Here is a 288,358-nt window from a genome sequence, read left to right as displayed (position 1 = left end):
CTTTGTAGCGCAGTTTACCCTTTTGTCTGTTCTCAAAAAAGCCTGAGATTCCTCTACTGAACTACTTTTACATACCTCATGTAAACACAAAAGCTGCTCACTCCCATGAGTTCAGGGGCCTCATCCAAAAACACAGCTCTAGATATATACAAGATGCAGACATGCTGAGCCCTCAAATTGAGACTCATTTCACTTTTAACTTCATGTCATTATTTTTTCCTAAGGCACAACATACACGTAGAAAGGATCACCCTGTACACCCTCCTCCAGGTCATTGCATAAGCAATGGGATCCTGTGGCTCAACATTTTATACCTCTGCAGCACCTACACTAACATGAACACTGGAAAAGCTGTCACTTCTCACTGAGTTCATCACTTAGAGATTTAAAAAAAAAAAAAAAAAAGAAAAAGAAAACAGGAAAAGTGCTTCCCACTGCAACAGGAGTGCTTAATAGGGTAAAGATAGCAGGGCAGCAGTACAGTCTCTTTTTTCTTGTGGGCAAGACATATATGTAAGTGATCATATTCAGCAGTGTCGGTGCATCTGTTCATGCCGTTGTGTTACAGGCTGATAAGAAAGCAATGCAGCAATCCATAAGAAAGTGCTGTCGCTGAGCTCTCGTCTGAGCCATATGCCATGATGGTATCTTCTCTGATTTACAGTCCAGTGAATTCAGTTCTTATTACATGCAGTCTGGAAGCTCCACGTTTTCCCTCCTCTGTAAGAGTCCAGTGGAACAAGAGCTTTTTATCTTACCATGTCTCCCCCAGCCCTCCCAGAAAAGAAATATTTAACATAACAGAATGATAGAGTATCTGTTAAATGCAAGGCTACCAAGTAGGAATTATTTGTTTTCATGCTTATTATTCCATTATTGGCAATTAAATACATTTGCCATCTGTTACCTCAGTGACCTACAGAGCATGTCAGTAATGCTCTGCCCACATTGACATCATCTATGATCACCCTGGAAGTCTTTTTCAGAAACAGCAGCAGCAAGACAAGGAAACAAGAACGACCTGATAGAATTAGTGGAATTGCCAGAATGTGCACTGGGGACACAGTCATTAAAATGCTGCAGAATTAATTTCAGTCTGGAAATTATCTGTGACCTATATGTCTTTTATAGATTATCAATTCTAATGACTTCTTGCCTAATGGCACATTAAAAGCAGTTTTCCATCATTTTTAATTAATTGTTGAAAGCAAACAAACATCTAAACATCTGATAGCATAGCCTCAATTCTGTAAACCGAGGTATGTGTTTCATTTTACTCACATGAATAGCTCTTTTAACTTCATACATACAAAAAGCCCAGGAAACCATATTCATATGCACTTGCAAAATCAGAGCCAAGGATCATCACCAACCTTATCCGCTCACACAGAAAAATATGTCCTTTATTTTTGTTCCAGAGTGCTTGTGGTGGAGACTGGTTAATCTTTTTGTTGTGAGGTCAGGGTCAAGGAGTGGGAGTTAGGAAGGAATGTGTGGAAAGAAAGAGAAAAAGAATAAAGTAAACATTTCACAACAATTTCAAATGAAAGTTACCACAAGACATGCTAGCACTGCCAGATGGATTGGGTAAATATGAATTTCAACAGATTCTCCTCAGAGATGTGGTCCTAGCTTGAAAAGCGACTCCATAAAAGTTGATTGTTTATGGTTTGGGTTTATTGCATCTCAGCAGCTTCAGCCCAGATATGTTTCATTTAATAGAAAGACCATAAAGCAAAGAAAATCCCTTTCTTAACTAAAAATTATTTCCCAGGAGGCATTAGAATTACAGAAGACACAAATTTGTTATATCCTGCCTTAGAACTGTTCCTGAAGTGTTATTATATTTTTCTTTCACATGCTAATTTGAAATCCAGTGTTACTCTACGAGGTTGAGCAGCTGCTGTGCACAATTACAGGAATGACTACATATCAGCAAGGTGCAGTGATTTTTATGCATATTATATTCAAGCAGGTATAAGTACTGGCCCAAGATGTGTGAAACTTCAAGCAAGTAAAGACTGCATCACAGTTAAGCAGAAATAAGTCATATAGGGATTTAGAAACTTCATGCCTGGTCAGGGCTTCCTGGGACTGCAGCCCAGCAGATGAAAGCATATACACTAAAGCATATTCACTATACCTGAACCAGAATCAACCACAGTAAGTTTCTGAGAGCAGATATTTATAGTTGCTTCTGAAGAGCTGATGTATCCTTCTGAGCTGCAAGTCTTTATTCTGGGTTCTTACCACTAATTAAATATGTCAAAAGTAGGTCCTTTCAGAAGAAAAAAATATAAACACATGCTTATAAAAGAAGCCACAGACCTATTGCTTCAGACCTGATTAATGAAGGGGAACATTTCAGTGGCCTGGGAAGGTATTTCATTAGAGTACCCAATCCAAGCTGAATGTTGAGCTGCATACTGTTGTTGGCCTCTGCTCAGCTGAAACTGCTTTTGTTACCAATTATTATGGTAAAGCAACATTGGCAACACCAAAGTCCTCAGATATCTCTGAATACAGTCTTCTGCCCATTCAGCTCAGGCTGCAAGTGCAGCACGAGAGTTTCACAGGTCCATCTGCCCCTTCCAGGAGAAGCTTGTTAGTCAAGCATCAGGGCCAAGTCTTTTTTATCTACCATCTGCCCTGGACAAGAGGCTCCCACACAGTGTTTTCCACCTCTGCTCCATGTTTCCATTCTGATTCTGTTGTCCACAGACAAAAGAGAAAAGCAGACCTTTGTTGTGAAAAGCTCAAGGCAGCCAGGCATGGCAATGCACAGAGGAAAACAGAGCAAAACCCACAAGAAGCTCCCTGCAATTTTAGCACAGGCAGAATTACGGCCCCCAGACCTTCACCTAAGCAGTGTGCTTCCAGCTCATACTCAAACTGCAGGAGAAAACCATTACTAATGTTGAAAAGTCAGTATGTGCAAGGTAGAGAACATCAGTATTAGAGTTGCATTTGCAATGTAGGTGGGACATGAATGTTTTTTCCTAGCCAAGACAAGTCTGATGTTTTACAATTGTTTCTCAGCTTGATTTCAGGTAAAAAGCTGACATTCTGAAAATTGTGTTGCCTTAGTAATTGTTTTCTTTTAATATTTTCAGAACATTTTGTTCTGATTTTGCTTTTCATTTTATGAATTCTTTCATATAAACTAAATCTTTAGGGTGAGAAATTGTTTTGCACTAAAATAAAAAAACCCAAAACCCAAGTTGTGTCTCTAATTGAAAAGGAAAAAAATGGACAGTTTTGGACAACATTAAACTTTTTACCCAGAACTATCTGATTGAATGGAGCTGTTAAACAGGTCCTTTCCCTACAATTTTTTTTTCTCAATCATCATTTCTAATTCTCCTTTTGGAGGACATACCCTCATGCCTTATTTACTGCCCACTGTTCAAACTGCACTCAGACAATATAATTGTTACTCTCCCACTGAGATTTGCCATGGCATTCCTCATTCACACTGTCCTTTCCCAGGCTCTCCAGGAGCATCCCAGACCCTTCTGCCTGACCTTGCCCAGCTGTGACCCCTCTTCTCCACCACACCCAACATATTCTTGCCCCAGTTACACTTTTTCCTTTAGCACAGTTTTATAGCCACTGCTTCACTTCTCTCTGCTCATCACAAGGGTATTTTTATTTCCCAGCCCAGGCTTACCATCACTTGCTCAGTTTGCTGTCCCCAGCCACTTGTGTCTCTTCCTGCCTGAGGTTCCCTGCCAGCAGCTCACAGGCAGCCATGGGCAAAACCTTCTCCGTGCTCCACTGACTCCCTTCAAAAATAAATACATACACAAGCCAGCTTGAGACAGACTCCTGACACCCATAATTTCAGCCCATTAAGTTAAAGTCTGTCCAAGCAATAAGAAACTAAAAAGTCTTCTAATGCAAAGCAGTAAGCAACCTTAATAAATAATATATTTTTTTGCTGTTGAAGATACGCTTTCTACAAAACAAACCTGGCTACCCTTCTTAGAGTGCATTTTCCCATCTTCTACCTCTCTCCCCACACCTGCTTATTGTACCTTTTCCCACTCCTTTAGTCTCTCCTGTTCCTTCCTACATTCTAGGCAAATGCCAGGTCTCATCAAAACAGGTCAAGGCCTAACTGACTGTCCTTTTCTATGGAGGAGGAACTCAACTCATTGTGCCATTGCAAGGGCAAGCTCTGGTGTCCAAGAAGCCATGGTAAGTGATGCCAGCACTTCTATTTATTAGTAGTTCATGGTTTTTAGGAATATAAACTGACTTATATTTTACCCCAGTAAGACAAAGATTTCCTTCTCATTTAAGGTGAGTCTATACGGAAATAAGCTTCATAGGCAGAGGTTATTGGTGGTATCAAATCCAGAGATGCATTATGTAAAGCAAAAAACCCTGGGTAGGACAAAACTCCATATTTCAAAACCTGCTTAGAGGTTCAGCAGCTGGAAATCATGCTGCTGTTGTGGGAAGGGGAATTACTACAAGGAGGGGACACACGCCAAGGCAGGACCAGAGATGCCTCTTGCACTGCTGTCCACCAACATCAGCATATTCTGAACTCATTGTCTTTGCTTAAGGGAAGACATCAACCTCTTCTGGTGCATGGCACAGGTGAGAGAGCATTACTGTCCTCCCACACAGATATAAAGAAGGGGGAACACAAAGAAATTTGTACATTCGCTACCAAGTAATGTCCTCTCACAGGGGTTCATTGTTTTTTGGTATAACAGTTAATGGCAGAAACATCCCAGAAGTAACACATAATAACCAAGGTGAGTAAGAGCTGCAGCTCACATTGGAGGTACTCACATTCCCATGGCTGATGCCGTTCAAGCTACAGCAATGCCTCAAGGAGCTCCAAGGGTCCTCTTCTGATAGGGACCAAAAAAGCCCAAAGCCAGAGGACATCCCTGGCAGTCCACAGAGACAGAGGCTGGGACTGAGAAACAGAAACCTGGGCAAGCGGATCAATGCTTGGCACGGCAGGACACCAGCAGACTTGCAGCCTATCCATATTATAAATTGCTCAAGGAGCAGCTTACAGGCACCTGCCAAAACATGATGGCAGCACACAAGGATTAGTAGGAAGCTCTGCAATCTGGCAGGGACTAAACTGCTGTCAGCTGCCCACGTCTGGGAATACAGCAGCACATGTACCACAGCACAACTGGTAACCTGGTGCTAGCTAGGAGACAAGACTGCTCCAGCAGCTTCAAAACTTGATGTTATGTTCATTAAAAGGTGATCTTGGGGGTGATAGATAAGAAAAATAACTACTTTGAGCTGTTAGTTATTATCTGATTTAATTAAAGGACTGCATAGTTGTGTGCTGATAAATACTCAGACAATGCTAAACATTCACAGAAGTTTCTCATTCCCACACCTTTTTTTTCTACCTTAGGAGGGTATTAGAAGCACACTTGAACCAAACAGTTCATCATCTCTAAAATGAAAAAGATCTGCCTTGCTTCAGCAATTGCAAAATAAGTGTGCCAAGGAATTCTGAGACCCTCATATATCTACCAAAGACCTGAAACTCAGAAAGAGTCTGTTCACCTGAAATTAGACTTAAAAACAATTTCCAGTTGTGCAGTAAGGGCCATCTAGTAGTGGCGGATTTTATTGTTGTGAGTTTAAGGGCTCAGATATGGTACATTAAGATCAAAATGTAGCTAAGAACGCATGAGTAGTGTGTTACAAGAAAAAAAAAAAAAAACACGTGAGTGTAGAGACTCAGCAGGGTGCAAGCTTCAAAGCAGGATCAACACTCCACATTGAGCCCAGTATGCACCAGAAACAGGGAAAAATAAGAAATGAGTGCAAGCAGTATTTACAAAACGAGGTAACATTTGAGAAAACACCATTTCCAATACTTTATTTTCACTACTAAGTCTGAGGACTTGCAGGTCAATGTCACCCTTTATGGATGAGCCGTCCCCAGGAGAGGAAGACTCAGATCCTGCATTCAGAAAAGACGCTGTTGCTAGCACTGACTCCTGCATATCTTCCATCACCCTGCTCCCCGTCCTGCCAAGCACAGCACTAAGGTCAGTCACAGATGCTAGGAGGCTTGAGCAGGACCAGAGGATGTCAAACCATCCCCTGGCACCCCACAACAACCGACTGAATGAGGCAACTGATGAGGAAATCATGGAAAATCAAAGGCTGAATAAAATCTATCAAACATAGAAGTAGTCTGGATCCATTCCACTGGCTGGCAGCAAGGTCTCACCTGTATTTTCTCCCTTGTCACAAACACAATTGTTACATTTAAGAAATTGCCCTATGCTATCCTTCTATCCTCTGTTTTCCCACCATACACTTTTCCTAATCATGCTATTTGTACAAATTGCAAGGAGCTCTGACTGATTTAGAAGAAAAACAAAGCATATCAAAATAGTTAAACTTTCTTTGCTTCGTTTAGTGTTTTTTAACTACTTCACTGCATAATATTAAAAAGTCTGGGATTGAGCCCTTTAGCTCAAAACAACAGAAAACAAACAAGCAATGAGCTTTGTCGGGATAAGATGCACACTAAAGACCATTTCATTTCCATCAAGCATGCAAGTTTCAAACAACATGCTATTTGTATGCACTTGGTGTGTTTCCTTCTGGCTCAGTTGCTTTCAGATCACATTGGCGATTTATGAGATGCTACTCTTACAGGTCATGCTAATGTGAAAGCACTTGGAAAAGTCTCAGCTGCAGAGCTACACCAACAATTTCTTTTCTTAAAAACAAACAAACAAACAAACTTGTGGCAGAAACTGCATGTGAACAGATTGTCTGAAAGCTGGGGAGACTTTTTACAAGATGAGCCAAGCAAACAGCTCACATTCACCAGAAGACACAGTTCCACATTCTTCTCAGAAAAAAATGAAATAGATTTGGGGTTTTTTTTCCCCCCAATTTAATGAGCTGAATGAGCTCACTGAGGGGTCAACATCTAAGCCAATTCGAGGGGGACTGGAGCATGGAGGACCACAGAGCCAGCAGGCAACTGCCCCAGAAGTAAAACCCTTTCCTGATAGCAATGACCTGATAGATTGACTCTGTCAGTGCCATGAAGCTTCACCCCAATTTGTATTTAACCCCAGGTTAGCAGAGATAAAGATGGCCAGTGAATGGATGAAAGATAAGGGGCTTTCTTCCTAATAGCATTATCTGGCTGATCCAGGGGGATGCTTACTCACACAGCACAAGAAGTTCCCAGAAGAAGGATCAGCACAAAACTAGGATTTTTCTGGGCAGTATTTAATGCAGGTAACTTCAGAACAACTGCTGCCACAAAGTAAAGGCATACAGCAATAGATAAGATGTTTGCTGCCTCTCAGTAAAATACAGTTTTTAAGAATTAATGATGAGGGCACAAAACTAAATGCACAGTAAGTTTTGAAGCTGTCTTGATGTGCATGATTATCATCAGACTGTGAATCCTTATGGCTCTTTTTAACAAACAGTTTAATTCAGTGCCATTTTCCTGTTTTCTTGTATAAAAGGCCTGGAATATAAACAACAGGAATCACAGTAGCATGAACTAGCATTGGATGTGCACAACAAGACCTATCTGGGGAAAAATTACATTATGAATTCTCAAATTAACATAACAGAAACAGGGTCACTTTGTAACTGCAATTCAATTTATCTTTGTAGTTGCATAAGCTCAACTGTTGCAGAAATTAGGACTCACTGATTAGTCCATGACAAGCCATTAAACTTCTCAGATCCAAAACTTGAAAATTATCCTTTTATAGGCATATGAGACTTGACCTTAGCTCTTCATGATCCAAGTGTGCTTTGCAGCTGAACATCGTAAGTCACATAAAGAGCCTTTTTGGAACATTATTTTCCTTCTCATAAATGGCAAGAACATCACTCATTAGCAGGAGTCTACAGCACGTACATGTTCACATGAACATGCAAACTTTGAAAACTAAGGCAGAAAAAAGCCCTAATTTTTGTGAAAACTCTTCAGATTCATTCTTGTCATCCTGTAGGTAGTAAACAAGCCTCAGCATAGATCATGTTTTACAAAGAAGACAATGTGGTTCCTAGAATCCCCCTACGTAAAAAAGAGATCCCCTCCTCCAGCTATCCTAAGAAGGATGGCAGAGGAAAAAAATATAACCTGAGGTTTCTTGTGGAGATTTGTTCATTTGGATAAATCTAGTGGAGAAAAGATCCATTTCTATGCTCCTACTCCCACAGTTTCTGTCTCCTGAGCAAGTAACAACTCTACAGCCAGGATTTCTGGCTGTTTATATCCACCCCATGATACCTTTAGAGGCCAGATAGTTTTCAGTGTGCCTGCTGTAACAATCAAACTGAAGTCCATAATTAAATAAATACATACACAATCAGGCAGGACTAGAGAAAGACTCATCAGCACATGTCTCTGGCTCACAAGAGATGGCCTAACACTCTTCTTCAGATTCATTTCAGACTCCTGCATCTAGTTCCTGCCATCCTTTTCAATTCTGTGCTTGGGTCAGAAATTACAGTCAGTTTCCTTTGTAGCCAAATGTATTTCAAGGAGGAAAGTAGCAGGGCAAGAAGCAAACTAGAGCATCCTGAAGCACTCTACCCAGAATTATCCAATTTAAATTTTAAAAAAACTAAAACAAACGTGAGCTGTTTTGATTCAGGAGGATCATCAATAATATTTGAACTCTTTGGTTGTCCTGTGGGCTAGGACCTGCAACCAGATTTCAGTCTCCTTTCAACCATCTCCCCTTATGAAAACAAATGTAATATAGCACAAAACTGTCCAAAAGGGAGTAAACTGGGAGCAAAAGGCAGAGAGACTCCCAGGAGACTCCCAGAGTCAGTGTAGTGGGTGACTCCATTCTGAGGGGTGTCGAAGGCCCAATATGCAGACCAGACCTGCTTCACAGGGAAGTCTGCTGCCTCCCTGGGGCCCGGGTCAGGGATCTCACAGTAAAACTCCCCACTCTAGTGAGACCAAAGGACTACTACCCTCTCCTGGTTTTTCAGGTAGGTAGCAATGACATTACCAGCAGAAGTCCTAAATCAATGAAAAGAGATTTCAGGGCCTTGGGGAAACTGGTTAAGGGATGGGGAGCACAAATTGTGTTCTCCTCCATCGCTTCAGTTGTGGGGATGGATGAATAAGAATACAGGAGAAATCAACAGATGAACCTGTGGCTTCAAGACTGGTGTTACCATCAGGGCTTCGGATTTTTCAGTCATGGGTTAGTATACAGGACGCCAGACCTTTTGGCATCAGATAGGATGCACCTGTCCCAGAGGGGGAAAAGGATCTTGGGGCAGGAGTGAGCTGGGCTCATTGACAGAGCTTTAAACTAGATTTGAAGGGGGAAGGGGGCAAAACATCAGCCCATCTGAAGTGCATGTATACCAATAGACACAGCATGGGTAACAAACAGGAGGAGCTTGAAGCCATGATGAAACAGGAAAATTATGATGTTGTGGCTGTTACAGAAACATGGTGGGATGTCTCCCATGACTGGAGTGCGCCAGTTGATGGCTACAAGCTCTTTAGGAGGGACAGACAAGGAAGGAGAGGTGGTGGGGTGGCGCTGTATGTTAGGGACTGTTATGATTGCTTTGAGTACAAGTGTAGTGAAGACAGGGTGGAGTGTCTTTGCGCTTGAATCAGGGGGAAGGCCAACAGGGCAGATGTTGTAGTAGGAGTCTACTATAGGCCACCCACCCAGGACAGACAGGTGGATGAAATATTCTATAGGCACTTAGAAGAAATCTCACAATCGCTTGCCCTTGTTCTTGTGGGGGACTTCAACTTCCCGGACATCTGCTGGAAATACAACACAGCAGAGTGGGATCAGTCCTGGAGATCCCTGGAATGTGTGGGAGACAACTTCCTGACACAGCTGGTGAGAGAACCAACCAGAGAAGGTGCCCTGCTGGATCTCTTCTTTGTGAACAGAAAAGGACTGGTGGATGATGTGGCAGTTGGAGGACAACTAGGGCACAGCGATCATGAAATAAGAGAGTTCTCTATTCTTAGAGAGGCCAGGAAAGGGCAGCAGAACTGACATCCTGGACTTCCAAAGGGCTGACTTTGTCTTCTTTAGGCACCTGCTTGACAGGATCCCTTGGGAGACGATCCTGAAGGGGATAGGGGTCCAGGAAGGCTGGGCACTCTTTAAGAAGGAAGTCTTAATGGCTCAGGAGCAGACGGTCCCCAGGTGTTGTAAGAGAAGCCGGCGACAGAGAAGACCACCCTGGCTGAACAGGAGCTTTGGCTGCAGCTCAGGGAGAAAAGGAGAGTTTACAGCCTTTGGAAGAAGGGGCTAGTCACTCACAATGATTACAAACATGCTGTGAGGCTGTGCAGGGTGGAAATCAGGAGGGCTAAAGCCCAGCTGGAAATTAATCTGGCTTCAGCAATCAAGGACAAAAAGAAATGTTTCTATAAGTATGTCAATAACAAAAGAAAGACCAGGGAAAGCCTCCATCCTCTGCTAGACACAGGACGAAACATGGTAGCAAGTGATGAGGAAAAGGCTGAGGTGCCTAATGCCTTCTTTTGCCTCAGTCTTTAATAACAAGACTAGTTGTACTGAGGGAAGCCAGCCTCCTCAGCCAGAAGACAGAGACTGGGAGAACGACCCCCCCACAATTCAGGAGGAGATAGTCAATGACCTACTGCATCACATAGACACACATCAGTCTATGGGACCTGATGGGATACACCCGAGGGTGCTGAAGGAGCTGGCTGGGGTGCTCGCCAAGCCGCTTTCCATCATTTACCAGCAGTCCTGGCTGACCGGGGAGGTCCTGACAGATTGGAAACTGGCCAATGTGACACCCATCTATAAGAAGGGTCGGAAGGATGATCCAGCAAATTACAGGCCTGTCAGCTTGACTTCAGTGCCAGGAAAGCTGATGGAGCAGCTCATCCTGAGTACCATCATACAAGACATGCAGGACAATCAGATGATCAGGCCCACTCAGCATGGGTTTGTGAAAGGCAGGTCCTGCTTGACAAACCTGATCTCCTACCACAGGGTGACCTGCTTATTGGGTGAGGGAAAGGCTGTGGACATTGTCTACCTAGACTTTAGTAAGGCCTTTGACACCGTTTCCCACAGCATTCTCCTGGTGAAACTGGCTGCTCGAGGCTTGGATGGGCACACACTTCGCTGGGTAAAAAACTGGCTGGATGGCCGGGCCCAAAGAGTTGTGGTGAATGGAGTTAAATCCAGTTGGCAGCCGGTCACGAGTGGTGTCCCCCAGGGCTCGGTTTTGGGGCCACTCCTGTTCAACATCTTTATTGATGATCTAGACGAGGGGATCGAGTGCACCCTCAGTAAGTTTGCAGATGACACCAAGTTGGGTGGGAGTGTTGATCTGCTCAAGGGTAGGGAGGCTCTGCAGAGAGACCTGGACAGGCTGGAGCGATGGGCTGAGGCCAACTGTAGGAGTTTCAATAAGGCCAAATGCTGGGTGCTGCACTTGGGCCACAACAACCCCCAGCAGCGCTACAGGCTTGGGGAGGAGTGGCTGGAGAGCTGCCAGTCAGAGAGGGACCTGGGGGTGTTGATTGACAGCCAGCTGAATAGGAGCCAGCAGTGTGCCCAGTTGGCCAAGAAGGCCAATGGCATCCTGGCTTGTATCAGAAATAGTGTGGCCAGCAGGGACAGGGAAGGGATCTTACCCCTGTACTCGGCACTGGTGAGGCCGCACCTCGATGACTGTGTTCAGTTTTGGTCTCCTCACTGCAAAAAGACATTGAATGACTCGAGCGTGTCCAGAGAAGGGCAACAAAGCTGGTGAAGGGTCTGGAGCACAGGTCGTACGAGGAGTGGCTGAGGGAACTGGGGTTGTTTAGTCTGGAGAAGAGGAGGCTGAGGGGAGACCTCATCGTCCTCTACATCTACCTGAAAGGAGGGTGCAGAGAGCTGGGGATGAGTCTCTTTAACTACATAATAAGTGATAGGACAAGAGGTAATGGCCTCAAGTTGTGCCAGGGAAGGTTTAGACTGGATATTAGGAAGATTTTCTTTCCAGAATGGGTTGTTAGGTGTTGGAATGGGCTGCCCAGGGCAGTGGTGGAGTCCCCATCCCTGGAGGTGTTTTAAGAGTCGGGTTGACATAGCACTTAGGGATATGGTGCAGTTAAGAGCAGGCAATGTTAGGTTAACGGTTGGACTAGGCAATCTTCAAGGTCTTAGACGATTCTGTGATTCTGTGAGTTACTACAACTGAATTTGAGAATTCAGTTTTTAGAAACACCAACATATCGTTCTACCCTTTTACTCTTTACTCCCTAAAGTAGCTACAAATAATTTTTATCCATAGACCTCACAGGTCTCTCTCTTTATTTGCCTTCACACTGTACCACAATTTTGCTATATATTGGTGCTGGCTTTCATACCAAGCATACTATTTTAAGAAGTTCAGAACCTGAAACAGTGGCAGGGTGCCCAGACCATAAAAATCAGTGCCTTCTTCTAAAGCCCAGTAATGCTAATCACAATCATGATAGAGTCCAAAAATATCATAAAATCAACTCAGCACAGAAAACTGAAGTTGTTGTTATGAATCCAAACCTCACCAAATCTACTCATAAAAACAATTTCACATTTGGACTAGGTCCACATGAGTACTCCACCTTCCCCAGCAGCCAGAAGTATGGGTGCAAGAAGAATGGCACCATAGTGACAATTCCTTGGGACGTTATCTCAGCTTCCAAAAATTTGTACCTACAGGCTTTCCTGAATCAAAATATGTGTATTCAATCTATTGCCACTAGTTTGCCCAAGGCTTTCTTAAGCCATTTTGGTCAGCTGTTACTTGCTTTGCTTCAATCCAGCATCATGTTGCTTTCCTATTGCTATGACAGAATACAGAGGGCAATGCTGGATTTCCATGGCTTCACCCACACTGAGCAGAATAAAAAGCAACATGGGGAAGCACTGTGGAGACACAGTCAGCCTGCACAGATGTGAACCAAGACAGTATAGTCATATTTGCTACCTTGTTTCATATTCTTTGAACTTTTAGGACTTACTTTGGCATCTTGCTACTTCACTTTCATGTGGGTAAAAAACCTGACAGGAGAAGAGAGGGACAACGTCTTTCATTTTTCTGTGAGACTTGGCTGGGTTTTGTGGTTTCAGATGAAACCTGAACAAAAGGAAGAGAACCCCAAATCATGCACTCCATGCACTTCAAACATCACTGCTAATTTTTATCCTAACCACTCTCAAAACAAGACTACTCAGACCCAGTAGAAGAGGATGAGAACTCCTCCACTTCAGGCTGTGCTTGGAAGAAAGGGGTGGAGAAGGGGAGCAATACCCACTCCCACAGTTCTGACCCTGGATCCCTGTGTTGCTACAAACTTCTGTTGTCACCAATTTAATATCATTGCAGTTCAGATGAGCACGTGTTGGTAAACAAAGCAGCAATGGAAGGGCAGCATCCTGTTTACATTTCACTGCAGGATGATTCATTTAAGGTTCTTCAGCAGGGCAGAGGCTGTAATCATGCAAAAGGTCAGCAGTTTCTGCTAAGGCTTTTGCATTTAGCCAGATAGTGTTTAGGTTAAAAAAATCCAGTGTTGATATAATCCTGCTGAACAGTCTTCATCTTTCCTGGAAATCAAGAGTTTGACGTAGATGGAACTTCTTTAATTTAAGGTATGGAAAAAACTCCCCATGTTTCAAAAGAAAGTTGATTGTCTTCAAGTACAACAGATGTAATCCATCTGCAGCCTGTACCTTCTGGTGGACACTGGCAACACACTGTGTCTCACATATTCCCCAAAACTGGCATTGCCAGACTTGCAAGGTGATGGAAGAAGAAGTTACCCTAAGCATTAATAGCTCTGTTAAATGAGGCTGGGGGAAGCTCTGTCATAATTTGGATAAATAATTACAGATGAACAAATAATCTAAAGCACTTGCCCATCTATTATACAGCAGATGGCCTGCAGGATCAGCCATTTAAGTTCAGAGTTAAGATATCGAACACGACATCCAGCACATTAGGAGCTAATCAGTTTATGATGAGCTATGATTTCTTCATGCTTAGCATTTTCCTGAGATCTCATCTTCCACTCCAATCACTGAGCTTCGCCTTTCACATGCATTGTGCACAGCTTCATGTGGTGTGGCTTCACTGTGAAGGTAACGCTGCATACAGGGGCAGTGCTTGTCCCCAGTATCTGCAGGAACACCCTTCATGAAATCTGCACACAAGCTCCCAAATAAGGTATTGATTTAGAAATTGACACCAACGCTTAAATATAGCACACCATCCCAAGTTGTATCCTCTTCAAACACTAAACTTAGCTCACCCATATGAGAATGCACATGACGAAAAACCTTTCCCAGCTGTTTGAAGAGTCTGACCTTACAACACTACATGATTTATATTACAATCAAATAAACACAGCCTCTGGGAAGGTTAGAGATACTTACTGCTTTCCAAACACTCCTTTACGCACTTTCAAGCCAAAATGTCCTTAAAACAATAACTACTTTAACAAGCGCTTGAGGAACTAGGATATAATTATTACAGCACCAGCTCCTGATTAAGGACTTGTTTGAAAAAGGGCTTATTAATTTGCATGCATATCTGATTGACTGTGATGGAAGGGAGGTGGCAGAGAGTTATGCAGGGCACTGGTTCCCCTACACAGTCATTAAAGCATCAAATACATGTCTATTAGGAGTATTGCCACCTGATTGTTTTCCATCTCTTCTACACTTTAACCCCTAAAAACTCTGATCTCTTCTTTTCTTGCTGGTCTAATTAATACTAACAGTTCTGTGCAAGTCCATTGAGATTGTAAAGACATTCACAAAAAATAAAGTCATTCAGGAAAGTCTGACCTATTTCCAAAAGGAAAGTCTGACTCGTTTCCAGAGTGCATGACAGGAGAGAGGGAGGCCAGCATGGCTGGGGAAATAACTTGCTGCTTGTTTTCTGCTCCATTCCACTGCTATATAAAATAGAGCCTTATTATGGCAATATGAAAAGTAACACTGCACAACTGTTAACATTATATTAAGGGCTGCTCAGAAAAGTGTGAAAATAGCTCAATTTTATGAGTACATTTTAATAAGCAGAAGGATTTAATCAAAATTTTACCTGCACTGTGAAAAGGGAGGTTTATGACCTTTATAAGCCAGGGATATGCAACTGAATTATCACAGAACAGTTGGCCAGAGTTACACTGCAAACCAGAAGGAAGGCAGCAGAAACTGCCATACTACGTAAACAAGACAAAGGCTGTTGGAACAGGAACAACATGAATAATAAATGCACAGGACTATACAGGCCAATTCACCTGGCAACATCCCCCAACATCAGCTAATGGTACCACAAACCTGTGGCAAGGATGGAGCCCCGCCTGCAGAGAGGCCTGGGTGCCAGCAGAACAGTCTCCATGACCAGTTCCACCACTGACTCCAGTGCACACAAGTGGTCACTTCGGCTCCAGTTTCCCATGCCTGTGTATAGCTGGTGGGAAGTAGCAACAATCTCACTTTGAAGACAGTACATGCCCTGGAGCTGACTCTGTTTGGATGGACCATTCAATGAAAAATGGGAAAAAAATGTGCAGGGTTGTCAGGAAGGACCATTTTCTTCATGCCCTTGCACAGCAAAAATGCAGAGCTAACATGTTTGTCCTCCCAGTTACTTTTATACTTGCATTTGTATAATAGTCAATATTTCAGGTCAGACACTGGTGCTGCTTTCAAGAAAGTGGCACATCTTGCACACAAAATACTTCATGTTCCTAATTCCAGGGACTTATGCCCTGAATAAATGGTTGCAAATTTGGGGGGGAGCAATAGCTCTTCCCTCTTTGAAGTGTTTGACATTACCAGGTCTTTAGGCACTACCACTAACACAGAAGCTTTTCACCTGCTGCTGATTCCAAACATTCATAAGCTTTTTCCCAAACTCCAGAAGGTTTTTGTTTTGTTTTGCTTTCCTAAATATCCACTTGTTTGTTTGTCTTGGCAAAAACATTCTTGTGTTCACAGTTAAACTTTCAAGATCCTGATGGAATCCAAGACACATCTACCTTTTTCTTGATAATCTCAAAGTGATCACATTGGCAGCTGGTACCACTCTCCGGGATATGCGTTATGGAGTTCTTGCCAAAGACCATTTCTCCCCCTCTTCCCCTCTCTAAGGATTAATTCTTGCACTCCTTTCAACAGATTACTATCCGATATCTAGACCCTGAGGAGCAGTTTCATCTGTGAAAGGACCACCTCCAAGGCGGACAAATGCCAGGTATTCAGGCTTTTAAAAACTTTTCCTACAAACCTTGCAGAAAGACAAAGAAAAACCTGTTCCTCTGCCTTCCTATTCATTTTGTTTCCAGTTTGCTTCCCTTGCCTTTTTCCTGTGTGTTTTTATGCTGGTGATAAACATAGAGGACTGACAGCAGTGAACACAGGCAGCTCTCTGCTGTCAGTAGTTATTTAGCACCTAGCAAGCGCCAAAGGCTCAGCAGGGTGGCCACATTCATACAACCTGGTATTAGGGACAAACCGTTTCCCAGCACCACTGCAGTTCTAGCAGAGCAGCAGCCAGAACCAACACCCCACAACGTCCAGGGTGGCTTTGCAGGCTTCTGCATGCAGTAATAATTGGGGCATACACATGCTTTCACACTGTCCCTACTGCAGCATGAAGAGGGAAAATCTCCAAGCAGCAGGATGGTCTGGCAGCTCTGACCATCACCTCCCTTCAGCAGGGACACAGTTCTGTAGAGCGGAGCTCAGTGCCAGGGCACATCGTATTTTGGCACCCTGTAGCACAAGTCACGCTGGCTATACAATAGCATGGCATGGTGCTGCAGAGCCCGTGGGGCCATGCACAGCCCTATTGCAGCCTCTTAAATTGTCTGCACCAGCACCGCAGTGGCACACAGACCTGAGCAGCTGGCACCACCACAGAGAGGAGCCCAGGTGGCACAGCCCTGGAGATGGCCCCGCAGCAAATGGTGGGAGCTGCAGGCAGTGCAGAGTCACATTACCTCAGCATGCAAAAGTAATCTTGATTAATTTGAACCCGCTTCCCATCCTTGGAGATATTCAAAAGCCCTCTGGACGTGGTGCTGAGCAGCCAGCTGTAGGCAGCACTGCTTTAGCAGGAAGGTTGGGCAAGATAACCTCCAGAAGTCCCTGCCAGCCTCCGTCATCCTGTGATTCTGTGAAATCTTAAAATCTGTGAGTTCCTACTGAAGGCAGTTGTATAACTCTGGTTCAGTTATATACAAAATTCATAAAAATTACAGTGTGACCAACTCCATTCAGTGCTCTTGTTGGGGATTGTAGAACCAGCATACAATAAGAGACATTAAAACTCATAAAACGCAAATCAGCATACTTAGATGAACACTGCCAGCTGGTGTTAGGTCCAAGAAAATCTTTACTTTCTATATAAATATGGTTTTAGTAAGATACCTGTAGGAACAAAAATATTTTCTTGAGTATAAAAAAAAATGGTTTAATCAAGCTGTCTCTGCATGGCTGCAAATCAAATATTATTCTGGTGCATGGGAGCATGGGAACTTTGCAGTTTATATAACATGCCTGTCGGAATACTAGAGAGATCCGGAAAGAAAAGTGAAAACTGTCCAAATCAATATGAACAAGAAAATGCTCAAAATCAGTAAGATGTGAAGTGAGTTACTTTCATTGCTCAGTAAACCGAGAAGAACATGAAGCTGTAACATCTGCAGGTAATGAGTTACTGCAATACTGATTAAAAAAAACCATTACTTTTCCCCTACCTTTTTATTTTATTGATGTGCCCAGCACTGATGGTTAGGAAAGAATATAATAAATAATGTCAACCCAAAGCTAAATATTACAAAAGTGTATTTGCATTCCATTTAGGAAAGATCTGATACACGAAAGCCAAGAGCTGCTGATTGCTACTTTTGTTACCCAAATGTAAACCTATGCACTATAAAACCAACAAACAAACATGATGAGTTCATTGGAGTTTTTGCTTTAACCCCAGAATATATTATTTTGTATGTACGAACACTGTGTGAGAAGATCTCTCTGTTTCTCAATGACACACTGTGGTTTTTAGACATATGGTAAATAACCTTTGCAAAGACTGCCTCTGATTTCCCTGCATCATGAGCCAATTCACTGCTCAACCATTAATATAAATCACATACTTCAGGAAAAAAAGAATTGGCTATCTTGAAAAGTCCTGCAAAGTGGAACCATTTGTCCTGCACTCGGTGGGTGCACTTGGCAGCGGTGACCCCAGAAGTGACTGCCAGCGACAGCCTCGTGACCTGCAGTGCTCCTCACAGCTGAGGAGAGTGAGGCAGAGGCACAGAACAGCCTCCTCATTTTGCAGAGAACCGCTTGACATGTTCAATAATTACCATGGGATTTAGTATATCCTGAAAAATGATAGTGGCCTGCACAGGAAGTATCCACTGAGGAGATGTTTTTAGAAAGACCTGTATTACACAGGCACAGGTGCCACCTGCGGGTTATTAAACAGGCAGCGCAGCAAGGAGACAGCATGATTACTCCTAATCTGCTCTTCCAGGTCCTCACTTGGACTCACTCAGTCCATACCTACCACACATGAAAATAACCTGTAAACACTCAAGCCTCAGCAGAGAGTTTATATTTTGCTTCACCAAGGCAGGGTGAAGTAACGTAGTATAAGTAACATAGACACTAACTTGTTATGACCCTTGGGAGGTAGCCCCAGCCTGGAGGGAGGATAAGCACATATTCTGCTTACACAGGGCAGCACATGCTGCAGTTGGGTGTTCCTATGAACCTTCTCATGTTTCTTCAAACCAGGTGCCTTCACAAAAGCTGCGTCTCTGCTCACTGCAGCAACCTAGGTGTCTTTGGGTACCCAGGCCTCAGTGCCTACTAACAACAGTCCTTTAACAAGGAAGGCAGAAACAATGAAACATCCCATGGAAAATGAAATGGTTCCAAAATAAACTGACTAAAACAGGATCTGTTCACACACACATATGCATTGGCTTTAAAGAGTTTTCTGTGGGGTAAGAATTAAAAATCAGAAAACCTGCAAGGTGTATTTTTGATTCTTTAATAGGTTTCTATCTCCAACAGAAAGTTACAAAACATTTAACAAGGAAAAACATAAAGTCTTCAGCTGAAGAAAAGTACATTTTCTATTTATAACTCTCCTCTCCAGAATGTCATGCATCCTGCATCACATCATACAGTGATATTTATGAGATGGTTCCTCAGTTCTCCTATATGTCACCATGCTGTATTGTCCAGTTCCTCTAGAAAAGAGAGAGTGGTGAGTACACCCAGTGTCTTCACTGAAACACCTACTGCCCTGGCAGCCTGATCCCTCACATTTCAGTCCGCTTTTACCTGTAGAGTGAAATAGGCTACAAAATATTCTTTCACAGAAAAATAAATTATTTGGGCCTATCTTACAGGCAGTGAAAGTAATTTCATGGGACTGGACCTCTTAGACTTCCTCCTGCTGTGCAGCTCTGACTTAAGCCCTGCACACAGTGATGATACCTGCTTACAACAGCACGATGCACTGTGCACGCTCCAACTTGTGCAACTTTGCTGTAATCATCAAAGTATGAAAGATGTAATCTGCTCTGCCTCTGGCACAATCAGGAGAAATCCTTAGATTTAAAACACTGCATGATATTGCTGCTGAGCAGGAGAATGGAAATGCCCAAGCTCTCCTTATGGGGCAAAAAAGCAATTGAAGAAGTGGTGAAAGATGAGGCCAGAGGGTTTCTTTTAAATTGCTGTTTGCAGATGTGGTGCTTGTTTTGGCTTTTTTTTTAAATTTTTTTATTTTTTTTAAAGGAGTGAAAATCTAAGCCCTGATTTAAATGGTGAACAAAGTGAAAGTCTGCATGAGAGGTATAGCAAAAACTCTTGAGTATCACCTTAACTCAAGTTGAGGCATGGGCAGATGGGGGAATGATTCCTCCACTACAGATGTAACAAGAACAAGACCTGTGGATTTATTTCTCCCCTCTTCGATGGACACCTCCTGCTGTTTTCCAAGGAGCTGGAGACAGCAGCAGGCAGCTTTATTACACCTGGACCAATCCCAGGATAAAAGCCAGCCTCTCCTCCTTCAGTCACAGGCTCCATGAATCCCCAAAGTCTTACCATAAAAGAGTTTTGTACTGTGTAAGTGCATGACCTCCATTACACATGTAGCCTTTGATTTTTATTTATAAAAATCTTAAAGCTGCTTTCTAGCCTCACACATCTCTGTTCTCTACATCAGGAGGATGTGCCCAAAACCACAAACAAACACGAGCGAGGAACTAGAGGGCATTTAACCCAGGACACAAACACCTGCAGCATTTTGTTAAAGGATTTTACCAGACTGTGGGTATCTATAGGCTTGCTTTATTAACAACTCAGAGTTGGGCCATCACCTCAGTGAGTGGCAACAGCTAACAAAAAGCGCCCTCTATATATATGATATAACATACAATACAAAGAGTCTTTGGTGATTTTCCAGGAACTTTCAGCTCTCAATTCATCATCAATTTCAAAAGTCCATTGTTTTCCACAGTTTTGGCTAGTTCTTACAGATCCATTCTAATTCATCTTCGGACACTGCTGTTCACTGATGCAGTCTTCGGTCGTCATGGTTACTTATCTTCAGTATTGTTCCGAGAGCACCTGTGCATACTGCACTGAACTGTTAGTATTGTTCCTAGAGCACCTGTGCTCTATAAAACAATACCTATTTATTAATTATTCCTGCTATTAATAATATCCTAAGAGAAAAGAGTTTTCTAAAGCTTGTTCCTTTTACAATCTCTTAGCCAATTAGTGTAACAACAGAAAAAACTAGTGAGAATTGTTGTTTTCCTCCCTGAGCAAGAGAAGCAGAGTATCACACCTCATATCCCAGAGACAGGTTGGCACATTAATACATCTTATTCCCTAACTCCCTTAGGTCTGGATAGTTAAAATAATATTGCTTTTATGTAAAACTCTAAAACCCAGTCAAGAAGTCTTGTTTTCAACCATAGTGAGTATCTGTTATTCCCCCTGATGAACAAGAATGAGGATGGTCCACCTTTGAAAAATGAAACAATTACTTTTCAAAATAAAGATGCTTCATGCTAGCCACCCAGATTTGAAGATTTTGTCCAAAAGCCACAAAAACTTGTTATAAGTGCTCATGGCTCATTTCCAACAGGCATACATCAGCATCAGAACTGCAGTGCAGGAGAGACATAAAAACTTCTTGTAAAAATCCAGTGGAAAAGAAAACTCCTTTAAGCAAGCTGCAAGTTGCAGACTGTAAAAAGCCATCTCATCCCAACTGTGGCAAGAAGCAGTCTAACTGCAAATACATAAATGAGAACATATCTCAACTATATATCTTCTGTCCCCTAGTGTCAGCTTTTTGTGATGAACAGAATCAGAATAAGCCTTTTCCTGTTGTACATTTTTACTGCTTTTTTTAAAGCAATTAAACACCTGTCTTATTGTGAACACTGGTAGAGACACCTCTGAAAAAAGGCCAGGTTTTCATGGAAAACATCAGCCTTCCCTAAACCCAGCTGCAAAGTCTCAGAGAGTGTCACTGCAGCACATGAATGCAACCAGTAATTTTCAAATAGATTTACTTCAGAGGAGAATCATGACAGAACAGAGAACGCAACTGATTTTGCTCCCAGAAGTTTAAATAAATATTCAGGTATGTACAGAGATTATGTCACTAAAAATATAAGAGAACTGTCTTTCCCTCCTTGATTTACAATATACCTATACATGCAGACTGTTCTGCTTAGGAACATCTCTAGCCAAACTCCAACCTGCAACATGCAGCTGTTTCAGTCATTTCACGAGTATAGTCCTAAATTATACCAAAGTAGAGCAGTTCTATGAACAGTACAATTGTCTCTGCATTTAGAGGCTGGTATAGTAAAGCATCAAAAAAACCTAGAATACCTAGTTACACTACTTTAGAAAAACAAAAACAGATTAACTAATAACAGTTGCACAAAATCTGCAAGTAGAACAGCAGTAGAGGTCAGAGCCAGCCGAAGATCTCCAGCACCCTCTTCTGGTTCCCAGAGCCCGCAGGCACGACCACAGCTAGAAACCTCGCTTCTGCTCAAACAATACTGGTAGACACAGTTAATACACACCTAGATGCGAGATAACAGGACACCAGTGCCCTCAGCAGTACTACAGTGAACAATATAGGACATCCTATTGTTTTGAAAATTTCAGGAGGAAATTTCAACTGTTGTGATACTGTTCCTATGAGTCTCAGCATCTATTATGTGTGTTACTGTACTTGTTAGAATCCATAGATCCAGGGCCAGAACCTTAATGTACTGGACAATGTACAGACACTGGAAAAGCTGCTTACAAGTGACTAATGGGAGAGCAGAGACATTTCACATGGTAATATGGTCCAAGAGTCAGGCAGAGATCAGAGTAGCCTGAGTTGTCAAGGTTCCTAATTTTGCTTCATTTAACTTTGGAAAGTTTGAGGTGGTAGGGTCAAACACCATCTCTGGGAAGTAAGACAACAATGAAATTTCACTGACCTCCAGAAACAGCATAGAAGACAATATAAGAATGCTCTTTTCAAACCTGACTGCATGGATGACACAATCCAGCATTGCTGGCCAAAGGCAGATGCCATCCTCTTGAAGTCAAGTGAAAAGTGACACACTGAGTGGGAGCACCTACATTGCAGGGGACTCAAAAGCATGTTTAATGTAACCAGGGGCAGGAGAGACATGGAAGGAGCCAGAGAGGATCAAAGATGGGAGAAGAACCTGTGCAGCATCACCCTGAGACAGGTGGCACAGCATGTGCTGACTCCAGAAACAGCGCTGCTGACTCAAGAGCTGGGCAGATGAGAAGAGCCCTAGTGAAGAATCTTCAGATACACTGACAGAATAGGTCATTGTCACATCCCACTCAGATGAGGGAGACAAGTGACTCAGATTCACAAATCCCCAATGGAGCAGACAACAAGTCTCCAAGTCCAAACATTTATTAACTACCCGCAATGTACTAATTGAACACACGATATAGCAAGTTGTGGCAAGCAATACAATACGCCTTGCATTTCTTAATGCAAAAGGGAAAAGAGGGAGATATAGGGAAATACAGATCACTGGTCTGGGTTTCTGCGTTGATCCCACCAGTGAGGGTTCCAGGAGGCATCTGTCTTCTTTGCTTGCATCTGTCTTCTTCGCTTCACTGCACTCTCCAGGCCCCTCCCTCCCCCTTTCTTTCTTCCCTCTCCCCACCTTTGATTTATACCCACTTTCCTTGGGTCCCTCCCCTAGGTTGACCCACATACCTACGTATCCCATGTACGGGGAGGGGTGAGGTGTTTCATGGGATGATGTAATTAGCACGATCATGTTAGCCTTCGTTAGCATATTGAGGGGTGTTAACTTTAATACGCATTTCGTGGATAATGAAGCAAAGGTCATTCACCGGACAGATGGCCCTTGAAATTTGTCCAGGTGCACCAGAGCAGAGCCATCCTGTCCCCACAGGGCTCCCCACTCCAGCTGCATCCTGTGTTATTCGGGCAGCCTTATCAGCTTCGACCTCCATACTATCCACCCTGTGACTCATAGTTTTGTCTTGAGAGTGTTTGAGGTATTCGTTCGATCAGCCTCAACTTTTGCTTTCTCAGGCTGTTTTTCTTAGTTTCTCACAGGCCTGGTTTCTCGTCTCTCACAGTCATACCTTAGACATGTTATACAGTTAAGATCTGCAACAGCTAGAGAAGCTTATGAGAACCCACAGATTGTGAAAGATGGAGAGAGACACAAGAAAACAAATCAATAATTAGGAATGGAAGTGTAGGGTGAAATGGTCAGAAGATTATTTAAAAGTAAAAAAATAGAAGCCAGACCATTGATTGGGAAGTTTGTTGTCTTGGCTAATCAATACTGCTTCTGCACCATGTGAAGCTGTTTGATTTTCTTCCTGTTACACTGGTATTTTAGGTCATTGGTGTCAATAGCTCTGAGGTCTGAGCCACACAACATTGAGTAGTGTCTTCCTCTTGGGGATCAGATACTTCAAAAAGAATCATCAGCAGCTCACCTTCTGTTCTCTCCGGCCACACCACACTATTTTCTCCCTGGAGTCACTAGAGCTCCTCCAAAACCAAGACTTTCATCATTGCACCCAGCCTAAGGCACAGAAAGCACCCTTGAGGGCTGACCATGCAGAAGCTCTGGCCAAGCAACTGGAGGGGAAGATCACCTGGCCTGGCCAAGGACTGACATTCCCTTAGGACCTTGCCAAAGTAAGGCAAAGATAAAATGACGTGTCTGTCCCTGCATGGTCAAGCTTTCTTGTATGATGGGGAGGATAATACCATCCAGGTGCCAGCCACAGAAGAGCTTTGCAGGAGAAAAATTCCTAGGAATGAGAACTTCATTGAGAGCAGAGAGAACAGCCGGACGCCCAGGCAGCAAGGCCCAGGGTCTCTTCTGTGAGCTCTGACCCAGTCTGCGACTCCCCACACCATTAACAACCAGGAAAACCAGCCATAAGCGTAACCATTAACTCCATATACATTGATTCATGACAATGATAGCAGCCAGAATATTGCTGCTTCTGGGCACCCCTAATGTGAGCAAACATTATGAAATACCATTCCTCAGTCCATGTATACTCCCCCCACAGCGCTCCCTGTGTGTCCAGTGGAACAAGGTCTCACCCCACTCACCATCCACCTCTCCACTCCAGATCCTAGCCCTCACCTCCAAATAAAGCCAACAACACTCTTTCTCTCCTGTAGCCCACAGCTCTGCCAAGATTGCCACTGTTTCAAAGGTAGTCAAAAAGGTTTGTTCTTTGATGAGGCTTTCTACATGTTAGTTAATGAAGCCTGTCCATCCTGGTTTGGCAAATCCTAATACAGTGGGGATGGGTTCTTTTCTTAAACAATTAACAGTGAAACAGTGGCAGAACTGGGCTCCTCTGCTCAGTTCCCATGCACCCCCCCATCCACACACCTCCTTCAGACACTTACTGCTCAGTGAGAACTATTTCACACACATTTCCTCCTCTTGCTTCCATCTTTACTCTTTGACAGGGCTTAAACACCATTAAAGCACTCAGACACAAACTTACCAGCTTGCAAGTCTTCACTGCCCTCATCAGATACTGACTGTGCTATGAAGCCCTCCAGCTCAGCCTGGAGTTGTAAGTCACTGCTTTCCATCAGTCCTCTTCTTCCATGTAGTTCCTCCTCCCCAGGCACGTTGCTGGGCCCCCCAAACCCTGTTGAGCCCCACGTGGCATCCATTGCAGCACCAACACCTTCTCCCTGGATACCCTCACAACTCTCAACAGAGGCCAGTTTACTCCCTCAGCCCCACCAGGGAGCTCAGGACCACGTGGGAGGCAACAAGCAGTTCCTGATCCACAGCTGCAGCACTGCTGAAGCCCCTGTATTCAGCAGAGGCAAGCTGCCTATCCTTCATTTTACTCATCTGTTTCTGCTAAACACTGAGTTCTTCCACCACCCAGCCCCACAAGCTATGCCTTTGCATAGTTCTCTTCACCCTTTTTTGCTACTTCTTTAGAAATTGTTTTCCACTCTTTGTTAGAGCAGTTCCTGCTCCAGCCTTATCTCTCCACCGTTGATCCTTGAAGCCAGCTCTAGATGTAATTGCTACCTGCCACTGCATCCAGGGGAAGAAGCCAGTGAGTCAGTCCTAGTGGGTGAAGGTGTCTTGGCCTACATCCTGCTCCCTCAGCCCAGAAGTGGAGCAGCTTCTCAGCCTCTCCTTTTGCTACTGACTTGCTGTTTCTGTACCACAAAATCTGTCAAAAATTCAAAGGTGAAGCCATCTACCTTTCAGAAGTCTTAATAGCAGCCAGACAAAAAAAAAAAAAAAAAAAGGCTGAAGAAAAATACAAATTTAACCTACACTGTAGCTGCCCAGTGTTGACCAATGCATGACTTAAGCCAGGCTGCACATAACTCTTTTGATTTCATTTCAGTCAAGTACCAGTGTCATCTCCTCTGCCCTGAGCCCAAAGAGGCGAGGACAGGGGCTGCCATTTTCTGTCTGGCAGTGCCATAGCGCCGGGAGGAGTCCCTTGGAGCCTGCTGGAGTCTGCCGAGGACCATTGAGGAGTGCCAGAGACCCCTGAGGAGCACTGAGGACAGCCAGAGCATGCTGAGGACCACCAAGGATAGCCAGAGCCTACTGAGGACCACCGAGGACCGCTGAGGATCACCGAGGAACTCTGAGGACCATCGAGGACCACCGGAGAACACCAAGGACTGCTGAAGATCATTGAGGACCACCAGAGAACCCCAAGGACCACTGAGGATCATCGAGGACTGCCAGAGAACCCCAAGGATCACTGAGGATCATCAAGGACCACCGGAGAACCCTAAGGACCACCGAGTACCACTGGAGGCTATTGGACACCCCTGGAGGCCATCGAGGTAAGTGGGGCCCGGAGGTGGCATTTTTTCAGTCTGAGGATGAGGAAGCCCGTGGGCGGTGGCTGTCCTCACCCAGCTCTCGCTTCAGCTCCCCAATGGGCGTGTGAAGGGGAAACCAGTCCCACCCTGGCAGTGCGCAGAGAAGAGCAGCAGAGCACCAAAGAAGGCAGATGCCTGTGCTGGTTCTGGCTGGGACAGAGTTAGTTTTCTTCCTAGGAGCTGGTCCAGTGCTGTACTTTGGATTTAGTACAAGAGCGATGCTGATAACATGCTGATGCTATAGTTGGTGCTAAGTAGTGCTCGTCCTAAGTCAAGGATTTTTCATTTTCCCAGGCTCTGCACACGAGCGGGTGCACAGGAAGTCGGGAGGGCGCAGGGCTGCCGGGAGAGCTGACCCCAGCTGAGCACGGGGGACACTCCGTACCATACGAGGTCATGCTCGACACAGGAATCTGGGGGAGGGAGAAGGAATGGGGAGGACGGTCAAAGTGGTGACAGCACCATGGATGACCAGCTTTCTATGCCGAGGCAGCCTGGGGCTCACCCAGCTCTCTCCCTGTCCCTTCCCGGTACACAGGACACCAGAAGGAGCCAAGAAATCCCAGGTGACCCTCGTCCTGTCACTCAAGCTCCTGGAGAAGGAGCGGAGCCGCTGCCATGTCGTGAGTGTCCTTCTGGTCCGGGTGCTGTCCCCAGCACTGCTCCTCCCACCAAGCAGCACAGGCATCACTGCTCCCCTTCTACCACTGCTTCTCTCTTGCCAGGGGAGGCTGTTCAGCACCAGGAGCCTGGAGAGGCTGGTGGAGGGCCAGGCAGAGGGGAGAACGGCTGCCTTTCCCCTCTGGCTGTGCTGGGGTGCAGGGATGGGCGAGCAGTGGGATGGTGGGTTGGTGGCCCTTTCTCTGCTCTCTAAGTGCAGCCTGGCTCTTGCAGGCTGATCTCAAGCAAGGGCCTCCGACTGTCCTGTCTAGCAGTGAAGGGGGACTTTGCCACTTACCAGGTGAGTTTGGGAAAGAAAGGCCCCTCCTGCAAGCGGCTGGGCTGTGCTCACGTGTCCCTTGAGTGTCCCCATACAGGTTGGGCAGCCCGAGGGAGGACGTCAGCCAGAGGAGGAAGGACAGCGCTGGGCAGCAGCCGATGGATGTGGTTCTGTGGGGACATGCAGCCTCTGGTGCTGCCCACAGCTTGGAGGAGGAAAGGGCCAGGAATGGGCCAGGCTGTCCCGGGGACAGTTCTAGCTGCCGGTCCCTGCCCATCCTGCCACACCGCTTAGCACCGTGCTGCAGGCAGGGCAGGGCAGGGCAGGCTCTGGGAGCGCTGGCTTGGCAGTTTCCGCTGACGGGCTCTTGTTCTCTTTTCCTTTGCAGGACGAGGGAGCAGCAGCAGCATCAGGAGGAGGAGGGGGCTGCCCTGGCCCTTTGCTCTGCGGCAGACCCCGGCTGCTGCCCCAGCCCACCCAGGTCAACCAGCCTGGCCAGGGGGGTCCCAGCCCTCCCTCCACAGGCACCGGAGGGGCAGCGGAAAGATGCAGGAAGGTGCAGCAGGTCAGGCCCGTAGCCAGCGCCAGCAACAGCTCTCTGCTCTGGGCCGTCAGCAATTCCTCATAAACAGTGTTCCCCAAAGAGAGGGCAACAAAACCCTGCCTCTTCCTCCTGTCATGGATTCACCAGAGCTTTCTGACTCTGTCATTGCAGGTGCTGATTCCTTCTCCCTGCCTGAACCACTGTGACTCCGGGGCCTCCGCAGTTGCTGTCTACAATAAAAAGATCTTTTCCCTCTTGTGTCCAAGTCTGCCACTAGATATTCTGGTGTGGGGGCTGTTGTTTTGAGGTGAATCCTCGGGGAGAGGTTTGGGATCGTCCCTTGTCCCAGCACCCTTCCCAGTGGGCATCAGGGCTGAGTCGAGGTGCTGTAGGAGGGAAACCCAAGCCCAGAGTCACGTGGGAGGGTGGAGGTTGGACGGAGCCCGTCGAGGTCATCTGGTCCAAGCTGGGCTCAAGCAGGCTCAGCTCGAGCAGGCTGCCCAGCACCACGTCCTGGGGAGTTTGGGGTTTCTCCCAGGAGCCGCGCCATCAGCTCAGGGCGAGGGCAAGACATAGGCAGGGCACGGTGGCCAGGAAGGGCTGAAGGTCCTTATGGGGCCACCGTCCCCGGCAGCTCGCTGTCCCCCGGGGCCCTCATCCCTGCACACAGTTTGTCAGGCAGTTTCCTCAGAGCCCCCGAAATCATGGCAAAGGTACAAACCAGACGTCCCCTCTGGGCGGTAGAAACGCTCCCCTCAAATGCTGCACCCGCTCCTGGGTTGGAGTCCTGCAGCAGCACCAGGTGCAGCTTTGCCAGGGGGTTTCCCCCAACAGAATTTTCCTCTGCACAGGGAAATACTAAACGCTCCCAAAGTAAGGAGCCGGCCGGGGGTTTCTGGTGTGTGAAGGGGGCAGCTGTAGCGCTGGGTCTCCCCGCCAGCCCCAGGGGCTACAAATGCCTTTTAGATGTCCCGCAGGCACGGTACTGAGCAAGACCTCAGCTTGCCTTTAATTTTTTAAATCAATAAATAAGTAAATAAACAAATAAAAAATGCTGTAAATAGCCAAAACAAAGCTTCAGCTGGAGAAGACGGCCGTGCCAGGGCAGGCCGGGGCAGCCTGGTTTGCTGACAAGGCAGCTGGAGGCTCACAGCCCCCCCAGCCCCACTCCCTGATCCCCTGAAGGCTCACAGCCCCCCCCCAAATATTCCTGTAGGAACTACACCACTCCCCCCCACCCCATTGACACTGACTCCCCTGACACCTTCACTGCAAGGTCCTTTATTCCTGTAGGACCCCCCCCCAACCCACCCCAACACAAAACCCCCCAAAATACACCAGAATTAAATGGGGGGTGGGGCTTCCACAAGCCATGCACAGACGCTGCCCGAAGTGTGTCAGGGTGGCTGTGGGAGAAGAAGCGGGGGGAAAGGGGGGGGTTGTGACACCAAAGTGTACTACAGCACCCCCCAAACCATGCCCCCACAGTCCTTAGCACTCTCAAATCACCCCAAACGCACACCATATCGCCACAAAATCCCCATATCCCCCCAAATAACCCCAAAACTTCCCTATATCCCCCCATATCCCCGATATTACCCCAAAAGCACCCATATCCCACCAAATCACCCCCAAACCCCCCATATCACCTAAATCACCCCCAAAACCTCCCCATATCTCCCTAAATCCCCCCATATCCTTCTGAAATGCCCCTTATATCCCCTATATCCACTAAAACCCCCAATATCCCTCTGAATCACCCCCCCATATCCCCCCAAAACCCCCATATCACACCTAATCACCCCAAAACCCCCCATATTCCCCCAAATTACCTCAAAACTTCCCCATATATCCCCATATCCCCCATAATCCCCCAAAACAACCCATATCCTGCCAAATCACGCCAAAACACCCCCAGTTTCAGCAGCTCTAAACTCATGTATGCTGAGTTCCTGCAACAGGAAATTTTAGCTTTATTCTGTCTGAGGTTTTGGAGGGCTGGCAGGTCCATAGCCTGTGTGTGTCTAGTGGAAATATAAAAGGAATGTTTGCATCTCCGCACTTTTGTAAGCAAGCCTTCTTCCTGAGTAAATAAGGCCCATGCCATTTTCTTTCACTTCTGGGATCTTTTTTCAGATTAGCTTCTGGCAGGCAAGAAGAGCGCTTTGGATGTTGGGAAGCTCTTCTGAGAAAATGGCAGCTGTGCCCCTCTGCGGGTGTTACCCATTTTGGGAGGCTTTGCCACTGCTGCAGGTGGTGTGCTGACCTGAAGGGACCTTGGGGCTGACTTACTGCAGTGGTTCTTCTGTTGTGCCCCTTTCCAGGAGCTCAGGGGAATCTCTCTTTTGGTTGCTGGGGAGGGGGAAGGCGACGAGACTGGCTGCCCTCAGACCATGCACCAGTGCCGTCGTCTGTACCTGCGTGGGCTTTCCCTGTTGGGAGTGATTGTTAGGGAGAACGGTTACTAAGATCGAAGGGTGTGGGCACCAGAAAAGTGTGTACTGCCTGGCCGTGAGTAACTTTAAGCTGCAAACTGGAAGAAAACTCTTTAATGCTTAGAAGATTTGGGTTCTGCAACAGCCTTCCAAGGAAAATAAAGAAAGGAGGAAGCAACCAGCCAACCCCTGACTATGGAGTTCAGTAACCTTTTGATGGGCCTGGAGATCCCCTCCAATCTCTCCTTCCTCCAAATTAACTGCCTCTGCAAGCATTGTCTTTCAAGACATGTGTTCCCTCTTCAGTTTTTAATTGCTCTGATGTCTTGTTGTTTGAAACACTGAACCGTTGCTGATCAAGGATTTTGATGGCAAAAAGCGCTATGCTGACAGGATCGTTTCACTTGTGAATTGTGCTTAGGTACCAACTCAGATAATGTGGTTTCATAGAGAAAGAATTATACTTTTTAACCACTTAACAAGCATGGGAAGGACTTTGCCATGTTTGAACTCCTCTACCCTTACCGCTGGCGTTGATGCAGATCCCTTGTGTGCAGAGTTCTGCTGTGGAGAGCGTGGGGCGAGGATCCCCATTACATGGTACCGGTCTGAGGGGTTCACCTGGGATGTTAAAACAATTGTGCTTAGCATCATCTTAGGTTAGAAGAAAGTTTAAAGGCTTCTGAATTCAATGTTTACACACCCTAGGGTCCTATATTAAGACTGCTCTCTTCGAGTTGTTTCAGCAATACAGGATTTGGCCATTGCCTATACAAGAAAAGCCAGTAACTGTCCATCTAAAACTCTGCCATGTAATTCAGGGTAGGATTGAATGTTGTTGATGTAAATCTTATATAAAGAACTACCTCTAGAAGTGTTACTACTTCTTTCTGCAAATTAAAATAAACAATAGCTCTTACCATTTTGAAAAAAAAGAACAACTTGTTCACAAGAGCAGAAGCCAAAGCATTTGGACAGAGTGGACATGTGCTTGCTAACAGCATTGCCCAGGAAACCCCACCAAGAAATCCCAGCAGGTTGCAGTAAATGCCATGTCCTAGAGCGGACACACTGGAGTTAGCCTGCAGTCTTTCAATACCCAAGGATATTCCTTCAAATTTGCAGCACCAACTTCACAATCTATAGAATACTCAGTACACTTCAGCCTCAAAGTCAGTTGTTATTGCAGCACAATGAGACAAAACTGTTGGTCCTTAACAGCGATGAGAAAAAGGATCATTACCACACCACTTCCCAAAATACTGCTACTCTGAAATTTGCCTACACTGCTACAGCTACTGCTTCACTCCAACTTCCCTTAAGACAAAAATTCTGCCATTCTTCTAGCACTTGCTCTAGCCACATGTGCAAACAGTACTTTCTTATTCCTTATGTATCAAGCTTTTATACTTAACTTGGCTTTTTTATCATCTGTAGTCAGGTTCCTGATAAGCAATAAAGCACCTTGTCTTGTAGGCACTCTCCTCTTCTCCCCACTCTACCCCCATTAAAAAACACACCCACTCTACCCCATGGACAGACCTTGAATCTAAGCTAAAGAACAGGTTTTCATTTGAAAACTGTCATTTAAATGGCTATCCATGGCTGAAGTACTTCTAACAGTCTTATTTTTTAAGCATGAGGTGCCTCTGAAAAGCTTAAAGATTACACACAATCACCTTACTCACCTGTTGCCCACAGTTTAATCGCATGGAGCATGAGCCGGAAGTTCTCCTCACTTGGCACTAGATGTAGCATTTCATCGGTAACTCTAAGAAAAAAGTTGAAGGACAGAAGTTCCTAGTAACAGGTACAGGTCTGTTTTATGCTACGCTGGAGCAATAGCTTACAGTTTATTGTTCAAATCTATGAAAACAAGTTTGGATTACTCACTTTGTAGTACGTTAAAAATTACAGATTACACACAACATTCAGTATCCCTTCAGGTAACTGTTGCCCTCAACAGCTTTGTCATAGTTTATAGACTATTGCCAACCATTTTTAATAAGACCTTTCTAGAGTATTCCAAAAGCCAGGTTTCTTTCGACAGCCAGGAACAATTAATCCAGTCACTGTTAAACAGTGAGCAAGTTAGGCTTTGGGTATTTCAAATATCTTTTTTTTTATGAACTACCACACATTCTCCTCTATCAAGTGCTCTGCCTATTCACCTGAAGCAGTCTCTGTGGCAAACTGGAACAATGCACACACCCTGACCAAAGAAACATGAAATACAGGTCTGTCTAAACACACAGCTCCTTGAAACATCTAAATGTAAACCCACTCGCCACCTCCTCAGATCTCAAGTACACAAGAGATCAGCTTATCCACCTTGTACAGAAACTGGAGTTGTGTCATGTGCATTCTAGACCAACTTCAGTAACACTTTCTTCTTAAAGATGTGTAAATACGCTCACCATTTAAGCTCAGTATACATCTCCTATCCAGGCTTCCCAGATGCCAGTCGTCTCCAAGACCAAGGTTGTCAGAAACAGTTTGCACAGACGGTCTTGCAAACACCAGGTCAATCTTAAGAGGAAAAAAAGTGCCAACCGTGAGTTAGAATGCTGCACTGTTTGTGAACAGCACACCAGTGGGGGACAGTTAGTCAAATCTAAAAGAGTGGTTAACATTTGTATTTAGAACTATGTGACTATAGATACATCTCCCAAGAGATCTATTTGCCAAAAAACTCAAGAAAATTGCTAGAAGTTGAATATTTTATTTACAAAACCCTTCATTTACAAAACCCCCTTTCTTTTTAAGCCAGGGAAAGGAAGGGGTTTTTAAGTTGAAAAAGATTACTCTAAACTTAGAATTTCCATTAAAAGGGAACTTAAAATTAATCATAGAATTATGATGTAAGTTCAACCACCTCAGCTGTACTTCAACAAAGGAGAGAGCATTTTCTCTATGCAGTAAGCCCTTTTGATCCTGAAGCATCTGGTTCATAGCACAGTCTGAGGCAAGAAAGTTATTCTGTGAATGTCTGCACCAGACAAAGGCCACAACAAGGTCATGGAACAAGTGACTTCATGAGAGTGGTACCAAGCAGTGACTTGCTTAGGTACTACAGCACGCAGGTCTCCATTCACTGTGTAAGAGGCAGTCAAGACACAAGGATTCCTGCAGCTGACAAACCCAGGCAGGAGTCACATGAGTACTTTTTCTTGTCATTTTCCAGATTGTCTTATGACCATTTTTGATTTGCAACAAAGCATTTAGTCTGCTGACATGATTCACACAGTGAACTACCCCATACCCATCCCTCTGTAAAAAGCCAGCTTGTCAGAGCTGGGAGGAGTCAGCAAGGACCCTGTCTCTGCTCCCACTCTGCACGGTCCCTGGGAGATAAGCGCCGTTCCAGCAGGCTCCCCCGCTCTAAGCACAGGGCAGAAAGGGGTGTCCCTGATGTCCCCCTGCCTCTGGGGGCTTATTTTCCTATCAGCTCCCATTTTACTGTAGTGTATTCTCCTGGGATCGGCTGTGGTTATGCCATTTAATTAGAGTTTCCTAAATACACTCTAAGGTACCAATAACCTTGTAAAACAGCATGGTCACAGCTCCCTGGAGAAGTTCTCCTGTTCCAAAGGAAGAAAAAAAGCAAAACGCTTACCTCAAAGCCATCAAACTCAAACTTGACAACTGGTACATACGCATCTTCAACTGCCTGTAAAGGAGCGGATGGCTGTGTAAGAAAATATTTTTTGCTACTTTCATGTTCTTCCTAAACTGTGATAAACTACAGAATTTACACTGCTAAACTACTTAGTATAATGACCGAGTTGCTTCTGAACCAAAAGAATTGTTAGTAAGTTACAAGCAGTATGGCACTAGTACGGTCTAGTACTGGCTTTAAGAAGTTCCTTAGCCAGGAGATTCAGAGGCTGATCCTGTGTTGTAATGAACCAGCAGTGCACAACGAGCCATCAGTGTCAGTGCTGGTAAGGCACTTACCTTGGCAGTGAGGAAGAAAAGTAAGAGATTTCTGTAGCTATCTTACTACTGGTTAACATCCAGAGAAATCTAAAAAGTTCTGTCCACATCTGACAGTGCGCACTACCCTTCCTTATTTTGAATTTCTACCGTGCCTGAGGGGCTGTCAGATACCTTATGGGACAGTTTTCAGTGCTGCAGACCCCTTGTCAGAGCTGTGCCGCAGCCCACTGAGAGTCTGTTCTCAGGGGACAGTCATCCCAGCAAAGGCTCATTCGCTGTGCGCATGAAGTCTGTCCAAATGTCTGCACGAGGAAGACCAGGCTAAGAGAAACACTTCTCAGGAGCTCAGTGTCACAGGCGAGGTGTGCAATACATCACCTGGGGGTGATTTTACAAAGCAGTCTGCACAGCGCAGCCCCTACTCACCTGATGTCAAGCTGACAGCATGCGTCCCTTCCGCAACGTCTCAGGCTGAGTGGCCAGAGAGGAACAGGACCAGGGGAGAATGAACTAGAGGTTCTAAAGTGCATCCAGAGGGACACCACGGCAAAGGCGCTGACAGAAGCCTTTCCACATCACCTTCAACTGCCTTAGCTTTCAGGCTGCCCCTTCCTCTTCTGCCCCTTACTAGACCTAAGATTAAAGCAAGGCTCCTAGGGACAAACTTGCTTTCTGATACAGCTGACTCATTCTCAAACCACGGGCAGGGGAGAAGTGTACCACAACGATTCTTATGTGATGTACAGTCACTGGAAAGGAACCAAAAGCTTGACTTCTCATGCTGCAGGAAGCAGTATTTTAGAAGGTGCTCAGAAACAACTGCTTTTTAAATTTTGTCTTGTAAGACATCCACTACCAATAACATGAACATTCTTATTGTAGAAGTTGCACAATTATCAAGGAGAGCACTCACTCTTAGATTTTTTATTTCCTCCTGATGTTTTAGTTTTTCAAAGAATGACTGAAAAGAATCTGATCTTTCTACATGTCTAGGAGCAACAGAAACAGCATCTGTGTCAGCACCTGCAAAGAGACTCCATTTCTTCTGTTATTGTTGGAAGTCACTTTCAAATATTAGAACTATCACCAGACAATGAAAGTTCTACCTTTAGTGTGTACTCTGAGACAGTAAGATCCAAATGTAAATATTTTGCCACTAACATTCACTACTGCTGAAGGGGGAAGATTCTGTGGGTAGAAGAGAAAGAGCCTACTTTAGAATATAAGATACACATTGATCTATGTGCAAGTTCAGGCAGCATACCAGTTTTTGAGAAAGACTACAACAGCCTCCATAAATAATGCCTTCTCACTCCCGTAATGAGTTGTTAGACTTCAAGATCTTGATCTGAAGTATCTTTTAGACCTTATTTCAATGGCAGTTGCTACACCTCTACTCAATACTTAAGGAGAAAAGTTAGAAGTTGAACTTTAACATAAATCCTAGTAGTATGGCCTTTGAAAGAAATAAAAAGGCTTCAGCCGTTTTGATTAGAACATATAAAAAATCGTTACCTTGCTCTCAGCAAGTTCTGAAATCCATTCGTTGACCAAGTTATTCAGTTTACCAAGAACAACCAGCCTGTAAAGAAAAGTCATGTTAAGTTTGCCCTAAAAACCCAAGAGGTCAACAAATTTGACAGTCTTGCTATACCTGTGATTCAGTTCTTCCTCATCTTCCAATACCCCAGATGGCTTCATTGCTTCAACCAGCTTCTGAGTATGGATGCAGTCTATATGCTTAGGAGGAGCCAAGCTAATCGGAGAGGTAATTCCATAGTGCCTTTGAGGCTGGTTCTGCAGCTTAGAATTGCTGTGGGAGAAAATAAAATACTGAAGACTTCATAGAAGAAGAAAAGACAAACTTGTTGGAAAACTTCCTTCAGTTTACAGGTTTCCAAATCAAAATCTGTTCTTTTACCCAACATGAATATAAATGAGAAAAAAATTGTCCTGCTTATGATTTTACATAACTTGACCTAACTTAGAAGTCACAACTACTTTTTTAAAAAACATTTGTGGATATAAGAAAAGATCCAAGTTGATACCACCTTAATACAACTTATTTGCATTGCTCTGGACAGTTAGAACTGATCACCAGGAAATGAGAAGGCTTGAAATCCACCAAGGGTGACACTACATACAGCAGAACTTTTGGACACATTTCAGGTTCATATCAGTTTTGATTTAAGGATATTCCCATCAGCTTCCTGCTACGTTAAACAAGACCATTTAACACTGGCTTCTTTTAGTTAAATATGTTTGCTGTGCTTCTGATTCTGGAAGGGCATTGTAGTTGATTGTAGAGGAAGGACATATAACCAAGTGGTCTGTTAAACAGAGTTGATGCAGTGAATTCAGTATTGCCTTATTTTTGTTTATGGAAGAGTATGAGTGAAAATACCAACCAATCTGCAGCTAATTTTGCTACGAGAGCCTCATGCACTTAACACAGTGTTCAGTTTGTATAGTTCAGAGGCTTAGCTGTACATACATCTGTTTTATCTAAATCCAAGAGACGTCTCTCAGCATATAAAGCGGCACAAGTTAAGCTCCATATGCAGAGGGTGCTCAAACCTGGCTTAGCTAGCTCACTGCCCAGTTAGGCTGAGCAGGACACCAGGCACCTGGGTTTGGAGCCCCTGGAACTCCAGTTACAGCAAGGCATAATTTGTGCCTCCAACCCTCTGCTTGCCCTGTGTGTTTAGACTTATTTGCAATCAGAAGCAGCACAGGACTGACATGGCAGGACAACATTGAATTAAAGGCAGCATTCGCATTTTCATACACCACAGAACCCTTGTTTTAGAAAGGGAAAAATGGAGAAGAAAACCCTACTTTACATTACCAGCTGAAACCAGGAGAAAGAAAGGAGTGGGACAGGAGGGAAGGACCGTACTTAACATATCAAGAGTCTCTACAGAAACACTAGTAGCAAAAGGGGGAGACGCACTGAAAGGTCTATACAACTCATCACACTTGTCAGACTCCACATGCAGACCCTAATGCTAAAGGGATTAATGAAGCCATTATTCAAACTGGTTATTTTTCTACTTCACATACAGACAACTTCAAATATTAGATGGGTTAGTCACAGAATCATAGAACGTTTTGGGTTGGAAGGGACCTTAAAGATCATTCAGTCCCACCCCCCTGCCATGGGCAGGGACACCTTCCACTAGCCCAGGTTACCCAAAGCCCCGTCCAGCCTGGCCTTGAACCCTTCCAGGGAGGGGGCGGCCACAGCTTTGCCCCACCAAAGGTGCCCTGTCCCTCCTCCAGCTGGGGGACGTTCCCAGTCACATGCTGCCCTCCTGCCGTCCTCCTCTCCAAGAGGGGAGAGAGGACAAGAGCCCATCACCCTTCTGTCAGGTCATTCTCACCCGAGGGGTGCTGAGGAGCCGGACAAGTGTCACTTGGCTTAAGCTGGTACCGGGAGCCCTTCGCACATGCAGTTAATGGTGGCAGATGGTTTCAAGCACTCACCACAGCTTACTGCCATGTCATTTTGGGCCAACAGAGTCTATCACAAGCCGGGTCCAAAAGCGACCAAAATACCCTGAGACTACTCTGCACCATGGTGTTTAGATGACAGTGCCCCACTCCCATTCGAGCCTGCAAAAAGTGTGCAGTAAAACCATAATGCTTTTGTAAATGAATCTTTGGAAAAAAGCTTGCTTCCCAACTGCCCTGATGTCTTGCCATATCAGAGCCCTTCTCTGAGATTAGCACATGCATCATTTCGGTACTTTCCTGGGTTGTCTGTCTGTAGTGCCTTTGTTGAAGGAAAATAGATTTTATCTTGCAAGATACTTTGAATAAACACAAACTGAACTTTTGTCCTGAAGTTTCAACAAACTAAGAAAGCAAAGGTTTGGTGTTCAGACACAAAGGTACTTTCAGAGAAGTAAAAATTCACAGGTCTTCAAGCACAGAAGCTTTTCCTCAAGTGCAATTCTAAGGTTAAATGGAAATGAAGACTAATCAAGCTTATCTTGATTGCTTCAATCACCTAAAGTACTGGAGAGAAAAGGCAGTGGGTGCCTAAGAAACAAGGGATGTTGGTGATAGTTGAAGTGAGATGGTCGGGTCATGAGTTCTTACAGGGTCTAGAGCTCAAATAAATAAAAAATTTCCTTTTTCCTGAAGAAGGGACAGTTCTGAAGGGCTATGAGAGCAATAGTTCAATAGTGTGTCTGCTATTTAGCTTGAGTTTGTCAATTCTAGCTTCCAGTACCATCCTTCTAAAGATACCTTAGAGTGTTTCTTGAAGGACAGAACTGAGGAGACTGATTGGGTTGGCTACTCTGAGAGTAATATTTTTTCATAGAAAACAAGGTTCTTTTGTTGTTTGCCAGCTATTTATGTAAAATTCTTTCTAATGTGTAAATGTTGTTAATGTTTCTAATGTGTAACTGTGTAAACACACCAACGGTCACTCGCCGAGGAGAGCAGCTCCAGTGCAGATAAGCCCGTACTGGGGGTTTTTCGCGGCAAAAGGGACTGGAAAGTAGCTTTTTTTGGCGGGGATTTTTGAATCTTTTTGGAGACAGAAAGGCAGCTAGCCGGCTCGAAGGAGACTGGCAAGCTGGTGGGCGGGCAGCTGAGGAGGCGTGGGCTGTGGGCTGAGCCCAGGACCGGTGGCGCCTGTTTCAAGCGAGGTGTAAACACACCAACGGTCACTCGCCGAGGAGAGCAACTCACACCCGCACCTCGGTAACGAGCTGGGAGGGCTTCCTAGTTAGCGTGGGCGGAACCAGCACCACCCCCCGTTAATTCAGAGATAAGAACCCTGTGGGAGGGCAGCGACCTGGTCGCTGCCCACCGAACTCAGGGTGATCAGACAGTACCTGTAAACCACTGGTCAATAGCACTTGTCAACCACCGGTAGCCTGAGCCATGGTCTCCACTTGCCTCAAAAGCACCACCAGCAAGAACGTGGCGACCCAGACTGAGCAACCACGCAAACATGCAGCAGTCCAGGTCCCAGGCTGCAGGGAGTGCCTGAGCCTGTCAGTGCTGTTGGAGGGCCACAGTGACAGCGCCTGTGTGCGCTGCGACCAGCTGGATGACCTGCTCAGCCTGGTGGCAGAACTCAAAGAAGAGGTCGAGAGATTAAGAAGTATTAGGGAATGTGAAAGGGAGATTGATTGGTGGAGTTCCACCTTGGCACCCATGAATCAACAGGAGCAAACAGAGGCTCCAGGCAAGGCAGGTGATCACTCACCCTCATGCTACCATGCAGAAGGAGGGGACCTAAGAGATGAGGGAGACTGGAAACAGGTCCCTGCTCAGGGAGGCAAGAAAATTCTCTCCCAACCTCCCTCACCCTCCATGGTAACTCTTCACAATAGATTCGGGGTCCTGGAACTTTTGAATGAAGACATGGAGGAAGAGAATGAGACAAACAATGAGGAAGATCAAGGACCACCAAGGCCAGGTAACTCTAGAAAACGTATTAAAACCAGCTCTGAAAGGAACCCCAGAAGAGTCATTGTAGTGGGGGACTCCATTCTGAAGGGTGTCGAAGGCCCCATATGCAGACCAGACCCGCATCATAGGGAAGTCTGCTGCCTCCCTGGGGCCCGCATCAAGGACCTCACAAGAAGACTCCCCTCTCTAGTTAAACCCAAGGACTATTACCCTCTTCTGGTCTTTCAGGTAGGTAGCGATGACATTAGCAGGAGAAGTATTAAATTAATGAAGAGAGATTTCAGGACCTTGGGGAAACTGATCAAGGGGTCGGGGGCACAGGTTGTGTTCTCCTCCATCCCTCCAGTTGGGGGGATGGATGAGGATGAACACCGAAGAACACAACAGATGAATTCGTGGCTTCAAGACTGGTGTCACCATCAGGGTTTTGGTTTTTTCGATCATGGGTTGGTATACAGGGCACCAGACCTCTGGGCCTTAGATGGGATACACTTGTCCCAGAAGGGGAAAAGGATCTTGGGGCAGGAGTTAGTTGGGCTCATTGACAGAGCTTTAAACTAGATTTGAAGGGGGAAGGGGGCAAAACATCAGCCCATCTGAAGTGCATGTATGCCAATGGACACAGCATGGGTAACAAACAGGAGGAGCTTGAAGCCGTGATGAAACAGGAAAATTATGATGTTGTGGCTATCACAGAAACATGGTGGGATGCCTCCCATGACTGGAGCGTGCCAGTTGATGGCTACAAGCTCTTTAGAAGGGATAGACAAGGAAGGAGAGGCGGTGGGGTAGCACTGTATGTTAGGGACTGTTATGATTGCCTTGAATACAAGTGCAGTGGAGACAGGGTGGAATGTCTTTGTGTTAGAATCAGGGGGAAGGCCAACAGGGCAGATGTTGTAGTAGGAGTCTACTATAGGCCACCCACCCAGGACAGAGAGGTGGATGAAATATTCTATAGGCACTTGGGTGTAATCTCACGGTCGCTTGCCCTTGTTCTTGTGGGGGACTTCAACTTCCCAGACATCTGGAAATACAACACAGCAGAGCGGGACCAGTCCCGAAGATTCCTGGAATGTGTAGGGGACAACTTCCTAACACAGCTGGTAAGAGAACCAACCAGAGAAGGTGCCCTGCTAGATCTCCTCCTTGTGAACACAGATGGACTGGTGGATGATGTGGCAGTTGGAGGACAACTAGGGCACAGCAATCATGAAATAATAGAGTTCTCTATTCTTAGAGAGGCCAGGAAAGGGCTAAGCAGGACTGACATCCTGGACTTACAAAGAGCTGACTTTGTCTTGTTTAGGCACCAGCTTGACAGGATCCCTTGGGAGATGGTCCTGAAGGGTATAGGGGTCCAGGAAGGCTGGGCGCTCCTTAAGAAAGAAGTGTTAATGGCTCAGGAGCAGGCAGTCCCCAGGTGCTCTAAGAGGAGCAGGCGGCAGAGAAGACCACCCTGGCTGAACAGGGAGCTTTGGCTGCAACTCAAGGAGAAAAGGAAAGTTTACAGCCTTTAGAAGAAGGGACTAGCCACTCACAGTGATTACAAACATGCTGTGAGGCTATCCAGGGCGGAAATCAGGAGGTCCAAAGCCCAGCTGGAAATTAATCTGGCTTCAACAATCAAAGATAACAAGAAATGTTTCTATGTCAATAGCAAAAGAAAGACCAGGGAGAGTCTCCACCCCCTGCTAGATGCTGAAGGAAACTTGGTAACAAGTGATGAGGGGAAGGCTGAGGTACTTAATGCCTTCTTTGCCTCAGTCTTTAATAACAAGACTAGTTGTATTGAGGAAATCCAGCCTCCTCAGCCAGATGATAGAGACTGGGAGAACGACCCCCCCGCAATCCAGGAGAGAGTCAGTGACCTGCTACACCACATAGACACACACAAGTCTATGGGACCAGATGGAATACACCCAAGGGTGCTGAAGGAGCTGGCTGGGGTGCTCGCCAAGCCGCTTTCCATCATTTACCAGCAGTCCTGGCTGACTGGGGAAGTCCCAACAGATTGGAAACTGGCCAATGTGACGCCCATCTATAAGAAGGGTCGGAAGGATGATCCAGCAAATTACAGGCCTGTCAGCTTGACTTCGATACCCAGGAAGCTGATGGAGCAGCTCATCCAGAGTACCATCTTACAACACATGCGGGACAACCAGGGCATCAGGCCCAGTCAGCATGGGTTTATGAAAGGCAGGTCCTGCTTGACAAACCTGATCTCCTTCTACGACAAAGTGACCTACTTATTGGATGAGGGAAAGGCTGTGGATGTAGTTTACCTTGACTTTAGCAAGGCCTTTGACACCGTTTCCCACAACATTCTTCTGGCAAAACTGGCTGCTCGAGGCTTAGATGATCGCACACTTTGCTGGGTAAAAAACTGGCTGGATGGCCGGGCCCAGAGAGTTGTGGTGAATGGAGTTAAATCTGGTTGGAGGCCGGTCACGAGTGGTGTCCCCCAGGGCTCAGTTTTGGGGCCACTCCTGTTCAACGTCTTTATTGATGACCTAGACGAGGGGATCGAATGCACCCTCAGTAAGTTTGCAGACGACACCAAGCTGGGTGGGAGTGTTGATCTGCTCGAGGGTAGGGAGGCTCTGCAGAGACATCTGGCCAGGCTGGAGTGATGGGCCAAGGCCAACTGTATGAAGTTCAATAAGGCCAAAGGCCGGGTGCTGCACTTGGGCCACAACAACCCCCAGCAGCGCTACAGGCTTGGGGAGGAGTGGCTGGAGAGCTGCCAGTCAGAGAGGGACCTGGGGGTGTTGATTGACAGCCGGCTGAACAGGAGCCAGCAGTGTGCCCAGGTGGCCAAGAAGGCCAATGGCATCCTGGCCTCTATCAGAAATAGCGTGGCCAGCAGGGACAGGGAAGTGATCTTGCCCCTGTACTCGGCACTGGTGAGGCCGCACCTCAAATACTGTGTTCAGTTTTGGGCCCCTCACTACAAAAAGGACATTGAATTACTCGAGCGTGTCCAAAGAAGGGCAACGAAGCTGGTGAAGGGTCTGGAGCACATGTCATACGAGGAGCAGCTGAGGGAACTGGGGTTGTTTAGTCTGGAGAAGAGGAGGCTGAGGGGAGACCTCATCGCCCTCTACAACTGCCTGAAAAGAGGTTGCAGAGAGCTGGGGATGAGTCTCTTTAACCAAATAACAAGTGATAGGACAAGAGGGAATGGCCTCAAGTTGCGCCAGGGAAGGTTTAGACTAGATGTCAGGAAGTATTTCTTTACAGAACGGGTTATTAGGCAGTGGAATGGGCTGCCCAGGGAGGTGGTGGAGTCCCCGTCCCTGGAGGTGTTTAAGAGTCGGGTCGATATAGCGCTGAGATATATGGTGTAGATGGGAACTGGCAGTGCTAGGTTAATGGTTGGACTAGATGATCTTCAAGGTCCTTTCCAACCTAGTTGATTCTGTGATTCTGTGATTCTGTTGCATTCTACCTACATTGTTTCCACCATGTTATGTGTAGCAGTTATAAAAACATATTATGTTTCAGAATGTGTAGAATTTGGGATGAGTTTGTTTCAAGGTAATGTTTTCCTCTGCTGTGTGTATTCTATTAACTTTAAAACAGTTTTGTGTAGTGCCTGGGTAATAGAAATGCCTGATAACCACATAAATGTTGTTGGTTGGGGCTCTTGGTGTGTGTCTGTGTTATCCAGATAGCATATTGAAAAAGTGAAATCTGTGTTCTTAGAGTCATAGAAGGTGGGAGGGTGTTTTGAGTTTGTGTGCTTAGTTTTACAAATTGCTGGTATGATCTAAATGAATAAATATTCTCTGTAATATAAATGAGGTGATATCTGAGTACTTTTAGTCTGTTAGAGGGTATCGCTGATTTTACGGAGATGTGCTTTATAAATATAAATACATAAGCTGTACGTTTTCTTATGTTATAGTCTGTGCATCTTGTATTTTCATCTTGTCTGTAGAGTTAATGGTAGGGTGATGTGGTTTAGAAAACACTTCTGGGAGAGCATGTGTTTGATAAACTTCTAAAATTCAACAGTCTAAATGCTTATTCTTGGCTAAAAGAAGTTGTCTGTGTACTCACTATGGATTTTGCTGTCATCGTTTCTTACCCCTTTTCCACTCCAGTATATTCAGCTGCTGCCCCTGTATTCCACAGGGGGTATTTGTTTGTAAATGCCTGTCCCTTTTCAGTAGTAGGGGGCAATCTTGTCCTTTTTTTTCCAACTTACAAACTCTTCTTGTCTATTCAAAGTGGGCTAATGAGCTTTTTTTGCTCAGTGCACAATTCCTGTAAGTTGTTTAGGCTAATCTCTTAAATTTAAGTCTTTGCTGTGTCAATTTTTGGCTCGATAAGTCAGTTCAAGTGTCTGATCATGTAGCTCTGTGGTCAGAAATATTGACCCAAGGGAAGAAGAAAGAACATGTTGTGAGGAGAGAGGAGGATGAGGTGGTTTTTTCAATATCCCCAAGCTAAATCCCGTACCTTATACAGATCAGATTCTTCTCGCTTACTTAAACTATACTTACATAGAATAGTTCTGTGGTGACTAGACTGGTCTAACTCAGGCTGATGTGATTTTTCTCCTCTCCCTCAAAGAGTCTGTGCTGAATTGGTGTTGAGCTAGATCCGTTTCCTGACTGTTGGAGTATGTGCAGGCTCCTGAACACTGCTGCTGGTGCAAGGGAGAAGCAGAAATGTAAGCCAAAATGTCTTGCTAACATTTTTTTTGGTCTTGCTTTTTTGTCTTGCTAAACACTTTTTTTTACTGAGAATAAATTAGGTCGGTGTCAATGGAGCTCCTGGAATGTGCAGACACAGCTGAAGGTTGGTGCTTTAGTGAAGAAGAAAGGGGTTTGAAGATAAGACAGAAATAAATAAGACTGTTGGGGCCTATTCTTGAAGATGACAGGAACAAGGATGGGACAAATTAAAACAAATGAGCTCCAGACACAACACAGCTGCACAACACCTCCCAAACAGACCTCTGTGAGCATGCGTGAGCATGGAGGTCAACCAGCAGACATGGTGAAGAAAATTACCAACGACCCCCAGGGACCCCTCGAGACCACCACCCAGCAAGAAAGCGCATGCGTAATTAGGATGCAAATATTGCAATTAGTTCCAGGATATCTAATGCATATGTATCCCATTTCTCGGAAAAGTTATGAATATGTGTAATCTCACTGTATATGAGCTGCCGCTTATAGATCTGGGTGTCGCTCACCTTTGCAAAGACATTCACGTGTGTGCCCAGCGCTGCAATAAAGAATGACGCTTTCTGACACTCCAAAACGAGTCTTAGAGAGTTCCTCTGCCAGTTTTTACGGTGACATTAGCGTGCCATGAACTGTCCCACTGCTGTGAATACTCCCATCCTTTCTCGGGGCATCATTACTCCCAGAAAGTGCAGTGAGTGAGTGGCTCTGTCAGCCGTTCCTCCCGGCCAGCCCTCGGCATGGCCATTGGTGTTTTTGGTGACTGCTGTTGGTCACTGTAAGAACACTCAGCACGCTGCCACAGGAGACATTTGTAGGTCTCAAGAAAAGGAGCACCGTTGCCTACACCACAAAACATAAGTCACAGAGCTACTCCCACCCCTAAAAATCCCCTGACTGGAGTTGTGGAAATAAGAGGCGGGGGGGGGGGGGGGGGGGGGGAAGAAGAAAAGAAAAAGAAGAAAAAGCCATTATTTGCTCTTTGATCCTGTATGCCATTTTTTCATGCCAATCACATAAGTAAAAACAAAGGGGGGGGAAAAACCTGAAATTTCTTTTGAGGTACTTAATAAAACAAAACATTTAATAAAACAAATATTACACAAGTTACCATGTTGGGAGTGGTAGCTATTCAACGCATAAAGGGCAGGCCCAATGCAGTAAGCTCCAGACAAATATTTAGCAGAAGACAATGCCTGTCCCTAATATACAAAGTTATCTCAGGATGAAGTTTTGCTGTTTCCAACACTGAACACAGAAATATGGTGAGATCAGTCTTCTAGGGTCTTGCACACACTGTCTTATACATAACACTTGCCTCTTTTTAGACCGGTTATCAACTTGCTACCTAAATTTTTCATGAAGCCAAAGAGTCAAAAACAAACTTCCCACTAGTCCAAAAGAAGTCATTGTGTTAAATTCCCTCTGGCACAAAATACCACACCCCCCCCCCTCCCCGTGTCACTGCACTGGCTGTTATCTTGGGTCATTCTGGTGTTGTTAACATCAGGTAAATGTCTCAGCATTGCCCATCAAGAAATACCTGAATGATTTTGGGTCATTCGTGTCACACACTATATAGGAAAGCTTTGTATTTCAGAACAGGGAGAAGGTTTGGGAAATGTCAATGTCTATATGAGACTGGAGTATGTCTCAAAACCTTCAATCTAATCAGGCCCTCTAACAAAGGCTTTTGCTGTCGAATAAGAAAAAAAGAAGAGTGCTGTTTAAAATGTTGGATAATCTGACAAGGCCATAAGGCTTAATGGAATCAATGATTACACACAGATAGATGATTAACTCTTGAGGTTTAATGTTAAAAAGAAGAGTACTGGATTGCTACTTAATGGAATTATGCTGCCCCTATGGAAAAGAACTATACCCAGACTATACACAGAATTACAGAACAGGTGGTAGATCTGGGAGGGACTGCTGAGAATGCACAAAAGTGTTCCAAACTTGTATGTGCCAGAAAAAAGTCTTCCAGACCGTGTTAACTTTTCATGTCTGAGAATTGCAAATGGGAAAAAATAACAAAATCATCCTCAAAGCCCCTTATTTCGGGAAACAATCCTAGCAGTAATATTGGTCTGCCTGCTGCAGCCTCACAACTGTTAAAAACACCCATGTGTGACTGAGGAGCGTCGTTGAACTTGCACGTGGCAGTAAGTCTTCATTTACAATTTGACATGAAAGCTGTAAACTGCTGTGTCAAGCCTATACGTACAGTAGCTCCGCTGCTTCCCCAAAGAGCTCCAAAAAGCCAACCAGCTCCACAGCAGTAGATCCTGAAAGGACAGTCTCTTGCTGTTTGAGCACATCCCATTCTCCCCAGCAATTTCTTGCTTAGAAAGAACAAATGCCAAGGCCACTGCTATAGGATAGCACACTTGGTTTTACTGTGGTGTCACATTAAAGAGTTGCCTCTTTTTCTGGAAAGAATCCTATCTGATTCCATTCTCAGCAGCAGCTGTGACCCCTCATTCACCATCCTGAATGTAATTACAAGTAAACTACCTCATAGCCTTTTCTTCTGTTGTTTGTCTGATGGGTCTTAGGCTTGCCAAACACCTTTACTGCAGCAGCTCTAAGGAAACCCACTTTGGACAATACATCAAACACTCCAGAACTGTTTGTGGGATACAGTCGTGGGCAATGTTAAAGCATCCCTTTGCATGTGCCACACCCAGAGTCACCATCCTTGAAAAGATGATCCAGCCTCCACAGCAGGTAAGGTACACACAGTCACCATTCCTTTCTTTTGTTTTTCTTTTTTTGCCTACAAGAACTGACCACTTCCTTTGTCTTCTGTTGTTTTCCCCAAACAAATTAGTCCACTGGAATGTTACCTGGTGGCTCATCTACAGACTTTGTGAAGTCTGTCTGATGGTTATTCTGTAACCAAGGTGGAAAACTGGCACTTTGAAGAAGTTCTTTTTTCTTTGAAGAAGAACTTTGTTCCATTCCTGACTTTGCCACAGACCCACCATAAACTCTCTAAATCGAGAATGTGGAATGAATAGGAACTGTTGCTGTATATTGTTTCATTTGTTTCATTTAGATATTGCCTATTGACAACCGTCAAGTCTGCTTCTCTTTACAGAAATAAAACCTGAAACTGAGTTATGTTCGTGTTATTGAGTGGCTTCTTCAGCTGACATAACAGAATTGTGTGATTGTGACCAGAAGTATTAGACTAAACAGAGGAACTAACTCAGAACTATTGAAACGTGTGTCACGTACTGTTTGTCCTGTTCCCCCCCGCCCCGAGCTTGTTACACGTCTGAAATGTCTTATGTAACTGCCCAGAGATAGATGAGCATGAATATTGAATCTTTTGTGCTCTGCTATCTGAGGAAGATATTAATTAAAAGGTTTTGTATTGAGTTCTATTTTCTCTTCCTTCTCTCGTTGCCAGTCCAAGTCTGCTGAGCAGTTTACAATCTCTGTAAGGCAAGCTTTAATTTGCACTGTAGTTTATTATCTGTAAGTATTCATTTAAACTGTCAGACAGTTAGGATGGGCAATAAATTTGCTTTGTCTCCTTTGTGTCAGGCTTATTCTACGTTGGGCAGGTGCTTGATGTCTCATTTGATTCTCGGCTGGGTTGGACCTGGGGGTAGTGGAGATGTTTTTGTAGGTGACACCTCTCCAGGAAGCACTTGGGGTACAGCTGCATGTGTGCCCCTTCCTTTTCTCACCTGTCTCTGTTGAGGCAGGGGCCTGCTTTCCTGTGACCCTGGGGCAGGAATTACACGTATATCGCTTTTTGGATCCAGATGCCTGAACACATGATGCTCATTGTTGCTGTTCATGGTGCAGGAGGCAGCAGTAGAGATGGCCCTTCTCTTCCAATAGGCGAAAGGCGGTTACACTGCTTGCCTTTTAGCCATCTGTTCACTCCTCATGTTCTGTTTCAGTCTTCCCTGTCCTCTTTGCACTATTCCCTTTATTTTAGGACCCAGGGTGTAACTCCTCTCTTCTGGAGCACAATTTTCCTATATGGAAACATTGGTGGACTGTTCGTGTTCTCATTTTATACACAGACTTCTGGTTTCTCAGCTTCTCGAAGCCAATCAAAGTTTTGACATGTGATGGTGTAGATGATGGGTTAATTTTTGACTCAGCTGATTTAATATTTTGAGTTTGCTACCTTCTCTCCTGCCTCTGTCACAAATCAGGGGAGAAAGCTGATGCTGGAATACAAAAGGGGGTCTCTTCGCTCCGTGGGATTTTTACTGGAAGGGGTGGGGAATGGATAAGAGGAGATAAAGAGGTATATTTTAAGGCTGTTGCTGCAGACTGAGTTGGGCTCTTCAGAAGGAACAAGCTGCGGGAGACAAATAGAGCTGCTATGTGGATGATGCCGAGAGAAAAGATGCTGGAATCCCACCATTGGCTGTGAAAACAGAGGGTGGGTTACTTAGGTCACTTTAAGAGAGGATTTGAATCAAGAAGGAAACTCGTATGTTCTTAAGGAAAAAAAAAAACCAAACAAAAAAACCCAACAAAAACAACACACAAAAAAACCCAAGTGATGGAAGAATGGAAGAAAGGGGTGTGTTTGTTCAGAACATCTCCTTTTGGCAAGGGTGAACTTGTGCTGCAAAAATCAGTCCTGAGCATGGATACTCAAGAACATGATGCTGACTCAGTTCACTGACAGCTTCTGATTATGACTACCTGGAACTGCAGCTGAAAGGAGAACACAGAGATGAAGGATAGCCAGTCTTCTGAACTGCCTGCAAGATACATTTCCAGGACTTAATCGAAAAATAGCCAATCTGGAAGAGATTTTTTTCTTTCAGACTCCTCTGGAGTTCATTCCTGAAACCTGTCAGTCACCAAGAGAGAAAGAAAGTGGGAGGGAGAGAGTGGCTAAGACAAGCCTGAGGAAGGAGAAATTATGACTAAGAAGAAAAAAAGGAGGATAATATTTTCAAGATGGAAAAGTTAACAGCTTTCAGTAAGAGATTTTTTTTTTCCTTTTAAAAGATTTTATATGATTTCCAAGTACCAAAAAAAAAGTCAGTATAAGTCAGTGTGTGCGTAGTGATGATCACAACATGCTCTTAAAAATTCTGAACTGTTTATGGTTTCCACTTGTTCCAGTACTGGATCTGGATCCCTGCAGGTCCTGGCCCCTGTCTCTAATCAGTGACTCGCTTTCCAAACAGCAGACAGATCTGTGTGACTTCACAAGACTGACAGTATACGCATTTCATACCAGCTTAACAGGCAGAAGTGTTTTGCTTGGTTTTGCCTTGTAAGTGCCCCACCTACCACAGTTTGCAGGCACATTGGCTACCAGCTTCCACTGAGCTCAGCTATCAATTGCTCCCAGCATCAGCTGCAGAGATTGATCCTTCTCTCACCAAGTCATTCATAAGGAATGTTCTCATAGACAGCAGCATTTTGGAAAGTACCTTTCCAAGGCTTCCCGCAACCTGAGCTAAACATGCTCCAGTTCTTATAGCCATGCTGGCTTGGGAAGGAGATTAAAGTGGTCTTTCATGTGCCCATCAGTCTCTTTTGTCTGGAGATGTGTGTTTTTAAGCAGGATAAATAGAAACTTATTAAAGCTTGAGCGTGGGTCTGTATACGAATGGCTGGATGGTTCACTGGGAAACTTCATCTGGAAAAATTCCCAGTGAGAAAATTGCCGATGTTTGTTAAAGGACAATCTGGAATAATAACATGTGGACATGTGAATATATAAATATATTAATATATGAATATATATCTAAATAAATCTGTGACATTACGCAAAATACAAGCCCCACAAGAGAACTAAGAAAAAAGTATTATCAAAAGATGAGATGGGGTTTTTTCTGGGTTTTAATACACCGTAGTAACGTACTTTATCTTTTCCATGATGACAGCAGGTTGGAGAGACAATCAAGACAGTAGCCCAAACAAGAAAACAAATGCGTAATTTGTACTGGTTCACACGAGCCAGTACAACCTCCTGATGATGGGTGACAGGGACGAAAAACACAGTGCCAAACAGCGGTGCCTTACAAAGTAGCACCCACTGTCTTCTTCATCCTCAGTGGTAACACAACAGTTATTGAGGACATCTGTAAGGACAATAAAATGCCAGTGTTGTAGCCCGGAAACAGAAAAAGGCTCTCCCAAAGGCAGCTCTCCTGTGTCTCCAGCACCAGCTCTTCCCAAAAACAAGCCGCATGTGTCACACTGACCCCAGCACAGGCTCGCCGTGGGGAATCAATGCAGCAGCTCCCACTGCCAACCCACAGCAGGCGCTGGTCATCGGGCTCAGCTGGGAGAGAGCAGCATCAGCGCCAGCAAGCTGTGGGGTGTGGGTGTTCCAAGGAGAAGCAGCAAGGCCAGGAGAAGGCTTCTTCAGTGGGCTGTGGGCTGGCCCAGAGCTGCACCGAGAGAGAACAAGCCGGAGTGGCCAGGCTGGGCAAATGGGGGAGGCAGAGGATAACAGGAGCCCCAGAGACTGAGAACACAAACACGGAACACAAGCAGAATTGACAACAGTAAAAACAACAGCTTTGACTCCCTGTGCAAAGTGGGGCAGCGTCTGCCCTTGCACCCCAACCTGCCCAGCGGCACGTGGGAGTCAGAAACGTCCTGGAAGGCAAGAGAAGAGCAAATCTGCACGTGACCCAGCGCGCTCTGCCTTTGCCAGAGCTGGCCAAGGGTGCTGCGGCCTGCGAGGATGCAAGCCCCACGTCGGCACGGCTCAGGTGAGGGTGCTGACCTGCAGCGGGGCACAGCAGTGATGAAGGTTGACGCTGCTGCCAGCCATGAAGCAGATGTCCTCATCTGAGATGGCCAGAACCTGTCCCACCTCAGCACTCTCAGCAGCACCAAATGGCTTAATCCTGCTGATTTACTGCTGTGGGTGGAGGGGGTTGTCTGGGGACTGGCTCATATTTACAGCTTGCACACCAGGGAAGGGCCCTGCCAGGCCACCAGCCTGCACCTCAACAGGAGTAACAGCCCAGTCTTCCCTCTCGCCTGGGGCTTCTCTCTCTCCAGCTGCAAAACGGGCAGAAGGTGCTTCCTTGCACATGGGTCAGGAGCAGCCAGGCCACAGAGGGGAGGCTGAGGAGGGCAGAGGCAGCTGAAGACAAGGACCGAGTGTGAGGCCGATGCATCGCCTGCTCTCAGCTGGGCCAGCCCCACCACAGCCGGAGCCAAACAGGGCCAGTCCCTTCAGCCTGTCCATCCCTGCTTCTGGAGGGCCCGGATTATGCCCATCACACACTCCGACTGGTGTATAGGGACCGTGGCTTTCTCCAGCTCGGGTACCTGCAGGCAGAGACCCCCTGTTCAGTGACACCCCAGGATCCCACACAGCTCCTGGGGGACCAATGCCCTCCAGTCCCCGCTGTGCTCTCCATCCTGGCACAGAGGAAAAGCAGTTGGCCATGAGTGAAGCAAGTGAGGAGTCAGGACAGGGCTCCCTGTCCCCCCACTCTCCTCATCTTAGCCCCAGGCGGCACCTTCCATCCCTCCAAATTGGCAGCAGATATGGCAGGGACAGAGTAGTTGCGGCTTCATCACTGGCATCAGCCAGCCTGTGTCTCAGCTTCCTCCTGCGTGACCTCCTACAAGGGCAGTTGGTGCCTACATCTGGGGAGCTTTATAGCAGGCCAACTAATGTTGAAAAGTTGCAGGGGAGTCACAAGGCTGGTTTTGCTCAGAGCAGCCATCAACGGGGTGAAGGTACAGGGCCCAGTGTCATCTGGGCTGTGGTTAAGCAGAGGCTGAGGGCAGCGATGGAGTGAGGGGTCGGAGTGTCCAGGACCCCATTGCCTGTGGAGCGGCTCACAGCCGGCCCCAGGTTACGGGGTGTTGTTAGGGGTGATGTCATAACGGGGCAGATACAAACCACCCGAAGGGTTTCAGAGCTTCAGTGATGCAGCTGTGCCACCACCAGTCACTGCCGGCATGCTGCGCTCTGTCCCAGGGCTGCCGCTGTCCTCTGAGCCTGCCCAGGTCCCCCCCATCACCTACCAGCTGCCCCAGGCCAGCATCTGGCAGTGGGGGCCAGGGCCCATGGGGGCCCTGGGGCAGTGGGTGCAGCTCCCCCCTGGGGTTCAGCTCCCCCCCGGGGTGCCACTTACCTCCATGGTGCAGATCCCCCCTGGGGTGCAGTTCCACTCCATGGCTGCTCCCTGTCCCCCTGCCCATGGCTGGGGACAGCAGGTGGTGGTGGGGACACTGGTGCCCCCCCACCCAATGGGGCTGGGGCTGTGGGCCATGGTCCCCAGGGAGCCCCTGTACCCCACAGCTCAGCACTGGGTTCAGGGCCCCCCTCTGCTCCACACACTGCCTGGCAGCATCCAGAAGCCATTGGAGGCCTCTGACAATGCCATGGTGGTCACTGAGGACAGCGTCCCCAGTGCCAGCTCTCAGCTGCTCAACCTGGCTACAGGACAAGGAAAAACCAGGACAAAGCCCAAAGGTGAGATTTGGGGGTGGCAGAGCCTGCGGGCAGGTGTCCTGCGTGCAGGAAAGCTTGCATGGCCCCAGGGCTGGGCTGAGTTTGATGGCTTTTTCAGCAGGGGTGACCATCCCCAAGACCCCAGCGATGCCCCTGGACCTGCCTGAGCTGGGGCCAGACGACTTCGCCGAGGCCTTTCCTGAGCTGGCAGGGCACAACCTGCAGTTTGAGGACGACCTGTCTTTCTCTGTGGACATCACCAACACACTCACCTGGCTCGACGCCGTGGATGGCAAGGACGCTGTCCCTGAAGTCCCCAACAGCCCCTGCTCGACCGCCCACTTCCAGAAGCTTTGCGAGTACGTGGCAGAGGGCAGCTGCCCCAAGCAGCGACCATCAGTGACGGGGCTGGGGCACAGCAACCCCTTCTCAGGGATGGCGACGTCCCCCTTGCCAGACCCCGAGGGGCATCAGGGCAGGGTGGCAGCGGTCCTTGCCACAGGGAGTGCCCTGGAGCCTGCTGTGGAGAGTCCCCTGGAGAATCCCCTGAAGGGTCCTCCAGAGACCCCTCTGCCCAGCCCCCCGGCTGCCACCCAGCATCACCCGCCCCGCACGGCCCAGCTGATGGAGGAGGTGCTCCGGAGGCAGCCCCGGGTGGCTCTAACCCGCCTGCCCCTGGAGAATCCCCTGAAGGGTCCTCGGGAGACCCCTCTGCCCAGCCCCCCAGCTTCCCCCCAGTGTCACCCACCCTGCATGGCCCAACTGACGGAGGAGGTGCTGCAGAGGCACCCCTGGGTGGTTCTGACCCGCCTGCCGCTGCCCTTGGGTGTCAACTGCCAGGTGGTGCCCGGATCAGACCAGGCGGGCAGCAAGCGGGCCAAGCACCCTGCGCTGCCCAGCAGCCCCAAGGTGCAGGAGACCTCCCCCCCACCCAAGAAGAGGAAGAACATGGTTGTGCGACGGGTGGGAAAACAGTCAAAAGAACTGTGGGAGGGGAAGCCAGACAGGGACAGCATGGTGGCAAGCAACAGCAGGCAGCAAGCGGGCAGCAGCAAGCAGAGAGCACCCAAGGGCAACAACATGCCTGTCAAGCAAGCCTGAAACCTGATGGACGCTGGGGGACAAAGGGCCCCACACACCCCCAGTCGCTTTTGACAGCCTGATGGAGAAAGTGTGGAGAACGGATCCCTGCAACACACGACCTGCACCTGCCCGCTCCCACCCCAGCCCTTTCCCATATCTCTGTTTCTTAATTTATTAAAGGTTTGATGTTCGTTTCACAGCGCCTCTGCCTGGGGTCATTCCTGCAGCGGGAGGCGGGGGGTTAATACAGCCCCTGACCCATGTGTAGATCTGACCCTCCACCTCTTCACCCACTGTATGAGGAACCCCCCATGATTCTGGATGGAGATGTTTAAGCAGAACATTAATTCCCAGACTTGTTCTAAACAAACTAGAGAGAGCTCTCAAAAATCTATCTTCTCCCATGGAAGCAGGAAAATCCTTCTTTAGCCTTGAGAGCAGGACAAAACCATCTGGGACTCGATACACTCATGCTGCAACAAGCAAGTGTCTGTGCAGTGATTCATACCCCCTGTTGCGCCAGGGTTACAAATCTCGACAAATGTCCCGTGCCATTTGCAAACATTTAAAAACATTACATCAAATCACAATAGCTCCTGGTGGATTTTCACTTTCTGACCTGTTTTGGTGGATACCATCCTTAAATTTTGCCGTGGTTTGAGCCCAGAGGGAAACTGAGCACCACACATCTGTTCACTCACCCCCTCCCCCCCAGTGCTGGGAAGGAGAAATGAAGCAAAAAGCTCAGGAATCGAGATAATGACAGAGAGGGGTGGTTCACCCATTACAGTCACGGGCAAAAGACAGACTCGTTAGGGGAAGAAAACAAGAATATCACTTGAATTCAAACACTGTCAACAACACTTAACAGACACAGTGGGACAGTGAAAAGCATTACGTTATCACACCTTAAAAAACCCTCGCCCCACCCCTCCCTTCTTTCTGGGGTCAGTTTCATGGATAACGTCCTTGGCTCCATGGGGCTGCCCTTCTCCTCACCCTGTCCTTCTAGCATTACTGCCCCACTGAATGCACTGAAACAATACCTGAGAACAGGTTACCTCAGGGCAGGGTTTCTCTCCTCCACTGATGCTTCTACTCCCTGTCGCTGTAAGTGGCAGCCTGCAAGTCTACAGAGCGGGGAGGAGGAAGGCAGCCTGCTGCAGCAGACACAATGTCGTTGCATTCCTGGAACAAGATACAGCAGACAGAGTCAGCAGTGCCTTTTAATGTGTGCAGTGCACACGAGGTGCCACCAGGAAGGACCTGCAATTTCACACCTGAAGCATAACAGTGATTCCTGGTGAGTCACATGAACTTCTTTCATTGGAACCATTAGTGCCTGCACACTCTAAAATTATTAGCTCACACTCATTGCTTAATAGTTCCTCAAAGTCTACTAACAATCTCCTGTTTTAAGCAGTTATGGATGTATCAAAGGAAGGTTATCAAGCAGACCAACAAAAACATAATACCAAAGCAAAACGGACAATGCTATGGAAGATTTCTTCCTAGGTTCTTCCATTACGGTGCTTCTGATGGTCTCAGTCAATGGCACAAACATTGGCAGAAGTTACTGAAGGGGAATAAAACTTGCTTAGAGATGTAGAGCTCCAAAAAAATAATTTCTATAATGCTATCCAAGTAGTACTTCCTCTGTCTCTGCCTCCAGTATCACTGACACAAGAACACCCTGTCATTCTCTTTCACACACATACTTGAGACACTTGTTGCAGAGACAAACCCCCACAGATGAGTAAAGCCTCAGCTCCTCGTGGAGGCAGATCAGTTGCAGCAGTCCTGCCATCCAGACCACTCTCAGCACAGGCCTCTGAAGAGCTCTTCAGACACCCCAGCAGAATTCCTACTTCCTGATTGATAAAATTGCTGATGTCTGAATTGTTTTCCCTTGGCTCTTACAGCCAAAACAATCATACACAATTAATATATCTGTAGGCTTAATGGCAAGTCTTCGGTCAGAACGCGGCAAATTGACGCTCCCCCCACTAGCACACGTGCCAAAATATCCATATGTGTGCTCACAAACATGAAAGAATACATTTTCAAAAATCTCTACACAGCTCAAGTGATGCGTATGAGGTTCGTGTGCTACTAAATTCACTTGTTTGGTACACAAACGCTACCGGGCTTGCTGGGGAGACTCAGTGTTCTCAGAGCAGACTATCTCGCTTCACCTTCACTGGAACCTTAATAAGTGCCTATTTTTTAGGGTCTGAAGTGAAAGCTGGCCCTCAGTCCATGACCCTGGCCATAGATACCCATCTAACACTCTGGAGACATCAGGCTCAAAACACTGACCCCACTGAACTGATGAGGGAAATTCCTGCTGGTTTCAGCGCAGCCTGAACCTCACCCCAAGACAAGTCCTGCAGCTCAGGGCTGGCACATGGGCTCTGACAGAGGAGCAGCTCTGAGCCTCCAGCTCTTCCCTTTTGCTGGAGATCAACACCAGGACCAAAGGGGCAACAAGAGCAACTGTGCAGTGTTTCTTCAGCTCCCCCAGGTTCACAGCGCTGACGTGCTGGAGTGTGCCAGCCAGCTTCACACTGCGGGAGCTGAGGAGCCAGCAGCTGCTGGCTGCTGTTGCTGTGATGACAACCGCCAGAGATGGGAGATGAGCTACAGGCAGTAACACCTTCCACCATGGCTGCTGAATCCAACAGACTCCTCAGAGCAACAGAACGGGTACCTGCAAGGTGGAAGAGAAGGCGGCAGCCACTGAGACACTAAAACACAAAGACAAATGCTTGAAGGCTGTATATGCTTGGATCTGCCAAAACCAAAAGGGCCAGGATCAGAGAGAAGAAAGAAGCTGTAAGATCAATCTATTTTTCTTCAGGAAGCCCCAGTTTGCACAAAAACACCACCTTCCCGGTTGTGCTCAGCCCTACCAAAATAAAAGCACGCTTATGCACTTCAGTGAAGCTCCAGTGCCCTTCTGTGCCTTCTGAAAAAAAAAAAAAAAAAAATTGCTAAATCATGGTTGACACACTTTGGGTTTTTTTGAATGTTAAAGTGTACAAATAACTGGACACAGACAACATAAAAATACCACAGAATCTGACACAGCTGGCAGATGTCCTGACCCTGCTTGAGGCCAAGACGCCAGACGAGGTGACAGCCCATGGCCCCGTCCAAGCCCATGGAGCTGCGTGTGGCAGCCCTGAGCCTCTCCACAGGGCCCTGCAGAAGACACTGCAGAAGGACAGAGCTCACCCCGCTGACCTGGGACAAGAAAGCAGACACGCACCCAGGAGACCTCCAGGTACAAGGACAAAATTCTAAGGCCACAGAACAAAGCTCAAAACCAGAAGCTTAATGAACTTTTTTTCTCCCTCTCCTTTTAGAATCCCCCCCCATCCCCAATTTTGATATTCCAGGAATTTGAAATATATGTTAAAATATCTTCTTACAGCTATTATCTCCATACTAGAGGTTTGACAGTGAACTCTGTACAGTGCCTTAAAACTCCAAAATAACTTGTCATCAGCTCCATCCACATTTTTCCTCTTACGAACCTTCCCACCCTGCTCCTACTTCCTTATTTTCTTTCTTTTCTTTTTTTTCCTACACTGTGGAATTATAGCAAAAAGCAAGATGATCAAAGATGATTAGATGAACGCCACAAGCTGAAGTATGAGAGATTTGTTATCAGCAGGGTTAAATACATCAGGGAGGAATGAGATGTATTCACAGCTGAAAGGTTTGTTCATTTGAGTTCACTTCTACTGCAAATTTTCTGCTAGATCCACTTTTGAGAAAGTTGGAATGTAATAAAGAGTTATTCTCTGTAGGGTTATTGATGAGAAAAAAAAAAAAAAAGGAGTTATAAGTAGTATTGATTTGGAGTGAAATGGCAGAATGTGACAATCAATAGAGCTTAGTCAGATATAAAATAGCAGTCACAGCAGTCGTGACAGGATTGTTACAGGAGCCAAATCCTGGTATCAGCTAAGGAAGGGAAGAAGCTCTAAATGGGATCCCAAATGGAAGCTGTGGATTGCTTTATAGAAAAAATAACTAAACTATTCATTTTCCTTTCTTAATATGTGAGATGGTTGTTATTTCAGCATATTGTCACTGCTGTTTTTCTAAAGCTTTTGAAACAAATTCTTTCCACCTCCCTAGTATTTTCATTAAATGTCATCAATGCTCTTTTCAAATCTCTGTGAGAAGTATGATTCTCCTTATTTAGCAGGCAACGAGAAGATGGAAAGAGATTGGGGATACATTTTCCTGAGCAGTCAGTAATGCTGGGTGCCTTCAGTCTGGATGTGCGAATCCATAAAACGAGAGTCCTACAGAAACAAAATTTTCAAAGGTCCTGGGAAACTCTAAACTTGGGTCGATGTCAATGGCTGCTTCAAAGTTCTCAAACTCTGGGTCACCAGCTGGCGGGCCAAAAGTGGAGCCTTCACAGCAAGCTGTGTACGCACAGAAAGCTCTCTCACAGCTACACCAGAGCCTAAACCAGGAGGGATCCTAACTGACAGTCCTCTGTTCTAATTACAGAGCTCATTAATTTTACCACTCGAATGACTCAGGGTGAAAAAAACCCAACAACCATACATTACACCCCGTGAATGTTCTGTACATTTACCGGTATTTATATAGTGCCTCACTTCTGAGCACAGCCACACCAGAAAATAACAGCAATAACAACTTCAGAACAGCAATAAGTATTTCTCACTGGTTATTTTACCCATGCATCATCGTTCAGCATATTGCCTTTTCCTAGACTCTGGACCCCCTAAAAACAATTATTGAAAGATCCTAAAATGCCTCACAAATGGAATTTGACACAGAAGTAGTTACACCCCCAAGGTGAATGGCAGTGGTGTTGATAACGATCAACATCCCACCAGAACTCCCTGCCGGCTGTGATGAACCTGCTGCACCCAAGGGAGACACAAACCCTGTTTTGAAGAACCTCTGGCACCGATCAGCTACAGCAATGCCGACAGTCAGCCTGGGGGATGTGCACAGCCTCGGGGAGCAGGGGCCTTGGGACAGTCTCGTTTGTAGGAGTGGAGCCGTGAGCAGGAGGTTGGGGAAGGACAGGGGCTCCCCCAGCTCCGACTGCGAGGAAGGCACAGGACAGGCAGAACGGCCCCGCCATGCCGAAAGGCAAGCTGGCCAGGAAACTGAGGGGAACGGGGGAAAAAGCCACTGATTAATAAAGAGGGATTGGTAGAGACTGCGACGGATTAAAAGCTTGTTTAGCTGGAATCCCATTTGCAGTCATGGGATTTCCGTTGGAAAATGGCATTATCGTCGCCAGATCAAAAATTCGGAGTGAATCACATCAGGAGGAGGATCGACAAGACAACCCTCTGAGGTTCTCTCCAGGTGTATTTCTGTAAGTCCACGCTCAGTGATAGAAACCCCCCCTGGGTCAGAGCTGCCTGGGCTGAGGCGTTCATGAGAGGAAACTCTGCCCTAAGCTCTGGCAGGAGAAGCAGCCCAGGCAGTTTTTCTCTTGGGCTCTGTCTGCCATTAGCGATGGGATTCAACCATAAAATGGCTTCTTCCCCCCCCACAAATATCTCACCCCGTGCTGGAGTAGGGATGGGAAGCTGCTCTCAGTGTCCCAGCCAAGGCCATCTGACAGCAGAGCAGTTTCCTTTAGGCCTTTCCCAGCAATCCCAGTCTCATTACGGAATCCATCTGAAGCAGTTTTGTAATTAAATGTACCTGCTGGAAATACCTCACGGGCTTGATAATTTAAAACGAGAGAGTCAAATGTAATTAAAACGGCCACATAAGGCTGGGTTGCTCCTCCACCGGGACAGTGCTGACGGACGTTGCCTTTTCAGCCCCAAATCGCTGCTTCCCGCGCCCCCCCCCCCCTCCTTTCTGCTTTTCCCGGGAATTCAGCACCAAGAGCCACCGGACAGCCCGGGGGGGGGGGGGGGGGGGGGGGGGAGGGGAAGACGCTTTTCGGTTTTTTTTTCCCTTTTCCCCCCCAAATCTCCCGCCGTTCCAGGGTCCCGCTGTACTCACCCAGAGCGGCTGCTCCCCCGCAGGGGCCGGGCGAGGTTCCCTCCTCCCGGGGGTCCCCACGGCGGGGGGCCGGAGGCGGCGGGGGCTGGGGGGGGGTGGGGGCAGGACGGAGCAGTGCTTCGCTCCCTCGGAGGGCGCCGGGCGCGGGGGGGGCAGTTTCCCCGCTCCACCCTCCCGGGGCCGGGGCTGTGGGGATGGCGGGGGAGGGAGGTCTCGGCCCGGGGCCGGGCGGAGGATGGGGCCGGGGCTGGGGCCCCGCTCTCCGCTGCCCGGGACGCAGCTTCTGCCCGGCAAAGGCGGCCGGTTCGCCGCCGCCGGCACCGACAGAGCCGCTCCGCTCCCCCCGCCGGCGCCCGGGGCTCAGCGTCGCGTCCCCCCCCCTCCCCTCCCCGCCCCGCCGGAGCGCCCGGCTCGGAATTCAGGTGCAAGGAACAGCATGGGTGGGTTACAGCTGCTCCTCCAGCATCAGAGAGAGAAAGATAAGACAGAGCTTCCCGGACAACGAACTGCTGTAGCTGCGCTGTGACCCCCCGGGGTGCTGGGGGGCAATTGCTGGTGACACGTTCACAGCCGGGACGCTGGAAATGCACAACCCCCGCGACGACGTTCCTGGGCACACTTCACTCAAACGCCTTCGACAGCCTCAGCTCTCTCTTTTCCAAAGAACATCCCACTTCACTGTATCTTTTCTCATTAAATAACTGGTGTTTGCTTGTGCCTGGCTTTTGCAGAAGTCTCAGAACCCACAAATGCTGTGCTTCAACGTTGGGGTGTGGTTTTGGCTTCCTCTTGCAACCTCCCCTCATTTCACCATTCTTTGCATCCAAGCCATGGCCTAAGGTGCAGAGGAGCACAGTGACATGTAACCCAGGGGTGCCGTTCATGCTTGCAAGACGATGTTGCGTTCTGCACCCTAGAACCCATGCCGGGCTGGCGTCTTTTACCACGCATGGACCATCAGCCACTGAAGGGCAAAGGGGCTCGATCCAGCCGAGCTGTGCCACCTGCACGGAGTCTTGTTTCTTAGGAACATGTTGCAGCCCATACAACAGAAACAGCCTCCAGAGCTGTGGGCAGTGTCCCCCGGAGAGGAAGAAAATGCAGCGAGAGAAAAGGTACAATATTCTGGTACTGCTTAGCAGTTTCATCTAGCTGTGTTTGGGCAGACGTCTCGTGATGGAGAATGTCTCCCCTTACCAGCAATGGGCAGCAGCTGCTGCACGGGGATGAGGTCTTCAGGTGATCAGCTGCACTGGGAATAATTTGTAGAGATGAGAGTTAATTAGTTCAGGGTAAAACAAGCAGGGTTTTAGCCAGAGTACTAAAAGCTAATTACTTCCAGGACACAGCTAAATGGCTTTAGAAAGCTAAGAAAAGACAGCCTCTGATAGCTTTTCCAACACATGAGCTCTCATCCCTGAAAAACAACTTCTTCTTGCCCTCCCCCCAAAAATTTAGTTCTGGATGAGGGCAGATTTAGGAGGGGTTCTGCATATTTTTTTTTTTAATAAACAATTTCTACAAGGACTTGTAAGATACCTACCCAGCTATTCATGAACAGGCTTTAATGTGGAGAAAAACTCATCACCATGAATCAGGACTGTTTGGAGAACCACTGTTGAAAGCAAACTAATTTTCCTTGCAAAGTTGAGTTGTCCCTTCTTCAAGTGGAGTTTGCTCTCAGGCAACTGGCCGCCTTGGGAACTGCATCAGGTCAGCCTCCTACCAGTTGGTCCTCTCTTCTCTGACAAGAAGGAACTGTCCTGTATAGAACTAAGAACTCGATGATTTCCTTCCCATGGATTGTACATCAAAATATCTAAGATGTCTGCTTGTGGCCTTAGCCCATAGCTGAAAAGTTAAGAAGTGCATTTCTGGACATTCAAACATATTCAATAGCTTGCATAACATTTCTATAAAAACCAAAGAAAGCTCAAGGCGGGCTAAGCTAAGAATGCGAGCAAGAGGCGGACCATCTGTGGGCTGGTGTGTGGCTGCCTCTGTGGCTGCCAACACTCAATTCCAGCCGGACCTGTCAGCTCCTTTCTTGTAAGCATGCTGTCCGTGCAAATTGACAGGAATCCTTGGGATTCGAGCCTCAAAACATATTCCCTTATGCAATGCTCATTGTTCACAACGGGATAGATATCGCAGGGGAAGATGTTTGACTAATTACACATCAAACTGCACCCAAGCCAAAAACCAGTCACAGAAGAGGCAGTATATAAATTCAGATAGGGTGAAACGGGATCATGTGAATGCATGAACTCAGCCACTTAGGTTCTGCTTAAATTCCCACTCTAAATATTCAGCAGAATTTGCAAGGCCATAAGCCGAAGGTCTGCGTGAATGTGAATTGCATCTGCAGCGTGTATGGAACTGTGTCTTGTATAATCCATGAGAACAGCCACACGGGGTCATACCAAAGGCTCGCTTAGCTCAGCATCCCGTCTCTGAGTCTGAACAGTGAAAGACGCGTAGGAAAAAAGCATAAGAAATGGGATAAGCACAGCATGTTCCTTCCCCTGCTGCACCCTCTAGCTACAGACTAGTTCGGGGATTCTGGAGGCTGTTCCTGCTTCCCAGAGCTTAATGGCCCATGAGAGACCTTTCTTCTCTGATTCTGTCTAATTGCTTCTTCAGCCCATTCATCCTTGTGATAGCCAAAACATCCTGTGGCAAGGAGGTGCACAGTTTAATTATGTATTGTGTGCAGATGTTCTTCCTTTCAATTATTGCGATTAATAATTTCATGTGTTGCTTGCTAATTCCTGTGTTATAAGAAAGAGCGAACAATCTTTCCTTACTCGTTTTCACAATTTTCACTTCCTCCCATAGATTGCTGTGTATTACTGGGAGAAAACTAAACCTTGAACTGACTCATCTCAAATATTCAGGTCATAAGAGATCATATCTATTTGTTAACTTCCAGCCATATCTTTATAGCGGGCCTGTTCTGAATTCCAGGTACAAGAAATGGTCTCTCTGTAGTGCTCAGGTTTGAATACAAATTACAGCATGAACCCACCTCCAGCATTATTATCCTTTGGGCTACTGGGATTTAGAAGCTGTTTGGATCTTGTCTGGCCACTGTGGCCATTCTCAAAGTCTGTTATTTCTATGCTTTGTACCACATCTGTAAGTACAAGGCTATGCTTTGGCTTGCCTTCAAAAGTACAGGATTTCAATGAAAGTCTCTCCATATTCAGACACCAAAGTTTCAGCAGACCCCCAGATGTGAAGACCAAAAAGAGTCCAAAAACTTTGGATCTAACAGAAAAACAACCCAGTTCCCACTTCCTCCTTGTCTTCACACGTAACATTGTGCAAAATGGTGCTGGGAAGGTCTCTCGCTGCAACAGCTCCACCCCCCTTATTCCCAGGCCCACCTGTATCTAGTCTCAGTTTATGCCATGAACCCATCTCCTAATAACATACCAGCGGCATCTCCCTGATTGCTTGCCAAGGTCAGCAGTCATTTTTTCTTTCACAAGGGAAAGTTGTATTTATACATCAATTCTCCACCTTCAGGCCAGAGACTGTCCCCCTTGGTTCTTGTTTTTGAAGCCCCTCATACAAAATGCACAATGGGTATGAAATGACAATCAGCGCACCTGTATTTTGATAGGGGAAGGTTTTGAGGTGATTTGGAGGGATTTGGGGAGATATGGAGGGTTTGGGGGATATGGGGATGTTTTGAGGGTGATTTAAGGGATATGGGGGGTTTGGAGTGATTTGGCAGGATATGGGTGGTTTTGGGGGGATATGGTGGATATGCGGTTGTTTTGGGGTGATTTGGGGGGTTATGGGTGGTTTTGGGGTGATATGGGGAATATGGGGGTATATGGGGAAGTTTTGGGGTGATTTAGGGGGATATGGTGGGTTTTGGGGTGATGTGGGAGGATATAGGGGTGCTTGGGAGGATATAGGGGGGTGATTTGGGGGGATGTGGGGGGGTTTGGGGGGATATGGGGGATTTTGGAAGGATGGGGGGATTTGGGGTGATATGTGGAGGTTTTGAGGTGATTTGGGGTGATTTGGGGAAATATGGATATTTGGGGGTATATGGGGGGTGATTTGGGGGCATATGGGCGATATGGGGAGGTTTTGGAGGTGATTTAGGGGATATGGGGTCATTTGGGGGATATAGAGGATGTTTAGAGGAGTATAATGGGTTTGGTGGGATATGAGGGGTTTGGGGGGATATGGGGAGATTTTGAGGGTGATTTAGGGGATATGGGGGGTTTTAAGGTGATTTGGTGGGATATGGGGGGATATGGAGGGGTGATTTGGGGTGATATGGGGGGGTTTGAGGGATATGGGGGCATATGGAGTGTTTTCGGTGTGATTTGGTGAGATATGGGGGGTTTGGTGGGGATATGGGGGTGATTTGGGGAGTTTAAGGAGTTGGGGGGGATATGGGGGATATAAGGGGGATTTTGGAAGGATATGGGGGTTTTAGGGCAGGGGAGGCTCTGGGAGCGCTGGCCTGGCGGCATCCACTGACGGGCTCTTCTCTCTTTTCCTTTGCAGAAGGAGAGATCAGCAGCATCAGCACCAGCAGGAGGAGGAGGGGGCTGCCCTGGCCCTTTGGTCTGCGGAGGAGCCCGGCCGCTGCCCCGGCGCCAGGGCAGGTGGGCTCCGGCTGCAGAAGGTCGCTCTTTGGGCAGCCCCTGGCAGCCCTCTGCGGGGAGGATGGCACACTGCCCCGGCCCATCCAGGTCAGCCAGCCTGTCCAGGGGGTCCCCAGCCCTCCCTCCACAGGCTCCGGAGGGGCAGCGGGTGTCCCCAAGAGCTCCGGGGATGGGGCACTGGGCTCTTCACCCCCAGCACGGAGCCAGCTCTGGGGCAGTGCTCTGGCCACTGCCGCTGGAAGGCGGCTCCTTGGCCACACAACTGTCCTCCTGCCTCTCCCACAGGAGTTGCTGGCTGTGCTGCAGCAGGAAAGGCTGTCGATGGAGAGGATATTCCGCAGAGCCGCCAGCGGGACAGCACTTTGTGAGCTGCGGGAGACCCTGGACCGCGACGCAGACGTCGACCTGGGAAGCCAGCCCGTGCTGCTGCTGGCCGCCATCCTGAAGGTGAGCGCTTCTGCCCTGCAGCTGGAGGAGCTCCTGGCTGGCCCCGAGTGTTCAAAGGCTCACCTGGAGCCGTGGGCCTTGCAGGACTTCCTCCGGAGCATCCCCTGCAAGCTCCTCGTGACCGACCTCTACGAGGACTGGATGGCGGCGATGCAGAAGGCCAGCAGGGAGGAGAAGATGTGGGAGCTGAGAGCGTAAGTGTGGGCAGCAGCCTGCCTGTTGAGCAGGAGCCCTGACCGCTGGCCCAGAGCACCTGGAAAGCTGCACTGGCTCCCACCGGCCTTGGGCCAGTCTGGGGGACGATTGTGGGCAACATCTGCTTTATTAGCGCCGTGTTCCTGTTCCCCCAGGGTGGCCGAGAAGTTGCCTGCAGCCAACCTCCTCCTTCTGAAGTGACTGCTGTCCCTCCTCCAGCACATCAGCCACCACGCAGCCACCAGCAGGATGGGCTGCAGCAACCTGGCCATCTGCGTTGGGCCAAACCTACTGAGCCCAGCCCATGCGGACCTGCTCCCGCTGGAGGCCATGCTGGAGGTCACCCACAAGGTACACATCCCACCCGCCGGGGCAGCCTTCCCGGCCCACCAGCTCTTGGCTGCGCAGAGGGCTCTGCAGGCCTCCTCCCACCAGCAAATGCTGTCGGGATGGCTGCCTGGAGGAGCAGCCCCACAGCCACAGGCTCTGGGCAGGAGCAGGGGGCAGGGATGGGAAAGGCTGCTTGGTCCCTTGTCAGGCAGCGGGATTGAGACCCACCGTTTGATGTGTGCAGGTGAATGTGCTGGTGGAGTTTCTGACGGAGAACTGCAGGGATCTCTTTGAGGAGGAAGCGGGCAGCCTTTCCAGCCCAGCAGACAAGGAGCTGCCAGCCCCCCTGGAGAGATTCAGAGGTGAGAGGGGGGGACTGAGGGTTGGCACCGGCTGGGCTTGGGACACCAGAAACCTCCATGTTGCTTCTGACAGGGCTGGGCATCAAGTGTTGTCCTCTCAGCCCCGCTTGTCCTGTGGCCTCCAAACATGAACGTTTTCCTCTGCAGGATGAGCTGAAGCCTGCAGACAGGGCATCGGAGGGCTGACCACAGAAGTGTAGGGCTTTGGTTGGAGGTTTTTCTTTAGCTCTGTTTGCTTCCAAGAAGTCACTTTGCTGCACATGCTTTTGCTCTCTAGATCTGAGTTTGAAAGAGAAAAGTGTCCCTGCAAGCAGAGAAGACACAGAGCACCAGGAAAAAGCCTTTCTGGATGCATCTCCCTCTCCACTGGATGTCCTCAGACAAGCTGGGGGAGACACGGAGCTGGAGTCTGAAACAGGAGAGGTACGTCAGCTCCCCAAACACGGTGACAGTGTGTCTGGTGTAGGAGGGGAGTTTCCGATGAGGCCAGTTTGCTGTGTGCCTCTGCCTGGCAGTAGAGCTGGTGTGGGTTTGGGTTATTCCTCCACCCCTTGGGATGATACATAGCAAGGGAAATCAGCAAGGTTGGGTCTCAAATGCACTCAGCATGTGTTTGATCAGCCAAAGGCCTACAAAAAGACAGAGGGGAGTAATTGTCAACCTCAGGGGGGTTTTGGTCAGGCTCTACTTCATCAGAGCTTCCTCAGGTCTATTTGGGGATCAGCAGGGGGACTGTGTGAACTGTGGCTGATGCAAACCAGCCCAAGGCATCTCCTCTGGAGATCTCAGGTACCAATTTAGCAAAGAGTCACTTACCACTCCAGATCACCCCTTGCCACATGCCAACTGTGACATTTCTGGTTTAGGCACCGCCAGCTTTGCCTCCAGCCACCCCCGAGAGCACAGCAGAGTCCCTGGGGCGCCCAGAACAACTGGCCAGGTTTCCAGAGGAAAGAAGGTAAAATGAGGTCGCTTTGGTTAAAATCAGAACTGACTCCAGTGGGTCGTGGCTTTCCCTATCTAATACCACTGTGGGATGGAAAGATTTGCAGGCTCTGCCCAGGACGAGGAGAAGAAGAGGAGCCAGAAGAGAAGAGAGACCTGGGGAGAAGAGAGCGAAAGCTGCGTGGAAAAGAAGAGGAGGAAGAGAGAAGGTGCTTCTGGCGACGGACCAGCGAAAAGACGCAGGAAGGCGCAGCAGGTCGGGCAGCCCAGGTGCGTGCCGGGCTCTCTGCCCATCTTTCACACCTCTCCACACTCCTCTGCGTCAGCCCAACGCGCTGGCGAGGGACAGCGAGGGACGGTGCTGCGCGGGGTCTGGAAATAACTCCCTGGCAGGGCCCAGGGGCTCCCGGCCGAGCCCTGCGGCGTGGCACAGGGGCACTGCGCGTCTCTGCGTGCGCTCGGGGCTCAATGGGCATTGCCTGGAGGGACGAGGCACCAAAGCCACCCCGTAGCCAGCGCCAGCAACAGCTCTCTGCTCTGGGCCATCAGCAATTCCTCACACACGGTGTTCCCCAGAGAGGGCAGCACAACCCTGCCTCTTCCTGCCGCCAGGGATTCACCAGAGCTTTCTGACTCTGTCCTTGCAGGTGCCGATTCATTGTCACCGCCTGATCCGCTGACTTTGGGGCCCCCAGCGTTGCTGTTTGCAATAAAAAGTTGTTTTCTCTCTTGTGACCAAGTCTGCCACAAGACATTCTGGAGTGGGGGCTGTTGTTCTGTGATGGATCCTGGGGGAGGAGTTTGGGATGGTCCCTTGTCCCAGCACCCTTCCCAGTGGGTGTCAGGGCTGAGTTGAGGTGCTGTAGGAGGGAAACCCAAGCCCAGAGTCACGTGGGAGGGTGGAGGTTGGGCGGAGCCCGTCGAGGTCGTCTGGTCCAAGCTGGGCTCAAGCAGGATTAGCTCGAGCAGGCTGCCCAGCACCACGTCCTGGGGAGTTTGGGGTTTCTCCCAGGAGCAGCACCGTGAGCTCAGGGTGAGGGCAAGACGTAGGCAGGGCACGGTGGCCAGGAAGGGCTGAAGGTTCTTACGGGGCCACCGTCACCTGCAGCTCGCTGCCCCTGGGGGAGAATCAGAAGGGGAAAAGGGAGAAAACTCGTGGGTTCAGGTAAAGACAATTTTATACCCCAACAAATAAAGAAGGAGGAATGAAAGCCTAAGAAATGCAAGTGATATGAAGGAAAGCAGTTGCTGATGACCAACTGACCAATGCCCAAGCAAGGCCATCCCCTGCCAACCTCCACCCCGCAGTTTTCTGGCTGAGCACAGCATCGTTGGTGTGGGATATTCCTTTGGTCGGTTGGGGTCAGATGTCCCCGCTGTGCACCCCCAGCCTGCTCACTGGCGGGGCCGCCCGAGAGGCAGAAACGCCCTTGGGCTGCACAAGCGCTGCTCAGCAAGGACTGGCACCTCCCTGGGGTGTCGAGGCTGTTCACAGCACAGATGGGAATCACAGCCCCTTACAAACTACTGGGAACAGATGTGGTATTTAAGCTCATCATAGGGTCACATTTTGGGACTGGTGTTGCTCTGTCTCAGAACTCTCCTGGCCTTCACTAGGCCGTGGCAGCACTTTACGCTGCTCTAGGTCCTGTCAGCCCTCCTGGAGCATGACATTCCTAATCACAATAAAAGAAAGGAAGAACATCTGCACGCAATACATAAACTGTTCACCAAATTGGCAAATGTTTTTTATTAATTTTTTTTGTAAATTATGGAGAATTCCTTTTGCAAAATTGTGAGTCCAAAAGCAACCAGGCTTCTTTACTTATCTCTAGGTGTGTATGTGCATCTGTACCTTTGGGGGTGTTGTGTCTGCAGACAACTGAAATCAGTACCAATGAAGAAAGCAATTCTAACCAATTCTTCTGACTTTACTTACATATCCTCTAAACAGGGTAAGTCAAGATACTTAATTCAAGTTCACACACTAAGTAACAAGTGCTTTGGTTAAACTGGATAAAATCCCTGTGTGAAAGCTACAATGAAAATTGAACGGGGTTTAATTCAATGAGTTTAAATCACTTCCAAAGTAAATCAAGCCAAATCAAATTAAGGTCATTAGAATTTTCTGTGAGACTGTCCAATGAGGGGTTCAACCCAGATTAACCACATCACTTTAATACCTAATTCAGAATGAATTTCCAAGTGTCCTTCCTTGTCCACACCAGCCCTTTGGCTCAGTCAGTGATGCTGACCTCTGAGGGCTGCCCAAGCCGGCAACTTGCCTGCGCGGGCAGAATCATCTCTGCCTGCCAGGTGCCTGTCACAGAGGGGGATGCACAGGAGGCAACGCTGTGCTGGCACTGTAATAAAGTCCACTTGGGATGATGAAGGATAATATGAGCACTAACATCCCAAATTCACCTAGAAATCCCTTTCCAAAACCAGGGTTTACCTGTGTAAAGACTTAAAAATTAAGCTAGAGAAGACAGAAATGCCTTTATAATAGCAGAATTCTTTGAAATTCAAGTGTTCTATTGGGAGAATCTTTCTGTAAATGAAAAAATAATTGAGAAGCCCTTCCCCTGCTCTAAGACATGAACATTTATTTAATTATTTGTTCATTTCATGCTGGTTTATCCCTGCCTAAACAATGTTAAAAAGAAGGGAAGTTGCTGCCCTGGGGAAAAGATCTTTTTGGTTTTTTACACACATTACTTTTCTTCCTTGCTAGACAGTGGGAATACGGCCACTGACAGATACGGCTCTGTCAGTCTCCTGATCAGGGGGTATCTGATTTCCCAACAGGCCGGGCAGTCAGGAGTCTCTGGGTGCTATGCAGGAGTATAACAATCCAACGCAGGTTGGAGTAGCAGAGGTGTGGGTGCATGTGCTACACGCACACGTGTGACAGCTGAAAAATAACTTCTCCCCAAAGGCTCCTCGCTGCTGCTGCATCTGCTGCTGCTGGTGGTGCTGGTGCCATGGGGGGAGCCGAGGACATGGAGCTCCCTGTGCAAGCCAGGGACACCCTTGTGCTGCCCCGCTGCTCTGTCTGGGGAGGTTTAGGGGCCCCAGGAGCTCTGTCCTGCCAGGGGGGTTGTGCTTTGCCCACTGCAGGGGCTGCAGAGCCAGGGGCAGTGACCGTGGCCCAAGGGGTGCATGTCCCCATGGGGCTCTGGCGCCTGTGACGTCACAGAGGAGAAGTCACCAAGGGATGTCACCAAGGTGCCAGCCGGCAGCACCCACTGCAGTACGGCTCGGGCCAGCGGTGAGTGAGGCTGGCAGGGGGAAGGCTGGGCTGGACGAGGGCCGGGGCAGAAGCTCTGGCCCCTCAGGGGGGTTTCTACAGCTGGGGCGAGAGCGCAGCCACTGCAGGGAGCGCATGGGGCAGGGCAGGTGCTGCCCTCGGGGCTGGGTGCAGGGGTGCCGGGGCTGCCAGCCACGGCCAGTGCCCGGGGGCTGTGGGGAGATGTCCCCATCCCTGCAGCGCTCACCACCCTCCCCCTTAGTGTCTCCAAATTCTCTCACCCCCTCTCCCACCCATCCCCGGGCCCCTGCATATTCTCCCCTGCTGCCCCAGCCACCATCTCTCTCCCATCCAGCCCCACTGAGCCCCTTCTCTCCCTCCTCCTCCAGACCATGGCTGTGGGCATCACCCACATCCTGACGGTGCTGACCATTGTGCAATACGCACTGAGAGTGGATGATCAGGTGGACACGGCCACACAAGACCTCCTACACCAGCATGAGGAGAAGCAGAGGCAGGAGATGACCTGGCTACTGGAGGAGATGGAGCAGAGGAGCCAGGAACCACACGGCCTTGCTCCGGAAGGCATGCTCCTCACTGCCTGTCAGAACTGGTGGTTTTGGGCCTTTGCTGAAACTCTGCTCATGCTCTTTGGGCTCTACTGGCTGCCCAGGCAGGGGAGCGCTGACTGTGACAGAGGCAGCCAGTGGGGAAGCTCCAGCAGTGCTGAAGAAGAAGGAGAGGAGTATGACTGGGAGGGTAAAGAAGACCCCAATGACACCTTGGGTCAAGCCAACCCTCGGGTGGGGACCCCCGCTGCATCTGCCAAGCCCTTCCCAAGAGCCCCTTTCTGACAGGGCTGCATCCAGCCTTGGGATGGGGCAGCGCCTACGAACGCCTGAGCGCCCCCAAGAACAACATCACCAACTGCGTGCTGCTCGTACCCCTGAGACCACCCCTCGGGCATGTCTTCCACCAGAGCTGGGCACCATGGGGGACCTGCTGGCAAGGCACTCCTGCATCCCCGGGGAGCACCTGCTGGAGAATGTGCTGTGCTTCCTCTTCTGCCCTGTGACGAGCCAAACACAAGCCAGGTCCCTGCTTCCCATGCTGCATCTGCATATAGACCCTGCCCCTAAATACCCAATAAATAGGCTTGTTTTAAGAAATCCTGTGCCCGTGAGTGTCTGGGCAGCACTATGTTGGGGAATGTTACCCCTTGGCTTCATCTCCGCTCTGTAACAGACAGGGGAAGTTTGTTCTTGAATTTATGTTTGCAGTGGTTACACTTAGATGTTTAGTGCCTCCTTCTCTTCTCTCTTCTTCTTCTGGTGGTCTCCACAACCCCTCCTCCCCGCCTCTTTTCCCATGGCCCTGACCACCTCTGGACTTGAATTAAGAATCAATGACCTTTGGGAGAAACGCAGAGTGATCTATGTACTATGTCAGACTGTCCCATCCCACTCAGATGGGGGAGACAAGTGACTCAGATTTGCAAATCACCAACAGATTGGACAACAGTGAGACAAGTCTCAAAGTCCAAACATTTATTAACTTCCCACAATGTGTTAATTGGATACATGATAATTGGCTTAGTATATAACAAGTTGTGGCAAGCAATACAGTATGCCTTGCATTGCTTAATGGTAGTGAAGGAAAAGGGGAAAAAGGAAAGGAGGGAGATGGAGGGAATAGAGGAATAGAGATCACCAGTCTGGGTTCCTGCATTGGTCCTGCCAGCAAGGGTTCCAGGAGGCAGCCGTCTTCTTCACTCTCCAGGCCCCCCGCCCTTTTGCTCCCCCTCAATTTAGACACACTTTCCTTGGGTCCTTGGATCCTGGTACAGATGAGACTGTGCCCAGCAGTAACTGCTACTCCAACGCCATGGCCAGTCTTCACCTCAACCCCCTTTCAGAGGCCAAGGCCAATACCAACACGCCAGAAGCTGGTGGAATTCTTTAATCTGCAGATTAAAGATCCTGCAGATGCTAAGGGGGAAAAAGGCTGAAAGTTCAAGCTGCAGTATACCACGACCATCTACTGAGGCACTGCCTGCTGATCCAAAGGCGGCCTCAGTGTCAAAGGCCTGTTCGGTCCTGACAACGCTCCTCTGAGTGCACACAAATGCTGAAGGTGACTTAGTTCTTGAAATAAAGTTGCCAGTTTTCACAGCTCACCACGCTGCAGTCCAATTCAGTCTCCTGTGCAAGGCAAGGATTCCATGCCCGTCACCTGCCAGATGAGGCTGCAGGCAGCCAAGTCAGGCACAAAGGGAAAGAGTCACTCAGAAGGGCTGAACCCGAGCCTGGTCAGAGGGGAGGGTGCAGTGCAAAAAGGGACGTCTGGTCATAGGGGGCTAGAGATCTCGGGCACAGAAGTTGGAAACACAAAGTGTCTTAGGCCAGCTACTGGTGGGATCCTTGTGTGTGTGCACAATGCACCAGTGAAGTAGAAACTGGACTCTGTCATGCCACAGGAGACACAGATCTGGAAAGACCCACGGTTTGCACTGGTGACGGGGTAAGGAGCTTGACATGCAGGCACGGATATTACACGGACTTAATTTCCATACTGTTATTTGAGGAATCTATGCACGTGCTGTGCTTGTGAATCTAGGGAGTGAAGGTGTGGTTAAGTTTTGTCAGTAAACATCCAGTTGGGACCATCTGGAAAGGCAGAAAAGGACCGGCATGTTTATGTAAGTGGTGGTTATGAATACATGGGCGCTGGTAAAGGCATCGCTCTGCCTGTGTCAATCTGTTTTGCCGTTGACATCAATAGTGTAAGTCTGTACATGTGTTTGTGTATCTGGCTCTTTGGAATGCAGTGTAAACCTTTTGAACACACACGTGGGAACAGCAGCAGCCACATCCATCAGGCTGTGATAGGAGAAACCTCCTGGGTGTGAGAGTCCACCAGATTCAGCTCTAGTGGACCTGAAAGGAGAAGTCCCCTGTGTTCAGAAGTCCATTGGATCTGGCTGGTTCGTAACAGACTTGCACTGTATCGTAACTGGACTGCCTTCTAAAAAAAGGGCAGGAAGGATGCAAGCTCAAAGCTTTATAAAAAAAATGTTTAGTGTTTGTTTTCTCCAGTAGGTACCATTAAAAGATCTTGGCAGGACCCTTCCCTGCAGGTTCAAGAGTAGCTTAGCTCTCCTGGCAAGCTTTGCCTTGAAGCAGCATGCAGTAACTACAGACATGGGGATGCTCTCACCCTTTCCTTGACCATGATGTGCAGTGGTGAGGACTGAGTCAAGGAAGATCATGCCCAGACAGGCTCCCACAAGAAGGGGAGACCCAGCTGCCCATCATCAGAGCTCTCAGGACATGAGAAAATTCACTTTTGTCTGTGAAGGCCAGCTCTAACAAGCCCCAGAAATCCAGAGCAAAGGGATAAACAGTCTCAGGGTCCAGGGTTTAGGCAGATGGGGGCTTCTCTTCAAGGCAGCTCTCCTCTTTATCTGACAAATTCTCACTCTCCTTCTGCAGGACAAATCTCTGGAAAGGAGCAGGACAAGGAACTGCTGAGACACATGAAAGCAATAGCTACACTCTGCTGTGGTTATTTCAAATTCGGTCTAGGGCAGTGTGGGCTCTTCAGAGGGTCACCACCTCAGCCCTTCCAACGTAGACACAAGCAGGACACAAACTCCATGGTGTCACCAGCATAAGGCAATTTCACCCTTTGCCACAGGCTCTGTTTTCTCTCAGGAAAAATAGAGCAGAGCTACCAATCACTTGGGAGGAGTGCAGTATGTAGAGCCCTTCTTACCTCCAGCTCTTGCATCACCTCCATGAGATCTCCTGAATTCTGTTTGTAAGCAACTGGTGATTTGATGGCATCATTGAAGAGCTGATGAGAAGGAGAATGCCTGTCACTCCAGGTAAGGGGCTCTGGGTTTCTGTAATATATGGAAACTGTTCCCACACACCAAGGAAAAAAAAAAAAAAAAAACCCAACACAAACCTCTGCAACTACCTATAGCTACCAGGACCTCACAAGTAGGCAAACAGATGTACTAGCCCATTTTCTGCTCTCTGTGCTTACAGCAGTGTCCACGTCCTTGGCTGCATAGGGGTCTCACAGAAGCTGAGCCAAATAGCTATGTTTTACCTTCACTCCATTGGTGCCATCTGCAGCAGACACAAAGTAAAAGGGCAAACTGAACGTGTGGACAAAATTGAAGCTTTTCTGGGTCACCTTCATATCTGCTGGGTGCAAAACAGGAAGTGGTCAGTAAGACATCAGTGTAGGCAGAATGCCAATATATGCAGGAGTGGTGGAACAGATGGAGACCAGAGCCCAATTCAGCTGTCAAAGCCTCCTCACTGTAGTACAAGGCTGGGAAAGTCTCCCCAAAAGCTATAGGATTTTAAAAGCAACAGCATCAACAAACCATTGACAAGAAGACACAAAAAGAAAAGAGTTCTTGTTGGTTTACCCATGGTGTGTGACTAAATTATAGATGGACTCCGACGTGCTGTAAATGAATAACGCTTTGCAGCTTATCGCTTCACTTGCTGTGCAGCAACCTCGAGTGTTTTCCAGGCACATGCTTATGATTTTTGCTGTGTGTCCACATGACCTGGACACCATTGCCAGTACTAGTCATGCCTTTCCCTCCAGTTTGATCTTTTTAACCAGAATTCCCCACCACCCTTATGCCATGTTCCCTATATTCCTGTTCATCAAGGGCACGCTCACAGTATACAAATGACTCAACTGTTATATATTTTTACTTAACAGGCAGTTAGGAGCAGCTACCCCAACCTCAGCAGGCCAGAGGCTTTATTTCAGTTTTGGAACAAAGTCTACTGCATATTTACAGGAGGACGTGCTGACACAGCAGTAACAGCTCAAAGTTTTGGTAGCCAGCCAGCCTGTATGCTGGCACAGGAGGATGACTCCAGATGATCCCCCTGTTCCCACAGAAGCCACAGCTGAAGCAGTTCACACTCCAGACACTGCCCAGACAGCTGCTCCTACCTCTTTGCAGGAAGCTGTTCTGCAGACTGGGCCTGTTCATTTTCTAGCCTGGGTGGAACACAGCAAATGAAGGCAAGGCAGAGGACTCTCCTGAGCAGTGTCCACTCACACACAGAACACTAAGAGCAGCATTCATCTACACAGAGCTTCTGTCAACAATACGGCTGTCAACACCAAGCCCGTTTGCCTCAGACTTCCTGCACAGTCCGTGCAATCCGTGCATTCAAGGCTGGCTTGACACATCCTACAGGAAAGGCTTTTATTAGGTAGGATCAATCATGCCCTAAACCACACCCCTCAACCAAATGAACTTCCATAGACTGCAGTGGGATCCTGGACACCTTCTTCAGGTAGACAGACTTAGTCATAGCTGTGATGATTTCTACCATGAATATCAGCAAGGAAGCCCACGTCTGACACTGTACTGATAGAGAATAACAGGAGACTGGTCCTGAGGGTATGTGTTCTCTCACTGATGCTGAGCAGAAAGCATTATGAACTCTCACAGGATGCAGGAGGCAGATCACAACCCAGAGGATAGCTAAACATACCCAACTCACTGGTTTTATCTGGCGAGAGAAGAATGAACAATATATGAAAGTTTTTACACCACTGGAAGAGACAAGAAACATCAGACAGTATAATCATAAAAAGTAACATACAGGCCAAGTGTCAACCAGGGCTGTTATCAGTCAAAATTCCACCAGACCACATCTGTGACACTACCCTTACCATCATACAAGTGGGAGTCTTATGGTAACAGGATGCATGCGTGCTCTGGAACCTCTCCTGCCCAGCCGCATCCCAACACAAAAAACAAGATTAGAATGACACAACTCTCCAAGTTCGGTTTTTCTCACAACTTAAACCCAGGATGCAAAGCCCAGTCCATCTACTCAGGGTCACAAATTTGGTTTCACTTCACTGATCTGAAACATTTCAGGGCTAAGAGATTATGCAAAAACAGGACCTTTTCTTAGTTAAGCTTAATTAAGCCATGTGCAGACACTGAACATCGCTATAAACATATTAGCAAAAGAGAAGTCATCAGTAGACATGACTTGTAAAGGATAGTAAGACAAAGCTAGTCAAAAGTGCAGAAAATGGTAACAATATACAGTACTTTGTCACTAGAGGTGGTAACACAAAACAAAAGCTAAATATTTTGAAACAGCTTGATTTCTGACACAGTGATAAATAGGCAGGTACTTGCCATAGGAGATGTCCCATCTCCTTTCACAGGCCGGAATGGCCTTGGGAGGGAAAGTGTTCCTCCAAAATGCCTGGACAGGGGAAGGGAACATGACTGCTGCTGTAGTGCTCATTCTCTTCAGGTCTGATCAAAGCACACTGGGATTTTGACCATTTAACGTAAAGACTATGGTATTCTTCTTGTTGTGGTCCTCCGAATCCTGGCATTGTGGCCAAGCCAAGTTATATTTTCACCTTTCCCCAGACTATGAATCCAATCCCAAAATATTAAATCAGTGCAACAAACTCTATGTATTACCTTATTTATTTAGACCCACAAGATGGTATGACTTAGAGACACAGAACAAACCACAGAACAAACAAACAAACAAACAAAAAAAGCCATTATGAGATTCTAATCCCCTTCAGCAAACAGCACATGGCTGGTTTTTGTCCTTTCATGATTTTAGTAGATCCTCTTTCTTCAGGTACAGATAGCAGACACTGTTTTACAGAGTGTCATAAACACCACACATTTTCAAGAACTGTTTCACCTGTAAATAAATTCTCTATTGTATACAGCATTAGTCATGCATTATCAACAACGGCTGCTGAAGAGCAATGTAGCACCTGGATGCTGGTACATTGACGTTAATGAGCATAAACTGCACTTTGCACTGAACTGTGTTGTTAGGAAGCATGGAAAACTAGAAGGCAGTTTTCACTGCTTTATATTTATCCATAATTAAAATACCTAAATATGGCCTGAAAGTGTCTTTATTTCCCCCCACAAATGTGACTTGCCTTCAAACAAAACTACTGTAATGAAATTTTCCTGTCTCTAAGTGTAGCACTGCTCTAAAGAAACAGTGATATAAAACCACATGGTTTGTTAATTTGTGACACAAAATAAAAGGCCAACTGAGTGGCAAGCCAGAACTGCCATCTAAAATTAGGGCATTGTTGGAAGTGTGGGAAAAGCAAAACAACGAAAAAACTGCAAAATGCACATTTCCTTAAAACATGGTGCCCAGAACAAACACAGGACAGGATGAAGATCCAGTCATTTGTGTTGCCGTGGCACCAAGGAGGAATGCGAAGTGAGGTGGAGGCTGTGCGGTCCCGTTCTTCCACTTCTCTCGAGGAATATTTGACCCAACCATAAGATTTATCTCCTGCTCTTCCCCTTCTCTCAAGGGCTGTTTTGAACAACTCTGCAGACATCATCTCTCATTCTTCCTCTTTTCCCACAAAAACCGCACACACCTTGCACCAAGACATGTGCCCTAGTCGTCCTCCAACCACCACATCATCCACCAGTCCTTCTCTGTTCACAAAGAGGAGGTCCAGCAGGGCACCTTCTCTGGTTGGTTCTCTCACCAGCTGTGTCAGGAAGTTGTCTCCCACACATTCCAGGGATCTCCAGGACTGGTCCTACTCTGCTGTGTTGTATTTCCAGCAGATGTCTGGGAAGTTAAAGTCTCCCACAAGAACAAGGGCAAGCGATTGTGAGATTTCTCCTAAATGCCTATAGAATATTTCATCCACCTGTCTGTCCTGGGTGGGTGGCCTATAGTAGACTCCCACTACAACATCTGCCCTGTTGGCCTTCCCCCTGATTCTAACACAAAGACATTCCACCCTGTCTCCACTGCACTTGTACTCAAAGCAACAAAAAGAAAAAAAATGACTGACATACCTATGAAGAGATAAGTCCAGCCCTCCCAGCCCCTCTCATCTCTGGGGACTGACTAGAACGCAAGGGGATTCATCTCTTACCAAATTAATTCGTCACCTTAAATGCCACAGGCATACAACAGTCCTAATGTGATTTGAAATTCAGATTTATATTAGACCTCATTAAACAGTGTAGAGAAATTCATACATCTTTTTCTTGTTTGTTTGGGGTTTTTTTCCCTAATTCCCTTTACAGAATGAGGTACATAAATAAAAATACAGTATTTCTAAATCTTAAAATACTTAAATATCACATTTTTACCAGTCCTATCATCTCTCAGCTATGAAAGTGGAAAAGGCAGGAGCCTTCACAGTTCATTAAAAAAACCCCAAACAACAAAACAATGATAAAGAAACCTGGCATATGTATTGGATGTTGCTTCCAATACAAAGTAAGCAGTACCAAGTGTTTGGAGAATTAAGAAGCAAGTTGCCCGTTGTCTTTTAAGTAAGATTAAGTAAGATTTATCATAAGATTGAAGTCAACTTACAATTTTACAAATTGCAGTTTAAAGAAAGATTTTCTTCTTTTGTGGAGGTTTTGTTTATTATTTCTACTCATTGTGTCTTACAATACCGGTCAGCTCCTTAGCTTAGGGCTTAAGCCAGGACCCTGGTACAACACAGCAATAAAACATGTATCTGTAAGTGCTTATGGCTTATCAGTAGTCCCTCATTAACCAAAATAATTTAATTTGTTCGTTAGTCCCTAAAAAGCCATGTGTATATTCTTTGCCAGCATAGGATTCACTGACTGTGCTTTATTTGTTTGCAAAAAATTTCTGCTCAATTTATTTATATGCTAACCATTACAATCTAAAAACCTTTTTTTTAAAAAAAGTGTATTTACTGAGATAAAAATGACTGGGGCTTTTTTTGGTTTTGTTTTTTTTTTTTTTTTTTTTTAAATACACCTTTGGGAAAGTAACGCGTAGAGAAAACAACTTTATATTCACTGGGAGATTTGGTGCTGTGAGGCTGATCAAAAAGCCATCTTGCCAAGCACAGTGTATTCTTCTACTCCCAGCTATCTCTATCACCAGTGCTCTGCACTGAGCAAACAGGACAATCTGAAAACTTGCAGACACTTTCATTAAATACATGTTGATGAAAAAGACTGTCCATGCTTTCATTTTTACAAAACACAGGAAAGACTCAATGCAACAAAGGAGCTTGAAGGCCTCAGTTGAGAGTATTGGCATTCAGATACTGAATACAGGGCAGCACCTGAGGGAGCATAAATATGCTTGGACAGGATTTTTGAGTATTAAGGGCTGAAGATTTTCAGTATTTATCTTCCTCTTTTCTTTTTGCCATGCTTAAAGGCAAACATTGCATACTGTCCTCAAGTGCAAGATCTAGAAGTTTATTAATGGAAGCTGCATACACGGCCTTCAGAATACCAAGGGGCTAAGCACTCCAGTTAATAATATCAGTACAAGAGTGGTAACCACAGCACTGGATCTGCGAAACAAGAGAGCAAGGTAGGATCAGCAGTTTAGCAAAACCAAATAGAAACTAGTCTAACAAAGACCAATCACTGGAACAAGGAGGAGAGAATAAAGACACACTTTAGTATCTGTTGATCCATTTCTATGAAATTTAACAGGGGGCAGTTGTCTTGAAGGTATTAAATTCCCCTGAGCGCTGAGAAAGTCTCAGAGTCTGATAGTAAACCAAGAGACTGGAATTAGCATCACCCCTGAGAAGAGAAATCTCAGGCTAATAACTCTTGGCCAGCTGGCCAGCTGCCTCTCAGCCCCCGAGTCAGCCAGGGCCAGGCAGATGTGCTGCTGGGGGTTACGGGGGCAGGAGGAACCTGCGGAAGGTATTGCAGGAAGGTTCAGAGGATGGAGGAAAACAGGAGCTGGCATGACTGTAGGGGAAAAAGGACAAGGGGAAGAGCGTAGGGAATACCAGCAGAGAGAAAGTGGTAATCCTTCTGGTGGGAGGGTTGCTGAGGGGACCAGGGATGTAGGACAGGAATCTGCAGGCAGTGAAGACTCATTACTTCCACTAATCACAGACCAATTTGTTTGCAGGAAAGTATTTTGGTTTATTTGTTGTTTGCCTTACAAGTGTGAACAGGTGCCTTAATATATTCTGTGTGTGGAGTAACAGAGGAGCAGCCACTACTGAGAGCACTCTGCTCCGGCTCAATTCATAAATGGAAAAGTGATTCTGCATTCAACAGGAAGGATAAAAACGGTACCATGCTGTTCAGTGGGAGACAGAATTTAAATGTCCTGTAACAGAATTTGGTACATCACCACATGTGAGGCTTGACTTTCCTAATTTACACCATTAAATTCTTATACAAAAATAAATGTTTTTATTTCAAGGCAGTAACTTCTGATTCACACCAGGGCAAATGGAAGAGCATAAGGCCCCTCTTATCTTAATAAGATTTGTCATCATATACTGTTAACTGCATTAATGTCAGATAGAATCATAAGTAAGTATTGCATTACAAGATATGTGGGCACTGAATTGAAATGGGAAATAAATTACTATTTGGTGTTAAGTCATTTACACCATCATTCTCAAAAAACAATTTATAGGTTGCAGTGTTCTCTAATTTCAGTTCCTTTTTAATTAGAAGAATAAATAAAAAGTACAACAAAAAAGAAATCAGAAGCACCTATTTTGGGGAAAAACGTTTTTAAAAGATGGCTTTAACATATTCTATTATGTTCAATTTTACATGACACAAGGTCACAACAAAGGTATCATTTCTTTTGGTAAAGTCACACCTGACACTACATGGGGAGTGTTTTTTCTCCTTCAGTTCCCAGATTCTTACATGGTACAATGGTGTTTGGCCACAGATAGTTTGTAGAAGACAGTGCCAACAAAGTACCAATCACAATGCAAAGGCCCCCTGCCTAAATGATCCTCATTAATATTTTTTAAAAAGTATTCATTTTTTAAACAAAGGTAGACAGTTTAGAGGTATTTAGACTACAGCTTTCAGCGCTAGTCTCATTTTCAAGCTGAAGTGCCCTCTGCTGGACATGATTCCAGATGCCTTTGCTCATACATTTTGTACATAACTTTTTTTAAACCTGAAACTTCATTAGAAGAGGGCATACAGACTCCTATAAAGACATATAATTTAATTGTTGAAAATTATTTTTCTTTTTGCACCAACAGGATCTGCAGGGAAAATTATAAAGGGGGTCTAAACTTTGTGCCAAGAATTGACACTTTGTTGGCTTTGCTCAGATGCTCTGATTCTGTGGACAGATGACAGGCAGGTGAACGAACAAGAAAACAGCAAAATAGGTGAATGTCCTGGTTCAGCCAGGATAGGGTTAAATTTCCCCAGCAGTGGGGGGAAGCTCTACCCGGTTATTCAATACCGTGCTGACGTCACGTCCGGGCACCCAAGTACAGGAGAATTGGTAGAACACGCGGGGTGTGCAGTCTCTCCTCTCACTGCTGTATCAGTACATTTCTTGCTCTGTTCATTGTTATCACTGCTATTGTTACTGTTCTTGCTGTTGTTCAGTTTGTTGCTGTTGCACTGTTGTATTAAACCTCTCCTTATCTCAGCCCCAGGGTTTGTATTTCACTCCCTGCCCCGTCTGGTTAGAGGATGGGGGAGGGGCAGCGGCAGCGTGGTCTCAGGTCCCAGCAGGGACTAAACCACCACAATTTTTGGCGCTCAATGTGGGGCCACGAGAGGGTTGAGATAAGAACAAAAGGAGAAGGTGTGTTAAAGCAATCTGTTAGGTGCAATTTTTCTGTGTTTACTTGTATTTGTTTGATAAGGAACATTTGCAATGCTGCGCAATTTGCTTGAGTGGTGGGACTGGATTAATCCTTATATCCACTGTGTGTTCCCAGTGCTGGTGTTTTTTGTCAGTGGAAAATGTGCCAAGGGTCTTGTTTTGATGTACTGGCTGCAGACAGCTTATAATGGGCTCGTATCACTGTTTGTGGGGGTGAACTAATACCTGTTTGCTGCCTGGGCTTTTGTTAGGGGTCTCACCCCCTCTATGGGTGAGCCAGGGGAAGAGATCCTCTCCATTTTTGAGAGTTTTAGCTATCCCTGGAGCATCCTGGCCACTGTGTTCACGGCACAATGCTTTCTGAATGTCTGCCAAATCTTGTTTTGGGCCATGCGGTACTTCTCCAATAATAGCACCACCCGGAAACCTGCCCCGAGGGCAGATAGTTATGAATGGCAAGGTGTGTGGGAAAAGATGGGCAAGTGCCTGAGTCAGTGGTCACCCCCAATGCTTTGGGATCTCACTCCCGAACAAATGCAGAGTCCTGATAAACTGGTGGAGTGTTTGGAAAAGGTGTGTTGCCAATCTGACAAACCCCGGGAGACACAACTCGTTGCGATGTGCTGGGGCTTGCCCATGCTTACCGTGTCATCTTTAACACTGTTCACTGCCCTCAAGGGGGAGAAAGGGCTGCAGGATCTGAAAGTGAACCTACTGGTACAGCAGCTGGGCCAGGGGGACAGGCAGTGCCAGTACCAGTCGCCCCGATATGGAAAACCAAATATACCAAAAAATCCCCTCGCAGTGTACAGGGTGATGATGAACAGGCCCATCACAAGAGCAGGAGGAAGAGCCAGAGGTAACCATCCGATCTCTATCCCTCAGTGAGTTGCGAGATATGCAGAAGGATTTCAGCCGCATTGCAGGCGAGCAAATTCTCACCTGGCTGCTCCGGTGCTGGGATAGTGGAGCTGCTGGTATTGAATTTGAGGGGAGAGAGGCCAAGCAGCTGGGACCTTTAGCCAAGCAGGCTGGTATTGACAAGGCGATAGGGAAACAGGCTCAAACCCTCAGCCTTTGGAGGCGACTCCTTCTCGGTGTGAGGGAGAGGTACCCCTACAAGGATGATGTTCTATGTCGGTTAAGCAAGTGAACCGACATGGAGAAAGGCATTCAAAACCTCAGGGAAATGGCTGTGTTTGACATGGTCTATGGTGATCTGAATGATGAGCAGTCACCCATGGATCCAGATCAGGCCCCTTGCACACAGTCGATGTGGCAGAAGTTCCTGCAAAGTGGACCAGAGGGACATCCCAAAGCATTAGCAGTAGCGTCCTGGTGGCGAGACACCCAGACTCAGACAGTGGACAAAGTGATTATCCAGCTCCAGCAATATGAGGGAAATCTCCCTTCCTCCCAACATGCCTGGGTTTCAGCTGTAGAGAAACTGTCTCAGAGGCTCCAGAAAGTAGAAGAGGACATGTCCTACATTCCACCTGCACGGGCCAATGTCTCAGCCATTAGGAGCAGGCATTTTCCCACCCAAGAGAAGGGCAGTGGAAGACACACACCACGGGGCACCCTGTGGTTCTTCCTCCGCAACCATGGGGAAAACATGAGAAGGTGGCATGGACAGGCCACTCCTGCCCTAGCTGCATGAGTACAGCAGCTGAAAGGGAAGACCACCATGAAAGGGGAGTCTTCTAAGAGAGATGCAGCTCCAGTGTCTAGTCAGAAATCCCCCAGACAGAATAGAATGGCTAACATTATGCTTGACCCTCTTGAGGGGACCAGTAAGTCATTCTTGCAGGGGTCACTCTTAGAACAAGTGAGTGATGGTGAGCAGGATTAGAGGGGCCCTGCCTCCAGCCAGGTGGAGGAAAGGGATAATCGGATTTACTGGAAGGTGTGGATCCAATGGCCTGGCACATCAGAACCACAAGAATATAAGGCCTTGGTAGATACTGGCGCATAGTGCACCCTGATGCCATCAAGCCACAGTGGGGTTGAGCCCATCTGCCTCTCCGGAGTGACAGGGGGATCCCAACAGCTGAACCTATTAGAAGCTGAAGTAAACTTAACTGGTAAGGACTGGCATAAGCACCCCATTGTGACTGGCCCAGATGCCCCGTGCATCCTAGGTATAGACTACCTCAGGAGAGGGTACTTTAAAGACCCAAAAGGGTACCGGTGGGCCTTTGGTATAGCTGCCTTGGAGGAGGTTGAACAATTGTCCACTTTACCCGACCTCTCAGAGGACCCCTCGGTGGTGGGGTTGCTTAAGGTTGAAGAGCAGCGAGTGCCAATTGCCACCAAGATGGTGCACCAGCAGCAGTACCGCACTGAGATTCCCTGGTCCCCATCCATCAGCTGATCCATTGACTAGAAAGCCAGAAGGTGATCAGCAAGACTCATTCACCTTTCAACAGCCCTATATGGCCAATGAGAAAACCTAATGGCGAATGGAGACTGACCATGGACTACCGTGGCCTGAATGAAGTTACGCCAGCGATGAGTACTGCAGTGCCGGACATGCTAGAGCTCCAGTATGAGCTGGAGTCGAAGGCAGCCAAGTGGTATGCCACAGCTGACATCGCTAACACGTTCTTCTCCATTCCAATAGCACCAGAGTGCAGGCCACAGTTTGCATTCACTTGGAGGAGTATCCAGTACACCTGGAATCGATTGCCCCAGGGGTGGAAACACAGCTCCACAATTTGCCATAGACTGGTCCATACTGCACTGAAGAAAGGTGGGGCTCCAGAACACCTGCAGTTCATTGATGATATCATTGTATGGGGGGACACAGCTGAGGAAGTCTTTGAGAAAGGAAAGAAGGTAATTGAAGTCCTCCTGAAGGCTGGTTTTGCCATCAAGCGACAGAAAGTTAAGGGGCCTGGAAGGGAGATTCAGTTCCTAGGAATAAAATGGCAAGATGGGTGTCGCCACATCCCAATGGAGGTGATAAACAAGATAACAGCCATGGCCCCACCAACCACTAAAAAGGATACTCAGTCTTTCCTGGGCACTGTGGGGTTCTGGAGGATGCACATCCCAAACTACAGCCTGATTGTGATCCCTCTCTACCACGTTACCTGCAAGAAGAACGATTTTAAATGGGGCCCTGAGCAACAACAAGCCTTTGAACAAATTAAGCAGGAGATTACCCAGGCAGTGGCCCTCAGGCCAGTCCGGACAGGGCAGGAGATTAAGAACGTGCTCTACACCGCAGACGGGGAGAATGGCCCTTCCTGGAGCCTTTGGCAGAGAGCAGATGGGGAATCCCAAGGCCGACCTCTAGGCTTTTGGAGCCGGGGATACAAAGGCTTTGAAGCTAACTATGCACTGACTGAGAAGGAGATACTGGCAGCGTACGAAGGAGTTCGAGCTGCCTCAGAAGTGGTCGGCACTGAGACACAGCTCCTCCTGGCACCCCGACTGCCGGTGCTGGGATGGATGTTCAAAGGAAAGGCTCCCTCCACACATCATGCAACAGATGCCACGTGGAGTAAATGGGTTGCGTTGATAATGCGACGGGCTTGAATAGGGAACCTCGACCCCCCAGGATTAGTGGAAGTGATCATAAACTGGCCAGAGAGCAAAGATTCTGGGATGTCACCAGAACAGGAGGTGAAACGTGCTGAGGAGGCCCCACCAAATAACGAGCTGCCAGAGGAGGAGAAGTGATATGCCCTGTTCACTGATGGGTCTTGTCGCATTGTGGGAAAACATCGACGATGGAAGGCTGCAGTGTGGCATCCCACACGAGAAACCACTGAAGCTGTTGAGGGAAAAGGTGAATCGAGCCAGTTCACAGAGGTGAAAGCCATCCAATTGGCTTTGGAGATTGCTGAGCGAGAAAAGTGGCCGAGGCTCTATCTCTACACTGACTCGTGGGTGATGGCAAGTGCCCTGTGGATGTGGTTGCAGCAATGGAAACAGAACAACCGACAACACAAGGGCAGACCCATCTGGGCCACTGAAGTATGGCAGGACATTACAGCCCGGGTGGAGAACCTTGTTGTGAAGGTGCGCCATGTGGACACCCATATACCCAAGAGTCGAGCCACTGATGAACATCAACACAACCAGCAGGCGGACCAGACTGCTAAGGTCGAAGTGGCTCAGGTGAACTTGGACTGGCAGCGTAAAGGTGAACTGTTCATAGCCCGGTGGGCCCATGAGACCTCGGGCCATCAAGGCAGAGATGCAACATACAGGTGGGCTCTAGATTGAGGGGTGGACCTCACCATTGACACCATCGCAGAGATCATCCATGGATGTGAGACGCATGCTGCAATCAAACAAGCCAAACGGCTGAAGCCCCAGCGGAATGGAGATCGATGGATGAAATATAAATATGGAGAGGCCTGGCAGATCAACTACATCACACTGCCACAGACCCGCCGAGGCAAGCGCCACGTGCTCACAATGGTGGAAGCAACCACTGGGTGGCTCGAAACTTATCCAGTGTCCCACGCCACCGCCCGAAATACCATCCTGGGCCTTGAAGAGCAAGTCCTGTGGCAACACGGCACCCCAGAGAGGATTGAGTCGGACAATGGGACTCAATTCCGAAATAACCTCATAGATGCCTGGGCAGAAGAACACGGCATCGAGTGGGTCTACCACATCCCCTACCACGCACCAGCCTCCGGGAAGATCGAGCGCTACAATGGACTGTTAAAAACTACATTGACAGCAATGGGGGGTGGAACCTTCAAACACTGGGACACACATCTGACAAAGGCCACTTGGTTAGTGAACACAAGAGGATCTGCCAATCGAGCTGGCCCGGCTCAGTCAAAACTTCCACGTGTTGTAGATGGGGATAAAGTCCCTGTGGTGCGCATGAGGGATCTGCTGGGAAAAATGGTCTGGGTTAGTCCTGCGCCGGGAAAGGCAAACCCATCCACGGGATTGTTTTTGCTCAAGGACCTGGGTGCACCTGGTGGGTGATGCAGAAGGATGGAGAGGTCCGATGCGTACCACAAGGGGACTTGATTTTGGGTGAAAACACACCATGAATTATACTGTGCTTTTGTTAATTTTTCTTTGTTATTGCTAATTGCTAAATGGCAGCTGGACGTGACGCAGATGGTATAGAATAGAGGGGTGGATTATGTCCTGGTTCAGCTAGGATAGGGTTAAGTTTCCCCAGCAGTAGGGAGGGAGCTCTAGCTGGGTTATTCAATACCATGCTGATGTCAGGTCCAGGCGTCGAAGCGTGGGAAGAGCTGGGAAGGCTTTTTGTCTGAGTCGTTCCCCTCACTGCTGTATCCGTGCGGTATATCTCTCGCTCTGTTCATTGTTATCACTGTTATTGTTATTGTTGTTGTTTGGTTTGTTGTTGTTACACTCTTTTATTAAATTTCTCCTTATCTCAACCCCAGGGTTTGTATTTCACTCCCTGTCCCGTCCAGTTGGAGGGTGGGGGAGGGGCAGTGACAGCGTGGTCTCGGATCCTGGCAGGACCTAAACACCACAGTGGACCAGTGCTAGGGAACACCAAGAGAGCGGTAGCTACAAACACACAATAGAAGATTAAACGTATAGGAACAGAGACGTAAGGAGAGATTCAGAATGGAGATTCAAGAAAAGAGAGCATATAAAATCCATCCATGAGTAAACCAGTAGGCAGCTACATCCTTCCTTTTCCTCATATTGCAAAATGTAGCTGCTAAAGGGTTTATGCTGCTTTTGGCTGTCGCAGCGTTCAGAATGAGATGGCTAACCACAAAAATACAAGGAAAAAAATATGTTAAAACAGGTTTTGGAAGAGAAAGTACATCCTGGATCAGTGGAGAAAGGGACAACGAATACAAGTGACCTCAAAATCAGGTCCAAGATGCAACTAGGAGAAAAGGAAGTTAGATATCATTTGAAGGGATTTTTTTTTTTTTTTAAATCAATAAATACTTTCCATTTGGTTAAATTAGATTTCAGCCCTGAACTTACCTAGGATGATGAAGTCAGATTTCTCCACATCATTTCTCCGGTCAGGAGGGGGTAGGTCATCCTTTATTTCTCCTTCTAAACCTTCTCTCAATCTGTATACTCAAGAGCTGCTTCCTTTGATTCTCTGAAGTTTTGCAGAAATCTAGTTCTTCAGAAGCTCAGTGGGGGTAACATGAGACTTGTCTATCTTTGAGGACGGAGGACAGTTTCAGTCAAAGACTGTTAGTTTTGTGAAGCAGCAGTAAACTCCTGAGAGATACCTGTCTGTACCTGGGAAAGAACAAATTACTCCCAAGCTGCTCCATCTTTTCCTGCTCTTTCCTTGCCATCTAGATGCTTCATGAGGAAAACAACACAGAGAAGACATGTTTTCTTTCCCTTATATATTACAAGCCAAAAATGTGCATTTTTTTAGGATAGGGTGTTTCTCTGGTAGAGATGAACAAGAGCACTGAGGCAGTAAGAAGGATCTGTAATGCTGAGAACCACAATTAAAACTTAAAACTGATCTCAGGCTGCCTCTATAAATCTTTCATTATTCTTACCATTAGCATTAGTTAGACTTCTATAATAAAACAAATATCATCCTTCAAGGGGCAGGTGGAGAAATCGTTTCATGAGTGCTAAATGAAAGAACTGATAAAGGGTGCTAAGTATTCAGATGCTCCAGATCCAGATTAAGTCTTTGTCTTCAAAGGATTTTCATCATTAACAAGTTACTTTTCATACAATTTTTGGACGCATGTTAAAAAACAATTTATTCTCTTCACATTTGACATAAAACTCAAGCACCACATAAAGCTAGTGTTCAGTGTTTTGCTAAATCTAAAGCAGTTTCAGGATTATTAGGATCAATCTTCTAGTGCATTACATGAACTTTAGTGTCATAAATAGAATGGGGGGGGGGGGGGGGGGAGGGCTGTGATAATCAGGATTAATAAATTTAGCCAAAATACAGCCACTGACATTTAACCACATGTCAATAGTTGCAAGCTTTCTGGAATAGAAACTTACCACACCCTCTCTGATTTACTGTGCGATAAATTAATTTTTTGAAAATGTAGTCCATTTCATATCCATAAAAACAAGGTCAGACTTAAATCCACATAGCTAAAATGACCTTGGAATAAGATGAACAGGTACCCTTCATTTTCTGCTCCATTTAGACACACACGTAACAAAAATACTCATTTTAGTTCTGCTTTTCTAGCAATAGATGGCACTAGAGAATACCACTTTCATAAGTATCTCTTGTGCCCCAAATCATTCTCTATTCTAGTGGCACATCTGCAAGAACACATGGATATGGTTATTTTCCTTTCTGCTTCCCCTAAACACATCAGAAAATACATCTTGCTGTTGTTTGGTTTTCTGTTCTAAACTGTAATAATGCTCAAACACATTTTGACAACAGAAACTCAAGAGAAATAGGTGGTTATTGTTTTGAAGAGTATGTTACTTTAGACAAGTAGCAAGCAGATAAACATGCTACATGCTCCACCAATCTGTACGATAATATTAAATAATATTCTTAAAAACCACAGTTTTAAACCAGGTATTCTGTCAGCACTTTCAACCACCCTTTTGTGACCTGTTAAAACACAGAATATTACTATTTTTTCTTCAATTTCCGTATTTTCCCAGATTTGTAGATAACATGCGTGGCTGGCAAATAGCACACCTTCTTAGTTTGCAAAATAAGCACTCTGCTACTCTCCCCCTTCAACTTGTTGACCATCTTTCTCTCTACTCTTTCTCCAAACTCACCAGTTTCATTCTCTGTGCAACTCCACGTGCTGCTACCTTTCCTTCTCCCACTACTGGCACAATGACTTTGCAGGCCTGATTTCAGAAAGATGCTTAACATCTGCAACACAGAGTCAGAATCCTGAGCTCAGTATTTTTGAGGCTGACCATGTACATAATATTGTTGAGATTTGCCACTTCTTCAGTGTGATTTTTGAAGTCCCAACTCCAGTAGAACATGCTTCTCACCTAAACTGTTTACATAAGGGATAGACTTGATTGGAAAGAAAAGTATACCAGATTAAGTCTCTTTGGATTTTGATTTCTTTTGTTTCAAAAATTATTTCAATTCTAAATGACCAGAATGGGTTCTTCAAACTACAGAATTATTTAGAGCTGAGCTTAGCCAAAAGCCAGCAAGCAGCTCATAACTACAGCAGATGTTTCCCCAGCTGGACTCACTCACTCTAATTCTCTTACCCCGTGACAAGAAACCAGACATCCAAGACTCAGGAACGATCATATTTGGGTTCTCAATGATAAGGAATTGCTACTAGAAAAGTTACCAGGTGTGAAACTGTCACACTTTTAAATGAGATGATAGCTTGAATAAAAAATGTTTCCCCAAAAAGGACGGCAGATTTTGTTTTAAAGACTTCATTAGAAAAAGTCTGACCCACAGAAATACTCAGTTGTTTCAGCTGAACAAAGGAAAACAAACAGTCAAGACATCTCACTGTCAGAGTAGCAGCAGCCAATGTGTGCAGAAAAAAACTCAACAACCCCCTATAGTATCTTGATGCACTGGGCAGAAATGGAGGATGAGGCAAAATGGCCAGAAATGGGGACTTTGCATTATAACATCATTTTGCAACTCATGTTGTTTTGCAGAAGGCTGGATAAATCGGATGTGGTGGTTTGACCTTGGCTAAATGCCAGGTACCCACCAAGTCACTCTATCACTTCCCCCCCTTCCCCTTTTTTCTCAACAGGGCAAAGAGGGGAAAGAAGATAACCAACCCTTGTGGGTAAAACAACAGCAGTTTTACTATAAGCAAAGCGAAGCAAAGGTCCGCGCACAGAAGCAAAAAAAAGAAAACAGATTTATTCTCTACTTCCCATGAACAGGCGATGTCGGGCCTTCTCAGGAAGCAGGTCTCCAATACGTGTAGTGGTTGCCTCGGAGGACCAAGGGTGACCCCACCCCCTTCCTCCTTTCTCCCAGCTTTATACTGAGCAGACGTCATATGGTCTGGAATATCCCTTTGGTCAGTTCGGGTCAGCTGTTCTGGTTGTGTCCCCTCCCAAGATCTTGCCCACCCCGTCCCACTGTGGGGGGGAAATGTCAGGAAGAGCCTTGTTGCTGTGTAAGCACTATTCAGCAGTAGCCACAACACCAGTGTGCTATCAACACCCTGCCAGCTCCCAGCATAAAACACAGCACCATGAGGGCTGCTACAGGGGAAAACCAATTCCGGCTCAGCCAGACCCAGTACAATATCATAGTTTTCACTGGAAAAGGAGACAAAGGATTTGTTTGAAGATAATCTGTGTGCAACGCAAAGCTGGAAATCTCCGTGTCTGCCTCCTGACCTCCCTCCTCCCGTTCTTTCTGTATTTCCGAGGCTGCAGCCCGCTCTAGTCACAGTTCCCTCCAGGGGGAGCCCGGCTGTTGGGGTTCTAACCACTGTCACACTGTTCCTGCAGTTCTTCTCCTGTGACACAGCTCCCCTGTCCCCTTCCCCCAGTACCACCTTCTCCCCGTCTGCCTCCCACGCCACACAAAAAGAAGACTTACTGGAAGGGTGGGTGGACACCCCACGTCCGCCGGGCTGTTCGGTACCGGCCGCACTGGTGGCAGCCCATAGTGGCGCTGCCCGGAGGGAGGGAAAAAAGGGTTTTCCCTTAAAGTCTCCACCTGGGCGCAGCAACAGGTGCGTCCCACAGGAGACACGGGTGTCGCGACTCCCGTGCGGTCCTGGCATTTGTGGGCAAACGGGGGCAGAGCCCTGGGCGAGGGCGGCAGTGGGGCCGGGCCAGGCAGGGCCGGAGGAGCAATGGCTCTGCCATCCGCCCGTCGGGGCTGCGAGGGCGGCCCTTCCCCTCTGCGGGAGGCGACTGCTCAGGTCTGGATCCATCATGGTGGTTCCCGCCACAACCAGCCCCTCTGAGCTCCTGCCCCCAGTAACCGGTGCCGCTGCTACGCTCCTGCGCTCTCCCGGTATCCACGGGGGGGCGGGGGGGGGGGGGGGGGGCGGCAAGAGGGAGAGCGATCCCGACTTCGCAGCCGCGTCTGGCCGCAGTGTCCGGAATTCCCGGCCGGCGAGAGAGGAGCCCTCAAGTGCCCAGGGCCGAGGGGCCGGCGTGGCCCTCGCGGCCCGTCGGTCACGCGTGTGCCTGAGGTCATGGGGCCTCCCGCTGCTCGGGAGCCGCACCCAGGCCGGTCCCCGGCATGGTGCCTGCCCACGGCAGCTGAGAGGCGCCGGGGCGTCCCAGTGCCCGGGGCCGCCTCCACGGTTGGGGCACGGAACGAAGGTGGGCGTGGGGCGAGGGCTGGCACGGGGCCGTGCCCCAGCCGGGAGCGGCCCAGCAGCTGTGGTGGGGTGCACTGGCTCTGGGGAGCGGGTGCTGCAGTGGCCTGGCCCTGGCCGCGGGAGGAGGGCTGTGCCCCGGCAGCAGCACCGCCTGCGAGTCACTGCTGAAAAGGGGGGGGGGGGGGGGGGGGGTGCGTGTCTGTGTGTGTGTGTGTGTCTCCCCCCGCCCCCCACCTTGTTTCTGTGTTTTTACCAGTGTCTGTGGCAATTACTGCTCTGCCATCGCAGCGTTCGGGCTTTTGTTTGGGAAAATGTGCGTTCTGTAAGACAGTCTCTTGTACCTTTGGTTTATTTACAGAACTCGTGGGGAAATGCACAGGTTCACGCATTCCTATTGTGATGAAGAGGGATAAATTGTTGGAATGCTTCTAGGATTTGATGGCTTTGTCAGTCTCCTTTGGTGGGAATGTTTAAGGCTGTCAGCTTTATGCTTTGGCTTAATTCCCACATTGCTTTTGAGAGGTTTGAGTGCACTGACTAGAACCTTTTTGTAGGGATCAGTTGTATTATTCTGATATTTTGATTTTACAGATAAAGTTACTGTTCAGTATGAAATGAAAACAAACATTTTGCCTTTAAAACTCCGGGCCTTATTTTCCTTGAAACTGGATTTTCAGATGTGGCGTTAGAAGGCATTGCAGAATTCTAATGGTTATTTCTGCATCTTGTTGCTGTTTAATGTTTGGTGGCCTGAGGAACAGTACTGTGTAAGATCTATAAGCAAAGTGGTTTTGTATTTTAGGAATACTTGCCAGCTGAATAGTTTATACCTTGGACTTAAACTCTAGAGGGTGATCTATGCAGGACAGCCATGTCATAGAGTAGCTGGTGCATGATTTCTACTTGTAGTCAGCTTCCTAATTTGTAGGCTTAATTTTGCATGGGTTGTGTGTTGAACTTTGCAGCAGTTTGTTTGCGTTACCATTTGCTTGAGGCCTGGGCAAAGATTTAAAGAGTTTGCAGACTTAAGGATAAGTATTTATTACTTTGTCATGCTGTGTTATTATTTGAAACCTCTTTTGAGTATTGGTGGTATTCAAGAAATTGCCAAGATTTAGAGGGTGACTCTATACCTTTATGTACTGAGCAGAAAAGGACAATGGATCTTTCTAGTTGCCAGGCAGCTTTCTTTGCTTTCTTTGGTCAATATATCAAGATTATGCTGCAGTGTGGCTAATTTATTTGTTAAATGCAACAACTGTCATCTTAATGGAGAGACTTAGGTCAGTTCTCTAATCAAAACTGGACTCGCTGTCCCCGCTTCTGTGTTCGTACTCACTTTCTCTAACGCTGCCTCAGTGAGATTCCACTTGAGGGCCAAAGAATCACAAAGCTGGACCAGATTTTGCTAAATGGAAATAACGTAACCGTGGTAAGTCATTGTTGTTAAAAGGCTGCAGGCATTTATTTTCTGTACCTGTAAGCTGATCAGTAACTGAGTTCAGCTAGTTCAAGCTGCGCTTTCCAGACCCTTCCATTACATGAGGTACTTTCAAGTAGCTTCCAGGGCGTATGTGTGTATGAATGATGCTGGAAGAGTGATGTGGTTGCCTTACTTGGTACGTGTTACAGTTTAAAGAAAAATAAAACGAGAAGTGTGTGGCCTTAATTTTATTTTGGTGAGTGTTTTTCGGTTTTCAGGTGTGCAAGGGAATCACTGCCTTTGTTACCCACTCTGTAGGCCAGCTCATACAGTGGCTTTTAACTCGTGAGTGCTTGCGTGCAGAAGTATAGAGGTGGAATGCATCTACATTTCATCCATTACTGTACGTATAAATGTGTTTGCAGCAGTTTGGATGCTTAGAAGCTCGTCGAGTCATTTGGCGCTTGTGGTACCGTGCAGTGCCCGGAGAGCTGTACCTTTACATGCTCAGGAGAGAAATCTGGAGGTCTGTTGGATTATACCAAATCAGAAGCGCCATGACTTTTAGTTTATTGTGTGCTGATGTCTGTAGATCAGTGCTGAAACAGTCATGAAATACTGTGATTAAGCATCCCTAAGCTGCCTTCTGCAACTTTCTGAATACCACAAAAGCAGACCCACGGTAGTTCTTTGCTTGTCTGCATTTGTGTCCGCGGTGACTCTGCTTTCACCACCAAGTGCTGCTGTGTACGCTCAATTAAACTGGGAGCTTCCCGTGCCTGCTTGCGTAGATCTGAGTCCTCGTTTTAGGGTAAATGTTCTTTTGACTGCATCTGTTCTCCCGTGATATGAAAACGTGACAGATATTGGGAGCAACTCTTTAGGAGAATTACTATAAAGGAAGGAATTGCTGGTTTTACTTTGTCATGATGGACAAAAAATAACTGATTGTAAGTCATGTCCGCTGCAGCTTATGCTTCCACAATACACTGCTCAGCTGATTTCTGTGTGTAAATGGCTTTGGAGGGGAATCCCAGGTGCCTGCTGTTGCTCTAGGGAGAAGCAGGCTGCAGCATGGGCTCAGAGGGCCAGGACATGCTTTGTCTTCATGTCACCAGAAGAAGAACGAGGAGTTGAAGAAGGGGCTCGGGAGCAAGAAACTGCAAGGAAGTTGCTTTACGAGATCCTTTTGCCTTGCTCTGTCTGACAGAAAAGCTGCCTCCTGCTCGCTGGGGCTTAGCCCGAAACACTGTGAGCCCTCCTTGCTCGAGCCTGTGAGAGAGGAGAGGGTCCTTCCTCTGCCAGGGAGTGTGCTACTGTGGGCTGGCTTGTTCTGAATAGATGATCAGCAGTTGTCGTGTTGAGATTGCATGGTGACAATCTATACAGTTGACCCCCTGAATGGTTTTTCATTTCTGTCCCCGTTTCCTTCTCCAGCTATTTTTAATACATCGTTTAAAACCACAAAGTTTTAAACCTTCCATTTGACTGGAACATCATCTGTTGGTTTTAGCTGCAAACATTTTATTTCCTAAAAATAAGTCGCCTTTTCATCAGAACACTTAAAAGATTTCTAGCCAGTGTAGTACTACTGTATTGGGGTTTGCCCTCACTGCCCAACCACCACGGCAGGTGCAGCAACAGGCTCCTGCTCCTCCTCAGGCTCCTGCTCTCCAGGAAGCTCCCCCGCCAGCTCTGCCCACCAGGCTCTCACCCCATCACCCCTCTTCGCTTCCCCCTGCAGAGAGGTTCCCTATCCAGCTTCTGACGGCATCAGAGGTGCCTGGCGGGAGCTTCACCATCCCAGCCATGTCACCGCTGATCCCTGCCTGAGTGCTGCCCTCTGTCATGGCGCTGCCGGTGTCCCATGAGCCTGCCCAGGTCCACACTGTCACCTGCCAGCTGGCCCAGGCCACCGCCTGGCAGGGGGTGCCCAGGGCCCTTGGGGCCACGGGCAGGTGTGTTGTGGGTGGGTGTTTTAGATCACTTGAAGAGACACTGTGGAAGGTATTAGCAAAAAGTGATTTTAATGTGATGTTATAAAAGTGTGCCTTCGCAAAGTTCAATGGCAACGTTCACTCTATTACTTACTACATGGAAGAAACATACAAAGGAAAATCAAGTTAGAATTTATTTAAAATTATTTACACAGAGACCAGAAACATAAAAAGGTAAGGGAGACCCTCCTGTTGAGTCACAAAGTTCAGAATGGACCCCCTTGCTTTCTAAACTCCTGACGGAGCTTAGATGCAGCTAGACTCAATCTTAATCCCAGACTTGGTCAATGGTTTATGCCTAATGGGAGAGGTACAAAGGGTAAGGAAGACCTGCCGTTGAGTCTCGAGGTTCCTTCTCAGAGAGACGTCTAGGCGAGGCTGGATCCAGGCTTAGTCGCAGACTTGGTCAACAGTTTATGTCTAATGGAATTAATATAAAGGGTAACTCTTATTAATATAAATGGTAACTCTTGTTGAGTTATTACACCAATTTGTGGGGGAATGAGTGATTATTGATCCTACACAATTTGAAGAAGCAGCAATTAAAGATTTATTAACACTGTTACGGTAAACCACGAGATTAGATTGAATGATTTTTAACAATACTTAATCATCAGCCAATTATCAGAGTGATTTTGTAAAATTTGTTATAATCAACACTACAAAGTTTCCTAAATCGAATGTGCAAACACAAACACACACACACAGAGATACAAAATTTAACCTATGATAGTAAATTATTGGTACCAAACGATCTTTGAAACTTTGGAGAAATCTGATTGTAGTGAATTACTCACTATTCTCCATCATCAGCATTTGTCACCAGATGATCTCCGAACCCTTTATCTTCACTGGCATCTATCAGCAGATGATCTTGGAAATCTTCCTTTGAAATCCTCAAGAAATCTATTACTTGAAATCCTCGTGATATCTACCCTGAGAGGCATCCCAACTCAGAGATACTGGGTCACAGCCTGCTGTGATCCCGGAGAGCTCAAAGGGTCTTACTCAGGATTGCTATTTATAGGATCACAAGATGACTGACTTTGGTCAGTATTTATTTTTCATTTTGGCCATATCGTTGTTTAAACCCAGCCGGCAGCCAAACACCACACAGCCGCTCACTCACCTTCTCTGCACAGGGGATGGTGGAGGCAACTGGAGGGGTAAAGGCAAGGAGACTTGTAGGTTGAGATAAAACCAATCTAATAATTTAAATGAGATTAAAATACTTATAATAATTATAGCAATAATAGAATATACAAACAAGTGATGCACAGTGTGACTGCTCACCACCCACCGACTGATGCTCAGCCCGTCCTGGTTAGCGATCTCAGAGGAGAGAAAATCCAGGAGCTGCAACCGTGGAAGAGAGGGAGAGAAAACTTCCTGGCCAAACCTCCTCTACACACCAAGCATGACGTCGTATGATACAGAATATTTCAGTGGCCAATTTGGGTCTATCACTCTTGCTGTGCTCCTTCCCAGCTTTTTGTGCACCTGCACACGGGCAGGACATGGGAAGTGGGAAAGTCCTTGATTCCTTAGCAGCAACTGAAAGCATCGCTTCATTATCAACTTTATTCTCATACCAAATCCCATACTGGATCTGAAACACAGCCCTGTTCTAGCTGCTGAGAAGAAAAATTAGCTCTATCCCAGCTGAAACTGGGACAGTATCCACCCCTTATTCCATAACATTTACATTATGCTCAGGTTCCATGTTTGCCATTACATTCTAATTAATCATATCTCTTTTCCTTTTTTTTAATGTACACACATAGATACCATTCCCTTAGGCTAGTGTCGGGGAAAGCAGCTGGTTTGCCGATAACCTGGTTGAAGAAGAGTTTGACCTTGACAAGATTCTGGTGTACCCTTGAGATCAGGAAGCTATGCTTAAAGCAGAAAACTTTCAAGGAGCTGCTGACTACATAGCAGGATGACGCATGCAGGGAGGAAACTGATCAAGGTTATCCAGTGAGAATGTTAAAAACAACTTTTTGAACAGTTACATTGTAACAATCTGGCACCTGAAATGTATAAAAATGCATGCTTTTAGTAATAAAAATAGTAGCCGCTTGTTATACCCATGTGAGTCTGCATGTGTTGCTTTGTCTGTCTATAAAGCAACACTGTTAGCCAGAGAAAAAGAACCCACCTTCCTGCACTGTTAGCCGGAGATAAATAGTCCAACATGCTGCGCTGTTAGCCAGGGAGAAAGAGCTCACCTTCCTGCGCTGGTAGCCAGGGATAAAGAGCCCAAATTTCTGCACTGGTAGGCAGGGATAAAGAGCCCACCTTCCTGCGATGGTAGCAAGGGATAAAGAGCCCACCTTCCTACGCTGTTAGCAAAGGATCAGTAGCCCACCTTGCTGGGATGGTAGCCAGGGATTAAGAGTCCAACTTGCTGCGCAGTTAGGAACGGATTAAGAGCTGAACTTGCTGTGTTGTTAGCCAGGGATAAAGAGCCCACCTTCCTGCGCTGGTAGCCAGGGATAAAGAGCCCACCTTCCTGCGCTGTTAGCCAGGGACAAATAGCCCACGTTCTTGTGCTGGTAGCCAGGGATAAAGAGCCCAACTGGCTGTGCTGTTAATCAGGGATAAAGAGCCCGGCTTCCTGCGATGTGAGCCAGGGATAAAGAGCCCAGCTTGCTGTGCTGTTAGCCAGGGATAAAGAGCCCACCTTCCTGCACTGTGAGCCAGGGATAAAGAGACCACCTTCCTGCACTGTTAGACATATAAATAGCTCATCTTGCTGTACAGTTTGACAGGGATAAAGAGCCCACCTTGCTGTGCTGTTAGCCAAGGATAAAGAGCCCACCTTCCTACGATGTTAGCCAGGGAGAAAGAGCCCAACTTGCTGTGCTGTTAGCCAGGGATAACAAGCTCACTTGCTGCGCTGCTAGCCAAGAGATAAATAGCTCATCCTGCTGCACTGTTTTTCAGGGATAAAGAGCTCAACTTGCTGCACTGTTAGCCAGAGATGAAGAGACCACCTTGCTGTGCTCTTAGCCAGGGATAAAGAGCCCACCTTGCTGTGCTGTTAGCTAGGGATAAAGAGCCCGCCTTCCTGCGATGTTAGCCAGGCATGAAGAGCCCAACGTGCTGCACTGGTAGCCAGGGATAAAGAGACCAACTTTCTGCACTGTTAGGCAGGGAGAAAGACCCCACCGTGCTGCGCTGTTAGCCAGGGATAAAGAGCCCATCTTTCTGCAATGTTAGCCAGGGATAAAGAGCCCACATTGCTCCACTGTTAGCCAGGGATTAAGAGACCACCTTCCTGTGCTACTAGCCAGAGATTACTAGCCCATCTTGCTGCACTGTTAGCCAGGGATAAAGAGAAAACCTTCCTGTGCTGTTACCAGGGATAAAGAGCCCACCATCCTGCACTGGTAGCCAGGGATAAAGAGACCAACTTTCTGCACGGTTAGCCAGGGAGAAAGAGCCCACCTTGCTGCGCTGCTAGTCAAGAGATAAATAGCTCATCTTGCTGCACTGTTAGCCAGAGATGAAGAGCCCAACTTGCTGTACTGTTAGCCAGGGATAAAGAGTCCAACTTGCTGCACTGTTAGCCAGTGATAAAGAGAAAACCTTCCTGTGCTGTTGCCAGGGATAAAGAGCCCACCATCCTGCACTGGTAGCCGGGGATAAAGAGACCACTTTTCTGCACTGTTAGCTACGGAAAAAGAGCCCAACTTCCTGTGCTGTTAGCCAGGGATAAAGAATCAACCTTGCTGTGCTGTTAGCCAGAGATTAAGAGCCAACCTGCTGCGCTGCTAGCCAAGAGATAAATAGCTCAACTTGCTGCACAGTTTGCCAGGTATAAAGAGCTCAACTTGCTGCACTGTTAGCCAGGGATAAAGATCCTACCTTGCTGTGCTGTTAGCCAGGGATAAAAAGCCCACCTTCCTGCACTGTTAGCCAGGGACCAAGAGCCCACCTTCCTGCGCTGGTAGCCAGGGATAAAGAGCCCACCTGGCTGTCCTGCTGGCCAGAGATAAAATGTTTTACTTGTAGTAGAAAACAATTTAAATTTGGAAAAGGATAATATGCAATGTGATCTCTTATAAATCTATAAGAAATAAAAGAAAGAAATAGAAAGGTGAGAAAGAGAGTCAAAGAAATCTGGATCAGCACCCCTGGATCCAGAGTTGTCTCAGGTCCGACCATCTTGGGTGGTGGGTGCACACACAGTAAAGTTTCAGTTTCATCTTATCAGCTGATTAACACACTTCTGCTTCTGGGGCAGAAATGCTCACCTCTCGTCAGGCCTTGTCGCCTCTTCAATGGTGAAGGCATGAAGTTGTTAGCAAGGCAAGCATGGTGTCTGGCTTACACAATAGAGCCACACAGTACCGGGCTTACACAGTGCAGCCAGTGATTAGCTGTCTTTGTGCTTGAGGGGAAACTTTTGGTTTCACTCAGTTTCCCCGCTCTGAGGCCCACATAAGTAGTTTGTCAATACAACTGCAAGGGAGTGGGGGGTGCAGCCTTCCATACACTCCCACTCCCTCGGGTGACATTCCTTAGACTAATCACAAAGGCCACAGCTTGTCCTGGAGGTTTTCTGTGTCGATGAATGTTTGAGGCATCAATTCCTTCAGTTCCTTACAGAGGTACCTGCACCTAATACACCAGGATGGAATCCATCCTGCCAGGGCAAAATAGCTCTAGGCCAGAGGCAGTAGGGCAATGCCCTGCTGTGAAGGAATCACCGAGCAGGTGAGACACCAGCAGCACCAAGAGATAATACCTGAATCAAGTCCACATATCAACCAGCCCAAAGAACCTGCGGGCTTCTGCCTGCACACACCCAAGCAGTCATGCCTCTGGAGAGGGATGAAAGACCTGAAGGCAAAACAGTACCTGTTATACTGGGGGGAGGAAGAAATTCACTACTAACATACTGGGTTTGAGTGGGGCAGTCAAGCTGCAGTGCTACAGTCATGCAGGCAGACCAGCAAGAGGAGGAGACCACAGACACTGTGGCCTTACTGGGAATAAAAGGAAACCTGAAGAGCAAAAGGAGGAACATAGAAAGACAAGGAGACAAGAAACAAGGAGATGGCTAAGGGAATTTAAAGGGGGCTGTAAAGAAGCAAGGGAGAAGCCCAATACACTACAAGGAAAGTCTGATGCAGAAGATGAGAGCGGTCAACTTGCCAAAATGATGGAAAGCCAGACAACCCCCAGGCTGGGCCTATCAATTATGGGCTTCAGAGGCATTTTCTGCCTTGAGATACATGACCAGCATTGACTCACAGTGTGGTTTCATTATTAAAAGCCACTCTCGGCTCTCTGGAGGCTCTTGCTGCCTGGTGCCTGTAGCCAGGCAGCTGCCAGTGCAGGCAAGGCAGATTTCTGGGCATTCCTCCCCACACCCAGCAGTCCAGGCAGGCACCTTGCTGCAAGTTTCTGCCCTCTGGGATACCACAAGCACAGACACAGCAAATAGGTGTTTTCTAGCACACTGATATCAACCCCTGAGCACCAAATCTCATCTCAGAAAGTCTAAAACAGGCAATTTTGACTGACAGGCAGCTTCGCTGATAAACAACAAACGCACGTGAGGCTTGGGAAAAATGGAGGTTCATTCTTCACCACACGCTCGAGCCTGATAACCCATGGCCAAGGCAGTCCTGAAGTCTCCAAATGCCCTTTGCTCCCAGCAGTGCCCTGGGACAGCGAATTCCAGGAGCCAATTTCACACTGCAGACAAACATTTTGGTCACCAAGTCCCTTGGGAGATGAGCTAAGACCTTCAGCAAAAGCCACCCAGAACATCGCTGAGGGTGGTGAGAAGCAGCCTGAAGACAGAAAAGCAATTTTACAACACACAGGGAAGAGCAGTAACTATACAGCAAAGCACTTCTGTATTTGAATGATTACAGAGCCTCTATCTGGAATATATACTTTGCTGTCAGCTGGATTTTTATGGATCAGACAACCTCAGGCTACCATGCAGTATAGGTCAGTGTGATTTGGAGGAATCTGTGAAAATGGTGAGAAAACTTTGAGACAGAGTACAATGTTGCTGGACATCACCAAAAGCCAACAAAATTAGAATATAACCACCTCTCTTGGGATTATCATCTCTATGTTTGTATACTTAAATATGCCAAGGATTTTCCTTAAAGCTGATCTTACTTTTACACCAGAGCTGTCCAATGGCTGAGGTCTTACTAGGTTCAAAACTAACCCATTTTGGAAAAAAACAACAGCTCACACATTGCCTCCCCTTTACAGGGCATAAAAATCACAAGGTGCAGCTGTACAAGTTTATTATTTTTTACTGGGAATAGCAGACATGTTGATGCAGATGTTCTTTTCCACTTGAGGAAGCATGAATAGAGCAAATTGACTGTTTGCCTGTTGGCTGGTACTTGGCAACATCAAATACTTTGAAGTGCTGTCTGGATAACAGAGCAGCTGAAGCCAAAAGACTTAATGGGAACAAAGCAGAGCCATAGGAAAAAAGAGAAGCTGAGGCACATTTTAATCAGGAAAGAGGATACTACAGCAAAGAGTGCCCAGAATCAGCGTGGACCCCATGAATGGTATCCCTTGGACAGGGGTACCCACGCTGCTCTTTCCAGTATTCCCAAGCTAAATGCCAGGCCAGGAATGGCACAGGACTCTCCAGGAATAACTGAGGGACCACCCTGCAACTGTCTTTGCCAAAGGGTCTTCCATTTCCAACCATGTCCCTGTCAAAACCTGTTATCTCAGAATATACTTTGACTTCTCTTGCTGTTCCCCCACCTGCAACATGCCCTGACAGCTTTTTTTGTCCACTTGTTTGTTTTCCAACAAGACTGGTAGATTTGGAGGGGGGATTAATTCACATGGTCTCATGTACACTTCCATCTGCCCATCCTGCCCTCCTCTCACGTACACATCTTACTCTTCATTACAGAACAGTATCTTTAATTACACCTTTCTTTTTCTGAACATTCTCTGCTTCCAGCACACTTACTCTTACATGTCAAGAGAAACCCTTGCGTGTACAATGTTCTCTCCCAGAGCACCTTCCCACTCAGCTCCTTTCCTCCCTCCTGTCTTTTCCCACCAGCTGCTCTTGGCACATGCCTCATTCAAGCAAACGTTTCCCCTGCCGAAATTCAAAAGGTCTCAATTTTCCTCCTTACAGTGCAACAACATTGCTGGCATTTTTCAACTTCTCCCTTCTCAACTTTCCTGGGAAATCTCAAAACGATCACAATTTTTTCAAGTAGAGGTGGAGACCTTCAAGAGAACATTACTCTGGATGTGCTGTGGTTCTCCGAAGGGAAAGCAGAGAGCCACGTTGCTTAGAAAAACCTGAGCAGAACTGCATTAAGCTTAGCAGGAGCCTAAAGTGGCACCTAAAGGCCTCCCACTGCTTCTGCTAAATCAGTCCATTTCCCCTGCTGCTTCAAAATACCCTTCCTGGAGTGCTAATGCCACTAACCATAACTTCCTCCAGCATGGAGGAGGCTCAAGCCCTGGGCTTTGACAGTGAGCTGCACAGAGGCAGCTAAACAGGCTGTGAGAGGCAGAGGTGTCCTGCCAGAAACCGAGATTAACCAGGGAGCCACCAGCACATGGTGCACACTCGAGGTAAAGCAGGAGAGCAGAAAGAACTGTACAACCCTCAGCATTCCCATCAATCCAGGGCTTTCAAGGGGAAGGACGCTGACTAGAAAAGCTCCTTTGCGTTAGATACCACCAATGCACGGCCAAAATCAGGGGGAGGATTCCCAGCATGGGAAGATTTCCACCGTCTTGCAAAATAAAGGTGGTGAGACATTTTATTCTGGATGTGCTGTGCTGCAGCAGGTAACTTGTTATGCTCTAAACCACAGGAATTACACTGCTCTCCTCTTCCAGCACAGTGTTAAACCTCCGCATCCCAGCACTTACCTTGTCAGTGTTCCTCAGAATCAGTGGCACTTCGTAGACCTTGAAGGGGATGTAGTTCTGAAATACCACCTCTGAAGGAAAAGGCTGAAACAAGCTCTGCTCCAGGTCAGCTGCTGAGAACTGGAGAGGCAAGACAGAGCGGTGAGAGGAGGGTCAGCTGCTGGCAGAAAGATTCATGAAAGAATCCTACACCGATCTCCAGTGGAGTACAGTCTCTTGGTGAGTACGTCCGCGTGGCTCACGCAAGGAAACAGCCCCCCACCTGTGTTCTGAGCTGATCAAAAGTTTCTGGACCACACTGAGCAGGCTCAAGCTAAGAAGCTCTTTTGGCGGGTGTTCCTCCAGGTTTCCTTCTCCAGAATGCAAGGCAGCGCTTACTGCCAGCAGAGCCCTGTGCTAACGTGGTCACACAGCTCCAGAGCACTTCCTGGAAGAGCCAGGAGCACTCACGGAGCAAGCGAAACCCAAGAATTTACACGAGACTCCATGGGAAACAATTTTGGGATGATCTTTACTCTGAGACAGAGAGACCGAGTCCCACACATCCCTAAATACCTTTTTTGATAGAAAGCCTAGAAACCACTTAGAAGACCACACTACCAGAGGAGGTAAGGCTAAAAAGAAAGTAACACAGTAGTTGGGAAAAAGACAAAGGAGGTGAATGCTGGATAGTGGTAAGGTTTAGCTCTTTTCTCAGCATTACTGGGCAACTTGAGTAAGACTGGACTTGGTATCTCCTTTTTCCACAGGCTTTAAATAGATGCTTTATTGTATTCCATTATTGCCATTTCATTTAATACCACTGCAGAAGCATGTCTGAAAATATACACAAACCGCAAATGTTCACAGAGCAGAGGCAATACTTGAGAAAATTCCTCCCTGCTTTGTCTCCCCTCTCCCAGCTGTACTGTTCCCACTCAAAAGACCCAGGCAGGCCTCCTGCTGCTCCACAGGAGCCATGCTCACAAGGCAGCTTGTGCCTGCAGCACGCTGCCAGTTATGTGTGTGCTCATCTGATGCGTTCCCAAGCTCCTGTGCTGCCTAGGGCAATCCTTAGCCAATTGGTTACAGGTCTCTTGCTGGCAGTTTTCACTCAACAGCCTACCTCAGTGATCCACCCGTTTGGACTGTGTGCTACAGTGAGCAGTCCTGTGAGAAAAGCAGCTTAAACATACATCTAAGTAACCACTGATCCAGAGAACGCACTTCCACTCCCCTCTGCCCAGGGCCATTCCCCCGTATATCTGGCAGCCTGCAAAATCTAACACCCTGTAAAGGTCCCACACATTGTTCCAACCCAAAACATTAATGCACTTGGTCTTGTTAAATCTTGAGTAATTTCTATAGGCCCTCAGCCTTCAAAGGCCAATGCTGCCACCGTTGAGGGAGTCCCATGACCCCAAGCATTTGACAGTGACTACACCAAAGCATGAGGTGGCTATTTCACCAGGAGGATGGAAAATGGCAAGCTCGGGCCCTTGTGGCCTGCCCCAACCTTCGCCCAGTACCAGCTAAACTCCAGAAAAACCCACCAACTTCAGCAGAGGTTATTTATATTGACTTAGCACAGATCAGGACTTCCAACCTCTCACCAGGGAAAAACGTTCTACCTTTCCCCAGCAGAAGGAACTCCACCACCACCAGCAGTTTGAAAAGACAACAGGCCCTAGTCACTGAGGTATTCAGATGAGCTGGAGGCACTCCTGTCACAAACTCACACCCTCTTCAAATGTCACATCAAGCAGCAAGGAAAAGGACAGGAAAAGGCTACCTTGTGATGGGAGGTTTCACCCATGTCTAGAAGCTGGGCAATCCGGGGCCGCCTCATCTCCCAGGTGCTGGCCAGCCTCTGCTTGGTGTAAGAGACATCTCCTTCAGGAAGGCAGAGGGAGTCAGCTGAAATGCAAAACACCAGCAAGAGCTACAGAAATGCCCTTCTGCAGAAAGACTTTTCTCGTTCAAGTGCCACTGATGAGTAATTTGTGATCACAGCCACTAGGATAGTCCTGGAAGTCCCGTAAATTACCTGCTGAAATATTTAACATCAGTAAATTAATGATATAGAGCGGAATACACACGCTCTAAGCAAGTGGCTCTGTCCCATTAGCTTCTCCTTCATGAGATGATGTGACATGTTAGGGGATTTCTGCTCTTCGGGTATTTGTACCCTCTTGAGTTTTGCTGGATTGAGCCAGAGACCTTTGAAGAGAGCGGGGAGGAGTTATCAGACATCCCCTAACTCCACCCTTGCACAGTGCTCACAACCAACACGCAGGTGGAGATGGCACTGCTGGGTGAGTCAGAGGAAAGCAGAAAAGCAGTGTTGTGCCAAGACTGAGGTGGAGAGGAATGGGTCCAAGTTTTCATTATTTCTTTTCCATTAGCACTTGTTTTCTCTCTGTTCTGGCCTCACAGACCCCTCCACAGAAGGATACAGAGATGTCTCCTTGACAGAGCCTCAGCACTGGGTCACCTCCAGTGAAGGGAGCTCCAGCCAGCAAAGGGGACAGTTGTGGATGGGAACGAGGAATCGCCCTGGATCCACTGCTGTTTGCAGGGCTGCATCTGTGCTCCACACAGGACACGAGATACCATGAAACAACTCTTTTGGAAGCTATTCTATCTGGGACAGCCATGTCCTGTCAAGACTCCAGGTGGTTTGAGCAGCCCACCACATGCCCAGCTGCCCAGCGGTGTGGCCAGGGCAGCAGTGGCAGGTATGCCCACATGACAGAAGATGTTACTGCCCACACAGCAAAGAGGACAGACGGAAGCACATGTTTGTGCTCCAGCTGTTCCTGTGCAATGCCCAGTACATTCCTTTATCTCGGCTCCACTGGCACGTTCAGGCAAGACCCTGGACTTTCCCTGAAGCAACACAGTCCACCCGCCATTGCACCATGACAGCCCCCTCCAACAGAAGCACGGCAGCAAAGAGTTGGGGAGGTGGTGCCTGGCTCCACAGCACCCTGACAACAGGAGGGGAAGGCAGAGGAGGGACAGGGGCAGCTTCCAGCCTTAACCCAGCTCCTACCCGGCCCCCAGCAGGTACTTACAGTCACACGCTGCTCTGCCTCTCTGACCAGCTTTGGATAACAACGTACTGCCACCTTACTCTGGAGTCCACCAGCCATTTTGGAGGATCCCATGGACCGATAAATCTTGCCAGTGGCCATGACTAGGCAAACCTGGAAGGAGTAACAATGAGACTTTGAAAATCCAGAATCCCATTCACAGCAGACCCAAAGGACACACCTGTGTCTCCAGGCTGTGGCATCCTTCCTAAGTGAAGAACATAAGGCCACCCCACACTGTTTTGTGATTAGACCATATTTAAGTGGCAGAGTTAAGATTCATAGAAGTAAAACTCCATAAAAATATTCCCTGAGCCAAAAAAGCCTTTTGCTGTGGGTGCAGTCCCACGAGCCACAATTATTTCTTTTCATGAACTTTATCTGTCAGCTGACAGTGAGATGCACCAAGGGTCCCTTCCAAGGGTCTGCTGGAGAGTCCCCAGCTCCACATACTATCATTTACTGCGGCGGCTCCTGCCTTAAGTCTTTACAGTACCATTTTCCCCTTCCCAGAATCCGATCTCTGCTATCCTGGCTTGGCAACTTTGCATCTCCCTTTTTATTTATTCTTTTTCTGGCATCTGGGCCACATTTCATAGAATTGTTTAACCTGGAAAAGACCTTTAAGATCATCAAGTGCAACTGTAGACCTAGCACTGCCAAGCCCACCACTCCTTTCCCTGGATGTACGCAGGAACTGCTGCTCAGAAAATCACCTACGGATTTCAAAAGCAGGGAAAGGACAGGGAGGGGGAGTTGGCTTTGCAGTCCCTCCCAGCTAGGCCACCTGCTGCATTTTTCATCCTCAGCCTCCACAGCATTTTCTAGACAGAGCAAGAAGAAGCTAAGCTCTCACATACACACCGTGCAAAACAGATTCCAGGCCAAAACAGCCCAAAGGCCCTGTGCAAACCAAGGTGGGCAAGGCCAGCGGCGGTGAGGCAGGCAGCCCCCCTCCCTCCACGTTTCACCCACAGCCCGGGTGCACTCACAGCCACAGCCCCGGTGAAGAAAGGGAGACAGGCCGGCACTTTCTCTCTCTGGGAGCAAAGCTTGCTCCCTGCCCAGCTCCGCTTGGGGGAAGAAGGGACTCCAGCTCCCAGGCCCTGACAAGGAAAGTGCTTCAGCCTCCAGGTGCCTCTCACCCAGCACAAGAGCCCCCCTGCCCTGTGCTCTGGGGGCAACCTCCCCCCTCAGACCCTCCCCAGAGCAGCGCCTGCTGTGCAGTGACACAGATCCTGCAGGAGCGTGAGCGCAGCCCGTGGCCAGCAGAGGTTGGGCAGGACTGAGGGCCCCCTGCCCCGGGCACCCCCCTGCCGCAGGCACCCCCCTCTCGCACAAGGGATGCCCCCAGCCCTGCGGTGTGGGGCAGGGGGTGTCACCGCCCCCCTGAGCTCCCCCACAGCCCCGGTCCCTGCTCAGCCTCGCTCCCAAGCCCCCCCCTCCCTCGGCTGAGCCGCCCAGCAGCACCGGCACCCAGAGCCACCCTTCGGCTTTTGGCCAGGGAGGGGATGCAGACACCACCCCCCAGCATCCCCCACCTCTCTCACTCCGTGGGGGCCATGGAGACACACTCACGGGAGGATCCCCAATGCCAGACAGGCTGTTGCTCCCGTTGCCAGGGCAACTGGGCATCCCGGCCGGCCCCAACACTGCCACGGCAACAGCAGGGACACGGGGTGGACGCGGCGGGGGGGAGGGGCCGTTCCGGAACACGGGGGCAGAGGGGACAGGGATGCTCAGTGCACAAAGCACCCAGTGAGCACAGCAAGCAGGCCCTGAAACCGCCTCCAGCACACCCGCCTGGCTCCAGCACAGCCGCAGCCCCGGGTGCGTTACCCCAGCACGGGGCAGCGGCTACGGACAGTCCCTTGCTGACCCTGCTCCGCTCTCTGACCCAGTCCTGGGCCTCACCATGCCTGGAGATGGAAAAGTCCTCACACAGACCCCCCTTCTCACAGAGCTCCCTGCCCAGGTACACGGGTGCAGCTGAGACAGGGAAGTCAAGGGAGGACCAAGTCTCTTCCGGGCTTCTTCCCAATGACCAGGCTTATCGGTTCCAAGAAGCTTGCAAGCCAGCCACAAAAGGAAGCATAAGTCACTACCCCCAGGGGAGACCCATGCTTTCAAAAAGAGAGCCCAGAAGCTGAAATTTCACCACCGTGGATGCTCACGACCAGAGGAGGTACAGGGTTTATATCGCTGCCCCCTCTCCATTCCTGGGGTCGGACATACCCACCTCTGCTCCCTCAGGGACCAACAAGCCTCTCTTCCCTTGCCAACACTCCCTCTGCCCCATGAGCTCCCCTCTGCTTTCCTGCACAATATCCAACTGTTACCAGTAAGCTCAGCTTGGAGCCATCATTCCCAGCTCACACTTGGGTCTCAGCTGGCTGCCTGTGTTTCTGACTCCAAGAGGACACATGTGGAGCAGCCCAGGGCATGGAGGGGGGATCACACTGGCACACAGCCCAGCACAGAAGCAAGCCAGCCCCCTCAGCACTTCAGACAAGCCACCCTCCTCCATCCTAGCAGGGTCTGACCAACGCAGGCTGCTGGCCCTGCTCTCTTCAGAGGCACAGGGAACTGTTGGTTCATGTAGGGAGCCGCTCTACAGGGCTGAAAATCCTTCCCCCATCCCCTGGGAAATGCTGCTGACACAGCTCTCATCCTCCTGCAGAAACACATGAGCGTACAGCCAAGGCCAGCAGCAGGCGTGTGGCATTATTAACCTCTCTCTTGCTGCAGTGCCAGAAGGACACAGGGCACTATCAGCCTGCATCCCTCCACAGCCCTGCTGCAGGCTCCGAGACAAAGCCCCAGCACAGGCACTGCCCAGCTTCTGGACACCAGAACCAGAGCCCCTGAGGGGTGACACAGGCACATCAGAAACATCTTTCCTGGCATCAGTGCTGTACTCACCAGATTGAACCCACAGAATAACTGGGCACAGCTGGTGTCTTGCAGAGGACACGGAGCTGCAGCAAAGGCAAAGACAAGGACTGCAGTGAGGCCCCAGGGAGAGGAGGGCAGTGCTGGCACAGACAGCTTACACCATCCATGGGAGCATTCCCTTCCCCCGTTTTAACCCATGAAGGAAGAACTCCAGCGCTCAACGAAGGGACTGACTGCGACACTCAAACTGTTTTAGATGCTATCAAACGGTTTCCTACCAAATAACTGCAGTGAGATCACTTACCCAGCTGCATCGTCATGAAGTCCCAAACATGAATTCCCAAATGGGCAGCCCATAATCCTCTCTAATCCAAGCAGGGTTTGTACTTGTTTTCTTCTGAGAAAGAAGGGAAATAAAGTTGGCTCCTTTTAGCCATGTTTCCCCTGCCTTCCCCTGAGCAATGCAATCCCACGTTGCAGGGGAGAACAATGATTTCTTTGGTAGCACACACCTCAACACACAGCCCTGAGTTTGCTTTCTCCCTTTTTATTCCCATGTTCGGAATCAATTTTTTTCCTCACTTTCTGTTTATTTTACATCTCACTTCCAAACCCTGAGCTGGTTCTCTACTCCTTTTCTAAATGAAGACAATATCTCAAATGTCTACATTTTGCACACCCTGACATTAGCGGTGCAACCACGAAATCCAAAAAGAGTAAACTCGTTTTTCCCCACTGCTTTTTGAAACAAATCAAAGTCCTTGGCCCCAACAAATGTAATGCCTCCTAGGTTTTCCTTTTCTGTAATACTACGAAACCATTTAATCCAGCCAGCTGTCTTTGTGTAAATGCAGAAGAAAATTTACAAGCCTCAATAAGTTAATCACAGCTCAAGGGGAATCTCTGACATGGAGGTCAGCAAGGCAGTAACTGTGAGGCTGTGACTGCCAGGAGACAATGCCACAGGAAGATGGGTCGATTCTGGATGGAGGTTCAGGCCTGACTCAGCAGGGTACTGCCCTTAGGCATCTCAGCCTAAACAAGAAAGTGGACAGTTGTCAAGGGCACTGATCACCTACACAGTTACAGGATGCTTCGACATTCTGGGGCTCACTCTACCTTAATCCCAACTCTCCTGACCTTGTGTTTCCTCTGGCAGCTAAAAGACACCTAAGTCCCTAAGTCCCCACCATATTGAGGGCAGAAACATGCTGCAGTACCAGTGCACTGTAGGAGCAGGGCTTAGTGGCCTTTCACAGTCACAGGGGCAGAGCAGGGGTCAGTCTCTCCTCCTCCACACCCAGCTCTTCTCCTCAGCTGGCAGGGTCCTGCCAGGGCATTCTCCATCCCACCCCGTGCCATGGGGCACCACAGCCTGGGGAGCATCAGGCCCTTCTCTCCTCCACCCAAGGAGGACACAGAGCCTCCTTCAGAGCCCAAGCACATGGCAGCTCTCTACTACTAGGCATCTCACACATTTAAAACCATGGCAATACCTGAGCACCCACAGCCCAGCAAGATCCTCCCATGGTCAGCTCCAAGGATCACACTAAATGCCACAAGTGGTCCTTCCCTCCAACTTCTTCAGGACAAGAAAAAAAAAAAAAAACCTCATGTGCTTTACCTGGTCCACAACAGCTTGGCTGGCATTTACAGCTTCTGGCATCACTTGGCAGCTCCATTTGCAGTGGGACGGGTCTCCTTGGCTCCTGGCTTCACAGCAAATTGGTCATCCAAAGCCCCAGCAGGTCCAGTACCTCTCCTGCAGGGCACTTTCAAACACCAACATCTGGGTCTGTGATTTGAAGCAAAGGAGAGGAAGATTAGAAAAAACAAGAGCTGTAAGTGGGACACAGGGAAGGGACAAAACCAGCCTGTGACATGCATTTCAGCCTCAGCCCACAGGAGCCCCAGGCACAGTCACGGCAGCTACAAAGCACCACAGCGTGTTCAGAAGCAGTGCTGGGAAAGGAGCAGCTTGCTTTCTTTATGCCTTGTGAAGCACTGAAGGGACAAGCTGGTCTCCTTGCCACTGCCAGGCCAGCGGGTGCAGCTCCCTTGCAGCACACGGGCTGTGTCAAGAGGTGCTGGGGCAGCCTGAAGGCACCAGCTCTGCTGGGCGAGGAAGTTACAATGTGAGCAGGCATCAAGAAAAAAGGCAAAGTGGAATGTGGCTTTACCTGCTCTGGGCAGTTGCCTTCATAGGCTTAATACAACCATGCAACAGCCACAACTGCTGAGTTTGAAATCAAGCAAAATCCCAAAGCAATTGCTGGATTTGTCAAATATTTGACTGCATTTGTATCCAAAAGTCTTTTGCCAAAAAAAATGGGCATTTTGTTAAAGAACAGCCACACAGAGGCCGTCCTGGGCTGGAACCTGAGCCAGGGCTTTATGATTTTTAAACAGGGCACCTAGTGCACCCCACAAAAGAGCCTCTGCTCTCTGCCGTGGAAGTACTGTCAGACTCCACAGCTTTGACGTGATCGAGGTCTCCATGCTGACTCCCAGCACATCACATTTTGGCACTGGGAGCAGAAGGGCAGGTTTTCATTTTCCACATAGAGATCGTCCAAGCTGAACTGTTAAACGAGCTCCTCGGGTTCTTCCTTTGAACCTCTTCCCACCCTTCACACATCCCAAGAACTACCATGAATCAAAGAGCCAGCAACAAAAGCAGCCCCAAGCATCTGCAGATTCTCCTTGAGAGAAACCTTCCCACTCGTGAAAAAACAGCTCTGTAATAAGCACACGGCCTCAAAAGCAGAGGGGAAAACCCTTTAAAACACAAAGCAGGAGTGGAGCCACTCATGAAATCAGACTGGTTGATCAGAAACGCTGATCAGTCTGTGCAGGGAGCACCAAAGGCCTGAAAGAATGAATCTACCAAGCCACTGATATCATTGAAAACAGCTGGGATTTTAGAAGACAAGACAGTAGCCACATTAAAAAAAAAAAAACACAAAAAAAAAAAAAACAAAACAAAAAACCCAAAAATAAGGATAAAAAATTAAAAGATAGGCTCCTCAGTGGGTCCAGAACCAGCCATGTTTGCATTTCAGTGACCACCAGCACAAGCATCTCTGAGTTTCAAGGCTCAGCGTTGCAGGACAGACCCACCCAACCCGGAGCTGTCAGCCTCACGGCAGAGCTTTTGTTTCCCATTACCAGGTCTGTTATAGGAGCAGCTCAAGAGGGTGCAGGTTTGGTTTCAACAGCCTCTCTCTGCCAAGCATGAAAACAGGGACCTGAGTACCCCACTTGTGACTTCCTCTCACACTGAAAAGTCTTCCTAGTGCACCCTGGCACCCGATCTCATTAAAAGGGAAGAGAGGGAGCAGATGGAAACCAAAACCAGCTGTCAGCTGCCAACCACTGACCCCATCCGACTCCATCCCTCGCCCCACTGCGGCAGAGGCACAACTGGCTGCTCCTGGAATGATAACAACAAGCCCAGCAGGAGGCAAGGAGGATTTCAGGTGGGCAATAAACAGCAGGAGCAGATGAAATCTTGGTAAATAAGAGATCCTTTGTCAGGAAGAAATTCATCTGCAATCAGGAAAGACAACAAGTGAGGACTGTGCCACGTCCGGGACCATCCTGTCCCTGCAAACAGTGAGGAGCAGTGTCCTGGCTGGAACAGCCACCATGTCTCAAACCTCTCCAGCACGTCTCTGCCTCCAGGCACCAGCAAACCCAGCAGCAAAGTCCCAGTACATGAGCTGGGATCCCCAGCAGGGCCTGTGGGAATCACACTCCTATCTCACAGCCTCTAGTTCAAGTATTCAAGCACTCCAGGAAGCCTCAGCAGACCCAGGTGATGTCCTGTAAGCAAGAGCATAAGAGAAGGTACATATATCCACCACCCTTCCCTCTAAGGTGTTTGCTTCATTCCTATCCCCAGAGCATCCCCCGTGAGCTCCACCACAGACACAGCCCTGACACTTTCCCTTACAAAACCGCATGGGAACTTCCAGGGCAACCAGGTCAGAGAAGAAACCTTCCCCATTTCCCGAACCAACCCAAAACTTTTTCCTCTTTCCTATAGATAGAAAAAAAAATCCCCCCCACAACAGAGGCAGCACCTAAGATGGACCAAGGGTGACACTGAAGGTCACAAATTTGCACTCATCTCATCACAGCTCTGCCAGGGACCAGGCAAGGTGTTTGATCTCACAGGGACTCAACTTTCCTACCTGCCAGGCCAGTCCAGCAATACAGATTTGGGAAAAGGCAAAGTCACAAGGACAAGCAAACAGCTCACATTCAACACGGTGCTGTGAATGCTGCAGAGAGGCTTAGCTATCCTCTCTGTCATCAGCCTCTCTGAGCAGTCTAGTGTTTTTCACAACATACAGAATAAACTTTCTTAGTAGAAAATGGTATCTTTTACCAGACTAACTTGATGGGAACAAAAAGTTTTACCGACAAACTTTACCTTCTCCATACCCTTACAGCATGTTGGCTAGATCAGCATTCCTTAAAGTATGTGCCTACAGCAGTCCTGAAAGGCAGAGAAAAAAGCATCTCAGCTTGGTGAATAGAACTGTGATGCAGATGATACTGCACAGGAGAATTAAGGTGTAAGTCTATTATGCATCAGATTTTCTCCAGTAACTGCCTACAAGCAGGGTCCTGTCCCACAGAAGACACAAGGCGTCACACTCCCCATTTGCTGTGGGCTTCGATGCCCGGCACATCTGCAGCCAGGTTACAGCTGCCTGCCTCCGGCCTTGGCCACCCACCTAAAACCCTTGAAGAGGGAAATGGAAGGGCACTGAGCATCCAGCTGGTGCCTTCAGCCCTCAGCATCCTCCATCTCTACAGAAAAACAGAGCAGGGCAAGTAAAATCATGCCCAGGCACCAGGACCTTCTAGAGGCATCCATCAGCTGAACTTCTGACTGAGAAACAAATATCTAGGGTTTCCCTTTAGCTCAGCCTCAAGGCACATACCTTCTTTTAACCCCCCCCCCTGGCTGTTGCTCCCACCTTTTTAATCAGGAACTGGATGCTGATTTCTCCCAGACAGGTTCGCAATACCTCGCTGGGCTGAATGCAGAAAGATGGCTTCTGTTTAATTTTCCTATGACTAGAAGACAGAGGTTTCCAAACCTGTTTGGAAACATTTTTTTCCCTGTCTGGTCTCACCAGCACTGGGAACTCCTTTTACAAATGATATCTCATTAAAGATACATCTGGTATTAACCAAGCCAGCTACATCAAACCTTCCCAAGGAATAGCTGGGCTGCAGGGGAACTGATGAACCTCCTTATGGAGCAGATCTGGGTAACTAGCCCAGCAAGGAGACTGGTCAGGAAGCCAGCTTGTCAGTAACACTTCTTCTCCACGAGCAAGAGCAGTGACAGCTTTGCAGGCTGACTCTGGGAGGCTCCAGCTGCTGGCAGAACACAGCTCCCTCCTCTGCTGGTTTGCAAGCCCTCCCTCCCCAGGCAGAGGCAGCAGATGAGGTAGCCAACCTCCCTTCAGACAGGACATCTGAGTCTATAATGGCAGCTTCGATCCCTGGGCTTAACTTCCTTCCTCTCCACAGCTCAGAGAGCTTTTCTGCCTCGTTGGACACACTGGTCCCTCCCTGCCCTGAACTTGGGAGAGGGCCCTGGGGAGGTCGGACTGGCCCCTCCATGCTTTCAAGCTTGCTGGGCTGTATCTCTGTGCAATCACAGTCCCTGCACATAAGGGCAGCCCTTTTTTTTAGTCTCTCTGGCAAAGTGAGCTGAAAAGCAGCTGAGGAGAAGGATTAACTTGGGACAGTCGGATTTCTCCTTCCCAGCGAGCAGCATTTGCAGGGCAGCAGACAAACTGGCTGACATTTGCCGAGAGCTCTGAAGGCACACAACCCTCTAGAAATGCCCATCATTAGTCCTGCTGTTCTTGGCCCACAAAGCTTGACTGTCTCCAACAAAAGCTACGACACAAAAGCACAACCCTTGCACACATCCTGTCTCCCTACTCTCGTCCTCCTTAACTGTCCCCTTGAGCCCACAGAAAAATTTCAAGGCCTAGAAACACCTGGTATGAAATGAAAACAAAGGTCAGATATCAAGTGCAACCCCTCCTGGGGATGTACGCCCAACAAGAAACCCTCTCTCATTATGGTCATAATCCAGGTAAGCCTGAAACAGCTGCTCTTGAGGAAAGAAGCAGTACAAGGAGCTCCTCCCCAGCACATCTCTCCCAGAGCCCTGCTTGGTCCCCGGGCAGGGCAGGGGCTGCTGCCAGCATGGGCTCCCTGCCTTCCCAAATTCCCCCCTCGACATTCCCACTTGCCCCAGGTCTGTGTACAGTTTCATCTGGACACTTCACAGCAACAGCAGCTGTCTTTCCAGTCAAATAAATTCATCTAGAAGAGAAAAGGCAGCTAGCATCTGCTCCCTGGCAGAGCTTGCAGCAGACAGCAATATTGCTACAATTCTCCATGTTTTACAATGATTTTTCTCTTCCTTTCACTCATAAAGCAAATTGCATGGGTCATCAGCAGTATCAGGTAGAGAAACATGGAAAAATTTAGGAGGAAGAGACTTTGGATGTCTCTGGTCCAACCCCTCTGCACAAACCAGATAATTTCAAAGTTAAAACAGATTGTGCAGGGATGCATCCAGCAGTGTGAAATATCTCCCAGGATGGAGATTCCCCACCTCTCTGGATCACAATAAACTTTTACCTGCCTTTAAAGTTACCAGACGTTTGTCCTCAGCTACAGCACAGGCTCCAAGAGATACTGTGTGTTGTGACCCTGCAGCCTTTGTTTGGGAAGTGAACCTCAGCATGCGCCTTCAAAGTCCTTGGCTCCTGGAAAAGAAGAGAAAGTCTCCTGGTTTTTTAAGCAGCCATCTGCTGAGACCAAAATGCCAGTTGTTTCATACCAAAGATAAAAGCCAAAGCCAACGTACAGCAGAAAGGCAGGGAGGTCATTGACCTTGTGTATAGGAGTGCCAGATGTGCCATGGACCAATAATCCCATGGAAATAAAAGGTACCACTTGCCTTTAAATATGGGTGATTGCACCAAATTGGTGCAGACTTGTGTCTGCTCCAAGTACTTTAAAGTGCTAACGTCTGCCCTGGGGCCTTTTCAGTAAGAAGCCCTTGGAGACACAGGCTGCCAGACTTGTGCCAGCCAGAAGAGGAGAGGGCAGCATGTCAGTGATTCTGGCTGAACTGGTTCTTGTCACAAAGTTGGGAGGAAGAATTTGATTTTTTGGTATGTTGGGCTACATCTCCTTGTGTTTCTCTTTCCTGGAAAAACTAAAGGTGATGGTTGGAGCAGTGACACAGAAAGAGCACATCCCAGTCTCAGTCAGGGTCACCTACGTTATAGGAATGGTAAGGTCTGGTCCCCCGAAGCCACCCGGAGCTCCCTGCAGTGGTAGGAGGGGGTTAACTGGGAAGCACCGATGCCTGTTCCACTTCCTGGTCTGTCAGCTGAGTACAGACAGAGCAAGTCAGAGATGGACATCCAGACAGACAGTTGCTTGTACAAACCAAAGTGTTTCAGCCAGAAAATACTGAGGAGAGGCCAGAGTCCCAAACAATGTGATAGTAGAGCATGTGGAAAAGGAGGAAAAGGGTTCCTGAAGCCCCCAAGGCCCACGAGGCAGGAAAAGTCAGAAAGCAGGTAGCATTCCTGAGAGTCAGGCCAGCTGTAAGTGAGCCCAGATCATGGGCTCAGAAAAGCAGAGCTGTAACTTGTACTGAGCGCCAAGATCTGCTCAGCTAAACTATGCCAAACACTCAATAAAACAGCAGCTCCGCTTTGGTTTTTTTTTTTTTTTCCCACTGGATGAATAATCTTTTCTATCAGGATGCAGTCAGGAACCCAACTCCAGTTTGGCTGGGACAGCCTTTCCTCTGATCAGGAACCTGGAAATCTCAGCTCAGCCACTCACAAGTTTCTTGCTCGCAGGGAGACTGCTTATAACAGCGCAGCAGACTAAACAAAACAAGCAGTCACTGCAAAAATCAAGGCAAACCCAGAGGTGTGCTTGCCAGCAGAGCATTTTAGTTGAGGGAGCAGAGCAAAGGATCCTTCTTTCACTGATCCCTTGAAAGTATGCAACTGCTTTCCATCACTCATCTCCACCCAGATTGAGAAGGCTGAAGGGGTTCAGTTCTTCCTGGAGTCAGGGCCAAATAACGGGCACTTGTCACCTCACATCTGCACTTGGGACTTACACAACCTCTGCCATAACACAGCGCAAAACCCAAAGTCTGTCCTAACACTTGATAACCACACCTAGAGGGCACAGCTCATGGAACAGCAGGGCCAACCCTGAAACAGAGATCTGCCCAGGGCATGGGGGAGAATGCGGAGGAAGATGCAGTGCTGGAAGCACTGGGTTCCTGAAGCTAACAGCAGCACGGATGCAATCTAGACAAAAAGCTCTGCCTGTTGCATTCCCATTGAGTAATTAGTGGGAGGTTTAGCTTTCTGTATTTGTAAGATTGTCCTGTACCTTGCTAGAATATGGCTTGCTAGAGGGGTATGTCTCGTGCAGATCTGCAGTCGGGGATGTCCCAATTCACTCACCCCTGGCAAATCAAAGCTGTATCCTAATGACAGAAAGCAGAGCTGAGCTGAGAGATGGGACCACTGTGAAAGCCACTGCCTGACGTCCAGGACAGAAGAGCAGAGGTCTCCAGTCTCCATCACAAGGGGCCACTCCCAAAGTGCCTCCTACCTTCTGGTTGGTAAAGCCGTAACTTACAGAGCGGTGACATCTTTGAGAAAGGGTCCGAAACCTCCACTGCGAACAGCAGACGAGCCCCAGATGTCGTCAGCACAGGGTTGGCTGGATTATTCACAGCCAGGGAATCAGCTAAATGCAGTTTAACTCAGTTGCCTGCTTAATCCAGAGCACTTTTAAATCCCCATACACTGATCCAAGTTGCCAGAGGTATTTTAACCCCTGAGACCCCAAGATGCTAAACATTGGTTAAGAAAGCAATTTTAAATGTACAAATCGAATATCCTTCAGTGTTTCAGTAACTGTGAATGAACTGCTCATCCATCCTGGCTACCAGCTCTTGCTACAAGGAGGATTCATTCGGCTCCATCTTGCTTAAAATACTGAGCTGAATCAGCAGATCCTGTCCTGGAGGAACAGGTAACCCTGCCCTGAACCTCTGTGCATCACGCAGCCCCAATCTGCTGCTGCAGATTAAGGGCCAGAAGCAAAATACAAACAGGACAAAGAATAAATTGACAAACTGCTGGATTTGGAGGCCTGGTAGCCCCCTCCCAAAAGACATGTCCAAAGACACCTGGGCTAAAGGATTGTTCCTTCAAGTACAAGAGGTAATACAGTAAACCCTCTTGTTTTCTCCTGGATTTGGTCACCAGAGAGCTGCCCACCAGCCCCAGAAGAGCACACATCCTAATTAAGGGCAACATGTAAAAGCCCAAACCAACAAAAGCAGAGATTCATTGGTGGCATTTGGCAAGTGACAATGGTACAGCAGCTTGTGGTAACAGTTCTTTGAAGGGAAAGCCAGAGTTGATAGGCATCACCGCTGGAAGGCTCTTACAGAGGAGAGTGTTAAATAGCGTCAACTGGAAGGTTTAAACATTGTCTGGGAAATGTCAAACACTGTCAAGATATCACAGAGCTCTCTGCAGCCAAGCCCCAGCGAGGGACTCCTGTGGGCTCATCTCTGAGAACACAGACTGATGGGCCACCAGCCCTGCCAACAGAAAACACCTTATTAGCAGCTGGTGCAGAGAATACAGCGCCCTCAAAACAACCAAACCAGCCAGGTCAGCCAACCCAGACACCCAGCATCTCCCCGCAGTACCTGCAGCCACATCTGCAGCCCAGCCCTGCTGTCAGGAGTCCTCTCGGACTGGTCGGGTCAGCAGTCCCAGCCTTCCAAACCCCATCCTTCTGGGAGCTGCACTCAGCCCAGTTCAGGCAAAAAAAGATGAAGACACCCCTTAACTCGATTTGGAGACTTCCAGGAATTCTCCCACCTCAGGGAAAAGGAAATGGAACGAAATTTTTTGTTCAGTTTTTCCAAAGCAAAATAAAACCCAACCACTACAGCAGCGAGACAGCTGTCACAGGAGTAGAGATCTTCAAAACTCTGAAATAAATAGTCTTGCCTCTGGCTTCCAGCTGCATGGGATTGCTTTATAGCACCTTACACAAAACCCACAATAAAATACCTCCGACAGGTTATCAAAGCAACAGCATTAAGGTTGTCCTCGGGATTAGGCATTGGCTTCTAAACCCCCCATTCTTTGGTACCTTCAGCAAACGGCCAGCTCTGATTCAACCCTCGCTTGGTTTTCTGAAAGGGTGACAAAAGCAGCTTCAGCAAGATCAGAGTCAGACCACAAAATCTGCTTCCTTTAGAGATCAGGCCCTGCTGTCTCTGAGCAGCTCAGATCCCCCTACAGCCGCTGGGCCTGCAGGAACTGAACAACTCGGGTCTGACCAGGGGACGAGGCAAAGCCTGGGGAAGAAGGCCAGCTGTGAAACAGTTTGACAGAGAAGAGGGGAGAGAGAAAATATGGGGCAATGGAGCTTCCAAAGGAGATCAAAAGAATCAGGGGTTCATGAACCCAATCCATGAACTAGAGGTTTTGTATCTGTACAGATGTTACTGTACTTGGAATGGCAGAACACTAAAATCCATTGCCCAGGGGGAACAGAGAAGCTTTGGAGATGAGCACAGAGCACAGCGCTGCCAACTCTTTAACAGCCAGCAGAGCACACCTCCTCCCAGGGGTGGCCAGCTTTAACTGCCACACTGCTGCCAGTGAGGACAGGGGAGGAGAGTCAGGACACCTGCAAAAAGTTCATGAGACTTCTCAAAGGGGAAAAAAAGGAAAGAAAAAATAACCAAGATCTTTTTACCAGGCTGTCTGTGACAAAAGCCATCAAAACATGAGAGTGGGTGATGGACAGTTGGGGAGAACAGTCAGGACTGGACAAAACAGACAGCATGAAATCAGAATGAAAATGAATATTCGTCAAAAAAATCACTTAGTATTTGGCTTTGCCCGAGAGGTACCTCTGTGTCACAAGGTAAATATCCCATTCCGCTGCCCAGATGCAGATTTATTCCAACAGAGAATTATTCCACTAACCAAGGGCTTTTCTACACAATAACCTCTGCAGCCTGGGGCAATGCAGCCGTGCATTCGAGTACATGCACACCCAGTGTGCGCAGGCTTGCAGCTGAAACCTTCCCATACTTCTCTCTTCATTGCTGCTGAAACATTTTGACTCCTCAACCCTACACTCTGGTTCTGCAACACTTCCCCATACAGTCAAACTACAGTTTCAGGCACATCCCATCACCTGCCCAGGATGGAATCCCCAGAGTGCGACTGTTCCCAATTCCATTTTTCCCGTAGGAAACAATGGGATAGAGAGGAATGTGTGCAGGTGCCTCAGCAATGCACACAGCTGAACCACACAGGAACAGCTGGTGTGATGTGGAAGATGGTGAGACAGAAGTGAGACCTCTGGGGTTGTCAGCTGCCAGTTCAACACCTGGTAATGACAGAAGTAGTAGAGGAAATTCTAACTGCTTTTAATATACCAAGAAACAACTGCTACTTACCTGAGCTTTAGAGTGGAAAATCCCTTTATAACACAAAATTAATCTTCATGATGTCCTGGTGACCCCGTGTGACCCATCTTCAAACAAATCACCATTCTGAAACCTCTCAGCTGCTTCTCCTGTGACACTGAACACCTGACAACTCTTTCACTGCCAGTGGTCCTGCTGCCTCTCCTGATCCATCACATTTTCATCACCACCTTCAGATGCCTGCTGCTCACCACGGTCAGTGAAGGATGAAGGAAAACAGGACCATGACAGCAGTAACCAGGGTAGGGTATTAAATAACTGACAGCAGAGCTCTGAAACACAAGGGACAGACAGCAAGGCATTACTGTGCACAAGCTTTCACAGTGCAGACGCAGTATAGACAGGGTAAGAATCTGCTCCCCAGCTCTGGAAAACCCAATCCCCTCAGCAGCAGCACTACTGACACCTGCAAGCTTCCTTCGTTAAGTTCTAAGGACAGAGGAGCATCACCTGGATCCAGATGCAGCCCACCTCTGACTACTGCCATTCTGAGGTGTTGCATTTTTCATATCGATCAGCAAGAACTTATAAAGCAAGATTTCAGTTAACTGTCCTAAAACCTAAATTCCCAACAGGAATTGCCTCAAAAGGTCGATCAGAGACGAGCCGGCTCCACCTGCTGCATGGCCTCCCCTGACCACCACTCACAAAGCTCAAGACCTCCCCAGCCTGTCCCAGCCAGCGCCCCAGGAAGGTGCTGTCAGACCTCTCCGCTCCCCTGACAGCCCCCCAGCCAGCTCCCCAGCACAGGGCACACGCCGGCTGCAGGCCGCCAGCCAGCCTTAGGGACAGGGAGTCACTCCAGGAAAACTCACGTTTTCCCCAAAGACCAGGTTCTGCTCCGAGCCCGAGCTACCGCCGCGAGCCCACAGCACCCTGCCTCTCCGCAGCACCCGAGGGGTGCAAACCCTGACCCAGAGCAGACACCAGCCCTGTCCCACTTGCTTCACACGGCATCCCTGCAGCCACAGGCACCTCCTGAAAGGAGGGAACCTGCGAGAGCAGTTTTTAAATGTGTTTTCACGAAGACCAGGCAATTACAGAAAACAGATTTCACAGGGAAAAAACCAGAGAAAAGGAGGAGGAGGAAGTCGGTCTGCCTGGCTACATGAAATTGGGATGAGAACAAGCAGAGATGCAGGGCAGAGCAGAACTGAACAGGAGCTTGAAAGCGACGGGAAGAAAAAACAGGCAAGATGAACTACACCGGTGTTCTGGACAGGAGCCTGGTTTTGTTTAAATCTTGATTAATTCTTCCTTATCAATTATTCTCATGATTAATTCTATTTCCACACAGGCATTTTGTCAACATTTAAGAAGATGCACAGGAGACCCCAGGAGAAGCCCCAACACTCACCTAGGAACGAGGTGACGATCTGCAGACCGACAGCACATCGGGCGGGACAAGCTTGCAAAGAAGAACGGTGGCAACCAGTTACATCACGTTTACAGCAATCCACAGGCACATGCAGTGAAAAGCGACTATTTAATGCAGAGCTGGTGCAGAGCAGAGAGGTGGAGGTGAAGGAGCAGCTGACCGGGGGAGGCTGAAGCAGTGCCACCCACGGCAGGAGCTCTGCCGGCTGTTTGCAGTCTCAGAGCAAGTGGTGCTGCCGGATTTCGCAACCAGAAGCACTCCCAGGATCCCAGCACACAGAAACTTGTCCTTTAATTACTTTTCAATTACTTCTTGTACCTTCATTGTGTGAGACTTCTGCTCTGCCTGCAGATGTCAAGAGATTCTTTTCTGAAAGCAGAGCAGGGTCGTTCCAACTTGAAACAAAACAGGATTTGTCTTTTGGGAAAGGTGCAAATTAGAAGCTCAGCACAGAAACTGAGCTTTGTCCAGAAAGCCAGAGGAGCAGCAGGGCTCTGCGAAGGGGCTGGGCTCCAGCACACACCCCTGCTCACCCCCCCGCCCCCCATCTCTCCCAGCACCTCAGAGCTGGGAAAAACTGTCCCACAGCCAGAAGGCAAGAGCCCGCCTGGGCCAGCTCTCGCCCTCGGGCTTAATGCCGGTTTCTGATCAGCACCTCTTGGCTCTGGTGACTGGCACCCTCTGAAGCACCACTCTGAGGTGTTTCATCAGATTGAACCCACCCAACCCAAATCACCACAGAGAGCAGAAAATATTAAATGCGTCACTTCTTTCACACTTGAAGTAAAAATAAAGGACTAAAATTCACTTTCCCTGGGGCAACCTGACAGATAAACCCCGCAGACACAACAGACCCTTACAGACAGCAAAGACCCAACAAGTGCAAGGTAAAAGGACAAGCACAGTCATACATCAGAACGTCTGAACAGCCCAAATTCTGACAACAAACCATTTTTTTAAAAAAAACCAGAACCATGAAAAAATTTGGGTTTTTAGACCAAAGCTTCCCCTTCCCCGGCGATCCCACCACCCCCTCCAGGGAAATCGGCCCCAGCCCCTGCACTCACCCACTGCTAGGCCGGAGCCACCACCACTGGTGCTGGTGCTGCTGGTGCTGGTGCTGCTGGTGCTGGTGCTGGTGCCACCTTTGAAGGAGAAAAATTCATTCAGCCATCCAGAACAAAGCGAGTGTTTTAAAAGGAGGAATTCCCACTTGCTGGGTGAACCAAACTCTCTTCCTGGAACATCCCTCAGTGCAGACCACAGAGAGCTGGAGGACCTCCTGCCTAGGCCGCCTCACTGCAGACCATAAGCCCTCGCAGACTGTCAGCAGGAAGTAGGCTCTGTGGGGGCCAGGGGGACCCCCGGGGGGGCTCCAGCACGTTGTCCCTCCACAGCACCTGCCCACACTCCTGCCTGTGCCGTGAGCGGGGATTTGGGACCCGGGGGGATTATTGGGGGGGGTGTTATTGGGGTTCTGTGGGAGATGTGGGGGTTATTGGGGCCCTGGGGGGGTATTTGTATCCTAGAAGGAGTGTAATGGAGTCGGGGCGGAGGGGGGGGGTGTCCTGGAGGGGTTTGGGAGGATTATTGGGGTCCTTGGGGGAGTTTTGAGGGAGATATTGGTGTCTGAGGTGGGGGGATTGGGGACATCCTGGAGGGGGTTCTGGGGGAGGTACTGGGGTCCTGGGTGTGTCATAAGGGAGGTATTGGTGGAGGGTCTTGGTGCTTGGGGGGTGTTATTGGGGTCATGGGGGAGTTCAGGGGGTTATTAGTGTCTGGGGGGGGGCGGGGGAGTGTCTAATGGTCTCCTGGGGGTGGTTTCTGGGGGAGATATTGGGGTCCTGGGGGACAGTAATGGGGTGCAAGAAGGGTCCAGTGGGGGCTACTGGGGTACTGGGAGGGATCTTGTGGGGGATAAACCCCCCCATAACATTTCAAAATAACTCTTATATCCCCCATATCCCCCCAAACCACCCCATATCCCACCAGATCACCCCCAAACACCCCATATCCCCTAAATCAACCCCCAAAACTCCCCATAACCCCCCAAACCCCATATCTCACTAAATCTGCCCAGATCACCTCAAAAGTCCCCATATCCTTCCAAATTAACCCTTATATCCCCCATATCCCCCAAACACCCCCATATCCCCCAAGTCTCCCCCACATATCCCATCCAAACCCCCCATATACCACCAAATCACCCCCAAAACCACCCATATGCTCCCAAATCACCCCCATATACCCCCAACCCCACCATATACCCCCATATCACTGCAAACCCCCCATATATCCCCAAATCACCCCTAAAATTCCCCGTACACCCCCATATCCCCCCAAACCCCCATAAACCCCAAATCACCCCCATATCCCCTCAACCAACCCCATATCACCCCCAAACTTACTATACCCGCTAAACCTCCTCTATATTCCCAAATCAACACACAACCCCCCCATATCCCCTAAACCACCCCCCAAACCTCCCCATATGCCCCCAAACCTCCCCATATCTCACCAAATCCCCCTTAATTCCCCATATCTCCCCAAATACACCCAAATCACCTCAAAACCTTCCCATATCACCCCAAACCCCCCCATATCCTTCCAAAATACCACTTCTATCCCCCATATACCCACAAACACCGCCATATCACCCCCAAATCACCACCCGATATCCACCCAAACCTCCCCATATCCCACCAAATCACCCCCAAAACCACCCATATCCCCCCAAATCACCTGCCATATCCCCCCAACCCCTCTCATATCCCCCATATCCCCCCAATCCCCCATATATCCCGAATCAACCCCAAAACCTCCCCATATGGCCCCAAACCCACCCATATCCCCCCAACTCACCCCCAAAACTACCCATATCCCCCCAAATCACCCCACAATATCCCCCCAAGCCCCCATATCCCCCCAAATCACCCCTAAACCCCCCTTATGCCCCCAAATCACACCATATCTCCAAAACCCCCCATATCCCACCAAATCATCCCAAAACCCACCCATATCCCCCAAATCACCCCAAAACTTCCCCATATCCCCCATATTACCCCCAAACATCCCGTATATCCCCAGATCATGCCAAAACCTCCCCACATCCCCTAAATCACCACCAAAACCTCCCCATATGCCCCCAAAACCCCCATATCCACCCAACCCCCCCAAAACCCCCCATATCTCCCCATATCCCCACAAATCATCTCAAAACCTGCCATTACACCCCAAAACCCCCATACACTTCCAAAGTCCCCCTTATATCCCCCATATCCCCCCAAACCCCTACATATCCCACCAAATCACCCCCAAATAAACCGTATCCCCCCAAACCACCCCTCCCATATCCCCTAACCCCCCCCAAACCCCCAAATAGCTCTACAACACCCCCATATCCCCCCATATCCCCATATGACCCTAAAGCCACCCATATCCCAACAAATCACCCCAAAATTCCCCATATCCCCCAAATCACCCCATAACTCCCTCAACTGCTCCCATATCCCCCAAAATCACACCAAACCCCCCATATCCCCCCAAATCACTCCAAAACTTTCCCATATTGCCCCATATCCACCAGATCACCGCAAAGCACTCCATAACCCCCCAGATCACCCCAAAAACCCTCCATTTCTCATAACACCCCCATATCACCACCAAACACACTATACCCCCCAAACCTCCTCTATATCCTCCAAATCACCCCAAAACCTCCCCATATCCCCTAAATCACCCCCAAAACCTCCCCATATGTCCCCAGAATTCCCCCATATCCACCCAACCCCCCGAAACCCTCCGTATCTCCCCATATCCCCACAAATACTGCCCATTACACCCCAAAACCCCCATATCCTTCTAAAGTCCCCCTTATATCCCCCATATCCCCCCAAACCCCCACATATCCCAGCAAATCACCCCCAAAAAACCCCATATCCCCCCAAATCAACCCCACATCCCCCCAAACCCCCATAACCCCCCAAATAAACCTAAAACACCCCCATATTCCCCCATATCCCCCATATGACCCCAAAAGCACCCGTATCCCAACAAATCACCCCAAAATTCCCCATATCCCCTAAATCACCCCCAAAACCTCCCCATACCCGCCAAACCCCCCAAATCCCCCCTAAATCCCCCATATCTCCCCAAATACCCCCAAATCACCTCAAAACCTGCCCATATCCCCCCAAATGCCCATATATACCCCAAATCACCCCCCATCCCCTCAAACCACCATACCCCCCAAACCACCCCAAAAACCCCCATATACCCTAAATCACCCCCAAAACCTCCCCATATGCCCCCAAGCCCCCCATATCATCCCAAATCAGCCCATGTACCCCAAATCACCCCAAAACTTCCCCAAACACCCCCGTGACCAACCTCCACTCCAGTGACCCCAACACATACCAGGGTACCCCCTGGACACCTGGGTTCCCTCAGAGTGGGGCTGGGGACTCCCCAGGTGCCTGGTTCCTCCCAAGACACCCCTCTCTGTCGTGTGTGTGTGTGTGTGTGTGTGTGTGTGTGTCCGTCCGTCCGTCCGTCCGTCCGTCCGTCCCCGTGTGTCCCCCAGGCACCATCATGACGAGGGCTGCAGGATCCTGGCCAATGGGCAGTTGAACTCCAGTTCAGGCTCGACGAGCTGCAGGCTTTAGTCCCCTGCCATGTACAATCCACACCACCCTCGGCTGGTGTGTGGCCCGGGAGAGGGGTTGGAATCACACCAAGCACCAAGCGGCCCCGCAAGCAGGGAGGGAATTGCCCCACCACAGCTGCTTCTCCCCTCTCGTGTAGACTCATGAGGACAAAGCCCGCACATCTTGTTCAATAGTTACTATAGTGTTCACAGTCACGTCCTTGGAGAGGCTTGAAAAAACCACGCCTGGATTAAGGCCAAGCACACAAGTATTTCCATAGCAGTTTTAGATAGGACCAGGTACCCTGAACGTATTATTATATTGGATGAGAAAAGGGGCTCCTGTGTTCATGGAGGTGCTGGGAATGCCGCAGCACGTCCTGGAAACATGAAGGAACAAAGGTCATTGGAACTAGGCATCAGCATGGAGTCAGCAGGAGAAACCCTGCTGGCCCCACCTAATAACCTTCTGTGGTGAAATGACTGGCTGGGGAGACGAGAGGAGTGCGGTGGCCACTGTCCACCCAGACGTGAGGAAGGCTTTCCGCAGCGTCTGCCAGAATAGCCCCGTGGAGACGCTGAAGCAGCGTGGGCTGGCTGAGGAGAGGGGGAGGTGGGTAGAAAATGGCTGACCAGCCAAGGCCAGAGGGTGGTGAGCAGCGGCACCAAGTGCAGCTGGAGCCCCGGAGCCAGCGGGGAAGCCCAAGGCAAGAGGCATTGCCAGCAGGTGGAGGGAGGGGGGGTCCTTCCCTCTGCTCTGTCCTGCGCTGGGCTCCCCAGGGCAAGAGAGGCGGGGCCATGCTAGAGAGGCGGGGCCATGCTGGAGAGAACGCCCAGCCCGTGGTCCCTCCCACTGTCCGTTGGGGTCGGGCTGTCAGTCAGTTGGAGCCAACAGCCCCCAGCTCCAGCAGCACGGAGCTGTGCTGGCACAGAGCGGCACTGGGAGGAGGCAGGGTCTGGCCGAGCAGCGCTGACCAGGCTCCGGCAACCCGCTTCCCATCCTCGCTGTCACCGTCTGGGCCGCATCCTTGGTGCACAGCGAGGGTCCTCCTGTCCCGGGCAGGATGGGCCAGGCCAACGGCTGCTGCGGCTCCAGGTGAGCTCCCCCCGTGGCTCGGGGACAGAGGGGCACGGCCGCGCCCCACAGCAGCGGCCTTTCTGATGCCTGCCGTGCTCTGCTCCGCAGGGACGCTCTCGCCGATGCAGAGCTGGTGCTGAGCGCAGATGTGCAGCTGACCCGGGGCTGCAAGAGGAGCGAGAGGCGCCTTCTCCTCCTCCAGGAGGAACTGGTGGTCACCAAGCTGCGGTAAGACCCTCCAACCCAGCTGCCCTTGCCCCATCCCTGGCCCTGGCTGAAGGGCTGGGACACCATGGCCCCCGGCCCCGGGACCTGTGTGCTGGATGCACCAATGCCCGTCCCAAGGGTAGGGGGGGAAGCAGGGCTCTGCCCGGGGGGGGCACCCCAAGGAGGCCACCTCCAGCTCACTGCCTGCCTCTGCTCTCTGCAGAGGTGGCACCACCCTGCGCCCACAGCTCCGCCTGGCCCTGGACCAGCTGTGGGTGCTGAGTGACGGGAAGGAGGCGGCATGGGAGGAAGAGGTGGAGGGTGTCGGCAGCCGCGAGGAGAGGAGCTCCCTCATCTTCCTCTGGCCCAGGGGCTCCTGCACTGCCACTTTCGGGTGAGTCGTGGTGCCACATCCCACGGCCGGGCAGGAGAGGTTCCTGTGAAGGGCCTCTGCCCTCCGTGCAGAGCCTGGGCAGGGAGCGGGCAGCACACCGGCAGGGAGGGATGGGGGGCATTTCTGCGTCCTGCATCCCCTGGTCACCTTTTGATCCCCAGAAGGGAAGGGCCAAAGCAGGTGCTGTGGCAGGACAGAGGGAGCCAGGGTCTGGGCAGCGGCTCTGTCCTGCCCCACGGGGCTTCGTCCTGCCCCTGTGTCCTTCCCCACGGGGCAGGGCTGTGCAGGCATCCGCCTCTGCCCACGGGCTGGGGGGCAGCGGGGCCTGACGCTGTTTCTCCTCTTGCTGCAGCTCCCAGGCGCAGAAGGAGCTGTGGGTGCATACATTGCTGGGGTAAGCTGGGGGGTGCTGCAGGCACAGCCAGATGGGGGAACACAGCTCCCCAGCTGGGGAGAGGTGCCTCCGCGGCTGCAGGCAGCTCTCGGGGAGAGCTGCCTGATGAGAGAGAAGAGGCAGCTTGGGGCTCACCCAGCTCTCTCCCTGTCCCTTCCTGGTGCACAGGACACCCGACGGAGCCAAGAAGCCCCGAGTAAACCTTGTCCCGTCACTCAAGCTCCTGGAGAAGGAACTGAGCCGCCGCCATGCCGTGAGTGTCTCTCTGGCCTGGGCGCTGTCCCCAGCACTGCTCCTCCAGCTGAGCAGCACAGGCATCACTGCTCACCTTCTGCCACTGCTTCTCTCTTGCCAGGGGAGGCTGTTCAGCACCAGGAGCCTGGAGAGGCTGGTGGAGGGCCAGGCAGAGGTGAGAACGGCTGCCTTTCCCCTCTGGCTGTGCTGGGGTGCAGGGATGGGCGTGCAGTGGGGTGAGCTTGCGAGGGAGGGAGGGAGGGAGGGAGGGTCCATTGGTGCAATTCGGGGAGTGGGGAGGGTTGAGGAGCCACCAGGAATGCCGGCATATCCTCGCTGGTGGCACTGGGAGGAAACCTGCAACACGGGGCAGAGGGCCCGTGAGGGCAGAGGGTCCCCACTCCGCAGTGCTCAGGCTGCTGGTGCCGGGTTCTTGCAGGCTGATCTCAAGCAAGGGCCTCCAACGGTCCCGTCTAGCAGTGAAGGGGGACTTTGCCGCTCACCAGGTGAGTTTGGGAAAAAAAAGCCCCTCCTGCAAGTGGCTGGGCTGTGCTCACGTGTCCCTTGAGTGTCCCCATGCAGGTTGGGCAGCCCGAGGGAGGACGTCAGCCGGAGAAGGAAGGACAGCGCTGGGCAGCGGCCGATGGACGTGGCTCTGCAGGGACACACAGCCTCTGGTGCTGCCCACAGCCTGGAGGAGGACAGGGCCAGGACTGGGCCAGGCTGTCCCAGGCTTCCAGGAGCCCCTGAGCCGGAGCTGTTGAGCTGGAGCCATGGTTCCAGCTGCCGGCTCCCTGCCTGTCCTGCCACACAGCTCAGCACCGTGCTGCAGGCAGGGCAGGGCAGGGCAGGGCAGGCTCCGGGAGCACTGGCCTGGCGGCATCCACTGACGGGCTCTTGCTCTTTTCCTTTGCAACAGGAGGGATCATCATCAGCAGAAGCAGCAGCAGGAGGAGGAGGTGGGGGCTGCCCTGGCCCTTTGGTCTGCGGAGGAGCCCGGCCGCTGCCCCAGCGCCAGGGCAGGCGGGCTCCGGCTGCAGTAGGGCGCTCTTTGGGCAGCCCCTGGCAGCCCTCTGCGGGGAGGATGGCACACTGCCCCGGCCTATCCAGGTCAGCCAGCCTGTCCAGGGGGTCCCCAGCCCTCCCTCCACAGGCTCCGGAGGGGCAGTGGGTGTCCCCAAGAGCTCCGGGGATGGGGCACTGGGCTCTTCACCCCCAGCACGGAGCCAGCTCTGGGGCAGTGCTCTGGCCACTGCCGCTGGAAGGCGGCTCCTCAGCCACGCAACTGTCCTCCTGCCTGTCCTGCAGGAGCTGCTGGCTGTGCTGCAGCAGGAAGGACTGTCGACGGAGGGGATATTCCGCAGAGCCGCCGGTGGGACAGAGCTTCGGGAGCTGCGGGAGGCCTTGGACTGCGGTGCAGATGTCAACCTGGGAAGCCAGCCTGCGCTGCTGCTGGCCGCCATCCTGAAGGTGAGTGCTTCTGCCCTGCAGCTGGAGGAGCTCCTGGCTGGCCCCGAGTGTTCAAAGGCTCACCTGGAGCCCTGGGCCTTGCAGGACTTCCTCCGGAGCATCCCCTGCAAGCTCCTCGTGACCGACCTCTACGAGGACTGGATGGCGGCGATGCAGAAGGCCAGCAGGGAGGAGAAGATGTGGGAGCTGAGAGCGTAAGTGTGGGCAGCAGCCTGCCTGTTGAGCAGGAGCCCTGACCGCTGGCCCAGAGCACCTGGAAAGCTGCGCTGGCTCCCACCGGCCTCGGGCGACTCTGGGGAACGCTGTGGGCAACATCTGCTTTATTAGCGCCGTGTTCCTGTTCCCCCAGGGTGGCCGAGAAGTTGCCTGCAGCCAACCTCCTCCTTCTGAAGCGACTGCTGTCCCTCCTCCAGCACATCAGCCACCACGCAGCCACCAGCAGGATGGGCTGCAGCAACCTGGCTGTCTGCGTTGGGCCAAACCTACTGAGCCCAGCCCACGCAGACCTGCTCCCGCTGGAGGCCATGCTGGAGGTCACCCACAAGGTACACATCCCACCCGCCGGGGCAGCCTTCCCGGCCCACCAGCGCTTGGCTGCACAGAGGGCTCTGCAGGCCTCCTCCCACCAGCAAATGCTGTCGGGATGGCTGCCTGGAGGAGCAGCCCCACAGCCACAGGCTCTGGGCAGGAGCAGGGGGCAGGGGTGGGAAAGGTTGCTTGGTCCCTTGTCAGGCAGCGGGATTGAGACCCACCGTTTGATGTGTGCAGGTGAATGTGCTGGTGGAGTTTCTGGTGGAGAACTGCAGGGAGCTCTTTGAGGAGGAAGCGGGCAGCCTTTCCAGCCCAGCAGACAAGGAGCTGCCAGCCCCCCTGGAGAGATTCAGAGGTGAGAGGGGGGGACTGAGGGTTGGCACCGGCTGGGGCTTGGGACACCAGAAACCTCCGTGTTGCTTCTGACAGGGCTGGGCATCGAGTGTTGTCCTCTCAGCCTCGCTTGTCCTGTGGCCTCTCTTTGGCCACTGCTCTCCAAACATGAATGTTTTCCTCTGCAGGATGAGCTGAAGCCTGCAGACAGGGCATCGGAGGGCTGACCACAGAAGTGTAGGGCTTTGGGTGGGGGTTGCTTTAGCTCTGTTTGCTTCCAAGAAGTCACCATGTTGCACATGCTTTTGCTTTCTAGACCTGAGTTTGAAAGAGAAAAGTGTCCCTGCAGGCAGAGTGGACACTGAGCACCGGGCAGAAGCTTTGCTGCATGCACCCCCCTCTCTGCTCGGTGTCCTCACGGAAGCTGGGGGAGATACGGCGGTGGAGTCTGAAGTGGGAGAGGTACGTCAGCTCCCCAAACACGGTGACAGTGTGTCTGGTGTAGGAGGGGAGTCGCTGCTGTACCTCTGCCTGGCAGTAGAGCTGGTGTGGGTTTGGGTTATTCCTCCACCCCTTGGGATGATACATAGCAAGGGAAATCAGCAAGGTTGTGTCTCAAATGCACTCGGCAGGTGCTTAATCAAACCAAAGGCCCACAAAATGCCCACAAAGAGGCAGAGGGGAGCAGCTGTCAACTTCAGGGGGGTTTTGGTCAGGCCCTACTTCATCAGAGCTTCCTCAGGTCTATTTGGGGGTCAGCAGGGGGACTGTGTGAACTGTGGCTGATGCAAACCAGCCCAAGGCATCTCCTCTGGAGATCTCAGGTACCAATTTAGCAAAGAGTCGCTTACCACTCCAGGTCACCCCTTGCCACATGCCAACTGTGACATTTCTGGTTTAGGCACCGCCAGCTTTGCCTCCAGCCACCCCCGAGAACATGGCAGACTCCCTGGGGCGCCCAGAACAACTGGCCAGGTTTCCAGAGGAAAGAAGGTAAAATGAGGTCGCTTTGGTTAAAATCAGAACTGACTCCAGTGGGTCGTGGCTTTCCCTATCTAATACCACTGTGGGATGGAAAGATTTGCAGGCTCTGCCCAGGACGAGGAGAAGAAGAGGAGCCAGAAGAGAAGAGAGACCTGGGGAGAAGAGAGCGAAAGCTGCGTGGAAAAGAAGAGGAGGAAGAGAGAAGGTGCTTCTGGCGACGGACCAGCGAAAAGACGCAGGAAGGCGCAGCAGGTCGGGCAGCCCAGGTGCGTGCCGGGCTCTCTGCCCATCTTTCACACCTCTCCACACTCCTCTGCGTCAGCCCAACGCGCTGGCGAGGGACAGCGAGGGACGGTGCTGCGCGGGGTCTGGAAATAACTCCCTGGCAGGGCCCAGGGGCTCCCGGCCGAGCCCTGCGGCGTGGCACAGGGGCACTGCGCGTCTCTGTGCGCTTGGGGCTCGAAGGGCATTGCCCGGGGGATGAGGCGCAAGAGCCACCCCATAGCCAGCGCCAGCAACAGCTCTCTGCTCTGGGCCGTCAGCAATTCCTCACACACGGTGTTCCCCAGAGAGGGCAGCACAACCCTGCCTCTTCCTGCCACCAGGGACTCACCAGAGCTTTCTGACTCTGTCCTTGCAGGTGCCGATTCATTGCCACCGCCTGATCCGCTGACTTTGGGGCCCCCAGCGTTGCTGTTTGCAATAAAAAGGTGTTTTCTCTCTTGTGACCGAGTCTGCCACAAGACATTCTGGAGTGGGGGCTGTTGTTCTGTGATGGATCCTGGGGGAGGAGTTTGCGATGGTCCCTTGTCCCAGCACCCTTCCCAGTGGGCGTCAGGGCTGAGTCAAGGTGCTGTAGGAGGGAAACCCAAGCCCAGAGTCACGTGGGAGGGTGGAGGTTGGGCGGAGCCCGTCCAGGTCATCTGGTCCAAGCTGGGCTCAAGCAGGCTCAGCTCGAGCAGGCTCAGCTCAAGCAGGCTGCCCAGCACCACGTCCTGGGGAGTTTGGGGTTTCTCCCAGGAGCCGCGCCATCAGCTCAGGGCGAGGGCGAGACATAGGCAGGGCACGGTGGCCAGGAAGGGCTGAAGGTCCTTATGGGGCCACCGTCCCCGGCAGCTCGCTGTCCCCCGGGGTCCTCATCCCTGCACACAGTTTGTCAGGCAGTTTCCTCAGAGCCCCCAAAATCATGGCAAAGGTACAAACCAGACGTCCCCTCTGGGTGGTAGAAACGCTCCCCTCAAATGCTGCACCCGCTCCTGGGTTGGAGTCCTGCAGCAGCGCCAGGCGCAGCTTTGCCAGGGGGTTTCCCCCAACAGAATTTTCCTCTGCACAGGGAAATACTAAACGCTCCCAAAGTAAGGAGCCAGCCGGGGGTTTCTGGTGGGTGAAGGGGGCAGCCGTAGCGCTGGGTCTCCCCGCCAGCCCCAGGGGCTACAAATGCCTTTTAGATGTCCCGCAGGCACGGTACTGAGCAAGACCTCAGCTTGCCTTTGATTTTTTAAATCAATAAACAAGTAAATAAACAAATAAAAAATGCTGTAAATAGCCAAAACAAAGCTTCAGCTGGAGAAGACGGCCGTGCCGGGGCCCGCCGAGGCAGCCTGGTTTGCTGACAAGGCAGCTGGAGGCTCACAGCCCCCCCAGCCCCACTCCCCAATCCCCTGAAGGCTCACAGGCCCCCCCAAATATTTCTGTAGGACCTACAACCACCCCCCCCCCATATACACCAACTCCACCCCACACCTTCACTGCAAGGTCCTTTATTCCCTTAGGACACACACCCACCCCCCCCGACAGAAAACCCCCCAAAATACACCAAAAATGAAATGGGGGTGGGACTTCCACAAGCCACACCCCTCCCCGCTCCTCCCCCCCCCGCCCCCGGCAGGTTTAAGGCACTTGTGGGGTGGGGGGAGAGCAACCCACGGGCTCGGGGAGGGGCAGGGAAGTGAGGGGCTGGCGGGGGTGACCGGCGGAGATGGGGGGGTCGCTGGTGGGGGGGGAGTGTCACTTTGGGGGCCGGGGGGGGGAGGGGTACACCACCACGCATAGACGCTGCCCAAAGTGCGTCAGGGCGGCTGCGGGAGAAGAGGGGGCGGAAAGGGGGGGGCTGCGACCCCAAAGTGCACTACAGCTGCCCCCAAACCGCGCCCCCACAGTGCTCCCCACAGACCTTAGCACCCCCAAATCACCTCAGACAACCCCCATATCACCACAACCTCCCCATATCCCCTCAAATCACCCCAAAACTTCCCTATAGCCCCCCATATCCCCATATTACCCCAAAACCTCCCATATCCCACCAAATCACCCCAAAACAGCCCATAACCCCCCAAATCACCCCAAAACAGTCCATAACCTCCCAAATCATCCCAAAACACCCCCATATCCCCTCAAACCCCCCACATCACCCCCAAACCAACTATACCCCCCAAACCTCCTCTATATCCCCCAAATCACCCCTAAACCCCGCCATATCCCCTAAATCACTCCCAAAACCTCCCTATATCCCCCCAAACACTCCATATGCCCCCAAACCCTCCCAAACCCTTACATATCTCCCCAAATCCCCACAAATCACCTCAAAACCTCCCCATATCACCCCCAAACCCCCATATCCTTCCAAAATACCCTTATATCCCCCATATCCCCCAAAACCCCCCTGATCCCCCCAAATGACCCCCACATTTCCCCCCCAAACACCCCCATATTCCAGCAAATCACATTAAACCCCCCATCAACCCTCAAATCACACCCCCATATCCCACAAACCCCCCCCATATCAGAGAGACCACAGAGAGCTGGAGCAATACCCAGATAACATGGAATAAGCCTTATTTATTCTGTACAAACCTTCAGAGCGAATAATAACAGGAGAACTTTGGAAAAAATCTCCAGTTTTTTGTAGTGTTCCGTCTTTCTTTTTAGCTGACTTCTTACTTGAAGTAGATTCTTGCTTTCTTAAGGGATATACGTTTCTAAACAACTTTGTAGAAGACATCTGTACAGAAATACAAGATCATTGTTTAAGTTGAAAAACTGACTTATCTTCAAGTTTAGTTTGTAAACAATGGGAAATGCTTCTTTATCTTACTACTGCTTCACAGAGGAATAAGCAAGTGTTGATGTAAAGGAGAAGACAGGGAGATGGAGATCACCAATTTCTTCCTTTTTCAAGGAAAGGACTGATTTTCCCATCTTTTACACACACATACACACCCACTTCCAGTTAGTATCATCACTGTTGTAACCACAGAGTTTTCTGCCACAGCTCCTAGACAGCATCACAAAATAAGTCCAACAAACACAAGAAAAAAAATTCCTATGGACGCTGTGATACAAAGAGGTCATTTTGTTTGCATCAGCTGAATTAAGGAAAAGAAAACCCCTTTCCTGATTTGTGAATCAAATGCCTCTCATATACAAGTGTCACTCAAAAGATTGCCTTCTCTGTATTTCAGATCTTCTTTTTTGCACAAACAGATATTGGGTTGATTTAGCAAAATGCTCATTTTCCCTAATTGCTCTCTCATCTCCATGAACAGCCTCACTGTCCATAAGAAGCTTCTTACTTTCAACACATTTACAAATTTGTTATTTATATTGTTGGCTAGTTGGTACTCAATCCTCCCCCTCATTCCCAAATTACTTGCCATAGGTCATGTTCTTTTCTAGCAAGCTTCAGTCTCCAGAACAAGAAATGTAACTATTTGATTAAATGAGCTCTCAGAACTTCCCATTTACAAACATAACTTTCTTTTTCCCTTCTGCTCTGTTTCAGTTTGCTTTGGTTACAGATATACTGCACATATGCCTTTTATGGCCCTGTTGCTGTGTGCTTAAACAGCAGAAATCTCTGTTGACTATGAGGATTTTCGTCTCCTTCACTTTCACTCTAGAGTCTTTTCCATTTTTCCTCTTAAAAAAGAAATATTTCCTTCCCTAGAAGACTATATCACTCTGGTATCCTTTAATCCAAGCACTCCCCAGAGGACTCTGGCTTTAAAGTTTCAGTTTAAATGCTGTTCCTACAACAAATCCTAGTAATCACATGTTTTCAGTGGCATTATGTACGTTAGAGGTCACAATTAAAATGTCCAAAAGTAACTCCATGGCTTAGACTTAAAACATGAGGAAAATCTGCACAAAGCAATCTTGGGAACTGTGAACCCCAAAACGAAGTTTGCCATTTCTGAATGTTGTGCACAAACTCAACACTCTTAACCTCTAAGAGATGATTAAAATAACAGGGATAAATTAATCATAAAACCATGTATTACTATCATAGTTGATCCTATTCAATTTTTTATTCTAAATGACCCACATTAAACTTGAAAACTGTGTCCCCCTTTATTGCAGGACACATTTCAAAATACTCAGAAATTCCTAGACCCCATTTTAAGAAGCCAGTCATGTAAGAGAGGTCTTTTGGATGCTGAAGACTGTTGAACACCATGGTCAGATTTCTCAGTCAGATCTAAGACAAATTCTTTCAAGCGCTCATGGAAGATGGGCTCTCTCTGCAAGCCTCTGGTCTCACATCGCAATGCTGTTAGTCTAAGGCAACAAAGGATTCCCACTAGTGTAACAGAAAACAGAACATAGGCTTCAATTCAGCTGAGAGCAAAGACATGGGAAAGAATCTCATTTTCCAGTTGGCTTGGGACCCTAACTTTTCCCCAGTGCTCAAGTAACAGTAAGACATAGTTGTCATCTTTTTTCTTCTCTTCATTCAGTTAAAAGGCAAATACCTGAAGAGAAGCAAGAATTCGGCTTATCTGTGGGTTACTTGTTTTGTTTAATGCTCCATTCATTCTATCTGATTTCACCAAATCCTACAAGGATTTTATTACCCTCTTACAGCTCTGTACAGAGCCAAGTAGGCACCATTAAATCAGACTCCTACTCCAGAGCTTGCTCTTGAGCTCTGTTCAGATTTGCAGGGAGGAGCAAAGAACAAGAGAACTGCAAACAAATATGTAACAATTAACTTGAGAAATATATATATATACTAGTCCCTCTGTAACCATGTAATGTTTTTTCATTATACACACCACTTGAACAAGTACAATTTCAGGGCTTTACTAACTACCACAGCCTTGAACACAGAAATCCCTAAATTAGACAGGGTATCTTTCAAGTGCAGTGCAATAAAACCCAGCTTTGGGGAGGCCGGGGTTTGGGTTTTTTGAGTTGTTTTTCTGTTTGATTGTTTTTACATCATCTCTAAAATATCCCATAGTCAGATATAACAGTCTGTACACCAGTGACTTGCCTCCTGCCTGCTCTCTGCTCCTTCTGCAGGCTCCACCTGTGTCTCAGTTTCGGTAATTTGTGGCTCAGGTGCAACTCTATTGTGTCTTCTCCAAAATCTCCGGAACAGATTCCTGAAGAACAAATTTCATACTTGTTTGAAAACAACAGAAAGGCAGTTTTGAAATGCAGATAACAATACATTTACTATTAATGTGCATTATGTTTCTCTCTTTCTTGTGAATCACAACAATTGACTAAAATCATTACACAGGTAAGGAAGATGCTCAGTCATGTTGATTAGGTGCGGTGCATCTAACCAATGGCATGGTTACATACACCCAAGCCCCCCTCCTAGCTCACTTAAATTTCTGCTTTCTGTGGCACTAGAGTGAGTACCGCTATTGCAGTGGCCTAAACCAGTAACCTAGACATCACATCTACTTCTCCCTCTCTACACTGCATATGTAAGTGCAGTGATAAGACTTCCTCGACCAGGACACCTCTAGATTAAGAAAATGGGTACTACTAAACATGTTTCTGGAAGTCTCTAAGAGGCAAGGGTGGAATGTTATGAGGATGAATATTACAGACAGGAACTGAACCACTGGCAGCTAAAATACTGGGAGGGACTGTCTCTGTGCAAGAGCCAGGAATAAATCCTAGAAATACTGACTTGTGGTTCTTTGCTCTAGCCAGTAGGTTCAGTCGGCACTCCTCTCCCCGTAAGACCTTCATAGCACTACCCAAACAGCAATCAGGAGCTAACAGTTGAAGGAATGTTCATTTAAAATCTTCTTTCTCAGGCTACCATGCCATGTACATTGCGCAGCGCAGTGTCAGAGGGAGGTCTAAGCCCAAATGGCAAGTTGGGACCTGAGTTCATGTCTGCTAAGGCCAGGGTCCTCCACCCTGCGAGTTTTTATCCAGTTTGCTAATGTATCAGCCAGACACAGTGAGGTAGGCAGCAAAGATCAGAGACTCCTCTTCTGCACAGCTTCTGCCAACCACGAATCTTGAAAGCAGAGTGGGGTATAACCAGGAGAACACTTGGGTGCTACTTAGAAAGGAAAAAGCACACAGCTCCTCCCCTTGGCTAGTGTTTCAAGAAAGTAATTGCACGTCCTTGAGGTACACTGCCAAAAAACCATGTCCTTTGAGACTGTGGTGACTGGACTAGGAAATCAGCAGCCCATCTCTCCCAGCTCACCCAACACTGCCATGAGACCCAGCCCTCCTGTTTGCCCTGTGAGAGGGGTAATGTGTTTACACCACGTTGACTGCCTTTTCACCACACACTCAGCAATCAGACACATACACAGCTGTTGTATAGGACAGAGGGATTCCTCTGTATCATCTTGCAGGGCATTGTAAACATGCTGTCAGGAGTCAGCAGAGCAATATCTGGAAAGAATTAGCCTGTTATTTTGTACATAAGCAGCAACAGAAAATGAAAACCCCCAAACACCCAAATATAATAAACTGTGTAATGTAAAGAAATAGGTTCATTAAAAGCAAACACACGGAAGTATATATATACAGGGAAAAAATCTATCTTGTTTTCACCTATACAGTTTGACTCCATTCAAAGGCAAAGCTGCAAGAAGCAGGACCAGAAAGCTTCACACACAAATGCAACATTGATATGAATAAGGGGAACCATTCTTGTACTGAGTGCAGCGCTTTGGGGAGAAGCACCGGATCCCCTCACGTAAACAGAACTACACTTGTACTAGACTGTGCAAGTAGATCATGTTTTAGTTCGGGGAATAAAAAAATCATCACACTTCCATATAATCACATGTCAGAAAAAACAGCTTTTGCCTAATGAGGACATCTTCATAAATCACAGTATCCCAAGTTTAAATTAGTAAAATCAGTGTCAGGTCCAAACTGGCCACATTGGGATGTATCAGAATTTCTGTGTGTTTTTTAGACTGAAGAGATACCAGCTTTTAGCTAATATTTGGATTAAAAAAATTCACAGCCCTGATCATTACAATTTTTTTCCCTAGGAGCAGAACATATGGCTTGTATCCTGGCTAACTTCCAACCTGAGTAACTACCTACTGACCACATAAGTTTCCCCTGCGGTTTTAACTGGATAAAGCATTCCTCTCCAGTTCCTCCTGTGAACATTTATACCGTGTTGTGGAGCACTATTAAACAGCTACTGCCTTTTGCCCCAAAGATGGCTGCATATTAGTAATAAGTGAAACAAGTTCTTAAACTTATAATTATATCCCCGTCCCTCCAAAGATAGTTGGGAGGGATGGGGATATAATTTTAAATATAACTGGGGGGGACCTGGATCCATTCACGTGTGCTTTGAGCCCCTCATCGTATCCATTAGACATGATCTTCTGTATCAGGATGATGCTTTCATGCAGTGAAATTGGTAGATGAAGATGGTATTTTTCCTAACAACTTCAAGTGTTAAAAAACCTACCCTTGGGTTCATGCAGCATATTTAAAACCAAGCATTTCTGCTGAAGATGTGGAACGGCCTATGAGCTCACGAAGGGCTGTGTGTGGAAAAAGGTTAATATTAGAGAAGATGTGGGCAGGCTTTCTGCCCAGAAACATGGGACAAGCTGACAAAGCAAAAGAACAGTTTGGATACCTTGCTTTTATACCAGGGCATTGACTATTTTGATTGGTGTGTTGTGTTTAAAGGATAAAGAAAATGAAACAGAATGAGCTATACACCACAGTCCACAGTGTGTCTCGAAGATCTCAAAGCACTTTATGACTGGTTAGTGCCAATAGGAGGTACTGGAGACAGGCATTAGGAGAGCCACCTTACAACAAACTACAGAACCAAACTAGGCACCTGATCAGGTAAAATTCTTCCTCCCTCCCAATCAGGATTGCAAACACTGAAATGAAGAGGAAAATTAGCAAAAGGGAGAAGTCATTTTGAGTACCTTCTTTTTTTACTTCCCAGCCTGGAACCGTCTGAATTCCACATTTCCAACTTATATAAACTATTAACTTCAGCTAAAATCTGCAGCATTTCCCACCTCTGCAGATGCATCGGGATCACTGTGACAAATGAGGCCCCCTGAAAGTCAGAAGCCCCTTTAACAATTTCCCTGCAGGGCAGCTAAGTGATGCTATGCAGCAGAAATACCAGCGAGAGAGCCATTTAGACCACTCTGTATTTTAACCACTTGATCAGATTTATAAACTACTCTGAAGATGACAAATGCTACCAAGTTGTTCAGTATTACTAAATAAAATCGTGCCTGGGAACAAACTTTTTTCTGCAAGAGAGATGAATGATGAGTGGGCCTATTAGCTGCTCAATCCACACGCATCCATGTGTAGGTGCACGCATACATCAGTTTAAGAGATTCTGTGTAACACATCTGCACCATTTTTCTACTTTAGAAAAGATCATGCACTAAAAGGAAGAAAAACCAACTTTCTGCTTTCTCATAAACCAGAAATGGGTCCATTCAGAGAACATAATGAGCGGTCAGCTTTCTTCCAGTTTGCTCGTCTTGCACTTTTTGTAAACATCCTTCCTCTTTGCACCCCCAAAATGATCGGTTGTGAGACTGACGTACAGGGCAAGTGAGAAGCCTCTGCCATTTCTCTTCCCAGCCCCACTGGGATCCTTGCTCCCCGGTCCTCTCTGCTCGCCAGGGCTGGCAGAGGGCTGGCAAGGCTGGAGCCCGCAGAGGCCGAGCGAGCTGCCCTTGTCACTGGGAGCCCCAGCCGGCTCCCGGGGACGGCGCTGGCAGAGGAGCCAAAGGCTGGCGCGGCACACACAGAAATGCGCTCGGGCTGTGGGAACGCTCTTCCAATTAATCCTTCCAACTGGGTAGTTTGGGATTTGACTCCCATCCTGCAAGGATGTGACGCTATCAATTGAGAAGGCTGAATATTTGCTGGGTTTTGATCAGGTCAAACCACCGAACAAGCAAACAAAAAAAGGCAGCTTTTAGAGGGAGATCTAACATTGTAAGCGTCTCTGCTGGCATCCCTTTAAACACACTGCAGCAGAGTTCAAGCCGTTGCCTCGGATCAGGCAGCACAAAATGGGAAACACCTCTGGTGTGCAACATTGCCCTCATGCGGCCGCTCCACCTCTGCAAAAATACCAGGAGGGACGGAATGGGAACCTTGCTCCAGATTTGCAGCTTTTCAAATATTCTTTACTAATTTTGGCAACCTGTTTGCCCTCATCTGGAACCCTGCCCAAGCAGAGCAGGCACGATTTGGTTGGACTAGATGATCCTCAAGGTCTTTTCCAACCTTGATGATTCTGTGATTCTGTGATTCTGTGATTTAGCTTACTCATGAAATGGCCCGCTGCTTGCTTGAATTGCAGCAGTGAGGGGGACACATAAACTTCTTAAAGAAGGGACAACCTTGTTGCCTGCGGAGGAGAGCAGAAGCACAACAGGAGCTTTCTGCCCCGCTGGCACAACAGACGGCAACACACAGAAATAACAAAGACCCGGAAACAAATTCAGTACTAGATTCGGTAGAACAACATCCATCTTTCGGCTGTAAAAACCTTGTATCAAAACAGCGCTGAAGAAGCGAAGGAACCTTAATCACTTAACATAGCAAACAAATATTGACAGGCAAAGAACAGAAGCCCAACTACCACAGGTGGCTGGCCATACAGAACAAAATCCTGTTTGTATTCTCGTCTCCTAGCACTTGGCACCTGTAAACACCTAAAGCAGCCTGCCTGCCATCGCATTACAGCTGGAGCAATGTTACGGCACTTGGGAAAGATCCTGCCACAGCTCAGCTGACAAAACCTGGGAGGCAATAGCAACTTTCTTCTTCATCATATGATTTTGAAAAGAAAGCTTGCAATATCATTGGAGTGGAAACTCTGAACCAGTCCTATAAGGCCCGTGAAGGAAATCAGATGAATATTTACTGAGCTGGAGCTGCTGAGATGGTAATTATACCTTTTGGGTTTTGGTGGTGTTTTCTTGTTTGCTTTGCCAGATTTCATAAGGCTCATACGCTAACCAGTTCCTGAAAATCATGGCTGGTTTTATTATGCAGTTTGTCCTGTCTAGGGTAAGAGAGCAGAGCCAGAGAAATATTTTCTACTTATGTTTTTAGCAAAAAGGCTAGTTTGTGAAAAGTAGAAATGTTCCTAGGCTGCAAGAGAGCTGTGTTCTGTGTGTCCCTAAGTTTCTATATGCTGCTACAAGTTTCAGGACATTTTTGAAGAGACTGTCCCCTACTATTTTTGCAGTTCAAGTGCAAAAGAAATCGAAGGGTTGACTTAAGATATTACTTCCCTTTTTCATTCAGGACTGTCAACTATGTATCACATAAACAGGGAGATTCTTCAACAGAACATGAATCCAGGAGAGAAAACGATTTTCCAGGAATATCTGACAAATCAGGGGACTGTGGTAAAGCCCTATTGCTGGCAGAGACAGAACCACATCTGCGCTAAGTGTCCCTACCACATACGGACTGGTGAAGAAGCAAGAGTCCCTTACACAGAATTTGACAGGGTCTTTGGCTTCCCATACAGATCAACAGCAGCTCTCCGAAACAAACACCTCCTCTTCTATGAACTGAGGAGTTTCTCAGGCAGCATAGTCCAGAAAGGCCGTGCTACAAACTGTACTGACCGAGGCTACCATGCCGAACCTATGCTGTTTGGGGTGGGTGGTTATCTGGATGCAGTTACAGATGCCTATGGAAACATCGGCTGCATCGTCCTCTGTTCAAATTACTCTCCTTGTAACGAGGCTTACCACTGCTGCGTAAGTAAAATCTACAACTTTTTGTGGAAGTATCCAGAAATCACGCTCTGCATCTATTTCTCTCGGCTTTATCACACTGAGGACGGTTTCCCGACCGCTGCGTGGAACCGCAAAGCTTTGCAGAGCCTCTCCAGCCTGTGGCCTCGGGTGACTCTGCAGAGACTGCCTGGGGGGGCACGGTGTTACCTCCTCTGCAATTTTGTGTGTGGCATCCCAGGGTCAGCCCTTTATCACTCAACTCCACCATCAAGAACCCTAGCAGATCAACAAAATCTGCATCCAGTTAACAACTTCACAGGAATTAAACCATATTTTAGGAAAGCCTTTCCACAGGCGATGCAGGGAAACCCTGCTGTGCAGCAGAAATTAAAGGCTTTTTCTTCTCCTAGTCCGGCCTCCCAACAGCCTTTCCAAGCGATGAAAGGCAGACTGCTACCTCCGATGTCTCAAAGCCACTTGGTGCTTTTCCCAGGCATGTTTCTGCCCTTTCAGAGGGAACATCTATACCCCAGACCTAAAAATATCGTAAGGCATTGAAAAATGCCAAAGGAATAATTCAGTGAAACTCATAATCCTGACATTTTTCCAAGCGGCAGACACCTACTCTAAAGATGATACAAATTGAACTGCTTTCAGGCTATCAAACTGAGATCAGAGATGGGGAAAAAAAAAAAAATCAATAAAATTACCTCCTACAAAAGTTAACCCACAGAATAACTGGGGGTCTCGAATAGCTGATTATGAAGATAGTATACTTTTCTTTTATTCCTGTTCCTTTCAAACATAATCCTAGAGCAGTAAAACCAAAACCTCAGTATGTTCTGATTACCTCCTGGGTCTAATTTGTTTGTTGCCCTTAAGCCAATTGCTACCAGAAAAATGTGATCAGTCCACACGCTACAGCCACAGCTGCATTTGTAGCTTCCCAGCTGAGGCTACTTTGGTGGAACACATGACATATCCTAAATTCCTCCTCTATCAGGAAGGTGGTTCTGCAGGTGAGGCTGATCTATTAATAAAGTTTTCCCACCAGCTGTTTCCTTCATAATAGGGGGGTTTTATATACACTTATTTGTGTGTGTGTGCTTCCCCCCCCCCTTCCCCCCCTCAGGTTCCTCCCATTAAGAGGAAGCTCACAAAGCTGTGTAATTTTGCAATTAATAATAAGTATCTAATAGGATAATATAGATAACAGACCTACACAGTCCAAGTGTAACTTGAAAAAGAATAAAGAAGTTTCTACCATTTAGAGCAGTGTTTTCACTGCGTGATCCAGTACATTTGTCATTATACTGAAGGTCTTAGAGAAGGGAGCAGCCCAGTTGTCAGAAGCTCCAAATTTTGGCCAAAATAAATAATTAGATTTAATAGGTTCTTTGGTCCATTCGACCATACAATATTGAATCATTTTTTCTTTACTTTTTCCTTTTGTTTCTGACCAATTAGCCCAATTTCTGAACATGGAACCCAGGGGACTGTCCTGGGGAATATCGGATAAATCGCTCCCTTTCTCGGAACCTCTCCGTGGGTTCCCCGAGCCGTGGGACTTACTCCCCTTCTGGCCCATAATCAAGACTTGCCTAGGCTCAAGTCCTTGTATTTCTGCTTGAGTCCCTGGGATAAAACCTATCCCAAGTACCCTGTCCTGGGATCTAACCTATCCCGAGTACCTCCTGAGTCCAAAACCTGCCTGAGTCCTTTCAAACTTTTCCTCTCGCTTCGCCCCTTCGCCGGCCAGGCTCCTCGCGGAACTCTGGAACCGCGGCTAGAAGGGCTCCGCACTCGCTTCGTGACACTGTCACGTCTCTGTCACACCACGCTCACTCAGGCATACTCAGGCACACTCAAGCAGATACCCTCCCCCATCAAGCAGCACTCACAGTCCGAGGTCTTCGCCTGGATCTTTTACGGGGAAATCTCTGGGAGCTTCTCCTGGGATCTCCCTTTTCTTTTGCTTGTTCTTATTGCCTTTTTGTTCGTGATACTGCCGGTCCGAGAGAGCACCGGAGTCCAGGGGCCACCTAAAAGGTGGGACGCCTCCCCTGAAAAAATCCAATACTCCACGGGTTTCGCAGTATCACGTCGGAGTCACCAAATTGTTATAAATGCAGAGGCAGAGCCAAAAATAAAATTTATAAATTGATTGCAATAAGAACAAGCTCGGTACGCTGGGGGGCAGGGGGGTTTCTGCTCCGCACCGACGGACACCAGGTGGTGCTGCGTCACTCCCTTCTATAGCCCCATCCTGGGCTTCACAAGCACAGCAGGGCCCCTCAAACTTTCCCGAGCTTTCTGGTGTTGCTTGGGCTCCTGACAGGGGTCCCTCCAATCATTTTCCACCTGCGCAGTCCGGTGTTGCTGGGGACTTCTGACAGGGGTCCCTCCAGTAATTTTCCACTTACATAACAACAGTCACTGGAGGAAAAAAAACCTCCAAACCCTTTTAACCATAAACTCCCTTAACATATATACATTGCAAAATACATTAAAGTCATTATACTTTCTTAACACGAATCACCACCATACTCTTCACAAGCTGGTAAAACGAACACTGCTTGTTTGATTTATTCAGGTTCATATTAACACAGCAGATAGCCTTTGTCCCATCCTATTCACTGACTCAACCTCTTCACCACACTTTTCCAAGATTTCAGCGGTGTGGTGCTGGTGTCAGCAGCTGCTTCAATCTCACGTGAAAGGCTGTAACTGCAGAACAGAGGGCACTGGGTTAATTTTTACAGACAATACTATTAGTTATGTATCTCAAAGCAGTAATATTCAAGAAATTTGAGAAACCTTCAGTTATTCCCACTTCACCGAAGGTTGCAACCCCACAAAGAGGAACATAGCTCTGTCTACATTTTACCCTGATGAAGGAGATATTTCACTTCTTTATAATAATTTTTAAAATCAGTGCTTTTTTGGATGACATTCATCATTTCATTTTAAAAAAATAGTCAAGAAAATACTTAGCATGTGAATCTTGGATAAGCTGACTTTTTTTTACTATGACTCAGTACAATGCAGTATGTGTCTATGCTTACACTCTTAGTGCAGCAGAGTGGTATTCAGATACCTAGTGGAAATATTAAAATGCTGTAAATAAATTGTCTTGGGTTGGTCTAGCAGCATGTGCCGTAGCACAGAACTCAGCAGGGCTGCAAAACCCACCCCAAACACCCGGGAGACGTCTATCTGGTGAGCGCTCAGCGAGCTCTGTGTTGCCTTGGCTACCTGCTGCCCGCATCCACCAGCCGAACGCTCAGTGCCTGCATCTTGACGGCCCCTAGGATCGACCTCTGAGCGTGTGTCTGGGCATACAGACAGCCCAGACACAACAGACTATCAGATTTCAAAGTCAGAAGCCTGATTTCCAATCTCAAAAAAAAAAAAAACCAAACCAAACCCAGTCTCAAAACAACCCTGCTAAATGTTCAACAGGGTTTCTACAGCTGTTTAGCAGAAGACAGAGGTATTTCCACCCTCCTGGAACAGCAGTACATGTAAGTTCCTGTAAGAGGACAGCTGAAGGCTGACATAACCCACCTGCAGGTGGGTGTGGGGTAAGAAAAGCCTGCTTTGCCAGCTGGACTGAGAACCTACCTCTCCTCCTCAGTTAAATGCTCTTGTCTCCTGAACCACCAGATGAATTTTGGGTCTGGTGTCAGGCAGTAGCTGTCACATGTAGACTGCAAGAGCATAATTTGGGAAATTACTTCAAATTCCTACAAAAAAAAGAATCAAATGGGAATTCTAATTAGAAAACAACATAAAGTCAAATTCATTCATTCATATACTAAACACATGCAACAACAGATCCAGGACAAACTTCATTTGACCTGAAGTTCAGTTTCATTTGAGTGACTATTTCAGGAACCAGTTTTTCAATCAATGAAGTCTTTTTTTTTTTTTTCCCCCTCAGCATCCGAAATATTTATTGAAATGTGAACATTTTCAGACAAGCACAAATCAGAAGACAAACACAAGGAATCATACTTCACCACAGCACTTTTCCCAAGTACTAACTGAAGTGCAATGCCAGTGCAAACCCACCGAACTGGGGGCAGCACTGCTGGTTGTTCCTCTAGGAACGAGGGTAGCAAAGGGCCATAAAGTCTTCAGATTACTACCTGCTGACCCCTGCTCTGGCCAGACCAGCTGTGAGAGAAAAATCATGCTCTGTGCTTAGGTGGTTCTCAGACAGCAAGCGAGGGTAATAATTAGGGGGGCCTGCGATGAAAGCAGAGAGTCTGATTCTCCCCAGCTTTTCACGTTGTGCACTCACACTTGCACCAGAGGAACATAAAATGCTACCCATAATACGTGTGACTGGAATTGCAGCTCTTCTCTAACTCCACTTGCACACATGCTTTGCCACAATAATTCTTAATACCCCCTCGTGTTAGAGCAGGGTATAGAATCAGGATGTGGGAATGGAGCTGAGTACTCGGCATGGTTCAGAGGGCAGCTTTGCCACTGGTTTGTATGAAGCTGGACTGATGACCAACCAGAAGCTCCGGTATCCCATTATTAGTATCCCGAGCCTTGCAGTTGTACATGCAAGGCAAGTCCAAGAGGTGGTTTGTAGAGCTGGGAGCAGTTAAGGGAAGGAAATGGCTCCATCCCAGCCAACTCCAAGTCTGCTTTCAGATCCCAGAAGGGAGATTTGGCATGACTTCATTCAGACAGATGAAACCCTAGAACCTTGACTCCTACATAACATTACTTATCTCTGACCAACAAGGATCAGGCTGAAAGGGAAGACTGATAGCTTTTATTTCTCTGTCTCATCTGCAGCCTTTCACCTAGAAATAGTTTACTGCAGCAGAAGGAAGATATTTACGAACTCTATCTTCTGGAAAGCAAAGGTCTCATGCCACCAGCTCTGTTTCAACACACAGGTCACACGCATGTATCGTATTCCCATGAACACCAAATGGAGGGAGTGTGCATGCCCCGGATGTAATTCCCATGGAAGTAAGTGGCCTGCAGCTCCTCTTCCCCTATTGCACACATCTAAAAAGTAGGTTCTCGTTCTACAGTTTGTTCACAGTTTGGCAGAAGCCCACAGCATTTCAGGGATCTGTTCTTTCCTCATGAACTTGTATTAAAATTCACAGCTGTTATATACGCCTGAGCAATGACAAATGGCCTCACCAAGAGAACGCTCTAGAAGAGGGTATCAGTAAACTAAAAATCACAGAACATTCAACTTACCCTTCGTCTCTTCTCAAAATTGATCAGGCCACCCTGTTGGAAGGAAAGAGAAGGGATCAGAATAGTGGAACACATGCTTAGTTGAACTTAAACATGAACAGGATGAAGTCGCAAGGCTAATGTAAAGCGCAGACCTGCTCTGAGCAAGGACCTTCTAAAAATACCTGTTTCCAGATCTGGTATAAACCCCAGCACTCATATATCTGAGTCTCCAAGGGACATCTGTCCTCACGGCCTATATGACAATCTGCCCGAGAAAAAAAGCCCAATACAAGAATGCTCATAAAAGCTGTGTTGAGATCAGGTCTGAAGAATGCTAGTGGGATTTTGCATGCAAGAAACAAACTTGGCTCTTGCCTGTGCTGTGAGTTTAGCAGTGTTCCCAGCGAGTCTCAGAAACACCAAGTGAACACAAAGCATGGACAGGAGAGAAACTGCCAAAAAGAAAATGGATGTACAGCAACCTTACGCAGGCCTGCTTCAGTGCAGTTCTGCAAAACAAACCACCACTAAAGACCCCAGCAACCATTGCCAGCCCAGGGAGACCTGTATTTGCCCATTCTTATCATAAATACCAACACCAGCACAATGAAGGCTGCAGTCTCTCTATCAATGGTTTCAAACACCTTTGAAAAGTGGCCCCATCCTCAGTCTCTGTTAAACAACCAGACTCTCTCGCAGTCCTTTTCCCCTTCCTATGCTAAATTGGTTCCCCCTGCTTGTTCAGCTAAAGACAAATGAAAAAAACCAAGTCTTCAATCACCTTAGGGCTCAGACACACCTGACTCAATACGGAAGCACTTCAGTGATCAGTCTGAAGTGCTGAATTGGTGATTCTGTGTATTTTACCAATTATTCACATAAATCTTCATGCCTAATATGTTGTTTTCAGAAAAATAAAACAGAATAATGGAAAGACTACTCTCTTCACATTTTCTAACCTAAGAAAACAAGACAAAACACAATGCTAAGCTTGTCCCTTCAGATAACAGCACTCGAATTCACACAAGATTCTTGTTGCTGATAAAACTGCATATTGCTTCCTTTTTTTTGAAAACAGATTCCTCCATTTTTAAGAACTGCAGAAGAACCCGGTAGAAGATACAGGAACAGACACACTCGGTGCTGGGAAGGCAGGGAGGATATTTAGGATTCAAAAAATTGCCTCAAATTACCTCGATATAGTCCTGAAGTGCTGTGTCAATCATGATGAGATCAGTGAGAAAGGTACCAAGATAAGGTACCGTGCCTTGCATTACTCCCTGCAAATGATCAGAGCAACGTTGGATTAAATGACTGAGAAATGGTAATAATTAGAATGCTAGAATACACCTGTATAGGAAAATGAAATAAAAGCAGTCTGCTTAACCAAACAGTGGTCTTATGTTTTCTTTCATTGCATCCTCTCAGTATCTAATCTAGAATTCAAATCAAATTCTAATGAGAGTGGGATGCTCTCACAGATATTGCCAAGTGGTTTTATATTACAATACTGCCACCACACCCTGGTTTCTAACAGTGGGTCACCAGGAAACCCCGCTTGTGGAAGACGCATTGAGCAGCAGGGACGATCTCTGCTACAAGAGGAGCAGCCGGGGAATGGTCCCGGCTAGCCTGTGTAAGCAGTTTCTCTCTCTGCCTCATTCCAGTGGATTTTTACTTAACGGTGTTATGCCATGTGACAGTCAAGTCAAATCAAGTCACACTTGTTCTCCTCTAAGAAGTGACCATCTTCCTCAGCCATTCCTTTCATTTTAATACTAGTTATTCAAATTTTAATCTTTCTAGGCTGCTAGAAGTTGTAGAATTCAGGCTGTTTCTACACTTGTGAAGGAAACGCTTGTTTCTACCATCCAAAAGGATCTGTACTTTTTCCAGTCAAACAAATAGACAAAAAACCATATTCAGCACTTTTGCCTCCCTATCCCAGATTTCTCTCCCCCTGTCCTTTTAAATCTTTGCCAACTTTGAGACAAAAGGCATTTGCACCAGCAGACTGGAAACTGGACACATTTTACAAAGCAATCTCTGTAAAAGTCTGTGCAATTTTCAAGCTGGTATGTCAGAAGCTTCATGAGCTTGCTTAAAAGTAAATGAGATTTCTGCTCTGCCAGAGCCAATTTTCTTTATCACAAGAATTCCAGTATTTATATTATGCATTTTACTACATGAAAAAGTTTCCCTGTATTTCTCTCTAAAGGGTAGCAGGAGTAGTTAATGGAATTCTTTCTTGCAGGACAGAAACAAGACAGTTGAAAACAAAGAACACAGGTTTATATTCATCAATCATTTATCACTCTTCTATATGACAGATTTAGTACATTTCTGGAAGACCTGAAACTGAGGCCAAACCCTTGTCTCAGTGTCCACCCCCAACAGCTGATTGGGATGGGAAGCAAACGCAAGCGGGAGCAGCAAACCTGTCCACACAGTTACCCCCTTGCAGGGGACAGGGGAAGATTGGTGCCAGGGAACATAACGTGGCCCCTGTGTACAACCACCCAATCCTGAAATCTCCGAGCGTTCCCAGCATCAGATCTCTGAACACACTGGCTATGCTGATGCTTTGCATACCTGTTTCCTCCGGCCTTTCAGTACACAGGCGGGTGTTACTGGAGTAGAAAGCCAGCTGGGTTGCACTAAAAACCATCGCTGTTACAGCGTGGCAGCTCAGTGTCGGCCATACAGCTTGAGCGGGGTGCAGCACGAATCCAGCTTTGGAGCTGTCTTTATATACAGATGTATGTGGGGGGGGGGGATCATCTACATATATATGCACTTTATATACACACACGCAGGGTATTACCTGCTTACTATGATGCACAGCATAAGTGAAATACAGCTTTGGACATATATTTACAGGAACAAACATTCCGACTGCCTGTTCAGTCTAAACCTTTCGCTTCACTTGCTTTGCATCAGCTAATCAATAGCATTGACGTGATTGTTTTTCTTGACAGAGGCACACTCAAGAGCTTTACCTACTGCACACTCTCTTTGTTAAATACCTTTCCAGTTTTTGCTCCTTATATAATTCACCAGTTAGGGTTAATCATGTTATCAGTTCAAAACGGGGAGGAAAAGGACCCCAAACGCACCATATCTTTTTGAAGTTGCAGCTGCCTCTGTGTCCTTTTCTGATTTTCTTTCACACTGCTGTCCAGATTGGCAAATTTGGATGTTCCTTCCTGTGAGTTAAAAGAGAATTAAAGGCAATTAACAAAGGATCTAAGTGATAAGCTGGCAACTATGTTTGTGTAAAATAATTGCAAATACATTTAATGGGGCAAGCAAAAATATTTGCTGTATAGGTACATGCACGTGTACATACACGTGCTAAACTTCTGGGACTTGTACACTGATTGGGAATTGTGGACAAAATCCCACAAAATTACTATAAGGCAGTTTTTTCAGCAAAGTGCCTCTACTCTGGTCAAAGCTAAGCGCTGTTGAAAATCTCCTGAGAGTTTAAATCAGAGAAGCTTAGATGTACCTTCAGGTGGCCAGATGCTTCTCTGAACTCTATCCTGACACTCTTGACCTCAGGATTTCTGTTTAACTTCCTAATCAGGACTGCTACAAGTAAACATCTCTATCTTATGTAATGCTTTGTTGTTTTTCTTATGCCGCAACAGAGATCCAGCAACTACCCTCTGTGCCTTACTGACTAATCCAAAAACACGCAGGAAATTAAAGGAATAGGTTTTCGTCTCCACAATTCAAGCTTTCCTGTGAATGGATGAGCTATTTCACAATAGATCTGTAGCCTTTATTTCCCTGGATCCATACGGGATGCTGGGAGTTACTGTTATTTTCTCCAGTGGTTGGACAGATGGGGCATGAATCATTATCAGTCTTTTTAAGAGGCACAAGACAACAGCCTGCACTTGTAAAGATCCTTTCATCACAACATTTACTTCTCTCAGTCACAGTTAAGGAACAGATCAAACTCAAATTGTATTTCCTTCCTCGGCTGGAAAACGGGAGCAAATGAAAAACGAGTGTTGTCTCAATGTCTTCAAGATACTGAAAGATAAACTGGAGATCCTCTAACAGCAGCTGGCGGGCAGGCACAGGAGCTAAAACTGCAGCCTGCAGCAGAGCCATTGTTCGGGGAGGAGAGAACACAGTGCTCCCTCTCCGTGCCAACCAACCTGTTCCATATGGCATTTTGTCTGCTTTACACTTAAATTTGTAGGATGGATAGGCAAGGTCAAACACGGCTTCCCTAGAGACACTATTTATAGTGAAAGAAAACAAAGACTTTAGGGATTCAGAGGACATTAATCCTCCAGTTGTTACAAAACAGTCCAAAAGGAGAAATAGGAGAGAGGTTCTAGCTATTATGTGGAATCTTTCTCCTCTGCTTTCAGAATATTTTGCAAATCTACTTACGGCAGCTGGAGAGGGTCATTTGCTGGGAGCCAGAAGGTCTGGGCTCAGATTGAGTTGTTGTTTTGTCTTTTTAATTTTTAGTTTAATAAGCTGTTGTGAACACACATTTTCCCTCTATACTTATTATTGTCTCACCTGCTTTAAAATTTAGCTACAGATGTTGATAAATGGATGATAAACAAAACAGATTGACAGGTTTGAATGTGTTCACCCATCATTCCTGAGCAAAACACTGTGTCAAATACCAAGGCAAGGGGGTAAGGTACAAATGCCAGACTGACTGGATAGAACTGCCAAAAAATAAACTGGTCAGGCAGTTTATAGAAACATTTTTATGCAGACAGAAAAAACTGCCACAAACATTCCATAGTTTCTACAGAATATAACCTTTCCCTGCTATTCTTCCTCACCCCTGTCAAGATCCTGAGCTTGTTGGGGTTCGCCCAGGAGAGTGCACAAGTCAAACTGTTTCAGACAGAGCCTGCTTTGTTGTCCATCTGGCCACACACAGAGCAGGAAGCCTGTTCCTTCGAAATTCCCAGCCCTGTTTTCTAGTTCCAAGAAAGGTACGGGATAGTCGGATAAACATCTTGGTTTAATTCCTCAGCTGAAGCCGAGTGGCATTGTTCCAGTGAAGTCAAAAGCACTACAGTGGTGCAGCCCGCTTGAGAATCTCATTCGGAGCTGCTCGGCACTCACCAGTGCAAACCAGAGCCTTTCCAGGTCTGCTCAGAGGGTGCACGAGCTAGCAGTTCATCTCTCTGTACAGACCAGCGCAAAGCCAAAGGGCTAACTTGTAACTCATCTCAGTAAAATCCCACTACCACAGGTACGATCACAGCTATTCTTGAGCTAGACATCACCCTGCACAAGAGATGTCTAACTACAGCAGTGGGGGCTCCAAGGCTCCTGACCTGCTGTCCTGTGAACAAGTCCACACAGAAACTGTGCTGCTGCACCCTGCTGTATGTGGGTATCCAAGCTCAGCAGGCTAACACAAGCGTAGGTGCTTTCAGGAGCAACAGAATCACCTCTCATCCCAGCAGGAAAGCACAGGTTTTACAGACCTCTCATCCCTGAAGCACTGCATACAGTAGCTCAGGGAGAGACGAGCTTTGACAGCTCATTAGAAAAAGGGCTAACCTCAGCTTTGATTGAGAACACAAGCCTTGCAACTCAAGCTAATTCTCACCTTCATTAGCAGCTCCCTGCTTGTCAAATAATTGTCATGGTTTGAGAAGATATCAGACAGCTCTTCGAACATCAGCATCATGTCCCTGTACAGGAAAAGATTAAATCATTTAGGTTATCAGTAAGCACTCTAATTCAGATCAGATTACTGTTTTTTTTCCTCATGAATCGTTAATAGTTGGGCATATAAAAGATACCACCACCAAAACGCATCCAGTGAGATGCTGCACATCAACTAGGAACTTTCCTGGGATCTTCTGGTGCTCCCCGGTAACACCAGCATCACAAGGAATGCCACAGGTACGCAGATCCTGGGCAGGGTTTTCAGTCACACTGAGGGGTATCAGATTGTTGTAAGAAAGTGGGTAAATGGATACAAAAACCCAGAAAAATAGCTGTGAGAGGTATCCTAAGTAGTACGTTTTTGCCCTGTGCCATGCACTCTGGAAAGCTAGAAGCCTTTAAGTGTACGAGCCCCTTTCTATTACCCAACACTACAAACACAAGATGGCAACATCTTGATCAGGAACAGGAACACGGGGCAGCAGAAGCAAAGACCCACTTCTCCTAGTGGAAATGCAGAAGTATACTGTGTGGCAGAGTGACGTTTTTCTTCGTTTATCAAAGACAATGGAAAAAATCTATTCTTCACAAACTGAATGAGCAGAACACCATCTTTCCTCCACAGATTTCTGGTGTCTGTTTGGCATGCGGTAAATATACCAGTTGCACAAAAAGGTATTCCCCTGTAAGAAATACCATCTTCAATACAGGCTTGGATTTTGTAGTTTGGGGATATATTTTAAGGAAATGTCAGGACCAAGAGAGGATTAGTGAGGGTTTGTAGCAGCCTGGACCTCCTCCAACTTCACGGTAGAGTAGACAACTGTCAAGTATCATGGTGCCCTTTTGCTGACCTTCCAAGAACCGTGTGCTTGTGCTGGGTGAGTAGCTAGTCCCATAGTTCTTCAAAGTAGGTTCTGGAAGATCCAATATGCTATAAAGGACAGAAGAGACCCAGTACCCCTGAGGGCAGGTTGTCCTGTCAATATGAAAGAGGAGCTCACAGCAGTCAGAGGTCTGAGCCTCACAGGAATGAGAGTTACCTTCTAAGATAACACTTGTCCATGAAGGAGCAGAATAGGAAGACTGAGAAGAACAAGATGAAAAGAAAGAGCACTGAGCTTTTTGTCTGTGTTTGGGGCTAGCCACAGGAGCAGAGGGGGATGCTTACTTTGAAACACACACCCAGGTCTTCTTTAGCCGATAGATGGAGTTGGACTGCAGTGCTGAAATGATGGCCCTCAAGGAGGAAAAATTCTTCAGGATCCTACATTCCTGTGAAAGGAGCGGTTAGAAATACAGGAGCATTAAATGTCAGCATTACGAATATGTTAGTGCTCTTCTGTTTGACTGGTGTCATGCTTGCTACACATTCTCACTGCTAAGCAGGCAGCTGTACAAATATTGAGCATCAAAAATATCACTCCCCCCCCCACCAGCCAACAAACACTTTATGGGCTTTGGCATTTATATCTTGTTTTCCTCATTTTCATGTATTTGTGGTGATGTTGCAGTGTTACAGCTTCCAGTTGTCCCAGTAAAAATAAAAGTGGAACTGAGTCCATGAAGCCAGGCTAAGAAGCACAAATATTACACTTCTTAAAAAGCTCTTTATAGTTACCAATCCCTTTTACCCTTTAGGGGAAAAAACAGGCTTTGCCTCTTTATGTGTGGTATTTAAAATGTAAACCCTCAATCATCTAAGTGTCAATTAAAAATAAAGACATGCAAAGGAATAACCTGTTATTCAAGTACGTGCACACTGGTAAAGAGAAAAGCCTTCCCAGCTTTTCCAGAGTCAGGATCAAATCCTAACAGAGGGACTGGTTCATAGACATTTCTTACACAGCTTCTCTGGGGCAAAAGGTTTGGTGGAAAAGGATACTGAAAAACTTAATTCTCAAAAAAATAGCACAGAGTCCTGGTAAAGCAAATGGAAGCAAGGAGGAGAGGGAAAGTCTGGCCTGTGACTCTTCAAGGGAACTCCTGTAAATCTGTTGGTGGCTCATGAACTAGAGCCCGGGCACCACAGACTTACACTCTTGCAAATACAAGCTCTCACTAACAGGTGTCTGTACACGCAAACAAAACATTAACAGACAAAACACGTGCCAATTTGACTGTTGCATGTAGATGAGAATATATTCAAACTACAATTCCACCTTGCAAATTTTTATGGGACTGATTATTACACTATTAATGCTGATTATGTAAAGGATCCTTACAGTGAAAATAGACATAATTTATTTCCTTTGTAGGACTGAACCGACGTAAAGCAACGTTAACATAAACAAAAGTCAGACCTTAGTATATCAGCAACTCCGTGAGTTGCGTTAAAATTGACTGAACAACTAAGGCAAGTACATTTACTCCCATTTCTTTACCTAAAAAAAAAAAAATCTTTGGGCAACTTAGGAGGCTACATTTAACAAAGTGTGGCTTAAGAAGACTGACTAAGCACACAGCACTTGAAGCAGGTTAACAGTTAGGCTAGATAAAGACCAAGTTCAAGATCACACGGCAGGACATGCAAGACCTGAAAGCTATTCTTGCACACTTTGGAGCCAAAGGAACCACGTAACAGCTCTTCTTCAGAGATTGACACATTTAAGAACACGACCCTTCTTTCTTTAAATTCAACTTGAAATTCAGACTGGGGAGAACATGGATTAGAGAGGCACAAATTCTCAGCATTTAGTTTTTTCAAATACAACAGGAGTTTGTACTGGAAGATCCAATTTGGAACCATCTTGACTTAATTGCACGTTGCATAATTTAAAGCACATTAGGAATTCAATATTGGATTTTGTGTTCTCAATGATTTAACTGATTGCAGACTAAACTTTAGCAAGCTTTCATTTATATATAAGAAGAATTTTTAAGACTGCTCTGAATAACATTGTTTCATGCTGTGTCCTTCACAAGAGGAAAGCCAGAAAGAATCCGTTGCAGAAGCAACTTTGATTTTAAAAGATTAAGCATAACAGGGTATTAACGATTTCAATTTTACTTTCTATTTTTAAAGAAAATATTGTGTGAGTAAAATTGGCTGCTCCTGCTCAGGAACCCCAGATCTAGGCGGAGCAGAGAGGGCTGGCAGTTAGGAAAAGTATTCAGTTTATCTTGTAAACCAAGAAACTGGATCCAAAAGTCACGAACAAATAACAAACGTGGAACTCCATGCTGCTTAGTTACAGAGTGAGCAGTCAGTGAATAACTGCACTTTAATGAGTGGATTATTTTCTAATTGAGGCATCTAACTACTCAAAACATTCATTTGCATGCACAAAGCAAGCAACTTTCTTCAGAAGTGGGCAGCTAAGTATATATGCAACTAGCTGTTCTACATGTGCAATTATTTTGTAGAGCGTGCACATGCATTTTTCATGTGCTTAGCTAAGACTGGAGTATTTAATTGTGTGTATGAACTAAGTAAAGGGAGAAGCACTGAATCAACAGAGGTGGAGAACAAAGTTCTCCATCCACACAACAAGTATGATGAGAGCAGTCCCTGTCCTGTCTTCCTGGGCCTCCCTGCTCCCTGGGACGAGCAGGAAGCTGCTTCATACTTGCTCGCCCAGGCTGCAGCCCAGGCTGCCCCATAAAGGCCCCTTCAGCTCGTACCCTCTGCAACTTAAAGGTCTGCACACAGAAAATAGGAATCCAACTTCCTAATCCATTCACAGGGGCTATAAAGCAGCCATCAGATGATAACAAAAACGAGTCAATGTAAGTGCCAAAAGAGAGGTGAAAGACTTCTTCCCCATACCAGTTTCCTGAACCATGCAGCTGCCAAAGCTTAGGTGCCAGGACTAGCAATGCTGCCGCTGGAAGCATAGAAGTGCATTGTCAAGGCTGGAAAGCCTCTGCTTGGCTTGAGCTTTTTATGACTGCTTACTTTGTATAGCTCGGAAAGAATCCATGTGATTCTTAAAAGTCAACACACAGCCATATGAAAGTGCTTTAAACGTTCTCTTCAAAAGAGAGATCTAGTTTGCTGCCAGCTGCCCAGTGCTCTGAGGGGAGTTAAAAAGGTTACAGTAAAATATTAAAGATAAAATCTAAGAAATTAGCAAACTAGAGTTATGTAAAGAAGTCATGAAAAACCCTTTCGCACAAAGATTAAGAAGCACACAATCTGCTACAAGACAAAGGAATTGAAGCCAAGAGTAAAAATGTGTTAGAGAAACACGTGCGACAATGATAAAGCAGAAAGGTAAGATGATGAGGAGTCTGGTACCATAGTGTAACTACTTGTTTTTTCTGGTCACTGCTTGCACCTCTCACCCCCTCCCAACTCAGCTGGTTTGCATACATGATGTGAACCATGAATAACTCAGTAGGCAAACGACCTTTCAGCCTCAAGAATTTTTCAAAACAAAAGAGTACAAACAATAATTTCATTTTTTCCATGTTAAAGAGGCTACTGCTTCCTAGAAGTAAGTTAGCTTTGTCTGCACTTACTTAAAACCTCGTCTTTACTTTACTTTCATATGTCCACACACATACATAAATGTATAAAACACAAACAGTTGTGCTGTCTTCCACCACATCTGATTTCAAGTCCCATGGCGTTCATCGACGCAGGAGAGGGAGCATGATGCTCATTGACTGAACGTGAATGGCCAAAGGCAGGCAAGTGCAAAGCTTATTCTGACTGTGCCTGCTGCTTGCACCACTGCCAGTCCTACTCCTTTTTTGTTAAACTTTCTTCTGCAAACAAGTCTAACCTTTGGATGATATCAACCATCACTTCTCTTCTTTCCCTGATATGAGCAGTGTTTAGTTCTAGGGAAGTGAACTGGTTGAATTGATCCCTATCTTACCATAAATGTTGCATTATCAAGTATATGGCACTCCCCAGCTGCAAGACACAGTATCTGCCTCACCCATTAATTAGCACTCCCAAACCTGTGAAGAGACAAGCAGCAACCCCATTTCCATGGTGGGGAAGCAACTAAGGAGAGGAAGGGCAATACTTCATCTGCTCTTACAAAGAAAGTCAGTCAAAAATAGAATTAGAGCTAAGATGTTCACTGGCCTGGGACCAATGCATACAACCCCTTCCTCCCCTTCCAACTCCCTCACTCCAAGGCACCCATACAAGAAACATTAAACAGTCTAGAATAAATGTTTTACATGTGCAATATGAATCCACTTCTCGATGATCTTGGCTCTTTGTCGTGTTTTGAGTTTCTTGTCCTTCAGGATAGTGCTGACAACACAATTGGTAACTGCATTGAACTGAGAGATGGTAGCCCTGATGGTCAGCGCCAGGTGCTTATTTTCTTTCTTATCCCTTTGAGACCAGATGCATCCCAAGCAGTGGTAGGGCACAACTTTCTTGAAGAGTTTCTAGAGGGAAATAGAGGTGTCTAGGTCAGCAGGGTTCACCTAAATCACTACTATTCACAAGAAGAAATGCATGTTTACATGGATCTAAATCTAATATGGTATTAAAAGGTAAATATTTGTTTTCTGTTTGAAATATACACTTTGGCAGTATATACACTTTATATTTTTTATATATAAAGTGTATATACTTTAATATATATTTGGCAGAAATATACACTTTATAAAAGGCTTGATGCCCTAAAAGAACTGTCAGCTAAACAGTCCTGGGAAAATAAGAGACACCATTATATCAGTTGCATAACCAAGGGGAAAATTTTTTATATAATGATATTTTGAAGGAGATTGATACAGACAAATCAAATCAGAGCACTGCATTTAATAGTACCTATACATCTTTAGGCCAGGTAGCAATATCCTAAAAATGTGTTATTTCTCAGGTGTCAAATATTGAACTCTGCAAAAAAGGCTACACAGTATACATTCACACTTCTTTTAATTAAAAAAAAAAAAAAATTCTTTGGAATGACTGAAGGAAAAAGCCCAATGAATGAAGCAAGTTTAGATAACCAGGCAGAGCTGTGTTCTGTGTCCCAACACAGACCCTTTCTGGAACACTATACTTACATTGACATATCTTTAAAAAAAATTTTTAGAAGCCCAGCACCATTTACCCTAGCATTTCAAGTAGTATATATACTCTACATACTGCATCAATGTATGTCAACTGTTCTGCCACACGGTCTGCTTGGAAAAAAGAGAATTCTTCTAGACTGCTGATCTCCATTTCCTCTTCATCACACAGGTTACAGAGGGAAGTGATATAGAACCCATCTGTCCAGGATGAAAAACACCACTTAGTAAATTTATACAGCAAAGAGTGAATCAAAGCAGATGTTTATTTTAAACCACCACTGTATATATTATAGCACAACGCCCGAAGAGTCCTGCCTGACCTAATGGCCCCACTGTGCTGCATATTTTAGTGAGAAAGATGATGACCAGAAGATTAAATTGGCAAAGAAAAGGTGGAAGAAAAAGAAATAGAGAGAACTGAGCTGTTCAGGGTCTCTTAGCAGAGAAGTGGCTTAACCCATTCACTAACCATTCTTCTGAAAGAATGCCCCAACAAAAATTCCTTATTAACATTGCAGAATTTTGTTAATCTACTTCTTAGTATTTATGCATTTTATAATCTGAAAAAACAAAAATAAATCGAACTGAAAAGGGACAAGACTGCAGTTATATCCCCAAAATACCGCATTAGGAGTGCTCTTATAGCCAGATTTCATCCCCCATGTGTGGAACTAAAAGGAGATATCAGATTTCTTGGCACCATTTGTGGTTACATGAACTCTGTTGAAGAGAGTTTATTCCAGCATCCCTCACCTTCCCTCTCTGGGATTTTTTCCCAGAAAAGGGAGAACAGTGAGCACCTACAGCATTCAGCTGAATGCTTCTTCTAAATTTGCACTGGGCAGCAATGAAGAGGTGAGAGAGGAGAGTTGTCCTCATCAAGGGACCAGATCCCGTGCAGAAGGGAAAGGATTTCACAGAATTTCCCATGTCACCTTTTGGCTCCCACAGGTTGAGAACAGAGCCACATTAAACCACAAAGAAATATGCCCTTGTTTCCCATGGTAGAGGAGAAAGTCAAACAGAAAATCTCTGAAAATAAATCCTCTTCCTAATCCCTTTTACTGTAAGGCGACAGTAACTCCGTAAGAAGGCAGAAAAAAACCTGGACTTGTTGAAGACTAACAATGAAAGAACTGAGTTTACTACTAGTGAGATTTCATTAACAAAAACCACCAGTGCATTTCAGAGTATGTTATGCAATACTTCATAGCCAGTTAAAGCAGAACAGACATTAAAGCGACAAAAGCAGACTGTGATATTTTATCATTGTTTTTTGAAATACTTTGGGTTTCCTTTCTTTGTTAATTAGCAAAACCTAATCATAATGTAAATTGCTACAGTCCTGATGCAACAAATTATAACCAGAGGCTGTATCCAGATTTTCATCTGTACATGCCAATTGCACAATGTATTGACAGAGCTAAATGGAATAAATGGAGACCTCTGTTCCAGCATTATTTTTCTGTGCCTGTTTTGTAACAATGCGCATAATTAAATGGATTTCTACCAAACTGTTACAAGAGTTACGCTTTTTTCTCTCTCTTTTTGGCTATGTAACTCCTCATTTTCCCTTCAGCCTTGAAATTCAGCTGAAAATCCTCATCACCAAGTTGCAACCTTACTCAAAATCTCACAGTGCCTTTAAAATCAGGTCCTGGAGGCTACACAAGATTTTCCTTTTCTTTTTTCATGCCTCTTGTTCCTCTTTTCTCCCTCACCTTCATAAATGTGTAACCAGTCTTTTCCCTACTCTCCGAGAAGCTGGAATTCTCTTGTACTCAAGTATCTCATCATCTTCAAATTGCTGATCCATTTAGGTTCCCATCAAAGCCCAGCTGCCCTCTTGACTTCACTGAGAGCAACCACGTGCCCCTTTTGGATTTGCAATCTCTGACTCACCTTGATTTGTATTGCTCAAGCAGCAAGAATTGAGGCCAGAAACAGCTTTTATCTACGTATCTGGTACTGCAGTCTGATCTACTGGCATGGCTGACAGCAGCACTGAATGGAGGTCTGATTACACAAATCAAACTGTAGGATTAGGACCCAAATTTGTAAATTCATAGCACAATATGAGTGCTTTGGAACAATAATTATCAGCAAGTCTTGATGGCAGACAACACATTAAGAGTTTTGAAATAAATCTCTGAAATGAGCAAAGATGGAGCTCTGATACAGTAAGTGACAATTCTAAAACTCTTCTAACCCCACAGGTTACTTGCGTTCTCCTCCTCTTTATTTTATTCTATAATTAACAGCCTCTCTTCTGCCACAATTTGGAAACTGTTATCATTCAAACTGACCCATCTATAACTCAGAAAAGAACCTTTTCAACTGTTACGTGAGGAAACAAATGCAGAAGCAGGGCTGCTGCGAACTTCTGTTCACTTTGAACAACAGATGAACTCAAGTATAGCTCTCATGAGCTTTCCTTGTTTGACCTGGGGGAATCAAACCCAGGAAACGACACAAATAGGCACATATCAGCAATCCTGTTCACTTACCCATGTTCAATAAGGAAAATGCCTGGGCTCTCTGCAGTACTTCTTTTCATGTATGTGTTAATGACCGAGTTAATTTGGCATTTCACAGCATTATGCATTGACATGGTATTTCTGGAACATCCGTCAGACATGATTTTTATGGGATGAAATGGTTTTTTTCGCTGTCATTCCCTTTATCCTTTATTACATGAATTATTCCCTCTTGCCCCTCTACCAAAGCTGGAAGTTGGTCTAGTTCTCATTCACACACTACGTGAGCTCCTATGATTTTTCAGCTTATGCCACAGGAAGCTTTCTGACCAGGATAAGGGTACGTGTCAAGCTTGACGCTGCATGCAGCGTATTTGTGTTACTATAGTTCACTATTGTTTCAGCAGTCTGTGACCCCCAGTAACGTAAGTTTTTCCTCTGTCCTTGCATACCAGCAGCCGACCACTCAAATAGGAAAAAACAGCCACAGACACTTCCTTTGTCATGATGGTAACTAGGAAGAAAAGCTTCACGATAACAAGGTTTGTGACTCAAGCTGTATTTTGTCGCAGCTCTGTATTTTTCTTTTTGTTGGTTTGGGCTTTTCTTGGTGTATGTGTGGGGGGGGTGAAATGAAAAGACCAGCTACAGACCAGCTGTGTGTTTTAATTCCACGACATGGGAAGTGCGCTGATAATTAACGACTTAATTGTTGCAGCAATCTCAAAGTTTTGGCTAATTATTAGAGAAGTGCTGGATTTCCCAATCCACCCCACAATAAACAGGCATAGGCACCTACACTATAGGACTATTTCATCCCGCACAGAACCTGCAGCCTCACAGAGATATTTTTTTTAAAAAAAGAAACCAGAAAAAAGTCACTGGTGAGCCTCACGATACAATCAATTAGCATACAAGTTAATGTACTCCACACAAATCCCTGCGTCACCATACAGTCCGGGAGAACAGGAAGGCAGAAGGGAAAGGTAACTTACTGTCATTTTCAACTTCTTGGCTCTGGAACTCCTCCAAGAGGTTCTGCGCCCTCTTCTCCAGGTCAGAGTCAGGTATATTCCTTTTCAGGTAATCCAGCAACTTGATCAAGCACAGGTAGTCAGGTGGCTCTCTGAAATCCTCTGGGCACTGATCAAGCCAGGCTTGCAAGATTGATGTTACTGCACTAAGAGCAAATACACAAGAACACATGGGTTGTAAACAGCATGTATTGATGCAATCGCATGTATCGGTATCTAATACAATAATAAAAACACAGACATTCATACCCCATGTGAAGGCAGTATGAAGACTTTTTTGAGCAAGGAATTTAATTTTTATGCATGGAATCTTATTAAGATGTCACTCAGATTTTGCCAGGGACTTCAGTGAAGCTGCTCCTGATTTGCCCTCCTCCAAGTGGATCCCATTATAGTCCCCAAATGAAAACTAATAAAGAATCAAGTCCACTTATGCTATACTGAGACTCTTCTATTAAATTCAGGACATCAAATAATGATAGAATAGAACAGATTATTTCAGTTGGAAGGGACCTACAACGATCATCTAGTCCGACTGCCTGACCACTTCAGGGCTGACCAAAAGTTACAGCATGTTCTTAAGGGCATTGTCCAAATTCCTCTCAAACACTGACAGCCTTGGGGCATCGACCACCTCTCTGGGAAGCCTGTTCCAGGGTCTGACCACCCTCTCAGTAAAGAAATGCTTCCTAATGCCCAGCCTGAACCTCCCCTGGCACAGCCTTGAACCATTCCCACGCGTCCTGTCCCTGGATCACAGGGAGAAGAGCTCAGCACCTCCCTCTCCACGTCCCCTCCTCAGGAAGCTGCAGAGAGCCGTGAGGTCGCCCCTCAGCCTCCTTTTCTCCAAACCAGACAAGCCCAAAGTCTTCAGCCGCTCCTCACAGGACATGCCTCCAGCCCTGCCACCACCTTGGTTGCCCTCCTCTGGACACATTCAGGGCAGCAGCTTCCCCGTGGAAGCGCTAAATCAAACGCTTCCTTTGCTGCCCTTCCTCCCATCAATTGCTGGTGCCAGGTCTAGGGACCAAACTGAAGCTGCGTCGTCCTCCACACCGTACTACTCATGATCTGCTGTCTTAGTAGAAAGACTAAATGAAACCTTGGGTTCTGTGAAAAAGCAGTCTAAGCCTGAACCTAACCCCTGTGAACACACACAGTGAGATTGCCTCATCTGTGAAGATAAAACCCTAATCGTGACACGTGCAGCATGGGCAGCACTGTGCTGCCAGTGCCCAGTATCAAGCTTGAAGCGCCAAGATAGCTGAACCCAGAAGACAGATTGGCCTTGCTAATCTCAGGATGAAATGCGTAACATGGTTTTCCAGAAATAACTCACAATGTTGTTGACAAATTTCAACTGAGTGTGAAAAAAACTGGACAAAGTCTGCAAAAATAACCAAATTTCTTCAAGTTTTAAGAAACTTCAAGCCTGGATAAAAAAAAGTAACAATCAACTTTTTTTTTTTTTTTTCCCTGCTGCATTTTCTGTGAGATCTTTGGTTCGTCATAGCAATGTGCCGGTAAACCAGCATGTATATTTTGGTGCACTATGAGCACTGGCCACAGCACATATTACAGGCTGGGAAAAGAGCATGTCAAAAAACTTTTTAAAGAGAATTTTGTTCACCTGAGCTGACAGAGAGATTAGGGAAAAGGACTTTTGTGTGCAGTCACATAACATGACACACTGGCCACGGCCACAGTCTCTTAATCACCTACTGTGACAGAGTAGGACATAAAGTGGAAGGGAAAAAGCCCCTTGTTCCAGAATAAAAGGCACAATAAACCTCTAAACTTCCTGAGAGAAGGAAGTCCTGACGATTTCCCCTGTGACACTGAAACCATCCCTCTATTTCAAAGCTCTTCCAGCCAGTAGCCGTAAATGCTGCTGCAGGCACGAGAGGTGACTTACAGGTATTGCTGTCGTGGAAAGCGGGGAAGATGTTTAGGAGAGAAGAAACAGGTTTATAGAGAAGCAGATCTCATGAGCTCCACTGCCACCAGAAAAACAGCTGAGATGACCAAGTGACAACAGCCCTGGTTTGCAGCAGGTCCTATTCACTTCTACAAATGCTTAGGGCCGTGATGTGTAGTTAGCTGTGAGAGCTCAGCCCTCCAATGACCGTATTTTTCACACCTACAGAAACCTTCCCCGATACCTGTTCCAACAACCCCATTTCACAAGACCCTCGTGCAAGAACAGTATCCCATACTCCCAATGATATTCCATGAAGAGAAGGGCCACGCTCTCAGTAAAAACCTCTAACCACGAGTATCCAGTCAGACACACTGATGTGTCAGCTCAAAGAACATCTGTGCTCTGTGCTCCTGACAATCAGGCAGTTCAAATCCTCAAAAAGACAGATAGAGTGGCTCAAGTCTATCATGTTAAGAGGTGCACATGGACAAGCATACCAGGAGGACCTCTCCTTCCTCAATTTATGAGATCATGAGAGGAGTTCAAATATGAACATAGATTTCACACGTAGACAACGAGGAACCCAAAAGCCAACCCACAAAATTCCATATCAGAGTTGCAAACAAATACTGGCACATTTGTTCTGCAAGTAGGGAAACCACAGTAATATCTGGTTAACTCAGCTGCTCAGTGGCATTCAAAATAAACCAATAGCTAAGAAAGAGTAAAGATAGTTTCTTCCACTCTCCTTGTCTCATCTTAGCTGTATTGGTTTTTCCTCAAAACTCAATTAACTTTCAATCCCATATAGATATCACTTTAGAAGTCCTATCCACTCTAGTCTCTTGCTTCTTCTGTTTCTTTCCCTGATATTGTGGCAACTTAGAATTTCTAATTAGAGTATTTGGAAATCCGTCAGTAATACTGTTTGGTTAGGCTTGCTCTCAGGAGAAAGTCTGGAATTACAGTTGTACAAAAAGTATTTACAACCAAAAATTAACATGCAAACATGTTCTGGATTTCAGGTTTCATTGCAAACATGAAACACAGATTGTGTAGCTTGGAAGACTCTCTTCACATCTGAAACCCATTTTGGACCGAATTTTCACAACTCTGCTCAGACAAGCTTCCACCATACAAGCAACAAGCACAGCCTTCATAGTTTAGGTCAGTGGTGGCCAAACTTTTTATCTGGAGCTTCAGGACTATTTTTCTCAGTCAGGACAGGTGTCACACAACAGCCAGTGCTCCACGACCACCACCGCGAAGCTAACAGCGCCAGCTCAGCTCCACAGCCCAAGGCGCAAGGAATGTGGATGTCAAAGAACAAATCCTGATGACCTAAGGCACATTTTACACCCGATGTCTAAAGATAAAATGCACTTTCACATGATGCTAGGAGGATAACCTAACCACTTTTCCCCCCTTTAACTGCACTTCAAAACAGCTTTGCTATTTTCTTGCAAATGGGATGACTTCAGAATTTAAATCTCACTCTTAAAAGCAACACTGTAAATCATAGGGGCACTAATGGCAAAGATACATGCATACACACATTGCCTGAAACAACCTCAGCTTTGGTCTGCAGACACTGTTGCTATGCAGAATGAAATCAGTCATAAGCAATAATCACTTACCACTATAGATAAAGCAGGGGAAACAAACACTCCTCCTGTGTTTAATCAGCAAACTGTTGGCCTAGATGTGTTCATCTCATGTTTAATTCTGAGACAATTTCCCTGACAGAAAGATCTCTGGGTTATATGATTGGATATGTTACCAGACAGTTGAGAGCTGGCCTTTACACAAGCCTGTTTAAGCAAGCAGACCTGTGAAATTTCAAAGGAAACAACATCTATGCTGCCCACATCCTCCCCCAGTACCGAATCCTGACTGGGGCTTGTTGTGCAAAATAACAGTGCAAAACCACACTTACGTCCTGAGTACTGTTTTGGATTCGGAGCAATTCTGGCTTCCATCTTCTTCACAGCTTGGGGCCTCCAGGTTTCCGTGCCTGAAAAATGAGATGGGTGTTTAGAGGAACCCCTGCTGAATAAAAGCAAATCCTAAATAGCATAAGTCATATACAGTTCTCATAAACAACTAAAAAGCTCAAACTACAAATACAGAATCTAACACTTGGGTGAAATTAAGGGGCTTGAAGATTATTTCACTTAGGAGGAAAAAAATCCTAAAGAGACAGACGGTATCTTCCAACCTAATTTGTTAATTTATATGAAGCAGCCTGCACACAGGAGGAATCAACAGTTCTTTGCTCACAGCTCCAAGACCCTTTCTGCCTGTTTGCACTCCATCCTTTCCCGGAGCAATATTCCAGTGTGCAATGAGGCTGTAACACAACCACTTTCTCCAACACAGCTTCTGTTTCTCTAGTATTTGTCACTTCTTCTAACTCCAAGAGTGATTTCACACAAAGTTTTCTAGGTGGCAAGTGCCCACTTGTGCCAAAACTACTGACACAGTTGTCACGAGTGGCAATGGCCCACGGCACTGTGAAAATTACCACTGGGAAAGAGGAAACCATGGGCACAACTCCAAAAGTGCAAAGCAAAATCTCTTACCTACACAGGCAGCGCATGTGCCTTGAAGGCAGGATTATGCACTTCACTTTCAATGGGAGTGCCCACTGCCTCAGATATACAGCTCCATAAAGAATTTCATGGTTCCTTCCAGCCAGCTTTAATGAAGGCGGACAATTACTCACAGTCCAGAATAAGGCAAGCTGATTTTACACATTCTGTGCTCAACTAATTGTGTCAGGCACCTGAATTTAATCTGAATAGTTAGGAGAATAAGTGCATCTTTAAGTGTTTGTGCTACAACATCCTGGTAACATCAGACAGAGAACATGGAGCAGGCTGTCAGTTTGTGTCCAGGAGGTTCATGTCAGAACTGTAACAAATTCATCCAAGATGTTTCAAAGGACAAAAATAAGAGGTGGCAGTTTTATGCTCCGCTGAAGTATCAGTCCAAGGCTTCATATGCAAGAATCCCAGATCTGTACAGAAAGTCAACTAGTGTAACTGAATTCAAGCTTGCTCGCACCAGATCTGCTAGATTATAAATAAAAGGTTTTTGCACCGCCATCTATCACCCTCATACTGATATTCTACCCTACGATGGCTCAAAATCTCAGAACTCCACAATACTTTAAAAAAAAGAACTTAAATTTCAACAATCTTATGACAAGGGCTTAATGCCGGACAATTCCACTGTGGGTGGGGAAGCTGAGGCAGAGCGAGATCAACGGTTTGCATACATTCCACTGCACTGCAAAGTAAACCCAAACTAATGAAGGCAAACAAGTAATCCCTCTGATAGGAGCAGCACAGCCACAGTCATGATGAGGTCAGCTTGGGCTTACTTAGCCTTGAGAATACTGCGCTAAGACCACTCTGAAACAGCTCATTTAAAACCAGATCTTGCATCTCCAACTAAACTGCAGGTAGACATAACAAAAAATTATTTGCTTCAGTTGTTACCACATATCTGTGACAAATATGACTGCTTGACCCCAGTAGCTTAGTCTGACCAATACATTGTCTCTCGTTCAACCCAAGTTCCCACATCAGTGGTGAAGACTTAAGAAATCTCAGCATTTTATCTGTTCAGAAAAAAAAAAAAATAGTCATAGCTCATGCATAAGAACTTGCAAACTTATGTTTTAAAGGGCCCACATTCTCAGTTATTCTGAAACAGTCCTTCTAGTCCTATAAGACAGCAGAAGTACAAGAGTAGATTTTAAGGACTTAACAGAAAGGGTCCTTAGAGGTACATACAGGATAACCCATTTTGCCGTTGCCGTTTCACAGAGTTAATCCAAACATCTAAAGAAAAATATGCTTAGCTAAACTGACAGTGGGGTAAGAATCCACTTCCAAACATGCTGAACAACACCTCGATCCCTCGGTGGTCACAGTGAATCACAACAGGAGCATTCACAGAGGAACCACCACTGCTTGGTACAAGAATGGCTGTCAATCTTCTGAAATTTTTTTGGTGCATCAATGGCCTCTGTGCTTTCTCCTATATTCTCCCAAGGAATTTCACACCCTGTCTGTACTTCTTTTTTATTGGGATCAGCACTACCGAAGCTGTAAATCTGAGTAGATACCTTCTTTCCAACTCTCAGCTATGCCCAAATTCACCACTTGATCCTACCTGGCCTCTCTCAGCTCTCAGTCATACCCTAAACGCTCATTACTAGCGTTTGCAATTCAAAGTGAATGCAATTAACTATTGGAGATACTTCCCACTGCTTTACTGCAAGGATGGAATACATGAGAAGAGCCTTAAGAACAATGCTTCCAACCCTTTGCTAAGCTGAAGTGTAAAGTTCAGCCTAATTTTACTAGATTTAATTCTATTGGTTTCAACATTTGCTCTTGCAGACCTGTAGATTGTCCGGCACTTCTAAATATGATAACACTGGGTAACATATCATTTTACCTAGAAGATACAAAAAGAGCAAAAGAGGGATATTTAGAGAACTATGCTGACGCCTCCTCAGTGGAGATTGCCCAGGACAGAATCGGGACATGCTGCTGACAGGACGTACATTACATGCTATGATGGCTGCCCCTGTCCTGTTGCTAGTGATTTCACTCTCCACTGCCATCTGCTAGGTAAGATGACTCAAGTACTTCTTAGCCAATAGACAAAAGACATTTTTTTCCCCTGCTGGGAGAAATCTGCAAAGAAAGCTTCAGTTTTTGAATAACAATTACAGTTTTATATTCATTTTTCAAAACTTGCCATTAATTCTTAGAGCAAAATTTGTTGAGATGACTCAGTGTCATTGTCCTAGTATTGTATGAAATATAAAATATGTATTTGAAGAACATTAGGCATTTGCATTTAAATCCCACTAGAGAGATACACGCTGATCCTTATAACATAAATGCATAACAGTAATAAAGAGCAGGCAAATTTTCTGTACAAAATTGGGTAAGTATATAACACTTCGTTATATTGCCGGATGTAAACCTCTGCATGAACAACAGGTCATTAAATACAGGTTAGGAGGAGTTAATGATACATCTGATGTAAAGAACAGCATTGCTGCAGACTTCCACTGCTCTGTTCTCACCAGCTCCTGGACAAAGAGCCATTCACTACCCAGCCTTGTATGAATGCTTTGCATACAAAAAGAGACATGAGAAACAAAAGGATCCTGTAGCCCACAGAACTTTTCAGCCTTGCTTGGCGTTTGGGAAGTTATAAACTCCACTCAAAGGGTCTGACTAAGCAAAAGAGACCAGAACGCAATGGGTAGTACTGAATATTTAAATACTGAAAAATAGAGTAGAAAATGCACCCCTGCATCTCTGTTAAGAACGGAGGGGAAGAAGAGGGAGGAAAATACTCTGAATAACTCGGAAATAATAAGGAAAGGTGGTTCTCTGCAAAAGCCCCAAACAAAGCCCTAAATAAGGCTTGTAAGCATTGAAACAAGCAACTTGGCAGCACAGATACTCAGCAAGAACCATAAGGTGTTCTGAATTATACACACACAGAATCATGGAAATGAAATTGCTTCTGTGGTTATGTAGACAAACCACCTGGTATAGAGGAAAACAACTGAGGAAAGAATAGATGCTACAGCAACAACAGTGAGCCAGATGCCATATAAAGCTGCTGTCCCAGGACACGTGGCTCTGCTGCCAAAGGACCCATTCCTTCAATGTCCCCTCTCTACCTTCATTTTCCTGTCCATTTACCCCCTATCAAGCCATTCTCCAGCAAAAGGCATGAACTGAAAATGTAAAACTAACTTTGCTATTTAGTCATTATCCAGCTCTAGCTCTCCCATCCAACAGTATCAATTCCCTTCTCTGTACTCCTCGAGATAGGGACCGGTTGCTACTTTACATGTAACTGTTCTGAGCACAGCACGGCCCCACTTTTAAGTGCCATTGCAAGGAATGTGATTACCAGGGCAAAATAAAATATGTAAGAGAGGAAATCGGCCTGCTTCTGCTCTCATAGGGACAGATAAACATCTTTGGCTTCCATCACGCTTGTGAGCGGTTAATTCCAGCGTGCACCCAGCGACACTGGGGATACCGAAGGATCTCCAAGGAGGCACCATGCTGTATCTCACACCCAGGGGCAGAAGGAGCTGGTCTCTTCTTCCTCTCTCCAAGAACTTCCATCAAGTGTTTTCACATCAAAATGCCAACAAGATTTTTTCTTTTAAATCTCATTACCCACTTCTACCAAACAAAGAGAAAATATCAGAACATACAGTGTTAAAGACTTGGCAGGTTTTCAAAGCTGTCTGCTGCGTTTAGACGCCAAACCTCCATGAATACTAAAGGGATACGGATGTCCAATCACTCTTACATAGCTTTGAGAATACAAGTCATCCCCCTCACTTTTCAACATACCAGCTTATGCCCAAGATTTTGTTTAGTTTGACATTTACTCTGTGTTAAAAGAAAACCTTTATAGGCTGAATCCAGCCAAAAGAATTGTCCTGGTTTAGCCAGGATAGGGTTATATTTCCCCAGCAGCAGGGGGGAAGCTCTAGCCGGGTTATTCAGATACCATGCGGACGTCACATCCTGGCGCGAGAGCGCGGAGCGTGTGGTTTTGTACAACCGGTCCTCTCACTGCTGTATTGGTAGATACCTTGCTCTGTTCACTGTTATCACTGTTACTGTTATTGTTATTGTTGTTGTTTGTTGTGTTGCTGTTGCACTGCTGTATTAAACGTCTCCTTATCTCAGCCCCGGGGCTTTGTATTTCACTCCCTTTGTGGGGGAGGGGCAGCGGCCGCGTGGTCTCAGACCCTGGCAGGGGCTAAACCACCACAAGAATGAATAGGGCTCCAGTCTCAATTTTAAAAAAAAGCAAAAGCTTAATTTGAAGTCGGGGGAGGGGGGGAAGAACAGATTTATTCACAATCTCCAAGAAGTGTTAAAAGTTACTCAGAGAGCAAATAGCATATCTCTGATTTTACTGAAGACACAAGTTATCAAAGGTCCCAATTTAAAGTCCGTTACAATAAGTAGCATAGCACTCAAAATCCGCTGAGTATCTTCTGACTGAACCACAGGGAACTACATCGGTCTTAAAATATTCTGAATTGTACATTAACGATTTAAACCTTTACACATGCCTCGTTCGATACTTTCTGTAAGTCCACTCACTGCACTAGATGATAGGGCAGAAACCACCTTTAGGCCTGTTCCTCTCTGCCCCGCTGGTTTGGGCATTGCTGTGACGACAATACCAGCCCGGGCTGTGGGAGTCAAAAACAAAGCAAGGACTAGCGCCGTGAAACGTGCGATTCCTGCTGTGACATGACCACAGCCATGGGTGTTTGGCTTTGGCAGGACTTCCTCCTGCTTCCCGACGTCACGTGAAGAGGAGTAAAGGCAGTGTAAGCAACACCCGTGTCCCTTCGGTCCATCCTGCCACACCACGAGAGAGAAAACTACCAACTCCTCCACAGCCATGCAGGAAATGAAGATTAGAGCGTGCAGCCCAGAAAGGGCTCTTTGGAGCTACCGATGGCTGCAGGGCCTCACATGTTCACAGGGCAGATCACAGCTTATTTTAACAGAGTAAGGTCCAAGCAAGGAAAAAGGTTTTGCCCAGAAGATTTCACAACACCTCACCGCAATGTGAACTGATTTAACAAAAGCACGCATTATTCTGAATTATTCACACCTATATAAAGTTCTTTTTTTTTCCCGCCCTAACACTTCAGTTTCTCTTAAGTACAGCATCTGCCTCTTTATTTGCCTCTGTCACTCAGGGAAAAGCATCTCACCTTTTTTGGATGGAATAAATGTTTCATGTCCCAAATTTAGTTAATGCTTGCACTGCTTGGACAGGATACTCTGCAGACCACATCAACTGACCAACAGGTATCCCCCCACACTTAGACTACAATACATCCAGATTTCCAAGGACACTTTTCCAGAGTCCCGGACTCTCTTTGTCTAATCTGAATTTGTGTTTGCATACATCAGACAGTTCTGCAGCACTCACAGTGAGGGGTGTATCCAAAGCAAATCCAACATAAACTGAATACACTGGGGGCAACCCAGCTTCCACACATAGAAATTTTGAAGCAAGTTTGTCAATGTGTACTTTCCTACAAAAAAGCGCATCCTACAACTGGGAGATGGAGATGCTGTTTTCTCCTACTCTATGTCAAGGGGCTGCTCACCTGGAAAAAGATGAAAGGGCCTTTTTTGATCTGACCACGTCACTGTTCTCCCTTGGACCAAACAAGAGCCAAACAAGAGCTCAGCACTGCCATTCATGATTGTTCCCTTACTCTACGATCCTGCTCTATCACCAGGAATAAGAAACAGGGTTCAAGCTCTTCACATGAAACTAAAATTGACAACCAATGCCAAAATCTTATTGCTTTTTTAAGAGCGCCCTTTTCATTACTTTTTTACTTCACTGGAAAACAAAATACAAGTACTCATAAAACACAGATTATGCACTGACACCTACTTTAGTCTCTGTACTGTTACTATTAACAAGTATCACTACCAAGAAAGTTGCAAAAATGCACTCTCTTTGCTACTTATGCTACACCAATGAAAACTAAGCTGGTTAAATTAAATTACTATCCATTTCTCTTATTACTATTCATTTCTTTTATTTTTCCTTATAACATCTGCTTTTCTTCACAAGTCCACACTCCGCAGCTGCATGTAAATCATGCTAACTTTTAGAGCTTAAATTTCATCTGTGTTTTGTCCCAAGCCATAAAATTCTAGATTATCCATGATATTCGAAAAGCCAAGAGAAACATCTATGGATTCTTAAGCACTACACTCCTCAGATTTGTGAGAGGGGAAGGAAGTGGTGACCTCACAGTAGTAAATCTAACTGTACAGTCTGCTCCCCAGGGTGGCTGCTCTTTCCTCGTCTGACTTCTTACCTGGCTGTGAAGTTACTGCACTTGAGCAACCACAGCTATTACTACAATCACAGCAGGACTGGCAGTTAGGCATTTCAACATCATTATTAATTGAGCCACATAACAACATCCCTACAAAGCAAGCAGTATTATACTCCTTTCCAGATACAAAAGAAAAGCACAGATAGCTTATCCATGCCTTGTTCCTTATCTACCTGGTGGGAGAGCCAAAATTAAAAGCTAGGAGTTCTTATGCTACTCCTCTGTTCTAATTACTATATGCCAGAATAACTGTTTCTGTACATCACTTGATTTTGAAAACGCAATAAATACAGTCCTCCCAAAATAAGATCATCTCTGACCCAGTCATGTCTCAATTAGAGTTTAGGGTGAGAAAACTAATGTTGTGGGTTCTAAGCATTTATACAGACATAGCAGATGTGATTTAACAGTCTTACCATAAGCTATTCTTGTAACATTATCCAGTTCTTGTGCTGTCTGCAAAAACTTATGACTGCATGCTCATGTGAAGTACTAGAAGGGGATAGTGAATTCTTTCTTATCTTTGTACAATCCCTGTCTCAAATCAGCAGCCCCCAAACAGGAGAGTTAGGTCCGAAAATATCAGTATCCCGAAAAACATAGTAATCTATTCTAGGTATGACTTTGCAGCCCGTGCATTCTTTTTTTTTGTGGGGGGTGGGTGGAGGGAAGCTATATTCATTTGCTTGTGTTTGGCTCCCTAGCAGTCAGACTGGCACACTTTTACTGCCTGATGACTATGCTTTAATGACAGCTGGGATGTGGGCAGCATGTATTTACATATTTTATGTTTATGCTGAAATTCTGAATTTTGCAGTACTCTTGACATCTGTCCATTGGGTTATTAAGTCCATGTCCACTAAAAGTAACGGAAGAAATTGCTGACCACATCCCCCTATCACGTAAATGATGGCTCAGTTTCCATTACATACTGGCTCTTACCTCTCAAGAAGCTCCAGTACTTCCTTAGCAGAAGTAAAGGCACGGTACGTTGATAGAAAGATACTGATATATGTGAAATCGTTGTCCCCAAAAGCTGTGACAAGGGTCTCCACAAGTTTTTCCACAGTGCCAGCTTTTATTGACCTTATCTTCTGTGTTTCATACTGGCTGACAGTATGTTCAGGAGGTAACTCGTCCCCTTCAGCCTACAAAGTTGAAACAAAAACAAATCACAAAAATCAGACAGAAGCCAGATCCCTGACACAGCTTTCACAATGAAACACAGATTAAATTCCATCTTTTCACATGAATACTCCACCTTTACTTACTAAATGATTTTGTCAATTTTGGCTATCTGAACACCAAATGCTGTACCAAATAACGGAGGTTTTCAGTAAGTTTATCTTTCAGATACTTCTCTGACACGCTCCACAAAATATTTTATAGTCCGACTGCTATTAAGTTATCTTATGATCCCATCATATATTAGTATCTAAAAGAAAATCCATTATCCCACAAATAATAATATTACTGGAAGGAACAATAGTGATAACTCAGTGCCCCATTAACTTCTGAATAAACATGAAAACTGACCACAACTTTAGCATCAGCACTTGCGATTCCCTTTCCGAAAATACCAACTTTGGGTTGCCACACAGAACCCAAGGTCATGAACACATTGGATGTGAAACATTCCATGATACTTTTGCAAGGAGGATGTCAACGTCATCTTGCAAACTTGCCATTCTAACATTTCAATTTTCTCTTACGGTTTTCGTTTGGCACAATATTTGTCAACAGATTTAGGGTTTGGTGTTGGGGGTGTGTGTGTTTTTTAAACAGCATTTGGTTTTAATGCTTACAGACTGGTTTAAGTCTGAAATAACTAGAAACATTCCCTTAAATTCTGCCATTATTTAGAGGACGGTTCGGAAAATTATTTTTGGGACTACTTTAAATACTTACTTGTTAAGCATGTGTGATAAAAACTTTAAAATGGGATTATAAATAAAAACCATCAACAAGAGCAACCAAACAGAAGGTTTAACCCACACAAGCGCACCCCACGGCTGCAGAAACACGCAGGCTGACGCAGGGAACACAAGCTTGGGTGCACGCTGTAAGACAATTTCTGGAAGCACCGTGGGTTTACATCTGTTCAAACAGACTGGTAACTTGGGCTTGTGTCATGAACCCATTAATGCCTTTTATAAACAGAGAAGGCAATGCACAGTACTACTGCACCAAAGCCCACCGTTACCCCAAAGCAGCCCCACAGGGAATGAGTGAAATTACACCAGAAGAACTTGCAAAATTTTGTTCCATGGATCTTACGGCTGTTTTAAAGGTGTATAATTTGTTATATACCTGACTTAAAGGTATATATAGAATTATATATGACATCACCATTACAGAAACACTATAAGAATACTGTTACTAGTGCTATATATCTCCTCCATTCAAATTTTCCCTAAGCAAAACTTGCTCAGGAGAAGAAAAAATACTTAATTTTCTTGCTGACTTTTCATCTTACAATTAAAATATACTTTTGAAAATAACTAGTTACACAATACAACCACTTTCAAACAGGGAAGAACGTCTGCACCACTGTATTTAACTATTAATTTTCTATCCAGCAGATTGTCCAACCCATGATGTATTGATTTATGGCCATATTCTACTCAGTGTGTGTAAAAACATCTCATTCACTAATGTGAATGTGTACCAAACAAGGGCAGAATCTGCTTCCAAGTCTGATACATGCACAAATTTTTCTGCTAATTGCAACACTGCAACTTCCCCAAGATTATAATTTTGGGAGAATGTTAAAAAAAAAAACCCAACACAAAAACAAAAACAAACAAAAAAAACCCCACACCAAAAACCAAAGCAAAACAAAAAAACCCCACCAAACACTGAAAATCTAAAACTGAGTTTGTCAGCAAAACATTAAACTGCTAGAAAACATTTTAAGAGACTTTTAGGGATTGTCTGTGTTTGTATTATTTTAGCAATGCTGCCTGTAAGTTTAAAAGGAGAAAGGACTTGGCAGACCCGCTCAATAACAGACTTTCAGAATAAGACATTGTGGGCTGAGTGAGCATGCTAACAGGAAACTGCTCAGTCTCTTCACTGACATAACCAGGCTACCCAAAGGCAAAGAGTTTTCATGTTTGCTTTTGCTTTGTCTGATCAGAGGAATACTGTATCTACTGCTATTAAAAGATGTTCCTAAAGCTGTTCACAAGTTCTGACAGCAGCACGTGGTGATCACTGTTACGTGGTACCAATTACAGCCACCAGAACTTTTGCACTGTTTTGTGCATCAAAAAGACAAAAAGGGCTCTCCGGCTCCTTCTGTTCATCTCCTCCAGCAATGTGTCCAGCTGTCTAACAAAGATGCTAGACCCTAACATCTGGGGGCTTCAGTAAGATTTTCTTGGTCCTCTACAAGGCTAAAAGTAAAGAAATACGGCATTTTATAGTCTGACTTATTTTATGGTTTTTCAACAGTCTTACTTTGATTTTTTCAGGCAATGGATTATGGCCTTGACAATCTGCAAATGTAACTGATGAGCACATAGCTTCCTACCAGGTAGACAGCATCTTTCAAAAGCAAATGTAGAAAGACTGAACTGAGGTATATTCTTGCAAGTCCTTATTTTTTGAGGTTGTGCAGGTACTGATCTAGTGTAATTCTAACATCCTTACTAATCCTCTGCAATGCTGTACCTTCAGAGGGGCCCACTCTCTTTTAAGGTGATCGTCTTACTGCTATACAGCACAAAACATTACCCGCATATACACTTCTTGTTGAAACAATCCATGCAGACTAAAAACATTCAGGCTAAAAAGTTCCTTCAAACACAAACCGACTGCAAAACCGGCTGCAGATGCCCTGGTGATGAAGGAGCTGTAATTCGGTTCCAAGCTGGTTACAATTAAGGTCCTGACCTTGCCCCACGCAGGCTGGCTCCTGAACCCACACACAATCTCACTGACTCACCAAGGCATTGTGAAAGTGCAAGACAGCCACGTGCACAACTGCAGGATGAGGAAAAGATACGAGTATCGGCAGAATATCCAACAGACCTCTTCTCTCTGCTACAGCCACCAATACAGCGCTTGAGTAAGCAGGACCTCAGTTACAAGCACCTCGTTACCAGCACAGCTTGTTACTGGCTGTGTCAAAGCAACACTCCTTTATGAATCTGCTGAGACACCATGTGCAACCTTCGATACCACAGTCTCCATTTCCTATCAGTCCTTCTCTGCAAGAACGGGCCAAGATACGCTGATCTCTTGCCATTTTGCCTACCAGTGACAGGAAAATAAAGCAAAACCTCCACATGCCCCAAAGTTGCCAGGTATTTCACTCAGTTTGACAGCTAAAATACAGATCTAGATCCCACAGACTCATGGGCCAAAGGTACAAATGCTACCTGTTAACCTTCAATGGGATTATCAATCAATTATAAACTCCACCATCTCCTAAATTAATGATACACCCTAGCAAGAGGGAGTAGACACTCAACGTAAAAAAATAATTCAAATTCTGAACAGTACGAAAATAGGCTGTTACATAAATAACGACATACAGAATTGTAGTCATTATTTCAGAAATAGCACTGGAAGCAATCGCTTTTACCCAAAAAACCACTGGTCTGCAGTTTTTTTCCAGCGCAAATATTATCTGTTGAGATTCTGAAAGCGAGAACTGTGGAATGAAATCAGTATAATTGTTTTTCATTAGGCAGGCTGGAAAAAAATACCAGAAGAAAACAACTGGGATGAACAATAAGTAAATGAGATATCAAATATTCTTCAGGCTTAGTCATTTAAAACATCACCACTTCACTAAAGACTTGCTTTATTTAGAAATTCTGCAAAATTATTTTCAAGAGCACCTAGCTAGTGTCTCAGACTCCATTTTAACTGATTCTGATGGATTTTTAAATGCTTTTGACTTTTCTTGAAACCTATAGCTTTTCCAGATGGGGAGTTTTCCACTCTACCTTTTTTTTTATTAACTTACTGGACAGACACTTTATGCTGGAATAAAACTGCCTGAGATGTCTGAAGTGCAGTAACTTATAAGTTAACTAAAAATAGGGCACTCTAATCAAGAGTGTTTCATTTCACTGTTTGCCTGAATCAGCTTTAACCTTGTGAACACAGGAGTAAGATGCTTTTGCCTTTATTTTGTGGATATTGCATTCTTACACACAGGCTCTCCAGCACAAGCCTTTAATATCTACACTCATCTTTGACTGGGGGGGGGGGGGGGGGGGAATAATCATCAAATCATGAAAAGATTAAGCTTCAAAAACTGCAGAAATACAAGCATCCGTAACACCAGCCTGAGAGAAGAAAAAGCTAAGGTATCCTTCATTAAACATGCAGTCATACATCACTTAAAGTAGCAAGACAGCTGAAACAGAGAAGTTTGAAGAACAACTGGATTCTTTGGCAAAACCACCAAACTTAATGTCTTCAAGATGCTACGTAAGCCTCCTACTCTCTTTTTAAATAACTGCAAAGATATTAACTTATTTGACAGTTTCCTTCCAACAAAGATCTTAATGAACTTTATAATTGAGCCTGCTCCCCTTAAAAGAAAGCAAGATTGCCTCCTGTGTATATTGACAGCTAAAATCCACAGCAGCTGACAATCATGCTGAACTGACTCAAACTTGCACACATTGTGCTGACTCCCCCTGTCCACAGCACATGAGCAAGAAAAAAAAAAAACAAACCACAAAAAAAAATGAAAAAGTGGTAATTTTGCACTAACAATACCACATTAACAGTGCACATTAGAAAAAGCAGTGACAGGACTGAGATTATCAAATTAGTCACAACTATTTCAAGTGTCATTTGGGTGTACACATCCATGCTTCCACTTGCAATGGGTTCTGCAATGCTGGCAGTATTTAAGAGCCCTGCATCCCACCACTCTCCTCTCTGTCCTTGCCCTCCACTCTGCAGAACTGTCAGCCTGGAAAACAGCTTGCATGAGATAAGACTCTGGATTGGAAGCAGAATTTCCAGTCTAGGAAACCGTGGCTTGAAATGCAGGATTTGGGTGATCAGAGGTAGGATCTCTTGCAGCCTGCAGACTTCAGGCAGCGCAGATGCTTGCCTTTGCAAGAGCGTCTGTTTGTATCGTACAGTGCACTTGGAAATAAAAAGACAATGGAGCTCTCTGCAGAGCTCCTCCACCTCGCTAACTCCCATTTCCTCATGTTGGATGCTGCTGAAAATCACAATTCTGCATGTTGACTGCACCAATCTCAGAAGCCAAAATAACTTTATGAGCTCTTTCCTACGATCCAACAGCTAGGGGTATTCCTGGATTTCCAAAGCTCCACCCTTTTCCTTTGCTTTCTTAACACATAAATAACCTTTCTTGGCAGCAGCCCAGAGTTTCCAGGACCAATTAATTCCATGATCATTATACAAAAAGCATTCTCGTTTTCTTGTATCCTTAGAGCTCACAGCCTGGCTGGTATCTGTCTGAAGAGCTGGCAAACAGTAACAAAAGATGTGGGTCAGATTTAGAGGTTAAAAAAAAAAAAAAAAAAGAAAAAAAGCTTCTTACACAAATGCTGTTGCTCAGAACCCTTTCACTCAGGCACCTTGCAGCTACTTAAAGCCACTCTGGGGAAAATAAGAAACAACATGCATACCATGGTGCTGAGCTATGCGTTCTCACACCTTCTGAAGTTATGCAAATTTATGATATATGATAATTACTGTTTCTGCTAACAACCCTTATCTTAACTTCTCTTCCTACCTCCCCATATTCTCACTGCTTCCAGTCTGGCCTGGAAATTTGGGTGCCAAAGCCTGCTTATAGTTTCCAGGCTGAGTTACTTATTAGGAACCAAAAGGAGAAAGGAAGAGGAGTTGAGCCGGAAAAAATAGTACAAAAAGGTGGCAGACAACTCAAAAACTTCACTTGACTCTGAAACAGCTTTCCGTAATCCTGACTATAGATTACAACGACTGGTATACTGCACCTTCCATAGGAGGAATACTTAGAGGTTCAAGCTCACAGAAGAGGAAATACTGTATTTACATACAGAATGCAAGCCTTAATTATGATTATCTGAAAACACAGCATAATCAAGCAGGATGTTTCTACTCTTCACCACTCTGGAAGTTAACATCATCCATATCTATAAAACATTAGACAAATCAGATTATGCAGCCAAATATGCATTTGGCCACCACTAAGTTTAGCCAGAACTACCGGTCAACCTTTGCAAGAAGTGCAACTATTTGCTCTGCTTAGAGATTTTAACTAATTTCAAAAATTTTACCTGCACAAAGCAGAACATCTGTTAACTACAGACGGTTGGGAGTTTGGCTCTTCAGTTGACAGTTTTGCAGGAAGAAGAGCCCCTCCTGGGAGGCCCTCAAAGGTGGCTCAAGAGAGTCTCAGAACTCTGAAAATTCACACCATGGTAACATTAGCCCTGGGTAGAGCCTTATGCAAGACCTATGTGTGCGTCAGTTTTCCCAGCTATGGAAGGGCAAGTTAACACCAACCTCCTCTGTAGAGTACTTCAGAGTCCGTAGATGCACAAGTACTCTATAAAACTAAGCAGTCTAATTTCTACACTAAAGATGTAAAAGACCACCAAACCAACCCAGTTTTGTTGCAACAAGCAGATGAGGGAAGCTAAAAATGGCAACTGAAAACATGACAAATTCATATATTCGGCTCAAAAGGCCAGATCCCAGCTCAGTTCTTTGTAAGGTCTACTGGGAACTTGAAAACAAACCATCTCTTACCAAAATGAAAACTTCTCCCCAGTTCCACCTCACACATTTTACCACCTTTGGAAGAGTCACCTGCTGGTGTCATGCAATACCAGTCAGTCTAGATCTTAATAGAGGGTTGAGACACCAGAGTGTTCACCAGAAGAGACCTTCACATGGCTTTAGCTTTTGCATTGTTACCGGGTGATTGCAGAATACTGTCACGAGCCAACAACTAAGGGCACAGCAAGCAAGGAGTAGGACAAACCCAGGTATGAACAAATACTTTGAATAAAGAATACTGTCAAAAATCATTGTGATATTTTTGTTAAATAACATGACACGCTGATATGCATTGTAAGTAGCCAGGTTGAATACAGACAATGGAATTCCCTTATCAGTGTGTAAATCTCCTACAGAAGAGCTAACTAGACTCTGAAAATGTTGCATAAATGGCTAAGGCCATGTCAACTTCCCAACTTTAAGAGCATTTCTAACAAACACAAATACGTACAGGTAATAACCGTCCTCACCCTAATAAGCTAGGCATCTTAAGCTAAATTACTGACATAAAAGCACATATTAGTCCCTTTTTGTCCTTCCAGGACTCCTTTTGTACGCAAATAGTAAAGAACTTTATACAACAAGGCAGACTGTATAAGCTAGAAAAAGTCAGGTTACCTGATTCAGTGACATGTAAGAACACTGTGGCCTCTACACAGAATACTTTCTCCTATTGTAAACTAATCTAGATTTTGAAGGCCTACAAAATTGGACCTTTCTCCCCATGTCACCCACATCAATATCCTCCCAGATATAAAAAAATACAGCTGCTAAAGTCATCGTCCAAGCTCATAAATAACTTATAGTCTACCTTGAAATAGAAAACCTTGTCCTTCATGTGTTTCTATGTAACCCTTTCCCAAGACTCATCTCATACACCTTAATGCTTATGCTACAGTTACTGCATAACTGCAATTTTAATGTTGCATCCCCTCCCATCTCCCTAATTCCTTATTTTATCGTTATATGACCTTTGATTATTCTGACACAAGACTAGACATCACAGGAGTATTTCCAGTACAACTGAATTTTGATGCCACTTCATACTGCTATTATATCAGCCCAGTGACATCACCACCACACAGAACTTGAAAATTCTCAATTATGCTCATATTTATAAGATGTCTGGATGTTAAAGATGACAACTACTCTATGTCTATCCTAAGAAATATCAGAGGAAAGCTATTATACAAATTTTGTTTGTGAAACACTCATCAGTAAAGTCATCTGCCATGCTTCTTTCATGAAAAATGCTAAACTAAAAGATGCTGTCATTTTCTAATAAGTGCCAGGTATAGCAAAGAGAAGGGATGATTGATATTACCACTAACACAGTCAGACAGATTTAACATGCAAGAGTCATACCATTTTATGAAAATTATAGATCAACATGAACAAATTGTATTTTGACCATTCAGAACCATAAGGACCATTTTTCACCAGTACCTGGGAAAAGTCACACTACTTTTCCCTTTCCAGGAATGTAATTTAATTTAATTGTGGAGCTCATCATCACTTTCTGCTCAGTCATTAGAAACAAAGAACATTCTGTATGAGACAGCAGGCAACACTGTTGAACTCAAAATGTATTTTAGAATGCCACAAGTAATAGTTCTGTTGCATAACAGTAGCATGAATGCACATTATATAACCCAAACTGGTTTGATTCATCCTGATTGTATTGTTGGCTCTCCTTTCACACTGCAAAGCTTGCTCAAACAGCACACAGAAATTAAAATTATACTGACTCAGGAAACCAGTGTAAACTGCTACCGCACTCAGTGTAAACAACAAGGCAAGAGTGAGAGATTTTAATAGCGTGAATAGCTGGAGAACGAAACGGTAGGTGCGGGGAGATTAAATACATTCTGACAGAGGAGAAAATAATTAGCAGAAGACTAATTCAGATTTTAAAATAAACTGAACTTGAAACATATTTTTGTGAAAGAAAAAATACCCAGGAAATGTTGTTACATGTTTCATAATAATTACTGTGAGCAATCTCTATTGCCAAGCTTCTTTAATCTTTTATTAAAAGAATAGGTTAGCAGTAAGTAACCATTTTTACGGCCACAGCACGAATACATACCTAACTGCATTATAAACTTCATTTCAATGGCTATGCTTTTTACTGCCCTGTGTTTTGAAACTAAGAGACCTCTCCAGGGTGGGGTCAGATTAGAAAAAACAGTAATAATAAGCTAATGTTACCTAATATTAAGAGTTACCAGCTTGAACATCTATTTAAGAGCAGAAAGAGACCAAAAGAATTAGTGCAATCATTAGTTCAGGCCAAACTAATTTTTACTATATTATCTAGACATCACAGGGGACCCGATACGGAATCTCTTCGGATTCTTCTCTTGTACACATACACACACACATATAAAGAGTGTCTATGTATGACTACATGTGTGTCTGTATGTACTGTACCTGTGATGGCAACATCCTTGTGCCGATTCTATAGGTATCTTCTCTATGTCAAATTCTGCATTTTGTATGACAAACTGTATAAGCAGATGGCATAAACATACTGCATACCTACACAACTTACTGCATTCTTGTAACTACAGCACCTGGCCACTAACCCACCTCTTTTGACACAGCAGAAAGCAGCACGGGTTGCACGAGCTGGCACTGAACACGCTGCAGACATTTGTATATTTCAGTTTAAGAATGCTATGTGGCAGCTGAACTTAAATCCTCAGACAATGGACACAAATCGAAACACACACAATTATGTGGAAGTATTGAGTCACAATGCAAAATAAGTATAGCTTAAAAGTAAGGGGGAAAGAAAGAGCAAAAAAATGTCAGGCTGTAAGATAAAACAGAAGTCGTTCATGTTTACTGTCTGGTTTTGGTTCGGGAGGTTTTGGGGGTTTGGTTTTGTGTGTGCGTGTGTGCATGTTGTTTAATTACCCATCGGGAGTTAACAGCATAGCTCTGTTCTTCTCTGTCCTGTTCTAACTTTATAACCACCTGATGTTTTCTGAACAAAATGACTGTTTTCGCACAAAGAATGCAAGTCTCATGATTTAATAAGTGTGCAAGAGTTCATTCACATTCTGTATGCTACAGGGAGCCAGCAGACCGAAAGCACAGCCAGAATCAGTCTGAAGCACTCAATGGGAGGAATGCAAAAGCGTAAGATCTGACTTCCAAAGGAAATACATTATTGTTACTTATGAAACATTTCCAACAGCAGCACAATGGCTGCCATGTCAAAACATTAAGGCACCATCCCTGCCCTAAAGGGTTTCTACTCTAAAAATACAAAATGCACCGCAGGTAGAGCCAGAGATTACTACAAACCAAGCAAACAGACAAAAGGATGCGTAGGCATATCTTCATCATCGTTTACTTGTTGTATTTGCATGTAATATTTAAACTAGCTTCCAAATGCACCTCAGGAGCATTTAGTTAACTAATCTCTTTTGCACTGAAGACAACACTTAATCCTGAAGGGTGTACTGACTTGTCATTTGCATCCCAACACCAACAAAGCCTTGAAACGTTACCAACCTCATCTAATAAGTTCTATCCACATGAATACTATAAACAACTGAAGGACATTCTGCACTTGACTCAACTCAGAACAGAAACTCAATATGATTCAACGCATGCAAGATTTTATGCGGGGCATAAACCGTATATAGGAGGAAATAAAATCCTAGATAGCTCTGTAATATGCGATGGTCTATCTCTGCTTTAGGATATATAGACACTCAGAAGTTTATTGATTTTTAAGAGTCAGAAGGAGCCACTGAGATCAGGAAGTCTAAGCTACCGCATGAGATATATCACAAGTCTTCAGTCTGAAGCCCAATAGCTGTGATAATTTGAACACATCTCAAAGCATTCATTCATTCCATATTGTTCAATAATTCTGAGACCTTTCAACAGAAAATGACACTTTATAATAAAAACATGTTGTTTTACTTGCACAAAGAGTCCATGGACTCCCTAGAAAGGAAGAAACAGCTATTGACTGGGAGAAAGGTTGAGCCTTCATAAGGAGAAAGGCAACTGTTCAAAGCAGCTGAGGGGGTAGGAGAGGAAAAGAAAACAACCCTTCAAACTGCTTTCACAACACAAAGGTAGGAAGAACTTAAGAGGAAAATAGAGGAAAGAAAAGAATATAATAACAGGATCACTCTGCAAAAGCATTTAAAATGCCTACACCTTAGTAGTGCCATTGTGGCCCAGTGGCAGCATCACTGGCTGTAGCCCACAGGCCGTGTGCTGGAGACCCACGCAGCACTCGAAGCCACTGCAACCCACTCCGATACAGCAACCCACTCCTCCACGTGCTGCGTGGCACACTCCTGGGGTCCTGCTGGAAGGTTTTAAGAAGAAGGAGGTAAACTCCAGTGTCTCACCCAACACCCTTTCTCTTCACAGAAGGGATTAGAAGTGCCAGGCCCCTGCATCTGTAAGCAGCAGAGTATATTGCTCTCCAAAATGTCAACAGTAAAGACTGGACAACAGAATCATAGGGCATATCAGGAGGATCGTGCTCTGCTACGGAACTTTTCTTGCATGTCCAGCAGGGTAGGATAATTTTCGCTCTCATAGCTTTGAATGTTATACATTCATATTAAAGCACAAGAGTTTGCCTCTACACTCCTCAGATCACTAGATCTGAAAACAAATTCTGACAATATTACAGGTGAGAAAATCAAACCCTCAGAAGTTAAGTTGGTCAGTTCAAGCTCCAGGGCGAGTCATTAACAAATGAATACTGGGCACAGCACTCCTGACTTGCAGTACCTCTCTAAATCCAGTATCACGATTATGCTCAAATTGCTATGACAGGGCCATTATACATAATAATTCACGTGCTCAATACCATACGCAGCAAACAGTTTATTCTCAGTGAAGACTTCACGTTATTTCTGAGCCATGGGAGACAAGTGGAGCAGCAGCAGCAGCAGGACCACCACCACAAATTTCAGTGGTTTTTGCAGTATGCAATAACTTCTGCACTGATGCAGGGCTGAGCTACAGAGATGACTGCAAAAAATTTGGACATGAATTGGTATTTGGACACAAATTGGTGGCAAAGAGGAACAAGTACAATCTCCACCAGACTGTAACCCAGTAACCTGACAGAACAGAAGGTTATTGAGTGCTACCATGCAAAATGGCAGAAAGCTTCACACCTAACGTGGAGGCTGCCAAAGTTTAATTTTGATTGCCAAAGCTGTTAAAGCACTCTGATGGGCAACAGATGGCTTATGCAACTAAATGTAGAGAAATGTAAGAGGCCAGCAAAAAAGTCTGTTGAAAGTACTACCCTCAAAGGTCACACTGTGGCACACAGATCAGGGAAAAGAGCTGAAGGGTTAGAGTAGGCAGAACATTCAATCTTTCAGCACAACGCTTGGAAGCAGCAACAAAAAGCAAACAATTCTGCAAAGTATAAATAAAGGGTACTGAAGCAAGTCAAAGGACATTATTCTTCCACTGCATAAAAGGTCTGATGAGACCACATGTAGAGTACCATACTCTGTTCTAGCTGCCTTATTTTTAAAGCCAATGCCTTGGGTGTAAATCATCAGCTGAGACAACACATGTGTACAGACAAGCCTTGATATTTAGGCTGTAAGTTCTTTTTAGTCAGGATACTGCTTTTGTGCAGCATCTGTCACAACACTGAGCTACCACTAGAGCTTTTAATATTTCATAATACTGTAGTGCCTAAAGTCTTAAGCTTCGCTAAATATTTTGTGACTAAGTATTTAGTGACAAAACCAGTAGCTATTATTGGCATCCTTTGATGTCTAAGATTAAATTTAAAGCTAAGAAATTTGGTGTTTATACAAAAGCTTCACACTTTTGAAAGTTATAGGACTGCTGATGACTGCATATGTCACAGCCTGTTTGTCTTTTTCTTTTATTAACTGTAGCAGTTTGAAACACAAGGAAGACACTTCTGTATGTAAATAAGCAAGTGTTTACAGTGCTTAAGCTGTAATCTTATGATTGGCTTTTCAACAGACCATTCTCTCCTAACAGGGCCAACCATTCAAGAACCCTGGATGGGTTCCTAGGATAGAGAATTTTAAGAAATGTTTATTAGACTTCGAGACATAAAAGATAGAGGTTCATTCACTTACGGGTACCTGTACACAAACATATTTGAGCAAGATTTCAAGCTTCTCAGTAATTAAAGGAATTGGTAATAAATCCCAACACACTCAGAGTAAGTAAGACGTGTTATATTCCTTTCAACACAGGTTCTGTAAGTTTTCAGTTAGATCTGCATTTCTCTCAGACACATCAAGTAATTTACCATCTAACGCTTTTCAACTGAAAAGCCTCCAAATCACTTTACGAACGCAGCATCACTAAGAACTAAGCACTCTGGAACCGCTGGATCAAGCTCCTGCTCTGACACCACACAGTATTTAAAAGCCACATGCAACATCAAGGTTTTAAAAGACCTGGGCTTCCCAAGTCACAAGGAACTTGACCTGAACCAAGAAAGGACGAAAAGCTCAGTGCCTCTGTGAAGGTCAAGCTGTTAAGTAGACCTCTACAGAACACCAACTGACATTGAGAAAGTAACTTTTTAAAAAGTAAATCCAGGCACGCATATAATCAGGAACAGAGGTACTACATTTGTTACAAGAAAGGCTCAATACTTGCTGATGTACAAATTGGTTGTTCCCATACTCTTCAGCTGAATTTGCATCTTCAACCTAAGCGTGACTTAGAGCACCATCAAAAAAATAAGGCCAACATAGATAAACCCAATACTTTACGAATTCAGTGCTGTGGATTTCAAAGCATAGAAAAAAAAAAAATAACATCCTAAAACCCCATAAACTCCAGATTAAAAACCAAAAAAGTCACCTGATGATAATTATAAAAGAGACAATTAGGCTTTTCAAGGCAAAACTGCTGGGGGCAGGAATGGCTATTCATAAATAATGCTCTGGGTTAGAGGCTATTTATTAACTTTAGGACCACAGTAAAGCCATTAATAAAACAAGATCACAAAAAAAGCTTGAACTACTTTATGTTCTGAAGAGCTTAAGGAAACAAACAGCCCATATGTTTAAAAATATGTTTAAGTAATATGCATGAGATTTTTTGCTCATGAAAGACACCAGCCTGGAAGCTGAAGTCACCAATTTATGGCCAGAACAGGTGCAGACTTCTGACACGCTGCGTCCTTCCCCACAAACAGGGTTCACTTCTGACCTGAAAAAACTAATGCTAACCACAGAAAGCTAAAAGTCACATTCGTGACCTTGTAAGTCCCTTGCCCTCCTATTAAGATTGGCACCATCAGCTGTGGTGATGATCTCAGGAACATAGATGCACTCTTCCTTTGAGAATATCACCAAGACCTGGCAAATTCCTTCTACAGACTCGGAACAACATAGCCGACACAGGAAAAAAATTCTACTTTTCTAAAGAATGTTTATGGGACACAGACATCTTCAAAATCATCTCTACCTCTTACACAAAACCACCAGCTGGGAAATTCACAGGAGCTCAAAAATACTTTTGAATATTTTTCCTGGGAAAAACAGGAGGCAGAGATGGGAAATCTACCACTCGAAGGAAGCACATCTGAAATTATCTGTTCTGACTGGAACTCTGTGTACTTCTTGGAAACATGGGAAGGGGAGATTCTAAGCACTATCTGCATGCAGGACAGAATTTGCTTATCTTTCTTGACTGTGGTTTCAGCGCTGCTGCACTGCTTTATGTCATGGAACTTCACAAGAACATGATTTGATATAAATCTCAGGGCAGTTTTAAAAGCCTTTAAAATACCAATCTGGATACTACATCAAACCAAGTTCTTCCATCATTGCCTTTGATCCTGAAGAAAACATATAAACATAACAAAATAATATGAAAGTTATAGCCACCTCCTGAAGATCTGGCTCAAACTGCCACAGCTGCACTGATTCCAATGAAGTGAGGACATTTTATATCAGCTGGGGACTTGGCCTGACAAAGGTGAAGCACTCAGCAGCATGCCAAATTGAGTGCGTGTGCATTTAAGCTCATTTTACTTACCACTAAAGCCTTCGTGCTTTGAAATATACGTCTGAAAAACAGTAGAGAGCTGTAATTCTTGCAGAAATGCAGACAATTAATTTCTCATCTGGCTGAGAAAGCACTACAAAAATAAGACCCAAACCTATATTCACTTAACTTTTCAGGAAGTTTCTGCTAACTTTTGACAGATCTTCATTAGTCAAAATACTATCACTACCTATTTGGGAGACCTGAGATAGGTTCCTAACAGCAGAAACAAGCCACAGCCCAGTCTGAAACAACTGTTAAATGTTCAACTGCTCAGGCCATAAGCTAAGATCCTTATTCCTGCACTAAGTATCATCTGACCCCTCACCACAACTGGTCAAATCTTTTTTACATGTCAAGAAAAGAGGAAGAGTCAACACAAGGAGAGAGTTATTTCAGATGACCCAGGCAGACAACTTCAGTGTTTGGGTTTTTTTGAAGAGTGAGAGCAGTCAGTGCTAAAAGTTAATATCATAACGATTTGTGTGGAATTCAGCTCCCTGGAGCAGGCTCCAAAGTCCATGAGCAGCCTTCCAAAATGCCACCGCGCCAGCTTTACTTACGCCTAGCCGTCTCTCTCCTTTGTTGGCAGCCTGTTGAATCTGTACTCTTTTCAGGGTCACATGGTAAACAGCTCCCTCTTCTACCTCTTCACCTCCGTCCTGAATTATGCTCTGCCAGGAAAAGGGGAAAGGAAAACAAAAAAGAGAGAGAAAAGAACATTTTCACTCCTCTGTAACCACAATCTATACCAGGTGCTGTGCTGCTTCACACAGAGCTGAGGGCAGAAGATGGGCTGCACAAAGTAAATACAACAATCCAAGCGATACAGGACACTTCTAGATTGAGGGAACACTGGAGATATTCTTGGCAAACTGTCCTTTCCTGTGGTATCAAGATACCCTGACTTTCCATTTAACTATTTTTTCTAGACTAGCACATATTTTAAATAGTTGTATAAAGTCTCTTCTAAGGAAATAGTTTGGTTTTGATTAGCAGTGTTCTCTTCCCTCTCCCTCCCCCTCCTCCCTTTCCTAAAGCAATTAATCTCTTTGGCCTTTCATTTATGGAAGGAATTGCACTTTTTAAAAAACTGTAGAATTACTTAGGCAGGCAGCCTTTAAACGCCATGCGGCCCCTCGGCTCCGAGGGACGGGAGGTGGGAGGGCGGGCGGCCGCGCCAGGCCCCGCCTCGACCTCGGCCTCGGCCCCGCTGAGGGGCTTCCTGTTTACCGCCGGCTGAGAAGGGACGGTGGGTTCAGCCGCCCCTGCCCGGCCCCCCCGCTGGGGTTGTCGTGGTTCTGCTCTGCCCTCGCCCACCGGGCAGTTCAGGGGGCTCAGACAGGAGCAGAGCAAGGGCCTTTCTCCTCCTCCTCCTGCCCACCCCAGGCAGGCCGTGCCAGGGCAGGCAGCCCCCGCCATGCTGGCTGGGGGGCAGCCGGGGCCCCCCGCGGCTCTCTGCACCCCTGGGACCGTCAGCAGAAAACCTCCTCCCCCTGCCAGGGAGATGCAAGAGCAGGGACAGGGGATGTGCAGACGTGCGGCAGCAGATAAGAAACCCAAGAAAACCAGGGGAGCCATGAGGAGCGGAGACGGGGGCTGTGCAGGTCGAGATGTGGAGGGGCACGGGGCGGAGCTCCTGCTCTGGGGAGATAAGGTTTAGGGTGATGGGAAACAGGAGGCATGGGGAAAGTATTCCTACCCGTTGGACCTGTACAGCTGGCACTGGGAAACAAACCTTGACTTCTCACCTGTCTCACCTCAAGAGAATGACTCTTCCTATTGAAGAAGAAAAGTTTCTCATACTGATTCTGTAACCCATAGATTATCACATTTCCCACCTACCTCTTTACATAGACTAAACCCACAATGTCCTTAATTTTCATCTGTGGGAGCCCCTTGCTCACACACAAGCCTGTCTGAACCGTGACCATCCTCTTATACAAGCACTAGCTGCAGACATCAGCATGCTAACACGAGGATCTCAAACCACCTTAAAAACACTGACTTAAGTTGCCTGTTGAGCTGTCTCTAGTTACCTGGTGTTTTGGACTTACAAAGGAAAGCAGAGGAGTCGAATGCACAAATTACTGTGCAAGTCAATGAAAGCAGTAAGACTTGAACCAGAAAGTTCAGACCTCCTGAACCTCCGCACTGACAGCCAGTATATTAACGTATTTATACACAAGTGTTACTACCAATTATCTCAGGAGCAGTGCTGGTTCAGAGAGACTATTATCACTTGCAGCTGTTAACATGAGGAAGCATATGAAAGCAAGGAACGTTATTTTAAGCTATGAAACCAAGATTGCATTGTGTTGTCACGGTTGAACTGATCTGATTATTTGCCAGGCTGTGCATTTACTTTATTTGTGTAACACTGAAGTGATCCAGAATATGCTGAGGCAGATACAAGCTTTATTCATCTGACCAAAACGTATTGTAGAATACATATCAAAGTCTAGATTTTCCAAAGTCCCTTGGCTTCTCTTGTAAACCCCCACAGAGCATTTTGAATGCTTTAGATTTTGCAAACCAGTTTTCCACATCGTAATTTTTAGGTGCAAAAAACGGAATCTGCATTGAATTCATGTAGCTGGCCCAGCAGGTGTGCAAGCAGTTTCAGAACAAATTGCTATTGAAAGGACAAACATACGAAAGTGGATATCCAGCTACAAGGAATGTAACACCAAAGCCAAATAATTCTTTTGTACTGAAATAAAAGCTTTATCGTGATATGACGTTCTGCTGCCGCAGTAAGTGCACTTGTGCCGCTACCATTACTTTGGATGGCAGTCACCAAAAAAATGACAATTATTTCTAACTATTTCTTCAAACAGAAGAAAATGGCAGTGAATTAGTACAGTGGGGAGGAGCACATTTAGCTTCTGCTGAATCACACATTTCAGACTGGATCCTTAGGGAACGCCTTATGGAGAGACAGGCTCAGGACTTTTCATTCCAGGCAGGGCACAAGCCCTCTCGTGGATGATGTTTCTGAAGCCTCTTGGTCACTGACAAGTGACAGAGAGAAGCTCTGTCAGGAAGGAGTGCCAGATGAACTCATCCAGTTTAGCAAGCAACGAAAAGCTACCCTTTTTATTAATTACATTTGCCATTAGTCCTGCTGAGAGTTAGGCTATTTTCCAGATAATTTTTAGTGAGATGTGGTGCCTAGCCTTTGTAACATTACACACAAATACAGCTTTCTAAAAGAAAAAAAAATCAAAATCACAGTGAAAGGTTACAGGAGGGACAGTAATCAGGAGTACGATTCTGTAGTATATTAAACTGCATCGTACTTCTGTAACAGTATTTTGAATTTACACGTTGTCTTTCACCCTAACAGACTGCAAGGACTGCACAAACAAGATACTGTATAAACTGCACCCCGGGCGTGTGGTCACACCTGGGCTGCTGAACAAGAACCTGCAACACGCACAGTGGCACGCAGGGCGGTAAGGGGAGGCAGAAACTTTGGCCAAGGTGATGAGGTCTATATGGCAGCAGATACACGTATTTTACAAGAACAAAGAGCTACCTACGCTCTTCCAGATCTGAAGTGGAGCTTTCAACAGTCTAAATCACACACATGCTAATCTTTACCCCTAGATCTCAGCTCTGCCAACATGCACCTGAGATGGCAAATTGTTGTTATCTGGGTTTTGCCAGCATCATCCCCCCTCTGCTGTCATGGGTGCTAAATGCACTTGTGAAGGCAGATTTACTTCAGAGGCAGCTATTTCCCAGCTCAAGAGATTTCTGAGGGAGCCTTGAAGATGATACATTTACAATGGGATATTTGGTTCCGTACTGTCGTCAGTCAGCTGGTCCGGGAGGGAAGTATCAGGATTAGCCTGAAGGAAAAAACTCATTGTCTGTGCTGAGAGTTACTGCTCTTTAAGGATGAGGCAAAAAAAACCCAACCCAATATTAAATAGTCTGTGTTTTGTAGAAACCTTCAGTATTCACTTGATTGAAATCCTAATCTAGTTATTTTGTTTACTTATCCCTTAAATTAGTTTACATGATTAAGCTTCTAGAAACTGTTTCCATTAACTAGTTTAGCTGCAAGAGGAAAACTGCAAGATGGCCAGGACAATACACAGGGCAACCTAGCCTGAAAATTAATTTCATCTTTCTTTAGCCCCTAACTAGTATGCTAGTTCAGAAAAGCACGTAAGCAGTAGCTTTACTTTAGCATGAGCTTAAAACATTCACATCAAAGAAACTAAATTATTAAGATTCTTTGATGAACTGGAGCCTAGACCCTGAAATCAAAATGAGTTGCAGGTTCAAACCTCCATGGGACTGAGTCTTCTCCCCACAAGAATTACATCAAACATTGCATTGCCAAGAGCCCAGCAATCACGTTTGCAACACATTTTCAGTGAAAAACTGTTTATCCAAATCCTGTGCCGATTCTAATATTTGCAGTTTTCTAGTTCCTTGGAAGTCTGGATTCTATTGATAACTGTCTCACTTGGGAAAGGGAGAGTTGTAGGTTGGGGTGGTTTGTTCATTAAAGCAGCTGACAGGGGATGGGATAGTGTTTTCCAACAGAGTGTGCCTTTCTTATGCCACAAGTATTTGCTTGCTTTCCAGCTAAACAAAGAGGTCAATTTAAATATACTACCTCTTTCAACAGACCTTGTCCATATTGATATCATCAGATCTCATAGCTACAACAATGTTGTTACATGGAATACAAGAAATTTCTCTCAGACTGGTAGAATCTTTCAAAGTGAATGAAACATACTGTCCTGACTCCAAATTTAACAGAAGGACCCATTTTGACTCCAACTCCTGTCATTAACTTTTACCAAAACATGCAGGTCTGTGTATGTATACATCACATGTATGTGTTTATTTGATCTTTCAGAGAGAAAGGATTATGCTCAGTCCAGGCTCCTAAAAATCTGACTTATAGCCAAATACTGATTATTTAATACTGAAAAGGAGGAAGAGCATATGTAACATTTAACTTCCATTTAGTTGCATTCTAAGACCATTATGTAGTGTTCAACCCCTTATTTGAGACCAAGAGACAGGATCAGAATGCACAGGAAAACATTAATCAGAGCCTGCTTTGTCTTCATCTGAAAGATGTTCTGTAAAGATTTCAAGGACCCAAAACAGCATGAAAAAGAATTAGAACAGTCTGCAACTCGGTTTAGTAGAACTGCTGCTTTGCTCTTTTAACAGACTTTAATCATGACATCGATCTACACCAATGAACCACACTCCTGGTTAACGTTGTGTTAAATATTTGGTTCTTTCCAAATCGTGTTCACATGCAATAGCTACATTCCTGCCATAATCAAGCTCTGTGCCTGCCCTTTCTACTGAATCAGAATTGTTCCTCTAATACATCTGAGCATGTATTCCCTCCACCTTGCAACAAGAAAGAAATACAAATCCACTTGTGAATGCAACCTTACACTTCCCACAGTGAAATGTTATCTAAGAAAATACTTTGAGGTCTGGAAAGTTCTCAAACTGCATATCATTGACCACTTAAGCCCAACGAGAACTTGCTGACTGTCCACGGAGAAATAAGTTAGTCACAGAGTGATGATTTTTCCTTGTTTTCAGCTGTTGCTACAGCTGGCATGCAGACACTTTCATGAGAAGACAAAGCAAAAGACCTACAAACCAGCTGGAAATGAAGAACTGCCAGTCTTACTGCCTCTGCTAGGGGCCTAGCAGAAGGAGAAGAGGAAACAGAAGCCAGAGATACCCAAATAAGGCAAATATTTGGGACAGCAAAGGAAAAGGACAAAGTAACCAGGTGATGTAAGAATCGTCCCAGACAGCTTCGCTACCAGAGAAAGGCATCGAGCAGCCTAAAAGGAAAGAAGCCAGGTACCAGAGAGCTGCATGCAAATGAGCCTTACTGGGAAAGGATGCTCAGTGGGAGATAAGAGAAACACACAACTGCCTCCTTATTTTTTTTCCAAAAAAGGGAGAACACTCCTTGCATTACAAAAACCATAAGTTAGGCCATGGTTTCAAGACGTTCCTTTCAATGGCAGTGCCAGCTCAAGCAGTTTCCACTGTCTGGTGCTTGATTGTGCCAGGGGCTAGAACTGTTTGCATGTTGGAAATGCCAGACATTTCGTGGTAACCCTGCCTTTGCCTTAAACGGTTTTACAATATTACATATTTTTCTTTTTTTTTCTGTTTTGGCGTTTCTGTAGGGCACTACCTATACATGTGCAACTGTTAACTGGAAGAGAGGATTCCACGAGACAGTCTGTCTGTTCATCCTGTAGAAAATATGAGAATCTATCATATAGAATAAAGCCTGTCCAAAGAGACACCCCTGCAATGGATGAGGCATTAGAAGTGCATGCTTACAAAAGGAAATAAATGCTGTCTCATTAATTATTATTTGTCTGGTTTCTTTATAACCACATTTAGTTCTTGCTTTATGGCATATGCCATCAATTTGATAACTAACAGGTGCTGCAGACTACAGTTCTTGAGATTGAAACTATTAAAAAAAAATCACACACAGATAAGCCACAAAAGCTGCAGAATGCGGACTATAGAAAGGCAAACACGTATCAGTTTTATATTGTGTTTTACTGACTGTGGACTCTGGCCTGTAGCTTGGCTGCAGAGAGCTCTTTGCCACAGTTACTGTATGAAAATCACCTGGTAGTACTCCTTTACATTGTGCACACCTGAGTTCCTGCTTTCCACTCAGTTACACAGTTAGTTTGTCAGAGAGTGCTTTAGACCTGCTTAACATTCAGCGTGCTGCAATCTCACCTACACTGAAGGTCCTTTACAGCACAAAGCGCCTCACAGGCACACACCTCATGCAGTCATTTCCATCAGCACAGGGGCAATACTTTTACATGCTGCGTGCTGATGTAGAGGGTAACCGAGGGGAGCCAGGTCCTCCATGTTCCTCATTTGGAAATAAATTAACTTGGATATTTATATTCTTTAAATGAATGAGTGCCCTGTCACTGCATGTCAGCCAGTAAGAAAAATTGTTGGGATCAAAAATTAAATTTGAATTTCAAACCACTAACTAACCAAAGCACAAGAAAGGTTACATTACACACTGCATGTCTGATCTTCCACTGTCTGCAACCTTTGCAATCCTTATTCCTGTGCAAAAAGGGAAAAGCCATGCTCCCCGCTCACTCTGAACAGCGTTGAAAGATGTGACAATGCCGTAGCAGCTCAGTAAAGAACCAGATACACAAGTTCATCATAATCTGTCTTCGCTGACACCAGAACTAAATAGATGCCTTCAAGTAAGTGGAAGCATTAACCAGCTTCACTGTAAAATGCCAGAGGAAATGCAACAGAGCTCCCATACATAAAACTAAATTAATGATTCATAAGGCTGCATAATTAACAATGCTAATTCAAAAAATTATGTAGTTAAGGAAGCACATCCAGCCTTCCCTTGACCTCTCATTTCACATGTGATTGCAATTAGATAGGCATGCACTGTTTCCCAAACTGTGCAGTCCACGGGGATACGGCATGCTTTTGTATAATCTCAGATCTAGGTGGCATATCTCCTTCAGGAACAGCAAGTCCTTAGCCTTCCATTTGTTAAGACTCCAAAGCAATGCTGCTTGCAAAACCATGGTCACATCACTGGTAAACTGCACCAGCTGCAACATCCTATGGAGAAACAACAGCGTGTTTTACTCCCTGTCCCCTGAGCCTTTTCACTCAAGAGGAGTGTAAGTAGTGCCAGCGTACCTCAGAGTCTGGTCTTATACCTGCCCCCTGCTCAGCCTGCAGAAACCTCTCTTGCTTCTTTGGAAACGACCTGGAGGAGCAGAGACAGCAGGTCCTAGGAACTGGAGTCTCAGTCGCATATATCGCAAAACACCCGGAAACTTTTCTTAGGCCATAAGCGCTTTACCAGGTCTTCTGTTCTTCTTCCAGCCACACGTGTCCCTGCCGCTTCAAAGCAGTATCTTTCTCTAGTTTTGTGCTCTATAGCTACTCGGGTGTTCGCAGCAAATCCTCTTGACTGCCCCCTTCACAAGCTTTGAAGGAAGAAACAAAACCCTGAAGTGCATGCTGAGTACATGGTTTTCTAAGGCTTGTAACTCAGTCAAATCAAAGCCACAACTAAGACACTTCATAGTTATGGCTATTTCAATGCCAAATTCTAGCACACAGAGCTCAGCCAGTCACGCTGCAGAGCTGTTCAAAAGAAGGCAGCAAAAAGTCTTTATGGAGGGAAAAATAGTTTTCCACTCTCCTCATACTCACACATAGATGAAATGTTTTCACTCAAACTTTCCAAAAAATTCACCTTTGAGCAGAGTCCAAGGGCCTCATTTGAACAATTTAAAAACTTCCTGCAAAGAATAAATACTTTAATCGTATAAGAAAGCATTGCTCAATAACAAATTTGACTGTGGGTAGTTCTTCTGACGTCAATTCCATTTCTCCCAATTTACATTGTCACGAGACCACAATCAACCCCAGTGCCTACGCAGAACTATTAAAAATTATTACTCCCTTCTCCAACAAAAAGTTATGGAAGACTGAAAAGCGAAGGCTAACATACCCAGCAAGCGTTATATACCTGTAAGAACAGCACCATAAAAGAGCAGACCAAAATGCCTAAACCTCTAAGCTTCATACCAAAATCTTCATGTCACAAGATACATGAAAAGCGGTGGAGAGGGAGATCTCCGGAAGCATTTAAGGTTGAAGCGGACGGTGGCTCCTCATCAGTCCTCCCCGGCCAAGGTTTAACAGAGCTGGTCTTTGGCACACAGCAGAGTTCCAGGACAACCTGGTGACTTCAGCCAGATAGAGATTTGGATTCTGCGGCAGACTCTGCAGCAGCACAGCCCACATCTTGCTCAGCTGATAGTTTAGGCATGGAGTTATACCTGAACTGCCTATGGGTTGCATGAGTTTACTACCCTTTCATGATAATTCAATAATATCTCAAAAAAAAACCCACAAAGAAAACCTAAATGCAATGTCACATGGTAATGTCTCTCAGTAATTTCTTTGTAAATAAGATGGTACAAACTAGGTATAACAGGTCAAGGGTTCAGGCCCGAAGAGGAATTGACTGAAGCGTTCAGACACGGCACAGTGCTTGAAACAAGGCTATCCTGGGGGATAGCGGGGTATTAAAAAAGCGAAAGTTGCCTGTGTTGTTGAGATCGTTCTCTTTGTAAACAATGGGACCATGCTTCTTTATCTTATTACTGCTTCACAGAGGAATAAGCAAGTGTTGATGTAAAGGAGAAGACAGGGAGATGGAGATCACCAATTTCTTCCTTTTTCAAGGAAAGGACTGATTTTCCCATCTTTTACACACACATACACACCCACTTCCATTTAGTATCATCACTGTTGTAACCACAGAGTTTTCTGCCACAGCTCCTAGACAGCATCACAAAATAAGTCCAACAAACACAAGAAAAAAAATTCCTATGGACACTGTGATACAAAGAGGTCATTTTGTTTGCATCAGCTGAATTAAGGAAAAGAAAACCCCTTTCCTGATTTGTGAATCAAATGCCTCTCATATACAAGTGTCACTCAAAAGATTGCCTTCTCTGTATTTCAGATCTTCTTTTTTGCACAAACAGCTATTGGGTTGATTTAGCAAAATGCTCATTTTCCCTAATTGCTCTCTCATCTCCATGAACAGCCTCACTGTCCATAAGAAGCTTCTTACTTTCAACACATTTACAAATCTGTTATTTATATTGTTGGCTAGTTGGTACTCAATCCTCCCCCTCATTCCCAAATTACTTGCCATACGTCATGTTCTTTTCTAGCAAGCTTCAGTCTCCAGAACAAGAAATGTAACTATTTGATTAAATGAGCTCTCAGAACTTCCCATTTACAAACATAACTTTCTTTTTCCCTTCTGCTCTGTTTCAGTTTGCTTTGGTTACAGATATACTGCACATATGCCTTTTATGGCCCTGTTGCTGTGTGCTTAAACAGCAGAAATCTCTGTTGACTATGAGGATTTTCATCTCCTTCACTTTCACTCTAGAGTCTTTTCCATTTTTCCTCTTAAAAAAGAAATATTTCCTTCCCTAGAAGACTATATCACTCTGGTATCCTTTAATCCAAGCACTCCCCAGAGGACTCTGGCTTTAAAGTTTCAGTTTAAATGCTGTTCCTACAACAAATCCTAGTAATCACATGTTTTCAGTGGCATTATGTACGTTAGAGGTCACAATTAAAATGTCCAAAAGTAACTCCATGGCTTAGACTTAAAACATGAGGAAAATCTGCACAAAGCAATCTTAGGAACTGTGAACCCCAAAACAAAGTTTGGCATTTCTGAATGTTGTGCACAAACTCAACACTCTTAACCTCTAAGAGATGATTAAAATAACAGGGATAAATTAATCATAAAACCATGTATTACTATCATAGTTGATCCTATTCAATTTTTTATTCTAAATGACCCACATTAAACTTGAAAACTGTGTCCCCCTTTATTGCGGGACACATTTCAAAATACTCAGAAATTCCTAGACCCCATTTTAAGAAGCCAGTCATGTAAGAGAGGTCTTTTGGATGCTGAAGACTGTTGAACACCATGGTCAGATTTCTCAGTCAGATCTAAGACAAATTCTTTCAAGCGCTCATGGAAGATGGGCTCTCTCTGCAAGCCTCTGGTCTCACATCGCAATGCTGTTAGTCTAAGGCAACAAAGGATTCCCACTAGTGTAACAGAAAACAGAACATAGGCTTCAATTCAGCTGAGAGCAAAGACATGGGAAAGAATCTCATTTTCCAGTTGGCTTGGGACCCTAACTTTTCCCCAGTGCTCAAGTAACAGTAAGACATAGTTGTCATCTTTTTTCTTCTCTTCATTCAGTTAAAAGGCAAATACCTGAAGAGAGGCAAGAATTCGGCTTATCTGTGGGTTACTTGTTTTGTTTAATGCTCCATTCATTCTATCTGATTTCACCAAATCCTACAAGGATTTCATTACCCTCTTACAGCTCTGTACAGAGCCAAGTAGGCACCATTAAATCAGACTCCTACTCCAGAGCTTGCTCTTGAGCTCTGTTCAGATTTGCAGGGAGGAGCAAAGAACAAGAGAACTGCAAACAAATATGTAACAATTAACTTGAGAAATATATATATATACTAGTCCCTCTGTAACCATGTAATGTTTTTTCATTATACACACCACTTGAACAAGTACAATTTCAGGGCTTTACTAACTACCACAGCCTTGAACACAGAAATCCCTAAATTAGACAGGGTATCTTTCAAGTGCAGTGCAATAAAACCCAGCTTTGGGGAGGCCGGGGTTTGGGTTTTTTGAGTTGTTTTTCTGTTTGATTGTTTTTACATCATCTCTAAAATATCCCATAGTCAGATATAACAGTCTGTACACCAGTGACTTGCCTCCTGCCTGCTCTCTGCTCCTTCTGCAGGCTCCACCTGTGTCTCAGTTTCGGTAATTTGTGGCTCAGGTGCAACTCTATTGTGTCTTCTCCAAAATCTCCGGAACAGATTCCTGAAGAACAAATTTCATACTTGTTTGAAAACAACAGAAAGGCAGTTTTGAAATGCAGATAACAATACATTTACTATTAATGTGCATTATGTTTCTCTCTTTCTTGTGAATCACAACAATTGACTAAAATCATTACACAGGTAAGGAAGATGCTCAGTCATGTTGATTAGGTGCGGTGCATCTAACCAATGGCATGGTTACATACACCCAAGCCCCCCTCCTAGCTCACTTAAATTTCTGCTTTCTGTGGCACTAGAGTGAGTACCGCTATTGCAGTGGCCTAAACCAGTAACCTAGACATCACATCTACTTCTCCCTCTCTACACTGCATATGTAAGTGCAGTGATAAGACTTCCTCGACCAGGACACCTCTAGATTAAGAAAATGGGTACTACTAAACATGTTTCTGGAAGTCTCTAAGAGGCAACGGTGGAATGTTATGAGGATGAATATTACAGACAGGAACTGAACCACTGGCAGCTAAAATACTGGGAGGGACTGTCTCTGTGCAAGAGCCAGGAATAAATCCTAGAAATACTGACTTGTGGTTCTTTGCTCTAGCCACTAGGTTCAGTCGGCACTCCTCTCCCCGTAAGACCTTCATAGCACTACCCGAACAGCAATCAGGAGCTAACAGTTGAAGGAATGTTCATTTAAAATTTTCTTTTTCAGGCTACCATGCCATGTACGTTGTGCAGCGCAGTGTCAGAGGGAGGTCTAAGCCCAAATGGCAAGTTGGGACCTGAGTTCATGTCTGCTAAGGCCAGGGTCCTCCACCCTGCGAGTTTTTATCCAGTTTGCTAATGTATCAGCCAGACACAGTGAGGTAGGCAGCAAAGATCAGAGACTCCTCTTCTGCACAGCTTCTGCCAACCACGAATCTTGAAAGCAGAGTGGGGTATAACCAGGAGAACACTTGGGTGCTACTTAGAAAGGAAAAAGCACACAGCTCCTCCCCTTGGCTAGTGTTTCAAGAAAGTAATTGCACGTCCTTGAGGTACACTGCCAAAAAAACATGTCCTTTGAGACTGTGGTGACTGGACTAGGAAATCAGCAGCCCATCTCTCCCAGCTCACCCAACACTGCCATGAGACCCAGCCCTCCTGTTTGCCCTGTGAGAGGGGTAATGTCTCAAAGCCACTTGGTGCTTTTCCCAGGCATGTTTCTGCCCTTTCAGAGGGAACATCTATACCCCAGACCTAAAAATATCGTAAGGCATTGAAAAATGCCAAAGGAATAATTCAGTGAAACTCATAATCCTGACATTTTTCCAAGCGGCAGACACCTACTCTAAAGATGATACAAATTGAACTGCTTTCAGGCTATCAAACTGAGATCAGAGATGGGGAAAAAAAAAAAAAATCAATAAAATTACCTCCTACAAAAGTTAACCCACAGAATAACTGGGGGTCTCGAATAGCTGATTATGAAGATAGTATACTTTTCTTTTATTCCTGTTCCTTTCAAACATAATCCTAGAGCAGTAAAACCAAAACCTCAGTATGTTCTGATTACCTCCTGGGTCTAATTTGTTTGTTGCCCTTAAACCAATTGCTACCAGAAAAATGTGATCAGTCCACACGCTACAGCCACAGCTGCATTTGTAGCTTCCCAGCTGAGGCTACTTTGGTGGAACACATGACATATCCTAAATTCCTCCTCTATCAGGAAGGTGGTTCTGCAGGTGAGGCTGATCTATTAATAAAGTTTTCCCACCAGCTGTTTCCTTCATAATAGGGGGGTTTTATATACACTTATTTGTGTGTGTGTGCTTCCCCCCCCCTTCCCCCCCTCAGGTTCCTCCCATTAAGAGGAAGCTCACAAAGCTGTGTAATTTTGCAATTAATAATAAGTATCTAATAGGATAATATAGATAACAGACCTACACAGTCCAAGTGTAACTTGAAAAAGAATAAAGAAGTTTCTACCATTTAGAGCAGTGTTTTCACTGCGTGATCCAGTACATTTGTTATTATACTGAAGGTCTTAGAGAAGGGAGCAGCTGAAGTCAAGCTCATGCTGTTGCCGAGGGAAACTGGGGTTCCTCCCTAGGCAACAGCCCTTGCCAACAAACACACTGCCTAATGTTGTGAAGGCAGTGCTGCTGCTCCTTTTTTACTCTTTTTGTGGCATCTATTACTTAAACACGTATATCTGAGTAGAAAAAAAGGAGGTTGCTTCCCCCTGTGACCTTAATCACCCTTGACTTCAGCACAGGTGATCCCACTTGCAAACCCAAACGTTCTGCTGAGCCTCAACCAACATCACAGAGGCAGAACTGTGCTGAAACCCACCAGATCCCTTACTTTTACAACGCCTAGGCGCTTTTTTAGGAAAGCTTTCTCAAATTAGACCGAATCACTCTACACTTTCTGATCAGGTATTAGCGAGCATGGCCACAAGCAGCCACCTGTGCTGTAGCATCGCGGCGATTTTTTTTTTTGCTCGAATTTATAAAGCCAATGCTATTTTTTAACTCTTGCGGTACCTAAGCGGTGTTTGAGCTTGGACTTCCAAGCTCAGCACCAAACCCTGTTCCCCAGTGCCACTACCTTGTGCCACCCGCGCTCCGTGTCCCCTCCACAGGCCTGTTGGAGGGGGCGGCGGGCTCTCGCTTTGGCCAGAGCCTTCTGAAAACACGCCCTAGGCTGAGTCCGCACGGCATCGTGCCCTGTGGCCGTGTCCGCAGGACCAGATCACTGCCAGGGCTCCGCAGGACCGTGCTCGCCTGCAGCCCGAAGGCGATGGCCACTCCACCTCCTGCGGCGCCCGTCCAGGACTGCCGCGGTAACCGCAGCAACCGGACGCCCTGGCAACGGGTAGCCCCGCCCCTGCCGGGGGCTGCGCATGCAGCCGACCAATGGCAGAGGCACGAGTGACATGGGGGCAGATGTCCCATTGTGACATCACCGCGCGGTGGACTGTGATGTCAGCGAGCGATGGACCATGACCTCATGTCCCTCACTGCTTATATTTGGGCGCCGGCAGAAACCGGTCCAGTTTGGCTCGTGCCTGGACTCCTGCTGAGCGTGCCTGCGAGGTCTGGAGGGTCGAGCGAGGCTGCTCCCGGTGCTGGGTGGTGCTTTGGGGGCTGCTGTCGGCAGCTCTTGGTGCCCGTCCTGAAGCCATCCCCTGGGTTTCCCCGGTCCTGCCTGCGTCAGGCAGCTGGGCACCGCTGGGTGCTTGCGGCAGTGGAGGTGAGCTGTGCGGGGAAGCGTCCCGCCGGGGTGGGCGAAGGGGCTCGGGGATCCGGAGGGTGTCCTTCTTCCTCCCTTCCCCTCCCCTTGCCGGGACAGCAAGTGACCAGCGCCTTTCTCCATTTTGCAGTGTGTGACACCAGCAAGGCGGACCAGCTCCTCATCCTCAGCTCTCCCCAACCTGCTGCGGCACGTGAACATGGCCACAGAGACAGAGCAGATCTGCCCCATCTGCCGTGATGTGCCACGTAACAACGCTTACGCGATGCCCTGTGGTCACCGGTTCTGCCTGGGCTGCATCCTGCGCTGGGTACACAGGAAGCCAGAGTGCCCACTCTGCAGTCGACCAGTAGAGAAGGTCTGCTTTCATCTGTTTAGAGAAAATCGCTATCTAAGCTGTGTCATCAGAGACCCAGAAGAGTTGCCAGACATCAGCAGCCAGGCAGGCACAGCTCCCAGCCGCCCGGCCCAAAACAGCCCCCATTGCCCTGTGGCGTCCCCTGCACCTTCTCCACAGGGGACACTGTCCCCAGATGAGAAGGGGACTGCAGGGCCAGAGGCAGAGCCAGTGGGTGGCATCCTGCCTGAGGTCTGGGTACAACTCTTCCAGAGATAGGGGTATCTTCTTCAAGCTGTGCTGCTGCCCTGGCTGTGTCAGGAGCTGCAGGCAATATGTGGGGCCTGCTGGTGGCAGGCACATCATGCAGAGGCCAGAATCCTGCACACCCTGTGCATCAGCAGCCTGGTTGCGGAGGCCATGGTCCAGGTGCTGCAGCCTGACTTTGGGGAATGTGCAGCACCTCTGGTCCACGGCGTTATCAATATCATTGTGGATCAGTGCAGCCAGGACGCCCGGGGGCAGCTGCACAACCATTCTGTGTGGGAAGAGGATGACAGCTCTAGGGCTGGCTCCAGCTCCACCAGCCCCAGCCCCACCAGCTCCCGGTGGGGGACTCCCCCCTCCCACCCGTCCTCCTCCAGCAGCTCTCCAGGCTCCGACGGGGAGAGGAGGAAGCCGGCACCTCGGAGGCCACCCTCCGCGGGGGTCCCGGCCGCCCCCCATCTGCTCCCACCTTGGCAGAGCAGGAGCAGCCTAGGAGGAGCCGGGGCAGGTGGCGGTGGCAGGTCCTTCTGCCCAGGGCTGCAGCCACAGCCCCCTCTGCTCCTGGCCATGGAAGGGACCGCTCAACTGGGGGGTCCCAGCGCCCCCCGAAGAGGAGGGCCCCCGGGCCCCAGGCCTCTCCACAGCCCTGCAAGAGGCCGCCCCACCGGCAGCACTAGCAGGGCTGTAGCAAGTCTTTTTTCAAGGAAAAGTCAATAAATCGCTGTTTGTCTGACCCCATCTCTGGGTACTGCTTTCTCCCCCTTCTCCTGGTGCCTCTCCCTGTCCCACCTGCCACACTGTGGGTGACACTCGCCTGCTGGGGGGCATGGCCATGGGCCCCCGGAGCCCCAGGGCCATGCCCGTGGTGCCTCCTCCTGCAGAAAATCCTGCTGCAGCCGCCCACCCGCCACGCAGAAGATGCCGAGGGCAGAGCGGGCAGGAGGGGAAGCTGGTTTGCCGCAGGTCCGATGGGGACCCGACTGGGCAATCCAAGGGTCGGGGTGAGCTGTAACCTTGCCCCCTCCAGCACTTGTCTCTGCACCCCACAGAGGGTGACACAGCAGGAACCTCTCCAAGGTGGGGAGATGTTTGTCCTGCGGGAGGTGTCTGTGCCTGTGTGTTCGCGTGTGTCTGCGCAGGGCTCAGTTTCGGGCGTCTCTGGAGGCAGTGAAGAAGCCTGCTGTGGAAGGGAGTGACCTGCCAAGGAACGGGCTGAATAACCCCCTGAGCTCCCCCGTTTCTCATGCTGCTCGTGCTCAACAGCTGCTGACAGCAGCAGTGCTGCAGCACTCGCATCTGACCTGCTAGCTGCTTTTCCCTGCACACATGGCCTGCGGATTTGTGACACTGTCATCGTGCAGAACTTTCAACAAGAGGGTGCAGAGAGCTCTGACCTTTCTGCTGCTGGTTTCAGCAGCTGGCACGTTCCATGGCAGTAGGAATCAGGGCAACGAGCTCCTTGGTAGATGCCCGATTGTTTCTCTCCCAGAAAACAGCATTCGAAGCACTGCTTCATCACTCAGACTCCTGCCTCCTCCGGCCGTGCCTTGGCGTTCAGAGGAGCCCAGCTACTTCCACGGGAGCTGTGAGAACACACACAGACACACATATGCAGAATGGGGCTGTTAACAGATCTCATCCCAGCACCGTGCAGAGAAGCAGTTCCCGAGGCAAACTGGTGTTTACTCCCTGGGAGAGGCTTTGTCAGCTTTCTGCCCCTGCCTCTGAGGGGCTTTGGTTTAGGAGAGCGGTGACCTGAAATCAAGAGGGTGGGACTGGTTCTGACAGGGGAACACTGTCCTCTCTGGTGGTGCACGGCCCGAGGGGCAACAGATCCTCACCCACAGCCTGCCACGTCCCAGCGACTTGACACAGCAACTGTGAGACTGACACACACTCTGTAACATCAAAACTATTGTTATTCACATATTCTTTAAGATTTTTGAAGAATTTTTTCTGGTAGACAAAACAGCAAACAAAATATCCTGGCCCACAGTCCCAGGGCAGCAGCGCTCTCAGATTAGACAGCAACAACTTCCCATCCAGAGATGCAAAACAAAAAATAGCAACCAGGAGATTCTACACCAAGTTCTATAAAACAAACCAGGGGTACAAATAACCTGCGTTAAAACAAACAACACACCAAACCAAACCTCCCCCAAGAAAACGATACTGAAATTGCTACATTTCATTCCAGCATTGGTTAAAAGCCAAAGAGCAAACATAAAGGAGGAGAATACACTTAAAACCAGAGAGATGGGAACTTCAGCACAGAATTAACTGCTGAAGATTCCCAGATAAGCTACAAAAATGCAGAAGGAAAGATTTCATGACATTCGTACCCTCGGTTCGGGGAGTTGCTGTGAGGCTCTTCAGGCTGAGGAAAGCCAAAGTACATTTCACACAAGCGCTTAATAATCTTGAGAAAAAAATTACACATGCTAAGGATACGTTATGGGTGGCACAAGAAAAGAGAACAGAGCAAACAGAGATGAACAGGTTCACTAAATAAATGCCACTTAATCTCCACCACAGTTACTAGTGTGCATGTGTGTTGAAAATCTAAAGACTATTCAAAAGACTACTCAAAAAACTCTGAAAGCTCTAAAAGACTACTCAAGCTGTTAGAATAACTTGAGAGGCATCCAGGCAGGTGTCACGAGGCACAATATAATACAGAGAGCAGCTTGCTGAGCACCAGCTACCAATAAATAATAGCACAAATCTTTACATGCAAAACAAAGGTAAGTGTGGCTTGTTAAGTGTTTTGAAAATGCACACCAACTACAGCCCAAATATGTAGGAGCATTGCTTCTCTAAATCTTCTACAAGGAACACAGAAAACCAGATGGGAGCATCTGTATATAATTACTCTAGAAATCATTTTCAAATTCAAATTTCAATTTCAAATTCAAGTCAAATGGACTTACAAGCTTGTCTTCCTTAGGTAACTAAGCTAAGAGAGCGTGTGATACTGCACGCGTACCCTCCAGTAAATTTAGCTGAATTTGTATGAGAGGCTCAGGAGCTGAGATTTCTGCCCCAGTGGTAAAAATATTTCATTCCTACAGGTTTCATGGAAATAGGCAGTCATAGAAAAGAGAGAAACCATGTATTCCAGCCTGCTGTAGCACAGCCCCAGAAAATTCACACGGACGAGGGACATTATGAATGGTCTAGCCACAGAAAAAGTTTCAGTTAGATCTTTAACGTTATGAAATATGGAAAGCATAAAACACGAGTGTATAAGGAGTCAGGTTTCAGCGCTGCTGAACCATATACCAGAAGAGTTTACAAACTAAAATGCCTTATAACCTTCTTTTTCATTTTAAAAAAGAAACACACATACACGTTTGCATCTTCTTGCTCATACCCTGTTATTGTGGCAACAAAAACAACCACCTTCTCTAAAAGGAAGCTAGACGATTTTGGGGTGAGGAGTGTCAGAGGGGAAACCACAGTAATTTCATTAGTTTATGCATACCGGTAGGAATTCCTTCTCAAATTTGGCACTTAACACTGAGAGTCGCCTTTAAAGCTTGGCAAGAAATTCTCTCCAGCCCACAAGTTTCCTCATTTCATCTTAGGACACGCTGCCTCTTTTGGATGCACTACCTCCAGAGAGACAGACAGCTCTAAATGTGTCAGGTTTACCTCAATTCACTTTGCTCCCTGTCAGTCAGATTTAACATCAATCAAAGTAAATATGTAAGTAAAACTAAACTTAAGGTCAGTTCCAAGTTTGGAAAAAACAAAGCTGTATGAAATTAAAAGCAACGCTAATACAGTTTAAGAACTGCAGTTCAGGGGTTGCAGCAGCAGCCAAATTTCTGAACACACCTTCTCCCCCGAACAAAACCCCAGACTCAAAGTCCAGTTATTTCACCCTCCCCAGGACTCCTGCTGCAGGCAACCCCCCCCCAGGTCCTCTCTCCTCCTTCTCCTTTTCCCTTCAGGTCTGACCTGGCTTCCAGCTTCTTGCTGTGCAAAAGTTGCTCACTCATCCACAGGCCTTACAGCTTCTTACAGCAGTAATGTTTCAGTAAAAACGTAACTGCACCTGTACAGAGTTGGGTTTATTCCACCAGACTTTTCTCCCCCGCTCTGTTTCTGCCTGCTGCAGCCTTTCAGGCAATCTGGACTTGCATTTCCCTACCCAAACGCCACCAGAGATACTAATACCACTTTAAATATTACACAAGATACCAGATACACTCACAGTCAGTTAAACTTGTGAGCTTTAGGCAGTCCCTAACTTTCCAAAGAAACCAAAGACAACATGCTTGGATACATTATTCACACAGGTGAAAGAACTGCTAAAACAGCCCCATCCCATAGGTCCTTGCTTCACCCAACTCACATTAATTTTGAGCCTTGCTTTTAGGAAGCTGTGCTTAAAGGTAGCAGGTTAATAGGCACCTATTAGCCCTCCCACAGGTCTGACAGGTTAAAAACTGACAGCAAAAACACAGCTGACATACACCACTCCCCAGACTCACCTCTCTGACAGCGATCGTGGGTCCAGCAGTGTTCAATGACAATGCCAGTTATCACAGTAGGTGGGCGGCTGCTCTTCCCTCCCACAGCTCCTGGACACACATCTCCACACTCTTCTTTGTCATCCTTGGCCACGATGTAATTATCTTCTGCAGAATCTAAAATCCTTGACCAGTTGATCATGGACAAGTCACACAATTCATTGTTCTTCTCCATCCACACAGAGCCTCGAGTAATGTTCATCAGGTTACAGAGGCAGATCTCCTTCAGGCGAACCATCTCAAAAATGACCAGCACGGAGGTAAAAAACAGATGAGCTCCTTGAATCACAGTGAGGTTGGGGAAAAGTCCCTTTAACCTTTCGAGGCCATACACGCCAAAAAGAAGCAAGTAGTCTGTAATCATAGTCAGTTTAGGAAAGCTGAGTTCATGCAAATCTTCACGCTTGGTGTCACGGTAGAGACAGACACGACAACAAAAACTGGTGCAAGCAATGTCTCTAAAGTTTATTATTCACGTTGTTCTTATATATCCTCATTACAATACCATGTGCTCTTTTTATGGGTCATAAAGTTGTTTCTCAACATTACTATTGGCTAGTTCTTTTTCTTCCTTGTGCTTTGTGTAGACGTGCAAAACTGCAGCTTCTTCGTGCTGTTTCTCAGTTCACAGTTCCTCTTATCTTGCTTGTTCAGCTCTTCTTGGGACTTTCCGGCCCCTCATGGATACACTGGAATTTCATCAAGGCTAAATTCTTCTTCAATCAGGCTGGTGGCAGACCTGCTGCCTCCCCCGACAGCTTGGTTTTAAACATCAGCAATATTTGCAAGTGGCCCCCAATCACAGTGCAGTTCTCAAGCATGTTCAGCCGGGTCAGATGTTGGCGATGTCCATTCTTCTGCAGACTGGAAGGCAAAGAACAATGTTATTTATCTATTTAATACAAGGTAATTGTTTTAGTTATCTAAATACACAGTTTTGTCCAACCGCACAAGAATATAAGGCTACACTCAGAATTCACAGCCAGGTCCCTTTCAGTAAAGCATGCTTCAAGTGCTAAGAAATGTACTGTGGGGAACATTCCCTGGTATAGGATTACAAAATAAGACTGAAGGGGTATTTCATAACTTTTTCTGCCATCTTGAGTTTCTGGATGTTACCTCTATCACAACAGCAGTTGTAACACCAGTTCTTAGACGTCATTTGGCGTTTACAAAAGTAAGAGATGTCTATGCAACAGAGTCTGTTTTCTTTAGATATTGCCAGCAGCACACCTACCTCATCTCAGGTTGTGCAATTAATGCCAGTGGATCAGAGAAAGTAATTTAGAATGGTTATGCAGGGAGGGGAAGATAGGAAAAGAGTAATGGCTAGGAAACGGTAGTGCTGCGGAAGAGAGCAGAAAAAGCTGGACACATGCACGAGTACAGCCTACACTCTTGCCCAGACTTTGCTGACAGGAGTAATTTACTCACTAGTAATTTTTGCCGTAAGCATTCTGGTCAGATTCGGAGTTTGGGCTTTTTTGTTATTATTTTCCCAAGGTTGCGAATCTCCCTGCCTTGACTACCTGGACAGTTTATTTAGTACAACCAGTAACCCAAAGACCTGGCAAAGCGAACAATTACATGAAGCATAAATTAGAAGGTAAACAGAATAATATGAATCCAGGCACCAGCAAAACGAAAAGACGGAGAGCAAAAAGGGGAATATTTTTTAAAACTCTAAGCACAGGTAAGAAATCAAGAAAGAAATTCAGGGCCCCATGCCTGTAGAGCACAACAAAAGCCCCGGTGATAACCCTTTTCAAACCAAACCTCATAGAAATACACAGCTGGACCTTGATGTTCAAGGGAGAAGCCTGTGGAAAGGCAAACCTGCTTGGCAACACAACGCTGCAAAACAACCGCTCCCCTGTCCTGTTCAGGGGGATTCTTTTTTAATGATTATCTTTTTAAGACTGCATCCACTTGAGGGATTCTCTCTTGACTACAGCTGAGACAGCCCAACCCTGTCTCCCTGCCCCCTAAGAATTAAAAGCAGAGGATCTTTGCTCTTTTTGTCACTGTATGTAAAGCTCACTGACTGTAAAATTACTATGCCACAGCTTCAAGAAATCACCCAGCAATAATCAGGCCTTACCAAACTGAGGTAGAGACAAATGTTTAATAGTGACAATTGTCTGACTCCTCATGGTTTTACACAGACCACTGCTGTGTGGGTTACAAATAAATTCTATGCAAACATCTTAATGATTATTCAAAAATTTGCTCCACTGGAATAAAAAAAATCAATAAATCTGGCAACACTAATATAGAATTTGAAGCAATGTTATTGCCCAGTGGGATTTTCTGTCACTATATCCAAGTCGTTTCATAAATTGCTTTCTGGAAGAAAAAATTAATGCACACAGTGCCTCAAAGATCAACTTTTTAAAACTGGGAAAGGAAATCTGATGACCAACTACCGGCAACCTCTTTGCTCCATAAAAAACTGCAGCCAAACTGGAAGTAAGGCAGAAAGCTGTCTTGCTGCACATCCCAACCGTGGGCTAAAAGAACTGGGAGAGCAACACTTCAAGTACTCTAAATATTTCATTTTAGATAATTAAGATAGGTATTTCCAAGGAAGCAAGTGTGTGACAGGGCAGGCCAGTGGTTTCTTCATGAAAGAAGAAACAACCGAAGGGCAAATAAACACTGAAATTCAATGTACAAGACACCGGTGCAGCTAGAGCTACCTGAGAAATGCAAAATCCAACAGCTTGCTTCTTATTTACTGCTTGTTGAGCACACAGGCCAAACACAGCAAGCTGAGGTGGTACCCACGGCCAACGGCCATAGCAGAGGACAAAGTACTACCTCGAGTAATCTGAATGTGCACAGCTGACCTTAAGGAAGGGTCAAAACATACAGCTCAACTCGACAGACTAAGAAATACTTCGAGAGTAAAAGCTCTAGGCTGTTCTTGTGGCTTAAGGCCACAAAATGCACCTATACACGAAGCATAATTACCTGAGTCTTTCATCATTTTGACTAGAACTAGGTAAGTCACTAGAAATTGGCCACAAGCTGGCCCCCAGACAACCCCTTAATCCACAGAGCTACCCCTGCTCCAGGAGCGCAGCTAAAAAGAGGCAAGTGAAGCTTGGGAGTAAACAGCAAAGCATCTTGAAGTGTTAAATAATCATATCAATCTACCAGAGCTGGAAGTACACAGCCACAGTCCATCAGCTGTTTGCATTTTAGAAATATTTTCGTATTTTTCACCAGCTCTCATGCAGAATACGTTATTTGTCATTAGTGCTGCCAGCACAGACCAAACAGGAGGTTCTACGCATCCTGGCACACCAGGATGTGACCCGGGTTACTCAAACTCTGCTGCTTTGAAAGCCGAGCAACAGCAACGTAATAAACTGGCGCATTGTCTGCTGGGCTTAAGGGGTTCCAGTACTGGGGGCTTCTGCACAAGGCCTCTTCACGGAAGGCAACGGCAGATGCCAACGTTAGCCTGGAATAGAAACTTAGGAGACATTTAAAGCAAATTAGGGGTTTTTTTCTGAAACAAGCAACTGAATAAAAGGCTAATATAATTCTAAATGTACAAAGATTAAAAGGGTTTATACAGATTTTTCCACAGTTAGAGAAAATGACACTTAAGACTTATTTTTCATTTTCTACTTCGGTTTACTTTTTAAGTGAGGAATACCACCACGGTATCTGAGCTCCTTTTGTCAACCACCTCAAGGATCAAGGAGAAGAGTAAGGAGTTAAGAGTATCTGAAAGCAAATACGCTTTTTTTGTTGGAGGGTTTTCATGCTTTTGAGTTCTCTTCAGCAATTTGTATCTTCTGTTCATGCAGAAGCTGCTTAAGCCACCCCAGAAATTTATTGTTACCAAGACAAAAAGAAGCAGTTTTAAGCAAAGTAATTAAGTGTTTTTCCACAACTTCTCTTCATAGTGTGATGCAGGGGCAGGGGAATTAATCAACAATTCAGTATGAAGGCTACGCAGGTTTGATCCCAGAAGAAGGAGCGCAAAGTTGAGCAGCCAATTATAATGCAGACAACCTGGTCTCAAAAAAACCCACATAAATCAGCTTTCAGGAAAAGCAAAATCTCAAACTGATTCTCCAGTCATAGGCCCAAAGCTATTGCTGGTCAAACTACTGGCAAAATCTCTACTAAACATAAATTCCCAAATTTCAGCAGAAACAGGCTCCATGTCAGCAGCACAGCATTACGCTGCAGGAGAGGAAACACTCCTCCATCCCTAGTTACCAAGCTATTCAGAGTAACTGAAAAACACCCAAAACATCATTACAGACATGTTTCATCAGATCCCCAAGGAAAAAAAGCTGCAAGGCTTGCTTTTTAGAAACAAACAAACAAACAAAATCCCAAGATACCAAAGCCTCTTCAGCAAACTAGTTCGGTAACAGCCTTAAAGTACTGAATGAAGAAACTAGATCTGATGTCAGAGGTTGGTTTTCAAGACTGAGTCTAACCAGGGGACGAGCTGGAACTTAAGCCTGTTTATAGTAAACCATGTGGATACCAAACCTCAACGATTCGCTGCTTCAGAGCTCTGGCCCATTAACAATCAAGAAAGACCAGAATAATGCAGCACTACACAGAAAGATCACAAACCATTTAAGCTATTAGTTAATCCTGCATTTTTATAGTGTTCGCTGCCTACTTCACTTCAATAAGCAAATTATTTAAGAAAAATTACACTCATTTTGGTCAAGTCAAAAGCTTTGCAATTCTGTGTAAGGCTGACTTTCAGAAGTGGTAGTTAGGAAACTGGAAAAAGGGCTTTTGGTGTTTCTTGGGATAACTGCTGAGAGAGGAAAACATCCTGTCAAGTGACAGGTTAGGAGAAGCTGTTAGTAGAAGCTGCGAGACAGCTTCTAGCCTACTGCAGCAATAGTTTAATAAACATTCAAAAATCTGATTTTGAAGTGTTCATTTTTAAACTTCAGTTTTCCACCTCAGCCATTTAGATCTGAGCAGTGAAGCAAACTGAGATACAGACTCAAAAGTGTCTATAAACCTCCAGCCCCTCCGACAACATCTCAGCTGCCTGTTCTCTCTCACTGCTCCAGACCGCGCTGCTGAACTGAGGGCAAACCTCTCACGGAGGTCGCTTTCTTTAGTGCCAAAGGCATCTATAACCTCACAGTCTGGCCTAGGAAGCCCGGTTTGCTGTACCATCACGCTCTCCTCATTAGTTCAAAACACAAACAGAAAACACGACGCATACTGCCATGCCTCCCAGACTTTGTTTTGGCATCTTGTGCATTGCTGCTGTTTCTCCATCCATGAATTGTCGAGCCTATTTTCCCACCGCGTAGCAGTACAGCAAAGATTAGGGAGTTAAGATCGTAAACACACCTGCAACCCAAAAAAGCCGAACATGATTTAAATAAATAAATACATAAATAAATAAATAAGAAGCTTCACTGTAGTAGTGATAATAACGTTTTCAGATTAGGAACTGTTGGACCGGCGGTGTATACGCATTTATTATTAGTGCTGTCTGTCAACTCCCCTTTCCACTTCTCTGCTGGCAAGGGGCAGGTTTGGACACGCTTTGACAGCTGGAACTTACCCACCCAAGTCAAAACCGTACCACTGGTCTCTCTCAAGGCTTCTAACGTAAAAACATGTATGAGGAAGAAACTGGGCTATTTTTGAAATATGTAACTTGTCCGATTGCTGGGAAAAAGGGGCTGTCTTAAGGGTACAGCCTGCTTTATTCTCTGAACAGCAGACACAGCTCAAAACCAGCCGTCACTGCACTGTCTGCACTGGAACCTGCTATTGCCTCTGCGAAGGGAAAGCTGACAGGGGTATGGGGCTGTCTGTGGGACAGGTGATTTACGTACCCAGTCAGCTCTCTTTAGATAAATACTTTCCTTTTATTAAAAAACATTTGTGAACATCATTCAAAAACCTCTAACTAGAATAATTTGCTAAGCAAGCGTATTTGACGTGACCCATCAAAACAGCTTGTAAGGCTGAAACTCATGTCAGCCTGGATTTAGCAAGCTCGTGACCTCCAGCACAACACCTTTATACCTTTACGGGGTCTTGTACTTTACCAGACCCCGTTCAAACTCCAATCCCGACCTCCGAGCTTCATCCCCCTTTAACACCTGTGGATTTGAACGGCTCCCTCGAAGCATTCCCGCAGTTAAAGACAAACCCCCCAGCCCCACGCCTCGCTAAACCCTTCTGTAACTAGAGCCGGGTCTGAAAGCGGCCCAGGAGAGCGGGGTCGGGCACCGCGGCTCAGCCCCTTCCCAGCAGCAGGGCCGGGGGGGGGCCGTGCCCTTCCCCACCCCGATCCCCGGCCCCGGGCGGCACAGCCAGACCGTCGCCAGTACCGCGCCCGCTCAAGCGAGAGTCCCGGAGGCTCAGGAGGTGCCATAGGGTCAATCCTCAGGCGAACCGGGGGGAGCTGCAGCCTGGCCAGGCACTGTCCCAGCTCCCGCCGCAGCCGCCACCCAGACCTTCCCTCCGCGCGGCCCCGTTTGGGGCCAAACACGCCGGCCCCGGGACGAAGGTGACCCGAGCCGCTCCCCGCGGGAGGGCCGCGGGCCCCGCTCCCGGCGCCGCAGGCCCCGGCCAAGCCGCCCCAGCCGCCGGCCCCGCGGTGCGGCCTGGCGCGGCAGCCGCCCCCCCCACGGCTACGAAGGGTCAAAATGCGGCGGGGCCGCCCCGCGCCGCCCGCCTCGGCCCCTCCCGCCGCGGGGCCGCCGCCGCCCGGGCCCCGCCGCCCGCCTCGGCCGCGCCCCCAGCCCCGACTCACTGTCCCCGCGGCGCCGGCCGCACCGGGCCGCCAGCACCACGGCCACGGACAGCGCCACCGCCACCGCTGCCGCTGCTCTCGGTCCCCGGCCCGCGCCGCTGGAGCCGCCGCGGCTCAGCGTGTCCCGGCGGGGGCGGATCAGAGGGCGCGGGGCGGGCGCGGGGCGGGCGCGGGGCGGGCGCGGGGCCGGACCCGGCCTCGCATCGTCGGTGGGAGCCCCAGAGAAAGGCCCCGCGGCGGCCACTTGAGAGCGCCCGGCCCCGCCCGGCCCCGGTCCCGGCGCCGGCCCCTCCCAGCGCATGCAGGGCTGGCGGCCCCTCTCTGCCCGGGAAACAAGGGGCTGCCCCATCAGCGGGGAGCGGGGCGGCGGCAGGAGGCGGTGCCGGGCCTTTCTCAGGCACCCGGAGACGTCCCCTCCCTTCACCGGCCCGGCAGCACTGGCAGCCGAGCGCCACACGGCAAAGCCCGCTGCCTCTCCCCCAGGCTGCCTTGCCCTGGCTGGCTGCTGGCAGGAGGGGACAGCGGGTGGTGACAGCCTGGGGGGGACAGGAGGGACACCAGGCGGTGACAGGCCCGGGGTATGACAGGACATCAGGCGGTGAAGGGCCAGGGGGTGACAGGAGGGGCACCACAGGCCCAGGGGGTGGCAGGACACCAGGCAGGGACAGGCCCGGGGGGTGACAGGACAACGGGCCTTTTGTCACCATGCGCCGGTCCGTAATGCACGCGGGGTAGGCGCGGCAGTGCCGTGCCAGTCTGCGGTGACACGCTGCAGTGGCAGTGGCGGTGGCAGTCGCAGTCTGTGCTGCTGGTGGCCAGGAAGCCCCTTGGTGGAGCCCTGAGGCAGGAGCACCCGAGTCGCCCCAGCGAGCGGTGGGGCCTGGGAGCGCTGCCCGCGAGAGAGGGAGCAGAGGCTGAGCCGGGGCCGCGGGCCCTCTCCCCATCACCCATCTGCTGGTCCGGGCTGCCAGGAGGAGCCGGGTGGGCGCTGCCACCGCAGCCCAGCTCCATCGCTGAGGGCCCCGGACCGGAGGCGTTGCAGGGGCGGGGGCCAGGGGCTGGCAGATACCACCTGCCGTGCACGGCAGACGCTGTCAGGAGCAGGCGTCGCCGGGCCCAGCCATGCCGTGCGTCCATTACCAGTTCTCCTCCCAACTGCGCTACGACACGGTCACCTTCAGCGGCCTCCACATCTCCCTGGGCGACCTCAAGTGCCAGATGATGGGCCGCCAGAAGCTGAAGGCGGCCACCTGCGACCTGCGGATCGCCAACGCCCAGACCAAGGAAGGTGCGTGGGGGCGGCGGGCACGAGGCCTCAGGCACTGCCTGGCTGGCGACGGCCGTGGCCTGCGGGAGCCACACTCTGCTCTCTGTGGCTTGTCCCCACGGGGCATGAGTCAGTCTGGGGCCCGTCCCACCAGCGTGTGGGGAACCGGGAGGACAAGCGGCGCCAGTGGTTCACTGGGGTGGGAAGGGACAGCGTGATGTCACTGCTCAATCTGCAGATGTGGAGTCGTGGCGAGGCAGAGTGACACTGCTTCGCAGCTCCTGGTAGCTGCCAAGGCCCCGCAGCTACGCGGGATGTTGCTGCCTGTGGGGAACAGGCTCCTGCTGGCAGATGCCAGTTTTGTCCCAGAGCTGTTAGACTATGCTGGCAGCTGTTAAATTCGAAGCGAGCAAACAGAAATTTCCAGGGACTGCAGGAATAACGCTCCAGCTTCAGTCCTTTCCTATTTAAAAACAAAAAAGTTAACTTTTAAGTCTACATTGTTTGACTTCACCAGATTTCACCATTGACACAGATTTCATCACCAAAATGAACTCAATTAATTGAGGCAAAGGAAAAATAAACGTATGAAAGCCAATAGGTGTCAGGTCCCTTCACAGAACTGACTGCAGCGTACTCCGCTGTTTGTAAACCCTCTTCCACAAATTCTCTGCCTCGGTGACCAAGCAAATGAGATACTTCAAGTCCCACATACCAATATGTGCCGTGATAAGTGTCCTGTGCAAATGAAGCCTTTACTTCACCAGGTTATTGTCACTCCTCAGTTTTCAGTTGATCCATTTAAATGCATACTGATTGACTTTTAAGGGGAATTCATTTTTCTGTTGGTCTGGTATTAGATGGCTGGAGATCTCCTCCCTGTGCACCTCACAAGCAGATTGAAAACAAGCCTCTCTCTCTATCTATATATAGCTGCATGCAAGGACAGTCCATTCAGAAGGCAGATGTCAATGCTTCTCTTCTAATGGTCAATGAATTGTCATAAAATACGAAAAGAGGACCCATTCCTCTTTTTGCATCATACACCTGTTGTGCATGTTCCAGCTGACCTCGGCAGGCTTGCAGAGTTGGCAAATAAGTGCACTGGTTGCTGTCCTCATATACACAGCCTCCCTCGAGGAGAGGTGCTGCCACCTGCAATCCTCTGCAGACCTACCACAACCCTCAGCTGGGCACAGGCGTAGCAAACTCCTGCCTTTTTGTAGAGCCACTGTTGCTTATCCTGTGCCTCTGAAATCTCCGTCCCGTGGTTTGTGATCAGGACCAGAAAGAACACTCTGTATGACTCCGTTCAGCAGGTGGAAACAGCTGCTTTGGGCTTCCAGAGCTGCCGCTCATCTCCCAGTTGCTTGCCTGGGCCTCAGTGCTGTTTGAGCTCCTCCGACATCAGAAAGTCCCATCTCAGGCCTTTCCTGACAGGTGGCTGTGTCATGGTGAGATTCTCCCTTTGAGCAGAGCTCTAGGCGTTGGTTTCAGGGTACGACCTCTGTAAAAGCTTTGGGTTCTGTCATTAGTAGTACCTTCACAGCATCTTTGGCTTTCGGGCCATCGTTCTGATTCGGCCTCCAAAGGCAAGGGCTTTTAACAGTTCAAACTGTAGGCAGATTACAGGGAATGGCTACTGATGGTGCTTTAAAATGTTTAGTCATATCCAGCTTGTGTAAGTACAATATAAAAACGTCTCATGGAGACGTCTTTACATTTGAGACACACTCATGGAGAGATCTTTACATTTGAGGCTTATTCAGTCAAAGTGTCTCAGGTAGCTCCTCCTCTTCAAAGCTCGAACAGGGTGTAAGCCAAGGCAAAGCATGGAGACCTTCAGGCACACACTGCTTTCAAAAGGTTTTTCAGAAGAATTGTCTTCGTAATTAATTTCATTTGAGTCTCTCTGCTCTGCAAAAAGTGATTTGAAAGAATTCATGTCCCTTTGGCTTATTCAATCAAGATGATTAGCTTAAGAGAGGAGATGCCACTTTAGTCTGAGCCAGTTCTGCCCTACATGTGAAAGCAAGCTCAAAAAACCCCTCAGGCTTCTGTGATCCGTATTCCAGCACTGCCAGTTCCGTTTGCATTCGCATGTACAGCACTGAGCAGCTGACAGTGTGGCTGTCGATGGATGAAGCCCCGAGAAACAGAGAGCTGGCGGCTCTCTTCTGCGTTCTGTCAGTCCCCAGCACTCGCAGCACAGGGGAATCATTTTTAGTGAACAGCTCGGAAAGCAACGGCGCAGAGTTTTCATGCTTTAGCCGAGTGCCTGCTTTGTTGCAGGGCAAGCTGGTTACACTTTAGAATCTGGTTTATGCAGGTGAGACTTTGCTGTGGTTTGTTCCTCTCCAAAGATCTCTCGGGTTTGTAGCCTAACAGAAGCAAAAGCAACTTAAGCTAGGTCGGGAAAGAACCTCATGCATTAGCAGGCTCTCCTTTAGAGACCTCTGGGACTATTTTCCTGCTGGCATCCAAACTGTTTGGAAAGAATGGAAAAGGTTTTGCTGCTGCTGTTTGATTCTCAAACCTGACGACTTGTTGAAAGGCACTGTTGGTGTGTTGAGACGACAGAAGTGCCATGTTACGTATAACATTTTGTTATTATGTCTGTAAAGGGGTTCTCTGAAGTGCTCTGTAATTACATCTTAATCTACATTCTTACAAACTGACTAATGTTTTCGTCTGTATTGGTGTTGTTTTCAGAATACACAGATGATAACGCCCTGATTCCTAAGAACTCCTCGGTAATTGTTAGAAGAGTCCCTGTTAGAGGAGTTAAAGCTACCAGCAAAACACGAGTTACGTAAGTACCCATAAAGCATTGTAGTCTGTGAGGGGTTGCAGTGTATTAGCTTTTTGTATGGAGATTGGTTTACAGAGGCATTCGGAGTGTATCTTTCTTCTTTCTATTGCTTTTATGGTAGAGAGATACGCACGTTCCCCTCTCAGAAGAGTTTGATTGTCAGTGTTTGACTGTGTCTTGCATTTGTGGGAGGCGGGGTGGGATATGGCAGGTATTCTTATGCCTCAAATCTGGCTCTTTTGCAAACTGGCTACAGAGGAAAGAGCAAGAGTCGCTATTTGGTTATTTAAGAGCACAAAGCTGTAGCACAGACTTCATCGTTTTGATACTTACATAGGAGAGACAAAATATCTGAGGACTTCCTCTGGCACTGTTGTGTTCTAGAGCTGTAAGTCTTAGAGTAATTGCTGACAAACTAGAAATGGGATTTGGTTGGGGGTTTTTTTTAGTTGTATCGAATGTGCCAAGAGAGAACAGATATTTATGTACACAAATAAATTTCCACATTCACTAGACTATCAGAACATAATGTTTTGATGTTTAGGTTTTATAATCTGTTTTCACTGCTTTTGGTTGGGTACAAGTGCTTTGTTCTAAGTTCTCATCACCTTTCTTTCTTCTTCTAGAACTCGAACCAAGCCAGCGAGTGGAACATCAAAAGCAGTATGTAAAAACACAATCTCACACTTCTTTCTACAGATTGCACTTAATTCTAAACAATGTAGCCGTGTAGTAATCTCCCAAACATTAACTTAATCTGTTTTGCAGATATAGTATATGTGGTAGAGACAATGTATTTGTTTCACAGCACAGTGAAAACAGTCATGCCATCATTTGCCCAGTTCTAATGTGAATATTGGTATTTGTGCCTAGAGATGCATTGTGTTCCATATTGAATATGCTGGAAGATTTCCTGAATGACTTTGTGTTGTACAGATAACGTAGGTTCGTTTCTAGATCATGTAGGTTCAAGGTTTGCACAATTGAATTGGTGCCATGTTCTACATCCATCTGTCTAGAGCTAGTAATATGTGAGTTTGTATAGGCTGTTGTGTGTTCTTTGTTTCTTGCAATTAAAATTGTTTGGAGTGTATTTTTTGCCATTTTCACAATGTATCACTTAACTTTTGTTTTTAAATACTGTCTTTGCCTAACAGTTTGGGAAGATGTTATCAAAATGCCCTGAGAAACCATTGCTGTTCCGCTTGGTACCGTTTCTTACTTTTGACTTGGCGGTTCCAACAAATCCCCAAATCAACGTATCCCATACGTTTTGAGGACAGTTCTGTGCAGCCAAAAGATTCCTTTCCGTGTCCTGAAATACTTGGGTATTTGTTCCTAAAGCTGTATGACTGAAGTGATATTGTTTGGCCCCCTCTGAGTACATAAACGTCTCTAAGAGATTGCCGTGAATTTTAATGTTGTTGCTCCCTGAAGTGGTATTCTGAAGCTCTGCATTTGTTCTTTCCACTTTATCCGATGAAGTGGTTTAGTTTCATAGTTTGTCTGCAAACGCAAATATCTAAAACCCAGTGCACCGAGTTCAGCTGCTTCTCATGAACCACGTAGGTAGGCCCTCTGAAGCTGTCATAGGTGTGGACTCTGTTTTGAACAAATGCAATTACATTAGGTTGGAAATGTCTCTTTCCGTGACACTCGGAGGATGTAGTGCAGACTTTCAGACTACGGTAGAGGTTAACTTTTGCTATGTTTTGATTGTACAACTTGAATATGTGTTTAATTTTTTGTGAACAGATTGAGGACTCTTCTGCACCTACTCCCCTGGCCCAGCTCATTAAGGTATGTGTATATTCTTGTCAAAGACTTAAAAAACCCCCACTACCACCAACAAAAAACCCCATTGCTTCATATTTTTAAATCTTTTGTGGTGATGGATAACTGGATAACTGTTGTGATGTGAACAAAACTTAACTTTTAATAATTTATAGTATTGGTTTCAACTTTAAGATGTGTGTATATTTCCATAGTATCCCGTAAAGAGTAGTTCCCAGTTTGGGAAGATAGAAGGGGAGCCCCTCCACATAATGTTGCACTATTGCTCATCTTCAAGACACAAAGAAACAGCACTTCAGGAGCTGTTTACTGTTTCTCAGACCTTTCGATAATTTTGTGTTGGAGACTGACACAATTTTCACAGAAGAATTTGACTGGCTGCAAGTTATGGACATTTCAGGGGGGTTTGCAACAGCCAAAATAGAAGCGTTTCTGTAACATGGACAATTGGGTGGCTAACGTTGAGTTTCTAGTCACTACAGGTATAGATCCACTCTCTGAAAGCTGCACAGTTTCATAACTTGTAGTCTATGGAGAGTGGACAACACACCCTAATTTGTCTGAACACAGACTGTGTAAATTGTGTAAATGTGCCTAACTGTTTGCAGGAATATACCAATGTGTGAGAGTGGCGTATTAGCAGAGGTGACCTTCTGAAGCTGTTGTAATGCCATGGTTTGCTATGGAACTGCTTGCGTTTTTTGCTCCACAGTGTGTACCTTTGTCTGGGAAAGCACTAGTGGTTGCGCTTTGTGAAAAGGCGTAGTGCGAGCCAGTCAGATTACTGGTCTTAAAGAGTGGAGAAGGCAGGGCCTCATGCAGAGGAGCTAGTTCTTTCTTCTGAAAATAAAGGCTGGAGTTCATTTCCAAGAAAGAGAAATCTCTTCCCACTCTCTTCTTCCCTCTCTCACTGCAGGATTAAATTGTGTACATTTGGGGAAAAAACCTCAACAGTTACTTTGGAAGGTAGTCACCAGAAGAAATTGGTCTCCATTAGTGCTGTCCCTGAACATGTCCTTGGTTCTGTAAACTCATGGGAAGTTTGACTCTAAAATGTGAAAAACTGTCCAAGTGCTGTACACGTTTAAGCTTTGGAGAAAATGTACGTATTTCAGAAAAATGCAGGAACGTAACATAAAGCAGCTCCAGACTGTTATACTCCAACCTCCTCAGTGCAGACAGGCTTGGCACGGAGGCAATGTGTTGAAAAGTTTTCTGCTTTATTATTACCTTGTACGAAATGCCGTATTTGAATTATGATCTGTGCCTAGTAATGCTCTGTGGGGTTTGGATGTGTCTTGTAAACTGTCTGGGTTTAAACAAATCGGTCAAGTATCTGTAAAGTTTTCTGTAGATGGTAATGGAATGGGTTTGCTTCATAGATGTCGATCTGGATTATGTTACTGCTGTGTCTATGAAACAACTGTTTAATAAACTGTTGAAACTAGCGGGTTGCTTTTGCGAATGAATGCGTATAAAATCAAAACCATGAGTGGTTGCTCTGAATGATGGGTGCTTGGAGGTCTGTATCCTTTACATCCCTCCCTTAGACGCTGCTGGTATCTGGACTAGTGTGTAATGAGAACATTTGAACAAATGCTACTTACAAAAAATCAGCTGGCTTCGATAAGTTGAAGATCTAGTTCTGCGTAAGGGTTCTATAACAATTTGTGTGTGAGAAGGCCACAGCAAACAGGAAAAAAACCTGCAGGTTGTGCTGACCGTAGTTAAATCACTTAACGTGAAGAAGTGAGTAGGCAGGGGACATGCAGTTTGGGCTGCCTACAGCACACGATGGTCCAATTTCTACTGAAAAGAGTCTTTGGCTTGCTGACGAATTATAAAAAGCTTGATTCCTCTTAATGCTTCTGTGTCTGAAGCTGAATTTCAGTGAGCAAAGGCAACTTCCCCGACGCTTCAGTTGTATGTCCTTTTAATGCTGCAAAATGTAAACACTGGTACTTGCATCCATCTCTCTCAATTAAATGTACAGCGGAGATTTTCTCGTTCAAATACTCTGGAGCTCAAGAATCCATTTAAAAATATCGGATAATGTAATTTTCTCTACACAGAGCTTCAGTCCGCTTGAAAGACATTTGGGTTGGTTACACAACTCTTTATGTAATGGACAAACAGAGCCTCTTAGCAGCCTCTTTACATGTACCCTTGAGGGTGGAGGCCTGCAACTCTAGCTAAAACCTCTGGGAATTGCTTAGAGACCAGTCCTTGAGACTATACTTGTTTGAAGGATTAGACTGAAGTGGTTTGGTTTATGTTTTGTAGCATTGCTTCCCATTTTAATGGCTGCCTTTGTTACCCCAGCAATAGAATTAAAACTCTCTATCTTCATTTGATTGCTGCCTTATTCACACCCATGGTGCTACAGGTGTGTTTAACACCGCATCAATGTGCTTCTTGTTTCTCCAGGAAACTCAACAGAAACAACCTCTGCTCTGTTCAAACCATCCATGCAAGATGATCCCCAGAGCTGTTCTCCTGTTGCCCATGGCAATTTTCTGGTCTTCAGGCATTAAATTCTCTTCAAAAACCCCTGGCAGTTTCACTTGGACATCAGAGATAGCAGCAGAAGAAGAGTAACAACAACAATAATAATAAGGAAAATAGTTTTCTTCTGATTTTGTGGCTCTCAGTTGTAGGAGTGTTTCTTCCAAACGGAGCTATCACTATTAGGCATGCAGAGGAAGATGAGCTGGTTGGCAGCACAGTCACACTGCAGAGAAGTGACAGGAAGGTAGAGAAGTTGCAAAAAAAGAGGGTACTTGGACAGGGGTATTAGACTTTTTTGCTAAACTTTTGATTAAATATCCATAGCAACCACACAATATGTTGTCCTCTATATAAAATGGAAGGTATAGAAGAGAAATGGATTGAGTGAATTTGTTTAATAAGAGTTTGTCTGCAATGCATTGAACATTTGTTTCCGTGTTCATAATCCCTTGCAGTAGTATGCTTAGTAAAACTTCCTAATTTAATGCCTGTAGTTTGCAGTTTATGCTTGTAATGTGATCAATAAATACATCTTGGTAGCCTTTTACTGTGAGTTTAAAATTAGCAACACTTTCTTTTTGTAAACTCTGAGCAGATCAACTCTTTCCATTTTCATTGTTCTCAGAAATAAGGATTGATGATGAAAACCTACTAAAAACTTGTGGTACAAACTGGAGGAAGAGGAAGACGCAGTCTTTAGCACTATGGGCATGCTCCCAGTAAGTCCAGACTGGTTTTGAAAAGGGGCCAGATCTGAGCTGAGTGGCAGATGGGAACAGGCTGTCCTTGCAACTTTGTCAGAGAGAGCCTGAGGAGAGGCATGGTGGACAGCAAGAAGGAATCACCCATCAGTGCGTAGTACTGCACAAGCAGTATGTTAGAGCAGGTATCTCTGGTTTATCATGTACGCCTCCCCAGGTCACCCAGGCACACCTTATTTTTTGTGAAAACCCGGCTCAATATTTCTAAGTTAAAAAAGGAATACAGCATACTCCAGGTACGAAGGAAATTGCCTGAATGTCTCATCTGATTTATAAGGGGGTTTAACAAACAAGTAAAATCAGCAGTCACGTGTTTATTTGAAAATGCTTGGAAACTGGATCCTGTTAAGAATACAAGAAATGCCACATATCTTAGGCTATTATCTGCCATAAGGACATGACAAGGTCATTATTAAGTCTTAGCCCTTAATAGTTTTGTGCCTTACAAGGCCTTTAGAATTCCCTTTAGCACCCCCCTGCATTTTGTTGGATGACGCTTGAATTATTTTTCTTAATTTTACATGCAGAATTGTGTTTAACGACATGATGCCTGTGGGCTGGGGGGCTGGGAAGCAATAGTTCTGCCTTGTGGCTGATGAAGAAAGAAGCTGGTCTGTGGCCAGGAGGTCTGGAGGATGGATTGCCACAATATCGACTACAGCCTGGAAGGATGTTCTGTCAGTGTTAGTCATTGCTATTTTATATTTTAAAATGATTAATTGCAGACTTCTGCATTAAGCTGTTCTTCTCCTCATGGACTGACCACGCCTATACTCATTCAACTGCAACTAACCTGCCCTGGTGTCTTTTTCACAGTCTCACACAGCCACAAATAAATTCTCTCATTACCCTCAGCTATTAACCATGGCTACATCATTTTGACCCTTACTGGAACCTAACTAAAGGACAAAACTCACCTACCCAACAGCCACACCACTAGGACAATTCCTTCTGACCTTGTTTTTGAGCAGGTAAAATATGGAGAAGGAGTGTCTTAATGAGATAAATAAAAAACCCCGAATGCCTAATCACACAAAGGCACAGTACACAACATTCTGGGTTAGATTTTTACCAGCAAATGAAAGGTGCCCACGACCCCTCTCATGCACTGAGGCCAGCCGGAATGTTAGGTAGCCCAAGCTAATGCTGTCATAACAATTTCACAATACAGAGCAATGAGATGTGGTGCCCTAGAACTGTTCAATGTATTTATGTAGATGTAGCTGCAGCGTCTATAGTGTCTGTACACCGGCAAAAGCAAAGAGACACCATCTTGAGCTCCTTCAGAGCAAGGAATTTGGTTTCCCAGTTCCTTGATGAGAGCTCTGACTGCTACGGTGTCCAGCAAACGTGGGCAGAACCACATTACTCTGACCTAGTTGGCAGAGTCTGCTCCATTGAAAGCCCAAGCTGGTTGGCATCAAGGAGTGCCCTGACAGGGCAGATCACACGCAGCCCCATGTGTGTCTCCTGGTCCTGGGCAGGCTCAAGCGCTTGAGCCGCTGAGCATGGGACACTGGTGGAAGAACTGCAGTAGTGGGTGTCCAAAGGCTTCAGGTACAAAGGGACGAACTAAATGAATTTGGGCGTATCCCAGGCCAAGAAATAGCTGTTTCAGTTACAGGAGGAGAGCCGTATTGCAAATTTGGACTTAAAAGCCTCCCTTCCGTCTGACTCCTACCTTAGATGCTGAGCAGCTCTTTGGGTGCGTCTGCCCTGTTTTCACTCACAGGTCTTGGTTCCACATTGTCCACTCTGCAGTCATGATAATTCATTCTGTAGCTCTTTTTTGGAGCAAACAGATTTGTTCCCTTTGAAACAATACCTGTACGCCGTTCTGGAAATGATTTAGTCCAGACACCCTCCCAAGAAGCAGTGTGAGCGAGACTACACCAGGTTTGGCTCCTGCTGTCCCCTTTTTGTCCTGGCTTTCCATCCTTGGCCATCCTCGAGCACTTTCCCATGCTGTGGCAGCAGCCGTGCGACACTGCCCATTAGGTTCACACTGCAAGAGCAGCACTCGGAGTGGCAATGGAACAGGCTCTTGCATTGCCTTGGATGCTTTGGACAGCACTTTCTACACCTTCACACACAGAGAAAATGATTATATTGTCTTAAGGACCCAGGGTCAAACGCTGTGTCACGTGGGCATGGTCGTCATGTTCTCTAGTCCCGAGCAGAGTCAATGTCACTGCTCTTGTCACTTGGCTTGGAGCAAGGGACCACTTTTTGGGCTGGATGCATTTAGCTGCATTTTTCAGTCTAGCCTTCTATTCAGTATGGATCTCAGAATAAGATAATCAAATAAATGAGTGCACATGGGAAGGTACAAATAAGAGAAGGAAATAGATGAGTGTGTATGACAAGATAAAAATAAAATCCTATAACTTCATATATATGCACAACTTTTACTCATGAAGAAGATTGTGAAGCTCTGGGAGAAGATCAGCTGTAAGCCCACAGACAGCCAGAATCTAGCTGGGATGCCCACCCTACACTTGGTAGAAGCAGACAGGACCCTGCTGTGCCAGGTGGGGGGAGCTGAAGCCCTCTCCCTCTGACAAGGGTGAAGCTGGCCAGAAATGCCTCTCACCACATGGCAGCACCTATGACCCGCTGCGAGGAAGCAGAGATCTAACCCTGCTACCAGCACTGCCTCGATGTTTATGTGCCCGAACAACAGCAACCTGCTTCTGGTGGGCACAGATGAGTGCTGGCACTTGTCTTCTTCGTTCTGGGGCTGGCTACTAGCAGGAGGCATTTTTAGTTGCGGTGGCAGTGCAGGGAGATGGAGGCAGTTCTGTGAGGACATATGGAGAAAAAAAAAAGTCACGTCATCTCCAGCCCGTCTGCTCCAGCACTGGTAAGGGGTTATCTCCACAATTGGATGCAATTCAGGGTTAGTCCCTACAGGTTTGAGCCACTGATGTAAATTTGCTTAAAATAAATAGTGGAGGGGCAACCGAGTGTGGGAAGGCACAAAAATCACAAAATCTGTGACTGTGAAACACTGAGGGGAATCACCAGGGGACAAACCCTCCTGTATTTTACAGTCTGTGCTGTGTAAAGCAGCTCAGAGCTTCAGGTTGTCTGTTGATCACTGCTCTGGCCCCACTTCAGCTCAGGAGGATGCACAGAAGTTGATTACAGGTGTCGGCTGTTGTAGCCCTTCAGGCAGCCTACCCCTTCCAGAAACAAAGTCCAAGCCAAAGCGGAGCAGCTCCTTCCCCTCTGCCTCTCTGCAGTCGGGCTTGCCTCACGCTCCCTCCTCCTCCACCTCTTGCTGCTCCTCACTCAGTCTGGCTTTTCCTGGGCTGCAGGAGCCCTTCCCTGCTCTTGGCTGACAGGGATGCCCGCCAAACTCCTTCACCTGCTGGGGGCCACCCCCCCAGCCCTGCAGCCATCATCACCATCTTCCATCCTACAGCCCTGTGCTGCTTGGCAAGAGGTGAGTTTTTACAAGTCATTACAGTTTTGAAGAAGAGCTGCTGCACAAGCAAACGTTGATTTCCCGGTGCTCTTTGGAGCGGTGGTGCTCTCACTCACCGGGGGTGGCTGGTGGGCTCCCAGAGAGCTTGGCTGTCCTTTCTCAGGCTGAATGGCATCAGGAGCACAGCCACACACACGTGGGGGTAGGAACAACTGACAGAAACAAGGGTTAAGTAGTACCTATCAACACTGACAGACAATAGTTCATTCGTCTCTTCCTCCTCAGAAGGCCAGTGTGTATCCGGGTGTAATGGCCCCATCCTTCGTATCCAGCACTTTGCATTTTAATTGCTGCAAAACAGGAATAGGGCCAGCTTGCTAGGGACGTTATCTTCTGCTATTTTGATTTCAAAACTTAAACCTATCAAAGCTAAAAATAAAGCTCCTCCTATTACAGATAATAGGAACTGCTGCATTATTTCTCTGTCCTGCCACTTGTAGTAGCCACAGCTTACTGCCTCTGAAGAACCATCTGTATCATGTAGTTCTGCCTGTGTCTGTTTACTCGACCTAAGAGAGCTATTACTAACCTGAACTCCCTCTTTGGGCTGCCTGGGGAGGTGAAAACTCACCGGATCAGGAAATGATGCTTGGGTGAAAAGGCTTGATAGTTCCCCAATTTTCCTGATTAAAAGGAGCAGCAAAGGTATCTCAGAGATAAAGCATGCTCTTAGCTGAAAATTGGCCACGTACTTTCCCTTTCTTAATGAAAGACCTGCATTTCAGTACGAGATACCCATTTCCTCCAGGAAAGAGGCAAGAGAGAAAGAGCTACACGTCTTACACTGCTCTTTGAACTGATACAAGATGCACTGACCTGAGCTAAAGTCCCTCCTGAATAGCCTTAAGTTTTAGCATGGAGGAGACAGCGTCAGGTAGCTGAGACACTTGAAAGCAGCTGTAGGCACACCTTTACCAATATTGACTCCTAACCTGGAAGCAGCAGGATGTGCTATTGCCACACGCTGTTGGCAGGAGCCCCTGTATCTTTGGGTAGGGGTTTGCGTGGAGCCCAGGCATGTTTTGTCACCAGTGCGTCTTCTTTTGTCCCCAGTCTTCTTCCCCTTGCTGTGTCCCAGGAGTGGTTGCACACCTGAAGGTCAGCTCTGCAAGCTCCTCAGCTAGAGGAGAGCTGCTGCTATCTCTGAGCAAGGGGAGGCCTGCAATGCCCAGCTGAGGGTAAAGGGGCCATACCCTGACCTCAGTGCATGGGGAGTGGCACCATTGTAATCAGTGGTGGCCAAATTACAAACTAAATGGTGATAAACAGTGGCTGGAAAATGGGTCTGTGCAATTTAATACCATATTACCACTGATGCTATTTTATTGTCAACTGGGAAAATGGGATAAAAAGTGCCTTACGTTGATGCCTTTATGACTTTCTATAGGGATCCTAATGCTCAGAAAAATGTGGATTAGGATGAGGTATGTTACTGCCATGTACGGAGGAAAAGGGAAAGAAACAAGCATCTGTATGCTGTGCTGTGCTGAACAAGAGGATGTACAGTTGTTAGTCCCTTCTTCCTCTCCCCCATATAACCCTGTGGCCAAAGGGGAAGAACTCGGTTGTGATTTGAACTTGGCCAGCAGCCAAACACCACACAGCCGCTCGCTCATCCTCCCCCTGCCCGGGGACTGGTAAAGAAACCGGAGGCATAAAGGGAGACTCATAGGTTGAGATAAAAAACAGTTTAGAAACTAACTGTAATAAAATAAAACAATAACAATAGTAGAAAGTACAAATGGGTAATGCACAATGCAATCACCACTCGCCAACTGATACCCAGCCCATTCACGGCTAGCGGTCCCACAAAACCAAGATCCTGCAATTGCAATCCTGGAAGCAAGAGAGAACCCCCCTCCTTCCTGGCCACCCCCCCTTTATATACTGAGCATGACGTTACATGATAGGGAATATTCCATTGGCTAATTTGAGTCCAGTGCTCTGGCTGTGCCCCCTCTCAGCTTCTTGTACATCTGTGCAAGGACAGGACACGGGGAGTTGGAGAGTCCTTGATGTCTTAACAACAACCGTAAACATCAGCATTTTATCAGCATTCTTCACGTACCGAATCTCATACTGAATCCAAAACAGGGCACCCTTTGAGCTGCTAAGAAGAAAATGAACTCTATCCCAGCCAAAACCAGGACAGTCAGGAGAGCTCAGAAAGAGATCAGAAAAAAAGGACAAATGGGAAATGGGAATTTTAGCACTATTTCAAGGAGGACTAGAGGGCATTCTCAGCCAGTGATAGAGGCACCGTTGAGACAGGCTGTCGGGATGGACGCTATGCCAGTCTTTGTGCACGTCACTTTTACTACTTCAGATTTGTTGAATTGGGAGCACTGTGTTGGAACAGAGAGAATCCTGATGGAATGTTCAGCTTTTAGAAACTATTATGCTGACTCACAACACTAACTGGGGGGACATGCAGGCTTTACTGAATACCTTCTTTTACTGCAGAAGAAAGAAGGATGGTACTAGACAAGGTGAAAGAAGAGGGAGGAAGAAGGAATAGGTGGGAGGATCCTAGTCAGTATTTGCCTTTGAGAGAAGATCCGGAGTGGGACACGAATACTGGGCTAGGAAAAACTAAATTGAAGCAATACCAGCAGCTGATGGGGTACAGCATGGGGTCCAAAAAGCAGAGAAATCTGTCTAAACTGTGTGAAGTTAGACAAGAGGCTGAAGAAAGTCCATCAGCTTTTTATGAGAGATTGTGTGAAGTGGCTAAGAAATGGACTGATTTAGATCCGGAAGAGGAGGAAAATGAGAAAGTGTTCAACATGTCGTTTATAGGTCGGCCATTGCAAGATACAAGAAAAAAGTTACAGAAAGTAGATGGAGCAGGGGGAATGTCTGTTTCCCAGTTGATTGAAATTGCTTATAAGGTACATAATAATAGAGAGGTAAAGAAGGAAAAGAAGGGACAGCAAAAAAAGAAACTGCAGGGTTCTCTCTTAGCTGCAACAATTGTAGACAGATGAGGTGGGATGAGACAATGAGGAAGAGGAGGTTGTGGGGGAAGGGGTAGAGGGGGTCCTGAAGCAAGACCGGGATACGGAGCATGAAAAGGCCCTCCTCGGGGCTTGAATCAGTGTGCTATTTGCAGGCAGGAAGGACACTGGACAAATGAATGTCCAAGTAAAGAAAGAAAACGGAGAGGAGAACAGATGAGGAACGACAACCTTACAATGTTGGAGGATTTGGATAATGAATGAAGGGGACAGGGGGAGGATATTAAAGCATCCCCAGCAGATCCCCTGGTTCCAGTAAAGCTGGGGAATGATGGACTGGTAGGAGCTGATACTAATGAAAATTGTCTGGAAGCAACAATCAGCATGTTGATCAGGTGATTGCACACCAGGTGAATGAACCCAGTTTTGGGACAACAAACACACCCGCACACCCTGAATGCACACCAACACACACACACAGACACTCACTGGCTGCACAGCAACACACACACTCCCATGGACTGCACTCCTCAGCCTTCCTGCTGCCACTGCTCCCAGCCTCTTGCTGCTTCATCCCCTTCAGTTGCTCCACACTGGAACCCTATCCCAAACCCACCAGACACCCCCTCCGCCCCCAACTAATCAAGCTCAGCCCTAGAGCTACCCTGCAGCTTTGGCCCAGTGACATCTCTGGCTAACAGAGTGCTGGGGTAGCCAGCTGTGGGTTAGAGAGATGACCAGCCCTGCTAAGAGTGCAGGTCAGTGGAGCCTGTGCTCTGTACTGCATGTCCAAGCTGAGGCCTCTTGACAGAAAGCTGGACTTGGTCAGGGTGGGACCATGACACAGCATCATCTCCAGAGCCACAACAGCTCCCTTAAAACCATGGTGAAGAAGCAGCAAAGGGCACGCCACAGTGTCCAGAGATCCCAGCTCAGCTGGAGGCGTGCGGTTCACCCCTGGGTGGGAACAGAGCTGGGAACTGCAGCACCATCACTTGCCAGGGGCCAGGAGCGCAGCAAGAGGAGGTTGGGATGGATGGTCCTGGCAGCCTCAGAGGCAGGACCTTGTGCCGCCAGTGCAGAGTGGACATGCCTAGGTGGGAAGCAGCTCAGGGTATGCATGCTTGAGCACCTCCAGGTCCTTCATGACTCCGGGAGGTGGAAATGTGGCCGGTGGTTGGCAGGCCTGGTCCTCTTGTAAGGTCTGTCAGGGATGCTGGGGCTGATCAATCAGGGGGGCTGCAAGCACATGCCATCCACATGACTGAAAGGGTCTCTCTCCTCTTGCTCATGAGCTAGGCCAGCTTCCCTTCTGCCATTGCTAGCAGCCAGGCTTCTGGAATCACCCCCTCCCGCCCCGGGTACAGAGCAGGGCTGCACAGAAAAGGGTTTGGAATCACTCTCAAAGAGAAGGTAAGATGGACTGTAGTGATTAGGTGCAGGGCTCAGTCCAACAGCCAAACCAACCAGCTGTTTGCTTATGTGTGAGTAGCTCCTTGATCCCCCCTTCTCTCCATTTTCCGTGCTTAACATCCCCCTCATCTTCCTCGACTCCTCCCTTTCTCCGCCCTTATCTCCTCTCCCACAAGGGACCCACCCCTGGTTGTTTTTACCCCTTGCTCCCAGGTTTGCTCCATCTGTGAACAGATTTGGTGTTTCAGGTGCTGTTAGCTAGGTCACCTTGGACTTCCATGGCATTCCTCATGTGGTTTCCTGGGTACTGCTGTCCCTGCCAGATTCCTCTCCCTAAAATGACCCCATCTCTTCCTCCAATTATCTGTGAAGTGTGGCCATCTCCCACATCATTCTCCCTTAACCATCTGCAAAATCTGGTGCTGGAATAGCAGAGTATCCACAAAAGACAAGATGCTGTCACAGTAGAGACGGACACGACAAACATCAGATTGTGTAAAATGACCAAAATGGCCACAATGGCTACAGAGGCTACTTTATTGTTCTAACAAGCCTTTTTATAACCTTCAAAGTAGGTGTTCATACAGGATTGGTTTACTTTAGTAACTAAGAGTTCATGATTGGGTGTTAGTTTCTCGGCTGAATCATCAGGACAGTTCTTCTTATCTTATTTCTCTAATCTTGTTTCCATGGCACTTCTCGGGACTTTCCGGCCTCTCATGGATACACTGGAATCTCGTCAAGCTTAAATTCTTCTTCAATTAGACTAGAGGTAGACCCGCTGCCTCCCCCGACAAGATGCCTTCTCTCAGGCCGCCTTCACAGAATCACAGAATCATCTAGGTTGGAAAAGACCTTGAAGATCATCCAGTCCAACCATTGACCTAACACTGACAGTTCAACTACACCATATCCCTCAGCGCTAAGTCAACCCGACTCTTAAACACCTCCAGGGATGGGGACGCCACCACCTCCCTGGGCAGCCCATTGCAATGCCTAACAACCCGTTCTGTAAAGAAATACTTCCTAATATCCAGTCTAAACCTTCCCTGGTGCAACTTGAGGCCATTACCTCTTGTCCTATTGCTTGTTACTTGGTTAAAGAGACTCATCCCCAGCTCTCTGCACCCTCCTTTCAGGTAGTTGTAGAGGGCGATGAGGTCTCCCCTCAGCCTCCTCTTCTCCAGACTAAACACCTCCAGTTCCCTCAGCCGCTCCTCGTACGACCTGTGCTCCAGACCCTTCACCAGCTTCGTTGTCCTTCTTTGGACACGCTCAAGTCATTCAACGTCCTTTTTGTAGTGAGGGGCCCAAAACTGAACACAGTATTTGAGGTGTGGCCTCACCAGTGCCGAGTACAGGGGCAATATCCCTTCCCTGTCCCTGCTGGCCACACTATTGCTGATACAAGCCAGGATGCCATTGGCCTTCTTGGCCACCTGGGCACACTGCTGGCTCCTGTTCAGACGGCTGTCAATCAACACCCCCAGGTCCCTCTCTGACTGGCAGCTCTCCAGCCACTGCTCCCCAAGCCTGTAGCGCTGCTGGGGGTTGTTGTGGCCCAAGTGCAGCACCCGGCATTTGGCCTTATTGAAACTCCTACAGTTGGCCTCAGCCCATCGCTCCAGCCTGTCCAGGTCTCTCTGCAGAGCCTCCCTACCCTCGAGCAGATCAACACTCCCACCCAACTTGGTGTCATCTGCAAACTTACTGAGGGTGCACTCGATCCCCTCGTCTAGATCATCAATAAAGATGTTAAACAGGAGTGGCCCCAAAATCAAGCCCTGGGGGACACCACTCATGACCAGCTGCCAACTGGATTTAACTCCATTCACCACAACTCTTTGGGCCCGGCCATCCAGCCAGTTTTTTACCCAGCAAAGTGTGTGCCCATCCAAGCCGCGAGTAGCCAGTTTCGCCAGGAGAATGCTGTGGGAAATGGTGTCAAAGGCCTTACTAAAGTCAAGGTAGACAACGTCCACAGCCTTTCCCTCATCCAATAAACGGGTCACCCTGTCGTAGAAGGAGATCAGGTTTGTCAGGCAGGACCTGCCTTTCATAAACCCATGCTGACTATGCCTGATCCCCTGGTTGTCCATTATATGACTTTTAATGGCACTCGAGATGACCTGCTCCATGACCTTCCCTGGCACCGAGGTCAGACTGACAGGTCTATAGTTTCCTGGATCCTCCTTCCTGCCTTTCTTGTAGATGGGTGTCACATTTGCCACCCTCCAGTCCAATGGGACCTCCCCAGTTAGCCATGACTTCAGGTAAGTCATGGAAAGTGGCTTGGCACGCACATCTGCCAACTCCCTCAGCACCCTTGGGTGTAACCCATCCAGTCCCACAGACTTGTGTGCATCAAAGTGGTGTAGCAGGTCTCTGCCTGCTCTAAGCAGATTTGGGGCACCACTTTCAGGTCAATGTTCAGAAACCGAAGCAGCCTTGAGTCCAGTTTGGGGGCCAGTCCTGGTGCCTCTGAAGCCGTGCTACACCTCAAGGGCCCTGAGAGCAGCTGTTCCATATTCAGACAGAGCCTTCCCTGGCATCCTAGGGACCAGTTTGGGCGCTCAGCTGTGTGTCTTATGTCTATCCACACAAGCCAGGATGCCAGCAGGAAGCTCCCACACCTTTCATGAGCTTTGAGGCTGCCACTCTTCAAGCCACGGCCTCCAGGGACCCAGCCCTGCTTGACAAATGCAACGCACGCGGCTGGCTCCTGCTTCTCTCCCGTGACTGCCCTACTCCAGCACATGAGCATGGCTCCACCGTACGGCTGCAGAAGGCAGACTGACGAGCTGTGACCAATTCAGGATGTACCAAAGACATGGACAATGGCATGTGGAGCTGAGAGCAGGAGCAACCTTCTCTGTTCAGGGCTTGCAGTTGCATGTCCTTGGCCACACGTACCAGGTGCCACAACTGCCCTTGTCGGTGCTGGCCCAGAACAGCAAAAGAACTCACAGACAGCAAGGACAGGAAGCCTGCCAGAGACTGTCGCTGGGGCTGACATGGCCAGTGTGGACAGTGCTGCATCTGTGCTGCACAGCGCTTTGTGCGGGAAGGCTGACACTACTTGGATCTGCTTGGGCTGGCACATCACTGCTTGCCTGCCGCGGCTGTAACCAGATCGGCTCTGCAACACCCAAATGTGCATACTGCCTGTAGGACTTATGTTCTCTGGTGTATGTTTTTTGGGAAGGACCCGGTGGCAAAGGGCTGCAGAGAGCAGGGTGGCAGTGAACATTCCAAAGAGGCTGTGGTGCCACAGTGGGTTTTTTCCTGCTAGCCATTAGCAGGCAGTGCTCAGAGACGGGCACTGCTGCCTGTCACAGGGCCTGCACACCCCATCCCGCAAGCAGAGCATTCAGCGGGGCTCTGTCGGGGGTGACCGATCCCAGCTTCTGCTTCCCCTCCTGCTTGGAAGCCCCCATGTTGTGGCCCCCTACCGAGAGGCCACTGTGCCCAGTACCTGGAACCAGCTGTGACCCTGTGACATCAGCCTTGTTGCCAAGGACACCATGGGCAACATGAGCCCTGCAGGCACTCTGTGGCAGCGAGCCCTCCGTTCTTGCAGCTGGCACATGCCATTGGCAGCGATGATTTTGCTTCCCCTCCTCATCCTGTTGGCCCTGTGCTGGCATGCGCACGGCGCATAGGACACCCGTGGATAAGTGGGACAAGTGTCTGGGAGGGAGCTTGGGCACCCTGATGGAGTTCCCTGGAGGGTGCCTGCTTGTCCCCCATGGCCACACCACAGCTTCCCCAGCCCCACGTGGGAGCCTCGGTTCCTTGCAGCACCCGGGCTGCTGGCACAACTCGCCTGCAGGTCTAAAGCAGAAATGTGGGCGGACACCTGTCCTCCCCACGGGGCTCCCTGGCCTCGCTGTCCATGCAGCGCCTCGTGGGGAGGGCAGACGGCTGACCTTCAGCCAGAACAGCAGCGACCCATTGAGTAAGACACTAATGAATTTCCAGTTACAGAGGGACCTGTGGGCTCCGGCCAATGGCTTCTGGCTATGAAACCTTGCACGTGGTGGGGGGCACAGACACCCAGCCAGGGGCCTGGCCCTGGATCGTCAGCATTGAGGGTCCCTGGGCAGCAGAGACAGGGCATATATGTGGAGGGTCCCTCATCAGTCCACAGTGTGTCCTCACAGCAGCCCACTGCTTCACCAAGGCCAGGTAAGGAGGGGAAGGAACGCGGATATCCCCACAGCACTCGCAGGTGCCCCCTTCGCAGCACCACGAGCTACTCCCATCCCCGTTCCTTGTGGTACGCCCAGTGCCTGGGCACTGCAGAACCTGGCTGAGAGGCGGCTCAGGAGAGGGCTGGGCTCAGGCCATGGCTTCCTAGCAGGCTCCAGCTCGACATGTCTTGGGCCCAAGGCATGCTAGGGCAGTTGCACCCTCCATAGCGCTGCTTTCCTGTCTCCTGTGTGAAGCAGAGGGCACGGAACTGCTGGGCTGCTGCAGCATGTGGCTGGGCTCCCTCTGAACCCTCTCCCCATCTGCCTTCCAGGCACATCACCATGTGGCGCGTAGTGATCGGGGCCACTCAGTTGACTCAGCTGGGCCCGGAGGCCCAAGTGCGAAATATTAAGCGTCTGCTGGTTCATGAACACTACAGCAGCGTCTCGGAGAGGAACGACATTGCATTGCTGGAATTGGACCAGCCTGTCCAGGGCAGTGACTCTGTACAGCTTGCCTGTGTGCCCGACGCCTCGCTGCGAGTGTCAGAGCTGACAACCTGCTATGTCAGCGGTTGGGGGTCCATCAATGCAAGATGTGAGTTTCTAAAGACTGCTCGTGTCCTGAGGGCAAGCTCGGCACTCTGGGGAGATGGGTTGGGCTTCCTGACAGCAGAGGCGAGAGCCAGAGTCTGGCTGCGGGGATGTATGCCCATAGAGAGAGGTGCCTAGCCCAGGGTCCAAGGCGAGACAGAAGGGAAACGCAGTACAATGTCTCTCACAATGCAAAGCCAAGCCCCAAGGAAGGGATTCATCCAGACAGGGCAGGAGACCTGGCAATAAGCTGTTGGGTGTTAATTCCTTTCTGTGCTCACAGCTGGAGGATCAACGGATATCCTGCAGGAGGCCAAGGTCCGCCTCATCAATGTCAACTTCTGCAACAGCAGCCGGTGGTACAGAGGGGCCATCCACCCCCACAACCTGTGCGCTGGCTATCCGCAGGTCGGCATTGACACCTGCCAGGTAGAAGCCTGTGACAAGGCAGCGCCCAGCGCCACAGGCAGCCCCGGCACATCCCAGCGCAGCCGTTGCGTGGCAAGTTGCCCTCCCACTGCTGGGTCCCGGCCACTGGCAGGGGTTACCTCCCTTTCCCCAGCTGCAGGTCCTTGCCCACGGCCCCACTTGTCCCAGAGGCCCGGGACTCTGCCCAGAAAGCCCATCCAGTGCTCATGGCAGCCCCGAGGTCAAGATCCCAATACCAAAATATTCCTCTTGCACACATCCAGCATCACTGTGCGGAGATGAGAGCCCTACCCCACAGGCCCACAACCCCCTCCCAGACAAGGTCCCGTCGACCCCAGCACCTGAGCAGAGCCTCTCTGTGCAGAGGATACAGCTCTGGGGGGTGCTGGCAAGAGAGAAGGAGCCAGCCCCAGTGCTGCCAGCAGCCACCCGACACCACCTGAACCCTCCCTCTCTCCTCCACTGCAGGGTGACAGCGGTGGTCCTCTTGTGTGCAAAGACAACGATGCTGACTACTTCTGGCTTGTTGGAGTGACCAGCTGGGGGAGAGGCTGTGCGAGAGCAAAACGGCCTGGAGTCTACACCTCCACTCAGCACTTTTATGACTGGATCTTGGTACAGATGGGACTGCACCCAGCAGTAACAGCTACTCCAACGTCACGGCCAGTCTTCACCTCAACCCCTTTCAGAGGCCAAGGCCAGTACCAATGCAAGCGGACAGGTTTACGCCCTGTCCTTTTCAACGTCAGAAGGTGGTGGAATTCTTTAATCTGCTGCAGGAGCTCCTGCAGGTCCTACAGGGGGAAAAGGCTCCAGCAGCAGCATGAGCAGGACCCAGTTCAAGCTGCTGCGCAGCACCACCATCTCCTGCAGAGGCACTGCCTGCTGAGCCAAAGGCAGCCTCAGTGCCAAAGGCCTGCTCGGTCCTGCCCACGCACACAAATGTTCAATTTGAGCCTTCGGGTTCTTGAAATAAAGTTGCCAGTTTTCACAGCTAACCATGCTTCAGTCCAATTCAGTCTCCTGTGCAAGGCAAGGACTTCCATGCCTGCCACCTGCAAAACAAGGCTGCGGGCAGCCAAGACGGGCACAAAGGGAAAGAGTCACTCAGAAGGGCTGGTCAGAGGGGAGGGTGAGGTGTGGTGGGAGAAGGGGGTGAGAGGTCTTGGGGACAGCAGTTGGAAATGCAAAAGTGTCCTACGCCAACTACTGCTGGGATCCCTTTGTGTGTGTGTGTGTGTGTGTGTGTGTGTGTGTGTATGTGTAAAAATTGACACCCCTAAATATACAGAAAAAACAAGTTGGCCGAACCATTAAAATGCATAAACACTGCCAAAGGATGGTGAGTAACCTTGGCTGGACAATGTGTGGTAACTCCACAAATAATGAGGGAGTTAATGGAGAGAACCCGTAAGAGTACACATATGGGAGCTGAAGCTTTAATTGAAGCTGTAAAGGCATATGCTGTAGGAATCAATATGATTGCCAAAAGTGTTACACAACGATGTGAAATTTGTGTCAAAAATAATCCTAAAATGCAAAGGAGATCCCCTCCCAGAGAGGTGAAGAGATTTTATGCCTGGGGAATGCTGGCAAACTGATTTTTCCAAAATACCTAATTGAAATGGATATACGTATTTGTTGGTAACTGTTGATGCTTTTTCAGGATGGCCTGAAGCTTTCTCATGTGGCAACAATAAAGCAAGAGAGGTGGCAAAAATTTTATTAAAAGAAATTCGACTGACGTTTAGGGTAACAGAAGGATTCTCTTCAGATTGTTGCAGAAATAGTTCAAGAAGTGTCAAGATTTTTACAGATTAGGGGGGATTTGCACACTCCATGCAGGCTGCAGTCTAGCAGAAAAGTGGAGAGGATGAATCAGACAACAAAGAGGCAGACTGGAAAATTGTGTCAGGGAACCCAGATGAAGCGGACATAGGTTTTGCCTCTACCATTATTAAGAATTAGAATAACTCCTAGAGTTAGAGAAGGAGTTCTACCATTTGAAATTTTGTGTGGGAAACCTTACACTGCAAATTTAACAAGGAAGGAAACCCAAATGCATCTTAAATGTGATGAGATTTTGAGTGATTACCTCTTGTCTTTGGCAAGAGTTCTCACCTCTCTCCTGTGCGAGGAGGCACTACAGGCATGGCCCTGGGGCTCCGGAGGCCCATGGCCATGCCCCCCAGCAGGTGGGTGTCACCCAGAGTGGGGCAGGTGGGACAGGGAGAGGCACCAGGAGAAGGGGGAGAAAGCAGCACCCAGAGATGGGGTCAGAGAAATAGCAATTTATTGTCTTTTCCTTGAAAAAAGACTTGCTGCAGCCCTGCTAGTGCTGCCAGCGGGGTGACCTCTTGCAGGGCTGTGGAGAGTCTTGGGGGCTGGAAGCCCTCCTCTTCAGGGGACGCCGGGACCCCGCAGTTGAGCGGTCCCTGCCACAGCTGGGAGCGGAGAGGCTGCGCCTGCAGCCCCGGGCAGAGGGATCTGCCACCACCGCCTGCCCCGGCTCCTCCTGGGGCTGCTCCTGCTCTGCCGGGATGGGTGCAGATCGGGGGCGCCGGGGTCCCCCGGTTGAGCTGTCCCTGCCGCTGCCAGGAGCAGAGGGGCTGTGGCTGCAGCCCTGGGCAGAGGGACCTGCCACCAACGCCTGCCCCGCCTCCTCCTGGGGCTGCTCCTGCTCTGCCGGGACGGGCGCAGATCCGGGGCTCCAGGGTCCCCCGGTTGAGCTCTCCCTGCTGCTGCCGGGAGAGGAGGGGCTGTGACTGCAGCCCTGGGCAGAGGGACCTGCCACCGCCGCCTGCCCCAACTCCTCCTGGGGCTGCTCCTGCTCTGCCGGAACAGGAGCCAATGGACGGTGGCTAGGACCCCCGTGGAGGGCAGCTTCCAAGGTGCCGGCTTCCTCCTCCAATTCAGAGCTTCCAGGGCTGCTGGAGGAGGTTGGGCTGGAGTCAGGAGACACCTCCCGGGAGCTGGGGCTGGGGCTGGTTGCGGGCCTGTCGTGCTCCCTTCTGGCAGCGTAGGAGATCAGCATCCTCCAGGCCTCAAAGCTGCACTGGTGCACGATGACATCGATGAGGCCGTGCACCAGCGGTGCCGTGTGTTCCTGGAGGCTGTGCTGCAGCAGCTGGACAATGGGTTCTTCATCCGGACCGCAGATACACAGGGCGTGCAGGACCAGCTTTTCTGTTGTCACTGCCAGCCACCACTGTTCCTCATAGATTCTCTCCAGCTCCTGGCGCAGCCAGGGCAGTGCAGGGGAAAGAAGATGACGGTTTTCTTGGAAAAGCAATGCCCAGACCTCGGGCGGGACGCCAGCCATGGTAGGCCTCTCATCTGTCCCCGCAGCCCCCCGCTCTTCCAGGAACGGCCTTCTCTGCGGATAGGACGGAGGGGATGCCGCAGGGCGATGGGGGCTGCCGTTTGCCACATGGCCGGGAGCTCTGCCTGCCTGGCTGCTGGCCACTGATGGCTGTGCGGTGGGCGTGATGACCTGCTCTAGGTAATCATCTCTTCCCCTCACAGAAAACCTGACCTTCTCCATCAGGCCTCTGCAGAGTGGGCAGTTCAATGTCCTTTTTGCCCACCGCAGCACGCAGCCCAGGCAGAACCGGTGTTGGCATGGCTGCACAAAGGCGACGTCCTTCAGAGCATCCTGGCAGATGGGGCAGATCAACTCTCTCCCAGCGGCCATGTCCATGCTCTGCAGAGGGATGGGGAGAGCTGAGGATGAGGAGCTGCTTCCCCTTGCTGGCGTCACACGCTGGCTGCAAAATGCAGAGGCGCCCCGGTCACTCACTGTCCCGCAGAGGGGAAGAGAGGGGAGGAAGAAATGCCCAGGTCCCTCACGAAGGACACCCTCCAGCTCCCCGAGCTCCTTCGCCCATGCCAGGGGGATGTTTCCCCACGCAACTCACCTCTGCTGCCACAAGCACCTGGCAGTGCCCAGCTGCCTGACCCAGGCAGCGCTGGGGAAACTCAGGGGATGGCTCCGGGATGGGCACCGAGAGCTGCCGATGGCAGCCCCCAAAGCACCACCCAGCACCGGTAGTTGCCTCGCTCGACCCTCCAGACCTCGCAGGCACGCTCAGCAGGAGTCCAGGCACGAACCAGACTAGGCTGGGCTCTGCTGGCGCCCGAATATAAGCAGTGAGGGACGTGAGGTCACAGTCCATCGCTCGCTGACATCACAGCCCACTGCTTGGTGATGTCACAATGGGACGTCTGCCCCCGCGTCACTCACGCCTCCACACACACCTCTGGGACTACTGCAACCCCACTTCCCACTCCCTCTTCTCACCAGTGTCTTCTGCTTGCCATCGGCATTTCATGCCAGTCACCAAGGCCTTGGCTGTGTCTTCTGTGCAGCCCCCTCAGATGCCCCTTGTTGAGGTCTGAAATCAGCCGGCAGCCGGACGCCATGTGGCCGGCGGTTCACCTCCCCGCTCCCCGGTGAAATAGGGGAGGGACAAAAAAAGGAGAATTCGTAGGTTGAATAAAAAGAACCAGTTTACTAAATATAACAAGAGAACCACAGTAGCAATAGTGAGTCCAAAAAGTAACGGGTAAAATGCAGCAGTGGCTTACCGAGCGCGGCAACAGCCCCCCACAGCAACAACACGGCCCGACGGGAAAATGGCGTGAATCCGAGCGAGAGCCCACCCACACCTATTTCCGGGCATGACATCACATGGTATGAAATACTCCAATGAAAGTTAACTCCATCCTGGTCGAAACCAGGACAGTCTCCACCCCTTATTCCATACCATTGACATTATGCTCAGGTTTCCAAATACATCTTAGGGAATCACCCCCCCCCTTTTTTCCCAGGTCTCACAGATATCATTCCCTCAGTCTATGGGCCATCCTTCCACAATGTCTGCTGAGTTCATTTAGTCCATAACTTTGGGTTCCATCTGTCATGACAGTCTATAAGGCTGGAGGGATGAGGCGGAGTTGGCTCAGTCAGTGGAGCAGGAGGCTTTGGATGTGGCACGGGAATGTTGCAAGGCACCAATTGCAATAACAGGGTTATTTGGCAGCCCGGTTCATTGGCTATTCTCACCTAAAATCAAATCTCCCTGAGGCATACATCGGACCTCTCTATCCCTCTGCATTACCCACCAAGTGCACCCATGTCCTTGGGCAAAAGTAATCCCATGCATGGGTTTACCTTTACCCAATGCAGGAGTAACCCAGATGGCCTTCCCCAACATATTGCTAATGCGCACTATGGGGGCTTTATCCCCATCCACGGTATGTAGGAGATTTGATTGAGTTGGGCCAGCCTAGTTGGCAAATCCTCTGGTATTGACTAACCAGGTGACTTTTGCTAAATGCACATCCCAGTGTTTGAAAGTTCCACCACCTATTGCTCTCAGTGTAGTTTTCAGCAATCCATTGTATCGCTCAATTTTCCCAGAGGCTGGTGCATGGTAGGGAATGTGATATATCCACGCAATACCATGCTCTTTGGCCCAGGTGTCTATGAGGTTGTTCCGGAAATGTGTCCCATTATCTGACTCAATTCTTTCTGGCATGTCATGCCCCCATAAGACTTTCTCCTCAAGGCCTAAAACGGTGTTCCGGGCAGTGGCATGGGACACGGCATGAGTTTCCAACCAGACTGTGGCTGCTTCCACCATTGTAAGCACAGTGTTTGCCTTGCCGAGTTTGTGGGAGTGTGATATAATCAATCTGTCAGGCCTCCCCATATTTATATTTTGACCATCGTCCTCCATACCAAATGGGCTTTAACCATTTGGCTTGCTTGATCGCAGCACATGTCTCACATTCATGGATTACCTGTGCAATAGCATCCATGGTTATGTCCACCCCTCGGTCACGAGCCCATCTATATGTTGCATCTCTTCCCTGAGGAGTCATGGACGCAGGGAGCCATAAATTGTTCACCCTTATGTTGCCAGTCCAGATCTACTTGAGACACCTTGATCTAGACAGCCTGATCCGCCTGTTGGCTGTTCTGATGTTCTTCAGTGGCCCGGCTCTTGGGTACATGAGCATCTACACGGCGTACTTTCACAACCAGATTCTCTACCTGAGCAGCCATATCTTGCCATAATTCAGCAGCCCAGACGGGTTTGCCTCTGCGCTGCCAGTTGCTCTGTTTCCACTGCTGTAACCACCCCCACAGCGCATTTGCCACCATCCATGAGTCAGTACAGAGGTAGAGCACTGGCCACTTTTCTCGCTCAGCGATATCCAAGGCCAACTGGATGGCTTTCACCTCCGCGAACTGACTCGATTCACCTTCTCCTTTAGTAGCTTCAGCAACCCATCATGTGGGGCTCCATACAGCTGCTTTCCACCTTCGATGTTTTCCCAAAATGCGACAGGACCCGTCGCTAAACAGGGCACATTGCTTCTCATTATCCGGTAGTTTATTATATGGTGGGGCCTCTTCAGCACATGTTACCTCTTCATCCGGTGCCATTCCAAAATCTTTGCCTTCTGGCCAATTTGTAATCACTTCCAATATTCCCGGACGGCTGGGGCTCCCTATTTGAGCCCATTGTGTGATTAATGCGACCCATTTAGTCCATGTGGCATCAGTTGCATGGTGTGTAGAGGGGACTCTCCCTTTGAACATCCAGCCCAGCACTGGCAGTCGGGGAGCCAGGAGGAGCTGTGCTTCAGTCCCGATCACCTCTGAAGCAGCTCGAACCCCTTCATACACTGCCAGTATCTCCTTTTCAGTTGGAGTATAGCTGGCTTCTGATCCTCTGTATCCCCGACTCCAAAACCCCAGGGGTTGACCCTGAGTCTCCCCTGATGCTCTCTGCCAGAGACTCCAGGTAGGGCCATTCTTCCCGGCTGCCGTGTAGAACACATTTTTAATATCTTGCCCTGTTCGAACTGGCCCGAGGGCTACTGCATGAACTATTTCCTGCTTAATTTGCTCAAAAGCCTGTTGCTGCTCTGGGCCCCATACAAACAAATTCTTTTTCCAAGTCACTTGATAGAGAGGGCTGACAATCTGACTCTACTTTGCAATGTGCAGTCTCCAGAAACCCACAACACCCAAGAAAGCTTGCGTTTCCTTTCTGTTAGTTGGTGGGGACATAGCTGTTATTGTATTACCTCCATTGGAATCTGGCGACGTCCATCTTGCCATTTTACTCCTAAAAACTGGATCTCTTGTGCAGGTCCCTTGACTTTGCCACACTTTATGGCAAAAACAGCTCTCAGAAGGGTTGGGATTATTTTCTCCCCTTTCTCAAAAACTTCTGCTCTATTACCCCATATAATGATGTCACCAATGTACTGTAATTTTCTGGGGCTTCACACTGTTCCAGTGCAGTCTGGATCAGTCCATGGCAAATGGTGGGGCTGTGTTTGCACCCCTGGGACAGTCGATTCCAGGTGTATTGGACACCCCTCCAGGTAAAAGCAAACTGTGGCCTGCATTCTGCTGCCAGAGGGATGGAGAAAAATGCATTGGCAATATCAGTCATGGCATACCACCTGGCCACCTTTGACTCCAGTTCATATTGCAGTTCCAACATGTCTGGCACGGCAGCACTCAGTGGTGGTGTGACTTCATTCAGGCCATGATAGTCCACTGTCAATCTCCACTCTCCATTAGACTTTCGCACTGGCCATATGGGGCTGTTAAAAGGGGAGTGCATCTTGCCGATGACTCCTTGGCTCTCTAGTCAATGAATCAGTTCATGGATAGGGATTACAGAGTCTCGATTGGTGCGATATTGCCGTCAGTGCACGGTTGTAGTGGCAGTTGGCACCCGCTGTTCTTCAACTCTCAGCAATCCCACAACAGAAGGGTCCTCTGATAGACCAGGCAACACAGGCAGCTGTTTAATTCCTTCTGTTTCCATGGCAGCTATACCAAAAGCCCACCAATACACTTTTGGGTCCTTAAAATACGCTCTTCTGAGATAATCTATGCCAAGAATACATGGAGTGTCTGGGCCAGTCACAATGGGGTGTTTTTCCCACTCTTTTCCACTTAGGCTCACCTTGGCCTCCAATACACTCAGCTGTTGAGACCCCCCTGTCACTCCGGAAATACAAATGGGTTCTGCTCCTTCAAAATTTGATGGCATTAGGGTGCATTGCGCACCAGTGTCCACTAGAGCCTTATACTGCTGAGAGAGCCCTACCCCACAGGCTTACTACCCTCTCCCTGACAAGGTTCTGTAGGCCCCAGCACCTGAGCAGAGCCTCTCTGTGCAGAGGATACAGCTCTGGGGGGTGCTGGCAAGAGAGAAGGAGCCAGCCCCAGTGCTGCCAGCGGCCACCCGACACCACCTGAACCCTCCCTCTCTCCTCCACTGCAGGGTGACAGCGGTGGTCCTCTTGTGTGCAAAGACAACGATGCTGACTACTTCTGGCTTGTTGGAGTGACCAGCTGGGGGAGAGGCTGTGCGAGAGCAAAACGGCCTGGAGTCTACACCTCCACTCAGCACTTTTATGACTGGATCTTGGTACAGATGGGACTGCACCCAGCAGTAACAGCTACTCCAACGTCACGGCCAGTCTTCACCTCAACCCCTTTCAGAGGCCAAGGCCAGTACCAATGCAAGCGGACAGGTTTACGCCCTGTCCTTTTCCACACCAGAAGCTGGTGGAATTCTTTAATCTGCTGCAGGAGCTCCTGCAGGTCCTACAGGGGGAAAAGGCTCCAGCAGCAGCATGAGCAGGACCCAGTTCAAGCTGCTGCGCAGCACCACCATCTCCTGCAGAGGCACTGCCTGCTGAGCCAAAGGCAGCCTCAGTGCCAAAGGCCTGCTCGGTCCTGCCCACGCACACAAATGTTCAATTTGAGCCTTCGGGTTCTTGAAATAAAGTTGCCAGAGGGGAAATAAAGTGGTCAGAGGGGAGGGTGAGGTGCGGTGGGAGAAGGGGGTGAGAGGTCTTGGGGACAGCAGTTGGAAATGCAAAAGTGTCCTACGCCGACTACTGCTGGGATCCCTTTGTGTGTGTGTGTGTGTGTGTGTACAATGCACCAGTGAACTTGAAACTGGACTCTCTCGTGACACAGGAGACACAGATCTGGAAAGACCCACGGTTTGCACCGATGACTGGGTAAGGAGCTTGACATCCTGGCACAAATAATACATGGACTTAATTTCCATACTGTTAGTTGAGTTGAGGAATCTAAGCACGTGCTGTGCTTATGAATCTATGGAGTGAAGGTGTGTTTATGTTTCACTGGTAAACATCCAATCCTGATCATCTGGAAAGGCAGAAAAGGACTGGCCTGTGTTCATGTTTATGTAAGCGGTGGTTACGAGTACATGGGTGCTGGTAAAGGCATCGCTCTGTCTAAGTCGATCTGTTTTGCCGTTCACATTAATTGTGTAAGTCTGTGGGTGTGTTTGTGTAGCTGGCTCTTTGGAATGCAGCATAAGTCTCTTGAACGCACACATGGGAACAGCAGCAGCCACATCCATCAGGCTGGGACAGGAGAAGCCTCCTGGGTGTGAGAGTCCACCCGAATCAGCTCTCGTGGACCTGAAAGGAGAAATCCCCCGTGTTCAGAAGTCTGCTGGATCTTGCTGCTCTGTAAAGAATGGGGAAGGAAACCCAAAGCAACTCTGCAGCAGAGATCGCAGTGCGGACAGAGAGGCAGCAGTGTCTGGGCTGTGAAAGCAATGGGGAGTGCTGGCAGCGGGACCTGCACTGTCTAGGAACTGGACCGCCTTCTAACAAAAGGGCAGGAAGGATGCAAGCTCAAAGCTGTCTGAAAAAAGTGATTTGGTGTTTGTTTTCTCCCGTAGGTACCATTAAAGCATCTGGGCAGGACCCTTCTCTGCAGGCCCAAGAGTGGCTTAGCTCTCCTGGCAAGCTTTGCCTTGAAGAAGCATGCAGGAACGGCTCAAAGTTTTGATAGCCAGACAGCCTCTATGCTGGCACGGGAGGATGACTCCAGATGATCCGCCTGTTCCCACAGAAGCCACAGCTGAAGTAGCTCACACTCCAGACGCTTGCCTGTGAGCCCTGCCCCGGCAGCCGCTCCCTACCTCTTTGGGAGAAGCTGGATCAACTGTTCTGCAGACTGGGCCTGTTCATTTCCTAGTCTGGGTGGAACACAGCAAACAAAGGCAAGGCAGAGGACTCCCCGGAGCAGTGTCCACTCACACATGGAACACTAAGAACAGGATTCATCTACATAGAGGTTCTGTCTACAATATGGCTGTCAACATCAAGCCCATTTGCCTCAGACTTCCTGCACAGTCCGTGCAATCCGTGCATTCAAGGCTGGCTTGACACATCCTACAGGAAAGGCTTTTATTAGGCAAGATCAATCACGCCCTAAACCACATCCCGCAACCAAAAGAACTTCCATAGACTACAGTGGGAGCCTGCACACCTTCTTCAGGTGGACACACCTAGTCATATCTGTGATGATTTCTACCATGAATGCCAGCAAGGAAGCCCATGTCTGACACTGTACTGATAGAGAATAGCAGGAGACTGGTCCTGAGGGTATGTGTTCTCTCGCTGATGCTGAGCAGAAAGCATTATGCACTCTCACAGGCAGGATGCAGGAGACAGATCACAACCCAGTCGACAGCAATAATGAGTGCCTAGCTGGCATTCCTAAGAGGAGGGAATCATCCAGTCATCTGCAGAGGAAGGTGAACAACTTTGCCAGCAGGTCTGTTTAGACACTTTAGCACAGAGAAGTACCACGGAACCCCGCAGGCTGAATGAGCAACACAAAGGCAGTTACTGACTGTATGGGGGGGAGGGAAGCCACGTAACAGGTTATGCTCCTTTTCCAGCAAGACATCCTGCAATTTTTCACTAGGTACTGCTCCAATCAGCTTTTGAGTTCCTGCTGGATGAAATGGGCAGTGTGGTAAGGACAGAATTGGAAGGACACCACTTGAATAAACTTTAAATGGATCAAATCAGTGTTTTTAATTGCTAGTAAAACGAAAAGAGCCTGTAAGACAGCATGCAAGGTCAGTAGAGAACCCAGCTATACGTCTGGCAAAATACAGCCCTGAAAGACTAACATTCAAGAACTCATCTGGACCTAACAAATGTATGACATTCGTTCTCAGCCAGGTCAGAATCCTGAGACATTGAAAGAAGATATACTCACCATCAATTTTGTTGGCCACCCCAGTGCAGGGAGTCTCTGGGCAGAATTCTCTCAGCTACTTGTACCAGTTGTTTCAGTTCTTGTAGGTGACTTTCTGCTGTACATTAAACACCCTCTGAAAAAGAGACAGCTGTCATGGGACCAACAGCAAGACATCTCCTGACCAACCCACTGCACCAAACACAAGTACAGAATCCAGAATTTTCCCAGGAGGGTATCAACAAAGGAAACTGGTCTTTGTTAGGATGAAAGAGAAAAGGGAGACTGTATCCAGCAAGCCTTGAAAAATGCAGCCAGACCGTTTCTTTGCATGAGGCAGGAAACAGTCCCTCATTTTCCTTTACATTCTTATTTTGTACTATGACAAGCGCTCTGTCACCCATGACAGTGAACAAGCACTGAGAGATCTGTTCTGCTAAGTCGGGTCAGATGTGAGTCTTCTCTATGTTCACAATTAAAATATCAGTGAAGTTGACTGATTCTCATAAGTGATGAGAAATTGTGGAAAGTTAGAGCAACAGCACAAATCAAGAGACCTAAGTGGGTTAGGAGTCAGGAAACAAGACTGATGTCAGCTAATAAATGGGAAGCACAAAGTACAGGAAAATAGAAAGGGCAGAAGACCAGAGAAGAATGTCTTACGTGGTACCGCTGCAGAACATGTCAGAACAGTTTTGTACTACATCACCCAACAGTCACATCACAGAACAAGACAGGAATGCCCACTTCCTCCCATCATCTCTGACAGAACTGCTTCTAAATAAGTACATGCAGCTGTATGTACCACCTTACTGGAAAGACAGCGACAAACGTAAGGAAATTGAGAAGACAGCAAAGCCAGGGAATACAGTAAGAGTGCTATCAGGAAAGACAGAAGAGAGCTAAACATACCCAACGACACTGGTTTTATCTGGTGAGAGAAGAATATAGGAAAGTTTTTTAAACCACTGGAAGAGACAAGAAATATAAGGCAGCGTAATCATAAAACGTAATATACAGGACAAGTGTCAACTGGGACTGTTATTTGACAGAATTCCACCAGATCACAGCTGCGACACTACCCTTACCATGATACAAGCAGGAGCCTTATGGTAATAGGTGCATTCATGCTCTGGAACCTCTCCTGTCCAGCCGTGTCCCAGAAGTCTGTACACACACAAAAAAAGGCTTAGAATGACACAACTTTCCGAGTCCTGTTTTCCTCACAAGTTAAAGTCAGGATGCAAAGCCCAGTCCATCTACTCAGGGTCACAAATGAGGTTTCACCTCACTAATTTGAAAGATTCCAGGGCTAAGAGATTATGCAAAACTAGGACCTTTTCTTAGCTAGGCTTAGCTGTGAGTTGTGCAGACACTGAACATCGCTATAAACATACTAGCAAAGAGAAGTCATCAGTAGACATAAATATCCTGTAACATAGTTTGCTACATCACCACATGTGAGGCTTGACTTTCCTAATTTACACCAGTAAGTTCTTACAGAAGAATAAATCTTTTTGACTCAAGGCTTCTGATTTACACCAGGGCAAACGGAAGTGCATGAGGCCCATCTTATCTTAATAAAGTTTGTCAGCTACTGTTAAGTGCATTAATGGCAGATATAATAATAATATGTTAGTATGGTATTACAAGATAACAATATCAGATCTGGATTGAAAGGGGAAATAGATTGTTTGTCATTAAGCCATTTACACCACCATTCTCAGCAATCAGTCGGTTGCAGTGTGCTCCAATTTCAGCTGCTTTTTAATTAAAAGAACAAATCAAATCACAGCTAAAACGAAATCAGAAGCACCCACTTTGGGGAAAAAAGTTTTCAAAGGATGGCTTTAACATACACTGTTACGTTCAATTTTAGGTGATACAAGGTCACACATAAGGTATAATTTCTTAAAAAAAAAATCACACCTTAAAGTACACACAAAATAAAATCACACCTGAAACTATGTGGGGAGCGTTTTTTCTCCTTCAGTTCCCAGATTCTTCCATGGTACAACGGTGTTTGTCCGCAGATGCACAGTTTGTAGAAGACAGTGCCAACAAAGCACCAATCACAATGCAAATACCCCTTGCCTAAATGATTCCCATTAACATTTGTTAAAAAATATTCCGTTTTTAAACAAAGATAGCCAGTTTAAAGGTATTTAGACTACAGCTGTCAGCACTATTTTCATTTTCAAGCTGAAGTGCCCTCTGCTGGCCACGATTCCAAATGCCTTTGCTCATACGTTCCGTACGTAACTTTTTCTGAACATGAAACTTTGTTAGAAGAGGGCAGACTCCTATAACGATGTATCATTTCATTGTTGAAAATTATTTTCCTTTTTACATCAACAGGATCTGCATTAGGGAAAATTCTAAAGGGTGTTTAAACTTTGCGCCAAGAATCAAAACTTCGTTGGCCTTGCTCAGGTGCTCTACAGATGCCTATAGACTTGAGAGCTGCTTCCTCTGTTTCCCTGAAGCTTTGCGGCAGTCTAGTTCTTCAGAAGCTCAGCGGGCGTAAGAGGAGACTTCTCTGTCTTTGAAGACAGAGGACAGCTTCAGCCAAAGACCACTAGCTTTGTGAAGCAGCAATGAACTCTTGAGAGGTACCTGCCTGGACCTGAGGAAGAACAAGTTACTCCCAAGGTGCTCCATCTTTTCCTGCTCTTACCTTGCCATCCAGATGCTTCATGAGGAAAACAACGCAGAGGGCACATGTTTTCTTTCCCCTAAAGACTACAAGCCAAAAAATGGGCCTTGTTTTAGGGTAGGGTGTTTTCTCTGGTAGAGATGAACAACAGGACTGAGGCAGTGAGAAGGATCAGTAATGCTATGACCCAGAATTAAAACTTAAAACTGATCTCAAGCTGCCCCTATAAATCTTTTATTTTCTTACCATTATCATTAGTTAGACTTGTATAATCAAACAAATACCATCCTTCAAAGGGCAGGTGGAGAAATCGGCTTTCATGCTTGCTAACCGAAAGGCCTGATAAAGGAGACAAAGTATTAAGATGCATCCAGATCATTAAGCCTTTGTCTTCAAAGGATTTTCATCATTAGCAAGTTACTTTTCATAGAATTTTTGGACGCATGTTAAAAATATTTAATTCTCTTCACATTTAACATAAAGCTCAAGCACTACAGAAAACTAATTTTCAGTGATTTGCTAAATCTAAAGCAGTTTTAGGATATCAGTCTTCTAGTGCATTACATGAACTTTAATATCATCAGTGAAGGTGGGGGAGGCATAGTCAGGCTTAGTAGGCTTAGCCAAATTACAGCCACCGGCATTCAACCACATGCCAATAGTTGCAAGCTTTCTGGATCTCTGATGCAACTGTACCATCTCCGATGCTACTGTACGATAAGTCACTTTTTTTAAATGTAGCCATAAAACCAAGGTCAAACTGATATTCACAGAGCTAAAATGACCTTGGAATAATTAAAAGATGAACAGGTACACTTCATTTTTTCTGCGAATTTAGACATACACATTAAAAAAAATACTCATTTTAGTTCTGCTTTTCTAGCAATAGGTGGCACTATCAAATGCCACTTCCATAATTATCTGCTGTTGCACCGTATCATTCTATATTCAAGGGGAAGAACTGCAAGGAAACATGGATAAGGTTATTTTCCTTTCTGCTTCCCCTAAAGAACAGAAAATGTATCTTGCAGGTTTTTTGCTTTCTGTTTTAAACTGTAATAATGCTCAAATACATTTTAACAACAGTTAGAAACCTGAGAGAAATATGTTATTGTTTTTGTAATTACCATAAGGCAGCTGAAACGCCTCAGAATAGGATATGAATTAAACCCAGACTAATTCTATAGAAAATCTCATGAGATTATCAGATCTCAGGCAAATGATGAACTACAGCACAACTGCCGTGAAGCGCACATCACATACAGCACCACGGCCACGCGCACACGGACGCAGCAACTTCCTTCTGGGAGGAATCCAGCACAGATGCTGACAGCAGGGCACTGTTGCTCTGTATTGAAGGAAACTGAGCTGCCTACTATGAAGTGTAATTCGGAGCAGTTTGCAGTGTTGATGTGTTGAAACTTCTAGAAACTCTGGTAGGAGGAAAAGCCAACTGCTGACAAGCTAACATAATATGAAGTAAACTAGGATGGGAAGCCAACTGGTGATCTAAGCAGTAGTTTTCCTAATACAATGCCATACAAATGCCCTGGAATATAGACAGGAATCTGCTTTGCTTTCAGAAAGAGCCAAAATCCAATGCCTTTGGTGTAAGAGGCAGCATTTATGCCTAAACTTAGGGGAAGAACATTCTTGCATTTGACAATGCCTTTTTAAGGTCTTGCTGTCATTAAAAAAGACAAATGAGTAAAAGAAAGCTTTCTGAAATTAGACAATTCTAGATTACTTTTTCTCTAGATTAACTCCCTTAACCCTTTCAAGACACAGCTGCACAAATGAAGTGGCAGAGAGCAAAAGACTGAGATGAAAGGCCAGCTTGGAAAACAGGGAGGAGAGGACAGATACTACCTTTTTTCAGTAACAGTGCTGAAATTGTGGCCTAAGATGTCTTGCTATTGAAAACATCAAGTCCTTTTAATCTTGTGCAACATAGCTGAAATCAGCCGGAGGTAATGCTGACTATCCTTGAATTCATCCTGCATTATGCTTATGGAAGCTTAATTAAATTAGCTGTTTAGTGGCACATGCTCATTACCACTTACTGTACTCTGTGCTTAGAAAACAAAAATAATAATTTTCCTTTGGAAACACATGCTTTCATCAGCTGCACAGGTGATCTTCAGAATAAAGGAATTTTGGGCAGATTGTTGACTCTGGTTTTCCAAGTCAGTTATGTAATTTAGAATGCAAAGAACATACACCAGTGCCCTGAAATTGACCATGCAGGTCACTACTGTATATGTTACAATGCACACTCCCTTTTCTCCAATATAGACCTCTGCACCTCCATCCCATAAGAGCCACGTAGCTTTTTACCTCCATCAGTGTAATACACATGCATTGTCATAATATCAAACCCAAATCCAAGATCTGTTAAATAGGCTTCTTTAAAAATCACTGAAACTCTCATCCCGTTTAATCACTGCATTCTTCTTCTCTAAGGATGAATATAACTTCATGGCTTCCACTAGCCTGGAAATATTACTGGACAAGCCTCTAGGTAATTACTAGGGAGCCAACTTTCTTCTTCCATCAGCGATGTTAGTGAGGAAAAAAAAGAAAAATCCTGCAATGCTGGCCTTTATGTACATTTCATGCCTTTTTGTGAGCTGTAATGGTGGGAAAAACTGGAAAATTTGTGGTGAGTGTTTGCACGTCAGTTAGAATTGAGAAGAAAAAACAGATGATTGGTTATTATTCTTGCTATATGTCTCTGAGGTAAATCTAAGCAACACAAAATGAGAAGTGGAAACCGTGTGACTTTAAGGAACACACTGGGTTAGGAACTGCCAGAAGTGTTTTTTGTCCCAGTATACTCACTCGTTTGTGGCTCCTTCAATTCTGCAGATCAAAGATTCCCAGAACCCTGGGAATCATACTGACTCTAAGTATTTTACATTCCTAAGTGACTACCTATCTACAGCCTCTTTGCACTATTCACTCTAGCTGGTGCTAAATATTCCACTCCTAGGCTGGCAATAAAGGCACGTATCTCTGTAGAAACCTGCAGCTTGCTAAAACATGTTTGCAGGTGGCACATAAATATCTACTTCCCAAAGCCTCTTAACAAGAACATACATGCTCAATAATTACACACAATGTAATTTAATTACACACAATGTAATTTAAGAAAATATTGCACACTGGCAAAATAGAAAGAAGAGTGCTGAATTTCCCTTTCTTACCTGATGGTTTGCGGGGAGCCTAGCACAGAGTACCAAGTGCTGAACATGTAACCTTGTGGATGATGCTAGAACTGCTTTCTGCGCATGACCTCTGGTCTCTGCCACGGTAATGTCAATGGCAAGACTAGTTGTCTTAGCAGCCGTCATTTATTGCACCTGGTGTTTCTGTAAATAATCTTACAATACAGCTGGTCAAAGTCAATGTAGATATCTCTGTCTCTAGAAAATCTTGTCCCTTGGGAGTCCCAGCAGCACGGGGGGAGCGTCCTACTAAAGTCTGTGTGGGCTTATGAGAGATGCCAGACTGCTCCAGTCACTTCCATCTGCTGACAAAGAGGCATCACTGGGGTCAAAAAACTGCTCCATGTTGAGAGAGTGGGAGACGTCATCTTCTGTCTCTTCATCCCAGGGATGCTGCAGGAGGGAAGTGGCCGTCCAGGTTTCAAAGTCCAGGTTGTTCTGGTTGGATTCGGTGAGGACCTGCCCCTGCCCCTGGGGACAGTCCATGTGCTGCCCGTCTCCTGTCAAGTCCAGGTTGCCTGTTGTGGGTTGTTTGCAGGCGTGAGCTCCAGATCCTCAAAATGGAGACTTCTCCCTTCAGGCTGGAGAATTCTCCCGTCAGGCTGGTGTCAAAGATGGCTTCCCAGTCCAAGTGCCCTTCCAGTGATCCCAGCTCAGTCTGCTCATCCTGGCTCAGCAAGGCAGGGTTGGAAAGCTGAGGCTCCTTAGCCATCTGCTTGAGCGAGGCCTGCTTGCGCTTGTGCCCTGCTGGATTGGAGTTCAGGTTGCCGGTGACTTCTTCAGACTCTTCCAGCAGCTGCCACAACTCCACATTAATGTTGAGGATGTTATTGGAGGTGGAAGCCGAAGCAGCTGGGCTGGTGACGCACTCTGCTTCTTGCTGGGCTCTTTTGGTGAAGGCCGGGTGGATCTGCACTGGGGTCATTCTCCTCTTTTTGGAGACACAGTTCTTGAGCCGGTTGGTGTATTGGGGGTCAAGCTTCCAAAACCCACCTTTCCCTGGCTTGCCCTTCTCCCGAGGCACCCTGATGAAGCACTTGTTCAAGGAGAGGTTGTTCCGGATGGAATTCTGGACCCAAAAGGGAAAAAAAAAACAGGTTGAATGCTTGTCTGCTGCTGCAGCCACTACCTGTGTGGAGAGGCTGATTTATACAGTCCCAAGACTCTCCCCAGCCCTGCAAGAGGCCATGAAGAGCCTTGTGAAGACACTAGATGGTGAAGAAGCTAGAGACCGCTTCGCCGGCAGCACTAGCAGGGCTGCAGCAACTCTTTTTTCAAGGGCTCTACAAAGTGTTGGTTAATGTTTATAGGCATATTAAGTTATTTGAGAAGGAGCATATATCTTCCCACAAATGCAGGGGAGGAATGGAGGGGCAGAGACTGTCAGAGTTCACAAAGACATGTTAACCCTTTATCAAACTCTGTCACTTTGAGCCCAGAAAAGCATAAGAAACTGATCCCACAGTCTTTGCTCCTTCAGCACCATTTGGATAAGCAGAATGATGGAAAATATCACTGAATCAATATTCCAGAAGAGTAAAGACTATGAAAAACTAATTCTTATCACTATTTCTACAGGTATGGGGAGTTTAGATCAAATAGTTTTAAACATGAGCCTGTACTGCTTTGGAATTTCTGTAAGACTAGTTCGATAATAGAATTACAATTAAAAAAGCCTTAAAAATAGTGAGAACTAATAGCGCAAAGTGAACTTCACATTAGTCAGTTCACACAGGTCTTTCTTTAAAGCAAGTTATCAACACCTTGTTTTTAATCACATTGAAAAGGGAGATAGCACCTGGAGTTTTCTGGCACCCCAGATGGGACAGCTGCGAAGCCTGGCCCAGACCGTCTTGCCGGATGCTGGTGGGGAGAAGCTGCTCCCCAGATTCCAGTGCGAACCTACCTATTGTTCAGAGTCTCCATGAGTAATGTCCTCATCCAGAGCAGGTAAGCGACTCAAAGGTGCAACACATGATAAAGAGACATTGCATGGAGTATGGTAACAATAGGTGAAAGTGTTTTATAAGCTTTGTGCACATTTGGACAGTGATGACTTGAGTGCATGAAAGCGTGGTTGGTAGAGAATGTTGTTTTCAAGTAACAATATGGGAGCAGGACAAGGGCCAGGACAATGTGTGGAGGTTTCCCCTTGCTCCCCATTAGGATGCATCCTGAAAACACTGGAATAAGTTTGGTGGAGGTCCCCTTATAAGGGGAAAATTAAAGGAATAGTACACCCAGTGACGGCCAAAGTATAAATTGGAGGATGAGGAAAAATGGCCAGAGATGGGGACTTTGAAAAAAACACAGTTTTGTAACTCATGTTTTGCAGAAGGCTGGATAAATGGGATGAAATCCCATAGGTGGATTTGTTCCTTACTGTAAGAAACGATCATGAAACAAGAAAAAAATGTAAACTGTTGGTATCAGATTCAAATTTATTAATAACAATGGAGGATAGAAAGGAATTGCCTTGATGTCGCTCTGCTTGTCGTATTGGAAAAAAATATTTGAAAACGGAGGATAAAAAAGATGATGTGCAGTTGTTGGTTTCCCTAGGCAAAGATCAGGATAGCATTGTTGAAAGCAAGGAAAAGGGGAACTGAAGTATTTAACCCCACTGCAGGCAGAACTCAGGTGCAACAGAATCCTGTGATTCAGGCTCCACACTGCGCCAGGCAGTAGGATCAGATGGAACACCTGTATATGTGAAAGCTCCTTCTTCAACCTCAGATTTAATGAACTGGAAGGAGTCTGATGGGTCATATTGAGAAAATCTGGAGAAAATGTATGATAGTTGCAAACCATAATCCAGATTGGAATGATGTGCAGGTGTTGCTAAACATTTTGGTTCTGCCTGAGGGAGAGAGAACAGTGCTGGAAAAAGCTCAGGAGGAGACTGAGAGGCTGAGGGACTGTTGTGAGAGTGTCAATCTGAATATAATACTCTGATTTTGCCTGTTAAACAGCCACATTCACAGGAATACCATTTAGTAAAAGATCTGAGAGCTATTAATTAAATAGTGACTGATATACATCCAGAGGCACCCAACGCTTACACTTTGTTAACAACGATAGTTGATTCAGATGTTTAATGGACTTAAAAGATGCCTTCTTCTGCATTCCACTGGAAGAACTTAGTCAGAAACTGTTTGCCTTTGAATGGGAAAGCCCTCCAGTAGGGCGCAAAATGCAGCTGTGCTGGACAGTACTTCCTCAAGGATTCAAGAACAGTCCTACAACCTTTGGTAATGTACTGGCAAAAGAAGCAGAGCAATGGCAACATAAGAAGACTACAACTACCTTGTTACAATATGTAGATGGTATCTTGTTGGGGGCAGACACGCCTGAAGAATGTAAAGAGACAACTGTCAGTCTACTGAACTTTCCGGGGTTAGCAGCATCCAGAGTGTCACAAACGAAAGCAGAAATTATGCAGAAAAATGTGATTTATCTTGAATTTGAGATATCCCAAGGAGAAAGAAAACTAGGAGTTGAAAGAAAGGAGGCAATTTGTCAAATCACTGCCCCCAAATCGAAAAGAGAACTCAGGTGATTTCTAGGGATGGGCAGATGGTGTCATCTGTGGATACCTAATTTTGGATGGATGGCCAAACCTTTGTATGAAGCTGTCAAAGGATCAGGAGAGTTACTGGAATGGACTCCAGAATGCCCAAAAAGATTTGATGGAATAAAAATTACTGTCATGAGTGCTCCTGCCTTAGGTCTCCCAAATTTAACAAAACCTTTTAAACTTTACGTGCATGAGAGAGGACATCAGGAACTGGGAGTGCTTGTACAAATGTTGGGGGATTGGAGAAAACCACTAGCTTACTTTTCAAAACAGTTGGACAAGGTAGGCTCTGGATGGCCAGGATGTCTGAGAGCAGTGGCAGCTGCTGTATTGTTCATATAAGAGGCACGAAAATTGACAGAAAATTACTGTTTATGTGCCACATACTGTTGCAGCAGTACTGGACAGAAAGGACACCACTGGTTATCCCTGAGCAGGATGGTGCTATTAATACCAAGCAGTACTGCTGCAGCAAGAGGATATAGCAATGAAAGTATCCAGTGCATCGTTGTTACCTTTGCATAAGAAAGAAGAATTGGCACGATTGTTTACAGACTATTGAACAGGTATACTCCAGTCATTCAGACCTGAAGCATACTCCTTTACAGAATCCCAGCTGGGAGCTGTTTACTGATGGAAGCAGCTCCATTGTGAAAGGAGAACGGAAGGTTGGATATGCCGTTGTCACCCTAAAAGAAGAAATAGAGACACAAGCACTGCCAGTAAGCACATCCTATCAGAAAGCTGAATTAATTGCTTTTAAACACAAGCTCTGGAATTATCAGAAGGAAAGTGGGCTAATGTCTATACTGACTCGAAATACAAGCTCATGGTGCAATTTAGAGAAAGTGGGTTGTTATCTTTGCAGGGGAATCCTATAAAATACAGTGAAGAAATTATGAAATTACTTGAGGCCATTAATAAACCTAAAGAAAGAGCAGTGGTACACTGCAAAGCACATTGATCCGGACAAACTGATGTGATTATAGGAAATAGAAAAGCAGATGAGGCTGCAAAAAGAATTGCTTTTTTTAAAGAACTTTAAAAATCAACGCCCCTAAATAGACAGAAAAAAGAAAACAAGTTGGCCGAACCATTAAAATGCATAAACACTGCCAAAGGATGGTGAGTAACCCCGGCTGGACAATGTGTGGTAACTCCACAAATAATGAGGGAGTTAATGGAGAGAACCCGTAAGAGTACACATATGGGAGCTGAAGCTTTAATTGAAGCTGTAAAGGCATATGCTGTAGGAATCAATATGATTGCCAAAAGTGTTACACAACGATGTGAAATTTGTGTCAAAAATAATCCTAAAATGCAAAGGAGATCCCCTCCCAGAGAGGTGAAGAGATTTTATGCCTGGGGAATGCTGGCAAACTGATTTTTCCAAAATACCTAATTGAAATGGATATACGTATTTGTTGGTAACTGTTGATGCTTTTTCAAGATGGCCTGAAGCTTTCTCATGTGGCAACAATAAAGCAAGAGAGGTGGCAAAAATTTTATTAAAAGAAATTCGACTGACGTTTAGGGTAACAGAAGGATTCTCTTCAGATTGTTGCAGAAATAGTTCAAGAAGTGTCAAGATTTTTACAGATTAGGGGGGATTTGCACACTCCATGCAGGCTGCAGTCTAGCGGAAAAGTAGAGAGGATGAATCAGACAACAGAGAGGCAGACTGGAAAATTGTGTCAGGGAACCCAGATGAAGTGGACATAGGTTTTGCCTCTACCATTATTAAGAATTAGAATAACTCCTAGAGTTAGAGAAGGAGTTCTACCATTTGAAATTTTGTGTGGGAAACCTTACACTGCAAATTTAACAAGGAAGGAAACCCAAATGCATCTTAAATGTGATGAGATTTTGAGTGATTACCTCTTGTCTTTGGCAAGAGTTCTCACCTCTCTCCTGTGCGAGGAGGGACTACAGGCATGGTCCTGGGGCTCCGGAGGCCCATGGCCGTGCCCCCCAGCAGGTGGGTGTCACCCAGAGTGGGGCAGGTGGGACAGGGAGAGGCACCAGGAGAAGGGGGAGAAAGCAGCACCCAGAGATGGGGTCAGAGAAATAGCAATTTATTGTCTTTTCCTTGAAAAAAGACATGCTGCAGCCCTGCTAGTGCTGCCAGCGGGGCGGCTTCTTGCAGGGCTGTGGAGAGTCCTGGGGGCCGGGGGCCCTCCTCTTCGGGGGACGCCGGGACCCCCCAGTTGAGCGGTCCCTGCCGTGGTTGGGGGAGGAGGGGCTGTGGCTGCAGCCCCGGGCAGAGGGATCTGCCACTGCCGCCTGCCCCGGCTCCTCCTGGGGCTGCTCCTGCTCTGCCAGAACAGGAGCAGATGGAGGGTGGCTGGGACCCCCGTGGAGGGCAGCTTCCAAGGTGCTCACTTCCTCCTCCCCTTCATAGATTCCAGGGATGCTGGGGGAGGTCTGGCTGGAGTCAGGAGACACCTCCCGGGAGGTGGTGGGGCTGGGGCTGGATGCGGGGCTGTTGTGCTCCCTCCTGGCAGCGTAGGAGATCAGCATCCTCCAGGCCTTATGGCTGCACTGGCGCACGATGACATCGATGAGGCCGTGCACCAGCAGTGCCGTGTGTTCCTGGAGGCTGTGCTGCAGCAGCTGGACAATGGGCTCTTCATCCAGACCACAGATACACAGGGTGTGCAGGACCAGCTTTTCTGTTGTCACTGCCAGCCACCACTGTTCCTCATAGATTCTCTCCAGCTCCTGGTGCAGCCAGGGCAGTGCAGGGGAAAGAAGATGATGGTTTTCTTGGAAAAGCAATGCCCAGTCCTCAGGCAGGACGCCAGCCACGGTAGCCCTCTTGTCTGTCCCCACAGCCCCCCGCTCTTCCAGGAACGGCCTTCCCTGCGGAGAGGACGGAGGGGATGCCGCAGGGCGATGGGGGCTGCCGTTTGCCACATGGCCGGGAGCTCTGCCTGCCTGGCTGCTGGCCACTGATGGCTGTGCGGTGGGCGTGATGACCTGCTCTAGGTAATCATCTCTTCCCCTCACAGAAAACCTGACCTTCTCCATCAGGCCTCTGCAGAGTGGGCAGTTCAATGTCCTTTTTGCCCACCGCAGCACACAGCCCAGGCAGAACCGGTGTTGGCATGGCTGCACAAACGCGACGTCCTTCAGAGCATCCTGGCAGATGGGGCAGATCGACTCTCTCCCAGCGGCCATGTCCGTGCTCTGCGGCAGGTTTGGGGAGAGCCGAGGATGAGGAGCTGCTTCCCCTTGCTGGCGTCACACGCTGGCTGCACAATGCAGAGAGGCCCCGGTCACTCACTGTCCCGTGGAGGAGAGGGGAATGGAGGGGAGGAAGAAATGCCCAGGCCCCTCACGAAGGACACCCTCCAGCTTCCCGACCCCCTTCGCCCACCCCAGGGGGACGCTTCCCTGCACAGCTCACCTCCACTGCCACAAGCACCCAGTGGTGCCCAGCTGCCTGACCCAGGCAGGGCTGGGGAAACCCAGGGGATGGCTCCGGGATGGGCACCGAGAGCTGCTGACAGCAGCCCCCAAAGCACCACCAGGAGCAGCCTCGCTCGACCCTCCAGACCTCGCAGGCATGCTCGGCAGGAGTCCAGGCATGAGCCAGACTGGGCCGGGCTCTGCTGCCAGCTGAAGAGAAGCAGAGAGGGACGTGAGGTCACAGTCTGTGACTCGCTGACATCACAGTCCACCGCTTGGTGACGTCGGCCTCCACCACTTGGTGATGTCACCTCGGGTCTTCTGCCCTTTCAGGCACACGGCATCAGGATTAAAATGAAAATACCGCTTCTTGTTGTTGTCTTCGACATTTCCATGTTACTCCAGGTTGGTCTCCTGCAACGCGTGCCCATGAGTGTGTCTCAGCCTCACTCCCAACACCTTGCAGAGGTCTCCTGCGAGGGGCGCGTGGTGGGAGCAGGCAGTGTGGCCTGCCTGCGGCTGGATGACGCCTCCCCCGCCTGGCAGCCTTTGCCTGGGCAATGCCGGGATTTGCAGGCAGGACCTGGTTGGTCAGTGGCCAGCCCAGGGTGAGAGTCATTAGGCCAAGCACTTCTTTGTTATTTTAGAAGAGCATTATCTGTTAGTTTTGACTGTGTGAGAGGAAAGGGCGCTGTGTGAGTCAGTCATGTGGGTCTGCCCATTAAAATCTCGTGAGGTGGCAGCTCATGTTTTCTATTCACAATGCTTGTCGTCTACGTCAGTGGAGAGACAAACACATCCAGATATCTCAGGCCAGTCTCTGCACCATTTTTTTTTTCTGATTTGGTTTTAAAATTAGAGTTTTTCCTCTCTACAGCCCCACTGGATTGGGGGTGATAGACACAAGGACACTTTGGTTGTAGTTGTAGGGCTGCACAATTTTTCTGTATTACTTGCCCAGTAAAATGGCTTCTCTTGTTGCTATCTAGTGGTAGGGGAAGGAGTTCTCTCTGCAATTTGTTTTTGCAACAGTTCTTTCATCTGCATGTTTACAAGGACAGGCTTGTGTCCTGAGAACATCTCTCAAATGACAAGGATATATACAAAATTACAGCATCTAGTCCTCTGAATAAAGTACAACTGAAAATTTACTAATGGTCCCCATGGCTCTGGGTGTGCAGCAATATTTGGCTTTTCCTTCTGTCTTACATAATTTTGTTGAAAAGTTGTCCTAACCATAGGAAGACTTAAGAATTTGAAGGGTCCTTTGCTAGCAAGCTTCAGGCATTTACACCTTCATTGATGACCAAATGAAAGCCCCTTCCTGATCATTCAAGCTCCACAATGGTTTGAATCAATAAAAATGTGTATGAATGGTACAGATCCTAAATTTATGTGGACTGTTTAAAAAGCAAATCCTCTTTGAACTTGAGTTTTCTTTTCCAGTATTAGCTGTATCTTCAGATACACCAACATGTTAATGGTGTAGTCATTAGCTCAGCGAGTTCATTAAAGATGCCTATTGCTCTCATCCCATTCCAAAATAATGTTGAGGATGGACAGAGAATGGAAGAATAGGTGCACAAACACCATTTGGGGCAAACCCATCAAAAATGTGGAGCACACCCATCCTGTCATGGAGCTGCAGTCATCCCCCCTGTGCTGGTGTGGGACACTGGCTGGGCCACCCGAGCAAGAGCAGGTCTCTCTGCTCTTCTTCTTGCCATACTCCCAAAGCCACTTTGCCTGCAGTTTGCAGGGAGCTGTAAATCACACCAGCCAGGCTCTCCTTGGGTTGCTGTAGTACAATTAGTGGGAAGCGATCAAGTGAACTATGGCTTGAAACCAGGGTGGGAGAGAAGGGGCCTTTTTAAGCAATAGGAGAGTTTCCCTACCTCTCTTTTACCATCTCCACGGGAATATCTCCTAGGGAGAAATCCCTGGGCACATCACGGGAGTTTGAACAACCCCACCTTCTTAAGCCTTAAATACCTGATCTCAGTCTGTGCTGGCTGAGCAGGTTGGTTAGTTCGTATTCAGCATGAACTGAAACTTCTAAAACAAAGCTCCTGCTGCTTCGGTGAGTGAGCGCTGTATCTCTGGTTCTCTGGTGGTGGGGGGGTAAGTCTGAACGTTTTCTCACCTTCTCAGCTCTCTCCCTGCACTGACCCCCTTCAGTGAGGAGGACAGCACCAAAACTGTCACCTGGCCTGTCCCTGTGCCCTGATTGTTGTCATTATTAGGGCAGGATCTTTTATGGATCCCTAGAAGGCTTCTGGCTCCTTAGGGGAGAAAAAGGTTGGAAAAAGCCAAATCATCTGTCTCCTTGTATCAGGGATGTATCTGAGCATTCTTGGAGACGAGGATCTCTTGTGCCACTGGCAGTTGGACTGGCTGACCCTTGCTTGTCCTGTCCAACCACCTCTTGTTTACAAGCAAGATGAGATGCGTTTGTCTAAGGAGATTTACATTTCCACGAGGTACATTATATACAGAGCCCTGTCATACTTGGTTCTTCTACTTGTCTCTGTCAGGTTTAAATCTCTAAGAAAGACAAGGCTACTCCTTTGCAACTGTGCATTCCCCTCTCCTACCTGATCCTTCACAAATGTGGCAATTCAATTTGTAGAGAGCTTGGAACCATAGAATCATAGAATCATGGAGTCATTTAGGTTGGAAAAGACCTTTAGGGCTATTGAGCAACCTTAAACCTAGCACTGCCAAGTCCACCATTACCATGTCCCTAACTGCCACATCTACATGTCTTTTAAATACCGGCAGGGATGATGACTCAACCACTCCCCTGGGCAGCCTGTTCCAATGCTTGATAACCGTTTCCATGAAGAAATTTTCCTGCCTTTTGCTCTGGTGTTCAGAGAATACAATACCACTGGGTGTCAAGAAGTACCTCAATAGGGACAAAAAAAAGGGGGAAACAGAGGCAGAAAGAGGGGGGGAAAAGAAGAAGGAAAAGTGAGGGAGGAAGAAAGGGAAGGAGGGAAGGACTGAAGGGGGGAAGGAAGGCAGAAAGAAAGAGAGGAAAGAGCGGGGAGAGGAGCCCGTGTGCTGGGACTAGGAGGCTTGAAGAGTGCCCAGCTTGGTCCCCATGGGCAAGAGGTACTCCCTCTCCTGAGGTGTGGGTGGCCTTTGGTGGCTGCTGCCCCCCAGCACGGGTCCACAGCACAATCTGCAAATAGCAGCTGTAATTCACACCATCTCTCTAGTGCATGCTGGCACACCCATAATGAGGAATTCAATGAAAATTGCCCCAAGGGAAATTAGAAGGACCATTTGTCAAAGGGTGGATGGTGGTTGGAAGAACAGTAGGCTGTTATGGAAAGGAAACCTGAAAAATAGAGTATGGTAACAACCAGGAGGTGCTGGGACCTGTGAAATACTCTGCCTCACATCAAACCGGCCTTTAATCCCACAGATACAACCCTGGAATGGCATTTCAAAATACAAACATGACATTTAAAAGCACTGGAAAAAGCATGCCAGTCAAAACATTGTAATTCAGTTTCCATTATAAAGTGTTCTTTACACTACACTGGAACAGATCACATGACAAGATGTCTGAATCAAGGTATTGAAATGAAGTTTTGTCTTGCCAGAATTTCATTTTGGAAAACACCTTCTTACAGATTACCATACTCGTACATAAGAATAATCAAAAACTGAAAGCTCCCCTTAGTTATACTGTAAAACCCAAAGCCTTGAAAGTTGAGGCTCTAGGCTGCCAAAAGTCCTACACCCACTGCAGTCAATGGAAGAGGAAAACACTTTTGGGTGTCCTGGAAGTCCACAGCACTCTGTAGGGTTGGGCCTGGAAAATCTGTTTCCCTTCCATAACATTTTCTCATGACCTTGTGCACATGCAGGACTGCTATAAAATAGGATTGCTTCTGCACACTGGGCTGGAAGCAGTGATTTTACTGATGCACTTGCTTGGAGAAGAGAGTGAAGAAAGAAGTACATTGAATTTACTGAGATAAAGATGTAGGATGAATGGCACATGTCTGCAAGTGTAAATCAATACACTTCATGAACGTCAAGACAGAGACACTTCCGCCTACCTTCTGCTCATCTCTGTAGGACTGAACGTTCATAGAATCATAGAACGGTTTGGGTTGGAAGGGACCTTAAAGATCGCCTAGTTCCAACCCTCTGCCATGGGCAAGGACCCCTTCCACCAGACCGGGTTGCTCAGAGCCCCGTCCAACCTTGTCTTGAACACTGCCAGGGAGGGGGCAGCCACAGCTTCTCTGGGAAACCTGTTCCAGTGTCTCACCATCCTCACAGTGAAGAACTTTTTCCCTGCATCTAACCTAAATCTTCAGTTTAAAACTGTTACCCCTTGTCCTATCCCTACACTCCCTGATAGAGAGTCCCTCCCCATCTTTCCTGTAGCCCCCTTTAAGTCCTGGGAGGCCACTCTAAGGTCTCCCCGGAGCCTTCTCTTCTCCAGATGAACACCGCCAACTCTCTCAGCCTGTCCTCACACGGGAGGTGCTCCAGCCCCCTGGTCACCTTCGTGGCCTCCTCTGGACCCACTCAAGCAGGTCCATGTCCTTCTGATGTTGGTACCCCAGAGCTGAACGCAGCACTGCAGGTGGGGTCTCACGAGAGCAGAGCAGAGGGCGAGAATCACCTCTCTTGACCTGCTGGTCACAGGAGGTGCTATAAATCCTGACACTAGTGCGTGATAAAAGAATCCAATTAATTTCACAAACTAAATAGAAATATTGAAGTTGTGAAAGTCATACAGGCAATGTTTCATACAGGTGAGGATGACGGGTTCAAAGCAGCGAGTGCTAATAAACGCATTGGTAACGTACCTTGTTTACAAATGCATAAAGAAAACCAATGCCTATGGGCGACAGGACCCAGGTTCTGCAGTGGAAGGTATTCAAAAATGTGAAGGCTGAGATGTCTCGTGTAATTTGAGAATTTCAGCAGCCTGAAATCACTGCAGGAACTTTATTTCTTCCTGTGATTTCCATTTACTGCCAAACCAAACACTGAACTGTAGTAAGGAGATCTGTGCTTGGTGAATATAAACTGTCGTTTGACACTCTCACTGACTCGGGATGTTTAGATAGAGAAAGCCCAGAAGAGCTTTTGCCATATGATGATAACGATAAACCCCTCCACCCTTGTGATACCTATGGCGCATACTGACATAGCCCAAATTCCCAGTAAGCTTAGACAAAAAGTAGTTCTGAAGTTATAACAAAAACACCAGGAGATCAGGGCTAGCCTGGCACTTGGACCATCTGGATGTGCCTCCTCCTCTGCGGGTCCTGGTCCCTCAAGGACACTTGTCATGGCACACAGAGCCATCCACGGTCACTGAACTCCTCGGAACATGGCAACAAAGAAACATGGACTACCTGGATCACTAAATCTCAACTCCTGCAGATGCATCAACCACAAAATGAGCATGTATTCCAGAAGAGCTCAGGGGACATCCTCCAGCAACCACAGGGGGTGCCTTCAGCACTCAATAGCAAATGAAAGGCCTGCCATAAAATAAAAGCTGTCAAGTCTCAGTGAATGTTCCCCAGGTAGCAGACAAAAGGAAAACCCTCAGCAGATCTGAAACAAGTCAGTGATAGAAGATAAAGGGGAAACGAGGGAATTCTGAAAGACTCAGAGCCATCACAGCCCCAGGTGCACCCAGGTACCTGTTTGGTGCTGTGCAGCCCCATCACAGCTCTGCACACAGATTAGATCCTCTGTGCTTGCTTTGAGAGGTGTTTCGGGGCTGTCCTCACAATTGGTTTTGCCTGAAACCAAGGAAGCTCTATAGCAGGTGCTGTTCCTTGTCTCTAACTTCCACAAGAGTAGGGGCAATGCTGAGACAAGCCCTGGATCTCAGAATGCACCAAAAAGATCTTACAGTTGAAGGACAGTTTTTGCATGATGTAGCCTGTCTGCAGGTTGATGCAAAGACATTAAACACCCAGACTTGGAGACATTAAACACCCAGACTTGGACACCCTCAGGACTGGTGTATATGTTGAATTTGGCTTGGGTGTTTCCAAACTCCATTGCCCGAACTTTTGCCTGCCCTGTGGCTGAGCTGTAAGACTCCTGTTGAGACGTGATTGCTTTGCACTTTTCTACACTTTTCTGCACTTTTCACACATAAAGAAGAAAAGGAAATCCAGCCTCAAAGATCCTCTGCAGACTTTGCCCTCCTCGGACTGCCTGAGTTTCCTAGGTGAGACCCATCCTCCAGCTGGGACCACAGTGCACCTTGGAGGCAGCAGAGAGTGCAAGGGACAGCAAGAAGCAGCTGGTGCTGGCAGGAGGTTCTCTTATTAGAGCTGGGTAACTGGGCTTGTGAAATTAAAGTACAACCTGCTGCTGGGCTCAAAGGCAGCAGGCATTGTGCAATGTCTAGATGTGAGGCTCCAGGGTCAGAGCTTGTTCTTTTGGTCCATCTTCAGCTCCATCTACTACTGGATCAATGACTTCTGAAGAATGAAGTGCAGAGAGAACATCTGTAGGTGCAATAAATGACGGCTGCCTAAGACAATTAGTCCTGAAGCCCCCAAGAGAAGAGGCCATACAGGATTTGGTCTGGAGTGGTGCATTACTTGCATGTAAATGCAAGAGGGGTTTTTTTCACATGGGCTGTTCTCTAATAAGAAACGTACAACTAATTTTAACTATGGAGCAGAGAAAATAGATCAAAAAATATACCACATTCAGGGATTCTTGTACTCCTGCTGAAAAACGGGGGGAAAGGTCTGTGGATCAGGTAGATGCCAAACTCCACCTCTCAGTGAAATCTGAGAAGTATGGGGAGTCCTACACGAAGAAAGCAATTTGAAACAGATAAAGGTAAAATACTGTTTTGCACAGGGGGTGTCAGTCTTCTCGAAGCTGCTATCCCAGGAGCCTGTGAAGGCAGGGAGTAGCAGCTCATCCAAAAAGGGATTAGGCTAATTCACAGGCAGCAGGTCTAAAAACAGATACAGAAAGGCTTGGCAAGCATGTATTTCTTCTGTCCCAGTTCAACAGCTACGGGTCTTGGGGAATCAAAGGGTAATGGACTGCAGATACTGGGCAGGGTCACATGCTCTGCCTAAATATCTTCCCCTTCTGCTACCATCAGAAACAGAGTACTAGGGCAGATGCACCACCGATCTAACCTGGTAGAGATTACTAGTTTGTGGACTGAAATCCTTATGATTTTGTTGACAGAAAAGTAGGTGTGTATGTTAGAAAGTTGTAATATACATCATAAAAATTAGAGCAAGGGATTTCTTTACTATTGCACAGTTGCAGTTTTTAAATACTTCCTCAACTCAAGAAGGATGAATGTTATCTACTCTCATGATTTTTTCTGGACTGCTATAGTACTTCAGGTTATGCACTTGCTGAAGTCAATTGCTGGATCTAGGCTTAGGAGGTTAGTTCCTGTCTTTTACACTATCTGTAATATACATATTACTTTTCAGCTGTGATGGTGACAAAGGAAATACTAGTATTTCCACATTACTGAGGCACAGAAATCACTTAACTATGGAGAACAGCTACAAAACCAGTAATAGGATCTGGACTCCTGATACAATCACAAGTGGTTGTTGTTGGAAGGAACCTCTGGAGGTCATTTGGTCCAATCCCCCTGCTCAAGTAGGGACACCTACAGCTGGCTGCCCACGACCATGTCCTGATGGCTTTTGAGTATCTTCAAGGATGGAGACTACCAGCTCTCTGGGCAACCTGTGCCAGTGCTTGGTCCCCCTCACAGTGAAAAAGTGCTTCCACATGTGCAGAGGGAACCTCCTGTGTTTCAGTTTATGCCTGTTGCCTCTTGTCCTGTCACTAGGCACCACTGAAAAGAGCTGGGTTCCATCTTCTTTGTACACACCCCTCCCCCGCATCAGATGTTTACATACAGTCATCATTTCCTGCTCTGAGTTTGCTCTTCTCCAAGCTGAACAGTCCCAACTCTCTCAGCCTTTCCTCACAAGATTGATGCTCCAGTACCTTAATCATCTCAGTGGCCCTTTGTTGGGACTCTCTGCAGTATGTTCACGTCCCTCTTTGATGGAGGAGCCCAGCACTGGACACAGTATTCCAGGTGTGGTCTCACCAGTGCTGAGCAGAGGGGAAGGATCACTTCCCTTGACCTGCCAGCCACACTCCTCCTAATGCAGCCCAGGACACTGTTTGCCTTCTTTGTGGCAAGGGTGTATTACTGGCTCATGCTGAACTTGGTGTTCATCAAAACCCCAAAGCCTTCTCTGCAGAGGTCTTTTCTAGCCAGACTGCCCCAGCATGTCTTGGTGCCTGAGGTTGTTCCTCCTGAGGTGCAAGACTTTGCACTTCTCCATATCGAACTGCTTGAGGTTCTTGTTGGCCCATTTCTCCACCCTGTCAATGTCGTTCTGGATGGCAGCACAACCTTCTGGTGTACCAGACACCAGTTTTGTGTCATCTGTAAGCTTGCTGAGGGTGCACTCTGTCCCATCATCTAGATCATTAATGAAGATGTTAAACAGGACCGGACCCAGTGTTGACCCCTGGGGTACACCACTAGTTACTGGCCTCCAGCTAGACTGGTCACACACCTCTGAGCCCAGCCATCCTTCCAGTTTTCAATCCTCCTCACCATCTGTTCATCCAGACCATACATCAACAGCTTGTTTCTGAGGATGTTTTGAGAGACACTGTAGAAAGCTTTACTGACATCAGGACAGACAATATCCACTCCTCTCCCCTCATCTACCAAACCAGCCATGTCATTGTAGAAGGTTAGCGGGTTGGTTAAGCGTGACTTCTCCTTGGTGAATCCATGCTGAATACTCCTGATGGTTTTCTTGTCCTTCACAGGCCTGGAAATGGTTTCCAGAATTGGTTGTTTCACCACCTTATCAGGGGATGTGGTAGGTAAGTACTGTGAGACAGCACAGGGCCTGAGGTAGACTGTCAGGATGCTCATGTAGAATCTTTCCAAAGCCACACAACACTGCTGCCTAGAGTCAGTATTTCTGTTGCATATAAAAATATCCAGTAGTTAAAGGGAGCATATTTTTATGTCTTTTTAGATATGCGTAGTATTTTATTTCTTGTTAATGGTTATTATTTCTCTCTCTCCTGAATTCTGAGAAATTGCTGTTGTGAAAGTAGGTCTGTAGTCTTTTCTGACAGCTCCGGAATCTACCATGTGGTTTCATTTAATGGAGTATGTTTACTGAGTTGAATGAAATAAGGTATCAAACAAAAATCCCTCATTGTGCTACCACTGCATAAAAAGCATCAAAAAAGCTCACTGAGTTGGACAGTCTGAAGGCACAAACACCTAGAGAGAATTTTACAAAGTATCCTTGAGAAAACACATCGAGTTACAAATGGATGTTTGGTCTGTGTATATCCAAGTAGTGAACGCTTCATAGGGTTCATTAATTTGAAAACCACCTCAAACATTTCTTTGTAGGTAGCAACAGAACTGGAAAAGACATAGACCTCAAACTCAAATTGTTTGTATCACTTGTATTCTAGGGGTGATCAGAAACTGTGCTAGCAGGCACAGGCCAGAGAGTCACCAGAGGGTCTTTGCAACAGAGGAAATGTGAGAGTCTAGTTCATTCTGTGCTTCCCAGAAAATTAAGTGATGGCTGGGAGGAGAACTAAAGGTGAGATCCCTCTACCTGGGGCAGGGGGAACTGAGGCTCAAACCTCACTGTCCTGTGCCTCACATTGCTGTCTGGAGCATGTTGTCCTGTAGGCACTACCGTGTATGTGAGGCTGAAAGTTCCCAGACCAATGCTGACTGCCTCTCTGACCTGAGCAGGTCTTTTCAACTTCCCTTACTTCAATCTCCCTATCTGTAAAATTGATTTTCTATTATTTTACAGAAATCTGCAGCCTGCTCCATCACTTCCAAAGTTGCTATGGAGTTATTTCCAGCAGCCTCTGTGAAAAAGTTGAGGCAGGAGTCCTTGCAGCCAGGTCAGCATGAACACAAGTCGCTCACTGAATGTCAGCCACCTTTGAAGCGAAACCGTCAGTGTCACTCCTGCAGTGATGAGCATAAACTAGCAAACCAAAGAATATTCACTCTGACTGCACTAATGCACTTATATGGGTTTTGAATCAGAACCAGCTCATGACTAATTAGAAGAGCAAATTAGCATCCACTTGCAATCTAATCCTGTTTCAACTGACTGAATTTTCCTCTTCTTCATCTCTTTCTTTTCCTTAGCAGAAACAAGTTTGCATAAAGTTGTTTGCTAATATAAACAATATGTCACTGCTAAACACTCAGAAGCCAAAACAAATGCAACAAAAGAAGTTTTTCATACATATTACAGCCCAGGTTATGTAGAGTGTCATATAATGAGTACATAGGGTCCTCAGTGGAAAATTCTGCTGTTTCTTCATACAACTTAAAGAAAACAAAATGAACACTCCACCATGTGGAGACCTCTCAGATACACAGCTGATCACTAACCATGCCCTGTCACACATGGCTCCCAGGGGGTTGTGACATCCTTCCTGTGGGAGCACACCAACCAAATGCATTCAGCTACAAAACACATACCTGAACAGTACAGGCTGTTGAAGGGATGGCATCCTGCTGGATCGCAACTTGTTCGCTGCACTCCAATCTGGACAGTGTCTCACGATGATACAAGCTATGAAAATGTTGATGAAGTCCTGTTCAGTGGCCTGTATTGATAACCAAACACACAGTTAACAGCAGTGAAAATCAGGAACATGGTGTTCCTATAAAGATTAGTTTCTGCACTTTTGTAAAACCACATCGCAGATGACTTACCAGCAGAGGACTCTGCATCTTGAAAACAGGAGGATGGCAACAAGGCTACAGCATACCCCCTGTGTCACTCCTTTTCCCGCTAGCCCACCAACAAAGCCTGTAATGCTAAGAAACTCAAGCCACGGATAAACAAGGCAGTTGAATTGCTTAAAATTGCTGTGTTGCACACCAGTGATGCTGAACAGACCACGTACACTTGTCCCTGTTCTTGTCAGTCGGTGGGGGAGAAGATGTGAGTGGGTCAAATCAATCTGCTTGGAAGCGTTGCAAAATAAAACCACCTTATGCTTACATAAGATCTTGCCCTGAGGTTTGTAACATGGATTTTTTAGTACAAATAATAAACCTTTTGAGAGCTGCTACTGTCAGGTAGCCGGAGTATTTCCTTCCTAAGCTGAGATGAGTCACTGCTGCCACTCATGTCTCCCAACACTACTCAGTCAAGATCAGGAACATGATCAGTATGCATATACCATAACTTCGCTTTGCTGTAACTTGATTTGACAACCATGGAAATCGATGGGAGGTATGTGAGAAAAAGACTTTGCATCTGTCTCATTTAGGGCCCGTGTTAAACTCTTGGTTTCATCTCACCCTGGCAGAGAGCTCCTCCACTGAACTGTTCAGAAAAGGAAGTTTAATCTGGTTTTAACAATGAGAAATCAGGTGAAGTTTGAAGATTTCAATCACTTCAAGGAACATGTCTATGGTCTTACTGACAAGCAGAATTAGCACTCATCAGTTGTAAATGCATAAAGACTAACTCAGTGGTTGAGGAAAATAACTCAGTAACGATAATGAGTATTGCTAAGACGTAGTTTTAAATAATCATTGACAATAGGTGATGCTCCCCTTACTGGTGGATTACTCCATTAGTGGATTTCTCCACTAGTATGGCTTGTTCCTGTGAAGAGCCAAATTAGGCAGAAAGCAAAGGCATGAAACGTTTGCACATCAAGAATAATGATTAAGAGGCACACTTTGATGGCATCTGAAGGTAAATCCACACAAAAGCCTCTAATGAATCTAGAGTTGTGTTAGACGTCTCTTACCACAGAAATAAGTCAAACAGAAAACAGTGTTAGAAGCAGGGAGAAAGAGCAGACGAGAGCAGAATTATGCCCCCAGGTTTTTCATAAAGAAGTATAACTAATAAAGTGGAATTTTAAAAGCCCATTATCTTCTCCTAGTGCTATACATGTTACCAAACACAGAAAGGATGGGTGGTGGAACTTTCAAACACTGGGATGTGCATTTAGCAAAAGTCACCTGGTTAGTCAATACCAGAGGATCTGCCAACTAGGCTGGCCCAACTCAATCAAATCTCCTACATACCGTGGATGGGGATAAAGCCCCCATAGTGCGCATTAGCAATATGTTGGGGAAGGCCATCTGGGTTACTCCTGCATTGGGTAAAGGTAAACCCATGCATGGGATTACTTTTGCCCAAGGACATGGGTGCACTTGGTGGGTAATGCAGAGGGATAGAGAGGTCCGATGTGTGCCTCAGGGAGATTTGATTTTAGGTGAGAATAGCCAATGAACCGGGCTGCCAAATAACCCTGTTATTGCAATTGGTGCCTTGCAACATTCCCGTGCCACATCCAAAGCCTCCTGCTCCACTGACTGAGCCAACTCCGCCTCATCCCTCCAGCCTTATAGACTGTCATGACAGATGGAACCCAAAGTTATGAACTCAGCAGACATTGTGGAAGGATGGCCCATAGACTGAGGGAATGATATCTGTGAGACCTGGGAAAAAAGGGGGGGTGTGATTCCCTAAGGTGTATTTGGAAACCTGAGCATAATGTCAATGGTATGGAATAAGGGGTGGAGACTGTCCTGGTTTCGACCAGGATGGAGTTAACTTTCATTGGAGTATTTCATACCATGTGATGTCATGCCCGGAAATAGGTGTGGGTGGGCTCTCGCTCGGATTCGCGCCATTTTCCCGTCGGGCCGTGTTGTTGCTGTGGGGGGCTGTTGCCGCGCTCGGTAAGCCACTGCTGCATTTTACCCGTTACTTTTTGGACTCACTATTGCTACTGTGGTTCTCTTGTTATATTTAGTAAACTGGTTCTTTTTATTCAACCTACGAATTCTCCTTTTTTTGTCCCTCCCCTATTTCACCGGGGAGCGGGGAGGTGAACCGCCGGCCACATGGCGTCCGGCTGCCGGCTGATTTCAGACCTCAACAAGGGGCATCTGAGGGGGCTGCACAGAAGACACAGCCAAGGCCTTGGTGACTGGCATGAAATGCCGATGGCAAGCAGAAGACACTGGTGAGAAGAGGGAGTGGGAAGTGGGGTTGCAGTAGTCCCAGAGGTGTGTGTGGAGGCGTGAGTGACGCGGGGGCAGACGTCCCATTGTGACATCACCAAGCAGTGGGCTGTGATGTCAGCGAGCGATGGACTGTGACCTCACGTCCCTCACTGCTTATATTCGGGCGCCGGCAGAGCCCAGCCTAGTCTGGTTCGTGCCTGGACTCCTGCTGAGCGTGCCTGCGAGGTCTGGAGGGTCGAGCGAGGCTGCTCCCGGTGCTGGGTGGTGCTTCGGGGGCTGCCATCGGCAGCTCTCGGTGCCCATCCCGGAGCCATCCCCTGAGTTTCCCCAGCCCTGCCTGGGTCAGGCAGCTGGGCACTGCCAGGTGCTTGTGGCAGCAGAGGTGAGCTGTGTGGGGAAACGTCGTCCCAGGGTGGGCGAAGCGACTCGGGAAGCTGGAGGGTGTCCTTCATGAGGGGCCTGGGCATTTCTTCTGCCCCTCCATTCCCCTCTCTTCCCTGGGACAGCGAGTGACTGGGGCCTCTCTGCATTTTGCAGCCAGCGTGTGACGCCAGCAAGGGGAAGCAGCTCCTCATCCTCGGCTCTCCCCAAACCTGCCGCAGAGCACGGACATGGCCGCTGGGAGAGAGTCGATCTGCCCCATCTGCCAGGATGCTCTGAAGGACGTCGCCTTTGTGCAGCCATGCCAACACCAGTTCTGCCTGGGCTGCGTCCTGCGGTGGGCAAAAAGGACATCGAGCTGCCCACTCTGCAGAGGCCTGATGGAGAAGGTCAGGTTTTCTGTGAGGGGAAGAGATGACTACCTAGAGCAGGTCATCACGCTCCCCGCACAGCCATCAGTGGCCAGCAGCCAGGCAGGCAGAGCTCCCGGCCATATGGCCAACGGCAGCCCCCATCGCCCTGCGGCATCCCCTCCGTCCTCTCCGCAGGGAAGGCCGTTCCTGGAAGAGCAGGGGGCTGCGGGGACAGACGAGAGGGCTACCGTGGGTGGCTTCCTGCCCGAGGTCTGGGCATTGCTTTTCCAAGAAAACCGTCATCTTCTTTCCCCTGCACTGCCCTGGCTGCGCCAGGAGCTGGAGAGAATCTATGAGGAACAGTGGTGGCTGGCAGTGACAACAGAAAAGCTGGTCCTGCACGCCCTGTGTATCTGTGGTCTGGATGAAGAGCCCATTGTCCAGCTGCTGCAGCACAGCCTCCAGGAACACACGGCACTGCTGGTGCACGGCCTCATCGATGTCATCGTGCGCCAGTGCAGCCATAAGGCCTGGAGGATGCTGATCTCCTACGCTGCCAGGAGGGAGCACAACAGCCCCGCATCCAGCCCCAGCCCCACCACCTCCCGGGAGGTGTCTCCTGACTCCAGCCCAAACTCCTCCAGTATCCCTGAAAGCTCTGAAGGGGAGGAGGAAGCCAGCACCTTGGAAGCTGCCCTCCACGGGGGTCCCAGCCACCCTCCATCTGCTCCTGTTCCGGCACAGCAGGAGCAGCCCCAGGAGGAGTTGGGGCAGGCGGCGGTGGCAGATCTCTCTGCCCAGGGCTGCAGCCACAGCCCCTCCTCCCCCAACCACGGCAGGGACCGCTCAACTGGGGGGTCCCGGCGTCCCCCGAAGAGGAGGGCCCCCGGCCCCCAGGACTCTCCACAGCCCTGCAAGAGGCCGCCCCACCGGCAGCACTAGCAGGGCTGCAGCATGTCTTTTTTCAAGGAAAAGACAATAAATTGCTATTTCTCTGACCCCATCTCTGGGTGCTGCTTTCTCCCCCTTCTCCTGGTGCCTCTCCCTGTCCCACCTGCCCCACTCTGGGTGACACCCACCTGCTGGGGGGCACGGCCATGGGCCTCCGGAGCCCCACGGCCATGTCTGTAGTGCCTCCTCGCACAGGAGAGAGGTGAGAACTCTTGCCAAAGACAAGAGGTAATCACTCAAAATCTCATCACATTTAAGATGCATTTGGGTTTCCTTCCTTGTTAAATTTGCAGTGTAATGTTTCCCACACAAAATTTCAAATGGTAGAACTCCTTCTCTAACTCTAGGAGTTATTCTAATTCTTAATAATGGTAGAGGCAAAACCTATGTCCACTTCATCTGGGTTCCCTGACACAATTTTCCAGTCTGCCTCTTTGTTGTCTGATTCATCCTCTCCACTTTTCCGCTAGACTGCAGCCTGCATGGAGTGTGCAAATCCCCCCTAATCTGTAAAAATCTTGACACTTCTTGAACTATTTCTGCAACAATCTGAAGAGAATCCTTCTGTTACCCTAAACGTCAGTTGAATTTCTTGCTTTATTGTTGCCACATGAGAAAGCTTCAGGCCATCCTGAAAAAGCATCAACAGTTACCAACAAATACGTATATCCATTTCAATTAGGTATTTTGGAAAAATCAGTTTGCCAGCATTCCCCAGGCATAAAATCTCTTCACCTCTCTGGGAGGGGATCTCCTTTGCATTTTAGGATTATTTTTGATACAAATTTCACATCGTTGTGTAACACTTTTGGCAATCATATTGATTCCTACAGCATATGCCTTTACAGCTTATGTGTACTCTTACGGGTTCTCTCCATTAACTCCCTCATTATTTGTGGAGTTACCACACATTGTCCAGCCGGGGTTACTCACCATCCTTTGGCAGTGTTTATGCATTTTAATGGTTCGGCCAACTTGTTTTCTTTTTTCTGTCTATTTAGGGGCGTTGATTTTTAAAGTTCTTTAAAAAAAGCAATTCTTTTTGCAGCCTCATCTGCTTTTCTATTTCCTATAATCACATCAGTTTGTCCGGATCAATGTGCTTTGCAGTGTATCACTGCTCTTTCTTTAGGTTTATTAATGGCCTCAAGTAATTTCATAATTTCTTCACTGCATTTTATAGGATTCCCCTGCAAAGATAACAACCCACTTTCTCTAAATTGCACCATGAGCTTGTATTTCGAGTCAGTATAGACATTAGCCCACTTTCCTTCTGATAATTCCAGAGCTTGTGTTTAAAAGCAATTAATTCAGCTTTCTGATAGGATGTGCTTACTGGCAGTGCTTGTGTCTCTATTTCTTCTTTTAGGGTGACAACGGCATATCCAACCTTCCGTTCTCCTTTCACAATGGAGCTGCTTCCATCAGTAAACAGCTCCCAGCTGGGATTCTGTAAAGGAGTATGCTTCAGGTCTGAATGACTGGAGTATACCTGTTCAATAGTCTGTAAACAATCGTGCCAATTCTTCTTTCTTATGCAAAGGTAACAACGATGCACTGGATACTTTCATTGCTATATCCTCTTGCTGCAGCAGTACTGCTTGGTATTAATAGCACCATCCTGCTCAGGGATAACCAGTGGTGTCCTTTCTGTCCAGTACTGCTGCAACAGTATGTGGCACATAAACAGTAATTTTCTGTCAATTTTCGTGCCTCTTATATGAACAATACAGCAGCTGCCACTGCTCTCAGACATCCTGGCCATCCAGAGCCTACCTTGTCCAACTGTTTTGAAAAGTAAGCTAGTGGTTTTCTCCAATCCCCCAACATTTGTACAAGCACTCCCAGTTCCTGATGTCCTCTCTCATGCACGTAAAGTTTAAAAGGTTTTGTTAAATTTGGGAGACCTAAGGCAGGAGCACTCATGACAGTAATTTTTATTCCATCAAATCTTTTTGGGCATTCTGGAGTCCATTCCAGTAACTCTCCTGATCCTTTGACAGCTTCATACAAAGGTTTGGCCATCCATCCAAAATTAGGTATCCACAGATGACACCATCTGCCCATCCCTAGAAATCACCTGAGTTCTCTTTTCGATTTGGGGGCAGTGATTTGACAAATTGCCTCCTTTCTTTCAACTCCTAGTTTTCTTTCTCCTTGGGATATCTCAAATTCAAGATAAATCACATTTTTCTGCATAATTTCTGCTTTCGTTTGTGACACTCTGGATGCTGCTAACCCCGGAAAGTTCAGTAGACTGACAGTTGTCTCTTTACATTCTTCAGGCGTGTCTGCCCCCAACAAGATACCATCTACATATTGTAACAAGGTAGTTGTAGTCTTCTTATGTTGCCATTGCTCTGCTTCTTTTGCCAGTACATTACCAAAGGTTGTAGGACTGTTCTTGAATCCTTGAGGAAGTACTGTCCAGCACAGCTGCATTTTGCGCCCTACTGGAGGGCTTTCCCATTCAAAGGCAAACAGTTTCTGACTAAGTTCTTCCAGTGGAATGCAGAAGAAGGCATCTTTTAAGTCCATTAAACATCTGAATCAACTATCGTTGTTAACAAAGTGTAAGCGTTGGGTGCCTCTGGATGTATATCAGTCACTATTTAATTAATAGCTCTCAGATCTTTTACTAAATGGTATTCCTGTGAATGTGGCTGTTTAACAGGCAAAATCAGAGTATTATATTCAGATTGACACTCTCACAACAGTCCCTCAGCCTCTCAGTCTCCTCCTGAGCTTTTTCCAGCACTGTTCTCTCTCCCTCAGGCAGAACCAAAATGTTTAGCAACACCTGCACATCATTCCAATCTGGATTATGGTTTGCAACTATCATACATTTTCTCCAGATTTTCTCAATATGACCCATCAGACTCCTTCCAGTTCATTAAATCTGAGGTTGAAGAAGGAGCTTTCACATATACAGGTGTTCCATCTGATCCTACTGCCTGGCGCAGTGTGGAGCCTGAATCACAGGATTCTGTTGCACCTGAGTTCTGCCTGCAGTGGGGTTAAATACTTCAGTTCCCCTTTTCCTTGCTTTCAACAATGCTATCCTGATCTTTGCCTAGGGAAACCAACAACTGCACATCATCTTTTTTATCCTCCGTTTTCAAATATTTTTTTCCAATACGACAAGCAGAGCGACATCAAGGCAATTCCTTTCTATCCTCCATTGTTATTAATAAATTTGAATCTGATACCAACAGTTTACATTTTTTTCTTGTTTCATGATCGTTTCTTACAGTAAGGAACAAATCCACCTATGGGATTTCATCCCATTTATCCAGCCTTCTGCAAAACATGAGTTACAAAACTGTGTTTTTTTCAAAGTCCCCATCTCTGGCCATTTTTCCTCATCCTCCAATTTATACTTTGGCCGTCACTGGGTGTACTATTCCTTTAATTTTCCCCTTATAAGGGGACCTCCACCAAACTTATTCCAGTGTTTTCAGGATGCATCCTAATGGGGAGCAAGGGGAAACCTCCACACATTGTCCTGGCCCTTGTCCTGCTCCCATATTGTTACTTGAAAACAACATTCTCTACCAACCACGCTTTCATGCACTCAAGTCATCACTGTCCAAATGTGCACAAAGCTTATAAAACACTTTCACCTATTGTTACCATACTCCATGCAATGTCTCTTTATCATGTGTTGCACCTTTGAGTCGCTTACCTGCTCTGGATGAGGACATTACTCATGGAGACTCTGAACAATAGGTAGGTTCGCACTGGAATCTGGGGAGCAGCTTCTCCCCACCAGCATCCGGCAAGACGGTCTGGGCCAGGCTTCGCAGCTGTCCCATCTGGGGTGCCAGAAAACTCCAGGTGCTATCTCCCTTTTCAATGTGATTAAAAACAAGGTGTTGATAACTTGCTTTAAAGAAAGACCTGTGTGAACTGACTAATGTGAAGTTCACTTTGCGCTATTAGTTCTCACTATTTTTAAGGCTTTTTTAATTGTAATTCTATTATCGAACTAGTCTTACAGAAATTCCAAAGCAGTACAGGCTCATGTTTAAAACTATTTGATCTAAACTCCCCATACCTGTAGAAATAGTGATAAGAATTAGTTTTTCATAGTCTTTACTCTTCTGGAATATTGATTCAGTGATATTTTCCATCATTCTGCTTATCCAAATGGTGCTGAAGGAGCAAAGACTGTGGGATCAGTTTCTTATGCTTTTCTGGGCTCAAAGTGACAGAGTTTGATAAAGGGTTAACATGTCTTTGTGAACTCTGACAGTCTCTGCCCCTCCATTCCTCCCCTGCATTTGTGGGAAGATATATGCTCCTTCTCAAATAACTTAATATGCCTATAAACATTAACCAACACTTTGTAGAGCCCTTGAAAAAAGAGTTGCTGCAGCCCTGCTAGTGCTGCCGGCGAAGCGGTCTCTAGCTTCTTCACCATCTAGTGTCTTCACAAGGCTCTTCATGGCCTCTTGCAGGGCTGGGGAGAGTCTTGGGACTGTATAAATCAGCCTCTCCACACAGGTAGTGGCTGCAGCAGCAGACAAGCATTCAACCTGTTTTTTTTTTCCCTTTTGGGTCCAGAATTCCATCCGGAACAACCTCTCCTTGAACAAGTGCTTCATCAGGGTGCCTCGGGAGAAGGGCAAGCCAGGGAAAGGTGGGTTTTGGAAGCTTGACCCCCAATACACCAACCGGCTCAAGAACTGTGTCTCCAAAAAGAGGAGAATGACCCCAGTGCAGATCCACCCGGCCTTCACCAAAAGAGCCCAGCAAGAAGCAGAGTGCGTCACCAGCCCAGCTGCTTCGGCTTCCACCTCCAATAACATCCTCAACATTAATGTGGAGTTGTGGCAGCTGCTGGAAGAGTCTGAAGAAGTCACCGGCAACCTGAACTCCAATCCAGCAGGGCACAAGCGCAAGCAGGCCTCGCTCAAGCAGATGGCTAAGGAGCCTCAGCTTTCCAACCCTGCCTTGCTGAGCCAGGATGAGCAGACTGAGCTGGGATCACTGGAAGGGCACTTGGACTGGGAAGCCATCTTTGACACCAGCCTGACGGGAGAATTCTCCAGCCTGAAGGGAGAAGTCTCCATTTTGAGGATCTGGAGCTCACGCCTGCAAACAACCCACAACAGGCAACCTGGACTTGACAGGAGACGGGCAGCACATGGACTGTCCCCAGGGGCAGGGGCAGGTCCTCACCGAATCCAACCAGAACAACCTGGACTTTGAAACCTGGACGGCCACTTCCCTCCTGCAGCATCCCTGGGATGAAGAGACAGAAGATGACGTCTCCCACTCTCTCAACATGGAGCAGTTTTTTGACCCCAGTGATGCCTCTTTGTCAGCAGATGGAAGTGACTGGAGCAGTCTGGCATCTCTCATAAGCCCACACAGACTTTAGTAGGACGCTCCCCCCGTGCTGCTGGGACTCCCAAGGGACAAGATTTTCTAGAGACAGAGATATCTACATTGACTTTGACCAGCTGTATTGTAAGATTATTTACAGAAACACCAGGTGCAATAAATGACGGCTGCTAAGACAACTAGTCTTGCCATTGACATTACCGTGGCAGAGACCAGAGGTCATGCGCAGAAAGCAGTTCTAGCATCATCCACAAGGTTACATGTTCAGCACTTGGTACTCTGTGCTAGGCTCCCCGCAAACCATCAGGTAAGAAAGGGAAATTCAGCACTCTTCTTTCTATTTTGCCAGTGTGCAATATTTTCTTAAATTACATTGTGTGTAATTAAATTACATTGTGTGTAATTATTGAGCATGTATGTTCTTGTTAAGAGGCTTTGGGAAGTAGATATTTATGTGCCACCTGCAAACATGTTTTAGCAAGCTGCAGGTTTCTACAGAGATACGTGCCTTTATTGCCAGCCTAGGAGTGGAATATTTAGCACCAGCTAGAGTGAATAGTGCAAAGAGGCTGTAGATAGGTAGTCACTTAGGAATGTAAAATACTTAGAGTCAGTATGATTCCCAGGGTTCTGGGAATCTTTGATCTGCAGAATTGAAGGAGCCACAAACGAGTGAGTATACTGGGACAAAAAACACTTCTGGCAGTTCCTAACCCAGTGTGTTCCTTAAAGTCACACGGTTTCCACTTCTCATTTTGTGTTGCTTAGATTTACCTCAGAGACATATAGCAAGAATAATAACCAATCATCTGTTTTTTCTTCTCAATTCTAACTGACGTGCAAACACTCACCACAAATTTTCCAGTTTTTCCCACCATTACAGCTCACAAAAAGGCATGAAATGTACATAAAGGCCAGCATTGCAGGATTTTTCTTTTTTTTCCTCACTAACATCGCTGATGGAAGAAGAAAGTTGGCTCCCTAGTAATTACCTAGAGGCTTGTCCAGTAATATTTCCAGGCTAGTGGAAGCCATGAAGTTATATTCATCCTTAGAGAAGAAGAATGCAGTGATTAAACGGGATGAGAGTTTCAGTGATTTTTAAAGAAGCCTATTTAACAGATCTTGGATTTGGGTTTGATATTATGACAATGCATGTGTATTACACTGATGGAGGTAAAAAGCTACGTGGCTCTTATGGGATGGAGGTGCAGAGGTCTATATTGGAGAAAAGGGAGTGTGCATTGTAACATATACAGTAGTGACCTGCATGGTCAATTTCAGGGCACTGGTGTATGTTCTTTGCATTCTAAATTACATAACTGACTTGGAAAACCAGAGTCAACAATCTGCCCAAAATTCCTTTATTCTGAAGATCACCTGTGCAGCTGATGAAAGCATGTGTTTCCAAAGGAAAATTATTATTTTTGTTTTCTAAGCACAGAGTACAGTAAGTGGTAATGAGCATGTGCCACTAAACAGCTAATTTAATTAAGCTTCCATAAGCATAATGCAGGATGAATTCAAGGATAGTCAGCATTACCTCCGGCTGATTTCAGCTATGTTGCACAAGATTAAAAGGACTTGATGTTTTCAATAGCAAGACATCTTAGGCCACAATTTCAGCACTGTTACTGAAAAAAGGTAGTATCTGTCCTCTCCTCCCTGTTTTCCAAGCTGGCCTTTCATCTCAGTCTTTTGCTCTCTGCCACTTCATTTGTGCAGCTGTGTCTTGAAAGGGTTAAGGGAGTTAATCTAGAGAAAAAGTAATCTAGAATTGTCTAATTTCAGAAAGCTTTCTTTTACTCATTTGTCTTTTTTAATGACAGCAAGACCTTAAAAAGGCATTGTCAAATGCAAGAATGTTCTTCCCCTAAGTTTAGGCATAAATGCTGCCTCTTACACCAAAGGCATTGGATTTTGGCTCTTTCTGAAAGCAAAGCAGATTCCTGTCTATATTCCAGGGCATTTGTATGGCATTGTATTAGGAAAACTACTGCTTAGATCACCAGTTGGCTTCCCATCCTAGTTTACTTCATATTATGTTAGCTTGTCAGCAGTTGGCTTTTCCTCCTACCAGAGTTTCTAGAAGTTTCAACACATCAACACTGCAAACTGCTCCGAATTACACTTCATAGTAGGCAGCTCAGTTTCCTTCAATACAGAGCAACAGTGCCCTGCTGTCAGCATCTGTGCTGGATTCCTCCCAGAAGGAAGTTGCTGCGTCCGTGTGCGCGTGGCCGTGGTGCTGTATGTGATGTGCGCTTCACGGCAGTTGTGCTGTAGTTCATCATTTGCCTGAGATCTGATAATCTCATGAGATTTTCTATAGAATTAGTCTGGGTTTAATTCATATCCTATTCTGAGGCGTTTCAGCTGCCTTATGGTAATTACAAAAACAATAACATATTTCTCTCAGGTTTCTAACTGTTGTTAAAATGTATTTGAGCATTATTACAGTTTAAAACAGAAAGCAAAAAACCTGCAAGATACATTTTCTGTTCTTTAGGGGAAGCAGAAAGGAAAATAACCTTATCCATGTTTCCTTGCAGTTCTTCCCCTTGAATATAGAATGATACGGTGCAACAGCAGATAATTATGGAAGTGGCATTTGATAGTGCCACCTATTGCTAGAAAAGCAGAACTAAAATGAGTATTTTTTTTAATGTGTATGTCTAAATTCGCAGAAAAAATGAAGTGTACCTGTTCATCTTTTAATTATTCCAAGGTCATTTTAGCTCTGTGAATATCAGTTTGACCTTGGTTTTATGGCTACATTTAAAAAAAGTGACTTATCGTACAGTAGCATCGGAGATGGTACAGTTGCATCAGAGATCCAGAAAGCTTGCAACTATTGGCATGTGGTTGAATGCCGGTGGCTGTAATTTGGCTAAGCCTACTAAGCCTGACTATGCCTCCCCCACCTTCACTGATGATATTAAAGTTCATGTAATGCACTAGAAGACTGATATCCTAAAACTGCTTTAGATTTAGCAAATCACTGAAAATTAGTTTTCTGTAGTGCTTGAGCTTTATGTTAAATGTGAAGAGAATAAAATATTTTTAACATGCGTCCAAAAATTCTATGAAAAGTAACTTGCTAATGATGAAAATCCTTTGAAGACAAAGGCTTAATGATCTGGATGCATCTTAATACTTTGTCTCCTTTATCAGGCCTTTCGGTTAGCAAGCATGAAAGCCGATTTCTCCACCTGCCCTTTGAAGGATGGTATTTGTTTGATTATACAAGTCTAACTAATGATAATGGTAAGAAAATAAAAGATTTATAGGGGCAGCTTGAGATCAATTTTAAGTTTTAATTCTGGGTCATAGCATTACTGATCCTTCTCACTGCCTCAGTCCTGTTGTTCATCTCTACCAGAGAAAACACCCTACCCTAAAACAAGGCCCATTTTTTGGCTTGTAGTCTTTAGGGGAAAGAAAACATGTGCCCTCTGCGTTGTTTTCCTCATGAAGCATCTGGATGGCAAGGTAAGAGCAGGAAAAGATGGAGCACCTTGGGAGTAACTTGTTCTTCCTCAGGTCCAGGCAGGTACCTCTCAAGAGTTCATTGCTGCTTCACAAAGCTAGTGGTCTTTGGCTGAAGCTGTCCTCTGTCTTCAAAGACAGAGAAGTCTCCTCTTACGCCCGCTGAGCTTCTGAAGAACTAGACTGCCGCAAAGCTTCAGGGAAACAGAGGAAGCAGCTCTCAAGTCTATAGGCATCTGTAGAGCACCTGAGCAAGGCCAACGAAGTTTTGATTCTTGGCGCAAAGTTTAAACACCCTTTAGAATTTTCCCTAATGCAGATCCTGTTGATGTAAAAAGGAAAATAATTTTCAACAATGAAATGATACATCGTTATAGGAGTCTGCCCTCTTCTAACAAAGTTTCATGTTCAGAAAAAGTTACGTACGGAACGTATGAGCAAAGGCATTTGGAATCGTGGCCAGCAGAGGGCACTTCAGCTTGAAAATGAAAATAGTGCTGACAGCTGTAGTCTAAATACCTTTAAACTGGCTATCTTTGTTTAAAAACGGAATATTTTTTAACAAATGTTAATGGGAATCATTTAGGCAAGGGGTATTTGCATTGTGATTGGTGCTTTGTTGGCACTGTCTTCTACAAACTGTGCATCTGCGGACAAACACCGTTGTACCATGGAAGAATCTGGGAACTGAAGGAGAAAAAACGCTCCCCACATAGTTTCAGGTGTGATTTTATTTTGTGTGTACTTTAAGGTGTGATTTTTTTTTTAAGAAATTATACCTTATGTGTGACCTTGTATCACCTAAAATTGAACGTAACAGTGTATGTTAAAGCCATCCTTTGAAAACTTTTTTCCCCAAAGTGGGTGCTTCTGATTTCGTTTTAGCTGTGATTTGATTTGTTCTTTTAATTAAAAAGCAGCTGAAATTGGAGCACACTGCAACCGACTGATTGCTGAGAATGGTGTTGTAAATGGCTTAATGACAAACAATCTATTTCCCCTTTCAATCCAGATCTGATATTGTTATCTTGTAATACCATACTAACATATTATTATTATATCTGCCATTAATGCACTTAACAGTAGCTGACAAACTTTATTAAGATAAGATGGGCCTCATGCACTTCCGTTTGCCCTGGTGTAAATCAGAAGCCTTGAGTCAAAAAGATTTATTCTTCTGTAAGAACTTACTGGTGTAAATTAGGAAAGTCAAGCCTCACATGTGGTGATGTAGCAAACTATGTTACAGGATATTTATGTCTACTGAT

The 288,358-nt window shown here is 46.9% G+C and overlaps 9 protein-coding genes and 1 long non-coding RNA gene across 10 annotated transcripts; 6 read left to right on the top strand and 4 right to left on the bottom strand.

The window, feature by feature from the left end:
- Positions 1-30,114: 30,114 nt before the first annotated feature.
- LOC141918752 (poly(A) polymerase type 3-like) lies at positions 30,115-46,975 on the bottom strand. The gene is given in 21 exon segments (XM_074813618.1): positions 30,115-30,329; positions 30,395-30,409; positions 30,877-31,033; positions 31,116-31,125; positions 31,127-31,201; positions 31,352-31,469; positions 32,101-32,183; positions 32,618-32,624; positions 32,830-32,941; positions 34,029-34,082; positions 35,265-35,374; positions 35,458-35,539; positions 35,867-35,933; positions 36,006-36,164; positions 43,878-43,911; positions 44,331-44,441; positions 44,954-45,025; positions 45,803-45,832; positions 46,594-46,655; positions 46,712-46,772; positions 46,909-46,975. Coding segments are annotated over 21 exon segments (1,701 nt in total).
- An 18,073-nt stretch (positions 46,976-65,048) lies between these two features.
- LOC141918556 (uncharacterized) lies at positions 65,049-65,482 on the top strand. The gene is made up of 3 exons (XR_012621718.1): positions 65,049-65,097; positions 65,182-65,291; positions 65,448-65,482. It is a non-coding gene; the product is annotated as an uncharacterized LOC141918556 (long non-coding RNA).
- Positions 65,483-73,513: 8,031 nt separating this feature from the next.
- On the bottom strand, positions 73,514-253,970 carry LOC141918751 (rab-like protein 2A). Its single transcript, XM_074813617.1, is given in 9 exon segments — positions 73,514-73,679; positions 73,954-74,034; positions 74,296-74,393; positions 250,637-250,751; positions 251,704-251,735; positions 251,738-251,782; positions 252,572-252,709; positions 253,556-253,610; positions 253,836-253,970. Coding segments are annotated over 9 exon segments (780 nt in total). The 3' UTR covers positions 73,514-73,598.
- On the top strand, positions 130,327-133,303 carry LOC141918442 (T-cell activation Rho GTPase-activating protein-like; the record flags this gene model as incomplete). Its single annotated transcript, XM_074812959.1, has 8 exons — positions 130,327-130,422; positions 130,621-130,782; positions 130,867-130,976; positions 131,132-131,327; positions 131,929-132,108; positions 132,548-132,639; positions 132,726-132,882; positions 133,271-133,303. Coding segments are annotated over 8 exons (1,026 nt in total), but the record flags the coding sequence as incomplete, so codon positions are not given.
- Positions 143,223-144,176, top strand: LOC141917932 (putative C->U-editing enzyme APOBEC-4). Its single transcript, XM_074811696.1, has one exon. The coding sequence runs from the start codon at positions 143,223-143,225 to the stop codon at positions 144,174-144,176; it is 954 nt and encodes a 317-aa protein (XP_074667797.1).
- On the bottom strand, positions 146,182-192,637 carry LOC141918441 (ral guanine nucleotide dissociation stimulator-like 1). The gene is made up of 14 exons (XM_074812958.1): positions 192,549-192,637; positions 192,455-192,482; positions 191,267-191,377; positions 175,821-176,026; positions 167,862-167,939; positions 163,966-164,150; positions 160,567-160,691; positions 159,645-159,860; positions 155,677-155,780; positions 154,444-154,528; positions 151,955-152,044; positions 148,857-148,889; positions 147,243-147,364; positions 146,182-146,345 (listed from the first exon to the last, which is right to left on the bottom strand). Exons 1-14 carry the CDS (start codon positions 192,635-192,637, stop codon positions 146,252-146,254), a joined length of 1,566 nt encoding a protein of 521 aa, XP_074669059.1. The 3' UTR covers positions 146,182-146,251.
- LOC141918439 (E3 ubiquitin-protein ligase RBBP6-like) lies at positions 218,446-225,794 on the top strand. Its single transcript, XM_074812949.1, has 5 exons — positions 218,446-218,611; positions 221,303-221,402; positions 222,029-222,065; positions 223,158-223,202; positions 225,624-225,794. The coding sequence occupies exons 1-5, from the start codon at positions 218,446-218,448 to the stop codon at positions 225,792-225,794; spliced, it is 519 nt and encodes a 172-aa protein (XP_074669050.1).
- On the top strand, positions 233,751-248,218 carry LOC141918436 (acrosin-like). The gene is made up of 8 exons (XM_074812948.1): positions 233,751-234,026; positions 234,212-234,325; positions 237,531-237,598; positions 238,307-238,513; positions 238,851-239,148; positions 239,422-239,541; positions 240,010-240,242; positions 248,083-248,218. The coding sequence occupies exons 1-8, from the start codon at positions 233,751-233,753 to the stop codon at positions 248,216-248,218; spliced, it is 1,452 nt and encodes a 483-aa protein (XP_074669049.1).
- Positions 253,971-256,747: 2,777 nt separating the features above from the next.
- LOC141918750 (forkhead box protein J1-B-like) lies at positions 256,748-274,270 on the bottom strand. Its single transcript, XM_074813615.1, is given in 5 exon segments — positions 256,748-257,031; positions 257,034-257,076; positions 257,079-257,567; positions 274,048-274,163; positions 274,255-274,270. Coding segments are annotated over 5 exon segments (948 nt in total).
- An 8,428-nt stretch (positions 274,271-282,698) lies between these two features.
- LOC141918749 (forkhead box protein J1-B-like) lies at positions 282,699-283,638 on the top strand. The gene is given in 4 exon segments (XM_074813614.1): positions 282,699-282,734; positions 282,819-283,325; positions 283,328-283,352; positions 283,355-283,638. Coding segments are annotated over 4 exon segments (852 nt in total).
- The last annotated feature ends 4,720 nt before the right edge of the window (positions 283,639-288,358 follow it).

The sequence above is a fragment of the Strix aluco genome, chromosome Z, assembly GCF_031877795.1.
Source record: "Strix aluco isolate bStrAlu1 chromosome Z, bStrAlu1.hap1, whole genome shotgun sequence".
NCBI classification, from domain to species: Eukaryota; Metazoa; Chordata; class Aves; order Strigiformes; family Strigidae; genus Strix; species Strix aluco.
This window is presented reverse-complemented; position numbering and strand designations above follow the sequence as displayed.

Coding starts and splice junctions, on each gene's coding strand:
- LOC141918436 (XM_074812948.1), top strand. CDS start 233,751: ATGACACAGCATCATCTCCAGAGCCACAACAGCTCCCTTAAAACCATG. Junction 234,027..234,211: donor TAGGTGGGAAGCAGCTCAGG/GTATGCATGCTT, acceptor CTCATGAGCTAG/GCCAGCTTCCCTTCTGCCAT. Junction 240,243..248,082: donor CCTTTCAGAGGCCAAGGCCA/GTACCAATGCAA, acceptor CCCCTTTCAGAG/GCCAAGGCCAGTACCAATGC.
- LOC141918439 (XM_074812949.1), top strand. CDS start 218,446: ATGCCGTGCGTCCATTACCAGTTCTCCTCCCAACTGCGCTACGACACG. Junction 218,612..221,302: donor CAACGCCCAGACCAAGGAAG/GTGCGTGGGGGC, acceptor TGTTGTTTTCAG/AATACACAGATGATAACGCC. Junction 221,403..222,028: donor ACCAGCAAAACACGAGTTAC/GTAAGTACCCAT, acceptor TTCTTCTTCTAG/AACTCGAACCAAGCCAGCGA.
- LOC141917932 (XM_074811696.1), top strand. CDS start 143,223: ATGAATCCAGGAGAGAAAACGATTTTCCAGGAATATCTGACAAATCAG.
- LOC141918441 (XM_074812958.1), bottom strand. CDS start 192,637: ATGGTCACGGTTCAGACAGGCTTGTGTGTGAGCAAGGGGCTCCCACAG. Junction 160,692..163,965: donor CCAAGAAGTTGAAAATGACA/GTAAGTTACCTT, acceptor CATCCTGGACAG/ATGGGTTCTATATCACTTCC. Junction 147,365..148,856: donor ATTTTGAGAAGAGACGAAGG/GTAAGTTGAATG, acceptor TTTTTTTTGTAG/GAATTTGAAGTAATTTCCCA.